The sequence below is a fragment of the Budorcas taxicolor genome, chromosome 25, assembly GCF_023091745.1.
Source record: "Budorcas taxicolor isolate Tak-1 chromosome 25, Takin1.1, whole genome shotgun sequence".
In the NCBI taxonomy this organism is placed as follows: Eukaryota; Metazoa; Chordata; class Mammalia; order Artiodactyla; family Bovidae; genus Budorcas; species Budorcas taxicolor.
Window position 1 is genome coordinate 30,046,957 of NC_068934.1, and position 287,729 is coordinate 30,334,685.

Consider the following 287,729-nt stretch of genomic DNA (forward strand, 5'->3'; position numbering starts at 1 on the left):
CCTTCAGGACAACATGGCTTCCGCAAAGCTCACATTCTAATTTGGCCCTGTTTATCCATGCCAGCCTGTCAGCCATCACCACCCCAAGCTTTCCACCCAAACAAAGCCATTCTTAGAACATCATTTGAGTCTCATAGTGTTGGGGTGCTTGGTGGCACAGGCTCTTTGAAGAGGGCCTCCTCCCCTGAAACCCCAATGGAGGGAGCTGACCTTGCAGAATACTTCCAGAAGAAAGGTCCCGAAGGACCCCACGAATGCCCCTTTGCCCCTGAGCTGTATCTGGCATGCATCAGGTGGTTGGTGAGGCCCTGCTTTCGTGCGCCCTCTGGGTTGGGCACTTCCTAGAGGAGTCTGCCTCTAGGTCTTGTTGCCATTGCAACCAGAGCTCTCCACTGCTTGGGAAAGCCGAATGAAAGCGGGCCAGGAACCCTGGGTTCCCAAGGCATCCTCTGAGTTCTTGGGGTCTCCCCTTGTCTCAGCAGGAACAAAAGAACAGAATGGATCTATTGGAGGCAGGGCCCCTAATGTTTATTCTCAGGTGGCAGGTAGGCATGAGGAGCTGATTCGCATCCTCTGGTGCCCCTGCAGCTGTACTGAAGACAGGACCACGGTTCTGTGTGTGCCTCTAGGCTCAGCTGAGAAGGCGAGTCTCATCACTTGAAAGGCCTGCTTGCTGGTCCCCTCAAACCCCATGCATCCCCAAACAGTCTCTCCAACCGCTGTGTAAAGAACCCTGACCAGAGCAGCTCTCACACTCCTTATATTGACTCTGAATGTGCAGGGGTGGGGCAGGAGGAGTACACGAAGCAGGGGTAGGGGGAGGCTCTGGGTCACACAGCCTGGCAAGGGGTCCCCGCGTGTCACACTCCCCCTCCTTCCCTCTTTCTCCCCTCCGGCCCCCCCCCCCCCCCCCCCCGCCCCCCAGTCTCTGATTAGACCAGTCCCACTGCAGAGCTGAGAGACATCCAGTCCAAGGACAGAACTGCAAGAGTATGGACACAAAACACCGAACAAATTGGGGTGGCGGCCAAGGGCCAGGGCCGGTTCTGGCTTCCCAGCCTCGGAGGGTCTGGGCTGTGAGCGGCAGGGGGCGCTGGGTTAGCTCAGCGCCGGGGAGCGCTTGACCCCTTGCTCCCCAGGGCTGCGGTACTGAAGCACAGGAATGGGGGGAGGGCTGGCGGGCAGCAACGGGTACAGTTCACAAAAGCAGAGTTTTAGCTGCCTCTGGAGCGTGTGGGAGGAGCAGGTGGAGGAGGGCCTCCGGAAAAACGCCAGGACTGAGAGGCCGGCAAAGAGCACGCCTCCTTCTCGGCTGCATCCTCTGCCCGCGTCTTCATCTGAAGTTGGGTGCGCTGCCGCCAGGCCCACGTTTGTGCTCCATCGGTCGGGGCTGCGGGGAGGTGGGTGGCCCTCGGGGCTGTCCTGGAGGCGGCTGCTTCCGGGGTCCTTTGTAAAGTCTCTGCAGAGCCAGACCGAGCTCCGACCCATCCCCCACCCTCGGTCCGGGATGCTCAGACGTGCGTCTGCATCCGCCGCTGCAGGGGCCGGCTGGGGTCGGAGTTCTGCGAAGAGGACTGGGAGTGGTGGGAGGAGGAGGCCGAGGCCTTGCTCGCCTTGTCGAACTGCACGTAGCCGTCCTGCTTGCCGCTGCTGCTGACGCTGCTGTCGCACTGCGTGTCCAGGAACGAGCTGCTGTCGCTGAGCGAGCCCCGCTGGAACTCCCTCTCGCAGAGCTCGATGGACGAGCTCCCCATGCCCAGCACGAACCTCTGCCCGTAGTCGTAGAGGCGGCCCTGGCCGCTCAGCGTGCTGTAGATGTTGGTGAAGGACATGCCAGTGGGCACGCGCTGCTTGCCCGTGGGGCGCAGGTCTGGCTGGCAGCTGGACAGCGAGATGGTGGGGGTCGAGTGGTGCTCCTTGAAGGTGTTGACGCTGTAGTAGCCATTGGTGGGGTCCTGCAGGGGCCGGAGGGAGAGCCTTATCACATCACCCGATGGACAGTGGGGAAGGGCCAGGGACAGATAGGAGGAAGGCAGGGGAGGTAGGCAGGGGGCCAGAGTGGGGGTGTGGATTATTAGCCTGGGCAGGATGCTGGCAGGTATTCAAGTAGGGTCTTGCCCCCTGTGTGCTTAATCGCTCAGTCATGTCCAACTCTGTGCCACCCTATGGACTGTAGCCCATCAGGCTCCTCTGTCCCTGGAATTCTCCAGGCAAGAATACTGGGGTGGCTTGCCATTTCCTTCTCCAGGTGATCGTCCCGACCCAGGGATCGAACTCCTGTGTCTATATCTCCTGCATTGGCAGGCGGGTTCTTTACCACTAGCGCCACCTGGGAAAGCCAGTCTTGCCCGGCATGTTTTGTTATTTCAGGGCAGCTAGCTCAAGGTCATGTGGGAATTTTTCATTATTTTTTGTTTTAGTCCAGAACATGGAAACTCATTATAAATGTGATTGGCGAGGAAGTTAACTCTCTCATCTCCTTGTTGGGGGGGAGATGGTGATCCCAACTTTACGGAGAGGAGAGGTCCCCAAGGCGAGTTCTGGCCTTTCTCTTCTTATTTGCTGCTGTGGTTTGCCCGGATCTGGGGCTGGGGTCATCAGCGCTGAAGCCTAGAATCCACGCCATGCGGTGACTGTAAGCAGGGCTCTTCTTACCTTCAGGTTCTGAAACTCCTTCTCTTCTTCTTTGAGCACCTCCAGCTGCTTCAGCACTGAGTCTTGCTGGAATTCACCGCGGTCCATCTACAACCCCAAAACAGCTGCTCAGAGGGTAGGAAGTGGGCTGACTGTCCACTCATCCCAGAGGAAAGCTGGAGAAATGAACTCAAAAGATGCTCTGCCTCCCCCTCCCCCTAGAGGCAGGTGACAAGAATCCAGAGGAGATTCCAGCTCTCACTGTTGTTCTTGGACCCTTGGACCCCTATCCCCACCCCCTCCTGAGAGCTGGAGACAAAGAGGTGGGTGTGGGCAAGGCTCCTTTCTAAGATGCACTCCCTTCCTTCCCTCCCTTCCTCTGTTGGCTACAGTTATCACCTCCAGGGATTTCACTTTGATTCAGTTCACTTGTGAGCATTTACTGACTTCAGGCCAGGCATTGTGCTGAAGGCCAGGCAAACAAAGATCAGGAGACTTTATGAAACAGCTTTGCTCACCAGGAGGTGGACCTGTAGATAAATAACTGCAGAACCTCTGGGCAGCGGGCAAGACCTTGAGAAGGAATCAATGGAAGCTACCTGCGAGGAGGTGGCAGCTAGGGCCTCACCTGTTATTCACTGCAAGGACTTAGATTATTATTAAAAGTTATCTTCCTGAATGGAGGCCAGAGAGCCAGGGGGCAGGGATCTATTTCTGTTTCTCTTTGGGTCTCCAGCATGCCTGGTACAGTACCTGTGGTCATTGACCAAAATCCTTTTGGAATGGAATCATATTTAATTTGTGTTGTAGTAATTGACTTCCTGGTGCCCAGCATGGTGCCTGCCATACAGCAGGGCTGTCAGAAACGTTATATTTATGTCAGATGAATGAATGAAGGGACATGCCTCAAAATTACTAAAAATTAAAAAATAATGCACTTAAGGTGAAAAATAAAGCATACTTGGCACACAGTGGGTGTATTAATTAGTCTGAATAGTCACAGTGGTGCCTGTCCCATAGTACAAAATGTTCTTCCCATGTATCACTTCTGCACCTGGCACAATCTGGTCCAGCTTCCCACCCACTCGGAACTGCGATGTGTCTTTTTCTTTGTGACTGGTTTTCCTGATCTATTTTTGGAGCACCGGAGAATTAATCAAGGCAGTTCCGTCCTGCCCTGTTAAGTACCCACTAATGCTGCTTTTTTCATTTTCTAGTAAATGCTGTGGCTATCTGGATCGAGTTCTTCTTTCCCACCAGATTCAACTGCTAAGCCTGCCTTTCCTCCATACTGGGGCTGTATCGGGGTGGGGGAAAGAAGGTCTCCCCACGGGGAGCCCTCAGTGGGTTTCTCTGCTGGGGTTATGCCCTACTCTTAACTGACTGCTGAGTGGCCCCCACTCTTTAGGGTCTGGACTGGAGAGTGGTGTCAAGACAGTCAGGGGAGTTCAGAACAGCCTACTGGGAGGGAATGCAAGGTCCCTGGCGGGTGAAGGACAGGCATGAGGACCTCCACACCAGACTTGATAAAGCTCATCAATAGAGATGTCCATTCCTGCCCAGGTCTGGGCTGTGGTCCCCTCCCTTGTAAGAGTGACTGTTCTGTGTGTCAGATATTGTGTTCGCTTGGGTGAAGTAGACATTAGCAGATCTTTGAGAAACTCTGGGATACCTGGTGATGCTCACAGGTAATTAGAGAAATGTACTATGGAAGAGAAACATGTGGGACTTCCCTGGTGGTCCGGCGGTTAAGAATCCACCCTTCAGTGCAGGGGATGTGGGTTCAATCCCTGGCTGGGGAACTAAGGTCCCACACACCACAGGATCAGATTTGCATTTTAGAAGGACTCTGGTGAGTAAAATGGTAAACGACGAGAATGTGGGACCGCTTGGGAGGATGCTATCTATCATGGACCAGGGGAGGCCTGCGCTAAGGAGTAAGAGTGAAGAAGTGGCAGAGGCACCTCTTTGAAAAGATGGTGAAGTGGGAATTGACAGGACCGGAAAATCAACTGGATAGAAAAAGAGCAGCAGAGGAGACATCAATTTAATTCACTGAATGGCGGCGAGCATCTTCCAGGGACCGTGGAAGGTGCCAGGGACACAGGGCTGACTTAAGGCAGCTTGCTCACCCTCTCTAGTGGAGGCAGATAGGGAAACAGGTGACTTCACATCAATGTAAATAGCTCCCCTTCCTTGGCGCCCTCACTGTGTTCCACTGGCTCCACACTCTTCAGGGGTTTACCCACTGAGCCCTCACCCTGCCATGTATAGCATGACCTTCATCCCATTTCCTAGATAAGAAGACTGGGGCACAGAGGGGCCCAGGCTGTTAACCCACTTGCTTGCTGCTGCTCATCTGACATATTATAACCGTGACACAATATGCAACAGAGCGTTCTAGTCGAGTTTTCCAGGGTCTGTCTGCACAGAGGGATGAGTCATGGTCTATCGGTTGGAATCAGGAGGAGGAGAAGGAGTGGCCTTGGGGTTGCCAGAGAAGTTATGAGTATATAACAGTCCAGCTCCTGAAGAGGAACCTATGCTTACTGCAGACTTTCCTTGGGGGTGGGGGAGAAGGTGTGCACTGAGTGTTGATAATACCTGTGTGTGTATAGGATTATATGCTATGTCACATCATATTATGACAATTTATGTACAATTTATGTACATCACTTTGCCGACAGAGGTCCTAATAGTCAGTCAAGCAGTCAAGCTATGCTTTTTCCAGAAGTCATGTACGGATGTGAGAGTTGGACCATAAAGAAGGCTGAGCCCCCAAAGAATTGGTGCTTTCGAATTGTGGTGCTGGAGAGGACTCTTGAGAATCCCTTGGACTGCAAGGCTATCAAACCAGTCAATCCTAAAGGAAACCAACCTTGAATATTCACTGGAAGGACTGATGCTGAAGCTGAAGCTCCAAATCTTTGGCCACCTGATACAAAGAACTGACTCATTTGAAAAGACCCTGATGCTGGGAAAGATTGAAGGCAGGAGGAGAAGGGGTGGTAGAGGATGAGATGGTTAGATGGCATCACTGATTCAATGAACATGAATCTGAGCAAACTCGGGGAGACAGGGGAGCCTGGTGTGCTGCAGTCCATGGGGTCACAAAGAGTTGGACACGACTTAGCAACTGAACAACAGCAGCAATGCATGTGTTCTCTCCTTCTGGACAGCCGGGTTCTTGGAAAGCTGGGAATGCACGTTAGCTGTCTTTGAGTCTCTGAGAACTCCAAACACAATACAGTAGACACACTATACACCTTTGTTGACTGAGCATGCAAGCATACTTAGTTTTATTGCACTTCGCAAATATTTCTTTCTCTCTCTTTTTTTTTTTTTTTTAATAAATCCAAGGTTTGTGTCAACCCTGTGTTGGGCAAGTCTATTGGCATCATTTTCCCAAACGTGTTTGCTGCTCACTTCATGTCTCTGTGTCATGTTTTGATAATTCTCACGACAGTTCAAACCTTTTTTTTTTTTGGCTGGGCTGTGCAGCATGTGGGATCTCAGTTCATCAACCAGGGATTGAACCCGCTCCCCTTTCAATGGGAACTAGGAGTCTTAACCACTGGACCACCAGGGAAATCCCCAAACCTTGTCGTTAGTGTAATCTTTGTTATGGGGATCTGTGATGAGTTGATCTTTGATGTTCTTACTCACTGAAGGCTCAGATGATGGTTAGCATTTTTTAGCAATAAAGTACTTTTAAATTAAGGTATGTACACTTTAAAAGACATACTGCTATTGTGCGGTTAACTAACGTATAGTGTAAATGTAACTTTGGTATGTACTGGGAAACCAAAAAAAAATGCATGCGGCTCGCTTTATCGTGGTGGTCTGGAACCCAACCCACGGTGCCTCCTAGGTCTGCCTGTGTGTGCTTGGCCTAGTGACCGAGGTGGGGGGCCTGGGGGAGGCGGAGAAGCACATCTTGGCTGATGCTTTGTTCTCAGGAGCATCTAGGAAGCCTCTGGTTCTGGGGCCTTCAGGGCACAGAGGTCTGGGTGGGGCGGGGATACGATGACATTCTCACCATCAGCTGCTTGATGGTGGGGTGTTCCTCAGCCTCCCGGCCCGAGGTGGGCTCCTTGTGGACAATCTCCACCCGGATGTCATTCTTGGCGGACACAACACCTTTGAGATCTGGACATAAGATAAGAAAGCGTAGGCGACAGACAATGGTTATCTCAGTCTTCAGGGCCTGAGTGGTCAAGCTCCCCGCTCCCCTTGGGTTTACTCTCCAGCCCCTGAACTCAGCAGTTTCATGCATCCCCCCTCCGCCCCCCCACCCCCACCCCAGTAATAGAACACCTGTCTGGACGTGCTGTGGGCTGCTGTGGGGGCCTCCGAGTGCTTTCTCTAAGGGCTCCCGGTTGCACATTTCTCAGCCTTTCACTGCTGCTCCTGTGACCACTGGTCATCCTACTAAATTCTCACCTCCTTCTAGAAGTCTTCTCTGACCTGCCCTACCTGGCTCTGGTCTCTCTGTTCGTAGAATCACACCTCCGATTGTTGGAAAGGACCTGGGGGTCCCCCGGTCCAGCTCCCGCCCCTGTGCTGGTGTGGTCTAGCTTTTGTGATGGAAAGCTTACCCACTTCTAGAGGAGGAAGCCCACTGATACCTGGAGAGCTCTGCTAGGAAACTGCTGCTAAAATACACTTCCCTATGAAGTCCACTGAGTGGGCAGGAAGGGAGGGCCTGACACTGCATCCTTGGGAGCCCTCAAGAGAGCAAGGCTGCTCAGCTTGGAGGGGAGGACACAGGCAGCCTTTTTCCAACACGTGAAGGCTGCCAAGTGGAGGAGGGAGCAGGCTTCCTCCGTTGACTCACTTGGTGCCTTGTGCTCATAGAATGTTAGTGCCGGGCGGGACCCTGAAAGTCACTTCAGCTAACCCCTTGCTGTCACACAGCAGGAAACGGAGGCCCAGAGTAGCTGTGGCTTGCCCGGAGGTCACGGGGTAGAAGAGGTAGGGCTGCAAGACTGTGTCTCTATTGTTCCCACGGCTCCACCATCCCTTCTACCCTTCCACGTGTCTGTCTAGCACACACAATTTCAGAGCTACACTCAGGATGGAGAGTCCAGGCACACACGATTCAAGAGGGCATCACGCCCGCGTTTTATGGCTAATGACTAAAGGCCTTTTAAGAATCCACACGAAGCAATTCCCTGAATGCTTTTGTTGTTTATTTTCGTGTGTGGGTGACCTGCTTTTCTGGTTGGACTAGCAGATCTCGGAGCACAAGGATTCCCCCCTCCCTCCCCCGCCTGAGGGATTTCAGTACAGTTCTCAAAGCACAGGGAGTGTGGTGTGTGTTCAATCCAAGGTGCCAGCTGACGGCCCTGCGGGAGGACGTCCACTTCTGTCCAGCTCAGCATCAGTCGAGTGCCCACTGTGTCCCGGATGCAAGGCAAAGCACCGCACGTGGAAACATACACGTGAGACCCAGCCCTGGCCCTGAAGCTCACAGCACTGGTGGGGCCCCTGTTGCTCCCGCTTACTTGCTCTCCGGCCTAAGCCTGGCCTTTTTCTCTGCCCCCCTCCCCGAGCTCCCGCGTCTCCCTCCCGTACTTCTCTGGGAGCGGGCGCAGCAGAAGGCCACGATGGTTGCCAGAAGGACGAGGAAGGCCACACCAGCTCCGACGGCCACCCCGATGATAACGGCCATCGGCACAGCCTCTGTGGGAGAGAAGCAGGCGGGCTGACGGGGGAGCTGGAACAGTCCGCTCTCCCCCAGGGGACCCCACCCAGCTCCTTGGGCTCAGCCCCTGCCCAGCCCTGGGCACCGGCAAGCTTGGGAAAGGCCGCGGGGGCCTGGGCAGGCTCCGGCAGAGGCCACGGGGGTCAGCTCGGGCGGGGACAGGGGTCACGTGGAGGGGGCAGGGGGACTGAGAAAGATGGGGAGCGGTGAGGAGGGGGAGACGAAGCGAGCAGACACGGGAGGGGAGGGGAGCTTGGAGATGAGAGGCAAAGCTGGGTGCAGCTGAGCGCTCCGCAGGGGGAAGCCGGGAGAGCCTAAGGCCCTGGCTTTTCTTTGGCAGATGACTGGTCACTGCTGCTGCTTTTGTTCCCGCTGCTTTTCCTTCTCTTCCCTTTCCCGGGGCTGGGGGTGGACACGGACAACCAGCTTTCAGAGACTTTTCAGGTCTGAGGCAGTTTGAGGGCCTGGGCATCGCAGGTGGAAGGTGCCAGAGGCAAGTCTTTGAGGCCGGAGGGCAGGATCACAGCTCCCCGCCCACCTTTTTTGTGCAGCATACAGGGATCTTAGTCCCCCAACCAGGGACTGAACCTATGCCCCCTGCAGAGTCCTAACCACTGGGTTACCAGGGATTTCCCTCCCCCCACCTCTTTAAGGAGAGAGGCCCAGTCCTGCTCCTGCCTCTCCTGGGCCAGTCTCCCGGGCAGGAATCCTGACACCCCACCCTGTCAGAGAGGCGCCCGGAATGCCAGCCAGGCAGGGCTTCACTTCCTGCCGAGTTCCTGGAGTCTGTCTCATGCCCTCCTCTAGTAGAGACGGGTGGGGAGGGGGGAGAGTGATGTTAGGGTGGCGGGGTCGCTTTTCTAGATGGTCCAGACCTCTCTGTGGTGGCAGAGGGGGTCTGAGCATAAGATGTGGGGCCCTGAAGTGTACATGGGGGGATAACTAAGGAATGCAGGGAGAGGGACAGCTTAGGGCTCACAGAGTCCAAGCCTCCTGTTTACAGATGGACACCCGGAGGCCCAGAGAAGTCAAGTGACTTGGTTAAGGACACGCAGATGCAGGAGAACCAGCGCAAACCCAGGGCTCGTCTTAACCGCCCTCCTCGTTCTGCCCAGCTCCGCACACTGCGTCACACGGCATCTTCCACTCCCACAGCCTTTGTACGGCCCAGACCAACCAACTTAACCTCTCCTTTCTCACCTGTGAACCGGGACAGTAGCTGCGCCTGCCTCCAGGGTGGGGGAGGGTTGGGGCTTTTGTTGTTATTGTTTAGTGGTTAAGTCACATCTGACTCTTTGCAACCCTATGGACTGTAGCCCCCCAGGCTCCTTTGTCCATGGGATTCTCCAGGCAAGAAGACTGGAGTGGGTTGCCATTTCCTCCTCCAGGGGATCTTCCCGACCCAGGGATGGAACCCGCATCTCCTGAGTTGCAGAGGGGTTCTTTAGTGAGCCACCAGGGGAAGCCCTTGGGATTCATACAGATGAGTGCAGGCAGGTAAAGGCTGGCACAGGCTGGTACCCGAAACTATCCAAGCCTTTGCCCCCGTGTCTGTGTGGGAAGGAGGACCATAGCAGATGCAACGAGGGCAAAGTCCCTTTTAGAGGACTTTCGAGGTCCCCTCCCACTGCCTGTTCTCAGGGTAAATGACTGGGACTCCAGGTGTCTGTTTTCAGCTGGGGTTGGCCTCTTGTCTCTCACTGTTGTTTTTTTTCAAGAGAAGAAAAGGGGAGGAACCTGGCAGACCGCAGCCCCTGGAGAGGCTGGTGGGAGAGGGAGGGGTCCCTCTTCCAGAAGGAGCGGGTTCCCCAGTGGTGGGCAGTGTCGGCTGTCACTCTGGGATTTCCCTTCTAGCCCAGGACTTGCACGCTGGTCCATTCATCACCTGCCTAGTGGTGGCCGAGACCCCTGCAAGGGCACCAGGAGAGGCAACAAATGGGAGGTGTTGGCCTGGTCTCAAGAGTCAGGAGAGAGACAACGGACTTGACCTCAGCCAGCCCCATGAGCTGGTTCTGACAGTGAGATGGTTCTGTCTCAGGTTTCAACTCCTCACAGGAAGGAAAATTGCTTTGGAAGTTTGTTGATACAATGCTTTTGAATTTGATGAATTTGGATTGGACTTAAGTTTCCTAGGAGTCTAGGAGTCCTTGGAAAACTCCAGTCTTGTTTCAGCTGAGCCCAGAGCAAAGGATGAAGGTGGAAGGTTCCTTAACCTGCCTGGGCCTCAATGACCGTGAAACCCAAGAATCAGGAAAGTGGTATCTAGGGTGGTCTCTGCCTCTGGCGTCCTTGAGGCCACGTTTCCTTAAGTCATTAACAGCTGGGTGGGGTGTGGGTGTGTGACTGTCTTATCTGGAGAACTGTCTTAATTGAGGGGACGGGGCAGAGGGAGAGGGTCCTGTGTGGTGGGGTACTCAAGGGTGGCGTTCCCTCCATAAAGGCCTGTTTGAAACTCCTTGCTGGGTCACCTGTACAGGGCGTCCCTCTCTAGACAGGGCTCTCCAGGATGTCCCTGGAGAGGGACAGAGTCTTCTCTTCACCCCAGGAGTCTCAGCCACCAAGGAAGGTGTCAGGGAGCTCAGAGGAGTGTGCAGACCCAGGAGAGATGGAGACAGGGGGAACACAGGAGTCTGTGTTGCCCCCTTGAGTGGCCTGTGTAGGGACTGATACTCTTACAGTGGCTGTCTGCTGAGAGGGGAGGGTGTGCGTGGGCCCCACCAGGAGCTTGTGGGAGGAACTGACCAGTCCTAGCTCCTTCTGGGCCAGTGTGGTGGGAGAAACAGGGCAGAGCATCACACATCTTCATCAGGGCCTTTGTCAACACTGTGGGGTCTGGCTTGCAAAGCCCTGATTCTCTTTTCTGGGTTCCTCCCTGGGAGTAGGGGCTTCTCCTCTTGAGGAGGTCCCAAGACAGAGCAACTCAACCCAGGAAGCCTGGTGTCCCCTTGGCTGCCGAGTCCCTGGGGCGGGAGGCAGTGCCCAGCGGCCTGGTGGTGAGGTGACAGTTCCATGGGGAATGCAGGAGTCATGTTAGGAGCCAGCCATCGGAAAGCGTGGGGTTAGCATGGATTGTGCGGGTCACAGCAGGGTGGGGCAGCCCTGGTGTCCTGGAAGCGATGGCCAAGCTGCTGGTGACGGTGAGAGGCAGGAGGAGTGGGGCAGGGCCAGCTGACCCCAGAGGGGAGGAGCTGGCCCCAGAGGGGAGGAGCTGGCCCCAGAGGGGAGGAGCCAAGGCTTCCAAAGAGGACGGATGGGAGGGAGGACAGGGAGGAGCAGGAGCTGGTGTGTGGAATGCAGGGAGCCTGCGGGCGCAGCCACAGAGGAGACAGGTCTTGGGAGTCCCTAGACCCACCCTGCCTGGGGACCTCGCCCTGCTGCTCTGAGTGCACTGAACCCTCAAGATGGGGGGGAGGGCAGAGAAGTTAGCGGCCTGCCCCGGCCTCCCTACCCCCGCTAGCCCAGCGGTCCCTTCCCCATCCCGGGAGTCTCATGTCTCCTTCGTACCTGCTTCCAGCCCGGCTCCCGACTTCATTTCCGAACCTGTTTGGAAATAAAGCAAGCGTCCACAGCCAGGGCCTGGCTGGCCAGGGTGGGACGGGACTGGGGGTGGGGGTGGGGGCAGCCATCTGGAGGGTCAGAGGGATGGGGGGGGCGGTGCTCCCTCCGGCATCATGGCTCTGGGACACCCCACAGATCTGGACTAGCCAACCTGAACTTGGAGTTGGCTCAGATTGACTTAGAGGCTCCAAGGGAGTGGGGCTAGAGAAAGAGAGAGAGACGTGGGGTGAGGGGGGTGTGATTCTGAGGAGGTGGGGGTGCGAACACTAAGGGGAGGGCATAGGAGTGGGGGCGCTGAGGGGAAGACACGGAGGGTAAGCCACAGGGGACCGGGAGGGTTGGGATGATGTGTGGATGATATTATGCAAAGTATGTGGGCAAAGCATTATGCAAAGCAGCATCCATTAGGGAGGCAGTGTTGGGAGGAGTGCGGGATCCACAGGGTAGCCCTGAGGCCCCCAGGGCTCAGCTGAGACCACCTGCTCAGCCCAGAATCTCTTCCAAGGCATGGCAGCCTGTGGGTGGACCTTCATCTTGGAGGGGTCAGAGGCTGCCAGGGCCCAGGCCCCCTGGACCGTCCTGTTTACCCTGGACTAAGCCCCTGGAAAAGGGGCGAGACCTGCAGCCAACCTCAGGACCCAGAGTGCCGCTGGCGGACTGCCTGCCCAGCTTTCTGGAATCCCCTCCACGCCTTTCTGAGGCTCCCTCCTCTGAGCCTGAGCACTGCCCTCTGGCTGGCACTTCCTTCCCAGCACAGTGGTCCATGTGGCTCCTGTGTTTCCCAGGAAACTGCAGACGGCTGAGCCCGGCCCCCTGCACACCAGGGCCTGGACAGTGCAAGGGCCACCCCTCAGCAGGGGCACCCTGGAGGCAGCTCTGTGCCCCCAGGACCCTGGAGGACCTCGTCTGGGGCCCTGCCCTCGCGGGGAGCGGCCACGGCCCATGGACCTGGCAGTCCCGGCTGCCCCACCTTGCTCCTTGAGCCGGATGATCTCCGTGTCGGAGCCGAAGCTGTTCCAGGCTGTGCAGTTGTAGATGGTCTGAAAGTCGGCCCTCACGATGTTGCTGATGGTCAGTGTGGAGATGACGCCTTCCTCTGTGCTGACCGTCTCCACCGTGTAGCGGCCCGATGTGCCCGATTCCAGCACATTCTCCTTCCAGGACCAGGCCTGCCCGAGTGCACAGAATCAGGAGGTCACCCCCCAGGACCACCCCCCAGGACCACCAGGCGGCCTCCCCGCCCCCGGGGTGGATGCGGCCAGGTCCACAGTTGTGATCACGGCCACACAGCACACGTAACAACATGTGTGCACACAGCACAGCATGCACACGCATCATAACACAGATACACACACCACCATACACACAGACACACACACACATCACAACACAGATACACCCCCCCCACACACAACACTGATACACATACCACACACACACACACAACACGGATACACCCCCCCACACACACATCACAACACGGATACACCCACCACCATACACACAGACACAAACACATCACAACATGGATACACACACCACCGTACCACAACATGGATACACACACCCAACACACACACATCACAACACAGATACACCCCCACACACAACACGGATACACACCCCCCTCCACACACATCACAACATGGATACACCCCCCCCACACACACAACACGGATACACCCACCACCATACACACACACACATCACAACACGGATACACGCCCCCCTCCACACACATGACAACATGGATACACCCCCCCACACACACGACACAGATACACCCTTCACACACACACAACACAGATACACATAACACACACACACACAACACGGATACACCCCCCCACACACACATCACAACACAGATACACCCCCCCACACACAACACAGATACACATACCACACACACACATCACAATACAGATACACCCCCCACACACACATAACACAGATACACATACCACACATACACACAACACGGATACATATACCACACACACATCACAACACAGATACACCCCACACGCACACACACACACACATCACAACACGGATACACCCCACACACACACACACATCACAACACGGATACACCCACCAGCATATCACAACATGGATACACACACCCCACACACACACACATCACAACACGGATACACCCCCCACACACACACACACAACACGGATACACACCCCCCTCCACACACATGACAACATGGATACACCCACACACACACACACAACACAGATACACGTACCACACACACACACAACACAGATACACGTACCACACACACACACAACACGGATTCCCCCCCCACACACATCACAACACAGATACACACACACCCACACACATAACACGGATACACATACCACACATACACACAACACAGATACATATACCATACACACATCACAACACGGAAACAACCCCCCCCACACACATCACAACACGGATACACCCACCACTATACACACAGACACACACACACACATCACAACACAGATACACCTACAACCAGACACACAGACACACACACACACCACAACACAGATACACCCCCCCACACACACAACATGGATACACATACCACACACACACATCACAACACGATACACACCCCCTGACACACACATCACAACATGGATACACCCCCCACACACACACACAACACAGATACACATACCACACACACATCACAACATGGATACACCCACCACCATACACACACACAACACGGATACACCCCCCCCCACACACACACAACACGGATACACATACCACACACACATCACAACACGGATACACCCCCCACACACACACAACACGGATACACGTACACACACACACACACACACGCACACATGCGTAGAGGCTGGGCCACCTCAGAGGGTGTTTCCATCGACAAGAGTCCCTGTGCGGCTCTGGGTTGGAACATTTTCCCCGGGTGAGCAGGGGCTCTGGGGTAGTGATGGGAGCCCCTCCTTCAGATGGCGCCCCTGACAGGTGGCGAAGACCAGCCCCAGGCTGACTGAGTCTGGCTTTGTTACTCCGAATGTTTGTTTGTACAAGGTTGTGCTCTGAGAGAGTCTTCATCTAGCCCGGTTTAGGATGGTGATGGTTTACTGATTCTCAGACCCATTTCAGGTACACGGTACCCCACCCTTCTTGTTGCAGTGTTCAGCAACAGAATGAGTGCTAGAGGGTGAGGTGGATGAGCCCCGAGCTGCTTCCAGGTCACTCCTGGTTGTGGGGGTTGCCCTGGGCTCTGTGGGGGTGTTTAACTGCATCCGACGCCGTCACCAAATGTTCCCCGGGGGCAGAACTCCCCCAGTTGAGAACCCCGGGCCTCGAGTCCCATCTCCATGAAGACAAAGACTGTGTGAACATGCTCAGCAGTGGACTGGATATTATCTACAATGGGATAGTGTTGATAATGTTCCATTGACAATGAAATATAATTACACTTACGCTTTAAAAACAATTAAAAGAGCAAAAGGAACAGAGAAACATAGGTATTAGTCCTATGCATGAACGCTTGCCATTTTTCTGTGACTCAGACAGTGAATGAGCTCAACCCCTGAGGAAAGGTGTAACTTTAACAATGTCTTCATCTACAGGAGGGCACCTTACTTATCGGGCATGTGCCCCGATCGCCACTCTGGCACCGCTGTCCCTGGGGAAAGGTAAAGCCACCCTGTGAACTTGAGTCTTCCGGCAGGACCACCCGGGCCCTGGGGCTTGCCTCTCTGTTTTTCTGCCCCAGCTCCTGCCAGTTTCAACTGAACTTGGCTAGAACACCCCACTTTTACAAAGGCAAATACCCAGGAGGGCCAGCAGTGAGCTAGTTGGGCTGCCTCAGCCGCACTGCCCTGCGGGGAGCAGGGTTCGGAGGAAGGGAGCAGGGAGAATGGAGTGATGCTTTTGCAGGGAAAACTTGATAAATGGGGTAGCGTCCTCCATGGACAGCCAAGCAGAGGAGGCCTCCAGAGGTGCAGAGAGGGGTCTGCGGACTCTAACTGCTTCCTGTTTATGACTTTGCTAATGGCTGGCCTTGAACCCAGGAAAGGGAAGAGATGGTTTATTTTTTCCTTCTGCTGCCCTCTTTCCCCCCTGCCCCCAGGATGCCGAATGCGGTCAGAGGCAGAGCTGAGAGGCAGAGCGGAGTTAAACACACCCATGGGCGAGCAGCACACCCCATCCTGAGAAAGGAAATTGCCCATGACTTTTGTCTTCCTGATTTCCCAAGGAATAGTTTTTCCCAATAAGAAAGGGAGAGCAGAGGTGAGACTGACCAGCCAGATGGCTGAGCAGCTGCGGGCAGAGATGACCCATCAGACTGTCCAGTGTGTGTGTGTGGGGGCGGCTGTGCCCCTTGCTCACCGCCCCCCCCCCCCCGCAAGCCCGCCCCCAGGCACTCACGATGCGGTCGGGAGGTGGTGTGCTCCGGATGAAGCACTTGATCTGGCCCTTCTCCCCATGCAGGGCATGCTGGGTTTGGGTGCTGGAGATGATGGGGGGTCCTGTTGGGGAGACAGCATCATATCAGATAATCGGGAGGGGCGGGCCCCCGGCTGGACCCCTGGCGACAAGTTCAGAAGTTTATACATCCATTCATTCAGCAGACATTTAGCAGGGGCTTCAGAGATAAAGGAGGCGTCAGTCATAAACCTTTCAAGAGAAGAAGAGTGAGCGAATGCCTCTAAATCAGGATTCCCAGAGATATGAAGAGCTGTAATAGAAGATGGTGGTGGTGATAGAAGGAGGTGAGGCTGACACCAGGCAAAGTGCTAACGGACCTCACAGGCGAGAGAAATCTACCTGGCAGGCTGGGAGAGCTTTATGAAGGAGGCGGTGAACCTGAGAAGGGAGTGGCGGAGGTGTCAGGAAGGAAGGAAGGGAGGAAATGTCACCTCCCCTAACTAAAATCAGTTCAGTTCAGTTCAGTCACTCAGTCATGTCCGACTCTTTGTGACCCCATGGACTGCAGCACGCCAGGCCTCCCTGTCCATCACCACCTCCTGGAGCTTACTCAAACTCATGTCCATTGAGTCAGTGATGCCATCCAACCATCTCATCCTCTGTCATCCCCTTCTCCCGCCTTCAATCTTTCCCAGCATCAGGGTCTTTTCAGATGAGTCAGTTCTTCGCATCAGGTAGCCAAAATATTGGAGTTTCAGCTTCAGTATCAGTTTTTCCAATGAATATTCAGGATTGATTTCCTTTAGGATGGACTGGCTGGATCTCCTTGCAGTCCAAGGGACTCTCAAGAGTCTTCCCCAACACCACAGTTCAAAAGCATCAATTCTTCAGCGCTCAGCTTTATTTATAGTCCAACTCTCAAATCCATATATGACTACTGGAAAAACCATAGCTTTGACTATGACCTTTGTTGGCAAACTAAAGTCACCTCTGTCTTAGTCAGCTTTTGGATTTCAAACCATTCCTTCACATATCCAGTAGAGAGCGCGTTTGCCTAACAAATCAGTGTCCTTGGCCAGCCAGGCAAACCAGGCAGGAAGGGAAATACAAGATCTTCCTCCCCCAAGTGGGGAATCACCCCACATAGATGGACTGGGCTGGATACGTTCACAGCCTTCATCTCACAGGTGTCTCAGGAGATCCCTTAGTTCATCATCTTGTCTGCCTCCATGTACATACCAGCTAGCCCAGGGGGGACCATGGCTCCAAAGCTGACCTCAGCGTTATCATATCTGGCCCACGTGTGCACAGGTGTACGGGTCATGATCATGGATGTCCCCAGGGACACTTGGCTCATTTACCACATCAGACAGCCTGGAAAATCCACCATGAATCTGGCAGTGCTTCCTGTCCATTTCTGCCTGTTTGTTAACCCAAGTTATTCCTTCATGATGCCCAGCTGGCAGTGAGACTGGGACGGAGGAGACTCGGGCTCCTGGCTGGGCTGGGTGGCTAAGGCAAAGGGTGCGGGGGCAGAAACCCTTGTGCCCTCTTTTCAATCCCTGGGGTAAAGTTTGGGGCTTAGGTGGCAGGAAAGAGAACTAAAGCAAGGGACCTGGAGCACGGGCAGATTTATGCTGGGAACAAAACAAAAGCTGCTGCAAACATATTTGCTGTATATTAGCCACCTGAATTAAAGGAGATTTGCATTTCCATGAGTAGCTCTCAGCCAAGGGGAGAAACGTCGTGGGAATCGCTGAGGTGACTCCTATTGCGTTTAGGCTGGGAAATGGCTTGGTGCTGGGTGTGGCGGGGACCCTCATGATAAGGGCTCCCACCCTCAGGGGTTTCTCTCTTAGATCCCTTAGCTCCAAGAAGCCTTTGGCTTTCGAAAGGCAGGTGTGCTGCTGGGCGAAAGTGATGATCCCATAAAACCTCTTTGCCTTCACTTCCCAGGAACTAGGATTTCCTTGGTGGGGGTGGGGTGGTGTGTCTCAGCTGTTCTAAAAGTGACCAGGAAAGACCCTGATGCTGGGAAAGATTGAGGGCAGGAGGAGGAGGTGGTGACAGAGGATGAGATGGTTGGATGGCATCACTGACTCAACGGACACGAGTTTGAACAAACTCCAGGAGATGGTGAAGGACAGGGAAGCCTGGCTGCTGCAGTTCATGGGGTTGCAAAGAGTCAGACACGACTGAGCGGCTGAACAACAAAATGCATACACATATAAGGGCTTCTCATGAGAAAACAGAAATCCGGGTGAGGGAGACAGGGTTAGGGGGATCGGAACGCAGCAGTAGTGTGCTTTCCATCCCGTTTCTGCAAATCCCAGGTTTAAGCTCAATCAGTAGAGATCTAGGCAAGTTTATTCCCCAACGGGTGATGGCCAGCAGTAACCCCCTGGCCTGGGTGCCTTTGGACGAGAACCTCACCTCATTTGGGGTTTGTCAGTCGTGTGGGGCCCTTGGGTCCAGGCCCTGCCCAAAGGTCTTCACCATCCCTCCACCTGTTCTCTAGACACAAGTACAGATAAGTTCATCCCCAAGTCTACTCCAGACTGGGAATAGTGTGGGCTGGCAGGGTCCTCTCTGCGGGCCAGTCCGTTCATCCCCCTGCCTCCTTGCTTCACTTTGGTCTCTTGGGCGTCTCCCTTTCTGGTGGACAAGGGGAGCCTGTGCCAAAGGATTGGAGGCAGAGGAGGGGGTCGGAACGAAGAACGCTGGAGGGTACAGATCACGCCCTGGAGACTCCAGGGCCCAGGCTGGGGTGTCCCATCCAAGAGGAGTGTCCCTCTGAGGTGTGTGTTCCCTCCTAGAGAGACCGCTTTGATGCCCATTGGAAAATGCTTGAAAGTCTGAAGTGACACGCATTTCAGTCCCTCCTGTACCGACCGTGCTTCCCCCAGACACGAGGATGCTCCTTGAAAAGCTTCAGGCTTGCGGGGCCACGTGTGAGTCTGAAGGGCCCCAGCCGGACTGGTCACAGGGCCATCGGAGGGGAGCTGGCCGGCACGACTCCCTGCGCCCTCCCAGAGGGGGCAGTGGGGAGGCCACTGACTTCACCAGGGCCTGGTGCCGGGGGAGCCGAGTGTCAGACACCGGAGCCGGCAGGAAAAGGCTGCAGCCTGTGTTGCCATGGATATACGGAGGCACGATCAGATGCTGTTATTTTTAGCTCTGCAGCGCCAATTTATTGGTGGCATCCTGGGGACACGTAGGAAAGGCAGGAAGGCTCCCGAGACCGGGTTCTGCCCGGGGCAGTCAGTTCTGGGGTCTGAGCGGATTCACCCTCCCTCTGGGGGTCGGGAGGAGGGAGAAGAAAGAGACGGAGCAGGCTGGCTAACGGGGCCAGCAGTGGGCGGGGCAGGGGCGGGGCAGGGGCGGGGCGCGGTGAGGACGCACCGAGCTGGTTTCAGTCTCTAGCAAGAGGGAGGCCAGATGGCTGTCAGTGGGCAGCTTCCTGGGTCGAGATGAAGCCACTCGGGCTGACTTCCGGGTCTTGGCTCAGCCCCTCGCCTGGGCCCTGGTCTGCAGCAGCCCTGCAGAGTTGGGTCGGTGCTTCGGTTCTTGCCGGGGCTCAGAGCCTCAGGGCTTCTATCAGAGGCGGGCCATGTGAGAGCAGGGGGCTCGCGCAGAAACGAAACCCAGCAGAGGGAAGTTGACTGTTAACGCGGGGTCAGGGTGCCCTTAGCATCCTCACCCCCTCAGACCAGCTGAGCTGGCTGCCGAGCGCGCAGGACGGCAGGAACACGGAACTCCTGTCCCACTGCTCCAGCCTTCTTGGGCCTGACCTGAGCTAGGTCCCCGCTTCTACATCCTGTGATCCAGGCCCTGTGCCCTTAACATCTCAAGTGACGGCTCTCTGGCAACTCACACTGTTCTCTCCTGCTCTGCTGTGACCTTATCATATATAATAAGACCAGTTCCCTGCCCTCAGGGGACCCCTTGAACTTGGCCCTGTGGGGATGGTGCTGGGTCTTTCCGGTTGAGCGGTTCTAATGCAAAGGGAAGAGGTAGACCAGGAGTCGCAGAGATGCCCTCCAAAATTCCCCGCCAGGGCCAAGGTCAAGGTCAAAGGATGGATGTGGGATCTATGTTGGTTGCCCAGTGATCCTCTCACCTTTTTACCTGGTCAGGAAAAAATCCATCAGCCATCACTCTTAGGGCTGAGATCTTGTGGAAGACGCACACAGGAGGGAGGTGACCAGGAAACCACCTGGGTCCCTCCTCACATCGGGGCTGGACTCTGATGTGGACGTGAAGAGGTGGATGGAACGCTATAGACCCAGAGCAGAAACCAACCCCTCGGAGCAATGCCTGGGACCCTCTTGGCCCCCCCACCCCCGCCCTGGCGTGAGTGGGGTCTTACCATTGACAGTCAGCGTCACCTCTCGCTCCCCAGCCCCCACCCGGGGCACCACAGCTCGGCACACGTATTTCCCCGCGTCCTCCTGGCGGACGGCTTTGAGGGTTAGGGTCTTCTCATTGCTCAGGACCTGGGAGACGTGGAGAGGGTCAGACACTAAGAGTAGGGGCTGGGCTCTGTCTCTGAACCAGAAGGGCTGAGAGACAGCTGGGGGCGGCGGTGGGGCTGGTCTGCAGCGTCTCAGTGAACAACCCTGGGGTAGGGTAGGGGGCAGAATGTCTTATTACACAGCGCGCCAGGCGGACCGTCCTATGGGGCGAGCCCCAGCACAGAGGACCCTGTGAGGCTGAAGATGCTGCAGCCCTAAGTCGTGGGTGCAGGGGGGGAGGCTGAAGTGAGAGAAGGACTATCCTGAAGCTGAGCTTCTGTGAGGGTCCTGGATCTGTCTGTCCTGAGTCATTTCAGTGTTCCTTTGGGATAAGGTTTGGGGCTTCCCTGGTGGCTCAGGCGGTAAAGAATCCGCCTGCAATATGGGAAACCCGGGTTCAATCCCTGAGTCGGGGAGATCCCTTGGAGGAGAAAATGGCAACCCACTCCAGTATTCTTGCCTGGAGAATCCCATGGGCAGAGGAGGCTGGCGGGGCTACAGTCCATGGGGTCACAGAGAGCTGGACACAACTGAGAGACTGACACTAACTTTTGGAGGGATGAGAAGGAAATAGGCTTCGGCATTCGATGTCTGAGTTGAGATCCCGGCTTCAGAGGTGCCCCCTTGTGTGGCTTTGGGCTCTAGTTCTCTTCTTTGAGGCCCTTTCCTTATCCCTATAATGGGGAGTGGCACTCGGAGGACAGTGTAGTGTCCAGCAGACAGTAGGGGACACAGAAGTCACTTTCCCCCCTGCTTCCCTGCCTGAGGCTCTCACAGGTCCTCCTGGGAGGAAGGAGGTATGAAACTCTTGGTACTTAAGTCGCTCAGTCGTGTCCGGCTCTTGCGACTCCATGGACTGTAACCCACCAGGCTCCTCTGTCCATGGGGTTTTCCAGGCAAGAATACTGGAGTGGGTTGCCATTTCCTCCTCTAAAGAACACACACACTTTAAAAGAGGAAAAAGCAGGGAGAAAGCCAGGCTTAACTGCAAAGCTGAAGGTAATGACTATTAGGGGAAAGCTGAAAAACCTTTCTAGGGACTTTTCACTCCCAGTGTCTTGGTGACCACCTGCTTTTCTCATAAGGTTCATGACAGGGCGAAATTGCACTGGCTGAACATGTTTAGGGCTAAGGGGGGTAGGTGTGGGTACCTGGGGCTCCCTCTCCTCTTTCTGGGGCCCCTCTTCCTGCAGTTTACACGGGAGGCTCTCATCTCTAGTGTGTGAGTGAGAAGGGCCCCGGGAGGCAGTTTCCCCCCGGGCCTGAGGTCCCCCCACCCCTGCCAGGCTCTCTGTGGTCCCAGCTGTGGACTCACCACGCCCGAGCCCCGCTTCATCCAGACGATGGTCAGGGATGGGTTGCCTGTCCAGGCGCAGCTGAAGACGGCGTCCGAGCCCAGGTCTACGAGCAGGGACTGGGGCTCTGTGGTCATCCTGGGCCCAACTGCCGTGGGAGGAGGGAGGAGCCGGGGTTGTGGTGGGCAGGGTGCAGGACCCTTCTGTCTGCCCCTTCTCTCCCCCACTATGCTTGCCCCGTCCCTTACAGGTCAGGCCTCCAGCTGTCTGGGCCTGGCCTGGAAGCTAAGCAGTAGGACCCCTCTCCCCCAGCCCAGCCTCCCTGGGGCCCACTGTGGAAGCAGGCAGCTCCAGGCCCAGAAAAAGCTGCTCTGGCCCCATTTCTGCCTGGATTTGCAACCCCCATCCCCCACCCCCGTGCTCTCCCATCCCCTTCCCTTTCTCCTGATCCCAGGAAGCCCCGCCCTGGCCCCAGGGTGTGGAGGGAAGGGCCTGCCTCCCACCCCAGAATCTCTGTCTGCCTTCAAGTCAACTGTCCACCTCCTTCAGGCCTCAGCAGGTGACCTGGAGCCAAGTTCCCCGTGCACCTAGCCCAGCTCCTGGGCCACCCCAGGGCCACTGCAGGGCTGGGAGATAAGGAGTGGGGGACACCAGGCCTCCTGTGCGGTGTCCCCCTGCCCCCCATTATCCTCTATTCCAGCCCCGCCCCACCTCCTTTTCAACACTGAAGGGGAGACCTTCAGGTCCTTTCCCTGCACTCATCCTGTTAGTGGAGACTCCTCCCCCTGCCCCTCCCCCACCCTAACCAGAAGCCCCTGCAGATGGAGCCTGGGTTCCCAGAGCAGGTGCAGCAGTGGGATTTCAGTGGCAGTAACAGGAGGGTGTGCAGAGAGCTGCCTTCAGGGAGCAGGTGTGAAACCAGGGTCAGGAGGCCCGCAAGAGTCCCCTGATGCAAACAGGGAGTCATCATGCTTCCTGCTGAGGCCGGTAGGGGTGAGGGGGTTAGGAATAAAGTTTGTAAGAGTGCTTCTGAATCTGCACAGGGCTTTGGATGAGCTGACAGTCAACGCTGTGAACACAGCTGAGGGCTGGCTCCCCCGAGGGTCCCTGCCTGGCCAGCGGGCGAGGAAGGGGAACCGCTGATGGGGGGCTGACCCATCTTGGTCCTCATTTTGCTCCTCATTTGTTGTGTGACCTCAGGCCTCCGTCCCCTCATCTGGGTGCTGGGAATAAAAATTCTAGCTTCCTTAGATGATTAAAAAAAAAAAAAAGATTTAATAGAATTTTTTTTTGGCCATGCTGCGTGGCTTGTAGGATCTTAGTTCCCCAACCAGAGATGGAGCCTTCGCCCTCTGCAGTGAAAGTAGAGTCCTAACCACTGGACGCCAGGAAGGTCCCCTCCCTGGGAGATTATGAGGGTCAAGATAAACACGAGACAGTACGTGGGGACGTTTTCTGTAAAGGGCATGGATTCCGAGCTTGGGAGGCGTTCTTATGTCTTGTGCAATGAGCCCACAATGGTTCCCCCAGCCGAGAGCGGAGACTGGCTAGAGCCCATGCGCCAGGGAAGGCCCGAGCCACTCACAGTAGACGTCGACCGTGCGGCTGATGTTGGTGCTGCCCAGGGCATTGGTCACCTCGCAGGAGATGGGCTCTGAGAAGTACGTGTAGTCCACGGTGGTCCGGTACACCTCCCCTGAGGCTTCCTTGATGATCTGGCCCCGCTTGGCCCACCTGTAACACAGGCACTGGGGCTGGTGTGGACCTCCCACCTGGGGGGCAGGATGCGCCCCACCCGCTGGAAGATGAGGCCTGGCGAGGGGCAGGGTAGGGCAGGCCCCCAAGGGGCGCCTTGGGGGAGCCTCCACAGAGGGGCTACTTCTGGGGCTTGGGAAGGGGTCAGTGGTGGGGTGGTGGGCTCTAGGTTGTGGGTCACCAGGCAGCCAGCAGTACTTGACTGATGGGTTATTCTGGAGGGAGGTGGGTTGGCTTTTCAGTGGGTCCGCCCATGTGGCTGGCCAGGCAACGGCTAACCCAACTGCCAGACCCTGGGCAGCTTGGCTGTCCTGCTCTGAGCTCCCCTGGGGGTCTAGTCCTGGACCACACTGGAAAAGGAGGCCAAGCCCGTGACTGAAGAGGCCAAGGTCTAGTGGTGTGTGCCCATTCGTGCGTGTACACCTGCACACACACGTGTACACACATGCACGGGCATCAGGAAGCTTGATTTTCAGACAAGACAAAGACGGAGAGGTGATAGGCGTGGTCTCGACTGCCCACCCTCCTGCTCTGGCAGCTCTCCCAGTTCCCCCGTCCTGACTCCTGTCCCCAGAGTGGGTCCCATCATAGTGCCCTTCTCTCCCGAAAGCCCTTCATCCCTCTCCTACTTACTCATGTTCCTCCACACCCTCTGCCTGCCATCCTGGCTCTGCTCCTTGGGGACCTGGGCTGTCTCAGCACTGCTTTTATGGGACCAGCAGTTGGGTTGGTGGGGGTGATGGGAAGACAGCTATGCTGACTTCTTTCATAGGCCAACTGACTGATGGGTATCTTGGGTCTGGCCCTGGGGCGGTGATCACTGTCCTGGTGCAGCAGACAGCCTGCTGTCTGTATGGCAGAGCACCCCAGGGGTGCGTGTGCACAAGGAGAATCAGTGCTTTCCCTGGGTTACTCTTACTATGCTTAAACCTTTTTGAAAACACACAAGTTCCCGATAGGTACTTCCCACTGTAGTTCAGGCCTGTTTTGGGGTACATGTCTTTTAAAATGTGTTTTGTTTTTGGCCACTGTGCAGCTCATGGGATCTTAGTTCCCCCTGAAGCGGAAGCACAGAGTCTTAACCACTGGACCACAAGGAAGTCCCTGGAGTGCATGTCTTTGCCAGGGCTGGGGAGGCCCCCGTTATCCTGGGGCTACCACGACTCCAGGTAGCCACATTCTCAGGGCCCCCTTTCCTGGGGTCACGGAGGGCAGGGCCCTGCGTCCTGCCCTTCCCTCCACCTGCTCCTGCTTAGCCAGGCCATCCGGCTCGGGAGGTGGCTGTCTCCCAGTACCACAGAGAGCATCAGGCTGGCACTGTGCAGTTATTATCTTGAATTAGTGTCAGATCGTTATTAAGAAGACAATTAATAATAACAATTACAGTTTAACAACAGAGCGAACCATAGTTCCCTGAGAGCTGAAGGAGCTTCCCAACAACCCATTATGAGTTATTCATGAATCATTTCAATCTCTAACTTTAATTTAATGACCACACTTAACAGTCAGGCACAGCTCCCACCTGAGGCAGACGAGTTCAGTCCGGGACACACAGTGGTGGATCGGCATCCAGCCCCTGCTCCACCCACCCTGCAGCTGTGAGGGGGCAGGTGGTGGGATGCTATGAGGAGGGGGCAGCCGGCTGGGCTGGGAGGAGGCAGGTGAGACCATCCTGCCCCTGGTTGCCCACAGCCCCAGGGAGCAGACTCTGCTGGGCAGTCCTCTTCCATTATTGGGGGTTCCTGGGGGAAGCGGGGGCTTTCTCCCCACCCGTCTGAGGTCCCTCACAGTGTAAGCAGGGTGAAAGCTCCCTACTGGGGCCCCCAGGAACTCAGAACGGCTGGGGCTATCTCTGGCCTGGAACTCAGCACTCCTGGCCACACAGGGCTCCTCTTCCCCCAACCAGTCTGGCTTCCCCTCTCAGATGCAAAGAAGGGAGGCTGAAGAGACGCTGGAGGGCTGTGCAGATGCTGCTCCCAGCTCCCCAGGGCTGATTCCCCACCTTAGAAATGGGGGGCACTGAGAAGAACTCAGAGACGGTCTTCTCCCACCGTCCCAGGGGGCCAGCTGTGGGGCTGGGTCTCTGGGGGTCACCCCACAAGTCCCCAGCTCACCTCTCACTCAGCCACTCTTTTTCTTCCCTGTCTTTATTCCCCTTCTGTACTCCCCAACCCCCACAAAAAACCCCAAAACAACAACAAAAACCCTCGGAGGGATCCCTTCCAGAAGCTCAACCCACTTACTGAAGCAGCAGGTCACACGACCAGGGTGAGCCAGACAGCAAGTCCCACCCTTTCCCAGCTCCCCTCCCATCCCCTCCCCTCTCTGTCCCACCTCCCGGTCTCATCTCCCCTCCGCTCCCATCTCCTCTCTTCTCTAGTTTCTCAGCTTGGCCTCCTCCTCCTCTTTCCTCCAGTCCCTTCATCCTCCCACCACCACCGTTTTCACCGCCTCGCCCAGCCCCTCGGAACAGGAGTCAGATTAAGCTTTTCCCAATCAATGTGTAATCTGGCCAGAGCAGACGTAAAAGGATTAATTATTTACATCACACAATCAGGAGGCTGGTGTGTCACTGCCACAGGCTGTCCTCCACAGCCCCGCCTTTCCCACTGGCTGGTAGACCCCCGCCCTGTTCCCTGCATGGTGGGGTGGGGCCCCTGAGACTCAGAGGGGCGCAGAGAGGCAGTGTGCTCGCCCCAGGCGGCTGGTCCAGCCAAGTGAGGCTGAGTTCAGTTGGACGGGCTCCCACATCCACCCGGGGCCCCTTGCTGGGTGCTGGGGTGGACCAGGGCGCATCTCTGATTTCCAAGATCACACCCTCTTGTGTGAAACAGGAGGAAGCAATCAAGACCAAGGCAGGAGTTGAAAAACAAAGATCTCTTAGTCCCGACCAGGTCAGCTGGGAAAAATCCATGGACTCAAGTGCTGAGATCGCTCAAGGCCCTTCCTCTTGGATCCCCAACACTGCATTTAGAAGGGCCATCTGCCTGCTGGGGAGCCCTTTCGGAGGCCAAGAGGCTGAGCCACAGGGGGTGGGCATAGACACCCGCCTCCTCTCACCACCCCCTTCCTCCTGGGCCGCTGGGGCTCCCTGACATGTCCCTGGAGGCCAGAAGGGCTCCCCGAAAGCCTCTGGAGCCCTGGAGGGTGCCTGATCCTCACTGAAGCCTTCTGGGGCCTCTGGCAGGCTGGAGGGCCAGGAGGGAAGGAGGCAAGTAGGAGCAAGCGCTCGCCTGTCAAACCTGTGGGGGACCGGCCTGTGTCTCTGGCTCCTCCTCTGTGACTGACTGTTGACCAGGCTCTGAGCTGTGGGGAAGGATGGAGACAGAGGGAAACCACAGGGACCCAGAACCCATGGAAACCTGCAGGTCCTGGCTTATTAACTTTGTAGTTTAAAAACTAAACATAACTTTGTTATAGAGAAGTCACAAGACCGATCCAGGAAACTGCCATACTCCCTTCGCCTAGACTCACCAAACGTGGTCAATATCTTGCCACATTTGTTTCTCAATGATCTCTTCAAATGTACACTTATCCCTTATTATTGCCAGGATATGAGAGTGAATGTGGGTGGGTCTGCTTGGGTGTCAGTGGGAGAGAAGGGGAGCCCAGGGAAGCTGGCATGAGAGATGATCTCTGGGCATGCAACACCTGGTGTGTAGGGCCTGTGAATGGAGCCCAGGCCTCGCAGGTGCAGGGTGGAAGCCCAGAGAAAAATACAGGTCTCCTGCCGCATCTTTGTCATTGTCCTAGCCAAGCCAGACCTGCTGCCCGGACCCACAGGGCCGCGGGACTCCAGGGAGCCTGGAGGTCATCTAATCTTTCTCCTGCCTCTAGCCGGATGAATGGGTAAACCCAGAGGACACATGGTTTTCACCCTATTTAAGAATATCCTTGAGGATAAAGGCTCTGTGCTTTCCCGGGGTTTCTGGTTCCAGCACTAATTATCCGCACTGCAGGGAGCATCGCCTGTGTCTAGCCTGAACCTCTGGCTGCTTCTTTGACCCGTTTCTCAGGTTCTGCCCTCTGAGGCCACGCTGCCTCTCTTTGGCTCTGTCCTCCACTCCCACCGGCAGGTTTGTTTCCGAGTCTGGGACCATCAGCATCCCTGGCAGTGGGTGATGCTGGGGCTTCCTGACCATCTCAGTGGTGGGGGGGACACCATCAGGCCTGGGCTGGGGGAAGGAGCGGGGCAGAGTGAGGGCGGTGGCGGGGAGTGTCTGAGTGTGCCCAGGAGCACCTCCGAGGCCACTGGCGTCTGGAAGTCTCGTGCAGTGGTGGTGCCCAGGCAGGAGGCCCAGAGGCCCGCTCTGTGCATTTACAGAGTCCGTGAGCCCACATTCTGGAGCGCTGAGTGCCTGCCACACGAGCTCCACGCTGACAGCTTAAGTGACTAAACGGCAGTTCCCGCCTTCAACAGGGAAGGACAGGCTTGTGAAAATCAGTGAAACTTTCATCCGTGCGGCAGGCAACAGCTGCAGGGGGGCCGTGGGGACAACGAATCTGGGTGCCTGATGGTCAGGGCTGGAGGTCCTGGCAACCCCACCCTTCCAGGGGACCTGTTTGGTGAGCACAGGACTAGAATCTGGGTCTGACTGACCGTGATGGCTTGTTTTAGCTTTTTCTCCTGAGTCTCCTTCCTTTCAGAAATAAGGGGTACAGAAGCTGTGCAAACAGAAGGAGTGACATCTTCTGTCTCGGAGGAAGGGCGTATGTGTTCATGAGGAAAAGGCGAAGTCCACCTGGCCAGGGCAGGGTGAACAGGTGTGCCGGGGAAGGGTGCTGGACACCCACAGCGGACCAAGCACCGTGCTGAACGCCTGGACCGCAGGTGCCAGCCCTGTGCCAGGCAGGGTGTCGAGGGGACCTCCCCAGCAGGGCCTCTCACCTGTACTGGGTGACCGCGGGGTTGGCCTTGGCAGAACAGTGGAACGTGACCACGTTGTCCTCCAACACTGGCTGCGGCTCCACCGACAGGTTGACAAGTGGGGGGTCTGTGGAGAGAAGAGGCGCCCTTGCAGACGGTGGTGCTCTGTGCACCACGGTTTGGGGGCACATGAGGGTGAAGGCCAGAAATTCCACCCCCGGGGTCTCTCAGAGCAGCCACTCCCCTGCTGGTCCCCAGAAAACTGGGGGCCTCGGCAGGGGGCTCCCTCTGTCCCTGGAAGTGCCCGAATCAGGGCGTCCTGGCAGTGGGCTCAGGACTCCTGCTAGGGATTCAAGTTATTGTTGTTCAGCCAGTAAGTTGTGTCCAACTCTTCGTGACCCCATGGACTTCAGCACGCCAGGCTTCCCTGTCCTCCACTATCTCCCGGAGTTTGCTCAAATTCACGTCCATTGAGTCGGTGGTGCCGTCCAACCATCTCGCACTCTGTTGTCCCCTTCTCCTCCTGCCCTCAATCTTTCCCAGCATCAGGAATGGATTCAAGGCTGGTGTTTAAACGAACAGCCACCCCGGAAGCAACGCTGTCTGGGCCCCAGAGGGTGCTTGCTGCCTACATTCCAGCTTTGGGTGAACAAACCACTGCAGGAAAGAGAGGTCTGAAAAGGGCGTGGGGGGCGCACAAGGAGGATGCAGATACTAAGTCCCTTTAAATACGAACTTTTCAGTCTTTGAAACGTCCGTCTTGCGTCTCTTTGTGTAAAGGTGCATCTGTTACCTTGGCACTTACAGCCTTCCCCGACCCTAACCATCTCTGCTGAGTCCTGACGGGTGTCACTCAGCCCTCAGCTCCCCAGGCAGGGCTTGTTTTTGACACTCAACACAATGAAGCCCAGCTCTCAAGTGCGAAATGCTCAGAGGTGGAGCAAACAGGAAGTCAGAGAGGTAGAGAAAGACAGAGACACAGAGAGGTCATGCGGAAGGGAAGTGGGGGAGGGACGGGGGGCATAGAGATGCCTATGTAGGAGAGATGTGAAGATGAGGGAGGGAAGGAGAAGGAGAGAGACCGAGAGAGAGAGAGAGAGAGAGAGAGAGAGAGAGACAGAGAGAGAGAGGTGGGGGGGGCGAAAGTGCAGAAACATAGAGAAACAAAGAGCAGACACGGATAGGCTCAGAGACTCACGTGTTCAGAGAGACACACAATCAGACAAAAATTTTAGACTTAAGGCCAAAAGACCAAGGGGGACTGAACAGATGGAGACAGAAAGTGATAAGGTGCTGGGGAGAAAGCCAAAGACAATAATGAGACATAGAGGAAAGAGACAGGATGACGGAGAGTTGGAAACAGAGGAGGCGGTATCCAGAGCAGAGATCAGAGGTGGGGAATCAGCCCGGAAAGAGACCCCGAGGCGGCCTGGCCCTCCTGAGCTCAGGGGAAGCCAGTTCAGGACCCGCTCTGAAAGCCGGGCATCCATGTGCCCCAGGGTAGGCGCCCAGGCCTTAGCACCCCGGGCATGGTCCACGTGCCAGGGGAGCGGAGATGCAGGTCTGGAGGTCTGGCTGGAGCTCAGCGCTAGGCTGAGTGAAGAGGGCAGCTTTGTCCCTGGGCCCTAGTCAGGCCCTGGGGCCGCATCTTCTGCCAGACCTCATCTACAGGCACAGCTCTGTGCTGGGAGGGCAGGAGGACCTGCTGGGGGTTCACCCCATTTTCAGGAAAAGAAGAAAGCTGGTTTCTCAGAGACCATCTGGAAAATGCTGACCTGCTCTGGGTGCACATGAAGGGCACCACCGGGGGAGCAAGACTCCAGCTACCTGGCCCAGCTCCTGGTTGAGACGATAGAGGGCTCCCTGAGCCCCTTGAGAGTCAACTGTGTGCAGCCGCCCAGCTGCAGATGGAGCCTCACCCACCCCAGAGTTGGGATTGCTTGGCAGCGTGCCCTCCCTGTGCCCTGCTGGTGTTCAAGCTGCCTTCTGGGGTGCCGGGCTTGAGGGGAGATGACCCACAGGGCTGCACTGGGGTGTGCAGACAGCTTGTTAAGACGCAGGAGAGAATGCTGCTTCCTGACAGCATCAGGTGGTTGGACAAGCTGGAGCTGTTCTCCCCACATCCGTTCTGGATGGGACCACAATTCTGGGAACATCTCCTATGACTTGCTTGCCTTTTCCTGGAGAGTTAATTGTGGGGAAGTGTTGGCTACTTCAGTGACCTCAAAGTTGGTTTTTATTCATTTATTTTAAACTAGGAATTATTTCAAAAAGGTCTGTATTTATTTGGCTGTGCTGGGTCTTTGTTGCTGCGTGGGCTTTTGTCTAGTTGCAGTGAGCGGGGACTACTCTCTAATGCAGCGTGCAGGCTTCTCATTGTGGTGGCTCCCCTTCCTGCGGAGCACGGGCTCTGGGGTGCGTGGGTTTCAGCAGTTGCGGCACGAGGGTTCGGCAGTTGTGGCTCCCGGGCTCTAGAGTGCAGGCTCAGTAGTTGTGGTGCAAAGGCTCAGTTGCTCTGTAGCACATGGGATCTTCCCAGAGCAAGGACTGAACCCACATCTCCCGCCTTAGCAGGCAGATTCTTTACCACTGAGCTGCCAAGGAAACTCTCTACACTGGTTTTTAAAGCATGACTCCAGCGGACCCAAAGATGCGTGGCCAGGACTTGCCTTGAGAGCTCTGCCCATATCTCCCAAGACAGCTACACCCCCAGAACCCTGCAGCCTCCTCCTGGCTCTTCCCCATCACCTGAGTGGGTTGTCTGCTGGCCCACCCAGCTGAGAACCACCAGTTTTCAGGGCTAGTTCAACAGCTTCTAGAAACCAGCCACAGAACGTGCAGAGCAGCTCCAGGAGGCCAGTCCCCACCTGGCTGTCCTTTATAAAGTGGTGAGACTTCCAGGGACAGAGAGACCAAACACACACCTGCTGGAGGACCCTTCTGGCTGTCTGCTCTCCTCCCCTCCTCTACCACCGAGCTGCCCTTCTCAGTTATCCTGTGGACGCCTGTCTCCTGAAGCTTCCCCACCTCTTTGCAGCATCCTCGGTACCCAGGAAAATAGGCTCCCCACACACCCCGGGAACCTTCCACACTGGCCGGTTTCATCTGAGCCTCCACCCCAGGCCCAGAGGTGCCCACACCCCTCTCTCCACACTTCTCCTCTGCACGTGCAGGATATGAATTTTCACAAGTCCACCAGGCTCCGAAGGTATAAATAGTTTATGTCATATCCGACTATTAAACATGATTTTAATCCCATTTGTGATGTCGGTTGCATAACTTGCAGGGGGCAGCTTTGATGTAGCTGGCGGAACTGAGATCGCACTGAACAGATGTTACAGCTGAGAGTCTGTTAGAGTTTCCATCAGTAGCCTGCCTCCGCACGCGCGCGCGCGTGTGTGTGTGTGTGTGTGTGCGCTCGCATGCACGCACGTTCAGGGGAAGTATTACATCCAGGAAGGAATGAGAAAGGAGAGAAACTCCATGACTCAGTGATTTTATAGCACATCCATTTGAAGCTTGGCAGCTGGATGCAGAGTCCAGATGCAGCGAGACTTTGGGGGTGTTAAGCTTTCTCTCCCATTACTCAATCTGGGGGCTTTGTCTTCCGTTGGGTAACATCTAAAGACCAAGGGAAACAAACAACAAATGTGTTTTTGCTGAGTTTGGATACTTCTTGGTTGACTGAGAAAATGAGCAGGTTTGCAAAGGCAGCTATGATCCAGCCTGTGGTGTCCACAGTAAACAGCCGGACGCTTATTGAATGAACAAAGGGATGCGTGGGGGTGGGAGGGTGAGCAGGAGGGAGGGGGCAGAGAGAGCCTGCTCTTTTGCTCAGCAGGTGCCTGTAGACACCTTGGGGAGGGGGACGAGTGGATGCAGACCTCCCCTCCCTGTGGGGTCTGGGGGCACCGGGGAGGGGCAGCTGCACCCCCATGACAGGTGCTGGGTGCCACACTGGGGTCGCTGCCCGAATGTTTTAACTGAATCCTTCCAGCCAGTGTATGTACCAGCCAAGCACCTGCACATACAGATGAGGAAACCGAGGCACAGAGAGGTGAAATAACCAGCCCAGGATCACTCAGTAAGTGGCAGAGCCAGAATTCCAACCAGGACTCTGGACTGCCTCGCACGGGGCCCATCTAGGAAACTGGGCACCTGGATTCTCAGCTTCACTTTGACCTCATTCTTGCTGCCTCCCTCCTGGGGTGGCTGAGACATCCCTGGAAAGAAAGTCAGTGAGGCCCAGAGACCTGGCAAGGCTAGCATCCTCCTTGGGCAGACTATCGTCTGTGCGTCCTGGTGAATCCGTCATGGTATCAGCGCGCGTTCAGGGGAACGTGTTTTAATAGTTGGTGGGCTGTTCTCATGATGACGACTTTCTTGTTGACGGAAAGTTTCTGCTTTGTGACACAGAAACATAGCTCCCCCCAAGGCTCCTGCCAGGCCCCAAGCGCCGACCCGGTGGTTTCTTCCCTGGGGGTTCTGTGGCTGGCACAGGCCTCCTGACCAGCTGGGCGGGGGTGGGGGGGGAGGACGGAGGTGCTGCACAGTGGCCACAACAGGCAGCCTGGTACAGGAGGCTTGGATGTCTGTGGCTCTCTCTCTCATTCCTCCCAGATTTGGCTTGTGTCTGGAGATACCTCTGATTCATGGTCAATCCCAGGGCGAGAAGAGACCTTGGAAGTCACTCAGTCAAACGAGACTAGGAATCGGCGTTGCCAGGGTGACATGACCAGCTCAGGCCCACACAGCTCCTGGGTGGTAGAGCCTTTCTGGGCCGTAGACTACCCCATCCCCCCCAACATCTTGCTTTCTTTCCATAGTTGGGCCTGCAGCTTGATGCCATATCTGCTACAGCTAAGAAGCAGGTGGGTGTGGACAGTGGGGCCTGGACTGGGGCAGGGGAGGGAGACACTCCTCCCAGGGTGACCTTGAACTTACACGACCTTAAAAGCGAGAGCCTCCCTCCCATCACCCTGGTCCTTGGCCTGCCCAGAGCCCTGGTGATCCTGGCTCTCACTGGATGGGGAATGGAAGAACCCTCTGCTTGGTGTGGATGGAGGTGGAGGGGGTTTTAATAGCTGGTGAAGAGGGTGAATGCAAACCAAGGATTGAACCTGTGCCTCCTGCAGCGGGAGCGGAGGTGGGGTCTTAACCACCGGACTGCCAGGGAGTCCCCAGTGATGTTTCTAAGGGGACTGTCACCCTCACCGGTGACAGTAAGAAGGACAAAACGGTCCTTAGGTGCCAGACAAACTCGCTAGCCCCTAGGATTGGCGGATCCAGGTCCTGCCTCCAGCTGTCCTGCAGGGGTCTGGCCCCGGCCTGGCTACTTCCCCCGACCTGTGCTCCGGGCAGGAGTGCTGGATGGTCCCTGCCCCCAGCCAGGTCAGTACTCACGCTGGATGTCGATGGTGACTGAGGTCTCCTTCCCTCCGGGGATGGCTTTGTTGGTGGCTCGGCATACGATGCTCTGCCCGTTCTCCACATCGCCGGGGGAAATGAAGAGGGTGCTCACAATGCTCTCACGCTTGCCATCTCGGAGAAGGGTCTATGGGTTGGGTGGGGAGAAAGAAGGCCCCAGGTCACTCATCACTGCGACAGCTGGGCGGGTGGGGCAGGACACGCGCCAGCCTCGGAGAGGAGGAAGGAGCTCTGTGGATAGAGGTACGTCAGCTCAGGACACCCGGGGGCGCCCACCTCCATGCAGAGCCTCGGGTCACCCTTGGCTCCCTGGCCTGGCTGAGCACCAGGCTTCAGGAGGAGAAAGGAACTGGAAAGTGACTTGCCCACCCAGACACAAAAGAAACCAGCTTGGGCCCAGTGGAAACCAGGCTGCCGGTGCTATGTAGAAATGAAGTTGTAACTATTCTACCTCTGGTCTGGGGGTGTCTCTGGGTCTGTAGGGAGTGCTGAGATGGGGATAGCAGGTGCTGTGGACCCAGGAATGATGCTGGCTGCAGAAGGGTGCACAGCTTGGGGAGTGGGGGTAAAGGCAGGGCTAGGGTGGAGACGCATGAAGAATCAGCGCCCACTGACCATTTCATTTCTTTACCTGTATAAACTCTCTCAACTTTTCGATCATTTCACTACCAGACCTCACTGGAGCTCAGACTAAGCCACAGACACGACAGGTGCCATCGTCTTTCATTTAGCAGTTGAGAAAACAGGTGTGATCAAGAGAGACTGTGGAGCTTGATTAAACTCACTTCGAGTTGGTGGCAGCGACGTAAGTAACAGGTTCCTGGACTGTACTGAAGAGCATCCACCCAAATTCATGTCCACCGTGAACCTCAAAAGGTGAAATTATTTGGAAATGGGGCCTTCACAACTTAGTTAGCTGCTGCTGCTGCTAAGTCGCTTCAGTCGTGGCCGACTCTGTGTGACCCCATAGACGGCAGCCCACCAGGCTCCCCCGTCCCTGGGATTCTCCAGGCAAGAACACTGGAGTGGGTTGCCATTTCCTTCTGCAATGCATAAAAGTGAAAAGTGGAAGCGAAGTCGCTCAGTCATGTCTGACTCTTAGTGACCCCGTGGACTGCAGCCTACCAGGCTCCTTCGTCCATGGGATTTTCCAGGCAAGAGTACTGGAGTGGGGTACCATTGCCTAATCAGTCATTAGTTAAGGATCTTGAGACAAGATCACCCTGGATGTAGTGTGGGCTTTAAATCTAATGATGGGTGTCCTTGTAAAAAAGAAGACAAGACAAGGAGACACAAGGAAGAGGCCATGGGAAGGAGGAGGCAGAAACTGGAATGATGCTGCCACAAGCTCAGGAAAGCCAGGAGCCCCTAGGAACTAGAAGAGGCGAGACAATTCTCCTTGTGGCCTTTGGAGGAAGCACAGCTCTGCCCACGCCTTGACTTCAGCATTTTTGCCTCTACAAGGGTGAGCCAATACATTTTGGTTGTCTGAAGAACCAAAGTTGTGGTACTTGGTTACAGCAGCCCTAGAAACTAACGCAGGCCTAAAGGTCCCCTGTCTTCCTCTTGACCACATGCTGACTCCTCACGGCAGCTGCTCTCCTTCATTGCCGGTACCCACTCCCCCAGCTGAGACTGCCTCCAGCTACTGCCCCATCAGTTTTGTAACCCTGCACCCTTGACTCCCTGGTGGCCCATGAGGGTGGGTGCCCACTGGGGAGGTGCAGTGGGCAGGACGGCCATTTTGGTTTGGGGTGGGGACTGGACTTGCTCAGTATACCCCAGGAAGGAACTTGATCTTATTTTCTCCATTATTGGAGCTGAGGAAGAGATGGATAGACTCTACTTCCTCAAAACCTCCCTGAAAATAACCACAACATCGTCTCTGATCCTCGCAGGACCCTGGAAGGAAGGGAGCCTTGTCTCCCAAATAACTGGAGAGAAAAGTGAGTTTAGAGTGAGTCAGGAACTCGCTGGGCAGGGCAGGGATTTGCATAAGAGAATGGTGAGCTCTGAGCCACGACCTCCCCACCGCAGCTTCCTGAGGACCTGTAAGCCAGAGGGGTGGTGTGATCCCCTCTTTGAGACAGCAACAGTTAGCAGATTAAGTAGCCTCCCTTTAGCAGAGATATGTAGGCAGCTGAGGGCTTCCGTAGTGGCTCAGCTGGTAAAGAATCCACCTGCAATGCAGGAGACCCTGGTTTGATTCCTGGCTCAGGAAGATCCTCTGGAGAAGGGATAGGCTACCCACTCCAGTATTCTTGGGCTTCCCTGGTGGCTCAGCTGGTAAAGAATCTGTCTGCAATGCGGGAGACCTCATCCTTGGGTTGGAAAGATCGGGCATGGCAACCCACTCCAGTATTCTTGCCTGGAGAACCCCATGGACAGAGGAAGCCGGTGGGCTATAGTCCGTGGGGTGACAAAGAGTCGGACATGACTGAGCAACTAAGCACCGGCTACCACAGGCAGCTGGACCCCGACTCTGGGTCCTCAGTTCCCTGCCCTGCACTAGGAGAACAGGCCCGGAGCCTCCATCTAGGATACCGCATCCCGCTGTAGACAAGGCCAGACTCAGGTGTGAAGACACCACAGAGCAGGGCAGCAGAGGAGAACTCTGCTCGAGGAAACCGCCTGGGCCCAGGCCTGCTCTCATCCATCTTCCTTCCGGCGCGGTGGGGTGGTGGTCTCAGCCCTGCTGCAGAGGGATCTGGGAGAGAGGCTGGGGGAGGGTGTCATGGTCAGTCCCAGAAGCCCGAAGGCTGACTGTCTAGAGCTCAGCCTCAGGGCCAGGGTGCTAATCTGGAGGCTGGCCCCAGGAGTGGGGTCAGAGTGGGTGTGGTGTCAACCGGCCCAGCCGGAACCTCTCCGCTGCACCATAGTAACCGGCTGACTCCTGGCTCTTCAGCAGACCTCACGCGTCTATAAATAGCCAAGCGATAATAAGCACAATTTCCTGGATGAAAATAAGACCGCGGGGTTGGGGTAGGGGAGGTGGGGAGGAAGATCCTTTTGTTCTTTCCCGCTTTTCTTTTTACTTTTCCGTTGTGCTAACCAGGGACATTTACATAAATTTTAGTCTGCCGGGGTACCCTCGGATTGATCTGCTCGTGCGGTGTTGGGGAGCAGGGCCATCTGGGTGCCGGTAGGAGGGAAGTCAAGGGCCTGAGCTCCTAATTAGGCCCCTGACTGCTGCCCGCTCCCCGCACCCAGGGTGCTCCTCGCCCGGAAAGATGATTAATGACATATTTACTGTGTCCGGGCGTGTGCTTTTCTGGGAAATAAAAATTCTGGTTCAAGTTGTTTGTTCCACCTAATTAGAGATGGGGAGATGTGTTCATTAAACCGGGGGAGGGCACAGTGCCCGCTCCCCAGGGGAGGACCTCTCCCAGTAAAGCCTTCATGGTAGGGGGGAGCCGAGCTTGGGGCAAAGAAAGGGCCTGGGTCTTCTCACCCTGATTTTTTTTTCCTCCCTCCCTTGTTGCTTCTGCATCTCCTTGCCTCTGCTTTCTATTTTCTTTTCCTTCATGCCTGGCTGGTCAACCTCCTCCATTCTCACATGCAAATGAAGCCCTGGGACCTCCCGGGGCGTCTGGGGCAGGTAGACAGTCTCTGATTTGCTGATTCTTGTCACAGGCCCCCTTCCCCTGTCCTCCTGGCCCTTCTCCGGCTTCCCTCTCCTGAACTTGGCTCTGGGGACACACCGGGCCCCAACACCCCCACCTCCTGCTTGTGAAACCATCATTAGCTCACCCTCAGCCAGAGGGTAAGTGGGTTATTATTAGTGGTGAGTCGCTCATTTCTGGGGCCACCACCTCCAAGTCCTAGGGCAGCGCTCCCTGCAGCTTGGTGGGCACTAGTGTGACCCTGATGGCCTCTCCTGTGGGTCCCACCTGTGTCTGCAGATATGGACCAGGAGTGGGCATATATACCTCACCTGTTCAGGGTTGAACATGCCAGGGCAGGGGTCTTCCTGGGTGTGTGTCCACTGGCTGCTGACCTACTAGCTTCCGTAGAGCTTTCCCCACTGTCCCAGTGGCTTAGGGCTCATCTCTGGCCCCTGCCTATCCCGCGCTGCTTCCTGTCTGTGCACCTCCCATCACTCATGGCAGGCACTTGGCATTTAATCAGCAGTGGTAGTTGGCGGTGTGGGGGGCGCGGGGCGGTTGGTGAGAAGCCTTAGGCTTTCCTGGGGAGGAAGACTGTACCCTGTGTATGGTTGTCCAGTGTGGGCTGCTGTCCCCAGGGCTTCGGCTGGGCAGTGGAGAGACAGGCGGAGCTCCCCAAGGTGAGAGGTGACCACTGGTGAGGGAGGAAGGAGATTTGGAGGGAACGTGGGTGCCCCCAGCTTGGTGCTAAATCTGGGATGTTCATTGATATGCAAACAGCCTGGAAAGGGCTTGCGGGCCTGATTGCCTGGCAACAGGGCCTCCTCTCCCTGCTCACTCACCTCACTCACCACCTGCTGCGTCCCTTAATTTTTCTTTTCTTTTTTTTTTTTTTTTATCATCTCTCTTTGCTTCCCCTTTTAAGGCTGCCTGGGGAATCCATTGGGGCCTGTTATCACTAAGGGCTGTCAGAGAAGGCGGAGATTTGGGCCGCGCTTTGTGTCCCCAGAACCTGTGTCCTCACGGACTGACCCCTAGTTTTGTGTCCTGGGGCCAGGAGGGATGCTCCTCACAAAGAAGGCCAGGATGAGCAGCAGCTGGAAGCTTGCTGGAGGCTCCAGGTGCCTGAGATGAACAGCTGGGATGCAGGGGGCGGGGGATGCTACGGGGGCGGGTGGGGACAGAGTGCAGAGCTGAGCTGCAGGGAGGGCACTGAGAGGTGCTGTGCCAGAGAACTCATCCGTAGCTTGGGCTCTAAGAAGTCTTGTGGTCCTGGTGGTGGTGGGTGGGCGCCCCTGGGACAGGCAGCAGTCTGAAGTTGGAAGTAGCAGAGGCGCAGGGCTGGAAGGTCAGGGGCTTCAAGGCAGACATGGACATGACTGTGGACATCCAAGGTCAAGCGACCCTCCCCCTGTCCACTGTTTCAGGGTCAAGACCTCCTCCTTCCACCTGGCGGCGGCTGCTGGGGAGCAGCAGATGGAGCAGGAACCTGGCTCCCAGGGAAGGTTTTTCTCTGGTCTCAGCCCAAACTGGCTTCCTTCCTCTTCCACAACCTGTCCTGCCTCCCCAGGTCTGCCTTCCAGATGACCGCCATGTGGCCTCCATTCTGGTGCCAGGTCCAAAGAAGACGGCCTGAGGCTGGGTGTCCAGGAAGAGACGACTTGGAGAGATGGCTTTTCATCAGCTCCCATGCTTCTGCAGCCAGACACCCGCTGGGAGTCGCGAGCACTCACCCAGGCACCTGGGCTACGAGGGTTCTGGCCGCCCTGGGTTCAGGAAGAGGCACCCCAGCCTGTGCTGGATTGGGGGTGGGGGCTGGTGGAGCACCCTTCCCCTGCAGGCCCGCAGTGGAGCAGCAAACCGAAACCTGGCCTTCTGAGCGACCTCTGCAGGGGAGAGCAGGTGGGGGAGACACGGCTCTGGGAGGAAGGAGCCAAGGATGCTAGCGAATGTTTACAAAGCCCTTACTTTCAATGCACTATTCTTTTTTTTTTTGGCTGTGCTGGGTCTTCATTGCTGTGCATGGGGCTTTCTCTAGTTGCAGCGAGCAGGGCTACTCTCTGTTGCGGTGCTCAGATGCATTATTCTTCTTAAGTCTCACAGCAATTGTAACATGGATACCTGTTACATCATAATACCTATTATCATCATCCCATTTTGCAGATGGGGAAATTGAGGCAGAGATCTGATGTTACCATGACATGTGGTGGAGCTCCGGTGTGAACCAGGTTTGTAGGACCCCCAAGGCCTGCTCTGCGATGATACTAACACTCTCACCCAGGAAATGCGCCGTGCAGATCCAGTGAGGGAAGGCAGTGATCCTTCCCTCAGCCATACTTCCCTCTGCTCATTCATGACCATCCTCTGAGGCAGGTGCCATTGGTCCCATTGTACAGATGGGAACCCTGAGGCACAGCAAGGTTAGCTAGCTTGCCCATGGCCACAGAGCTAGACGGTGGTGGAGCCTGGATGCCGGCTTCCCAGCTAGGGGCTTAACCACTTACCATGTGATAGACGCTGAGGCTTCAGCCTCGGGGGCTGTCAGGGTGGCCCTGTGAGATTTTTCCTGTAGACCGTGAATCCTACTTGACTGTTGCACATGAGTGTCCTCTCAGCCTCTCTCTCTCCCTGTCTCTCTGTCTCTGTCTCAGCTGCTCATGCCTCCAGCCTCTTCTCTTGCACAACCAGTCTGGGGTTGCTCTGCCTTTGGGACAACACAATTGCTGAGGTCAATGGCACCTACAGTCCTGGGGGGAAAGGGAGCTGCAGAGGGCTGGGCTCTGACAGCCCCCAGGGCTGAGTCCATGGGAGCTGCTGGGTCATCCATCCTTCTCCGTAAGCCCAAGTCACAGGTCTATAGCTTGTCAGAGCTGCCAGGCCCCTGATATCTATCTATCTATTGCTGTGCTTCACGGTCCCCATCTGTACAACGGGAGCAATGACACCTGCCTCAGAGGATGGTCATGAAGGAGCAGAGGGAAGCATGGCTGTTAGGATCACTGCCTTCCCTCACTGGATCTGCACGGCATATTTCCTGGGTGAGAGTGTTAGTGGCATCGTAGAGCGGGCCTTGGGGTCCTACAAACCTGGTCCACACCTGAGCTCCATCACATGTCATAGTAACGTCAGCGTTCTGCCTTCGTTTCCCCATCTGCGATGTATATATAGAGTGCCCCTAGATTTCATAGGGTGAAGCCCTAAGCCTCACTGGCGCATATTTGGACATGGGGCCTTTATGGAGGCAGTTTAGGTTACATCTGTGCTAAGTCACCTTAGTCATGTCCGACTCTGTGCGATCCTATGGACTGTAGCCCACCAGGGTCCTCTGTCCATGGGATTCTCCAGGCAAGAATACCAGAGTGGGTTGCCGTGCCCTCCCCCAGGGGATCTTCCTGACTCAAGGATCCAACCCGTGTCTCCTACATCTCCTGCTTTGGCAGGCAGGTTCTTTACCACGAGCGCCACCTGGGAAGCCCTTCAGCTCACAGCATCTTGTGTGAGCTAGAGAAAAGCACCCCAGCAGGTAGGTACAGCAGGTGCAGGGCTGGTAAGGGATTATGGGCTGCATTCAGCCCTCCTTGACCCCTGAGCCAGGTACCTGGGACAGGAAACACCTAAACAGCTTCAGCTGGCAGCACTGGGAAGGTGGGCACATTGAGTGAATGAGAATACAGGCATCAGTTAAATTTGAATTTCGGTTAAACAGTGACTAATCTTTAGTATAAGTATGGCCCATGCAATATTTGGAACACGCTTACACTGAAAAGTTATTTGTTGTTTAGAATTGATGCTTTTGAACTGTGGTGCTGGAAAAGACTCCTGAGATTCCCTTGGACTGCAAGGAGATCAAACCAGTCAATCCTAAAGGAAATCAACCCTGAATATTCATTAGAAGGACTGATGCTGAAGCTCCAATCCTTTGGCCACTTGATGCGAGGAAACGACCCTGAGCCTGGGAAAGATTGAGGGCAGAAGGAGAAGGGGGCGACAGGATGAGATGGTTGGATGGCATCATCGACTTAATGGACACGAGTTTGAGCAAATTCAGGGAGATAGTGAAGGACAGGGAAGCCTGGCGTGCTGCAGTCCGTGGGGTCGCAAAGAGTCAGACATGACCGAGCAACTCAACAGCAAACCTGAGATTCGCTTTTAACTGGACGTCCTGTATTTTATCTGGCAACCCTCGGCTCTGTCCACCTCTGTCCCTGAGTTGCTTCCTCTGACCATACTCCATTCTTAGCGTTGTCACCACGCCCAGCAATTCCCCTGGGAAAGAGAGGAGGAGGAGAAGAGACAGAAAAGGTCGGAAAAATAGAGCCAGAGCACTCAAGAGAAAAAGTGACAGGGAGAGAGAGAGAGAGAAAGAAAGACGCAGAGAGACAAAGAGCTAGGAGCCAAAGGCGACACGGAATCACACAGGCAGAGCCAAGAGCTGCAAAGAGATGGGGAGAGCTGTGCCCTGCCCGCTGCCTGCCCCCCGGCGGCCTCCCCTCCTTCACATCCCCCCAACCCCGCCTCACCTTGGAGTAGGTGGCCCCGTTGATCACCTCTCCCTTCCTCAGCCAGATGATGGAGGCAGCAGGCTTGGCATTGTCTGCATGGCAGGTGAGGTTGAGGGGGTCCCCAGCCCGCAGGCTGATCACAGGCCCCCCGAGGATCACTGGGTCGTCGGGCGGCACTGCGTGGGGAGAGAGAGGGGAGAGGTCAGGCTGAGGGCACCCCCTCCTCTCGGGCAAGGCTGAGTGGGTTTTATGGAGCCGCTGACAAACAGTAATTATCATCCTTTAATAAAATGTATAATCCTCTTGCATTATAACAATAACAGCGACGACAGCAGTAATCCCGACACAGGCGCCGCGTGTTTATTTGCAGAGGACGCTCATGTCATCATCTCATTCCGCGCGGCAGCCTGCGAGGGGACAGGGCAGGCGTCATTAGCTGTGATTTGCAGACCGGAGAGCGTGCCACTGCTGCCTGGACCCTGTCCTTTCTAACTTCTCTCTTTGAAAACAAAGCCCTGTCACATCTGTTATCTGATTTAATCCTCACCGCAGTCTTGCTAGGTAAACATCATTATCCCAATTACCCAGATCCGGAAACCGAGGCTCAGCGGGATTAAGTGACTCGCTCAAGGTCACACAGCGATCGAGTGGAGGGGGCCAGGGCTGGAAGCAGGTCCCCTGACACTTGGAGCACCAGGCTGGCCGCTTCCCTCATAGGGACAGGTGACAGGCAAACTTTCGAGTCTGAGACAGCGTTCCAAAGCGCTGTGCAACCGTGATCATCACCTTTGGACCTGATTCTCCCAGAGCGGCTCCAACTCCCTCCTCCCAGAGCTGGAATGAATCTCTCCTGCTTGGCCCTCTATTTCATGGCAGTGCGGTCCTCGCTGAGAGATGGGGGCTGCCAGGAGAAGAGTGATGCCTCCCACGGAGCCCAGCTCAGGGCCCGGTGCCTGGCGCAAGCTCCGTAAACCTTTGCTAAGTGCAATCACGTCTCTGACCCCCATGACAACCATGGGACGCTGCTTGGGCACTGACCGTGATGGATGACTACTGTTTGGAGAAGGGGCCCAGAGAAGCTAAGTGACTGGCCGAAGGTCACAGAGCCTCTTCTGAGGTCCGTGCTTGTGGACACTCGAGGGAGGGTCTCAAGCCCCTGCTGCGCCCTGCCTCTCCTCCCTGGACAAACCAGAAGGGGCAGAGTGCTCCCTGGAGACCCCCTGATGGGTCCCTGGTCTTCTCCCTGGGGAGGGGCTGGTCAGTCAGTTCTGGAGGCCTGAGGAGGGCTGAGCTGTGTGTTTGCTCAGTGAATGGATGACAGGGTCGTCAGGTGAGGGCTGAGGTCTTCACGCAAAAGGACTTCTTCGTCCAGTCGCCAGAGGAAGTCCATCCTCCCACTCAGGCCCCAAGCGACCTTCTGTACCTCTGGGCTGAGGCAGCAGGCCCTGCTCGCCGCAATGAGAGAAAGCCTGTGCTTAGCAATGAAGACCCAGCACAGCCAGAAATAAATCAATCTTTCAAAAGAAAGAAAGAAAGAAACTCCTGGTGGCTCAGACGGTTAAGAATCTGCCCACAATGCAGGAGAACTGGGTTCGATTCCTGGGTCGGGAAGATCCCCTGGACAAGGAAATGGCAACCCACTCCAGTATTCTTGCCTTGACAATCCCATGGACAGAGGAGCCTGGTGGGCACAGTCCATGGGGTTGCAAAGGGTCAGACGTGACTGAGCAACTAACACTTTCCCCTTCTTTCCAGGAGGCTCTGGGGCAGGTTAAGTATCCTGACACGCATGCCTTGAGCCAGTGCCCCTGTCTCTCCCTTCCCGGCCTCTAGGAAGCCTGTTTTAGAACCATGGCCTGGCTGGTTTCTATTGCTCAAGTTTCTATTGCTGAGAGGAAAAAACCCTTCGGGCTTCCAAGCTGCTTTCATCAGCCTCAGGCCTCTACTGTGATCCTGGCCCAGGGAGGAAGATGGCCTCATTCAACCCTGCCCAGCCTCCCAGGGGGCCCTGGGTGCAAGCAGATGGTGGGTGTGGGCTGGACGATGAGGCCAGCCCCCCACCCCACCCTCCCGTTACCCCCTCATTAGTGCCAGAGGCCTCCGTGGTGCTTTGGGGCCAGAGAGCCACAGGGAGGCGGATGAGGGCTTGCGGTAAATGGGGGGTGGGTGTGACAGTGTGTATGAGGGGATTTTATCTCTGTGCTTCGGGCCACCCTTGCAGCAGGGCTGGCCTCCTGCTTCCTCCCTTTGTTGCCTCCCCTTGAGCCGCCCAGGATGGAGGTACTCAGACTGAGCTCTGCTGAGGGTCAGGAAAACTGGAAACGACCACCCGAAGCTTTGGTAACAGCATCAACACCTGGCCGTCCTGTCTCCGAGGCCTCCCCAGGGTTAAGTCGAGGGGGCGGGATTGTGGAAATTGCCCTAAATCAGAGGCTGAAGTGGCAAGGCAGCTCCCTGTCCGGTTTTGTTTCCTCAGCCATCTAATGTGAAAGTACACCAGGGGATATCGAACGTTCCTGAGCACTGACTGGCCTTGGGCCCGAGACAGCGGTTCTCACTGCAGTTTACGACATTCCCAGAGAGGTTTTAAATGTCCTGTTGCCAGGCTACACCCTGAGCAGCTGCATCCCCATCTCAGGAGGTGGACCAGAGCATCAGGGCTTCTTAAAGCTCCCAGAGAAAGGACTTCCCGGGTGGTCCAGTGGTTAGGACTCCATGCTTCCACTGCAAGGGGCATTGGTTCAATCCCTGGTCAGGGAACTAAGATCCCAGAAGCCATGTGGTGCGACCAAAACCAAAAATAAATGCTCCCAGCGGGTTCTGCTGTGAGACCAGTTTTGAGAACAGGCTGTCTCTGGGCCTTTGCTCAGTGAACCAGCCTGTGATCAAGCATGGAGAGCAAGGAGCCTTTCTAAAAAGCAAGCACAGCGAGGCTGGACCTTTCCTTCATGCTGTGTTTACAATATCGGGTTAGAGGAGGGGAGAGGGGAGTGGGGCTGTGTTGTGTGAGTGCGTAGGCATGCTTGTGCACACATACACACGCACACACACACCCCCTCAGAATGGGCCCTGATTACATCTTCCCGAATAAGTGGTTATCACGCCGGTTATTCATGTAACCATGCATTATTGATCGGCCTTCGCCTCGGTGCACACCAGATGGGGTAGGAGGGTTCGCGGATGGGGCTAGGGTGGGTGAGGGTGGTGGGGGATGACAGGGGGAGGGCTGGGGGCAGCGGGGCTGAATAGAAATCAACAGTCCTTCTTGGCAGCTGTGGCTCCCGACGGGAGGGGACCTCTCGTTACCTCCCCATTCAGACCTGGCCCTTAGCTGGGGGCCCAGGTGGGGAGAAAGTCTCAAGCAGCCGGAGCCTGGAGATGCATTATTCATCTACCCCCCCTCCTCCCAGGATTGGTTATTATCCTGAACCACTGTAGAGCTTGGTCTCCTAATTTTTAATCACAGGGAAGGTGGAAGCGTTAGCCTTTTGTGATTAATCCGGAGATAAAAATAGTTGACTGTTGTGGTGTTGAGCTTGTTGTCAGTCAGGAAAAACGCATTAACTGTTGGGTGACTGAGGCCTGAGAGGACCTGATGGAACTCAGGCCAAGCTGGTGCCCGGAGCTGGAAGTCAGCCCCAGGGGTCACACCCTGCCTGGGACGGGGGCTGGCTCCCGGGCGCTGCTTATGGAACGGACACATATGAATTCTGCAGTCCTGGGCTGGCTCTCTGCCATTTATTCACCTGTCCTCCAGGATTCTGGCAGGCGGCTGGGGGCCTTCCTCCTTCCTCTGCCCCTCTCTGGCCACCTGCCCTGTAGATGGTACTGCTTGTATCTCCCTGTGTGGGAGGGAGCCCCTGAGGACCTTCTCCCAGCTCTGCTACCCAGGACAACGGGGACTTGAGCAGAGAGGCCAGAGGGCACATGCATGACTGGTCGCTCAATCGTGTCCGACTCTGTGACCCATGGACTGTAGCCCTCCAGGATCCTCTGTCCATGGGATTCTCCAGGCAAGAATACTAGTTTGGGTTTTCATGCCCTCCTCCAGGGCATCTTCCTGGCCCAGGGATTGAACCCACGTCTCATGCATCTCCTGCACTGGCAGGCGGGTTCTTTACCACTAGCGACACCTGGGCAGCCTGTCCTGCTCACTAAACACTGGATTTAAAGATATTGTGTTGATTCAGGTTTTTCTATAACATCGTATGAAAAACTCAGACGAACTTGTTGACCAACACGTAGACCCCAGCATGAATGTGTTTCATAGCGGGTTCCTTTGCATAAGTAGCTCTTTAACTTGAGATGCTGGAGTTCCTTCTTTTTCTGGATCAGTCTTACTCAGCCTTGCAGATTTAGCTAAGGGGTTACCGAGTCCATAGAGAAGATCCCCTGGAGGAGGGCATGGCAAACCCACTCCAGAATTCTTACCTGGAGAATCCCGTGGACAGAGGAGCCTGGTGGGCTACAGTCCACGGGGTCGCAGAGTCAAACATGAATGAGCACGATGCATGGAGGGCCCAGTCCATCTCTTCCTGTGTTTCCTGGTTGGACCAAGGGACTGTTGTCTATGATCCCATAGCATCCTGGATATCATTCTCAGTATCCCACCTCTCCTATGGAAACGATCCAGATGTGTTTGTCTGTCCCTAGACTGCAGCCTCCTTCATCCTGGTCCTCGTCACCCGGCAGAGCACCTGAGGCTGCAGGGTGGTTTCATGCACGTTTGCTGAGCAGAACCTGGCTTGAGGCCACCGTTTTATAAGCGGTGCAATGTGTACACACAGTTATACAATTTGACAACCTTCGCCCTCTTATCTGGAAAGTGAGGCAATAAAGATACCTGTGGGTTGTTGTAGGATTATTTTTACGATATGAAGAGTGAAGGGGTAGCTTGATAAGGGCTAGATAAATATTGAGGATCAGGTCCAGTTTTCGAGAACAATATTTAGTTTTGTTTCTGTGGATGACACCGGGCCAAGGGCTCTCTTGTTTTATTCTCGAAATAAAACCAAGTATCCTTCGAAACTGGAAAAGGAAATGGCAACCCACTTCCAGTATTCTTGCCTGGGAAATCCCATGGACAGAGGAGCCTGGCGGGCTACAGTCTATGGGGTCGCAAAGAGTCGGACACAACTGAACACACACACACACATCGTTCTAAACAGCTGCTATTAGGACTTCCACTTTATAGGTTAGGAAACGGGGGCTCAGAGAGAGCAAATGACGTTGCTAAATAACACAGCAGGTAAAGACTGGAATTTAGAACCAAGTTTGTCTGACGCTGTGATATGTACACTCTACCAGCATCAGAGCAGCACATGGACCTGCCCATAAAACCGGAGCTCTGGTCAAACCTCCCGCCTGGGTCCTGGCTCTTTTCTCAATGCATTCAGACCCCGCATTTCCGTCCCCCAGCCTGACTTTCAGAGGGCTCGATGGAGCACAGGCCTGGCTCCCAGTGTGTGCTGGAGAGATGTCTGCTAAGGGAGAGGAGGAAGGTTTCTGCCATTCACATCTCACTTTGCTCACTTCTTCCAATCTGCCAGGTTGTGAGGTTCTGGGCCCTGTGTGATCCCTGCATCCAGAGGCCTCGAGCACGTCGATGCGCCGCCTGATGGTCAAAGTGCGGAACCACAGGCTGTAAAGACGACTGAGGTGCGCCCACTTGTAAGAGTCAGCTTGTCAGGGCCAGCAGGCATTCAGAAAGTCCACCCTGAGTACCTACTGTGTACCTGGCCCTGTTTGAAGTAGCGGGGATGCAAAACTCCTGCCTAAGTGGAGTTTATATTCCAGTGGAAGAGTTAGACAATAAATGGATAAATACACAATACAGTAAGTCCCCTACGTATGAACCTTCAAGTTGAGAACTTTCAAAGATGTGAACGTGCATCGGGATCCAGCAAGGAACTGGAACCTGGGCCATCGGGTGTGAGTGACACTGCAGCCTGTCCTCCGTCTCCTATTGCTGACGATCCTTCAGCTCTACCATCTCCCGCCTCTTCTCCCTCCTCCAGCCAGTCACTCTTCTTGTCTGTTCACTCGAGGCCAGCCCCTGTGTGCTGGGGTGATCTGCTACCCTGCCTGCTTGGCCCTCCCATCCCCCCAGACTCTGTGCCCACGAGAGTGGGGCCATCACACTAGAAAGATGCAAGGGCATGCGTGTGCCCACCTGACCCCGCGTGCTCATTTCAGCTGGGCACGGCCATATCACTGACTCGTAGAATCATTACGTTTGCAAAGACTCACCGATACGCTCAGCAGTAACCTACTGTCTGGTGAGTTCCTGAAAGACTGCCCAGAGCTCTGGGCTCCTGAAGTCACCCCAGCACTGGGTCCCCAGCAGCCAATCTGTCTGCTCCACCCCAATCCTTTCTACCTCCCTGATGGCCGGTGACTGGCCATCTCTGCTTCTCAGTGTCCACTGCTCCCCACTGCTCCAGGACAAAACCCAGTTCGTCCGCATGGAGTCCAGCCAAGGCTTTCTTCAGCTAGGCCTTCTCTCTTCAGCTTCCTCCTGTGCTTTCACTGGACAGGTCTGTTCACCTGTCTGCAGGGATACCCTGGCCTTTACAACTACATGGTTTGTGAAGTTCCCTCTGCTGACAGTGCCTTCATCCTGAGATGTAACTGGCTGGATCCTGTCCTCTCTCCAGCCCAAAGGACGCCTTTGCCTGGCTATCTTTGGTCATTCTTTTTATTTTTTGTGTTTTGGCCACAGCGTGCAACATGTGGGATCTTAGTTTCCTGACCAGGAATTGATCCCACACCCCCTGCATTGGAAGCACAGAATCTTAGCCACTGGACCACCAGGGAATTCCCCGTCATTATTTTCTATCACCTCCTCCAGGAAGCCCTCTCTCAAGCTCAGCCCCAGCCCTAAGACCATGTGTGAGCTTATGTGGCTCTTGGTGCCCTTGGCCATCCCACAGCTGTGAGCTCTTTGAGGGCTGGTGCTTGCTGGGTTCCTCTTTCTACCCCTATACTCAGGAGAGAGTGCAGCTCAGAGCAAGCCTCAATACATCTTGGTTGTCTCGTGCCTTGCCTGACCCCACTGAGCAGGAAGCAAATGTCCACACTCCCTTAGCACCAGCTGGCACCCACTGCAGTTCCTGTTTCAGGTTCCCAACAGCTAAGAGGAGGGGTCTTAATGCATCTTTGCATTTATACCACCTCCTGGGTTATAACCTTGGATGTACTGATAGTAATATCAGTAGAACAACAACAATGGCAAATAGTAATAATGTCGATAATAGCTGACATTGCTACAGAGCTTACAACGCTTCCAGAACTCTTCCAAAGCTCCAAAGGTCATCATTTAATGCTTTCAGCAGCCCTATACAAAGTGTGTGTGTGTGTTTGTTCAGCTGCTCAGACATGTCTAACTCTTTGAAACCCCCATGGACTGTAGCCCACCAGGCTCTGTCCATGGAATTTTTCCAGGCAAGAATACTGGAGTGGGTTGCCATTTCCTCCTCCAGGGGATCTTTCTGACCCAAGGATCGAATCCGTGACTTCTGTGTCTCCCGCATTGGCAAGCGAATTCTTTAACACTAGCACCACCTGGGAAGTCTTGTACAAGGTTGACGCACTTATGTGTAGTTTAGAGATGAGGAAACAGAGGCCCAGAGGGGTCAAGTCACTTGCCCAGTGTCACACAGCCAGTAAGCAGTGGAATTGGGAGATGGGGGTTGCCAGATTTAGTACATAAAAGTACAGGGCACCCAGATGAATTAGAATTTCAGATAAGCCACAAATAATTTTTAGTATGTATATTTGAGGTTCAAATATAACCGGGCATCCTGTATTTTCTCTGGCAATTCTATACATGAGTTTATTAGATAGATGTAATTTACTAAGTGTAGGTGTCTTTTGGCTTCTCTAAGTGGCTCAGATGATAAAGAATCTGCCTGCAATGTGGGAGACCTGGGTTCGATCCCTGGGCTTTGAAGATCCCCTGGAGGAGGGCATAGCAACCACTCCAGTATTTTTGCCTGAGAATCCCCATGAAGAAAGGAGCCTGGCGGGCTGCAGTCCATGAGGTCGCAAAGGTTTGGACAGGATCGAGCAACTAGGCACACACACAGTACGGATGTCTTTGCCTCCTCTTTGGGTCCTCCCTACTCCCAGTCAGGTCTGCCTAGAGGAGATTTGGGTAGGAAGCAAATAGGGTCTTTTTAAAGTATGTCATCCGTGGAGGTGGCACCATCACCCAGACACTTTTCCTGGGAGGGTGGAGGCAGAGGGACCAGAGGATAGAGGTCTGGAGGCTGCATTTTAGCTGCCCCAAGCCTGGGGGGGCCTGGACTAGCTGAGCTCAGGGAACCCTGACTCCAGTGACCTGCAAAGGTCAGCACACACGGAAGTGTGCCTCTCACCCGGAGCTCTTGACAAGCGGGGAAAAAAACGGGAGGCAGGTGCCTCGCTTGGCTCCTGGCTGCCTGATGGTGGGCAGGCACTTCATTCTCTGGGCAAGATAGCGTGGATGGCACGGATATGCCAGTCTCTGTTTCACAGGGCCGGGCGCTGATGACCCGCGTGGACAGGAGCGCCTCGTCCCAGAGCTCAGTACCGCACAGGGACTCAGCCCTTGTCAGCTGCCCACAGGCTCACTGTCTGCCCAGTAAGCCACTCCTCGTGGACATCGAGCAGCAGCTGCTCATGAGATCACGGTTCCAACCTCTCGTTCCGCTGCCTCCTTGTTCTGCACCCCAGCCTCGGCTGCCTAGATGGAGGTCAGCGCCTCCCCGCAAAGCAACGGCAGCACACAGGGGACGAGGAAAGGTGAGAGGCCGGGGCGGGGAGGGCCCGGGAGCAGGGGTGCGGGCAGGGACACACATGCTGCAGGGACAACGTCAAACAAAGTCACTTGCCTCCCCCTCAGATCAGGCGGGGTGTGCCCTGTTTCCTTCCGATTAAACCCTGAAAGGGACCGAGCCGTCTCATCAGCGAGGAGCTGCTGTGGAGGAGACGGAGGTTCATTAATCCCGAGCAAACAAATGAGTCACAGGATGTTGTGCAAACGGGCGGGTTGGGTGAGAGAGCAGGAGGGTGCAGACGGCAGCTCCATGCAGCAGAGGGTGTGTGTGCCTGTGTGTGTGCACGTGTGCGCCTGTGTGAGCACATGCACCTGTGTGCGCCTGTGTGTGTGCACGTGTGCGCCTGTGTGAGCACATGCACCTGTGTGCGCCTGTGTGTGTGCACGTGTGCGCCTGTGTGAGCACATGCACCTGTGTGCGCCTGTGTGTGTGCACGTGTGCGCCTGTGTGAGCACATGCACCTGTGTGCGCCTGTGTGTGTGCACGTGTGCGCCTGTGTGAGCACATGCACCTGTGTGCGCCTGTGTGTGTGCACGTGTGCGCCTGTGTGAGCACATGCACCTGTGTGCGCCTGTGTGTGTGCACGTGTGCGCCTGTGTGAGCACATGCACCTGTGTGCGCCTGTGTGTGTGCACGTGTGCGCCTGTGTGAGCACATGCACCTGTGTGCGCCTGTGTGTGTGCACGTGTGCGCCTGTGTGAGCACATGCACCTGTGTGTGCCTGTGTGTGTGCACATGCACCTGTGTGTGCCTGTGTGTGTGCACGTGTGCGCCTGTGTGAGCACATGCACCTGTGTGTGCCTGTGTGTGTGCACGTGTGCGCCTGTGTGAGCACATGCACCTGTGTGTGCCTGTGTGTGTGCACGTGTGCGCCTGTGTGAGCACATGCACCTGTGTGTGCCTGTGTGTGTGCACGTGTGCGCCTGTGTGAGCACATGCACCTGTGTGTGCCTGTGTGTGTGCACGTGTGCGCCTGTGTGAGCACATGCACCTGTGTGTGCCTGTGTGTGTGCACGTGTGCGCCTGTGTGAGCACATGCACCTGTGTGTGCCTGTGTGTGTGCACGTGTGCGCCTGTGTGAGCACATGCACCTGTGTGTGCTTGTGTGTGTGCCTGCATGTGTGTCTGTGTGTGTACACCTGTGTCCGTGTGTGTGTACATGTGCCTGTGTGTGCTTGTGTGTGTGCCTGTGTGTGAGCACATGTGCCTGTGTCTGCTTGTGTGTGTGCCTGTGTGTGTGTGTACATGTGCCTGTGTGTGTGTGTACATGTGCCTGTGTGCGCTTGTGTGTGCCTGTGTGTGTACATGTGCCTGTGTGCGCTTGTGTGTGCGCCTCTGTGTGTGTACATGTGCCTGTGTGTGCACCTGTGTGTGTGTACATGTGCCTGTGTGCGCTTGTGTGTGCGCCTGTGTGTGTGTACATGTGCCTGTGTCTGCTTGTGTGTGCCTGTGTGTGAGCACATGTGCCTGTGTGTGCTTGTGTGTGTGCCTCTGTGTGTGTACATGTGCCTGTGTCTGCTTGTGTGTGCCTGTGTGTGAGCACATGTGCCTGTGTGAGCTTGTGTGTGTGGGCCTGTGTGTCTGTGTGTGTTCTATGTGTCTGTGCCTGTGTGTGTTCACAGCAGGTGGCTCACGTGTAATGGTATGTTGAGGGCCGGTGTGGGGGCACGTGGGACCCTGGGGACAGGGCGGGGGGGCATCCCTCAGGCCACCTGGGAGGCGGGTTGTCCTGAGGAGAAAGGGACTTCTCCCTCTCCAGCTTGGCTCCTGTGCAGATGGCCACAGGATGGAGTGAACGCCCTTCTCAGGCCCATATCTGCCTCGCAGCGTTCCCCAAGCTCCCCAGGTGGCATTGACCTTAACTTGAGTTTGGGCTTCTCCTGCTCCACAGAGCTGGGTCTGGGGGGGAAGTCTGGCATGGTGGAGGCGTTGCTATATACTAGTTTAAATCTTACAGTAATCTCGTGCCAGTGGGCCTCGTAGCATCCTTATTTTACAGATGGGGAAGCCGAGGCATAGCCTGGCAGACCACCCGGGACGAGTCACGCAGTTTATGAGTGGGGGACCCAGGGATCTGGCTCAGGCCGCTGAGGGCCCGGCTACCCTCACCTTGCTCTCCTAGCCTCAGTGCAGCCTGGCTGCTCTTGTGTGGGATGCTGTCTCTGTGTGCTCTGCCCTTTCACAGCATCACAGAGTCCGTCCTGAGCCAGCACAACAATGCCCGAGGGACTCAAGTGGGTCCGGGTTGGTCCCATAAATAGAAAGCAGAACTGATATGGTTGGTTTTGCTACAGGCTCCCATCCAGCAAATCTGTGTCCTCAAGAGGCTCTGTGGCAGACAGAGAACAAATGTGTGGGCACCAAGTGGGGAAAGGGCAGGTGGGATGGGTTGGGAGATTCGGATCGACACCTACACGCTATGTATGAAACAGACCGCTAATGAGAGCCTACCACACAGCAGTGGGGACTCGACTCAGTGCTCTGTGGCAACCTGAGTGGGAAGGAAACCCCAAAAAGAGGCGATATATGTTTGTGTGTGTATATATATGTATATATAGGCTTCCCAGGTGGTGCCGGTGGTCAGGAACCCATCTGCCAATGCAGGAGACATAAGAGACGTGAGTTCAATCCCTGGGTTGGGAAGATCCCCTGGGGGAGGGCATGGCAACCCACTCCAGCATTCTTGCTTGGAGAACCCATGGACAGAGGAGCCTGGCGGGCTGGAGTCCATGGGGTCCCAGAGAGTGGGACACGGCTGATGGGACTTGGCAGGCACGTATAAGTGTAGCTGACTCACTCTGCTGTACAGCAGAAACTAACACAACATTGTAAAGCAACTAAACTCCAATAAAAATTCATTAAAAAAAAAGAATATGTAGCTTCACTAAGGAGGGAAGTAAGGCCAGTGGAACCTTCCTGATTAATACTTGTAGCTTCAGGAAATTGAGGGGCACGGGGGGAGAGGGTCACCTTATTAAGGAGCTTAAAAAATAAACACATGAAATCGCAATAATTGGCTTTTAAATGGGGGATTAGGAATACTGATTTTTGCATTATAAAACCGTGTGTTTGTTCCTATGGTAGCTGGCTGAAGCAGTGTAGGGAAGACGAGAAGACAGAAGTGATGAAGACAGTTTGGTTTGGAACACAGGGACAGACGGGCAGGACGAGAGGACGAGAAGAGATGAAGCCTGGTGATGGGCAAGACATCCACTTGGGAAGCAAGATAAATGGGAGCAGAGAAAAAGAGAAAACACTGTCCCTTGTCATGGGGAACCGTAAAGCCAAGTGGCAGCATGCCAAGCGGGGAGAAAAGCACAATGCTTTCTCTGGGCTTCTTGCCACCAAAATTCATTTCAGGGAATCCCAGAAAACCACTAAACGTACCTTTCAACTTTATGCAAATTTATCAAATCCACTATTTGCCAGCATCCTAAGAGAAAAAAAGTCAAAGTCTTTTTCTGCTCTGAGTCTGTTTTTGAAAAAGCACAAGCCTCTAAATTCGAAAAAGGGCAATTCTTTTTGAATTCATTACAGAAAGCATTTCACTGCTCATCCGAACTTTAGCATTATAGATATTTTTGAAATCTCCTATCTTCCTCATTTTTCACAGAGAGAGCCCACATTTCTCCACAGAAATTGGTGAGCATTGCCTCTCATTTTATACGGAGAGGGTGCATTTTATAGGCGAACATTCCTGCTTTAGGATCTGCCAGGATGCTGCCATGCGGAACGGGAGAAGGCTGAGCCCTCTCTGCAACCGCAGGGAAATCAAGTCACGCTCATCCTCCCCCTGGGGAGGGCGCGGGTGAGGGGCAGCACAGGTAGAGACCTGAGGAGGCTTAGTGGGGAGGCCTGTCGGGATCAGCTCCGACGGGGAAGAGGGAGATGGGACTGGACAGAGGGCGTCTGGCCGTGGGGGCGGCACCTTGGAGAGCTCAGTGGATCCCAACAGGAAGCAGTGGCGCTGCACGGGGGACCCTCAGGCTGTCCCATCCCAGGAGGGCAGGCTGGCTTCTCTGCCCTGGGGGGGCAGTCACTGGGGGAGGGCTTCCTCCCTTTGGCCGCAGGTAATCCCCAGAGGGGGCTCAGCAGAGAGCTGGCCACCCCACAGCCTAGCAGATGGGGAAAGGAGTCCTTCCATCCTGAAAGGGAGACTCAGGGCAGCCCTCACGGCACCCGCTGCAGGGGGTGCGCCTAGGCAGGGGACGGGGCTCATCCCTATTTGGGAGTGGGATTGGGGCTGGGTTTGGGCCTGGCGTGCTCTGTATCAGAATACTGCCCTTTTGGAGGAGAGCTGGGTGGTTTGGCCAGAAGATGTTGGCTCTACTCTGTGCTCTGGGTTAGATTCGGGGCAGGAAAGGACACCCCACTTGGCTCTAGTCACCTCTACAGCTGCATTTGCTGGGGGTCAGTGGGCTGGGTTGGTGGGCTGGGTTTGGGGCTGCCAACCCCTGTCTCTCCAGCCCCAGGGAAGTGGTGTGGGGGTGAGGAGTGGGCACCGTCTTTGCTCTCAGACAAATCTGGGAGCCTCCTCACTGGGTGACCTTCAGCAACTTTGTAAATTTCTGAGCTTCAGTTTCTGCATCTGTAAAGTAGAGCTACCACGGGCTTCTCCTGGTGCGAGATTGAATGAGGGGACACGTGAACGGTGCGGGATGTAGGAGGTCCTTGCAGCAGGGGCAGTGAGCTGGGGGTGCTGAGGTGGGGGCCGGCCGCCTTCTCGCCCCACGTGCCGGGTGCCCCCTGGGGTGGGGGCAGGGTGTCCACAAGGCCCAGGTCAGGTAATGTGACTTGCAAACATTTTCTCCCATTGCCTCTTTGGTTGATGGTTTCCTCTGAGTGCAGAAGCCTTTTAGTTGCATGTGATCCCACGTATTTCTTTTTCTTTTTGCTGCTTATCCTTCTGGAGTCACATCCAGAAAATTACCACCAAGAGCATTGTCAAGGAGCTTCCCCCCCGCCCCGTGTTTTCTCCTGGGAGTTTTAGGGTCTCAAAATCTCATGTTTAAGTATTTAATTCAAGTTCATTTGTGTGAGTGGTGTAAATGGGGGTCCAATTTCATTGTTCTATCTGTGATTATCCAGTTTTCCAACACCATTTATTCAAGAGACTGTCCCTTCCACATTGAATATTCTTGGCTCTCTTGTCAAATGTTAGTTGATTGTATATGTATGAGCTTATTTCTGGGCTCTCTATTCTGTGCCATTAGTCTATATGTCTGTTTTTATGCCAGCACCATACTGTTTTGATTACTATAGCCTTTTTTACTTTTTATTTATTTATTTTTTCTATAGCTTTGTAGTATAGTTTGAAATCGGGAAGAGTGATACCTCCAGATTCTTTCTTCTTTCTCAGGCTTGCTTTGGCTATTTGGAATCTTTTGTGATTCCATTCAAATTTTAGGATTTCCTTCTTTCTCACGGCTGAGTCGTGTTCCATTGTACGTATACACCATGTCTTCTTCACCCATTCATCTGTTGACGGTCGCTTGGGTTGCTTCTACTTCTTGGCTACTGTGAGTAATTCTTCAGTGAGCATGGGAGTGCAGATATTTCTATAAGATCTTATTTATTTATTTGGCTGCACTGGGTCTTGGTTGCTGTGTCAAGCGTTCTCTAGGGTGCTTCTCAGCATTGCAGTGCGCAGGCTTCTCATTGCAGCGGCTTCTCTTGTCCTGGAGCACAGGCTCCGGGTGCTCGGGCTTCAGTAGGTGCAGCTCGTGGGGCTCAGTAGTTGTGGCACAGGGACTGAGCTCTTCCACGGCATGCGGAATCTTCCTGGACCAGGGATTGAACCTGTGTCCCCTGCGTTGGCAGGAAGATTCTTATCCCCTGGACCACCAAGGAAGTCCTCCGTGAGATCTTGATTTCAGTTTCTTCGGGTGTATCTCAGAAGCGGAATTGTTGGATCACATTGTAGTTTTATTTTTAGTTTTTTAAGGTCCTCTATACTGTTTTAGGCGGAGGAGCCTGGAAGGCTGCAGTCCATGGGGTCGCTGAGGGTCGGACACGACTGAGCGACTTCACTTTCACTTTTCACTTTAATGCATTGGAGAAGGAATTGGCAACCCACTCCAGTGTTCTTGCCTGGAGAATCCCAGGGACGGCGGAGCCTGGTGGGCTGCCGTCTATGGGGTCGCACAGAGTCGGACACTACTGAAGTGACTTAGCAGCGGCAGCAGCAGCAGCAGCGGCAGCAGCATACTGTCTTCTATAGGGCTGCACCAATTTACATTCCTACTAAGAGTATATACAGATTCCTATTTCTCCACATCCTTGTCAAAACTTGCTATCTGTCACCTTTTTTGATGACAGCAATTCTAACAGGTGGGGAGTAATATATCATTGTGGCTTTGATTTGCAGTTCCCTGATGATAACTGATATTGAGCACCTTTTCATGGACCTGTTGGTCATATGTACGTCTTCTTTCGAAAATTTTGTTCAGTTCCTCTGCCTGTTTTAATTGTGTTTGTTTTTTTTGCTATTGAATTGTATTAGTTCTCTATATGTATTATATATAGAGAAAGAAAAACATATATATAATGGAATACTACTCAGCCATGAGAAAGAAGGAAATTTTGTCTTTCGTGACAACTTGGATGAAATATTGACAGCACTATGCTAAGTGAAATAAGTTTGACAGAGAAAGACAAGTATTGTATCATATGACATACGTGGGATCTAAAAAAAGCTGAATTCTGAGAAATAGACAGTAGAGTGATTACCAGCGGCTGGGGGTGGGGAAAATGGAAGAGATGTCAGTCAAAGGGTACAAACTTCCAGTTGTAATTACACTGTATTAATTACGGGCTGAGGGAGGACCTGCTGTCTCTTCTTGGAACACCCATTCTTCCTTCCTGACTTGTGGGCACAGGCGTGACCTTCAGGCTTTGCTGAAGTGCCTCGCATGACCCCCACTACACTGTGGCTGGGTATCGGAGGCGGGGAACAGTCTCGTCCCTGTGTGGCCCGGTTCCTCAGCCAGTGCTGTGGGCGAAGCTGGGTGGGGGCCTCCCCTTGGCTTCTGCAGAGCTCCTGGGTCTCGCGGATGGCTGGACTCAGGGGTCTGGCTGGGAGTGAATTTTGGAGAGCAGCAGGCCCGTTGTATTCCTCCTTGTCTCTCCTGCCCCAGCTGAGAGCTTGCACAGAGCCGGTGCTCAAGAGATGAGTACTGAGTAAATGAGTGGAGGGTAAGACAAGAAGCCTGCAAGAAGGGGAACTGGGTAGGAAAAACAAAGCCTCCAGATGGGGGTGTTTGGAGAGGTGCAGGCCCGGAAACGCTAATGAACACTAAGATGTCTTGAGGACGCCTTTGGCCCCACTGGCACTCTGTGTGGACTCCCAGGCCAGTTTTAGGGCTTTGCCTATTTGGAGATGACTACAGGGATTGGGGACTTCCCAGGTGGCTCCGGGGTAAAGAATCTGCCTGCCAATGAAGGAGACACGGGTTTGATCCCTGGGTCGGGAAGATCCCCTGGAGAAGGAAATGGCACCCCACTCCAGTATTCTTGCTTGGAGAGTTCCATGGACAGAGAAGCCTGGAGGGCTCCAGTCCGTCGGGTCCCAAAAAGTCAGACATGACTGAGCGACTAAACAACAAGAAGGATTGGAGTCACCAAACGGAACCCAGGACAGCTGGTGTCCCCTGACTTCCTGAGACATCGGACAAATCTTTTTTTATAACCTCTGTGTTCTCCACTCTCCACCATCAACCATCCCTCTCTCTGGGACCTGTCAGCTGCACCTCGCAACCCCTGGATCCTTAATCACCTCCCTGCTTTCCTCTGCCTCCCTTCTAAGCTATGCCTTTCCATTTGATTAGCAATTGACTGCCTGTTGAGGGTTCTGTGCACACTCCATAAAGAAAGCAGGACAGCACTGAGTGGCTGGGAGTGCCCTGCCATCAGCATACATGGGTTTCAGCTCTGATCGACATCACTGTCACCGCATAGGAATCAGTGCTGCACATGTACGTGTCGCCGGGGAAGAGCCCATCAGCTGCTCAGAGAAGTGGGTGTGTGAGGTGTTCAGGGCTTGTTTGAAGTGAAGTGTACTGGATGTGTCTTGAAGCCACTGTCGGCTTCCGTGATGGGCATTAATGTTCATGGCCAGAGGCATGGATGGTCCAGATTTGGTATATAATTGAAAGTATCATTTGCATTTGACTTTGGAACATACCGTTTGAGTGAGTGAGTGAGTGTGTGTGTGTGTGTGTGTGTGCGTGTAGGGGAGTAGAGGAGCCAAGGTATTTTCCTTTTTGACTACATTTATTCTATTTTTAAAGAATCTTATTTATTTTTAGTTGGATAATTGCTTTTCAATGTTGTGGTGGTCTCCTCCATATATCAATGCAAATCGGTCATAACTGCACATACGTCCCCTCCCTCTTGAACCTCCTCCCCCACCTCCCATCAGAGAGCACCTGGCCGGGCTCCCTGAGCCGTACAGCAGCTCCCCACTGGCCATCTGTTTCAGACGTGGTGGTGTATATACGTCCATGCTGCTTTCTCAATTTACCCCACGCTATCCTTCCCCCGCTGTGTCCACAGTCCATTCTCTACATCTGTGCCTCTATTCCTTCACTGAAGATAGGTTCATCAATACTATTTTTCTAGATCCCATCTGTATGTGTTAATATACAATATTTGTTTTCCTGTTTCTGACATTTCACTCTGTATAAGAGGCTCTAGGTTCAGCCACCTCACTACAACTGACTCAAATGATGATGTTTACTTTTGACTCCCACTGGAATTCATTTGCATTCATAGGTCGTAGCCTTGGGCAGAGATGGGCCAGGCTTTCCCTGCATGAAACATCCAGAGATGGACAGGGCTTTCCCTGCACGAAACAGCCCTCAGCTTGGCCTTGGTCACAAAGCAGGTCACTCACAGGTACTCAGAATTCCCGGAGGCTACAAGGCTGCCTCTGTGGACAGGTTTCTGGGCCGGGGAGGTGGGCTGTGCCCGGAGTTGGACCTGTGACTAGTTCCCATCTCTCTGGGTGCCCTGCAGTCCAAATGGGTGTGTGTGTGTGTGTTTTTCAGAAAGGGTGATTTCAGAATCCAGACTATTATTTTTTTCTGTTTTTTCAAAATAAATTTTTTTTAATTAAAAAAAAATTCATTGAGTATAGTTGTTTTAGAATGTGTTAGTTTCTGCTGTACAGCAAAATGAATCAGCTATCCATACAGTCTTTTACGTTCTTACTTGCCTTCAGTGAGCCCTATGGTTCCCATACTTGCTTATCATATGTGAGAATTACTTATGATAGACATCCAGAAAGAGGCCATTGGTACATAGAGGACGGTCAGTGTGGAGTCTCCACCTGCACTGAAAACGAAGAGGGGCTCAAGTGCCCTCCAAGGGAGCGAGGTTAGACGTTAGGAAGAACTGACCCAGAGAGGGGAGAGGCGGCAGGCCTTTCTCTACAGCCTGTTTTCTTTTTTAAAAATACTTTTATTTAAAAACAAATTTAAACTTTTTATATTTGTATTGGGGTGAGCTCTCCTGGTGGCTCAGACAATAAAGAATCTGCTTGCAATGTAGGATACCCAAGTTTGATCCCTGGGTTGGGAAGATCCCCTGGAGAAGGGAATGGCAACCCACTCCAGTATTCCTTCCTAGAGAATCCCATGGACAGAGGAGCCTGGCCAGCTATAGTCCACAGGGTCGCAAAGAGATATGACAGAGCGACTAACACATAGCTGATTCAAAATGCTGTGATAATTTCAGGTTTAGATTTTTATTTTATATTGGAGCATAGTCGATTAACAATGTTGTATTAGTCTCAGGTGTACGGCAAAATGAATCAGTTCGTACGTATACATATGTCCACTTTTTTTTTTAAAGATTCTTTCCCCGTATAGGCCATTACAGAGTACTGAGAAGAGCCCTCTGTGCCACATGGTAGGTCCTTGTTGGTTATCCACATTAAATACAGCAGTGTGTACATGTCCATCCCAAACTCCCAATCTATCCTTCCACCCCACCTTTCGCCCTTGGTAACTAAATTTGTTCTCTAAGTCTGTGAATCTGTTTCTGTTTTGTAGATAAGTTCATTTATATCATTTTTTTTAGATTCCACATGTAATCAATATCCTATGATATTTGTCTTTCTCTGTCTGACTTACTTCACTTAGAATGATCATCTCTGGGTCCGATCATGTTGCTACAAATGGCATTATTTCATTCTTTTTCATGGCCAGAGCCGGTCTTTTTTTTTCCCCTGTTAGGGATGAGTTGCATGTGGCGGGCCACATGGCCCCGAGGCAGGGGGTGGACCGGATGGCTTCCCAAAGCCCCTCTGGGCTCGTGTCCACTCCAGGCTTGCTCATTAGCTTGCCTGAAGTTTCTTCTTCCTGGCTCCCAATTAGCTCTGTCCATCTAGCTTTCTGAGGGGTGCTTCCTTTTGAGGAGGAAGAAGGCAGACAAGAGCAGAGACCAGGGTTCCGGGAGGGATGTGGGGCGGGGGTGGGGAGGGAGGAACAGCCGCCAGGCAGTTTGTCAGGTTTCCATCAAACTCTGGCATGAGAGAGCCTTTCCTCACAAGTGGCCTATGCCTGCACAGGTGCTTGCGGCGAGGTGTCAGGGTGCTGAGAGGGGCTGTGAGGTGAGCCATGCACGGTAGATGCCAGGCCCTTACTGCTCTGACTCCCCAGCACCCCCACTCCATGCTCAGGAGAGGGGTGTTCAGGTGGCTGACTCGGGGCCGCGGCTGGGAGCCACTGGCTGCAGAATTAAATAGGCCCTCTAGGCTGGTTTTCCAGAAAAGATGGACCAGGGAGGGAGGGCAGAGGAATGAAGTTAGACATGAAGCAGAACTTTCTGACGCTGCACTGAGTGAACAGAGAGGCTGTGGAATAGCCTTGGCTGCCCTCACTGCCCAGCACGGGGGCGGCCATTCGTATGGTTTACCTTGAACCTCATCATGACTCAGTGAGGTGAGCAGGGCAGGGGAGGGCCAAACTCAACAGCTCTCTGGGACTCAGGAGCAAAGAGCTGAGCAGGGATCAGAGAGTTGCCTGACATCACACAGCCAAGCAGTGGCCCCACCTGAACCTTACACTCACCATCCCCAGCCAGCTCCTCCCTCCAAGACTCACGGTGACGGTGACGGTGACCACTGGCTGCCCTAGAGCTGGCTCACTCCCAGGGTCCCCTCCCCCAGGCCCGGGGGTCCTGGGACCCTTTTCTGGCTGGGGGCAGGTTGTCCAAGGCCGGGCATGAAATTTACAGGCTTGCCAAAACCCTCAGAAATGGAGAGAAATCATAGTTGAATGAAAATTACAAAACAATACCAAAACGAACGCAAAAATATTCACAGTGAACAAACCATCACAATTTTAAATAAAGGCAGGCTCTTTATCTAAACTGAAATTAATTAAAAAAGACTTAAGATGGTCACTTGGTCATGAGAAATGATCAAATGTGGCCATTTTTTTCCAACTGAAAATGAGAGAAGCAGAGGAAAGCAGATTATTATCATCAGTGATGCATTTGCTTCCATCAAAGCCAGGAAAGCGAAATGACAATAAACTCTATTTTTGCTGTAAATAAAATACTTCGGTTTGAAATAATCTTGTGAGTTTAAACACACCTACTTTTAAATGTTTCAATATTTTTTCAAGTACTTCAGTGTTCTGAAAAGAAAATTAACCATCAAAAAATATATAGAATCATGGAAATAGGGGCACACATTTTTTCCTCTCACATTCAATGTTTTGATACATTTTTTCAGATATTAAAGATTAAAGAATTTTTTAAATAGTGATTTTTATATCACTTGATTTCATATCATTTTTGTATCATCTTTGATTTTTTAAAAAGATTGCCTTAAAATAGTCATCTCGATTACTGAGTTGTGGGGTGCCCCTTACATTTTGTGCATCACCCCAACCTTGGTCCTGTTTTGATGCCCTCCAGGGAAGGAAGCTGTCCCTCTCTCCTGTCCTTGGTGGGGGACAAGACACAGGCTAGTCCTTGGGGCCCACGTAGGCCTGGGATCGTCCCCGGAAGGTGAGCACTGGGGCGGGAACAGGCGGCCAAGAGAAGATGGATGGGCTGCGAGGCCCTGCAGGCAGAGTCGAGCATCCATTCTCGAGGTCATCAATCAAGTCCCTGCTGTGGTGACACTTGCCCTAATCAGGCCAGGAGGCCCCAGGTTTCAGGGGCAGGGAGGCAGGGAGAAGCCAGGTGGACAGACGCTCTGAACTGGTGCCCGGAAGGGGTGAGGTTCAGCCAGGGTCGCCAGGCTGGGCACAAGGGGTGCTGCGTACTTGGCCCGGCCCTGCTTATTTCCCATTGTCCGGGCAGGCTGCAGCCCTGCTGCTCAGGCCCTGGCCCGTCTGGGGGCTGGGAGCGAGTGCAGGAAGAGAGGGGAGGAAGTGGACGCAGGTGGAGGTGGACAGCTTCGAGGGCGCTGTGCACCCTCTTCTCTGCTTTCTCAGAGTCCTCCAGGGGTGCCCCCGACTGCAGAAAAGACCTGAACCTGCAACTTGATGTCAAGGCCCTTGATCACCTGGCCACAACCTCTCCTGTCTTCCGACCCACCAAAGGCCCTCCGTGTGAGCCCCTCCGCCGCTGCCCACCTCCAGGGCCCTCTACCCTCTCGGGCTGACCCCACAGTGGTTCCTCCTCCAGACCCAAGTTCCGCTTCCTCTCCGAAGCCTCCCCTGACTGTCCACAGCCCTCACTGTCCCACCGATTATGTTTTTTCTGGATACTCAAGCAGAATGTGGGATCAGGGACTGAACCTACATTCCCTGCAGAGGAAGCAGGGAGTCCTAACCGATGGGTCGCCCGCGGAGTTCCTGTCGCCTCCCCAGGCAGGCTCTGAACTTCCCGAGGGCCTGGGTGGTGGCTTATCCCTGGGGCTTCCTTCTCAGAGCCTTGCACATGCTGGGGGTGATACCTCGGGATGAGGAGACCCCATGGATGCTCTTGGACCCGTGGTTCTCAAGTTGTGTGGAGGGTGGGAGGCAGGGGTGGCTGCTGAGGGAGGCGCCCCGTCGGTGTTCCAGTCAGGCCCGTGGAGCAAGAGGGGAGCTCAGAGGTCTGGTTGTCCCGTGAGCCTGTGTGTGGGGGGCCTACCCCGCCCCTTCTCACCACTCTTCTCGCAGAAGACATCACCCCGCCTTGCCTGAGGCGCGGGACACTGGTTTCTACCCCTGAGGTCTCAGCAGATGGCAACTGAACCCGCCAGCAGCTCGCACCAGACACCCTTCTGCGCCCTTGACTTCGCTCTGTGCTCACACCCCGGTTGCTCTAGGTCCACCTCTGAAATGTACACAGATCTCATCGCTTCTCACACCTGCGCTACTGCTGCCCCTGTCAGGTCACACGACAGGGCGCCTGGACCACACAGTGGCTTCCGGACTGGTTTTCTGCATTCATTCTTGCTCCCTCTGTCTCTTCTCCCCCGTCCCCCATCCCAGTCTCCCCTGATCTCTTCTCAAAATAGCAGCCAGGACTACCTCTTTCACATTATGGCTCCCCTCGAAGTTTCTGGTGGCTACTTTTTCTTTCCTTTTATAAAAAAAATGTTGGCCACACCCTGGGGCACATCAGACGGTGGTTTCCCACGACCAGGGATTGAACATACACCCCCTGCATTGGAAGGCGGAGTCTTAACCGCTGGACCACAGGGGAGTCCTGAGTGGTTTCTGTCTTAAGCAGGGGAAAATCTGAGACGGTGACTGTGATCTACAAGAGCCCACAAGATCTTGCTCTCTCCGACTGCACCTTTATCACTCTCTCCTTTATTCACATTGCATCAGCCAGGCAGGCCTGTTTGCTGTTCCTGGAACTCTCCTACCTCGGGGGACTTTGCTGTACCCACTTCCGCCCCACCTTGGCCTGCAATGTTCTTTTCTCCAGATGGTTGCTCCGCTACCTTCCTCTCTTTCTCCAGGTCTTTGGTGACAGGTCACTTCCTAAAAGAGGCCTTCTGGGGTTATCTGCACGAAATCACACCTGTGCTCGACCACTCTCTTCCTCCTCACTCTGCTTCGTTTCGCTTTATGACACTCAGAGTGTAATAGTATTTGTCTGTGTGGCTCCTGCAGTTCAGTCGCTCAGTCGTGTCTGACTCTGCGACCCCACGGACTGCAGTGCTCCAGGCTTCCCTGTCCATCACCAACTCCCAGAGCTTGCTCAAACTCATGTCCATCGAGTCAGTGATGCCATCCAACCGTCTCGTCCTCTGTTGTCCCCTTCTTCTCCTGCCTTCAATCTTTCCTAGCATCAGGGTCTTTTCTAATGAGTCAATTCTTCGCATCAGGTGGGCAAAGAATTGGAGCTTCAGCTTCAGCATCAGTCCTTCCAGTGAATATTCAGGACTGATTTCCTTTAGGAGGGACTGGTTGGATCTCATTGCTGTTCAAGGGACTCTCAAGAGTCTTCTCCAACACCACAGTTCAAGGGCATCAAATTCTTTGATGTGTCTCCTTACACTGGTGGCAGCTCCATGACAACAGTGACCTTTTCTGTCTTGCTCACTGTCCTGTCTCTAGTGCCCAGGAAAGCAGTGATGCACAGTAGGTGCTTAATCCAAACAGCATAGTGCTAATTATATACACAATGGGTACAAAGTTCTCCCACCTGCTCAGGGGTGGATGGACTTGCATCCAGCTCTCCCGCCCTGCTGGAAGACCCTCTCTGTACCCACAGTCCCTGCTTTGCGTTGGGTTGGCACTTTGCACTTTTCCAATGGCTTTCAAGGTAGGATCTTACTTCCTCTTCTTGCCCATCCCTGGAGGCTCAGGTGGTAAACTGGGATGCCCGAGGTCACCTATGAGTGAGGGGTAGAGCTTGGATCAGGGTCAGGCCCCCTGGGGCTCAGCCTCACCATCCCAACCCTCCGGAGTGGCCTGGGGTCTGAATCAGGAGTGCTCTCCAGGGCCCACATCCAGGCCAGCCCCCGGGAGGCTGCTGGGCGAAGCCTCAGCCTCTCCAGTCTGGGCGTGGTTCCCGGTGTGAGTCACAGTCGGTCACTGCTCCTGCCTGCGTTATGATGAAGGCTGATTATACGAAGGGACATTAATCACAGGAGATAAAGGCTCACACTTGGGACTTCTCCAGCCTGGTTTTGCTAAAGAACTCAGGGCACTTCCACTTATGACACATAGCCTCTTTGAACAGTGGGGACGGACGGGAAGACTGGTTCTTCACAGGCAAAGCCAGGGGAGGGGCCAGGGCAGGGGTGTGCTGTCAACCCAGTTCTCCAAACATAACACAGGAAAGGAAAGAAAAGAAAGTGAAGTCGCTCAGTCATGTCTGACTCTTTGTGACCCCATGGACTGTAGCCCACCAGGCTCCTCTGTCTATGGGATTTTCCAGGCAAGAATACTGGAGTGGGTTGCCATTTCCTTCTCCAGGGGATCTTCCCAACCCAGGGCTTGAACCCAGGTCTCCTGCACTGTAGGCAGACGCTTTACCATCTGAGCCACCAGGGAAGTCAGATGGTAAACACACCCAAGTCAGATGGTAAATATGACACAACACACCCAAAAAACCCTGACTGTGGTGTCTGGCCATTTTTGTGGTGTAAATTCTCCCATTATAGCCAGCTATGAGGTGCCGAAGCACTGTCAGCAGAACTGAATAAATTCAGCTGACAGCTGAGTGTAGAGCTGCGAAGAAATGGGTGTCAGCCCCCCTCTCGGGAAGCACACAGCACCAGGTGACAGACCCGGGCTTCTCTCCAGACCTGGCTTCACAGTCTACAGAACACATCCTGCACTCATCTGATTTTCAAACACCCTTTTATTATTTATTTGGCTGCGCTGTAGGGCATGTGGGATCTTAGTTTCTCCATCAGGGATTGAAATGTTGCCCCCTGCATTGGAAGCAATGAGTTTTTTTTTTCTTTTTTTTAACAACTGAACCACCAGAAAAGTCCCCATAACAACCTTTTAGACAGGCAGCTACTATTATGCCCATTTATCAGATGAGAGGTGGCACTAGTGGTAAAGAACTTGCCTGCCAGTGCAGGAGATGTAAGAGACACAAGTTCGATCTCTGGGTTGGAAAGATCCCCTGGAGGAGGGCACGGCAACTCACTCCAGTATTCTGCCTGGAGAATCCATGGACAGAGGAGCCTGGTGGGCTATCGTCCACGGGGTCGCAGAGTCAGATACAACTAAAGTGACTATGCATGCATATCAGATGAGAAAACTGGGGCTCAAAGATGAAATGACTTCTTCAAGATGGATGTGGAGGGCTGTGTGTCCCTGCTGGGAATGCTGGCCAAGCTGGAGGAGGGAAGCAGGCTGGAAAGGAACAGTGGGCACCCAGCTTGTTTAGCCCTGTGGCCGCTCCTCATTCCGAGAGGACCCTGAATGAGCCCCAGAATGCGCTGGACAGTCACAGCAGAAGGTAAACTCGCTGAGGAGGTCACTCAACTGTTCTGTGAACTGCACTGAGAGCTGCCGTCTGCTGGGCCTGGGCTCAGTGCTGGGTGCAGAGAGCAGGGAGACCTGGTCCCTGACCAGGGGGACTGTGCAGTCCAGGTGGGGAGAGACCCGCACGACATAGGACTGTGTGGGGAGGGCCATCACAGGGAGTTCAGGATGCCGGGAACCTAGAAGGGACCCTAAAACAGAGGCTGGGGAAGGAAGGCTGAGGCCTGGAGGGGCCCGGTGGCAGGCGGGGACACGAAGGAGCGAGGAGAGGAGTCTTCCATGCAGAGGAAGTGAGCGAATTGGGTGGCAAATGCTTGAGAGAGGATGAGTTGGAGTGGGAACCCCGAGGTGGGGGTAGTTGAGGCTGGAGGGAGGTGGGTCTTAAGCTGGACACTCTTGGTCCCCAGTTTCTTTCGAGCCCTGTGTGCTCCGAGCCCACTCAGACTCTGAATTCACTATGAGAACCTGGAGCCTGGTCAGCCAGTCAAAGCCACATTTGGATTCGGGATCCTGGGAAACTGATCTCCTATTTGTTGATCTTAAGTCCCAGCTCCCCAGAAACCCTGGAGGCAGGAAAGGAATCTGCTACCCGGCCCTCGCCCACCCCACAGAAGGTGGCCCAGTGTGTGGTCGGCAGGTGCCCACACGTGGACTCCAGCCATAGCAAGCCATGGCTGTTGGGAGCTCACGGCATGGGCTGTGTGTCAGGGAGAGAGGCAGGGCAGGAGCTCCCCTTGCAGATGGCTGACCAAGAGGGCCAGGTGGGTGAGGCCCCACCCTGCTTAGGCGTCCCGGGGCCACAGGGGACTTCTGGTACCTGCTGGGAGCCAGCATGGGGAATCCCACCTGTGGCAAAGGTCATGAGGAAAGGGGCCTGACAAAATGCAAAGAGGGGATCAGGCCTCAGGGGTCCCCTGGATTTTCTCGAGCATCTACCCCCAAAACCAGAGTCTGCCTGCTTTACTGTGTTGTGCTTTCCACCTACTCTTCTAACATTAACAGGGGGCTGTCCCCCCGCCACCTTTTTCTGGAAAAAGTTAATTTGGAGCTTTCAGGTAATAAGTCCCCTGGGCACAATAAGAGTGTTTCAATCCAGAAACCCCTCTGATGGCTTTCTAGCCTGCCTGACAGGTTTGTCCAGACTCTTACAGCTGTGCATGTGATTGTTTGCGGCCTCTGGACCTGAGAGGCACAGGAAGCTTAAAACATCCTAGGAATGTAGGGGCTTCCGAGGAGTCAAAATCATTAGAATAGGACTGATTAAGGGTTTCATTGTTGAGCCAATACTTGCTGCCAAGTTTTCATATCTTTTATATGTTGATATAGTTGGTATGTAGGAAAAACAGGCAGTAGCCCTGGCATTAGCAACATTAGATCTCTGAGTTAAGTACTTGCTTTGTTATAACCCACTGCACCTTTGTTCTACAGGAATGTAACTTTATTTAGTACTTTGAGGGTGATGCAGAGTAAAGAAAAAACACTTCAAGGGAAAATGAATTTTCTGGTTGATAGATATTTATCTAGGAAGAGAGCCATAAAAATGTAAACAGGCCCCCTGGCCAGAAGATGATATAAACCACCTGAGACCTTTTGTATACGGGAAGGTATGCAAAAAGAAAGCCTGGTCTCAATAAGGGTCAGGACTGCTGCCCCTGCATAACTTTGCATATTCCATTATTTCTTTATGTACAACTTGGGGTATATAAGCTGTTTTTGAAAATAAAGTTGTGGGTCTGGCACCAATGCTTGGCTCCCCCATGTCGTTCTTTTCTCCCTTTTCAAGCTGAATTCCTATCTGGAGCACAGAGGCTCTCCATGTCTACTTATTTGCCCTGGCTTCTAAGACCCACGCGAGAGGGAGCCCAAGACAGGGCACCCTCCGCTATTCAAGCAGGCGCTGGTGGCCTACGTAGACGGTGCAAGCCCCTTGTCTCAGAGCTTTATTGGTCTCCTGTGTAAACCAAGTTATCCAGCCTCTTTTCCCTACTAGTTTTCCTACTACACTATTCTTTCCTAATCTATCTTTATAAATAAGTCTCTCCTCGCCAACTCCGTCCCCGCTTCAAATTCCCTGGATCCACCGGGGCTGGACCCCGGCAGGTACATCTGCCTCTGGAGGCGGGACATGTGCTTCGGAAACCTAAAAGTGTTAGCCGTTCAGTCACGTCCAACTCTCTGTGATCCCATGGACCTGCCAGGCTCCTGTGTCCATGGAATTTTCCAGGGAAGAATACTGGAGTGGGTTGTCATTCCCTTCTCCAGGGGATCTTCCCGACCCAGGGATTGAACCTGAGTCTCCTGCATTGCAGGCAGATTCTTTACTAGGAAGCCCTGGCAGGCTTGTAAGAAGTTCAGTGCCTTGAGGCCACTGCACTGCAGAGACCACGTGGAGAGACACCTAGAGATGGAGGGAGAGGTCGAGAAGCTGGCACCCCAGCCCCCACCCCCCGCCACTCGCCGTTCACAGCTTCCCAGCCTATTTACCAGACACACGAGTAAGGCAGACTTTGACATGACCCAGGCTCTCTGCAGGTCTGCTGGCCATGGCACACCCTGAGCCAGAACCATCTGGCAGAGCTGGGTTTAGCTTCTTGACCTGCAGAAACTATGAGAGTTGATAACTGACCACTGCTGTTTTAAACCCCTGGGTTTGGGGATGAGTTGTTATGTAGCAACAGAGAACCGGCAGGGATTTCGCAACAGTATCTGTGCTCAAAACATTGTGAGGAGTCATGCTGCTCGGCACGTGCCTTCCCACACAGTCACCTTTCTCTCGGCGATAACCCTGAACACTGGCAGGGCAAGTATTCTTAATCCTCATTTTACAGATGAGAAACTGAGAGTCAGAGAGGCCGAGTGATGTGGACAAGGGCAGGTGGCACTAGGGCTCAGGGGTCTGACGATAAGTCCATGTTGCTCTGCCACTCAGCTCATTCCAACTCACTGCCCACCACGTGGGAACCCAAGTCTTTGGCTAAGTTCAGAGTGAGAGGTGGATGTGATGGAGGCAACAGGAAGGAAGACCTCTGGGGCGGAGGTGAAGGGGGGTTGTCCTGGAAATGGAGACTAAACCAGTGGGGACATCAAGGGACCGAGGTCTAGCTCTGGACTCCTATCTCCTCCAGGTCAGCACCAAACAGGAATCCTTAGGAAAGGTGAGTGAGTTCTTGGGGTGGCAGGCATGGGTGCCAAGGCTGGGGAAGTGGGAGATAGATAGAAGTCCTAAGTCTGTATGAGTCCCTGGGGACTGGGGCAGCCCCTTCCCCAGGGCCATGATCATTCAGAACTCCTTCTTGGGGGCCTGAGAGGGCAGAAGGCTCCTGCTGGAGAGGAACCAAGGGTGGAGGGAACAGGGGACTCACTCTTGGAGCTGGTGTGATGGTGGAGGAAAGACGGTCCTGGATTCCCCGAGAATCCTTCCAGCTGCTGCTGCTGCTGCTGCTGCTGCTGCTGCTGCTGCTAAGTCGCTTCAGTCGTGTCCAACTCTGTGCGACCCCAAAGACGGCAGCCCACGAGGCTCCACCATCCCTGGGATTCTCCAGGCAAGAACCTGGAGTGGGTTGCCATTTCCTTCTCCAGTGCATGAAAGTGAAAAGTGAAAGTGAAGTTGCTCAGTTGTGTCCAACTCTCAGTGACCCCATGGACTGCAGCCTACCAGGCTCCTCCATCCATGGATTTTCAGGTCAAACGCTCAGCCCGAGCAGCTGCATAAATTAGCAAATTTTACGTGTGTGTGTGTGTGTGTGTGACCTTTGCAGGTACCTGAGTCTAGGGCCTGTTTGGCTGAGTGTGTGTGCTTGCGTGTGTGTGTCCCTCTCTCCAAACAACAAGAAGGGCTGCTTTCTGTGAGTCTGGCATCTCTGCTGTGTCTTGCCAACGTAGAGCAGGTGGAGGGTGGACCCGCTTGGTAGTCTGGGTGGTTTAAACAAGTCCTTCAGGTCTCCTCAGGGCACCGGCCCACAGTCCCCAGACTGATTGTGTAATGGTCACACTGCACTCTTCCAGGGCTGTTAGAACCTCCCTCTGCTCAGGGAGACTGGAAGATTCTTCATGGGTGAAGACACTCAAGCCCAGAGAGGTAAGTTCACTTCCTCAAGGATGCACAGCTGGCTCACAGGTCTCCTCTCTTTATGGTGAACCACTTTGGGAAGTTGCCACTTTATCCAGCAGGTGAAGGGGTGAGAGTGCCCAGGGATGGTTGTCCCCATCTCAGCTGGCATCTCTTCTCCATGCCAGCCTGCTGCTCTGGGGAAGAGAGAGGCCTCCCTATGGGTCCTGGATAGGGGTTAAGTGTGGTTCCTCCTCCAGCACTTTCTCTGAGCCAAGCTTGGGACTGAGCCCAGAGATTCCCAGAAACCTAAGTCATGGTGTTTGGCATCTTCACCCCCATCCTTCCACTCCCCACCCTCAAGTCCTGCACATAATTGGGGCAGGTGTCTGGCTCAGAGCCAAGCACTGTCCCCATTTCACAGATGAGGAGACTGAGGCTCAGAGAGCTCAAGTGATTTTCCCACATTCACACAGCAGTGAGTCCTTTGATCACGTCCACTGTGTCACTCTGGGCAGATACGGGGTGGTCACTGAACCCCAAAAACCTGAGGTGGAGAAGCGTAGGGGAATTCAGCTTCTTCCCCTAAATGATGTCATCAACTGACACACAAGAAAGAGGTGGTTGAGGGGGAAAAACTGCATTTCTGCATTCCGAGTTTCCCCCCTCATTAATTTTAATCTAATTTGATTACTGATTCCTCGGTAAATAGCAGCCTCCCTCTAACAAGCCAGGCTCTTCCCCCCCCCCCCCCCCCGCCCCCGACCCCGCAATTGTGTTGCTAATCAGCCAGCGTATCAGGAAAGACTCACCACTAATTGTCGCGGGGCCCTGTCCTATCCTGGGTGCCAGGTAAGCGATGGCAGCGAGAGGTAATTACAATCAGACCTAATTGGTAATTATAACAGATCCCGGCTAGAAATTGTCTTCAGTTAGACAATCCTAGAGAGGTGCTAATAGTCTCCGGGGCATCTGAGAGCCACAGACACAGGGGAGGGGTCTTGCGGGGAGTGGGTGGCCTCACACGGGTGGTGTCCACCCTCTGGCCCTCCACTGAGGACTGGCCCCAGGCCAGCCTGGCCCTGGCAGGCGATGATGTGCTCCCTTGCACCCGAGGCTGAGGCCTCTCACCCCACAGGGCTGCCCACAGTGGGTGTGCAGGTAATGCCAGTGACTACGTGGCTCAGGACCCCGAAGCATGGAAACTTCTGGATCATTCAAGAAGCCGTAACATTGCTCAGGCCCCACGGGATGTCTGCTGGTAGAACCACTGCTAAATTGAGGCACGCGTGAGAGTTCCCTGGCTAACAGAAATGGAGGGGAGTGACTCTCACCGCCACTTGGACACCCTCTGTCTGGGCACTTACTTGCTTTTTGTCTCTAGCAAGGGCTTTGGGGAGTCTGTGTTGTCCTAGCTTCTGTTAACCAGGATCCAACTAGCCAACACCTTCTTGCTGTCAGACCTGTGCCCCAAATACCACGTGGTTCTTTTCTTTGGGGCCCTCATATGTGGTGATGAATGTCCGCAGGCACCTGCGATAGCTCCCCACTGCTCACACGCCAAATTCAAACTACTTGCACGGCGCTCGCTCGGCCTTTCCTGATGAACCCCACCCCCCACGCTCCTCTTTATCCCCTACAACCGTCCCTAGGCTGACCCCTCAGTCAGGTCACCCTGCTCTTTCATCCCTCTGTGCCTTTGCTCCGGTTCTTATGATCATTTTTTTTAAAAAAAACAACATCACTCTTTATAGTTTCCCAGTCTCAGCGGATGTTCTCAAGTTTGTAAGTCTTTATTTTTATCTATTTATTTTTGGCTGTGCCGCTTGGCTTGAGGGATCTTAATTCCCCAACCAGGGGTTGAACCTCTGTCCTGGGCAGTGAGAGCATGGTGTCTTAACCATTGGACCACCAGGGAATTCTTTGATGACTTTTATTTTTGAATTTAATGAAATTAATTATTTACAGTATTTGTTTCCCTTGGCTACGCAACCTCGGGGCATTTGGGATCTTGGTTCCCTGACCAGGGATCGAACCCAGGCCCCCTGAAGTTTGAAGTGCAGAGTCTTAATCACTGTACTTGCCAGAGAGGTCCCCTGATTATTATTATTTTTTGATTATTTATATATTTGGTTGCTCTGGGTCTTTATGGCTGCTCGTGGGTTTTTCTCAATTTGTGGTGAGTGGAGGCTATTCTCTAGTTGTGGTGCTCAGACTTCTCATTACAGTGTCTTCTCTTGTTGTGGAGCACGGGTTCTAGGCCACACGGGCTTCAGTAGTTCCCAGGCTTTAGAGCACCAGCTCAGTAGTTGTGGCACACGGGCTTAGTTGCTCCATGGCACATGGAATTTTCCTGGAATAAGGATTGAACTCGTGTCTCCTGCCTTGGCAGGTGGATTTTTCTTTTTTTTTAACCACTGAGCCACCTGGGAAGCCCTGATTATTTTTAAATAATCTACCAAATAATTTAAATAGGTATTCTACTAGAATTCTCTCCCTACCAAGGGAGAGTTCAACAGTCACACCCCTTGTGAAGTCCTCCCAGGTTTTCTTGGTTGAACTGAACACTTTCTCTGTATCTTGTTTATACTTTAAAATACGTCACTCATTCTGTCTTATATGATTGTAAAGAGTTTCTATGTTTTCTGTTTCCCATGACCGTAAACTTCTTGCGGGCACAGATGATGCTTTATACCCCCACTCTGTACACGATGCTTTTACACATAGTTGGCATCTAGTGAGGATTTGGTGAGTCAAGGACTGAGTGAATTGATGAGATGCCTCCCCTTCCAGGCTGCATCATGACATCAGTGCAGATGCTTGCAGGATGCTGACCTCCACACCTCCAGGTCTAAACCTTTGAATCTGTGTCTAATATTGGATGCTGTTGGGTTTCTGGAATTAGGATTAGGTGGAATTTGGCCTGGAATGCCTGAATTCTGTTTAAACCAGCCTCCCTAAAGTCCCATATGGCTACTGAGCACTTGACGTGGGCTTAGTGCCACTGAGGAACGGTATTTTTAGTTTTATTTGATTGTAATTAACTTGAAATTAAAATTAAACAGCCACTTGTGGCGGGGGGCTGCCATATTGGACAGCAGGCTCCCGAGGCCCCACTGGGAGTCCTCAGAGACCCATTGCCCAGGGCAGCACGAAGGGCCTGGAACCAAAGCCCATTTTGTGTCAAATGAGGCTGCTCACAAGCTATTCCAGAGACTCACATTCATCTGATTGAAAATGGGATCTATTTTTAATGCATTGTTATTTTTTTCAGTTCTGAAGTGGGTATGACGTTAATGATAACTCTCCATTAGCTGGAATACAAGCTTAGCTGGGGAAGAGCCTCTCCTTGGCCATGTTGGGGAACATGAATCATTTAGTTCACTGCCCATGGAGCAGATCCCACTCCAGCCCGTCCTGGGGCCCATTTCTGCACCATACCCTACAGGGGGCATTTCCAGACCAGGCAGTGAGCGGCAGAGAGAGTTCAGTTCCAAGCTCTGGGCTCTTTACAAGAGATTCGCTGTTAGCAGGGAAGGAACACGCTGCCCACTCTTCTAGGCCAAATCGATTAAATTGTCCAAACTCCTCTTATGCTTGTAACCTCACCTAAACCCCATTCAAGCCTGCCCTTGGTGACTCCCCGGGAATGACTGGATGCCACTGGCATTGTCTTCCTTCGTCTCCTTTCTGTTTCTCTTTTAGCTGCTGATCCTCACTATGAGCTCCCTGAAGGCAGGTCCAGGGTGGGTGGGATCAGGGTGGCAATGCAGGTAACAGGGTTGTATAGAGGGGCCCAGGTGAATGGAGGCTGGTGGCCACACTGCCCATGAAGGGAGCAGCCATCACACGATCATTGCCAAGCAAGAGAACAGACTTAATGTTGCCAGGTCTTTGCAGGAGAAGCCAGAAGATTTCCCTGGTGGTCCTGTGGTTAAGACTCTTTGCTTGCACTGCAGGGGACTCAGTTCAATCCTTGATGGGAGAACTGAGATCGCACATGCTGTAGGCATGGCCAAAAAAAAAAAAAAAAACCCAGAAATCTGAATTTTTAATACATAACCCTCCAGCATCTAAAATGTTGGCCATGAATTAAAAAATCTCTAAAGATACTTTAGGACCCTGATGCTGGGAAAGACTGAAAGCAAAAGGAGCAGGGGGCAACATAGGATGAGATGGTTAGATAACATCACCGACACAGCGGACATGAATTTGAGCAAACTCTGGGAGGTGGTGGAGGACAGAGAAGCCTGGTGTGCTGCAGTTCATGGGGTTGCAAAGAGTCAGACACGGCTTAGCGAATGAATAGCATCAACAACAAAGATACTTTAGGAGCCGACTGGACATGGCTATGTGCTGGACCTGACCTGCTGGCAGCCAGTAGCCACTCGTGAATCTGGACTCTGTGAGTCATAGGGTCTCTGCCCACTCTGACATCTCTTCTTCTTGGGCAGACCCCACACCACCTCACACAGCAGAGGTGTTTATCACATCTTGTTGGAAAGTTCCAGACTCCTGTGTGCAATGCCCAGGGCCTGTCCTGGGAGTGCTGCCCACAGCCTCTCAGCCACGCCCCCAGTGAAGATAAGATGTGGCGGCTCCTCTATCCAGCAGCCAGAAGAGTCCACCCACTCTGGGCAGGCACCCCTTGGAGAGGAAGCAATTCAGTTCAGCGCTGGTCCACAGGAGTGCTCAGATCCTCCCTCCAGAGAATCACTGCCTGCTATGGAGTTTTAAGACCAGCGGCTGGAGGATCACTCTCCCCCACCTGTTTTTCTTTTGTTTTGGTGCCGATGTCTCTAGTCAATAAATAAGTGGGAAATAAAGGATGTGCAAGAAAATAGAATGCAGTCAAAATGTAAACTGTGAGCTTAGTAGCCCCTCGGAGACTGCTACAGACTTCGAAATAATTCCTGGTTTGATGTAGTCTTCTGTTAAGTCCGGCTTTCTGAGCGCTGATTTGCATCTTGGGGATTCCCCTGATGGTTCAGATGGTAAAGAATTTGCCCGCAATGCAGGACACGTGGGTTCGATCCCTGGGTCAGGAAGATCCCCTGGGAAAGGCAACCCACTCCAGTATTCTTGCCTGGAGAAGCCCACGGATAGAGGAGCCTGGAGGGCTACAATCCAGGGGCTCACAAAGAGGTGGACAAGACCGAGCAACTAACACGCTCATTCTTTACCCTCTTGCATCTTGGAAAGCTAATCTTTAAAACTGATTTCCCTCGGCTGCATCTTACTGGTGTAGAAATTGAAGAGACTGTTGCGTTACACTAATAACATCAACATTTCACCTACCTTCGCTTTAATTATTTTTCTGTCTTGCCAATGGAACTCGTTTAAATAAGATTTATAGGTGGTGGGGAGGTGGGGTGAGCGGGTGTGCAGCTCAGATAATGGGAAGCTGATTTTCCCTCACTAGGTGTCACGGGTATAAAAACATGAACTCAAAGTGTCGCAGCACTTAAGTAATAATCATGTCAACATTTCACCTGCCTCCTGTTAATTATTTTTCTCTCTCACTCTTGCCACCTGAACCTGTTCAGATAAGATTCGTGCACAGATTAAAAACCAAGGGTCTTACTCTCTTAGGCAGATACGGTGTTGCTTTCCTCTGATTCTGTGTGGAGAGACAGCTATGAGTAGCAGAAAGGCTTTCTCTTGGATCTTCCTGGGGTGAGGTTGGAACCTGGGGATCCCAGATGGACCAATGGCCGTGGACAAAGAAGGCAGGTGACTATGAAGGCAGATGTGGGCAACAGAAGCTGGGCGCAGAGGAGGAGTTGTTTCTGTACACCAGCTCTCTCCCATACGTGCTCCTAGGTAGGCGTGAGTGGGTCTCACTGGACTGATGACACATAGACACATACCATTAGGCAACCCCCTGAAGTGGTGGCCAAGGCAGCTGGGATAGCCCTAGTTTGCTGTGCGGCCTTGGGGAAGTAACCCAACCTTTCTGAATCATAGTTTCCTAAAAATGAAGATGTTGGTCTGGATTAGCCATTCTTAAAATCTGGGCAGCTAACTGACTTAGTCCTTTGAAAATATGAAACCTCTCCCCAGAAATGCACAACTTCAGAATTTCGCATCCAATTTTATAGGGATAAAAGGCTTCATACCCCCATCCTTGGCATCACCGTGGGCTCCTGCCGTTCTCTTGCACTGCTGTCTCCTGGCTCCACTGCTACTATCCAGCCTGGGTCCCCTCACTGCTCATCTGTATCCCTGCAAAAGCCCCTCACAGGCCTCCTCCCCTGGTCCTCTTACAGTCTGGTCTCAACCCAGCAGTCAGGGTGGGGATTTTCAAATGTAAGTCAGAGCCTGTCACTCCTCTCTTGAGAATCCTTCAAAGATTCTGCTTTTTCACTTCAAGTGGAAATTTTCCTCCAAAATTCACAGCTAAAATTTTCACCTCTCAAGTCTGTTCAGAAATCAGCTTCTACAGAGAAAATCTGACTAGAAACTACATCAAGTACAGAAATTGAATTAATAATGAAAAATCTTCCCATAAGGAACACCGCAGGTCCAGACAATGTCACTGGTGAATTCTATCAAATATTGAAAGAAAAAATATTATCAATCCTTCACAAAATCTTCCAGAAAGCAGAGGAGGAACACTTCCCAACTCATTGTAGTAAGACTAGTGCTACTCTGATACTAAAGACAGACACATCACAGAATAATTACAGACCACTGTCCATCATGAATGCTGATGAAGAGTCCTCAACTCAAAATTAGCAAACTGAATGCAGCAACGTAAAAAAGATTACACACCGTGACCAAGTGGGATTTTCCCCAGAATTCAAGGCTGGGTTGACATTTGAAGATCAATTAATATAATCCATATTAATAGAATAAAGACCAAAAAAAAAACCCCCACATGACCATCTCAATTGATGCAGTAAAAGCATTTCACAAAATCTAGCATCATTCATGGTAAAAGCTCTTAACAAAGGAGGAACAGAGGGATGCTTCCTCAACCTGGTATAGGGCACCTATGAAAAAAGCACAGCTGACATTATCCTTCATGGTGAAAGACTGAAGACTTTCTCCTAAGACTGGGGATAAAGTCAAGCTGTCTGCTCAGCAGGCTTCCCAGGTGGCGCTTGTGGTTAAACAGCTTGACTGCCAATGCAGAGGACCTAAGATATGTGCCTTCAACCCCTGGGTCGGGAAGATCCCCTGGAAGAGGGCATGGCAACCCACTCCAGTGTTCTTGCCTGAATCGTCCCCATGGACAGAGGAGCCTGGTGGGCTACAGTCCATGGGGTCTCAAAGAATCAAATACACTGAATTGACTTAGCACACACACACACACACACACACAGCTTTCATAACTTCTGTTCAACTTTGTACTGGAAGTTCTAGTCAGTCCAATAACTAAAAAATGGGCAACAGATTGGAAAAGAAAAAATCAAAGCTATCTTCATTTTTAAGCAAAATGATAGTACACAGAGAAAATCTTAAGGAACTCACAAAAATTATTAAAACCTAAAAAATGAGTCTAGCAAGGTTATAGGATCTAAGATCTATATATAAAAATTACATTTCTATATATCCGAAATCAGATTGATTCTATTCTTTGCAGCCAAAGATGGAGAAGCTCTATACAGTCAACAAAAACAAGACCAGGAGCTGACTGTAGCTCAGATCATGAACTCCTTATTACCAAATTCAGACTTAAATTGAAGAAAGTAGGGAAAACTGCTAGACCATTCAGGTATGACCTAAATCAAATCCCTTACGATTATACAGTGGAAGTGAGAAATAGATTTAAGGGCCTAGATCTGATAGATAGAGTGCCTGATGAACTATGGAATGAGGTTCATGACACTGTATAGGAGACAGGGATCAAGACCATCCCTATGGAAAAGAAATGCAAAAAAGCAAAATAGCTGTCTGGGGAGGGCTTACAAATAGCTGTGAAAAGAAGAGAGGTGAAAAGCAAAGGAGAAAAGGAAAGATAGAAGCATCTGAATGCAGAGTTCCAAAGAATAGCAAGAAGAGATAAGAAAGCCTTCTTCAGTGATCAATGCAAAGAAATAGAGGAAAACAACAGAATGGGAAAGACTAGAGATCTCTTCAAGAAAATTAGAGATACCAAGTGAATATTTCATGCAAAGATGGGCTCGATAAAGGACAGAAATGGTCTGGACCTAACAGAAGCAGAAGATATTAAGAAGAGGTGGCAAGAATACACGGAAGAACTGTACAAAAAAGATCTTCACAACCCAGATAATCATGATGATGTGATCACTAATCTAGAGCCAGACATCTTGGAATGTGAAGTCAAGTGGGCCTTAGAAAGCATCACTATGAACAAAGCTAGAGGAGGTGGTGGAATTCCAGTTGAGCTGTTTCAAATCCTGAAAGATGATGCTGTGAAAGTGCTGCACTCAATATGCCAGCAAGTTTGGAAAACTCAGGAGTGGCCACAGGACTGGAAAAGGTCAGTTTTCATTCCAATTCCAAAGAAAGGCAATGCCAAAGAATGCTCAAACTACTGCACAATTGCACTCATCTCACATGCTAGTAAAGTACTGCTCAAAATTCTCCAAGCCAGGCTTCAGCAATATGTGAACTGTGAACTCCCTGGTGTTCAAGCTGGTTTTAGAAAAGGCAGAGGAACCAGAGATCAAATTGCCAACATCCCCTGGATCATGGAAAAAGCAAGAGAGTTCCAGAAAAACATCTATTTCTGCTTTATTGACTATGCCAAAGCCTTTGACTGTGTGGATCACAATAAACTGTGGAAAATTCTGAAACAGATGGGAATACCAGACCACCTAACCTGCCTCTTGAGAAATCTGTATGCAGGTTAGGAAGCAACAGTTAGAACTGGACATGGAACAACAGACTGGTTCCAAATAGGAAAAGGAGTATGTCAAGGCTGTATATTGTCACCCTGCTTATTTAACTTCTATGCAGAGTACATCATGAGAAACGCTGGACTGGAAGAAACACAAGCTGGAATCAAGATTGCTGGGAGAAATATCAATCACCTCAGATATGCAGATGACACCACCCTTATAGCAGAAAGTGAAGAGGAACTAAAAAGCCTCTTGATGAAAGTGAAAGAGGAGAGTGAAAAAGTTGGCTTAAAGCTCAACATTCAGAAAACTAAGATCATGGCATCTGGTCCCATCACTTCATGGGAAATAGATGGGGAAACAGTGGAAACAGTGTCAGACTTTATTTTTGGGGGCTCCAAAATCACTGCAGATGGTGACTGCAGCCATGAAATTAAAAGACGCTTACTCCTTGGAAGAAAAGTTATGACCAACCTAGATAACATATTCAAAAGCAGAGACATTACTTTGCCGACTAATGTCCGTCTAGTCAAGGCTATGGTTTTTCCTGTGGTCATGTATGGATGTGAGAGTTGGACTGTGAAGAAGGCTGAGCGCTGAAGAATTGATGCGTTTGAACTGTGGTGTTGGAGAAGACTCTTGAGGGTCCCTTGGACTGCAAGGAGATCCAACCAGTCCATTCTGAAGGAGATCAACCTTGGGATTTCTTTGGAAGGAATGATGCTAAAGCTGAAGCTCCAGTACTTTGGCCACCTCATGTGAAGAGTTGACTCATTGGAAAAGACTCTGATGCTGGGAGAGATTGGGGGCAGGAGAAGGGGATGACAGAGGATGAGATGGCTGGATGGCATCACGGACTCGATGGACGTGAGTCTGAGTGAATTCCGGGAGTTGGTGATGGACAGGGAGGCCTGGCGTGCTGCGATTCATGGGGTCGCAAAGAGTCGGACACGACTGAGCGACTGAACTGAGCTGAACTGAATAGAGTGGACATAGAGAAAAGACTCGTGAACACAGCTGCGGAAGGAGAGGGTGGAATGAATTGAGAAAGCAGTACTGAAACATGTACATTACCATGTGTAAATTAGACAGCGGGAATTTGCTGTATGATGCAGGGAGCTCAACCCGGTGCTCTGTGATAATCTAGAGGGGTGGGAAGGGGTGGGGGGTGGAGGGAGGTTCAAGAGGGAGGGGGCATGTGTATATCTATGGCTGATTCATGTTGATGTGTGGCAGACACCAACACAACATTGGGAAGCAATTATCCTCCAATTAAAAAATGAATACATTTAAAAAGGATAAACATAAAAAATGAATCATGGGCTATTTGTAAGAGCTAAAACTGTAAAACTTGTACAAGAAAATATAAATTTTTGCCACCTTGTGTTAGACAGAGTTCTTGGATGGAATACCGAAAGCACACTCCATGAAACAAAAGAAACTAGTAAATCGGGCTCGATTAAAATTAAAAGTGTTTGTACTTCAAAAGACACCATTAAGGAGATGACGAGACAAGCCACAGAGTGAGAGAAAATATTTGCAAATTATCTATCTGATAAAGGACTTGTATCTGGAGTGTGCAAAGAACTCTTACAAATGATAATAATATGACAAATGATGCAATTTAAACATAGGCAAAAGATCTGAATAAACCCTTCACCAAAGAAAATAAAAAATGGATAATTAGCAGATCCAAAGATGCTCAACACAGAAGTCATTAGAGGAATGCAGACTGAAAGTGTAGCGGAATACCACTTCCATCCTCTAGGCTGGTCATCATGGAAAAGCCAAGCAATACACAGTGTTGACTAGGATGTAGAGAAACTGGAACTCTCATACGCTGCTGGTGGCTGGTGGGGACAAAGTAAAATGATGCAGCCACTTTGGAAACCTTGAAAGCCCTCAGTCCCAAATTAGCAAACTGAATGCAGCAACATAAAAAAGAAAGATTGAACACCGTGGCCAAATGGGATTCCCCCAGGAATTCAAGGTTGGTGCCACCTTGGCAGTTTCTTAAAAAGTTAAGTGTAAGCTTTCCACATGGTCTAGCTATTTCACTTCCTAGGAATCTTGCCCATGAAAAGTGAAAACACATACATATATATGGGCTTGTATGTGAATGCGCGTGTGTGTGCTCGCTAAGTCACTTCAGTAGTATCTGACACTGTAGCTCACCAGGCTCCTCTTGTCCATGGGATTCTCTAGGCAAGAATACTGGAGTGGGTTGTCATGCTGTCCTCCAGGGGATCTTCCCAACCCAAGAACTGAACCTGTGGCTCCTGCATTGCAGGTGGATTCTTTACCCACTGAGCCACCATGTGAGTGTGGATGCTCATAGCAGCATTAGTCATAACAGACTCAAACTGGAAACAATTCAAATGTCTGTCAGGTGATGAAAGAATAAGCAAAATATATCTATCTATACAATGGCAGAAAGCAAAGAAGAGCTAAAGAGCCTCCTGGTTAAGGTGAAAGAGGAGAGTGAAAGAGTTGGCTTAAAACTGAACATTTGAAAAATGAAGATCATGGCATCTGGTCCCATCTCTTCATGGAAAATAGATGGGGAAAAAATGGAAACCGTGACAGACTTTATTTTCTTGGGCTCCAAAATCACTGCAGACCGTGACTGCAGCCATGAAAATAAAAGACAGTTGCTCTTTAGAAGTAAAGCTTTGACAAAGCTAGACAGTGTATTAAAAAGCAGAGACATCACTTTGCCGACAAAGGTCTGTACAGTCAAAGCTATGGTTTTTCCAGTGCAGATGTGAGAGTTGGACCATAAAGAAGGTCCATCTGTGGTGCTAGAGAAGACTCTTGAGAGTCCCTTGGACAGCAAGGGTGTCAAATCAGTCATTCCTAAAGGAAATCAACCCTGAATATTCATTGGAAGGACTGGTGCTGCAGCTGATGCTCTACTTTTAGCGGGAAGAGTCAACTCACTGGAAAAGACCTTGATGCTGGGAAAGACTGAGGGCAGGAGGAAAAAGGATGAGATGAGGATGAGACAGAGGATGAGATGGTTGGGTGGCATCACTGACTCAATGGACATGAGTTTGAGCAGACTCCAGGAGATACTGAAGGACAGGGAAGCCTGGTTGCTACAGTCCATAGAGTCGCAAAGAACTGGACATGACTGAGCGACTGAACAGCCACCACCAGTATACCATGGGATACTACTAAATGATAAAAAGATATGAATACAGGACTTCCCTGGTGGTCCAGTGGTTAAGAATCCACCTTCCAAAGAGGGGACATGGGTTCCATTCCTGGTCAGGGAATTAAGACCCCACATGCCTCGGGGCAACGAAGCCTGAGCACCTAGAGATACCCATATGACCCAGCGAAAGGTCCTGTGTGCTGCAGCTAAGACCCCAATGCAGCCAAATGAACACGTGAATAAATATCACACAAAAAGAGGAATCATTTATGGACACTTGCTACAACACAGATGTCTCAAAAACGTAATGCTAACTCGAGAAGCCAGACACAAAGGCCACTTATTTTAAGAGTCTATTTGTATGAAATACCCACACAAGGCAAATTCATGGAGACACGAGGCTGATCAGTGGTTGCTTGGGCCTGGAGATGTGAGCAGAGATTGATGAGAGATCTTTTTTAGGAAATGACCTAATAGTAGGTGATGGCCATGGTTGTATAACTTTATATATTCACTGAAAACCATTGAGTTGTGTAAGTAAAAGGGGTGGATTTAATGGCATATAAATTAACTTCAGTAAAACTCTTAAAAAATAAGGGGGAAGATGAAAAATGTCACCTCCTCTGAGAAGTCCACCCTGACTGCTCAACTTGCCCTTTTCTCCAGGAAACCCTATCTCTTACACTCTGCTTTACATTTTTTGATAGCCCTTAACACCTTCTAATAAACTATAACATTCTCTTCTTATATTTATTGTTTACTGCCCACTCCCTTTGCTAGAATATAAGTTCCACGAAGGCAGGAGATTTTAATGTTTTGATCATATACACATTTCCCGTGCCTAGGATAGTGCCAGGCTTACAGAAGGTGCATACAGGTATATTGAAAACACAGAATGAAATGGAACTTTCCTGGTGGTCCAGTGGCTAAGACTCTGCACTCCCAATACAAAGGGTCCAGGTTCAATCCCTGGTCAGGGAACTAGATCCTGCTGGCCGCAACTAAGACTCGGCTCAGCCAAGGAAATAAATAAATAATAAAAATAAATATTAAAAAAGACAAAGAATGAAGGAAGAAGCCTTCATTGGCAGATTTCTTCTGAAATGGAGCAGGACCCTATGGCTTGTCTCCCCCTTGTCCTCCGCCTGCCTTTTGTCTGTAGAAAAACTTTAGCCAAAGATGAAGTTTTATCAGAGAAGTGAGAAAATGGAGAAGCAAAAGAAAACAGCTAAACAGGACAAAAAATAATAATTGTTTAGTCATTAAGCAAAGTCCAGGACTTTCAGTTTCCCCTCAAGAGCTATAGAGAATATTCTGAGCCATATCCTGTGAGCTGTTTTGCAGACACCAGAACCTCCACCCAGTTCAGTTCAGTTCAGTCGCTCCAGTAGAAGTTAATCACATGATGATCAGACTGTAGCCATGACATACGCTGCAACAATTCCGAGAACTGACCTCAAAGAGAGGGGAACAAACTGGCCCTGGAACTGCAGACTGCTGCTGCTGCTGCCGCTGCTGAGTCGCTTCAGTCGTGTCTGACTCTGCGACCCCATAGATGGCAGCCCACCAGGAACTGAAGACTAACTGTTCTTAAAAGAGTCAAGATGACACTGGTCAGACCACCGATGACCAGTTTCAAGAGGACCACCTCCCTCCACCTACAAACCCTGGAAACTCCCGTTTAGAAGCCCTTGCCCACTGAGGGAGTCAACCTTTGGACACAAGTCCACCCTCTTCCTCGGATGCCGACCTCTGGAAAAAGCCAACTTTCCTTTCTACCAACTTTGCTTCTTGAGTATTAGCCTTCAAGTGGCGGGCAGCCAGACCCCACTTTTGGCAACACTTCCAGCTCTAACATTGTCTAACCAAGGTTTAGTTCTGGGGGGCTTCTACTGGTTCTTAGTAGAACTGTTGCCCAGGTCAAGTTGGTATTTGTGGCTGGGGCAGGAGGAGGGACAGGGTAGTCTCAGGTGACCCTTTCTCAAAGCCCACTGTTGTCTGTCTCGCAGAGTCAGAGGGGACTTGTTTTCCCTCTAAAGGGATTGTGCATCCCCCGGCTTATTTCTCTGCAGACAGCCATCGACCCATGTGCAAAACAAGTTTCCTCCATCATCCTGCTGAATGTGTGTCTATCTCTGTGTGTAGACAGAGGGGAAGCGAGCGGAGGGTGTGTCTGGGGCTCGAGCAGGGCCAGCTCTTTCAGAGGGATGGCTGTGAAGTCATAGCCTGTGCCCCGTTTCTTGCCTTCCACCCTGGAGGCTGCAAGGGTATTCCTGGCACTGGTGATTTCTCAGCTGCTCACATCACACGGCTCCTGCCATATTTACATATGGAAAGTTCTCCCTTTCAATAAACATTTACAAACACCTTGATCGACTTGTGAAAATGTGACACTCTTTTGGAAACCAGTCTTCGTGGGCTGTGGGGCTCAGCTATGTATTTTCGTGAGACGGAGGCAGTCATGCGGGTTTCTGGGGGCTTACAAACTTCCCAGTCAGGAAAACCTCCCCCGCAACGGACAGAATAATTTAGAGACCCAGAGCAACGGGAAAAGAAGCTGCTGGCGGTTCCCCTGATGATGAGACTTAATGGGACGGAAAATGGATGCTGTGGGTCTAGGGGCCCTGGCTCCCAAGGCGCATCTGGGGAACAGCGCTGCCAGGAAGGGTTTTCTGAAGCCTTGGTTCTTTGTGCAAGGCTGCCCCTCTGACTCTGGGGGCCTGGGTGGCCACAGGGCTCAGACAGGGTTCCCGGAGCTCCTGGGGCTGGAAAGAGACCTGTGATCGTAAGGGGAGGAGTCAGGCAGCAGTAATTCTCAACAGAATTTGGGGAAAGGGGAGGGACATGACTTAGCAAGAAAGGGCAAAGGTTTTCGAGTCAGAAAGACCCAAGTTCAGATTCTAGCTCTTTTTCTTAACTGTTGAGTGACCTGGGGCAAGTGAATGGGCTTCTTTGTATGTCAGCCTCTGCATCTGCGAAAGGAAACCTCAGGCCTGCCTGCCAGAAATGGTGAGGGGGTAAAAAGCCCCCCTGTGTGGATGGCCCAGCAGTGGGTCAAGGTCCCTGAATTGCTCCTCTCTAGCTGGACCTATGACACGGGGCTCATTGCGACACAGCGGCAAGATGACAAAGCTCTGGCTGCCCCTAGTCCTGACGTTGATCCGTGCATACTTCCTCTGCAGAAAACTGCCCGTGGGGAGAGACTGGCTCCTAGCTCCTGCTGGCAGCATCACATCCTCCATCTCTGTGGGGTCCTCCGTGCGCCCCGGGTGTGGGGGCTCTCAGAAGTGCTCCTGGGAGCCTGCCTCGGGTTGTGTAGCTTCGTCTCTCTCCTTCGTCCTAACACGACACCCTCCCTTGCCCATTGGCTGCTGGGGGAAGGCTTCCATTTAGTGGCATTTTCCTTTCTCATTTCATGCTGTAATGGAAATTCATTGCTAGTTTTAAATCCATAATTTGCCATGAAACCCTCCTCTCAGGCTGGGCTGAGGTCGGAGTGGAGAAGTAGTGAGTTATTCTTACCCTTTCAAGGTCTCCCTGCCCAGCCCTGGCCTCTCAGGCACTCCCCAGCTCTGGGCTTGGGCAGAATCCCAGGGGTGACACCCACTCTGCCCCACAGGTTGGAGACAGGAGGGGGCCCTTCACCCCTGGGGGCCTGGCTGGCCCTGCCCCTCCCTCTAAGTGCTAGGACTTTTCCCTCAGCTTCATTTCTCATTAAGGGGACTCAGTAGAGAAGTGGGCCTTGTGCTGGGCTGACATGTGCCACCAGCTCCATCCTTTTCTGGGCCTGTCAATACTTTTGTGGCATCACTGAGATTTCTCCATTTCCCAGCAGTGACTGTCCTTCCCAGGTGGCGCTAGTGGTAAAGAACCCGCCTGCCAAGGCAGATGTTAGAGACACAGGTTTGATTCCTGGGTTGGGAAGATCCCCTGGAGAAGGGAATGGCAACCCACTCCAGCATTCTTGCCTGAAGAATCCCACGGACAAAGGAGCCTGGTGGGCTACAGCCCACAGGGTCGCAAAGACTCAGACACAACTGAAGTGACTTAGCATGCAGCAGTGACTATAGTCTTAATTGAGGGGCCTTGTGTCTTTCCACCATGGGGGCACTGATGAATCTGCCAAGCTGTGAACTTGTGTGTGTGTGTGTGGGTAAGTGTGCACACCAGTCCATTTGTCCTTCGTGCACCGTGCATACGGATGCACAAATAGGGACCCAGTTAGGTTTCCTGACAGAGGACCCAGGAGGCTACCTGGAGAGAGGCAGGCTCTTGACGGGGCTTTGTCAGGCGGGAGGGATGTGGGAGGCCAAGTCCAGGCCAGAGGCAGTAGTGATGGCGGAACTGGTGTGGGCCACCTCGATGCAGCTGCATTCTGAACGCAACAGGCAAGTGTCTGGAATCTCATACGCAGCCACGGAGCTGCCGGTTTCACACTGAACGGTGGACGCCAGAGGATCCAGGGCCTGATTTCTGCAAATCTCCATGGTCTGAGCCCACATTCCTCTTGGCTGAGCAGTGGAGTCTGTTCAGCATCTCTTAGGGTCATGCTTGATTACAGCAGCGGAAGGACATACTATCCTTGCTCTCAGGAGCAAGAGGAAAGGACTCAGGGAACAGTGACCCCTGAACCAGGATGGAATGAGAAAGAAGCACAAACTGTGGAGTGGCTCTGCATGTCATCTTTCCAGCTCCTCATTTTCCCCAGGAGAAGGAAAGCGGGTCCCAAGAGGTTAAACTTGGGGATCCCATGGCTCACCGCTGGTCAGTGGTGGGACTGGGGCAACGATGCTCATTGCCTAACTTCCGGGCCAGGGCCCTGGTCCCGCTTGGACCTGGAGACGTGCTGGTGCCCCGGGCATGGTGCACTGCAGGGCTGCCCCGGAGAGCCCAGGTCATTTAGTGGTAGTGGGGGGCGGTGTTGGGGGGGCAAGGGACTAGAAATGGAGTGGTGGAGGGCAGGAGCAGGAAGCTGAGCGCCTTGCATACAGCAGACCCTGGGTGGGCTCCAGCTAACCTTCCTGCCTTCCCTTGGGCTGGGGTTGAAGGCAAGAGATGCTGGAACGCGAGGGGAGGGGCCGGCCCTGGGGTGGCTGTGTGGGGGCACCTCCAGCGTTGAGTGGTAAGAGCTTCCCAAGGTGACATCAGGCATCAGGTCACCTCGGCAAGGCCACTTGATCAGACAGCTTAGCTCTTCTCTCATCGGCTGAGTCTGTTCCGACTGCCCTTGGCGATGCTGGGTGAGGTAAGGGGGGGGTGTGTGCACCTCGTGCATCAGGCCTCCCTCTCCTTTCAGAGGGACCCGCCTGCCCCCTGCCACCTACATCCAGGCCAAGAGGGGAAGCGCTGGGTTTGACTCCATCCCTGAGGGGTCTCCAACCTCTCTGGAGCCTTGGGGGGTTGCCCAGCATCTGTGGGTCCCCTTCTTCCCTGCACTCCCCTCTGTTATGGATGGGCCCTGGCCAGGGAGGAGCGGCCTCTCCTGACAGCCCAATGAGGCTGAGATGAAGAACAAGGAGATGAGGGTGGGCTCCTTTCCATGCAACACGGCCGATTAGAGGAAATGGGGGACCGTGGTGGGGGGCGCCGTTAGACACAGAAAGAGGGCCATCGTGACTCAGCTCTGAAGTCCACACACCACCCAGAGGCTACAGGGACCTCCAGGGAGACACCCCATCTCTGCTGATCTCCCATCAGCAACTGCTTTGGAGGGAGCATCTGGCCTTGAATCCAAGTGCGGACCTCAGAGACCAAGACTCCACCCCGAGGGAGCTTATACTGTAATTTGGAATCGAGGGACCATTCGTCAGCTTCAAGTAACTCAATGATCCCTAAAGCCATGCCCGCCTTGTAACCTACAAGAGCAGTTGGGCACAGAGTTAGAGCAAGAAGTCAAAGAGGGGCGCACAGTGGCCAAACAGGGGGGCTTGGGGTGGCTTGGGCTCCCAAGAGGGTGGGGAGTGGGAAGAGGGTGGGAAGAGCAGGTTGGGGTGGGCGCGGGTGTGCATGGCTAGGAGCACAGCCGCCAGGGCACCACCTCTCTCCTGCAGCATCAGGAGAGAAGGGAGATTGTTCTTGCTCTTCTCTCTCCCACCTCCGGCTTGCTTGCTGCCCCAATTTGGGGGTGACTGCAGGGTAATGAATGTGGCAGGAAGCAGACGCACAGCACAAATGCGATACGGCACCTAAGACCAAGCCGGGGCCCAGGCAAAACTCACTTAATGAGGAGATAAGGAAATCAATTCTGCTTGTCTTTCCGGGTGCGTGAGCCTGGAGAGGGCTGCAGGATTCGTGGATTTCTGCCTGCCTGCTGGATGGAACCACTTCTCTGGGACACAAACGCCTGATCCCGCAGGAAGGAGGAGTCGCTTGTTGGTTTCTCTTTGCATTGCAGGAATAGCAGTAACAACAACAGGTAAGTAACAGCAGCCAATGCCTGCCTGCCTTGTGGCATAGCAGGTGCTGTTGTGAGAAATGCCTTATGTGTATTATTTCATGAAATCTTCTAAGACTAAGGGGACAGATAAAATTATCTCCCCATTTTACACACAAGGAAACTGAGGCACAGAGGGGCTGAATACCTGTCCAAGGTCACACCACAGGTTTCAAGTGCAGGCAAGTTGGCTGTGGGCTCTTAACTGTGAAGCCGTGTTGCCTCTATAAACACAACACAACTCTCCTGTGTATCGAGGATGTATTATCTACCAGGTACTTTTCTCATGGTGAGAGTCAGTATGATCCGACTAGTCAGTCCCACCTCTGTTGCTACAGTCACCTGGGGGACACTATCTGAGGCCCTGGTACGTGCCTGTAGGCTGGGCGTGAAGGCTGCATACTGCCTTTCAGACACCCAGTGTAGGAGCCAGATGTGTGAACAGTGGCTTTCAACAGAACGTGGCGAGTGTTGTGATTGAGATGGGGCAGAAGGCTAAGGGAGCCCAGAGCAGGACAGCCAGGCCATGTGGCTTTCAGGGAGGGCTTCCTGGAGGAGGCAATATCTAAGATGAATCCTGACAGGTGAGCAAGAGGTGGCCAAGAGAAGAGAGGTTGGGAAGCGCATTCCAGGCGGAAGCACATGCGAGCTAAGGCACAGGGGTGTGGTGAGTGGAGGGTGCCGTGAGCTGGTCGTTATCTGGGAGCAGGGGCTGGAGAGCAAGCTGAGGGCAGGCCTTAGGGGGCCCCACGAGCTGGTCATTATCCGGGAGCAGGGGCTGGAGAGCAAGCTGAGGGCAGGCTTTAGGGGGCCCCGTGAGCTGGTCATTATCCAGGAGCAGGGGCTGGAGAGCAAGCTGAGGGCAGGCCTTAGGGGGCCCCGCGTGCCATGGAGGGAGCTTGGGCTTTGCTCTGTGGTGGTGCTTCCTCACCCCTGAAGATCTGCTCAGACTGCGCCCCCCATCCCTGACAGGGTGACCGGGTGGCGCTCTCACCACCGGTTTCTGAGAGAATGACTTTAGAAGCTGGTGCTCTTGACCCGCTTCAGTTCCGCCTGCCTTTGCTGTGGGACCTGGCTTGTGCTCTCTCTCTGGAGCCACCTGCCCAGAAGGTTAGGGGACTGGGGACTGGGGGATGCCGCCGGCGCTGTGGACGTACAGGCCTGAGAGCTCCCCAGCTGGAAGAGCTGCAGACAGAGACGAAGGGAAGACAATTTGGACCTTATTTGTCTGCCCCAAAGTATTTGGGGTTTACATCATCTTAAAGATGCCCTCTTGATTTAAATTGACTTCCTCTCCGTCGTTAAATAATTCATGTTGATGTAGGAAGCGTTGTTTCTACTGGGAGCCGCAAGGCAGTAGAGTTAATATTAAAACGAATCAGGAAGAAGAGGGAAATAGGATAGGAAGCCTGGGAAAATCCCTTTTTTAATAATTAACTTGACATCCACAATCCTCCTCCAGCCCCTGATTTTCAATCCCCCTTACCTTGTTCTGCTTCCTCATTTTCACAGCACGTGTTACCACCTGATATCCTACGCAGCTACACAACGTGCTGGCTTAATGTTTATTGTGCAGTGACTGTCTCTCTGCTCGAACGCAAGCTCCACTAGGCAGGGGAGCTTTTCTCTCTCATTTACTAATGAGTCTCTAGTGTCTGGCACCTAATACGTGCTCAGCAAATGTTTGTTGATCAGATCCTTGGTGCCCATGTCCTCCAGCTCTGGGTCCCCTCCCCAGATTCCTGCCATCCTGCTTTCACGAAGTTAGGAGGATCAAATGCTATTGCCCCCTTACCCCACTGGCCCTGCGATGGTTTTGGTACTTTTCAGTTCAGAGGTTCCTGCAAGTGGGAGAAACAGGAGTGTGTGTCATTTCACACATGAGGAAACAGACTCAGAGAGGCTGAGTGACCAGCCCACAGCTGGTTAATGGCAGGACCATGACTGTTGTCTCCAGGCCTGTGGCCCTGTCTCTAACACCATGATTCCAGGGATGGTCTGGGGGTGGGAGGGTGCCCAGTCCTTACCTTGCTCAGCTTCGTAGGAGCTGCCTCTTCCCCTTCTTCCTCTCTGTCTCCCTGGCTCCCTCCCTCTGTCTCCCTGGGGTAGCAGACCCTCAGCTCACAGTTGCTCCCCACCTGACTGCATCTGAGAGCTGAAAACACAAGGCTAATTAACGTGTCTGTGACTCTAGGCTTGGCTGCCGGGCCGGGTTCCCAGGCCCTCCCTGGAGCACTGCAGACTCTGAGTTAGCCCTTTGGCTTCTCCAAGCAGGCTGCCGGCAGATGCATATTTTAACAATGCACATCTGTTGGCTATATAATCTCTTGTATTTGCCCTTCTCACTTGGTGCTTTGATGGAAGACCCCTGGGGGTCTCCCTCTGGTCCAGCCAGTGTTTGCTTTGCAATTTTGCTGGAATACCATCTGATTCTGCTCTCACATCTTCTGCAGGTTCTAATCAGGCTCTTTATTTAATAAAAAATCTATCCAGGAAAATACAGACAAAATTAGGAACCTCTCTCATTCCTGGAACACAGGGAAGGCAGCATCCCCCCTCGGGATCCCCCTTTCCCAGCCTTGGGGATCTGGCTGGGACACTCCCAGGCTGAGATGTCATGGCAAAGCAGATGGGATCTGGGTTGAGAAGCTGGCTGGCCAGGGTAGGAACAGCCCTCTTTCCTCCAATGGCACTGGAGAAGCCCCGTCGGTCCTCCACTGTGAGTAGACCAGGCTCCCTTTCCAAAAGGCTAGGTCAGTGTCTGCAGGCAGGGCTGCCCTCCAGGGCAGTAGGTGGGGCTGTGTGCCACAGAGAAACTCAGCCAGAGCCCTGCAGGGCCAGCTCAGGGAGGGGACCCATAGGACTATCTTTAGGGTGGAGACTCACAGGACCATTCAGAGCTGGGGACCTACATGAACAGGCGAGAGATGGGGACCTAGGGTACCCTTGAGGAGTCAGGGAAGACTGTGGCAGAGTCTGAGGAAGTTGGAGGAGTGGTGTTGTGGTCTGTATGAAAGGCTGATGGACAAACGCCAGCTTAGGCTCACTTTCTGGCCTTAGGAATTCCACCCAGGCCATCCTGCTGGGGTCTCCTGGAAACTCCGTCTTTCCCCTCCTCAGCTGAACTCCCGACTCACAAAACATCTCCCCCAACAAACCAGCTCTGCCCAGAAGGCAGTGAAAGGTCAGGCCAGTGGAGAGGGAGACGGAGGGCTGAAATGCCTCTAGATGTGACCCAAGACAAAATTAAGTCCGTTCAGATCAGACCCTGGGCTCTGCTCGCAGAAGCCTGGCTCTTCACCAACCAGACAAAGGCAGTCCTTCTGGCATTTAGAAATATGGACACTGGGCAGAGAGCACTGGTTTGGAGTTGGAAACTCGGGGGTCTGTTTTGAATGTTAAGTGAGCTGTGTGACCTCCCATGAGAGCTTTTGCCTTTCTGAGTCTCAACTTCCTTATCTGTAAAATATCTGGGGTAACTTGGACTTTGTAATCTACCTGAGATAGTACAGATGAAAAGGGGCCTGTGGCTTGGTATGACCAGGGGAAGCTCTGATCCCAGGATAAGAACTTAAGGACCAGAGGCATCCCCACCTGTTTTAAGTCCTGTGTGAAGTCGGGAGTGGGCAATGCTCAGGGGCCTCTCAGTTTAGCATCTCTGGTACTCTCTAGAAGCGTTTCCCTGATAGCTCAGTTGGTAAAGAATCCACCTGCAGTGTGGGAGACGGGGGTTCATCCCTGGGTTGGGAAGATCCCCTGGAGAAGGGAAAGGATACTTACTCCAGTATTCTGGCCTGGAGAACTCCACGGACTGTATAGTCCATGGGGTTGCAAAGAGTTGGACACGACTGAGTGACTTTCACTTTCACCCTCTAGAAGGGGGTCCAAGAGTGGAGCATGGTGCTGTAAAACCTCTGGAGATAAAGATGTTACAACCCAGGACTTCCCTAGTGGTCCAGAGCTTAAGAATCTGCCTGCCAATGCAGGGCACTCTGGTTCCATCCCTGGTCTGGGGAGATTCCACATGCTGCGAAGCAACTAACCCCCTTGTGCCACAACTTCTGAAGTCCACGCGCCTCAGAGCCTGTGTGCCACAACAAGAGAAGCCGCCACAATAAAAATCCTGCACACGGCAACGAAGAGCAGCCCCCATTCGACGCAACTAGAGAAAGCCCATGCGCAGCAAAAGAGACACAGTCAGCATTGCCCCCCGCCCCCACAACTCCCAAATAAAATAGAATCCTCTTTAAAAAGAAAAAAAAGACAACTCTGCTTAGCAAATCTATACTGGCCTTTTGCAATCCTCAAAGATCAGAAAATATATTAGGCACTAAATCCTCCTTCTCTTTTCCCTCAATCCCCACAGCAATCGAAGACCGGGTCCCATTTCAGCCATATCTCAAGAGAGGCGCAGGTGGCAGACTCTCCCCTTGACACAGGGGGCCCGCCACTTCCTGGTCAAGGGACCCCAGCTCATTGACCCTCCAGAGAAGGTTTATTTCTCTCATTCCTTCTGGGGGAGACTCAGAGGTTGAAGGGGGTCTCTGAGGTTGGCCCCCAGTTTCTCCTCCCCATCTCAAGAAGCCAAGCTCTGTGCTGGGTGAGTGGTCCTCCAGGGCCTATCCCAGCGTGCTGGCCATGTAGACCTGACGCCCTCTTAAATATTTCATCTCTGAGCAGCTGTGCCTCAGCTGCCCGGCGGCGAGGAGGCAGCACCCCAGCTGTTGACCCTGTTGTCAGACTTTTCAACAGCTGCTTGGGGCAGGGAGTGGCGGGCCAGGGGGGTGAGGGTGGACTTCCCTCTTCTGGTGGCCTGTGCAACCCCCCCACATCTGCCCTTTGCTTCTAGGAGCTTCAAATCCTCACTTGGGGCCACCTTCCCCATCCCCCAGGTCAGCGTCGGAACAGCGAGGTAACGTAAGTGGAGGGACTGAAAGGGTTGCTGTGTGGCGCGATGCAAAAGTGAGCTATTATTACTGATGCACCGGCCTGGCCCCCAGCAGGCCTGGCTCCATGCTAACAGCTGGCGGGAGGAGGCAGTTGATGGGGCTGAACTCTAAATGAGGATGAGGTGGTTGAGGGGGTAGCTGAGCCCGTCCCCTGGTCTCTAGGCAGGTGTGCCTGGGTCCAGCAGTGGGGACCTCTTCAGGAGGATGTCCCTAGGGAAACTGAGATAAAGAAAGACCAGGGGGCAGAGGTGTGATGTGGCCTAAAAACCTGTAATGGTTTTCCTGGGGATGATGTAGGCAGCCAGCCTGGGCCTCCTCTGAGAGCCGGGATTCCCAGGGAGCAGTGGAGGTGGGAAGGAGCATGGCCAGGGTGGTCGCTGTGGATGCTGGAATCACCAGGAGAACCTGATGGGGGAGGAGGCTAGATGGGGCTTTGCCAGCACCAGGAGAGGGCAATTCATAAAGAAGGGACTCAAAGATACACCCCCTTCTTCTCTGGGTCTCCATCACCAAACATAGCGCCTGGCTTAGGCCATGTGCACAGAACACGCTTCCTGACTGAATAAACAAGCACCCAGGAGCCCTCTTTCGCTTTCTCAGTGGCAGTCAAACATGCTGGAGTTGGGCAGAGTCAGGGGTCGGCTGGCACTGGCCTTCCGATGTCCAGCACAGGGATGTTCACTTTCCCCCTTTTGGTGGGCAGCAGTCCTGTTGTCCAGTGGGCAGGCCCCTCCAGTCTGGCCCGATTTCTGGAGCTGAGCCCTGGCTGCTTCTCACAGCATCCTTGGCCGGGCGCAAGGACGGTTCTTACCTAGGACGGTGAGGCGCGCAGGGCGGGACCGGATGGCCGCCTGGATGGCCTGGCACTCGTACACGGCATCGTCTTGCAGCTCCGCCCGCAGGATCTTCAAGTGATGCTCCCCTGACAGGTGGTTCCCTACCACCAGGTACTGCGGGTAACCTGTGGAGAAGGCAGGTGCATCAGGGGGGCGGGGCGGGGTGGAGACGCCGGCATGACTGACGGGCACAGTGGGCGGGACATCCAGCGGGTTGGGGTGCGGGGTGCGGGGGCTGGTCTTAGGGGGCCGGCAGAGCAGGAGGAGATAGCGCAGGGCCTCGATCTCAGTGTAAGGAGCACAAAAGTGAGCTTCCCCAGGGAGCTAGGACAGCGAGTCTGTGTGTGTGTGTGTGTGTGTGTGTGTGTGTGTGGACAGCGAGTCTGTGTGTGTGTGTGTGTGTGTGTGGACAGCGAGTCTGTGTGTGTGTGTGTGTGTGTGTGCTTGTGCATAAAGGTACTGCAGGTTTTAAGTTTAGGGATGTCGGAGAAGCTGCTATTAGAGCGGGAAGGAGCTGAATGTGGACAGACACAATGGGCTGTCACCCTGGAACGCAGCATGCTCGGCTCTGAGGCTTGCCAAGCAGACACACATCCTGATGAGGAAACACACACAGAAAGACAGAGAGACCCAGGCTCAGAGGCACAGAGAAGACAGGGTCGGGGGAGAGAGAAGAAGGAAACAGAAATGCTTGGAAAAAGAGCAAGAGTGGCTGTGGGGGAAAACTCTGGCTGCAGATGGACAAGAAGTAGCGACCAAGGCCGGCCCACCGGAGCCCAGGAGCCTCTGGCCACTCTGAGCTGTAAGGGACTCTTTATTGGTCGTTCTCACTATGATCCCCCGGGACCCCAGGGCCTGATTAAGCACTTAGGTGACACTCAGGACAATTAAAAATTGGGGGCCTCCTATACCACTGGCGATGAATAATAGATGAATAAGGCTTGAGCATGGTGAATCAGTGAGGAGTTTTCCTGGGGCTCCATGGGTCGAATGGAAATACATCAGGGGCTGTGGCTGCCAGGTTGGGCAGAGCCTCTCTGTCCCGGGTCTTGGGGCCTCGACCTTCATTTTTTTTAAATTTATTTTTAATTGAAGGATAATTGCTTTACAATATTGTGTTGGTTTCTGCCATACATCAACATGGATCAGCCATAGTTATGCCTATGTCCCTTCCCTCTTGAACCTCCCTCCCACCTCCCACCCTTTCCTGCCCCTTTAGGTTGTTAGGGAGCCCTGGTTTGAGTTCCCTGAGTCACATAGCAAGTTTCCATGGCTGTCTATTATGCATAAGGCAGTATATATGTTTTCATGCCACTCTGCATTCGTCTCGGCCTCTCCTTCCTCCCTTCCCACTGTGTCCGTAAGTCGGTTCTCTGCGTCTGCATCTCCACTGCTGTTGGGCCCTCGATCTTAGTTCCTTTCCACAGGACCTGTTTTCCATGCACCCCTTTCCCCGACCTCTGCGTGTCCCCACATACAGGGTCCCTCTCTTTCCAGAGGCCCGTCCACCCTCTGACAGCCCCAAACTGCTTCTGTTTCTGAAGGGCCTTCACTGGGGCAGAGTGAGTCCTCAGCAGGAGGCAGTTGGGCACGTTTGGCCTTTTAAAGAGAAGACTAAGGCTTGAGAGACAGGAACAGACAAGGGATGTGCCATAGCTCTCTTCAAACTTTTCTCAGTCTCTTAGTAGGGGTTAGACGTGTTTGTGTAGCTTCTAAGGATTGGACCAAAGGGCACAATGAGTGCAGGGACACACTTTAGGTTACTGTTAGCAATGTACTGGTGTTAGCAGAGATCTGGGCTGCCAAAGGTGGTAGTGAGGTCCCCGTCACTGGCTGTATTCAAGCAGATGTGGGATGATCCCCTGTCACGGACACTACAGAGGAGATTTCTTAGGTGCTCTGGGGCACCTCTTACCCCCATAACCTACGAGTCTTCCAGACGGGAGCGCAGTGTTCCCTGGGGGTGGGCTGTTAAGGGGTACCCATTCCTGGTCAGTGGAGGCAGCAGTGATCCTCCGCCAGAATCCCCACTGTGCTTTTGGGGTGCATCCTGTGTGGCTGAGCCTGTTAGGCTCCCGTCTTCACAGCTAGGATTGTCCCCAGCATGCTCTCCACAGCTGTTCGGGCCTGGCGGGAGATGCTATAGGGCCATCAGCTGTAGCCCCAAGAGCATGGCTTCCCCTCCTGCCCACCCTTCCTGCCTTCTGCTGGGCTTTGGGGAGGAGCCCGGGTAAGTTGAGCTGGCTCTCCATGGGGCCTGGTGAGGAGCTGGACGTGGGCACTGGTCCAGCCTCTCCCTGCTGCAGCTGCTGTCAGTGTAGCCGGTGGGCGGCCCCCAGCCCCTCCGACCTGCTGCCTTGTGACCAGCTCCTGGCCCCCTGTAGGCATCCTGGCCGGAGCTCGTGTTTCGCTGTCTCGCAAGCCAACAGCAGTCGCCTTCTTCTCTCATAAGCTGCTGAAAACATCAGTGATGGGTTTGTCTGTATTTGCCTAATTAGGCGACGAGTCGTGATGCTGTTCTGAGGACTGGCAGCATCTTTGGAAAACACAGGTCCAGAATCACAGATTCAGAGCAAGTTCTAGCTCCTTCCACTAGTACCGTTACTCTCTTTTGCTACTCTCAGGGGAGGTAAAATTATGGGTAGTCTGGGTTCTACAGACAAACTGCCTGGGTTTTAATGTCAGCTTGATCAGTCCCTAACTCTGCTGTCTTGGGCAAGTTACTCTAACTGCTTTGTGCTTCCATTTCCTTGTCAGTAAAATGGGACAATGCTAGTACCTCATAGAGGTATGGGGAAGAATAGATAGGATTATCTGTGTAAAGGACTTGACACAGTAATAGTCTATAAATGTTAGTTTAAACTCTGTATGACACAGGAAGCTCAGATTTGGTGCTCTGAGACAATCTAGAGGGATGGGATGTGGTGGGATGTGGGAAGGGGGTTGAAGAGGGAGGAGACATATGTATACCTTTGGCAGATCCATGTTGATGTATGGCAGAAACCAACACAATATTTTAAAGCAATTATCCTCCAATTAAAAATAAACAAATTAAAAATTGAACATCACAGTGATGTAAGGTAGCCAGAGAGGTTCCTGTCTTTAACAGACAGGGTACAAGCATTTTGGGGGTTGGGAGTCAGGATCCCATGAATTTGCTGTTCTGTCACTAAGTTGAGTCTGATTCTTTGTGACCACATGGACTGCAGCACGCCAGGCTTCCCTGTCCTTCACTAATGATCTCAGGTCCACTGAGTCAGTGATGCCATCCAACCATCTCATCCTCTGTTGCCCCTTTCTCTTCTTGCTTTCAATATTTCTCATGCATTGGGCTTGAGATATGTTTGAATCAATTTCTTTCTCAGCTGTGACTTTATTTACCTGCCAAGTAAAAAGAGAAAAAGCCTTCTTCTTTTTTCTTTTTTATAACCCATGGATCATTGTAGATTTATGAGATAATGTCTGAGAAGAATTTGAGCTTCTTAGAAGAAAAATGTTCTATCAATATGAGGGAGTGTATTTATAAATCACTTCCTTCGACTGATTTTTTTCCAGTCTCGGTGGCCAGGAAGATCCGTCTTCAGTTAGGGATCATTCCTGGTGGACTGGATGGAGACACGTATTTAAAATAGAAGAGGGCAGAGCTGCAGCAGACCAAAACCCCACAACCCTGGGCCCAATCATATTTCGTGCTTGCTGCACTGTTACACTCACTTTCTTATCAGGCAGGCAAACAATGTTTATTAAGCATATAGTTGTCATCACTGTCATGATGCTATTTTGGGACAAGTGATCAAATCCAGAGAAAATATGTTACTAAGAGTTTGAGTTCACTGGTTCTGCAATGAAAGGGCCAGACTTCCTTCTATCAATGGAGTCAGGTTGGAGAGGAAGCAGACCTCAGTCCATGAGAACCTTCTGCCCTCCAGCACTTAGCAAGACCCAGTCCCTGGTCCCAGAAAGTCATTTGTGGAAGTGGATGCCAGAGGGTCAATTATCTGTGTGGCAATGACCACCCTGGAACCATCCACAGTGACCTGGGGCCTCCTCTTGGCCACTGACCCAGCAAGAACCTAGTCCCTGGCTGAAGCTGAAAACAACTGACCAGGAACCCAGAGAGCCTTCTTACCCAGCAGCGGTGCTGAGCCCGCTCAGGGCCACGTGAAGTGTGAACCATTCTGGTTTGGGAAGATCGTGTCATTTCCCCAGTTCCTCTCGGGTAAGGGAGTTCAGAGTCCCTGAAATTGGCTGGTTCCCATAATACTTAAATTTTATGGCAACACAGTATATTTTGGAGATGTGATTGTGTATTTTATCCATGCTCAGCTGGGCTGTAGCACTCAAACCTCGGGATGCTATTGACCATTGCTATAATGTTTCAATATACATTTCTGGCAAGACACAACTCACATTTTAAAATATTAATTTCCCAACCATCCTGTTCCCAAGTGCACTTCGATTTTTATTTTCTTGCAGCTGTACACCAGGAGAGAGGCAAAGCTACTTCTCAGTTGAATACATATTTTTCTGTCCTTCTCCACCCCCAGACATTCCTTGATGTCAGGGACACCCATATCCCTTGTTCTGCATTGTACAGTTCATGCTAAGCTTAGTAAACGGCCGCATGCCGACCCGCGCCAGGGGAGAACTGCAATGACTGATGGGTGAGTGACCAAGACGATTTCAGTCCTTTTTCTCCCAGGGGAGAGGATGGGTTGCAAAGACATCTGTATGGGTGTAACGGTTGACATTTACAATCCTTAACAGGTGACAGGGCACGGGTGCCAACCGGGCAGCTCAGACACCAGTCATCAATAGGCACCAGAGCCCACCAGTGCATCTTTGCTGAATACCAGCCTGGGTGGGCTGAACAAGGCCTGGAGTTTATTTCAAACACTTATTTTCTTTTCTCCCCATCGCATGATGACCTCTAAGCCCTACCAGCTTTCTTTGCATTTTCAATCAACTTGGTCCCCTTTAATGGATAAAAGGGGGCTTCCAAGGTGACTTAGTGCAAAAGAATCTGCCCGCCAATGCAGGAGACGTGGGTGTGACCTCTGTGTTGGGAAGATCCCCTGGCGAAGGAAATGGCAACCCACTCCAATATTCTTGCCTGGAAAATCCCATGGACAGAAGAGCCTGGTGGGCTATAGGCTATGGGGATGGCAAAGGAGTTCGACACAACTTAGCAATTAAAAACACAGCAACAAACAACAATGGATGGAAGAAGGGAAGAACCAGGTTGTGTCTTAAGTGGGGAATACATTTGGGATCAAGAAATACGAAGGCTTTACTTCTGGAAATCTGACTTTACATGAGATGTGTTTGACTTTGGAATGGACCCGCCAAGCCAACCTTGTGTTAGGTTTAGGACTGACAGCCAGAATGGAGGGTTTACTTGTAATTCACCACCGGAAGTCAGAGGGGCCCTCAAAGTCCTATGCATCCTGGACCAGGCCTGCCTTGACTGGCTCTGCTCATGGAATCTACAATGAAAGCTGAGACTTAATCCCCCCAAATGCCTATGAAGATGGGGTTCCCTAGGAGGGTGGGTGGGTGGGTAGGGCAGGGGTGGGTTCCAGGCCTTCCTAGGGAGGCCTGGGGGTACTCACTTGAGAGGTCCCTGCCCACGCCCAGAGCCAAGCCATCCTTGATCCACAGAACGAAGCCATCGTATTCAGGGATGGCGCACAGCAGTGTCACCGGCTGCCCCGACACCACGGCCTGATCCTGGGGCTGCTGGCTGAAGGAGTACACTTGGCCTAGGAAGGAAACAAGCACGGCGGTCAGTTACTTGCCGGAAGGGCTTCTGCTTGATCTATAGAAGCAGAGAGCAGGCTGGTCCAGGAGACAGGAGCCCCCGAGCGCCTCCCTTCCCGCTGGGGCCCAGCAGCGGCTTCCTCACTGCCCCCAGCTCCATTGCCTGCTCACAGGAGCTGGCCACAGCTGCAGGCTCCCTGCCCATCAACCCCCAGTGCACTCATGCTGTGGTTTCGCCATCCTCCAGCCCCAAACGGGCCATGGGACATCCTATTCCCCTTTCCACCTGACGACACCCCCTGCACCTACTTCCACAAGGGGCAGAGGCAGGAGACAGACCTCCAGCCGGAAGCACTCTGGGGGTGTGCTTCAAGAGGGCCGTGGGCATGGAGGAGGGTGGAGAGCTATGAGTAAACCTGGAAACCCAAGGAATAATAGCATCCTTTTAGTGGCTTCCAGGATGGGACTAGGACCAGCACCTCAAGGAGCCAGGCCCTACAGGACAGAAAGAATGGAGCTATTCATGGAGGATTAACTGCACTGCTAGCTAGCTGTTATTACCCACAGTTTACAGATGAACTGAGGCTCCTAGGAAAGGAGTGACATGCCTGAGGTCACAGTGGGCTCCGGTGTAGCTCAAGGGCACACAGTGGGTCCAGGTGGAGTTCAGGGTCACACAGTGGGTCCAGGTGGAGTTCAAGGGCACACAGTGGGTCCAGGTGGAGTACAGGGGTACATAGCAGGCCCAGGTGGAATTCAGGGTCACACAGTGGTCCCATGTGGAGTTCAAGGGCACACAGTGGGTCCAGGTGGAGTTCAAGGGCACACAGTGGGTCTAGGTAGAGTTCAGGGGCACACAGTGGTCCCAGGTGGAGTACAGGGGCACACAGTGGGTCCAGGTGGAGTTCAAGGGCACACAGTGGGTCCAGGTGGAGTACAGGGGCACACAGTGGTCCCAGGTGGAGTACAGGGGCACACAGTGGGTCCAGGTGGAGTTCAGGGGCACACAGTGGGTCCAGGTGGAGTTCAAGGGCACACAGTGGGTCCAGGTGGAGTACAGGGGCACACAGCGGGCCCAGGTGGATTTCAGGGGCACACAGCGGGCCCAGGTGGATTTCAGGGGCACACAGTGGGCCCAGGTGGATTTCAGGGGCACACAATGGGTCCAGGTGGAGTACAGGGGCACACAGTGGGTCCAGGTGGAGTTCAGGGGCACACAGTGGTCCCAGGTTGAGTTCAAGGGCACACAGAGGGTCCAGGTGGATTTCAGGGGCACACAGTGGGCCCAGGTGGAGTTCAGGGGCACACAGTGGGCCCAGGCGGAGTTCAGGGGCACACAGTGGGCCCAGGTGGAGTACAGGGCACACAGTGGTCCCAGGCGGAGTTCAGGGGCACACAGTGGGCCCAGGTGGAGTACAGGGCACACAGTGGGCCCAGGGCACATGGCGAGCCCAGGTGTAGTTTTAGGGCACTCAGTGGGCCCAGGTGGATTTCAGGGGCACACAGTGGTCCCAGGTTGAGTTCAAGGGCACACAGTGGGCCCAGGGGGAGTTCAGGGGCACACAGTGGGTCCAGGTGGAGTTCAGGGGCACGCTGTGGGTCCAGGTGGAGTACAGGGGCACACAGTGGGTCCAGGTGGAGTTCAGGGGCACACTGTGGGCCCAGGGCACATGGCGAGCCCAGGTGTAGTTTTAGGGCACTCAGTGGGTCCAGGTGTAATGTGGCAGGTGATGCGGCTGAGGGAGCAGGTCACTGTCTCCACCCATCCTCCCGCCCTTTCTCTTCTGCAGCAGACCGTACTCCAGCCTCACTGTCACTTGAAAGCAGACCATCAGGTGACCCCACCCCTCCCCACACACTCCTCCCTGAATCATCTACCTTAGCAGGTCATGACTAAGGTAAACAGACACACACACAGTAGGTACAATATGCCAGGCATTGTTCTGAGATATAAAGATATCAGCTTGTTAGCATGTTCATCTTCATAACAACCTATGAGGTTGGTGCGATTTTTATCCGCGTTTTCCAGATGAGGACATGAGGCCCAAGGAAGGGAAAAATATTAACAGAAGCCTCACATATTAGTTACTCACAAGTGCCCTGTGTACCTTCCCGTGGCTATCACGTGCCCACAACACCTGTTGGAGCCTTATCAACCCCATGTCACAGGGACTCAGCACACGGAGGCTTGGAGGTTTCTAAATTGTTCAGGGAGGCTCTAGCGGCAGGACCTGGGCTGTGAACCCAAGACTCTGGCTCTGAGGACCGTGTTCTCCTGTACAGCGAGCGGATCTCTATGCCTGGACCTGGAGGGATTGCCGAAGAAGGGGGTGTCTTGTGACCTACATTTCCTGGGCAGCCACAGCTGAACCGACGACGGGGCATGCCGTCAAGGAGTGGACCTTGACGTCCACTGAGCTCCTGGCCCACAGTCCCATCTGGGCTTCACATGCAGTCCCTCCTGTCACTGACTACCATTCAGAGCAGAACAGCTCCCATTTTACACCAAAGAAACCCAGATCAGAGAGGCAAAGTAACCTGCCCAAGGTCACACAGCTAATGAATGGGGTTTGATCTGAGGGTCATGACTTCTAAGTTTGTATTTTTTCCCCACATCCTACTCTGCGGACACAGATACACAGCCAAGGAAAATAGGACCTGGTGGGCAGGCTGTTCCTCCACCGGGAGAGAGTCGGGGTGGCCACAGAGGTCTCGGACACTGTCTGCTGCCCATCCTGGGGACACAGAGCTCCAGACTGGGGCCAAGCTCTCAGCAAGAGATGGCCCTGAGAAGGGAGTCACTGGGGAATGTCCCCGAGGGGCACTGGGGATGGCAGAGGGGGGAGAGACAGAGGTCCACACGGCAGAGAGAGTGTGTGGAAGGCAAGAAGGTAGTAGGTTTTCAACTGGATGAGATCTTGGCTGGGTCTCTGAGGAATCTCATTAAAAATCAAATTGGCCCTGAATTGTGGGAGTAACACTTTTTATTCTGATTTGAGCTTTACAAATTAGATTTCATAGGACATTTTCATCAGCTCTGTGTGGTGGGGTGTTTTTTTTTTTTTTTTTTTCTGTCTCTTCAAGTTCTCTGTTGTAATTAGACTGCTTCTGGCACCAAAACAAGAGAGAGAGAAGGAGGGAAGAGATGAGAGGAGACAGGGAGGGAGAGAGTGGAGAAGGAGCCAGAGGGAGAGGGGATGGGGAGAGCAGGAGAGAAGGAGTGGAGAGGAAGAGAGAGACGAGGGAAGATGAGGGAAGTCGGCAGGGAGAAGAGGGGGAGAAACGGAGAGGGAGGAGCTGGGATGACGGAGAGGCTGCATGGGCGGCAGACCAGTCCTCTCCCAGGCCCCTTCTCCAAGGCTCTAATGATGATTTCACAGTGCATTCTTTTATCTCAAAACCTTTCTTGCAAGAAGGACAGTGTCAAGACAGCCACGATAGCTGCCAGAGACTGTGTGATCAGAGAGAATTATCAGGTTGTCAGCTGGGAGCCAGGGGTGGGGGTGGGGGTGGGGTTGAGATGAACAAGCCCTCCGCAGCAGAGCCTGAGCCCCAGGACTGCCCGTGAACAGGGAGGCCTGTGGTGGGAGCACCCCCTTGCTTCCTCTTGGTATCAGCGAGGGGACCTGGAAAGCTGGGGTGCAGGGGGCATCCCAGGTGGAGGTGTGGGCCGGGGCGAGGGTGAGAAGCCTGAGGATGGCGGAGTTGTCAGTGCCCCAGGGAGAAGAAGGGCTGTCACCATGGAGACTGGGGCTGGAGGGGCCGGAGGGGCTTGGAGGGGAAGGTCCCGGGAAGCAGGTGTGGAAGTGGACACTGAGTGGTCACTACTTCTCCTTCGAGGCTGCCTCAGAGCCAGGAGTTGGGGCAGGGCCGACAGAAGGGAGCCTGAAAGGAAGGAAACAGTGAGCCTTCAGTGGACTAGGGTCCCCTGATCTACTCCAGCAGGCTTCAGAGAGAGCTTTCGGCTCTCACATGTTGTCTGTTTGGATCCCCTCAACTATTCCACGGAAAGAATGTTTCTGGAGGGAGATTGGTACCCAGGATAGTCTTAACTGCTGCTGCTGCTGCTGCTGCTGCTAAGTCGATTCAGTTGTGTCCGACTCTGTGCGACCCCATAGACGGCAGCCCACCAGGCTCCCCCGTCCCTGGGATTCTCCAGGCATGAACCCTGGAGTGGGTTGCCATTTCCTTCTCCAATGCGTGAAAGTGAAAAGTAAAAGGGAAGTCGCTCAGTCATGTCTGACTCTTAGCGACCCCATGGACTTCAGCCTACCAGGCTCTGCTGTCCATGGGATTTTCCAGGCAAGAGTACTAGAGTAGGGTGCCATTGCCTTCTCTGGAGAGTTTCAACAGGCTGCCCCAAAAGACATGGTTTGCAGATTATTTGTGGGAGGGTGCGCTCTGACAATTTGCCTTTTCATCATGTTTATTCTGGCTGTACTGGCTGGCATGCGGAATCTTAGTTCCCCTGACCAGGGATCGAACTTGTAGCCCCTGCAGTGCAAGTGTGCAGTCTTAACCACTGGACTGCCAGGGAAGTCCTCAGCAAAATTTTAATTTTTGCACATTAAATTCAAGCCACTAAGAATGATTTTCTCTTTCAAATCAACGAGACCCTTTCTCGAGTAGCACCTAAGCTAGGTGTCACTTCTAGAGGAGATGAAGTTTACAGCGTTGAAGATGGAGAGGAGAGGAAGGGATGGACCAGTGGGACAGGCCCAGGGGCCTCCCCTTCAAGCTGAGGAGCCTCAGGGGATGCGACGGGCAGACACGGAGGGAGGTTCTTGTCTGAAGAATCTCCTTACCAGTTCCTTCACTTTTGACTTTCCAGTCCAGAGAGGTGAAAGGCAAATGATCATTTTCTATAACCTCCTGGGCATTATATTGCATAGGCGAGAAGCTCCCAGAGATGCTTTGTTTATTCAGCACACACTTTTTGAGACCTGCCAGGAGGCAGAACTTGCGTTGTCTGGTGAGAAGGGGGTGAATGCGACCTGGTCTGTCCCTCCAGGCGCTCACCTCTGTGGCCCCTGCCCTGCCCCCATCTGGCAGCTCTGATCCAAGCAGAGCATGCGCTGGACCCAACAGGGTCCTACTCTCACTGTGGACTCAGCCGCCTGTCAGGTCTCTGCCTCAGCTTCCCATCTTGTCCAGTGACCTCCTGCTGTGGAGCCCGGCAGCTCATGTGACCTCCCTTCTCAGGCTTTATTTTTATTTAGTTACTTTTATTTTTTTAAACTGGCATATAGTTGATTTACAATGTTGTGTTCATTTCAGGTGTACAGCAAAGACATTCCCTTATATATTTATATGTGCATATTCTTTTCCAGATTCTTTTCTATTATAGTTATAGCAAGATATTGAATATAGTTCCCTGAGCTATATAGCAGACCTGTTTTATATATAGTACTTGTGTATCTGTTAATCCCAAACTCCTAATATAGCCCTCCCCTACTTTTCCCCTTTGATAAGCATAAGTTTGTTTTTTATGTCTGCAATTCTGTTTTATATATAAGTTTATTTCTATCATTTTTTTTAGCTTCCACATATAAGTGATACCATATGATATTTGTCTTTTTGTCTGTTTAATCTCTGGGTTGGAAAGATCCTCTGGAGGAGGGCATGGCAACCCACTCCAGTATTCTTGCCTGAGAATACCCGTGGACAGAGGAGTCTGGCGGGCTGCAGTCCAAGGGGTCCCAAAGAGCTGGACATGACTGAACGCCTAAGCACAGCATAGCACTTACTATTGTACAACTCGTTATTATATTGGAGAAGGAAATGGCAGCCCACTCCAATATTCTTGCCTGGAGAATCCCATGGACAGAGGAGCCTGGAGGGCTACAGTCCGTAGGGTTGCAAAGAGTTATTATATATTAATATACAGTTATTATTATATTAATAATATATTATTATAGTTATACTAATAACTGTATTATAAAGCCACTTTATATTAATATAATTATACATTAACATACATTATTATATACTACATATAATCTTTAATATTATTACATATATTATTATACATAATATGGTATATTATCGTATATAATATTACTTATTAGCAATATTACATTAATATAATTAATGTTATAGTTATTAATATAATGCCATTATTGGGCCTTTCCTGGCCATCCGGTGGTTAGGACTCTCTACTTCCACCGCAGGGGGTACATGTTCCACCCCTGGTCAGGGAGCTGGGATCCCACATGCCTCAGGGTCAAAAAACCAAAGCATAAAACAGAAGCAACACTGTAACAAATTCAATGAAGACTTTAAAAATGGTCCACATCAAAAAAAACTTTAAAAATATAATACTATTATTATACAAATATTATTATATAGCTGGTTATGTGTTATAAATAGTATTTTTATTCTCATAGAATTAATAAATAGCTGACTTTCATTGAATGAACCACATGAATTAAGAGGTTTACAGGGGTTATTTGAATTCTTTCCAGTTGGTCCTATGGAATGGGTACCCCGTGAGACCCATGGGAAGATGCCGTCGCTAGAAGCCCAGGGCACTAAGTGATGGAGAAGGGGCAGCCGGCCAGCAGTCCTGTGTCAGAGCCACAGCCTGCGGTCCTTTACTAGACAGTCCTAAGCCCCCGGGGACGCACAGACGTGCCTGAGACCCCCTTCCCCTGCCCTTGACCGGAACTGAAGAGAACTTCAAAGGAGAGAGCCAGGGAGGAAACCCACGCGGAACTCTCCTGCATTTGAGAGGTCGGGGGGAGGATGGGGTGTGGTCCTGGTGGGGGCTGCAGGCCATCTTTCCTATCCCCTCCCTGGAGGATGGTCCCATCCCAGGAAGGGAGAGGCCCTCCAGGGTCTTTTCAGAGCCCCTGAGGTCACTTTCCTTGGCCCATGTGTCTCCTGGCATGCCCAGGCTGCTGTGGCTTGCCCATGCCAAGACAGCACCTCACCAACTCTGTGACTTGCCTCTACCACACTGAGGCGGGGCGGGGAGGGGGAGCGTGTATCTCCACACTGAGCCCAGAAAGGGGATGTGACCCCCCAAGTTTCACTGAGTCAGGATTAGGGTCTGGCTCTCACAGAACCCCCAGCTCAGCAGGCCAGGGGCGGGAGCGGAGACGGAAGTCTGAGCAGGTGGGGGCTTTGGGAGCCTTCTTTCCAAACCTCAGGAAGCGGGGGCCGCCACCGGAGGGAAGGATGAAGAGCAGGGAGGGCTCTGGGGAGCCCCAGGCTTCAAGCCACATGTGTGTTTCTTGTGCTCTGAGTCCAAGTGGGGATGAAGGTGGGGAGAAAGGATGAGGTGGTGGCAGGTGGTGGCAGGACTCTCAACTCCTCAGCACAGGGAGGGACAGGTGCAGCTGCTGCCTGGCCCGAGGTGGAGGGAGGCACTGGAAGAAGCCCCCCGGGCCCCCTCACCCCTGTACCAGCCCAGCTCGGAGCTGCCCCTCCCCCAGCCCTGCTGCCCTCTCCTGCAGCTGGCTGCCCCCTGCCCTCTGCTTGCTGCTCAGCATTTCGCATGACTTCTCCAGACTGTTCTCAATGCCCCCCTCCACTACCCCTCACTTCCTCATCTCTACCAGCCATCAGGCTCCCCAAAGGGGCTGCCCCTCTCAGCCCTGACCGCATGGCGCCTCACTGCAGTCTCTTTTTTGGGGACTTGCCGGAGGTCACATTAACATGGAGCGAGCCATCACCATCTGGCTCTGGGAGGTCCCCACTGTCTTCCAGTAGATCATCTAAAATGCTGAAGACCCCATGACTGTCTATAAGCTCACACACCTGTGGCCCCTGATCTGAGGTCACCTCTCAATTCCCAGCTACCTCCTGCGGAGGGGAGAGACACTCTGCGGGCTGAGGTTGGGAGGACCAACCCTCTAAGAGTGATGTCTTTACATCCGTGTTCTGGGGACCTGGCTACCTCAGTGTGTGCGTGTGTGTGTGCGTGTGTGTGTGCGTGTGTGTGTGAGCATGTATGTTGGTGGGGTTGAGTCAGTTGGCTTCCAGGCCCCACCCCTTCTCTAGCCAAACCTTTTCTGCTTCTATTCCTTGTCAACCACTCCCAGTTTTGCTCAAATAAACACTTCTTACTCTTTTAGAATATTTGAAAGCCTCTGGTTTAGAATTTTTGGGGGTGGAATTTTTCCTGGGACTAAAATACATGCTGAGAAGGCTAAGGCTTCTCTCTGCTGTCAGGGTTGCTGTGGGTGTGGACAGTCTTTAAGGTCCCAGGAGCCCCTGGCATTGTTGCCTCACTCTGACTCTGTGTGTGTGTGTGTGTGTGTGTGTGTGTGTGTGTGTGTGTGTGTGTGGTGAGGGGCGTGGGGGCAGGGAACAGGTAGGAAGAGGGCCCAGTGGCCCTGTGCCCATGGTGCCCGGGGTCCTCCATGCCAGACTCCGAGGAAGGTGCTCACCTAACCCTGCTGGCCATAACTCTCAGCCCTGACCTTCTGGGGACAAACTGGCACGCCAGTGACCTAAGTCTGTTGCTACGCCAACAGGCACATGTGTTTGTGTCTGTCCCCAGTCACCGATCTGGTGGTCAGGTGGTCCCACGGTGGTGTGAGAGGCAGCCCTCTGTGGGGGTCAGTGTGGACTAGTGCAGAGAGCAAGGGGTGTGGGGTTAGTTAGTGTAACAGGAGAGACAGGCTCGGAGCCAACTGCCCTGGAGTCTGATGTGCGGAGCAGGGGCACTGATCTCCACATGTGCTCTGCTATCCCCTGGCTCCGTCGTGCTCAGAGCTCAGGTTGGAGGTGGTCAGGAGATGGTGTGGGGCGTGCGCACCCTCCTCCTCCCCTCTCCCTGAGCACCTTATTTTTGTAGTTTTCATCACTATTTGTGAGCCTTTCCTGAGCCCAGGACTGTTAAAGCTGGAGCCACAAGGGGGTCCCAGAGCTGGGAAAGGAGGCTTTGCAAGCCTGAAGCTGGACCGATTAGAACCTGCTTCTTCCCATGAGTCACACAGACGAGAGATGTGAACATCTGAGCCTCCTGCAGCCCTGCCTTTGCCGGCTCCATTCTCCTGGAGCTGCCTGCCCAGCCACGCAGAAAAGGTTCAGATGTCACCGTCTGCTCTGTTATTAGTGACCAACTGGGGAAGGTTTAAGAATACTTGTACCGGGGCTATTTGTCGCCAGCTTTCTCCCAGCCCAGAGCACGCAAATTGCCTCTTATGAGATTAAGGGAAGTTGCCCTGGTCCTGAGAAGCAGACAGATGGACGAAGGGAAGGGGAGGCAGGAGCCAGCTCAACGGCCGGCTGACACCAGGACAGCGCCCGGCTGTGGGGTGGGAAGGGACCAGGGCAGGATGGCTCCGGTCGTGCCTGGAAGCCTGAGCCTTGACTTCTGCAGCTCTCTGGGGGCTCAGCACATGCCCAGCTCCTAATGCAGTAGAATGAGCTTTGGGAAATTTCTGGAACATCCTATTGTGACCCACCTGGAGGGTATGGGGTTATATTTAGCCCCCTAAAAATAAAACTGATTGATACGGGGTGTAACGGTACCCCTGATGTGCCATGGGCCACAGGTAGGGGACGGTCCCACCCCAACAACCTCCAAGACCCCTGGCCAGGTGTGGGGATGCTGATGAGGGACTGAGGTATCTTCCAGGACAAAGAGCTTAGTGTCTGGTGGAGAAAGATCTATGCACAGGGAACTAAAATAAGAGATGCCCCAGGACTTTCCTGGCGGTCCAGTGGTTAAGAATCTGCACTTCCATTGCAGAGGGCACAGGTTCTACTGCTGGTCAGGGAACTAAGATCGCACATGGAGCATGCATGAGGCAGCCAAAAAAAAAAAAAAAAAAAATCCTTAAAATAATAAGTGCCCCAAATGAGGTATAAAGAAAGTCCCAAGGATGTAACAAGACAGAAACAGGCTCAAAGATACAGAGAACAGACTAGTGATTACCAGTAGGTAAAGGAAGAGGGGAGGGAGCAGGGAGGCATAGTAGATTACGGGGTACAAATGACTGTAGAAAATAAATAAGCCACAAGGATATATTCTACAATAAAGGGCATATAACTAATATTTTGATAACTATAAATGGAGTATAACCTTTGAAAATTGTGAATCACCATGCTGTACCCCTGAAATTTATATAATAATAAAGAAAGTCTCAAGGAAGAAAGATCTTTCCTTTTGGGGAAAGGAGTCACAGAAGGACTGGCCTTTTTTTTAAAAAAAAAAAATTTATTTATTTATTTGGCTCTTTGTTACAGCATGCACACTTAGTTGCCCTGTGGCATGTGGGATCTTAGTTCTCTGACTAGGGATCAAAACTGCATCCCTTGCAGTGGAAGGTAGATTCTTAACCACTGGACCACCAGGGAAATCCCAGGGCTGGCTTCAGAAATAGCCCGGAAGGGTAAGCAAGGTGAGGGCAAGGAGGGAATGTTTCCTGGGATGTGGATGGTGTAGGTTAAGTGCGAAGTCACAACGCGTTCAGGGACTAACAGGACGGAGGCTACAAGGTCCAGGCTGGATCTCTGGCTCTGTGGCCACAGTTGTGCACCCCTGGGGAAACTTCCTAGTCACTCTGGACCTTAGTTTCCCCGTAGGATGGAAACCATGCTTGAACGGGACACTTGAGGAAAGCCCCCAGGGCCCTGCATGCCCTCTCACTGCAAGCCTGTGTAGGATGCACAAGGGAACACAGTAAGTTCAGCTGCACAGGCTCTCGAATGCACACTAAGAAGTTTTCGCCGATAAGAAACCATCCCTGGTGTTGACCCACAGGCTCAGATCTGAGTTTGAGAAAGATCACGGTGGCAGCAGGGAGGCAGATGGATAAAGGAGAAGAATCCGAAGGCAGAAGACTGGTCTGGAGGATTCTGCCCATAAGGGATCAGGATAAAGCTGAAAATGGATTTGGGAGTTACTGGAGGTGGCACTGAGCTAGCAAGCTATTGGGTTTGATGGGAGATGAAGAGCACAGAGGCATAAAGGTCCCCCGTCTCCCTGGGCTGCAGGACGGGGTGAATGGGTAACTGGCGGAGCCACTTCTGTCTCAGGGAAAGAAGAAGGTTGGGGGGCTAGTGAATTCAGTTGTAAATATGTTGATGGAGAGGGGTGCAGAATTGCTCAGGAGAAGACACCCTGGATGTAGTAGGTCTGGAGGAAGAAGGTGGGATTCACTCACACTTAACTGAGTATCACTACAGCTCAGGCAGTGGAAGGTGTTTTCACTACATGTCCTCTTGTTGAGTGTTGACCTGAGAACTCATCTGCTAATCTGGAAGGTTATAGGCATTGATGTGACTAAGAGGGACATAGCTGCTCCAGGCTGGGAATATCGGGGGCAACTGCCTTGGGTAGCACGTCTAACTCCTGTCAAAGTTTGCACAGGCTTCGAGCCCTTTTGGGTTGGAAAGAAGCCAGTCTTCTTCTTTTGGACCAGAATTGGAAATAGAGAGAAGCCAGAAGGACAAACAGGGGTGGAAGACAGGGCTTCCCTCCATTGCCTGTTTCTCGTGGACCTCTGCTGGGAGAGAGAGGGGCTGGGACACGCTTTCAACCTTCACACTGCTGTTTGCAGCTGTTTGCAGCCTTGATTCTGAAACATAGCTGAAGAGAAGCTTGCCAGTATCATGAACGTTCCAGAAACTGTGCTGGACTTTTATGGGGGCTTATATGGGAGAGGCTGACTGTTCTTCCCAGGGACATCAGCCTGGGTGAGGGGTACAAGTTCCTAGTTCTCCCACTTTGTTGCTGGCCTGAGATGGGGCGGCCAGGCAGCCTGCAATTCTCCCAGCCTCTCTCGACTCTCCCCAGGACACACAGCCCGCCAAGGTTATCCTGGACAGCATGGGGCTCTAATGAAAAACAATGGGGCTGGCTGAGGCAGGGTGACTCCAAAGGCACTATAAATCCTTCGCCTCCTGATTATCAGCCTGTGGCCCCAGCTCCAGCCTGCGCTGAGCTCATTAGTGGCCGGGAGAGGATCCTCCATCCATTCAGTCAAGTTCTGGATGCCAAGAACACACTGATAAGGGCTGCCGGAAACACTGGCGCGTGCGTGCCTGTGAAGGAGCCATCCACCCGGCCTGCCGGATGTCTGACCCGGACGAGAAAGAGCAGTGTGGGCTTCGGCGGTGGCCATGGGGGTCGGTGGAAACGGGAGACCATCGGGCAGCCCGTGAAGGCTGGGACCCTGCATGTCGTCCCAGCAGGAGGGCCCTGCTGCTGGCTGGCCAGGGGCCTGGGCTAACCCTCGCGTCTCCCTCCGTGTCTCGGGGCGCTGTGTCTTCGGGACTGGAATATGTGCTCCCTGAACCATTTTGGGGGCGGGGTGGGGAGCAGCATGAGGCAAAGAAAGTGCATCTGAAGAGCAGTGATGGGCTGTCATTAGCCCGAGAGGCAGCTGTCGGCATCAGTTACGGGCCCACAAAATTTCCACATACCCTCTTGGAGCACAGCAGCTTGGGAACCACTGGGATGGGCTGGAGGCGGGACCGTGGACCATGGACCCCATGATGTCCCAGGAGTCTTGTTCCCTTTTAGAAGAGATGCTGTGTCCCGACCCTGAGCACCCAGGCCCAGAAGGAACCCACGTGGTGCTGCTTCTGCTGCCTCTTAGCTGTGCGCCCTTGAGCCGGACCCTTCCCATCTCCGAGACTCAGCTCCTATCTGTAAATGCAGGGTTCAGACTAGAAGTCAATTCCTCAGGTGCTCTCTTTTAGCCCCGATGTTCAGTGTTCTGATTTATTTAATGTATTAAATTTTTTTAAAAAATTTATTTGTTTGGCCATGCCACATGGCATGAGGGATCTTAGTTCCCCAACCAGGGATTGATAGCGGGAGAGGTTAAGGCTGCAAAGAAAAAAAAAAAAAACAAACAAAACAAGGCACAAAGAAGTAAAAGCAGATCTCCCAAGCCGATTTGGCCTGTTTGGGGAAGATCTATGTCCTAACTATCATTTTTTTTAAAGCAAGGGTTCATATTACTTGCATCAGTCCCATATATGTCTCCTTCTGACTTACTTAGTGTGATAATCTCTAGCTGCATCCACATTGCTGCAAATGCATTGTTCTGTGTCTCTTTTAATGACTGAGTAATATTCTATTGTATATATGTACGGCATCTTCTTATTCATTCATCTGTTGGTGGACATTAGGTTTGCTTCCATGTCTTGGCTATTGTAAATAGTGCTGCTGTGAACATAGGGGTGCATGTATCTTTTTGAATTACAGTTGTGTGCAGGACTGGGATCGCTGCTAATTCTATTTTTAGTTTTCTGAGGAACCTCCATACTGTTCTCCATAGTGGTGGCACCAGCTTAAATCCCTACCAACAGTGTAGGAGGGTTCCCTTTATTCCACACCCTCTCCAGCCTTTGTTATGTGTAGATTTTTTTAATGATGGCCATTTTGACTGGTTTGGTATCTCATTGTGGTTTTGACAATCCATTCTTAAAGATCTTGTGAACAGAGAGAAGCAAGTGTGTGAATAATCCAAAATGATGGACATTTCAAAACAATGAATAATCCAAAGTAATAACATTTATTTTCAACATTGGAAGGCATTTTGGTATTCATGTTTGAATATGGATGTGTTTGATGTTCTGGGAATTTTTAATACTTAAAAAAGCCACAAAAGAACCCTTTGATGACGCTCCCTCTGGCCTGTTGCTCAGTTGGGTGGAGAACATCACCGTTTGTACTCGTCCACTCACCCTCCCCAGCCTGCTATCGCTGTGGCTCACACTTTCTCCAGGAGAGGATGGAGATCTTAGCTAATTTTGCCTTTAAAGGACTTTCATTCCCTTTGGGCCTCATGCAAATAAGAAAAAAATAAGAAGCTGCGAAATGTTAACAGAGGACTTCATTAAGTAGTCTTGGTGATAGCATTTGCCAGGAATGGGGACAATTTGCTAGCAGACAATTGAGAGCTGACTATATATGCGTCCTAATTAAAATCGTAATTCTTCTTCTCATCGCGCTGGGATTCTGGGTCCTGTCTTCTGGCTGCTCTAGGATATTAACCACCGCTAAGTCTTGCATATGTTTTACGCATCACAAAGCTCTTCAGATACCTTATTGTACTTAATCCACCTTCCTGACACTCTTCCGAGAAGGTTCTATCATCACCGTGAGGTAGACACTTGAGTGCCAAGGTTTAAAGCCATGACCAGCCAAGGTCCCACTGCAAGAGTGTGTCCCATGCCAGCCCTTTTCACCGTCACCTGACCTCTCCCATCACCATCTAACCGCGGCCCTGGTGGGGGTTCAGATTATTTACATCAAACCCTGAGAAAGCAGCAGCAAAGAAAACAAAATAAAGCTAAATTTTATTACTGCCACTTATCTTTGTTTTGAGTGTTTGAAGTGGAGATGTTGGTAAAGGAGAGATGCTGGAAGCACTTTGAGAGGAAGGCAAGGAAGTGTGTGTGTTAACGGGAGTGCCAGATGGGCTGAGGCTGGGTCACTGAGCCCAGGCATTGCAGGAGGTGAGCTGGTGGCAGGAAGGATGGGACTGGCAGACGCAGAGCTCCCTGGAAGCAGTAGCCTCAAGTCCAGGTGAGCTATTTTCACGGGAACAATCTTGAGGAGTGGAGAGAATCCCTTCCACTTTATGGATTAGGAAACAGAAGCTCAGAGAGGTTAAGAAACCCACCCGAGGTCACAGCGTGTGCTGGAGGCTGGTGTTTGAACCATCTGACCCCAGTTCTGGACTTTAGTTGACAGTCTCCGGTAAGCATAGACCGTGATTGAGCTATATAGTTTCCTCTTCAGAAAGCAGAGGCTGACAACTGTTTCTCCCAGCTGTGCTCACAAAATACACAGGAAGCTGATGGGACACCTGCTTGTTACTGCTGGACACAAGCCCCATCTCACCTGCAGATTGCAGTCAACCAGGGACACCTCTGATCCTCCCAGGCACTTCTGGGCCCGAGATCACCTCCGTAAACGACCATTTAGGGCAAAAGTCGTCCACAGCCAGGCAGAGGCACCCCCGCCCAGCCCTGCTGCCTCCTTGTTCAGAAGCCTTTTACAAAGGCCGGCTCCCTGGAATGGCTTTCTTAGCTCAGTCTGGGGCTGTGAGAAAAACGACTTCCATTCCCTGCACGGCGGGAGCCTTGGGCCTTTGCCACAGCCACTGTGATGGGGAACATCTCCTCTGCTGTAAAGGCAACCTGAGGAGGACCAGCTGGCACCCAGTCATGCCCTTCCACTGGGCATGGGATGGGGGACCATGAATGGGAGTCTTCACTGGAGCTGAGGCCTCATTCCTGCTTGGCCCCCCACCCCCATCCTGGGACATCTCTGTTTCCAGTCTGGAGTGCCACCAGAGGTCCTGATGGCTCCTCTAATAGGAAAGTTACTCTTGGCTTCACTGGAGGGGACAGAGCAGCTTTCAAGCCTCCTCCCTGAAACGCAACAATATCTGGTACCACTCGGCGTCTTGGGGAGAGAACTCATGTCCATAATTAGTTACTGTATATCACCGTTAGTACTCTGCTCAGGATTTACTGGGCAAACACCATTTAACTGCACAATAACTACAGTCCTTGTTGCTTATTGGGTAATTTACTAAGGCTGGGAGGATGGGGCGGGAGGGACTCTGAATAGGAGGTATTGTAACCCCTTGAATCAAACTTTATGAGTTTGGGTTTGGCAGGGAGGAGGCAGCTGGTAGCCAGCTCTCGTTGCTTTGTTTTGCAGAGTTGGCTGGCAGACTGCTTCCTTCCCTTCCTTTATTGCAGGAGAGGTCTGGGGACTCAGATCTGGGGCTGCCCAGGGCTGCCTAGGGCTACAGAAGTTTTCTGGTAGAGAGGGTCTTTGGATGAAGACAAAGAAAACTCAGCAGGAAGCAGCAGCAGGAACCGGGCTTGGTGTCCTAGGGGCTCCATCCAGTCCTTCCATTTATCCCCTCCATCAGGCCTCTTTCTGTATCTGGGCCAGTGGGTGGGTGGGTAGGTGGGGGTACAGGGAACTGCCCTTGGCTGGCAGCATCGTTCGTGATAAACTGAAAACCTCTCTGTCTCACAAGTGCCATGTTGTTGGGGAGAAGCCATTCCTGGATGCCTCCCAGCCTCAATCTGCTTGAGCAAAGTCTGTCTTTGTTTGGCCCTAAACTCCCCTAACCTATTTAGACCACAGAGAAGGGGAAGAGACACAATAATGAAAAACGCAACGTGCAACATTGCCTTACGCAATCTAATAAATTACTCGATACCCGGCTGCCAGCTCAAACTAAGCCCAATATTGCCTGCAGTAATTATTTGGATCAAATGCAGTTTATCTGCTTCATATTTGTGCTTCTGTGCTCAGTGGTAACTTATAAATGTCATTGTGGTGTTTATTTGTTATAATGAAACTTAATGGCATCAGAGACCAGGAGAAGAGCTGGTGGGGCGGCAGGTTTAAAACAATCTCTTCCATCTCTGAAGAAGGGATGAGCCAAGATAACATGGAACTGCCCTACAGGGAAGAGGTCTGTAGGGATGGTAGAGTCCTCATGCTGTGGGATGGATGGAAAGAGCCAGGAGCCTCCTCTAGAGGCGTCCATTAGGAGGTGGAGAAGACTTGGCTGGGTTTAATCCTGGCACTGCCCCCATCTGTCCTTGCTTCATTTTCTGAGGACATTTAAGGGGAGAAGGTATTCAGTCTTTACACCACTCGATGGCTGGCCAGATAAGAGATGGAGGCTGTCCAGGGTCTTGGGAGGCAACGGTCTTGATGGATGGGGACAGAAATTAGAACCTCAAGGGCAGAATGTACAACCTCTTGAAGGAGGTGGGGGGCAGGTAGAGGGAACACAAGGCATGAACAGAATAGGGAGGAGCTGGTGGGTTGGAGGAAGCATGCCCACGGGCTCTGCATAAGTACAGACAAAGATGTGCCATCGGTGTAGAATGAAGAGTCTTGGCTTCATACAACCCTGGACTCTGCTATCGACTAGCTGCATGGCTTTGGGCAAGTGATTTATCTTTCCCAAGTTTTATTTTCTCCTGTGGAAAATGGGAGTAAGGACAGACACCTCTGAGGATTGTGGTGATGATTATATGAGGTGGTGCGTATGAAGCGATGGACGCAGCATTTGGCACTCTGTGGCCGTGGCAGTGCCTGGTGCACGGTGGGTGCTCCATGGTGGTCTGCTGCATGAAAACTTGAATGGGACGCTTCCCACCTGTGTGCATGGAAAAGCTGTCTTCCGAACAGCAGGGCTTGGACTGGAACCTAGCAGCCAGGCAAGGCTGATCTTATCATGCCTTTTTACAAGGTGGAAGCAGAGGCCCAGGGTGGTGACAGTCGCTTGCCCAAGGCTACCCAGCTGGCATATGGAGTGGGCACCGGCTCTCCTGCCTCCCAGGACAGGGGTCCCTTGGCCAGTATGTGCTGGACAGCTCCCCATCTGGGTGGAGGCCTGAGCTTTTCCTGCCGGCTGGCTGTCCTGCTCCTCGGGGTCAGTCGTGGGCTTCGAGCTGTGCCGACATCCCAGCTGAACGTGGCGGCAGAGGCAGGCGGGGGTCTCTTTGTCCATTTCCTCTTAATACTACCTTTGGTGTTCACTCATGAAATATTCATCCTGTCCCCTCAGTGAGAAGCTCATACAAGGCTCCCAACGTCATAAATATGGATGAAAATGATTAGTCATTGTTATTTCTCCCACTAGCCAGTCCCCTCCCGCAGTACGTCTCCTGTTTTGGTCTGAGCACAAATGGGACTGAATTGAGGGTGTTAACCTAGAACACTTTTAATAGTGCCTTGCGTTTTATGGTTCATCATGCAAGGCACCAGTACAATCATTGTGTGTGTTTTATCATGGCAACAAATTCGTGGAGGAAAGAGGGTGAGTTTACCCATTTTGCAGATGAGAAAACACAGGTCAAGAGAGATCAAGGTCAAAATAAAGGTCACATGACTAATCAGGAGCCAAACTTGTTATGGAAGAAACAATAATAATAGCAATAACTATTATTTTTGGACTCCTAACAAAATATTCTATGGGAAACTGAGTGTGTTTGTTTTATGGGAATAAACCATAGCACCATCTTTCATGTAAATAAATAATAGCACCATTTACTTTATGGTTTGTAAAGAGTTTTCATTCCTGTTTTTTTACTGGTCCTCATGAAGTGAAAGTGAAAGTGAGTCACACAGTCCTGTCCGATTCTTTGAGATCTCATGGACTGTTGCCCACCAGGCTCCTCTGTCCATGGACTTTTTCAGGCTAGAATACTGGAGTGGGTTGCCATTTCCTTCTCCAGGGGATATTCCCAACCCAGGGATCAAACCGGATCTCCTGCATTACAGGCAGATTCTTTACAAAATGAGCCACTAGGGAAGCCCAGGGGTCCTCATGAGGCAGGCTTAATTTATTCTTATTTGACAAAGCTCACACAATGAGGCAGTGGCAGAGCTGGCCTTAAACCATTATGTCCCAAAGTGGATTCCAAGAAATCCTAGTCCTAAAACATGCTCTATGGAAAATATTTTGTGGTCAAGTAAATTTAGGGAACTCTGAGAACCATATCCCCATTTGGGGAATTCTCCACACCCTTTGGTCACTTAACGGCTCTGGGAGTTTTTGTAGGAGAGACTTGTTTAGTTAGGGTTCACCCAGCTTCTCTCCACCTTATTTGACCATGCATCCTGTATTTCACAGAACACCTATTAACGTGCAACAGAAGTGCTGCTCCAGAGAAGCGTGTCTGTGTGATCCCTCTTTGGCCGTATTTTCTGAGGCAGTGAGGTTTGGAGCAGGGCTGGGAGGGCCCACTGGAACTGAAGCCTCCCCGCCCCCCCCCCCCCCCTTCTACCTCTTCTCTCTCTTGTACTCCTAGGACTGTGAGTTCAAGGTAATTCACTCAAGGTGGGTATTGCAGTCCAGCTTACATCTGGGGTGGGATCAGAGGGGCTGCCTGACTGCCTGAGTGGGGGCCCATAGACAGCACAATGTGGGGAGATATGAGAGAGGGCAGTCTGTGGCCATGCAGAGAGCTCCACATGGGTATATATATAGCAGGCTCTTGGTCATGTCTGCCCTTGATGGTGATGGAAGCAGTCACTCCCCACCATCTCCCAAATACACAAAGCTCCCTGAGGCAGAGTGGGAGTAAGAAGTCCAGGGTTTGGAACTTATGGTTGCTGGGGGGAAGGATGGGGGTAAGGGATGGTCAGGGATTTGGGGAAGGACATGTACACTCTGCTGTATTTAAATTGGATAACCAAGGTCCTACAAGACTTCCCTGGTGGCTCAGCTGGTAAAGCGTCTGCCTACAATGTGGGAGACCTGGGTTCGATCCCTGGGTCAGGAAGATTCTCTGGAGAAGGAAATGGCAACCTACTCCAGTACTCTTGCCTGGAAAATCCCATGGATGGAAGAGCCTGGTAGGCTACGGTCTGTGGGGTCGCAAAGAGTTGGACACGACTCAGCGACTTCACCTTACCTTACCTTATCTTACCTACTGTAGAGTACAGGGAAGTCTGCTCAAAATTATGTGGCAGCCTGGATGGGACGGGAGTTTGGGGGTGAATGGATACATGTATATGTATGGCTGAGTCCCATTGCTGTCCACCTGAAACTATCACAACACTGTTTGCTAATTGGCTATGCCTGCTAAGTCACTGTAGTCACGTTCAACTCTTTGAGACCCTATGGTCTGTAGCCTGCCAGGCTCCTCTGTCCATGGGATTCTCCAGGCAAGAATACCAGAGTAGGTTGTCATGCCCTCCTCCAGAGGATCTTCCTGACCCAGGGATCAAATCCGTGTTTCTTATGTCTTCTGCACTGGCAGAAGTACATAATACAAAATAAAAAGTTAAACACACACACACACACATACACACAAAAACCAGGGTTTGAACCTTAGCTGTGTGCTTTTGGTGGATGACTTAATCTCTCTGAGCCTCGCTAACTTCATCTTCAAACTGGAGGAAACATCGCCTACACTGTGACGGCATGAAAACTGAATGATGTGTGTCCTAGGTGCCTCCCTAGCACCAGAACTTGCAGGCGAGCTCCCTCTCGCCTCTCCCACTCTCCCCAAGTTCCCCCAGTATCCAGAACTGGTATCTTCCACCTCTAAGCTGCAAGAGCATCTCACCTGCCCACCCCGCTAGCTCTCCCATCACCCTGCCTTCTGCTAGTTCAATAAAAGCCTGTCTCCCCACTGGACGCAAAAACTCCCTGGGGGCTGCAGTCATCTTTACCAATGCCCCGCCTGTCTCCCTCAGGCCAATTCCCAACCGCCAGCATCCACCACCCTTCTCCTGAGGTCTTTCTCTCCATCTGCAAAGGCCACTCGACAGAAGTGCGGGGGAGCAAACACCCCAACCTGAGCAGCCCTCAACCAGTTACTGACCAGACTGCTGTATAGACACCCCGATCTTTGGGTGGCCTGACTGTGAGGCGTGGCTTCTGCAGCACTTCCCAGAGCCTCCCATTGGGATGAGGCTTCCACTGCCCCCGCCCGGCATTTAGGGCCTGATAGTACCCCCGGCGTGGGACACCTTCCCTCTCTCATGTCAACTCCCTACCATCTTTCTGGAGCTTCCTGTACCTCTTGGGCGAGTCTGTGCTTAGCATCTGCTTCTGGGGGAACCTGAGGTAAGACAAGGGCATCCTCCATGGGTTTTGCATTGCCATGTCCCCCCCACCCCACCCCCACCAGCACCAGGCACACGGTGGGTGCTTGAAAGCTAAGTCTGACTCAGACGCGCAGGAGCCGTAAGAACCAGCTCTTGGAGTGCATGTTCCACCTCGGGCTGGCTGAGGGGGGCGCCCGAGGACCCAGGGCAGGAGGGCTGCTCTTGCCATACTTCTGGAAGGTCCCATCCTCTCTGTATCTGCCCTACCTGACTCCCTGGTCAAACTTTGGTGAGCGTAGAGGACCTGTGGTCCAGCCAGCACCCTTCCTCAACGAGAGAATGGCTTGGTGTCGCGTTTTGAGACCCTTTCCCGAGTAATGGCTGAGAAGTAGCTCTCTTGTACTAAGAATAGTGGTTATTCCTGGTGCGTTTGACTCGGAGGCTGGGGGGAGTACCACCTCGCTCTATTTATCCCACAGTCTGTGCGCAGTTACTGAAACTGTCACCGTGCCCTATATTCCACAGGCCATTATGTGTATTTCAGACCATTATATAAATGGACTTGATTTGGTACTTCTGAATGTCATTAAACTCCTCCCATACCAGTAACAACACAGTTACCATAGAAACAAATACATTTCAGGAGGGAAGGCATAGGGAAGAAAGCAGATGGATTGGGGCGGGGGACGCACCCACTGATGACTATTTCCAGAACGCAGGGCCCGGCCGTGTGACACGGCCACTCCAAGGAGGTGGGGTGAGCACCTTCAGGTTTTTATTGACTCTCCTTTGATAAAAGGTCTGGGTAATTCATCTCAGCCTGAACCTGCTCATTCCGGTACACAGCTCTAAAACTTTATGGCACCGCAGGCCATTAAGCACTCTCATTTATTCAGACTCTCCCACCCTGGGGAGGGAAGTAGAGGCGGGTGTCTTGGCATTCAGTGATGAAAGCTTTGAGGCTGGCTGAGGCTGGCTGGATGGGGAAGGGGAGGCAGACAGAGGAAAGGGGAGCTTGCCTGGGCAGAGTTGACACAGCGTGAGACCCTGGGATTTTGGCCACTGGCTGCTAACTGTCACCCTGTTAACTGTCCTCAGTGTAGTTAGAATGACAGAACTGTGGACTCTTGGGGTTGAAGGGGTGTTTTCTATTTGAAACTCCTTTATAAGAGCCTAGCTGAGGGGCTACCCGTGGCCTTGGTAGGTAGTGAGTTTCCTGTCTTTGGAGGGATTCAAGTATAGGTTGCAATGGCTTCTGATGATAAAGTTTGCTCCCAGGGCTCAGCTCAGATTATCACTGTCTGCAGGATGCTGTCTTGGCCCGGCTCACTTGGCCTGCAGTTGGACGGATTCCTCTTCTCTGTTCCCAAGGCTCTGTACACATCTGGTTGCAGCCAGTATGACACCATGCTGATTGCTGTGCTGTCCTTTGGGGCAGGGACTATGTCTTTACGTGCCCAGGGCCAGGCACAGTGTTGCGCACAGTCAGTCAGTTGGTGAGCGAATGAGCGCGCGGCAGCACACTATTCACAAGTATTTACACACATTGGTACTTGGTGGGGATATTGAGCCATCAGGAGAGAGTTGTGGACTAGATACCCTTGGGTCCCTTCTGGCCTCAAGATTCTTTGATGGTATGGTTCTAAACCTGCTCTGACTATGCCTAAATTTCAGTGTCTCCCAAGCCACAGTGCTTAACCCTTAAGCATGCTAACCACAAGGCTGAAAAGAAAAAACAAAACCAAACAACCACAAAATCACCTTGACATGAAACATGTCTAAGCTTCCCAGTGGAAGACAAAGTTCCTGAAGCCTGAAGCTGTGTCCAGCCCCTGGAGCTCCTGTGCCCAACACAGAACTGGGCTCACAGGGGTGTGCTTCATGTTTGTATCAAAGGACCTACTTCCTTTCCTTTTCTCCAGAGGTTCTTGCTTCTTGTCTCTTTCAAAACACTGCCCCAAACCCATTTTTACCAGGCAGAGCTCCCGGTTGGACCCGCTTAATCAGTCACGCCCACACTTCAAGGACTCAGCACAGTGAGATGGGGAAGTGGCTGGACTGAGGCTCAGAAGTCTGGCTTCAATCCTTTGCTGTGTTGCTCACCCAGTTACACTGCTCTGGGTAAGCCCATCACTTTCCCGGGTCTCAGCTTCCCCTTCTCCAGGTGATTTCCGATGTTTCTTCTAGGAGTCTGTGACTGTCCAGCCGCCTAGTTCCAGCAGCTTGGGAGCCACTGACCAGGGGCAGAGAAGATCACTGTGCTCACTCTTTCTTCAATGTCTACTGTGTGCAAACATGATGCCAGGCTCCTGGGAGGTAATGGAGACCTAGCAGAACCTAAAGACTGAGAGCAGAAAGAGTTCAGCTCAGTTCAGTTCAGTCGCTCAGTCGTGTCCGACTCTTTGTGACCCCATGAATCGCAGCACGCCAGGCCTCCCTGTCCATCACCAACTCCCAGAGTTCACTCAGACTCACGTCCATCCAGTCCGTGATGCCATCCAGCCATCTCATCCTCGGTCGACCCCTTCTCCTCCTGCCCCCAATCCCACCCAGCATCAAAGTCTTTTCCAATGAGTCAACTCTTCGCATGAGGTGGCCAAAGTACTGGAGTTTCAGCTTTAGCATCATTCCTTCCAAAGAAATCCCAGGGCTGATCTCCTTCAGAATGGGCTGGTTGGATCTCCTTGCAGTCCAAGGGACCCTCAAGAGTCTTCTTCAACACCACAGTTCAAAAGCATCCATACATGACCACAGGAAAAACCATAGCCTTGACTAGACGGAACTTAGTCGGCAAAGTAATGTCTCTGCTTTTGAATATGTTATCTAGGTTGGTCATAACTTTTCTTCCAAGGAGTAAGCGTCTTTTAATTTCATGGCTGCAGTCACCATCTGCAGTGATTTTGGAGCCCCCCAAAATAAAGTCTGACACTGTTTCCACTGTTTCCCCATCTATTTCCCATGAAGTGATGGGACCAGATGCCAGGATCTTCGTTTTCTGAATGTTGAGCTTTAAGCCAACTTTTTCACTCTCCTCTTTCACTTTCATCAAGAGGCTTTTTAGTTCCTCTTCACTTCCTGCTATAAGGGTGGTTTCATCTGCATATCTGAGGTGATTGATATTTCTCCCAGCAATCTTGATTCCAGCTTGTGTTTCTTCCAGTCCAGCGTTTCTCATGATGTACTCTGCATAGAAGTTAAATAAGCAGGGTGACAATATACAGCCTTGATGTACTCCTTTTTCTATTTGGAACCAGTTTGTTGTTCCATGTCCAGTTCTAACTGTTGCTTCCTGACCTGCATACAGGTTTCTCAAGAGGCAGGTCAGGTGGTCTGGTATTCCCATCTCTTTCAGAATTTTCCAGTTTCTTGTGATCCACACAAAGGCTTTGGCATAGTCAATAAAGCAGAAATAGATGTTTTTCTGGAAATCTCTTGCTTTTTCCATGATCCAGCAGGTGTTGGCAATTTGATCTCTGGTTCCTCTGCCTTTTCTAAAACCAGCTTGAACATCAGGGAGTTCACGGTTCACGTATTGCTGAAGCCTGGCTTGGAGAATTTTGAGCAGTACTTTACTAGCATGTGAGATTACTGCAATTGTGCGATAGTTTGAGCATTCTTTGACATTGCTTTTCTTTGGGATTGGAATGAAAACTGACCTTTTCCAGTCCTGTGGCCACTGCTGAGTTTTCCAAACTTGCTGGCATATTGAGTGCAGCACTTTCACAGCATCATCTTTCAGGATTTGAAATAGCTCCACTGGAATTCCATCACCTCCACTAGCTTTGTTCATAGTGATGCTTTCTAAGGCCCACTTGACTTCACATTCCAGGATGTCTGGCTCTAGATGAGTGATCACACCATCATGATTATCCGGGTCGTGATGATCTTTTTGGTACAGTTCTTCTGTGTATTCTTGCCACCTCTTGTTAATATCTTCTGCTTCTGTTAGGTCCAGACCATTTCTGTCCTTTATCGAGCCCATCTTTGCATGAAATGTTCCCTTGGTATCTCTAATTTTCTTGAAGAGATCTCTAGTCTTTCCCATTCTATTCTTTTCCTCTGTTTCTTTGCATTGATCGCTGAAGAAGGCTTTCTTATCTCTTCTTGCTATTCTCTGGAACTCTGCATTCAGATGCTTCTATCTTTCCTTTTCTCCTTTACTTTTCACCTCTCTTCTTTTCACAGCTATTTGTAAGGCCTCCCCAGACAGCCATTTTGCTTTTTTGCATTTCTTTTCCATGGGGATGGTCTTGATCCCTGTCTCCTGTACAATGTCATGAACCTCATTCCATAGTTCATCAGGCACTCTATCTATCAAATCTAGGCCCTTAAATCTACTTCTCACTTTCACTATATAATCATAAGGGATTTGATTTAGGTCATACCTGAATGGTCTAGCGGTTTTCCCTACTTTCTTTAATTTAAGTCTGAATTTGGTAATAAGGAGTTCATGATCTGAGCCACAGTCAGCTCCTGGTCTTGGTTTTGTTGACTGTATAGAGCTTCTCCATCTTTGGCTGCAAAGAATAGAATCAATCTGATTTCGGTGTTGACCATCTGGTGATGTCCATAGGTCTGAGCTAAATAACTGCTAAATGAACTTCTGGGTACAGACTTAGCTAAGCCCTTGGAAGGAGAGGAATATAAGAGCATGGAACACAGGAAGTTGGTCTAGACTAGGGAGGGGTGGGTCTGAGGAGGCTTCACTGCAGAAGGGATGTTTCAGCTGAGATCTGAAAGATGAGCAGGGGCCGCTATGGGAAGGGTCTGGGGATGGGGTGTGGGCATGTGTGGTCCGTATCCTGAGAGGAGGGACCAGTATAAACAAAGGCTCTATGGCAGACGGGAACATGCCCTGTTGGAGGAGCAGAAAGAAGGCTGATGTGACTGGAGTTTTACAGAGCGTTACGGGGGCAAAATGGAGCCAAAAAGGTCAGTAGGAGCCAGATCCGATAGGGTCTTATAAAACACGCTGAGGATTCGGGTATTTTTCCTAATGGTGATAGAAAGCCACTGGAATATTTTCAAGAGCAATGTGCCATTTTCAGATTTGCATTTTGAAACACTGCTCTGGCTGAAGTGTGAAAAATGAACTGGGAGGGAACGGACTGGGTTTGATGGACCCAAGAAGCCAGTTAGGAGAGCGAACACGCAGCCCAGGTCGGGGAGGGTGGTGATGGGTGAGGGCAGGGGCCGTCAGGTGGACAGAGGTGGATGGGTTCGAGAGATACTCAGGAGGCAACATTTCTAGGTCTCGGTGAGAACTGGAGGGAGCAGCGGGCGAAAAGAAGTCCGAGAAGGAGCTTGGCGGGGTCTGTGGTCGAGGTGGCCCCCAGCTTGCTTTAGCCAAGCAGGCCTCCTGGTAGGAACGGTGGCTGGAGGAACAGGCCTGGGAAAAAGCTCTGAAATCCACTGTCAGATCGAGGCAGGAGGATGAAAATGGACGACCCATGTTCCAAGGCGCCGAGCAAATTAAATAACAATCATAAAGCACCCTGGAAATCTGAGTTTCGCCATAAATAATAAACAGGGACGTTATACAAATAATCGGCTTTGCAGCCCAGTAGAAGAAAACACATCAGTAAGAAAAATGAAATGAGAAAAAATGCACCCCCAAAGCCCCAACTAACAAAATGACAGTATTAGCCAGCACCCCGGGGGCTCTGGCAGGCAGTGAAGAGACTGTCTCAGGAAAATGACTGTGGGCCCTGGCGCTAGAAGTAAAGAACCTGCCTGTCAGCATAGAAGATATGAGACGTGAGATTGATCCCTGGGTTGGGAAGATCCCTGGGAGGAAGGCATGGCAACCCACTCCAGTTTTCTTGCCTAGAGAATCCCCATGGACAGAGGAGCCTGGAGGGCTACAGTCCATGAGGTCACAGGAGTCAGACACGTCTTAGTGACTAAACCACGATCTCAGGGAGGATGAAAGCAGCTGGGAGGCACACCTGCTTCCCATAACTGCGTGAGAAGCAGAGGGTGCCTGTGCTTCTGAAGGTCCCAGACTCTGCCCCCTGCCACGTACGCAGCCCGGGCAGATGGGAGCCTCATGGGCAGGTCCACCTCGGCCCCAAAGGGACACCCGGGCAGGGAGGCCAGGGCTCCACTGCCTCAAACATCCTTTTCCTCATCCCCCCTCCCTTCCCCCTCATTTCCCAGGGCTAGTCTACCGCTCGGGAGCCTTTTCTGGTTCTGTAGAAAGAAAGGGTCTTCCCTGGCCTGTGTCCCCCTCTCCGCCTTTCCTGACTTTCTCTCACATCAGACTGACAGTCTCCTGTATTCTGCCCCTCGTTCTCCCGCCCGTTCCACCTTCTCTGTATTTTCAAGCCAAAGCCTTAGGGGTGTCCCCTCTGACTGTGGCCTCAGCCCCCTCTTTCTGCATTCTAAGAGCACTGGACTGGATGTCAGCAGACCTGGGTTGTGGTCCTGCCTCTTCCAGCAACTTCCTACTGACCCTGGGCCTCCCTGGGTGAGTGGGCTGCACTGTAGTTCCCGGGGTGGTTCAAGGTTCTGACACAGAGGACTGGGCTTTCTGAGAGGCAGGCAGAGCCCCTCATCTGACATCACGGGAGAGCTTCCTATTCTGCCCGTGCATAAGATCCACCCTAGGCGAGGAATGTGCATGGAGCTGGAGAGTGGTTCTGGTCTCTCCAGGAGAAGTGGGTCATGGGGGAAGGAAGGGAAGAGGAAAGGGAATGGTGTGTGCGTGTGTGTGTGTGTGTGTGTGTGTGAGTGATGTGAGAGCAATTCCCCCTGCAGCCCTGACGGGAAATACCTGCCTAGCGATGCCTTAGATGAGAAGATGGTCCATCAGCAGGAGGGGTGAGGAAGGAGGGCAGGTGGCTGCAGGACAGACACATCCCTGGCAGCCTCACCTCCTAGCCCTTTTCTCTGCTGATCTGTGTGGATCCTGGCCTCCCAAGAGGGACTGTAGTGCTGGCTTTGGAGGAGAAGCAGAGAGGTAAGTCATGGGGAATTGCTGGGGACGTGAAGACTGGTGCTCTGTGTCAGCGTGTTCTGTCTATGAGCTCCTTCTCCAGATTCCCCTTACACCTGCAGGTAGCTTTCTGGATTCTTCCATTGTCACTCATGGCACTAATTGTTTTTGTTGTTTAGTTGCTCAGTTGTGTCTGACTCTTGGCGATTCCATGGACTGTAGTCTGCCAGGCTCCTCTGTCCATGCAATCTCCCAGACAAGAATACCGGAATAGGTTGCCATTCGCTTCTAAACGGGATCTTCCTGACCCAAGGATCAAACTTGTGTCTCCTGAATTGGCAGGTGGATTCTTTACCACTGAGCCACCTGGGAAGCCCACAAACTAACTACTTAATTTCAAAATGGTTAGTCTCTATGTGTGAGACACTGGGCTAAGGTCCAGGGACTGGCAAGGAAAGCAGGATCCTTGCCTTTCTGAAGCTAACTCTTAGTGGGACCGTGTAATAAATGATCATCAATTAGGGTAAGTACCACCAAGTAAATAGGCTGGTTGTCACAGTGGAGCTCAACAGTGGGGGAAGGGGGGAATCTCACTTAGGTAAGGTGGCCCAGCAGGGTCTCTGTGGAGGTGACAGGAACCCTGAGATGCGGCTGTGTGTTTTTTATCTGGAGCTTGAGAGGGCAGGGACTACAGCTTATTTACTCTTGTCTCCCTTGGCCACACTGCCTGGCATGTGGGGTCTTGGTTCTCAGACCAGGGACCGAAGCCATGCCCCTGCCGTGGAAGCACAGAGTCTTAACCACTGGACCGCCAGGGAAATCTCATCTTCTTTACTTTTGCAGCTCCAGAGCTTAGACCAGTGGCTGGCACTTATTATGAAAAATTGGTATTATTTTTATGGTGCGTGTTCATTGACTGTTTGATGAATAAATAAATGATCTCCTTCCAGCAGTTCCTACTTAAAGCACCATGTACTTAATCACATGAAGACAATTATGTCAAACAAACGTGATAGGCTCATGCCTAGTCTGTCTTTATTTGCTCCTTTCTTGTCGGCCTTTCATTGATTTTTGTCCATATTTCCACTTGATGCCTCAGATGTGTTGAGCACAAACAGGAAAGAACACACACAGACACACACACACACAGACACACACACACACAGACACACACACAGACACACACAGACACACACATTTTACCAATCACTTCGATTCCTGCAAATGCTGCAGATTCTGCCCGAGAAGCTATTACGTGCTCCCAAGTAGAGCAAACCTCTCATTAACTATCACATGCCTCCTTAAACGATCTTTGAATAGTGTTTTCTCTTTTATTGCTTTGTGTAGTTTAACGGCACCAATGGCGATTACTCCAGCTTATGATAAACCCCAGATCTATAAAGCTCCTATTCATTCATTATTTTTCTCTTGCTCCTTCTTAAGCTGTTATTTTTTGGGGGGAATGTAGCAAGGAGGGGAGAGTGGAGGGAAAAGAAACTAAAAAGACACAAAAATTAACAAGGAAACAAATGAAATAGGGGACCACTTCTTCCTGGGTGACAGACACTCTATTAGATACTGTTAAACAGAACAAATATGCCTCAATGCAGCACAAGTAGGTCTTGCATATTTATTCTAAATGGAAAATATAATGATCATTGTCTTATCTTTAATAGAAGAAGCAGCTAATTGTCCCAATATCTCACTAATTTCAACATCTGGGAGAAAAAAATTATAATTTTTTAAAAACTATTTTACCAAGTGCTCAGTTTATAGCAAGGTGTGTAGGGCAGTGTGGACAGAGATGTCTGCTTCTTGATCTATGTCATAGCTGCTATTCCAGTTCAATTATTCATACGTGGAAGTAATAATCATTTTGAGTACTGGTACAAGATAATTATAAACCATAAAACAGCTCCCCATGCTTGCTATGCTTCTTTGTTATGTGCAGATGTGTTGGGGTTTGAGCATGTGAGCTTTTGAAAAAGGAAAAAAAATGTGTAATATGGCACTTGGGGTAGCTAGACTGGCTGGAGTGGGAGCAGAGAGACATCCGCCCCCTTTCCAGGCCCCTCCCTCCTCCCCTCCTCATGCCTCTCACCCCTCCAGGGCCAAAGCCCACCCACCTCCAGCATCTCCCCTTCAGCCCCACCGACTCACCCACCTCCTACCCTGTCTCCTCTTCATTAGCTGAGATTTGTAACTCCTCATACAGGGTGGTTTAACCTGCTTGCCACCCCCTCGTCTCCTTGTTTACCTAGAAGCAGCAGCAGCTACTGTGTGTGGGCATGAATGTGCGTTGGGGCATTTGGCAGAGCTGAGGACCACAGGCAGGGAGGAAGGCAGAGACGGGGGCAAGCTGCTCTGCTGCTTCCCGGCCATTGCTGATGCCTCTGTTGCCTCCTGCTTGATTCTCAGTTCATCTTTACTAGGGGGAGGGTAGGCAATGGCATCCCACTCCAGTACTCTTGCCTGGAAAATCCCATGGATGGAGGAGCCTGGTAGGCTTCAGTCTATGGGGTCATGAAGAGTCCGACATGACTGAGCGACTTCACTTTTACTTCTCATTTTCATGCCTTGGAGAAGGAAATGGCAACCCACTCCAGTGTTCTTGCCTGGAGAATCCCAGGGACGGGGGAGCCTGGTGGGCTGCTGTCTATGGGGCTGCACAGAGTCGGACACGACTGACATGACTTAGCAGCAGGGGGAGGGTATAGATTGAGCTAAAGCACCTAGAATTGCTCATTCCCAGCCAAGTGTATCACAATCCTTTGAAAGGAATAACACATTTTTGTGGCCTGTGTGTGTTTGAAAAGAGGCCCAAAGAGAAGGGGCATTGTTTTGGCATCTTGCTTTTTTAACAAGAAAAACCTATTTAAAATGCCATCTGGGAGATAGTGAAAGACAGAGGAACCTGGAGTGCTATAGTCCATGGGGTCACATAGAATCAGACACAACCGAGTGACTGAACAACAAAAAGGATTTCCCTGATGGTCTAGTGGCTAAGAATCCATCTTCCAATGCAGGGGACATGGACTCCATACCTGTTTGGGGAACTAAGATCCCACATGGACACTAGGGAAGCCCATTGGCCTCAACGAGAGATCCCGCATGTGTCAACAAAGGTACCGTGTGCTGAAGCCAAGACCCAGCCCAGTCAAACTAAAGACATAAAGACCTGTTAAAATGCCATCTTGTGACCAGTGCAAGGTTGATGCATGAAGCAGGGCACTCAAAGCTGGAACTCTGGGACAACCCAGAGGGATGGGGTGGGGAGGGGGGTGGGATTCAGGATGGTGAGACACATGAACATCCATGGCTGATTCATGTCGATGTATGGCAAACCCCACCACAATAGTGTAAAGTAATTATCGTCCAATTAAAATAAACACACTAATTTAAAAAATGCTGTCTTAGCTTAGTTGTTGCACAAAGTAAGGCTAACCATTCTTAGAAGTAATCAGATCCTAGTCTTGCTCCCAAGCCCTCTTCTAGTCCCCTAACTTTCTTCCCTTCTTCTTTACTTCAACATCTAAGGACCTATTAAGGATGCATTTGTTTTTCTTACCATTTTCCTAAGCTCTGGTTCAGGGTATTACCACTGTACCTTTCTTTATGGCAAATGTATTTAAACTTCCTTTTAAGAAGACAGTCTTCATGGGGCTGGTGGTAAAGGACCCACCTGCCAATGCAGGAGACATAAGACATGTGGGTTTGATCCCTGGGTTGGGAAGATCCCCTGGAGGAGGGCATGGCAACCCACTCCAGTATTTTTGCCTGGAGAATCCCACGGACAGAGGAGCCTGGCCGGCTACAGTCCACGGGGTCCCACAGAGTCAGACACCACTGAAGAGGCTTAGCGTGCACGCATGCATGCACAGAAGAAGAGAGACCAGAGCATTCTCTCTCTCTCTCTCTCTCTCTCTCTCTCTCTCTGCCATGGGATGACTCAGTGAGAAGGCTGCTGTTTGCACACCACAAGGAGAGCTCTCACCAGAACCGGACCATGCTGGCACTTTTCTTGGATTTCCAGTCTCTAGAACTGCGAGAATATAAATTTCTGTGATTCAGCCACTCAGTCTGTGGGATTTTGTCATAGCAGCCTGAGCCACTTTACGAAAAGCGGGAGGAGCCGAATCATGTTCATCATCCTTTGTGTTATGATTCTTTACAGGCCCCAAGATCTGGGGTCAGTATCCCTCTACTGGGGTCAGACACTTGGGACCTGAGCTTTCAAATCCATCCCAGCTCCTGGCTTTTTTGGTCCCCCCATTCCCTGGGAGCCTCATTTCAGCTTCTCTAATGAGCATTGCCAGCAAGCGAATGTGTCTATTCAGCACCATGGACAGAGCCGTGCTGTCAGTTCCCAGGAATTAGAAGTTACTGCCTCGCAGTCTCAAGAAGGTGGTGGTGGGAAGGGAGGGCTGGGCTGAGAGAAAAGTCCGGAAGGAAGACTGACTGGCAGGATGCAGAAAATGCAGCCTCAGTCCTGGCTGTGCTCAGCCGTGGGGCTCCAACAAATAAGAAGTAGCTTCTCGATGCTGTTGCTTTCTTATACAGGCAGGCAGTGAAACCGGGGAGGTGATACTCTTTGTATTTAATTGCACTGACCCAACTGTTGTCAAACTGTAACCACGATGGGTCCTGGCAACAAAGCTCTAGCTGGTAAGGCGTTAGGTCTGGGGAGCATGTGGGAGTGTGGTGTCATGGTCTAGAGGCCTGGAGGAGAGCCAGCTGAGGAGCTTGGGGAGAGGGCACTGGAGCTATGCTGTGGTCTAAGTTTGGGGCTAGAGATGGTACAGGTGTGCTGTCTTTTCTATGCCTGGGATGGGAATGAGGCTACAAGGGACGCTGGGCCTTGGGAAGGGAGGGGCCCGGCTCACGGCAATCTGGGCTGGTGAGAAGCCAGGGCTTCATTTGTCTGACTTTAATGAATAAATGGCATCCCCAGCCATTGTTTATCTACTTTTGAATCCTGACAAACAATCTGTGGCATCTGATGGAGAGGGTTATTAGCTGCACGGAGACAGATGGCTGGGGATGAGGGGACTGGCTCTTTATTACAGTGGGCCCAGAAGTGGCAGCACTCCTCTCACATCCCAGCCTCCACAGCAACACCAATAGCTTCTCCACCCTGCCACTTCCCGCCTTCTGTGGCCCAGTCAAGCATCCGAAGAAAGACCCAGTCCTAGAGGAAGACAGAATGGCCTATGAGTAAGAGGGAGAGGCAGGGCTGCAGGAGTTGGAAAAGAGGGCAGGTTTCTGAGTGGAAGTCCTTTGAGAATAAAGAGCTCTGTCTTATTCTTCTTTAGTATCCTCCCAAGTGCCCGGTGAGGTGCCGTTAATTCAATTAGCATTCAAGAAATATGAATGTTAAGGAGAAAGGCCGTCAGGTCTGGATTAGAAAAGATAATAGAAGCAGCTTTAGTTGGGCCGGGTGGGTAGGTGAGGGACAAAGGGAAGGGGAGAGACAGGAAGAGGAGGGGACCTAAAGGGAGGAAGGAAGAGAGTGTAGGGAAAAAATGCTCATAAATCAGCGCACAATGTTTCTTCCCTACATCGGCTTCATGGAAATCAGCCTCATCGTCTGCTGTCCTTTCTGAGAAGCCCCAGGCCCTTTCTCCTGCTGCCACAGCCATAGACAGAGCTTCCTCCCTCCCCATCACCCCTGAGAAGGCAGGTTCCCACTGACCTTCATTCATTCTCCGAAACTTGTCCTTGGCCATGTAGCCCAGCACCAGACAGCATCCTCTTTTCTGGAGGCCCAGCTCTGGAAGAAAAGCAGAAGTGGGTGAGCTTGGAATGGGTCAGGGGTCAGTGAAGGTCCTTTTGCAAGAGATGTGAAGCTTGTTGCTCTTATAAAAGGGCTACTTATTCAACAAACATTTAGAAAGCACTTGGTCCTGGCATGATTTTTTTCAAAACTTTCATTAGGTTTATTTCTAGGATTTTCATAATTTTAAGATGTCGTGAATATGATTTGTATTTATTTATTTATCAGTGTATAGTTACTTTACAATGTCTGTTAGTTCTGCTGTATAGCAAAGTAAATCAGCTATACGTATACATGTATCCCCGCTCTCTCTCTCTTTTTTCTTTTTTTCGGATTTCCTTCCCATTTAGGTCACCACAGAGCACAAGCAGAATTCTCTGTGCTATACCGTTGGTTCTCATTAGTTATCTATTTTATACAGTCCAGGCATAACTTAAGGCCAATAATTTGCTTATTTGATCTTTGCAACAACTCTACGAGGTACTGCTATGATATACTCTATGATATACCACTGTTATCCCCATTTTTATATTATATCCTCATTTATGAGCATGTTAGGTAGGTGGTCTTAGATGAAAGAGCTGGCAGGTGGCAGAACCAAGAGTTTGAACAGAGGCAGCCTGACTGCAGAGTCCAAAGTCATAACCTTTACTCTCTAGGTTAACGAGTCCCCAGGCTTGAGAGGGCTATGCCCAGATTACATCGGGACCGTGGTGAAGCCAGAGAAGAGGCAGAGGCCAGCCAGTGGGTGCAGGACGGAACAGCACAATCAGACACACTGGAGAATTTAGGGGGAGACACAGGGGCCGAGGGGCTTCCCAGGTGGGGCTAGTGGTAAAGAACATGCCTGCCAAAGCGGGAGACGTAAGAGAGGCAGGTTCAGGCCCTGGGTCGGGAAGATCCGCTGGAGGAGGGCATGGCAACCCACTCTGGTGTTCTTGCCTGGAGAATCCCATGGATGGAGGAGCCTGGTGGGCTACAGTTCAGGGGATCACAAAGTGCTGGACATGACTGAAGTGACTTGCTACACATAGTATACCGGAGTCAAGGTGTAGGTAGAAAGGGTACTTTTGGGAGAGAGTGAATGTCTGGGGCTGAGGATCCCTGTTCATCCTTACATTCAGGCACAATTCAGCATTGTCATCAGACACTTACGAGCGTAGACTCAGCGTGGAGCACAGGGGTGGGGATGGCTGAGAAACATAAGACATAGACTCGGGTCCCACAAAACAGCAAGTTAGACCAATGATTCCAGGTAGCAAATGCAAGGGACCAATTTTCCCTCATGACGATATTCTGAAAATCAGTGTCCATTGTATATAAGCCCTGGACTAGAGTACCTTGGTTAGCCAGGCAAGATTTCCTCTCCGGTATCTATCCTTTGCCCTAAAGGTGGTGCAGTGGTAAAGAATCTGCCTGTCTATTCAGGAGACTCAAGAGACATGGGTTCGATCCCTGGATCCAGAAGATCCCCTGAAGTAGGAAACGGCAGCCCACTCCAGTATTCTTGCCTAGGGAATTCCATGGACATAGGAGCCTGGCGGGCTACATTCCATGGGGCTGCAAAGAGTCAGACATGACCGAGTGACTGGGCATGCACACACACAGCTGTCCTTCACTCCTGATTTGTCAATCAGCACTGTGGCTTCTGAAACAGGTTTCTCTTTGGATTCCCCACAGCCACTGCATGAGGGAGGCAGATCGGTTATTACTATTCACACTTTGCAGATGAGAAAACTGAAGCTCAAAAATGTTAAATGACTTCCCATGATTATTGTAGCCTCCCCACCCCCATGTCTTTGCTTTGAAGTCATACAGATGTGGCAGCTGCCATTAGCTGGGAAAATGGATAAGGGGTATGATTTCCAGAGGCCGGGATGGGACTGCAACTCCTCCCAGGCTTTGTCAGCTTCCCAGGTGCCTGGCGACTCCCTCCGTCAGTTTCTTAGAGAAGGAGTTTGCCACGGAGGGATACATCACAGCATCTTCTCCGATGCTTGGTGATACTCTGAGCCCTGGCCGGTCGGCATCTAGGCTGCCAGAGCTAGAGAGGCTGGGCTCCTTCTCCTCCAGCCCTCCCCCCACCTCTTGTGGTCCAGGCCCAGCCTCTTGAAGCAGCAGGATGAAAGGGCCGGAGAGACACAGATAAGTCAAGCTCAGGGGCTCCCGCCCCAGAGGAAAACAAAGCCTGGTGGGTGGTGGCAGAATGCCATGGCCCAGGGAGGTCGCGGGCTTTGATCTCTTGATTCTTTAAAGGGGTTTATTGACTATCAGTAAAGAGCAGAGAAGCAGATCTGAGCATGCCTTTTCCAAAGGCACTCACTTCTCTTCCTTTCTCTCCACGCTCGCTCATCTGAAGGCACAGCCAAAACGCCCTCACTTCAAACAGCCTTACATCTCAGGCGCCCAAATTGACGATGTTAAGTTCCCTCATCCAAGGCCTCGGCCCTTTCTTCAGGGGCTCCTGCTCTGTCGAAAGCCATGCGGATCAAAGCCCCTTTGATGTTTACTTACTATATTTGTGGATCCTTCCTAACAACCACCTTCAAGAGGAAGGAATGCAGCCTGCCAGGAGGAGGGGCTGAGGAAGCTCTAGCTGCGAGGTGGCTCTGAGCCCCAGAGAACAACAGCCTCTGGCCCAGGACCCTCTTGAAACCGCAACATGCTGACGACAGGCAGCGTTAACCAGCCCATTATAATTGCACGCGTATTGTTCATCACGAGAATGACACAATTGCTGATGATTCCTATTACATTTTCCACTGACTTCCTATGCTCATCTGAAGTACATCAGCAGCGGCTCCTAATGAGAAATGGAGCTTCGGTTTGGGTTCTTGTTTTGAGCCCAGGAACAAACTCTGGCAGAAGAGTGTGGGCAGAAGATTCTGGGTGTATTTCAGTCAGTGTTCCTGCAGGGCTTCCTGGACCATCCCCTCACCTCTCAGGGAAATGGAGGGGCATGGTCCTCCTACAGATTTAGAGCCTGTGGATCACCTGCTGACTTTGAGTTGACCATATCTGCCACCCCAACCCACCCTGTCCTATGTCACGTAATACGCCATCAGGGGTATTGCTCAATGAAAGAGGCTGTATATGCACATGGTTATTATAAGTAAGACTCTCATGGACCATGTTTGATTTTTGCAAATGAGCAGGAAAAGACTTTCTTTTTTATATTAAAAAAACCTGATTAATAAAAGAAATGGAGGCTGAAGCAATTTCTCAATGTATTTGGCTCATTTAACTTGACACGTGTGGGTTAGTCTTAATTATTTAGGCATCTACATTACAAGGCACTAATAAGCACACTGCAGAAATTTATTAAGTGAGAGAGGGCTCTCTGACTAAGTCTTTACTGAAAAGTGGGGAGAAGCCACTGGGATCTCTGCAAGAACGAGCAGGTTGGGGGATTAAATATGTGAGAATGAGCGGGCTATCCATATATGAAAATTGAGGATGTTCTTGGGAGAGATTTGAAGAGGTAAATTAGAGGTCATTGGGGCTACATGAAGAAGCAGGTCAGGGCCCAGGTGTGATTCCAGGAGAATCTGGAAACACAGGTGTGGTCAAAGATGGTGACCAGAGAGAAACATGAAGGGCGCAGGAACCAACAGCTTACGATTCCAACAAGCCAGATCAACCAGGCTATTAATGGAAAGATGACGGAATGTGCTAGAAGAGGTATCGTTCACACTGTGAGCTGGGTCAGCCACCAGACAGCCACCTTCTTTGTCGGGTGGTGTGGGACTGATGGTGGAGTCAGATCCCAGATGCCTATTTTATTTATTTATTTTTAAGACTTTTTTGTTTGTTTTTGATGTGGACCATTTTTAAAGGCTTTGTTTGATTTGTTATGATATTGCTTCTGTTTTATGTTTTGGTTTCTTGACCTCAAGGTAGATGGGACCTTAGCCCCCGGCCAGGGTTCAAACCCACATTCCCTGCATCAGAAGGTGAAGTCTTAAGCACTGGACCAACAGGGAAGTCCTCCAGATGTGCGTTTAAAACAGCAAGATGCTGAGGTCTTCTCCATGTAGACTTTGGGGCTGCAGCTTTTGGCTAAGGACTAATCAGTAGCAGAACCACCAGATGCACTGAACGGGCCCATGGAAAAAGACTGATGTGAATGGAGTCATCCTGGCTTGAAGGACAGTTCAGTGCAAAGAAGGCCAGGGTCACCTGCCTGTGAAGGTGTGGAGGGTGCTGTCTCAGGAGAACAAAGAGTTAGGAGACACTGCTACACAAGGAGGGGCTTCTCCAGTGCCTCAGTGGTAAAGAACCCTCCTGCAGCGCAGGAGCCGCAGGAGACATGGGTTCAATCCCTGGGTCAGGAAGAGCCCCTGGAGGAGGGCATAGCAACCTGCTCCACTGTTCTTGCCTGGAGAATCCCATGGACAGAGGAGTCTGGCAGGCTACCGTCCAAGGGGTCGCAAAGAGTTGGACACGATGTGAGAATTGGACTGTGAAGAAGGCTGTGCACCAAAGAATTGATGCTTTTGAACTGTGGTGTTGGAGAAGACTCTTGAGAGTCCCTTGGACTGCAAGGAGATCCAGCCAGTCCATTCTGAAGGAGATCAGCCCTGGGATTTCTTTGGAAGGAATGATGCTAAAGCTGAAACTCCAGTACTTTGGCCACCTTATGCGAAGAGTTGACTCACTGGAAAAGACTCTGATGCTGGGAGGGATTGGGGGCAGGAGGAGAAGGGGACGACCGAGGATGAGATGGCTGGATGGCATCACGGACTGGATGGACGTGAGTCTGAGTGAACTCTGGGAGTGGGTGATGGACAGGGAGGCCTGGCGTGCTGCAATTCATGGGGTTGCAAAGAGTTGGACACGACTGAGCGACTGAAGTGAACTGAACTGAAAGCGACTTAGATGCACACACCCTACATAAGGAAGCACTGCCTGAGAAGGGGTATATTTCTCAGGGAGAAGGCCAGGTTGCACCCCAGGAACTCCCAGCCTTTAGACTGTGAGCCACAGAAGGGTGGGGATAGCGTCTACTTAGGCTGAGGGTTCGTGGTCCGAAGCACAGTACCTGGCACATGGTGAGTGATCAGGAAAAGTCTGATTTAATGAAAGAGATGACTGAGAAATAATGGGCAGTGACCAGTTCTCCCTGACCCAGGCCAGAGAGAAGTCAGATGGGCTTGACCGAGGCACAGGGGATTAGGTCAGGTGAGGATGGCCTGGAGTGAATGAACGCTGTAATTCATCGCAATGGGAGTCTGGGAAATGTGCAGTTTCCTCTTGGGAGGTATAAAAAAAGATGGCTTCATAAAAGGAATGGTTTTCCTTCAGTTTCTGAGGGTGAGGATGGGACTTTTTCTAGCCTGAGGATTCCTTTATTCTTCCTAGTAATCATGATATTGCGGAGATATTACTTCACATTTGTGGGATACTTATTTTTTCACGACACTGTCATACTCACTGTCTTATTGGGTGTTCACAGTAGCTCCGTGAGGCAGGCAAGGCAGAAGTGATTTCCTCCATTTTGGTTTCAGAAATTGGCTCAGAGAAGTAAAATGACAATTCAAGGCCAAAGCACAGTCTAGCCCGGCCAGTGCTCAGGCTGGAATCCAGGTCTGATTTCTGGCTTAATTCCTAGGGTGGGTCCAATGATCCCAGGGCTAGCTGATGCTGTGAATCAAGACAGACACTGAGGGACTTCTCTGGTGGTCCAGTGGTAAAGAATCCACCTTCCAATGCAGGGCTACGGGTTTGATCCCTGGTTAGGGAACGAGGTTCCCACATGCCTCAGGGCCACTAAACCTGAATGACACAGCTGCTGAGTCTACTCGCCTCAATGAAAGATCATGCATTCCATAATGAAGAGCTTGTATGACGCAGCTAAGACCCGACGCAGCCAAATAAGTAAAATAAATAAATATTTTTAAAAAGACAGACATGGAAGTGTCAGCAGAGATCAGCGGTCCTGTGGCATCAGGAGTGAACTGGGTTCTCTTAAATCTGATGCTGAAGTCCTGACTGCAGTATCTCAGTGAAAGTGAAAGTCACTCAGTGATTCTTTACCAGCTGAGTCACCAGGGAAGCCCAAGATTATTGGAGCGGGTAGCCTACCCCTTTTCCAGCAGAGCTTCTGGACCCAGGAATCGAACCAGGGTCTCTTACATTGCAGGTGGCTTCTTTACCAGCTGAGCTATCAGGGAAGCCCGCACCATCTCAGACTGTGTCTTTATTTGGAGATAGAGACTAGACCAAGGTAATCAAGTTAAAATGATCACCAGGGGGACTCTAATCCAATATGGGGCTTCTCAGGTAGAGCAGTGGTAAAGAGCCAACTGTCAATCAAGAGACACAGGTTTGATCCCTGGGTTGGGAAGACCCCCTGAGGAAGGAAATGGCAACTCACTTCAGTATTCTTGTCTGAAAATTCCCATGGACAGAGGAGCCTGGCCAATTACAGTCCATGGTTTGCAAGAGTTGGACCCAGCTGAGTGACTGAGCACACATGCACGCAATCCAATATGACTGGTGTCCTCATAAACAGGGGAAATTTGGGACAGACACTGATGCAGGGACAGTGCCATATGAACATGGAGAAGGTTGTTGGTAAGCCACAAGGGACGCCTAGAACAGAGCCATTCCTCAGGCCCTTTGGAAGGAACCAACCCCGTCAGCATCTTTTGTGGACTCCTGGCCTCCAGAACTGGTGGTGGTGGTGGTTTAGTCGCTCAGTCGTGGCTGACTCTTTCAACCCATGGGCTGTAACCTGTCAGGCTCCTCTGTCCATGGGATTTTCCAGGCAACAATACTGGAGTGGATTGCCATTTCTTTCTCCAGGGGATCTTCCCGACCCAGGAATCGGACCCAGGTCTCCTGCATTGCAAGCAGATTCATTACCAACTGAGCTATGAGGGGAGCCCTCCAGAACTGGTAGGCAACACCTTTTTTAATGTTTAGGTCATCCAGTTTGTGGCCCTTTGTCACAGCAGCCCTAGCAAGCTAATATAGACAGGAAGAGGGGAGGAACCGGTCTCCTCTGCGGCCTGGCTATTTCCGTTGGTTCTCTTTGACCCCTGTCCCTTTGTCCTGGGGGATGAAGGGGGCAGCATCACATGACCACTCAGAAGGCTCCTGAGAGGCACCAGCCAACTAGAGGGCAGTCAGAGGGGCTGCTAAGACCAGACAGTGGGGGCGGTGGGCACGAGAGATGATGGGAAAGAGGGAAGGTGGGGAGGGAGGGAGGGCTGGCTATGTGTCTTCTAAATTTTCATTCATTTGTTGAATTACTTCTGGCTGTGCTGGGTCTTCGCTGCTGCTCGGCTTTTCTCCAGCTGCAGAGAGCGGGGGCCACTCTCTAGCTGTGGTCCATGGGCTTCTCATTGTGGTGGCTCCTCTTGTTTCAGAGCATGGGCTTTAGGGTGCACAGGCTTCAGTAGCTGCAGCTCCTGGGCTCTGGAGCGTGGGTTCAATGGTTGCGGTGCGTGGGCTCAGTTGCTCCGAGGCACGTGGGATCTTTTGGAACCGGGGATTGAATGCACGTTTCCTGCATTGGCAGGTGGACCCTTTACCACTGAGCTCCCAGGAAAGCCACTAGCAAAGTGTCTTGACATCAGCCCAGAAGGCCTTGAGCATTCCTGCTGTCAGTGTGTGGGTGACGTCGGCCCAAAGAGTGCTTGCTTAGTGCCCCAGCCAGACAGGAATGGGCTGTGAAGTAATCACAGACAGAGCTGGTGACAGTGCACAGGTGCCGGGTCTTGCTCCCTCACTCGAGGCTATCTGAGGCATTTGGAAGCCCACCTGTTCCCACCCTGCCCAGGCACCACGGTCCAGGGACACTTGCTGAGACCTGTCCCTTTACGTTTGCTGTTGTTCAGTTGCTAAGTTGTGTCCAACTCTTTGTGACCCCATGGACTGCAGCACGCCAGGCTTCCCTGTCCTTCACCATCTCCCGGAGTTTGTTCAAACTCATGTGCATTGAGTGGGTAATGCCAACCAACAATCTCAACCTCTGTCGTCCCTTTAGCCTCCTGCCCTCAGTCTTTCCCAGCATTGGCACCCATTTATTACCTGAAGCTGTTAGATGGAGCATGTCCCTAGGGGCCTACTGAACAAGAAATAGAGTGGTGAGGCAGGTGGTTTTGTGTGGCTGTAGCGAAGATTTCAGGAGTGGAGAAAGTGAGGCAGGAGACAGAGCCAGGAACAAGATTCTGGGGGACCTGGTGAGCCTTGCCTTGGAGTCTGCATTTTTTCTACAGAGTGCTTAGCAGAAGACAGGCCAGACTTGCATCTTCTAAAGATCATTTTAGCATGGATGCAGATGATGACTGGGAGAAGGTAAGCCCAGACAGGGGAGAGCAGCTGTGTGACTGCTGCAGCCCTCCTGGCAAGAGGCAATGGGTTGATATGTTCCCCCTCTTCCTGCTCTCCCAGGAAAGCCTGAGATGAGAAAGCAGGTGAAAAGACCCTGGGCTTTTCAGAGGGATGTTCACAGCCTCCACACCCCCACCACCTTGAGATGGGAGAGCAGAGCAGGGGCTGAAAATAGCTCCCCAGATGGTGCCCGAGAGCAGATGGCAAAGACGTCAGCTGGACCTGGCTGGAGTCACGCAGATCACCTGGGCGCAGTGGGGCCACGTGGGCTGCAAAACCACCAGCGCCAGCTGGAGCCTTGCTTCAGCCCTGAATAGTCCTAAGGGCTTCTTTGGGCTTTAGTTTTCTCATTTACTGGATAGTGCTCATAAGACCCTCCTCACTCGGTTGACATGCGAATCCAGTGAGACAGCACTTAGTGTAAAGGACCTTGAATAAAGCACCAATGAGGATGAAATTGAAACAGACCTTCAGACTGCAGTCTAGAGGTGATCAAATCTTCCCCTCCTCCTCCTTTGTTTTTTTTGAAAACAGATGCCAAAGGGGCGGCTCAGGGAGTGATTTGCCCTGTCCAGGGTGATTTAATGAGCTGTGAGGTGGCATCTTTGAAGATTAGGGGGGCAGCAACAAGTCAGCGGGGCTGGAGGAGTGAAGCAAGGCGGGAAGACCAGCCGGGGGTGTTGCAGGCGAGGTCAGGGACCACAGGTGCTAGAAACAGAGTAAGTGGCAACTCAAGAGATGTTTCTCAGCCTAGACAATAGGCTAAGGGTCAGAGAGGCTCAAGCAGGGGAACAGGAAGACCCCATAGGGTCTTCAGTGGGGAGATGCGAGGAAGCGAGGGGTGTGTGTCAGAAGCGATTGACAAAGGAAGCTGATTATGGGTGATATTGGTGCATTATGGATTTCCTGTATTTGAAAGATCCCCAAGTGGACAGGTCCTGGATGATCACATGAGCATGAGTTCAGATCTGAAGAAACACATCTTAAAGCAACTTCACTGCCCTTGGAGAGTGAATATCGTGGTCTGTAGACCAATTCACGTGGTGACAATTTACACACAAAGCAGGGGGATGATACAGGCAGCCAGGTGACAATGATATGATGCCACCACCACCCCTCCACCACCAGCGTGCACTCACAAACTGGCAGCTATAAAACCCAACCCGCGGGGACTCCCTGGTGGTCCAGTGGTTAAGAATCTGCTTTGCAATGCAGGGGATGTGGGTTCGATCGCTGGTCGAGGAACGAAGATCCCACAGGCTATGGAGCACCTAAGGCTGTACACCACAACTGCTGAAGCCCACATGGTCTCAAGACCGTGTGCCATAACTGGAGAGGCTGTGCACCACAAGAAAAGATCCCACATGATGTAACAAAGATCGAAGATCCTGCGTGCTGCAACCAAGACCCAACACAGTCAAATTAAAGCAATATTTTAAAAATTTAACCCACAAACACTCATCAAGAGGCACGATGCTCAAGACAAAAATACATAACACAAGCTTCCTCCCAGTGGGATTACAATCTGGCTGGTTATGTAAGGCAGGGGTCCGCAACCTCCGGGGTCTGTCTAATGCCTGATTATCTGTGGTGGAGCTGATGTAATAATAATAGAAATAAAGAGCACAGTAAATGTAATGCACTTGAATCATCCTGAAACCAACCCCTCCAGCCCCCTGACCCATGGAAAAATTGTCTTCCATGAAATCAGTCCTTCATGGCAAAAACGCTGGGGACCACTGATATAGGTAGGACATAGCCTGTGAAAAAGTCAAGTCGAAGACAAGCAGCAGTTTAACTAAAAAAGTGTCACGAGGCTGAGCTGGAGTTATTTCTACATGAACAACAATAATTGCTGTAAGTGTCTTGAGGAGGAAAAAGGAGTTGTGTGGGGTGGGGTGGTCATCTCAAAGGGCCTGGGGGGCTGCTGACTTGTCTAGGGTTTGCCTTGGTTGGGTGTCAGTACCCATGGCCTCCGCCATCACAAGCCATTCTGCCCAGCGATGGCCCCCTGGGTGGCAGGATGCTGGAGTGTCATGTTTGGAAAGTTCTCGCTGAGATTCCACTAAACTGCTTTCTGCATCGGGTCTGCCTGGTCCTGTTTTCAGCGTAATCGCTCACATCCCAGGCAATAAGGGTGCCCGTAAATCACGCAAAGATCACAGTTTACTGATCAAGCTCTCTAGGAAAGAGTCCTGAAGAGAGGGATAGTAAAGGTTTATTAATCCTGACTAGTGCGTGACTCTGGGCCTTGAGGACAAGTAATAAATGTTTAATAGCCCAATAATACCTGTTTCATAATTTTTGAATCTCATTGCTTGCTAATGCTAAGTTTATTAAAGCACTATAAACTTTACATTGTTGTAAAGACATAATTGCTCTTTCATTGCTAATTTCATATGAGTTAATTATATTAGAACTTAGTTTTTTTCCCCATTCATATTAAGTATCAATTAGTTCCCTTAAACTATTGATTTGTATTTAATTAACTATGCTAACACATACCAATTAAATTCTTATAAGAGAAATCTGAAACAGCTGTGGTCTTAAATTCAGTTTTAAAACCAATGAATTACATACAAAGCTTACATCCAGTGCTCCTCTTTGAGGAAGTATTGGCAATCATTGAGATAATTCCAAAAAAGCTTTTGCAGTCACCAACCCTTCCTCACCAGCTCCTGCAGGGAGCAAGGCTCCTTCATTCTCACTTTTTTGGTTCTATTTTTTGGCTGTGTGGTATGTGGAATCTTAACTCCTTGACCAGGGATTGAACCTATGACCCCTGCAATGGAAGCGTGGAGTCTAACCATTGGATAGCCAGAGAAGTCCCCTGAATAAGGCTCCTTCAGAGCCTTATCTGATAGTAAGCCCCTTGTGCTCTCTGCAACAGCAAGGACCAACCTTGGGATAGCCCTTTGCCCGTCCTTGACTTCTCAATTGCCTCAGCCATGCCATTTACTGCCTGGCATGGCCCTACCACGGAGTGGCCAAGGCAGATGGCATATTAGCCAACTCCTCATCACCAGCTGTGGGGTCCACGACTGCTCGCATTGCTGCTGGCCCCAGGTCTCATGCGCCTGCAGGAAATCTGGTGCCCATGTGATCCCCAGTCCCCTGGCTTCTCCAAATCTCTGTTCATCGCCCCGTGTCTATACATTATGGGCAGGAAAAAGACAGCCCTAGGCATTTACTTTCCTCATCTTATTTAACCCTCACATCAACGTTAGGAAGCTAAGCATTACTATTCCTGTCTTTGTGGATAAAGAATTGGACATTTTAGAGGTGGAAGGAGTTTGTCAGCTATGAGTGGTGAAGCTTGGGGCATGCCTGGGGACTTCCATACTGGCCTCCCTTCTCTGTGAGAAAGAACTCCTCACCAATTCTGAGTCTTGGCACCCCTGGCTGGTTCTCTGAGACCCTCCCTGACTCTTTTCATCCTTCTTATCTTTCTGTCTGAGGCTGGGTTCACCCCCTACCCTCAGTTACTGCCTGAGGTCTTTCTCCCAGTTGGCTAATTCCTTGGAATCCCAACTCGGTCACCAGCTGACTTGGGAGGTGGCCTTCCTCTGGGCCACTTGGGCATCACTGCAGCCCCCAACGTAGGCAGAGTCTGCCACACCCCTTTGCACACTGGTCTTGGGATCGGCTGCCCACTCCTCCCCTAGGGGCTGGCCACAGCTCAGTCTTGCCCCTCTCCACTGGCGTGTTGTCTCCCTGGACCAGGCTCACTTAATTCACCAGTGCCATTAAAGTGGCCATGCCCTGAACACTTATGATTGATTAGTCCCTGGGCTGAGAACTTGGTATGCGTTATCTTCTATCATAACAATTCTATAAGTGAGTACTGTTATTTTTCCTAATAACACGAAACAGATAATTCAAAATATGAAATAGTCACTCGAGAGTCAAACAGCTAGTAAGTCTGGAGGCCAGAAAAACCGATTATAAATGAGGTTTTTGGACTACTACTATAATCTCTTTGTGAGAGGTGCAGGGGCTTGGGGAAAGTTTAATAATGCTGGTGGAGGAATTTTATAGGGAAGTTTTATCACATGTACAAAGTTCCCTCAGCCATCTCTGATCTGAGATGTCTAATCCCACTGGCTAATTGCGCTCTGGGGGACCATGACACATAAACTGTATCATGGAGGCCATTCCCACCCCCTCCCCCACCCCTGGCCTGTCATCAGTCCACTTATCCTGAGAGGAACGGGGACTGCTGACAGCCATATGCCTGGAAGGCTTTTAGACTTTTCCTAGGAGAAAGTTGGGAGTTGGTGACTAATGTCTGAGTGGGGCCAGGTGCTGAACAGCTGTGGCCTGTCCCCGGGGAGCCTGAGCCTGGTACAGCCAGTCAATCATGCCGGGAGATCAGGCAGAAAGAGGGCAGCCCTCCTGTCTGTTTTCTAGTAGGACCGACAAAGTCCCCCTGGACCAAAGCTACGGGCAGCAGGAGGCCTGCAGGGCCCCCACGCCCACGTGCCCCTACCCCATCACCTGCCCGGCTCTAATGCCAGAAGGCAGCGGCCCAGTAGGAGTCTATGAACGTGGCTTGTGGCTTTAACACTCACAGAGATTCATAGTCAGGTTGATCGGATGGGGCTCAGAGAAGCTAGGTAATTTTCCGAAGTCCCCTAACCGGGAGGTGGAGGAACCAAGGGAGGAAAGGAAGTTCACGAGGGAGGGGACACATGTATCCCGAAGTCTGATGTATGGCAGAACCCGGGCTTTTCCTGGTGGCTCAGACGGTAAAGAATCTGCCCGCAATTCAGGAGACGCGAGTTTGATCCCTGGGTCAGGAAGATCTCATGAAGAAGGAAATGGCAAACCACTCCAATGTTCTTGCCTGGAGAATTCCACGGACAGAGGAGCCTGGCGGGCTACAGTTGATGCAATCACAGAGTCAGACATGACTGAGTGACTAACACCGTACCGTATGGCAGAAACCAACACAACAATGAAAAGCAATTACTCTCTAGTTAAAAATAAATAAATACAAAGAAGAAAATAGAAACCATCTGCTCACACACGCGCACACACAATCCCAGGCCCATTTGACCCCAGGGCCCGGGCTGCACTCTCCTGCTAGGAACGCAGGCTGGATGCTACACGCAGAGCCCAGGTGACCTGCAGAGACTGCAGCCAGAGGAAGCGGACTGTGTGTGTCTGGAGGGTGCTGGTGGATTAGGTCAGCCCTTCTAGGAGGTCAGGGGGTTCTGAGAAGCCCTCCTGGGAGCTAGGCCCTGGCAAGTCCAGGCCTGGAGAAGGGAAGGGTAGCCTGCAGGGAAGCAGGGTGGGAGTGGGCGGGTAGGGCAGGGAAGTACCGAAGAGTGGGAATGGGGGAGGGGGAGCAGCAGGAGCCTTGACGCTGTTTAATTTTGTGCTTACAGACCTTCCTGTCACCCATTTACAGCCCAAATGAAATCATGAAGGCTGAGGATGAGCCAAGAGTGTCCCATAAGGGCGGCGAACTGGCTTTAAAGAATTTCTCACTGGAATCAGGCAGGAATGGCCAGCCTTTGTCCTCAGGGCCGCATACCACTGGTCTTGGCAGGGGTGGAGGGAGACGTTTATTCTAACCTGGCACCAGGGAAGAGGGTGGAAAGAAGGGAAAGGTGTCCTGGGAGAGCGGGGAGTATGGGTCTTTCAGGGTACTTGGGTTGGGCTTCCCGGGTGGCTCAGTGGTAAAGAAGCTGCCTGCCAGTGCAGGAGACCGGGTTTGATTCCTGGCTCAGGAAGATCCCCTGGAGTAGGAAATGGCAACCCACTCCAGTATGCTTGCCTGGGAAACCCCATGGACAGAGGAGCCTGGAGGGCTACAGTCCGTAGAGTTGTGGAGCTGGACACAACCGAGAGACTGCGCCCACAAGAATGGGATGGAAGGGAGTGGACCAGGCTTCTGCTCCCTCCACTTTCTGGGTGGAAAAGCAGTACAGGAGGGAGGCCAGGCCAGGACAGTCACCGTGCCTGTTGACAGTCTGGTCAGCATGCCATGCCTGGCTGCCAGGGCTGCGCCCACCCAGAAGCTGCACCCTTTCCCTGGGGCAGACAAGGGACGGGTGTGGGGGAGTGTGTCTTCCTCCAGGCTCTGCCCCTCCATCCACACTTCCTGACCCGGGCCTGCCCACCAGTGCATCGTGGCTTGGGCTGTCTTGGGAGGTAGGCTGGTGAGCAGCGGAGGCCTGGGGTTGGCCAGATCTCACCCCCTACAGCAGTGCCAAGCTTCCCGCCCACCCAGCAAGGCAGGAAAGTGGATGGTGAGGTTCAGAGGGGAGCCAGTGGGGAAGGCAGGAAACCCTGCTGTCCTCCCATTACTGAAATCCTCCTGGAGACCCCGACACCCCATTACAACTCTGAATCTTATAATTAAATCGAGTCTGCCAGTTACCTCGCAGCACGGCAGCAATTCAAGCTCATTGGAGGCTTTCTTTGTTTACTTTTATTTATTTATTTAGTAATTATTTATCCAGCTACATGGAGGCGCTAGCTCCATGTTTCTCTTGCCTTCAAAAAGCACAGATGTAGATAAGAAGGGGGGAGAGGTGAGGAAAGCAGAATGGGGGAGTCCAGGGGCTGAGCCCTTGCTGGGGGTACCTCTAGGAGAGGATTAGGGTAAATGCCTTGGGCTGGTTCTAACCCCCTGTTCTTGTCCAAGGTGCCTTAGGGAAGGTCCACTGTTTCCAGGAAGCTCCATGGAACCCCTTGACCCTGAGGGTCTTGGATGTGGGTCTGAGAATGAGGCTGTGACCGGGCATCAGGACTAACTCACTCACAGCACTTGGCAGGCTTAGCAACCCGTCAGACACAAGCTCACCACACCTGAGACCACCCTGAAGAAGGATGCTGAGGACCAGAGAGATACCATGACTTGCCCTATCTCACCCAGCTGCTGCTGGCAGAGATGAGATTTGAACACAAGGCTTGGGGATAAAACCAAGCATCCCCCCCACCTTGCCCGGAGCCCCAGATGCAAGTTGGCAGGCCCAGTAACAGAAATCAAAGAGCCTTCTTTCTCTTTAATGATAACCTTTCAGCGGTGAGGGGGTGGAGGAGAGCCTGAGAGCTTTGATTAAGGAATCAACCTCAAACAGATCCAGGGTAGCAATTCCAAACCACCAGCCATCACTTAATAAGAACATGAAAGTTTATTTACCACAAGGCCGGCCCAGCAGGAGGCTGATTGCTAATAGGCACGCCATGGGGCTGGGTGAGCTCTGCGCAGATTGATAGCCGAGCCCCAGAGAGGTGACCCCTTTTGGGGCTATGAACTTGACGACCCCGCCAGGACAGAGGACGAGGGTGCTGAGATGGTGTGAGAGAGGGAGAGGAAGGCACAGGCTTGCCTATCACGGTTGGTGGGAGGATGGGAAGGAGTTCCAGACTAGCTGACACCTAAACAAATCTCCCCTGAAGGGAAAATGGGATTTATTCACCACCTGCCCTCACCAACCTGTTGGTTGGGTCAGCTGTGGGCTGTTCACTACTTCCGGGAGCAGGCATGGGTGGTTCCAGGAATGACCTGAACCGCTCCTGCTCTGTTTGGGAGGAACGGAGCTCAGAGGTGTCTGGGCTTGTGGGTGGTGGGATCAATGATGCCTCCGACGCCCATTGGAAACAATCATGGACCTTGATCCAGCCTCTGGCTAGTCCACAGAGGACAGCAGCCATGGGAGAGTCTGGTGGCCGGTCCTGACTGCAGGAGGATTTATATTGACATCTCTGGTTAATCTGGAGAAGGTTCTCTGGCTGGAGGACCCAGTGCTGTAACCTGGTCTTAGACACACAGAGGCCTTTAAGCCCAGGGCCTGGTGAGTAGGAGGTCCTGGCTTATAAACTTTGGACAGGACAGCCAGGTCCTCCTCTCCAGGATCCTGAGACCAAGGGAGGTCAACACAGGAACGTTGTACCATTGACCCCACGGCCCGTGGGACTTCTCATACTGTAGTGCGGCCCTCCCACCACCACTTGGCTCTTGATCTGAGGGTGCCCCTTCATTGTCTCCTACGTTTATGAAAGGGAGACCTCCTAGGCTGTGATGATGAGTGGAGGTAATTGATGCAGAAAGCTGGGAGGTAAGGAGAGGTGGGTGTCCCTTTTGCCTGCCCAAAGGTGCGCAACCAAGGCTGGGCACATTGTAAGTGCCTATACACACGGGAGTTAGAACAATAATATGACGCACTGTTATAAAGGGAAGAGGTGTGCTATAAGTCAGGGCAGGAATGAAATTCTCTAGGACGGAGGTTTGTTTGCCTGAGGGCTCTGGTTCTGTAGTTTGAATCAAGGCTTCCAAACTGTTGTAAAGGTAATGCTCATAGCAGCTCAGGGGGCTGCTCTGCTAAGCTCCTGGGAGAAAGGGCTGGGTGGTGGCGGTCCTGATGGGGGTGTCACCCCTGGCTGGCGTGGTAGCGCAGATTCCAGGCTGGTATTGTGCAGACTCAGAAGAGCCAAAGGCCTGAAGACAGTCGTTGCCAACCTCGCCAGCAGGTGCGAGTAACTGCAGAGCAAGCGCAGGGCACATACTAAGCACTGGGCGGTGGAGGGAGAAGGTTAAGACAGATTCCCAGAGTCTTAGAAACTAGTCAAGGAGTCAGAACAAATAGTCATATAGATCCAGATAAAGAGCCTTTCATGACATGTCTAGTTCAAGCAAGGGATGGAAGTTTCCACCGGGCCCCGCTCAGGGAGGGTGGCGCACAGCCCTGTAAACCTTCATTTAAGAGGCATGTAGACTAAAGCTGGGAGCACCCAGAGGATGGTGCCTGGCCGCGGAGGGTCTGGAAGACTGGCCACAAGAGGCCCAGGTGAGGATCATGGTTGGGCAGGGAGGAGAGACCAGACTGACCACAGGACTTTGGGGAGAGGTCGGACGGGGTGCAGGTTATAGGGAGGTAGGTGGCAACTCAGTAGGACAAACTTGCCTTCAGGGCAAGCTGCCCCAGCCTGTTCTTCACAAGGACTCAGGTGGGACTGAAGCCAGGGGATCCCACAGTCCCCTGGCCTGTCCTGCGGATCTGGGGTGCAGGCACTTGCAGCCAGTGGAGCAAGGACCTACCATGGGCTTGGGTATCTCTTCCCAGCACTGTGTTGACTGGAAAAAAAAAAAAAAAAAGCACAGCTAAAAGCTGAGAATTATGTTTTATTTGCCAGACAAAACTGAGGATTTAAACCTGGGATGCAACCTCTAAGATAGTTCTGAGAGAGGTAAGGGAGGGACCAGGATATATATAGGAGTTTTTGCAAAAAAAGACTAGGTATTCTGAACATCAAAAGATGACAGTCAATTAAAGAAAACCAGCCATCTCAAGTTAAGGAATTTAGCATCTTTCTGCTAAATTATGGGGAGACACAAGAGTCTGGGCTCATTCCTTTGATATGCACCTCAGCTATCTGGGACCAACATCCTGAGCTTTCCCATCCCAGTATCCCCAGGGTGCATGGTCGGGAGTGGCTGCAGTGACTGACTGCTTGATGGTGGGCATGCTGTTTCCTCTGAGATCCTCAGGGCTCGCCATAGCGGGAGACTGCCGGCTGCAACACCGCTTGTTTACCAGTATGGCAGGCAACATTTTTTCGCTGACAATGGTGTTTCATGGTGCCACATAGGCAAGCCTCACGTCGGCCACGGTGGGAATATTCACACCAGAAAAATCGGCAGAAGAGCCATCGGGGCCCCTCTCCCGCCTGTTCTCTGTCCTGAGAGCAGGACGTCCTCACCACCGGCGGAGCCTTCACATTTGAGGAGAGCTCGGTCCACCCTGTTTTCCACTTCCAGGCCTTTCATAGACGTGACTGAGGGCCTTCACCTGCGGTTTCTCATCCATCTCCACCACCTCTCCAGGCTTTGCGCTGTGTTGGCTGACCACTGAGCTGAAGTGGCCAGGGTCCAGCCAGGAGAAGCACGTGTGTTCACTCCCTTGTTGCCTGGCAGAACAGCCATTCTACGGTTTCATGAAGGACTTGCTTTGAAATCTCCAGGGAGGGCACGCTCACGACTTCTCCACGGACAGCCTCTGACGACCACAGCAAGTTCTTTCCTGACTTCTGCAGACGCCTCCTGCTGCACTCTGCAGCAAATACTCCGAAGATCAGGAAGAGGGATTTCTCTCTACCCTGTTACCACGGTGTCAGCAAGTCGCTGGGTGTGAGATTCAGAAGGTGCAGCTCCACAACCCTGGGGACCCCGGGGCAGTGTGACAAAGCAGCGAAAATGTACTGCCAGGCTTGGTGTTAAGCACTCTATATAAATTATCTCCTTTAATTCTTACACCAGTCCTCTGAGAAGGTACCCTGGTCATCCGATTGCACAGATGAGGATGCTGGGGCTTGGAGAGGTTAAATATACATGGCCAAGGGTCAGCTCCTCTATCAAGTGGCTGAGCCAGAATTTGAATCTGGGTCTCTCTCTGACTTCAAAGCCTGAGTTCTCGTAAATCCTGCCCCCCTGCACCCTTACTTCCTATAGCATAATTAGCACTCCCAAGCCCAGATCTTCTGCTTACACCATGAGGGCATGTTGGCCGCCCTGTGAACACCAGAAAGAAGGCACAGTTCTCCCGGTTTTGCCTAAGGAGCCGTTTGTGTGCAGAGTGGAGTGGAGCCTGCCCGTGCGTCACACTGGCTACTCGGAGGGTGCGGAGCCAGGGAGCTCGAGTCCCTTCTCCTGGCTGTGGGAAGACCACAGAAACAGAGGCAGCAGAAGCTGAAAGCTCTGGGGACCTGCCAGCTCCCAGAGGAGAGCACCTGTCAGTGGGGGCCTGATGGTCCCTTCTCCTCTGTTCTCGGCCAGAGTTTGGCCCTGCCCTCTGCTAGGAGCCTGGCTCTGGGTCAGGCACCAGCGACGCTGTTTCATGCTGGGAGCTGCCCAGCTTGAGGCAAATACTGGCCTCATTTTCCTGAGGATCTGGCTCTAATTAGCTGGGTGACTTTTCGTGAGTCACCTACTCTTTCTGGGTCTCAGGGTTCTCATTTGCAAAATAGAGAGTTTGAACTAAGGCAGGGAACTTAACCTGAGGTCTGAGGACCTCAAGGGGACTTCCCTCAGGGGTTCTTACACTCTTCTGAATCTGCATATAAATCTGAGGCATAGGGACTTCCCAGGTGGTCCAGTGGCTAAGACTCTGTGCTCCCAATGAAGGGGGGCCCGGGTTCACTGCCTGGTCAGGGAACCAGATCCCACACACTGCAACTAAGAGTCTGCATGCCACAGCTAAAGATTCCGTGTGCCACAACTAAGACCCGGTGAAGCCAGATAAATGAGTAAATATTAAAACAAAACAACCCCCTCACCCGCAACAAACATAACCCTGAGGCATAGGTAGGCATTTTTCTGGGGAGAAAACTGTGGCTTTCATGTATTGTCAAAGAGGCTGGTGCTACCCGCTCTCAAACTAATAAGTGAAATGAAAGTTGCTCCGACGTGTCTGACTCTTTGTGACCCCATGGTCTATACAGTCCATGGAATTCTCCAGGCCAGACTACTGGAGTGGGTAGTCTTTCCCTTCTCCAGGGGATCTTCCCAATCTAGGCATTGAACCCAGGTCTCCTGCATTACAGGCAGATTCTTTACCAGCTGAGCCACCAGGGAAGCCCAAGAATGCTGGTGTGGGTAGCCTGTCCCTTCTCCAGCGGATCTTCCTGATGTAGAAATTGAACTGGGGTCTCTTGCATTGTAGGTGGATTCTTTACCAACTGAGCTATCAGGGAAGCCCGGCCTCTTACCAAAAGGACCCCAAAAAGCCCTCTGGATTTAGCAGTTGTTGGGTCTGAAGACCTCCCCTTCCTTGGAGACTGTAGCTTGGAAATGACGCTGACAGGGAACTGGAGGGCTATGAAGGATTCCCATCACTCTTGACCAGGGCATTTCTTCTAAGTCTTGGAAGCTCTGTGGGCTGAGGAGTACTTCCAGTGCCTGCCTCTGGCCCAAAATGAAGGCAGGGAGACCTGACTTCCTGACTGCTTTTGCTGTGCCATCAACTGGGGGTGTTAGTGTACTTGGTGAGACTTTCCAGGGGACAACTGGGAGCCTCCCTTTCCTTGAGGGCTGGGGAGGGACCACAGGGCTCTGGGAACCAGGACTTGAGGCTGGGTGGTGACTCCACAGGTTTAACAGGTTTGCCATTCAATTCTTACTCTGTTTGCATAAGGTTAATCCACGTTTTTTCTTGTGTATTTTCTTATGCCTCTGGTCTTGTGTACATATTTGATTTTGTGCATTAGTCAGAAATGTCATAGAATGTTAGAACCAGAAGGGAACTTCGAAATCACCCCCTTCAACCTTGCATGGAGGAGGAAACCAACACTCAGAGGAGCGAGGAGATCTGCCCAGAGCCACAGGGGACAGGGCTGTGTCCTTCAGTCCTGGACTGGGGGGGATGTTCTCCCCTGCGTCCCTCCCAGTCTTGTTTCCTGACCCGCCCTCTGCCCCTCCACAGGACTAGTCGTGAAGACTAGTTCTGATTCCAGTGTTTGGACCTCACTGTTCCTTCCACCAGGGATTCCTGCATTCCCCTCAAACATTCATCCCATCCTGCCCATGGTTCATTCCCCTACCCCCGAGGAAACACCCTCTCCATGTGACCCTCTCTCACTCATCCATGCAGCTGGGCACCCCTACCCTGGATACCCTTCTGCCTTGCAAGCACTGTAGCTATGAAACTTCCTGTGAATGCAACATTGATTTGTTATCTTTTGCGCTGCCGGTGTTGACACTGAGGTGGGGACCACCTTTACTGACCTTTGCAAATCTGCTACCTAAGTGTGGAGTCTGGCACATAGTAGGCACTCAGTAAACACACATGATGAGTGACTTAATAGGCTGGGACAATCTACCCTTATGTCTTGGAGGACTGCAGGGGGGTGGGTTCAGATCTGAGACTATCTGATGGTTTGGGAACAGGACTCTGCGTGTCTTCGTCCTTCACTGGCCCTTCCTTTTTCAGAAACGTGCCTGAATCAGCCCCTGATGGGGGTCAGCCTTACGGGGTTAAGTTTCAAGGTTTTCATCTTCGGTTCTGTTCTTCATCCACTCATTCATTTCTTCCATATCTGTTGAGCGTTCATTCTGAGTTGGTTCTGCTTGCTATGGATATGGTGAAGAGACACACAAAGCTTGCCCTCCTGAGCTTACGTTGAAGACACATCACTTAGGGGTAGGAAACGCCACATCCTTTGGACAAGTCACGGGGCCTCAGCATCACCACCCGCAGAACGCTGTCCATAGAGCTGACCTCACCCTGGCAGGGAGGGTGTGTGTCAGGCACCACCCCTGGGCCTGCGTATGGCCAGGACCAGTGTGGCTGCTGCTCTGAGGGTAGGTGCACACGCACATGGGCGCTCACTACTTTTTTCCTTCTCTTCCTTCATGCTTTGTTTCTGGGGACTTTTTAATCAGCTGAAGTTCAGGAGACTTCTGAGCCACAGGTGAAGTTTTCTGTGCTGGGACGTAAGCTGGAGGACAGGCACTAGGCTTAGTGAGCCACTCTTTATGCTGGGCACCATGACACACAGCTGTGTCATTTCCTCCACCCAGAATTGGTGAGGGCTCTGTTAGTCCCCCATTTCTCAGAGGAGAAAACTAAGGCCCAGGTTGGATAAATGCTGGGTCCCAGTCCCACAGCTGTCAGCAGCCAGCAGCCTAGTGGGCTTAGAAATTGTGACTTCTGCTGACTGCCACTAGACATGTCCCCACGTGTCTGGGAGGTCCTGCTGGCTGGAGCGGAGAGTGACCTGAAAGTCGCAAAGCCTTCTTTCAATAACGGGCTTGCAACGCGTTTGTCTCAGCAGCATTTCGTATCGACCCGGAGTATGGCGTGTGGATTAAGTATGCAGTTGGGTGGTCTTTAAAGGATGAACATTTTCTGTAGGATCAATAAGATGAGTGAGTTTGGGTCTAAATTCATCAAAATGTCACTTAAAACAAATTCAGTCGCTAGATTTCTGCACTCAGGTCGATGGCAGGGGGCAGAGGGCAGAATCCAAGGAAGAAGGTCTGGGCCACCTGTTGATCGGTGGGGGTCCAATACCCAGGGTGGGGGATCCTTTCTGGAGACTGACATTCTAGAAACTGGCTGTCCTTCCTCTGTTCTGGACTTCATCCTTGCTGTCAGGGAGAGTAACTGGTCAAGAAACCAAGTGATTACTCCTTGCCTTTGAAATCACTCAGGTGCACTCAGCATCTCTGAGAAGTAGTCACATGGTACCCCCTTGGATTCTTCTAGTGACGGGGAGCTCATTACCTCTCAGGGCTGTGCTTTTCCTTTTTCCAGGTGGCGCTAGTGGTGAAGGACCTGCCTGACAATGCAGGGGACGCAAGAGACGCGGGGTTCTATCCCTGGGTTGGGACGATCCTCTGGAGTAGGAAATAGCAACCCCCTCCAGTAGTTCTGCCTGGAAAATCCAACGGACAGAGGAGCCTGGTGGGCTCTAGTCTATGGGGCCGCAGAGCAGAGCATAACGGAGCGACTAAGCACGCACGCAAAATAATTTAAAAATTTGTTCCTATTTAGCTTGAATATCCTCTCCTGCCCTGCAACTATGACTTGTTTGTCCCACAAGGCCACAGAGAATAAGACAAATCCCTCTTCCAACTGACGACTCAGAAGTTGAGCAGATGGTCTTCCTCTTCTCCAAGAGAAACAACCCATAGGAGTTTGGGGCCTGGGAGGCTGGCAGCCCAGGAAGGCATCCCCCTAGCCCAGTCTCTGTGCACATTTAGAACCCTGTTTTCACTCACTGCTTCTTCCTTAGCATCCTGAGAATAAGGAGGGATAGGAGAGAGGTGGTCCTCCGGTCTATGCGGTAGGTTCTCATAGTCTCATCTCACCGAAGGGGAAACAGATTGTTGGGGGTTACTCAACCTGCCCAAGATCGCACAGCAAAATGGCAGGAAGGCTGGAACCCAAGTCTGTCTGATGCCAAGCCAGGATTCTCCCCTTTATTTGGACCTGGTCTGGCCTTATGGGGTGATCTTGACCAAACGAATGAACCTCTCTGAACATCAGGTTTCTCACCTCTCCAACAGGGGGTGAACTCCAGTGACCTCCTTGCTTGGGTTGGACCAGGGTCCCCCTCCCACCACTGCCCCCTCCGAGGCTGCGCTGTTGCCTGGTTGCCGAGTTTTGCCAGCAGCCCCAGTGGGCAGCTTCACCAGCCTCCCTGCACCCGTTTGTGTTTCTGCATTCCGTGTTTTGCCTGTACGAGTTGGTATCAGAACGTGCTCCCCTGATGCCGCCGGAAGCAATAATCCAGACACGGTTGGAAGGTTTAGTGGAAATCCCTGCAACAGTGGAAGAAAGAGAAACCCTGCAAAGCAAGGATTTTGGCAGATGCAGAATCTACCCATCTACCTTTTGAATCCAGCTGCTGGGCAGGGCCGGCTGAGGGGCAGGCAGACACCTTCAGCTCCGGCTCAGGGGGGCCGGGGGGCGGGGAGATGGATGCAGGGGGTCCTCCTGGGTCCCCAGAGGACTGTGTATCCCTTCTGCACTCAGGTCCATTGAGAGCTGACTGCACGTTGGGCCAGAGCCTCCTGAGCGCCTCACACTCATTTTCTTATTAAGTGTTTGCAACATTGACATAGAAGTAGGACCATCCCTATTCCTGGTCTGAGGCTCAGACAGCTCAAGCAACTCCCCCAAAGTCACACAGTGCAGAGAAGAGCTTCTGATTCCTGCCGGGTCAGGGTAGGGTAGGGTGGATACTGCTGTCTATTTTTGGCCATCAGACCCTCCTGTCCTCAGTTGCCCCAAACCAGCTATTCCTCCTCATGGAAAGTAACTGCACCACATTTGGCCTGCTCCCCTGGCCCTCCGCCTCCTGTGAGCTCTCAGAGGGCACCTCCTCCATCTGACCAGGGACCCGGTTGCAGACCCTCCTGCTGTCCTCCGCTGGCTGTGGACTCCTGCAGAATTGAGGTGGGGACGTGGTTACCAGGGACTGTATGCTTCTGCTCTTGGCTTGCCGCCCCACGCAATGAGTTATCTTTCTAAAATGAGCTTTTCCATTTCTGAGATTCCGAAATCCCCAGATCTGCCAAAACTGTAGGCCTTCTTCCCAGCGCAAGATAGCGAGGATCATGGCCATGGCTGAGCTGCTCGCAGAGCCTCCCTGCCAGCGGCCCCCACCACCCCGACTCCAGCATCACCAAATCAGTTGATAACAATCTCACCCAGACCCCCGTCACCTAGTGCACGGCCTAACACAAGGGGCCTCTCTCTCACCCTCATCTTAGATATCAAACCAACGCATAAGAGAGCTAACATAGTGTGGGTGGGGCGTGCTGTGGACTCAGGCAGACCCAGCTTCAAATCCCAGACCCACCACTTATTAATTGCACAACCCGCGCAAGACATTTAACTCCTCCACTTCCTTCTTTGTAAAATGGAAATAATAACAAGGAGCTGCTCTGGGGAGAGACGGAGATCTGGCACCGAGTACAGTGCCTGGCCTGCAGCGAAGGCTCCACAAGGGTAGCCTCCTGTGATCTGGGGTGATGGTGGGGGAGTTGGAAACGCCCATTCTCCTCTATCTGGGGAGTGACAGCTCGAGGCTCCCAGGAAAGGAGCTGCCTGTGAGCAGCCCACTGAGGAAGCTGCTGGTGACTGCAGCCTTTCAGAAGGCATTACAGGCCATTGTTTTAATCAATACTATATTATTTCCTCTGTGGCATCCGTCCCCATGTTTATTATGTGTAAATAGGGTTTTTTCAATGATGTGAATGTGTTAGTTTAACGTAGCTGACATTCAGCGTGTGCAATCTGGTGGCTGCCCCTCAGGACCTCCAGGAAAATGAGATGGTGTATCTGCCACCAAGCCATCCTCGTGAGTGAAATTCGAGAAATACAACTTGGCGGGGGTCAGGGTACCCACTGCATGCTTGCAGGCATGGGCTGTGTGCTCGAGTGAGGCAAAGAAATAATACACATGGGTCCTGGGAGCACAGTCCAGCTACTGGGGAGAGGGTGTTCCCAGCCAGTCGTCCAGGGTGCAGGTATAGGGGTTCCCACCCCTCTGCTGCCCAGATCTAGACCCGATACAAGACGTCCACATGGTCTGGCCAACTCCTGCTGATGCTCTTCCTTCCTACTGACCGTGGAGCTTGTCAAAGCTCATGTTCCTGGACTCTCAGATGACCCACTTCCTGCTTCTCCATCACGTGGCCCCCAGGGGCCTGAAAACCCATTTTGTATGTGTTTCTCTAGCTCAGTTCCCATCATGGGTTTGGCCCAGCCTTGCCGGTCAGGCAACAGAGCACAGGAAAAATGGCTCTTCCAAATTTTCTGCATGGAAATTTGCTCTCCTCTAGTGCCACGGTGCTCAGAATAGCAGATGTCAGTACTACCAGCTCCGCTCCTTCTGTCCCCCTGGACCTAAGCTGAAGCCAGAGGGGTTTTGTTATGACTGAGGAAGACCTTCCTCGTTGTGACTTAGTTACGGTCGCAGGTGGGATGCCTGCTCCATGCTCATCTCACAACCAACAGGCTGGACCCCAGTAACAGTAACTCAACACATCGGCTATCACATAACTCTGCACTCATTTGCGTGGCTCTTGAAATGAACCTTTACCAAGACAGTATGTGGGGACTTTTAGCCACAGGATGCACTTGGATGCCTTGTTTTCTTATCAGTGCTTGGAACCAGAGGCCTGGGTAGGAGGCTGCTTGATTTTCTACCTTCAAGCCAAATGGCAAAGAAGGCTCAAGGGAAGGAAGGGGCCTGGGCCCAGCCTTTCAAGCTGTCTGTTCACCTGTCCGCAGTGCTTGGCAAACTCTGGGGGTCCATCTAGCTAAACGTCCTTTATAGACAAAACGGGTGCTGTTATCACTCGTCTCCGTCTGCGTGTCTTCAGCCTTCTGCACAAAGCACTATTGGTTGGGCCTTGGCTCCCCCTCACTGTCTGAGAGAAGTCAGGGAGGTGTTTTTCTTGGCAAATAAATATGATATCATAAGGCCTGGCGGGATTCCAACCTGAGTAATGGCCGTCTGCCTTCCCAATTCCCTCGGCAGCTTGGAACAGGAACATGATTCTTGACTTCCTCTCTTTAAAAACAAACTCTCTGTTGGAGAGCATCACTCAGCCCCAGGATCCCTCCCCACCGCGGCCTCCGGTCCATGCCGGGAAGTGAGGGATGAGCTCACGTGACTATGTACGTCTGGGAAAACACAGCAGGATGTTTGGCTGGGAAGAGGCACTGATGGTCTCGAATCAGAGAGCGCCCTCGCCCACAGGTCCCAGTTTGTGAGGGACCCAGAGCCCAAGTCTATAAGCATCCCACTGCTGAGCGCTGCCACCTCCCTGGTCTAAATCTTTATGGAGGAACTGGGCAATGAGGTAACCTGACTGGAGCTGGAGTCACAGTCAAGTTACGATGCTGTCCTGCCGAGTCCCCCGGGCTGTACACAAGGTGGGGGGTGTCTTGTGGCTTTTATGCTCACACGAGCACTGCCACCTTGAAGTAGGTAGTCCCCCTCATGTCTTGCTGGTCACTGGATCTTTAGATAACCCTTTGGGACAGGTAGAAAAAATTGTCCCCCCGCCCCCTTTGCTAGCCTTACAGTAGAGGCTGAGTTGTACTACGGATGAGTTGTTCAGTCACACCATGTATGCAGCAGAAGTGGGAATTGAACTCGTGTCTTTTGGCCTCAAAGCCAGTTTTTACGATGCTGCATCAAGCCTCACCACATTTTCTGAGCCCTGAGGACCTTACTACAGCCCTGTCCTCGTCTAGACAGGTGGCGATCACAAGGCAGGGCAGCAGGAGGTTGGGAGCCGGGAGCAGGGCCTGGGTCTCACATCCTTTGGCCATTGACCAGCTGGGGGGTCATTGTGGTCCCTCTGTCATACAAGGAAGACAACTGGTTGAGTTCATGGGGAAGCCCAGAGGTAGAGGTGTGGCCAGGGCTCTGAAAGTGTCAGAGGGGGACGAATCAGTGAGCAAATGCTCAGGGTTGTTGGTCCACCCCGTGAATGTTCATTGAGCACCTACTGGGACCAGGCTCAGGGACAAATCAGAGTCATAGACTTGCAAGAGCTGGTGGTCTAGGGGGAGGGACCGTGGACGATTATAACGGAGAGTGATGGCTGCTCCAGTGAGGAGCCTGATGTCTTGACAGTGTGCAGGAGAGTCACCACCGGACGCTGTGGTTCTTGGAGAAGGTTTACAGGGGTCATCACATTTAAGTTGAAACCCGAGGGACAAGTGGGAGATGGACGGATAAGCCAGGGATGCAGGGTGTTCCTGACTCAGGAGGCGGCCCATGCATAGGCCTGGAGGTCAGAAAGAGCGCGTCCAGTCTGGACTGGAGCGGAGCTGGAGGGAGAGCTGGAGTTGGGGGTGGGGGTGAAGGCTGAAGGGTTAGCAGACCCCAGCAGGATGATTGTGCCATCAGGAGCAGTGAGTCCAAACCCCCAGCCCTTCCCTTGCCCCCACAGCCGGGAGGGTCCTCACCTTGCTCTGGACTTCTGAGCCTTTAACTGTACGTGACAGAGCAAATCAGAACAGACAGCAACCACCCCTGAGTCAAAAAACCTGGCCGTGCTCTATCAACTGAAGGACTGTAATCGGGGAGACGTGCGTTTAACATATTTCTGCCTTCTCAATGGCTTTTACTTTTCACTAAATTGAAACCGCAGTACAATATATGTGAACGATTAGACTGTGTAACACATTCCTGCAAATTTAGATTAGGAATGATTATGACTTAAGTAAAATAGTTGAACACAATTCTTATTGCCATCTATCTTTTCTCTTCTTTTTAGTGCTCATAGGGGTGACTGAAGGCAATGAATGAAGGCCTTCAAGGAGAGCTGAGGTCTGGCTGCAGAGCGGACTGAGGTCTGTCTTTGAAGGGCTTGGAGGAAGGGGGGACAAGCTGATGTAAGAAGATGTGGGATCTGCTGGGCAGGGAGAGAGCCCTGGGAGAGGAGGTGGGTCGGGGAAAAGCCCTGGCTCTGCCATTTGCTTCGCTGTGTGGCTTTAGGCAGGTTGCTTAGACTCTATGAGTCTTGGTTTCCTGTCAGCAAAATGGGCTTTATTATTGCTGGCTCATGGGATTGTTCTGGGTGGAATGAGATCAGAGAGAGAGAGCCACACTGCAGGGTCGTCGAGAGCTAGGATGGAAATCCACGTTCCGGCCACATTTGAGAAACACCACTTCCCAGACCTGTGTGACCTTGATTTTTGTTACTCAACCTTCCGGAGCCCCTGTTTTCTTAAACCACAAAATGGGAATAGGCACACTTGGCCAAGAGTGTCCTTGGGAGAGGAATAAATGGGATTTTCCATGTTAAAGGTCCTTTGTACAGACTTCCCTGGTGGTCCAGTGGCTAAGACTCCATGCTCCCAGTGCTGGAGGCCTGGGTTTGATCCCTAGTCAGGAAACTAGATCCCACATGCTGCAACTAAGACCCAGCACAGTCAAATAAATAAAAAAAATATAAAAAAAGTTCTTTGTAAAATGTAAGCTACCTGGGAGAGCTGTCCTTGCTGGTCGGCGTGGGAACGGGAGTCTAGGGGAGGTCGGAGCTCTCTTTCTCTGAAATAGCAGCTGGCGGTGGTTTAGTGGAAACTGCTGGGGGGATGGTCCCTGGGTGGGGGAGGGGGGGAAGGGGAAGAGCCTCGTGGGAGGTTCCCCTTGGGGGGGCCCTGCCCTAGCACTCTCGCTCTGCCTCACTTTGCTTTGTCTATAGTCTCCCTTCCATCACCGGACACAGTGCAGCATTATATATTTCACTTATTTATTATGTTTTGTTCAGAGTCTGCCTCCTCAGTGCAGGGATCTGTTTTGTTCCCTGGCGCACCCCAAGCACCTAGCACGTAACTTAGCGATACACAGGCACTCAGGAAATATGCATCCAGGGAGCAGATTTATGAGCGGGGCTAGGATTCTGTCTCCTGAGATAACTGAGGTGAGGCTGGGGAGATGGTGCGTGGGGATCCAGGGGGAAACTGAGGGCATCAGTCACTCCAGCAGGGAGCTTGCTGCAGGCAGAAGGAAATAACAGCAATCTGGTACGTGGAGCCCAGAGCCCATTCTTCAAGGGAACCACGAGCCCCCAGGGTTTCGCTGGAACCCCTCGGCTCCGGCAACCCGTCTGCACTTCCCCGTGCTTCCCAGCAACCCGGCAAAATGCCTTCCAATCAGGGCAATTATTGCTGCCCGAGCCACCGCCTTTTGAGGTGTCTGCCTCCCGCAGCTCTGGCTGGAGACAATATTTCTCTTCTGTTTCTCAAGACAGTAGGGGCAACAAATAACAGGGCAGCAAATGAAGGGCCCTTAAGCCCTCCAGAGCTGAAAAGCCCGGGCTGGGTCTGCCAGGAGGGAACAGAGGCGGCAGCTCGTGCGGGGCGCACGGCTGCACTTCGCCTCTCCCAGGACTTCCGGGCTGCCTGCGTCCATGATCAGGGACACTCTGGCTAAGGGGACAGGGGCCTACAAGCGGGGTGGCATCAGCTGTACCGCTGACGCCTAGGGGACCTCTGCGCCTGCCCTGCACATGGAGCGGGCATTTCATTACGTCCAGAGTGTGGGTCTAGCGAAGTCCCTCCCCATCCTGTGAAGCAGCCACTCTGTTTCAAATGAGGAAATGGGAACTCAGAGAGGTTAAGTAATTTGCACAGAGTCACACAGCTCATCAAGTGGCCATGCTAGAGGAAGAACTCCTAGGTTTCTGAACTCAAAGCACATCCATCCTCTCTGGGCCCTGGGGTGGGTGTGTACACTCCCCCGGGAGGTTGGAGTGCAGCCCCTCAGCTCTCAGCCTCAGATTCCTGACCGGGGCACCTGCTCCCTGTGCTCTGGAGAAACACCCTGCCACCTCACCTCACCTTGCCCGTGGCCTCACCCCGCCGAGGTTGGGGGGGTGCCAGCCCTGGGCCCTGCTGCTAGCTGAGTCCTGTTTCAATTACAACCCAGAGCCCCTCTCTCTATTGTGTCTCATCCTCAGGACTGGGGCTCCCCCTGAATACCAGCCAGGGCCCAACTGCCGCAGGGAGTATCCTTGGGCACCCACATGAACCCCAACACCAACGTGAGTATAAATATGAATGTTAATACTGATGTAGATACAAATAATGGGCTTCCCTGGTGGCTCAGCAGTAAAGAATCCGCCTGTAATGCAGGAGACTGGGGTTCAATCTCTGTGCTGGGAAGATCTGGAGGAGGAAAGGGCAACCCATTCCAGTATTCTTGCCTGGGAAATCCAATGGAAAGAGGAGCCTGATGGGCTACAGTCCAGGGGGTTGCAACAAGTCGGACATGACTGAGAGACTAAATTACCACCACAGATACAAATAATAATACAATAATCAATACTAACACTGATGCTGGCTTATATTTGTTGAGCATTTATTGAATCTCAAATGTGAACCCAGGAAGCTGACTCTGGAGGCCTGTGTTCTAAACTATTGTAGGTCCTACCTCTTCCTCATCTGACGTGGTCCTTCAACCTAAACCACCCTGATGGTCTCTGTTTTGTTAATATCTCTTTTGAAACTGACTTCTAGAGCTGAGGGCAAAATTGCAGATGGGGCCTGACTGTGCAAAACCCAGGGACCTGTCACGTCGCTATGTTTTGAGCATCACTTTGCAATAAATACAGTCTAAGGTTGTACTTAATTTTTTTGGCCCCCAAGTCTGAGATTGGCAACTATAAGGCTTTTCATCCAGTCCCCAAGACTTCCAGAAATGAGCCGCTGAGGGTAAAGCCCTTTCTGTTGTCCTCTTGTGTGGCCACGGGCTGAAGCCTACCTTTCCTGCCCCCTCGTAGGCTATGTCTCTGCCGGCTGCACTTGGCTCTGCTGGGGCCCGGAGAGAAAGCTCCAGCTGAGAGAGCACTTGGTCCTGGGCGAGTCAGGGGCTGGATGGAGGTGAAATGGCCTGTGAAGGTCGCTGCCACTGCCTGGTGAGCGATGTGTCCCCATTTCAGCCTCAGTGGGAAAGTGATGGAGGGTGTAATTAGGGCCTGAACTGAGCCTGGGGAGGGGGGCTGCTGTCCCCGCTCAAGGAGGCTGGGGACACAGCAGTCTCTGTCCTCCTGGGTGGGAGGAGGAGAGTGCCGGCTCGTCCACATCCAGGGGAGGAGGAACAGCATCAGACCCGGTAACTGAGCATTCGGAGCTTCCCTGGGAGTGTGCAGGTGGAGTCGGGGACGGGAGGAAGATGGGGATGGAGTGAGGCAGGAAATACGACCAGAAGCACTCTGAAGGGAGTAAAACCTTCTCTTGCCCTCTCACTTCCCTGCTGTCTTCACCTTGACCCATCGTCCCAACTCCTAAAGAGCCCAGAGATGAGGCTTCTCACAACCCTCCCTTGCTGGGCACCCCACCCGAGTTTTTCCTCCCCTGTTCTCCTTGTGTCTTTTCTCATCACAGTTTGCTGGTCCTGTGTGTCTCATTTCACCCTGTCCCTTGGGGGACTTGCCTTATTAGAAAGTGATCTAAAGCACTAATATAGTATTAATGTGTTCAGGTCTAACAATTGGCCCGATGCTTTTAACCAGCCATAACCCAAGCGTATAAACTCTTCAACAAGATAATTCCTTAACCTCCAGGCATAAATCCCAGAGTGAATCCCCTACTGTTCTGGCTGGGAATGAGTTTGGGCAGGGTAAGCCCCAGCTGGTTATATCGGCTGGGGCACTGCTTCTCACGGGATAAGCACTTTACTTTGTTCACAGACATCGTTCCTCATAATAATGCCTGTGGTTGACAGGGTGGAGATTTTCCTTGTGTGTGTTAGCCACTCAGTGGCGTCTGACTCTTTGAGACCCCATGGACTGTAGCCTGCCAGGCTTCTCTGGTCATGGAACTCTCCAGGCAAGAATGCTGGAATGGGTTGCCGTTTCCTTTTCCGATCTCCCCAACCCAGGGATGGAACCTGGGTCGCTTTCACTGCAGGCAGATTCTTTACCATCTGAGCCATAATTGGAAGTGCCAATTATTGGAGGTTTTCCTTAGGAGGAGGAAATGGAAGCTCAGAGACAGGCTGGGTCCTGCCCAAGCTCACCGTTCCTGCACCCCAAGCAGCCCCAGGCCCGTTGCTAGGCCAACAGCTCCCACCCCTCTCCCATCCCCTCAGGGCAACCAAAGATTCTGGGGCCTGCGAGGTAGGTCTGGGGACTCTCGAGAGATGAGTCCTTGAGTAGGCTAGGGGCTTGTCTGCAGCCCTGGGTGAGCGCCATGAAATAAAATCCTAGAATAGCTGTCGGGCCCCTCGGATGGGAACTTAAATGTGCTAGGCGCCTATGACGTCTCAGACTCTGTTCCAGGCATTTCCCCAACAGTTCTTGTTTTAATCCTTACAATGAACTGAATGTAGTGGAGCCAGCACCCTCATTTCCTTTCTATGGATGAGAAAACCGAGGAAGAGCGAAGTCTGAAGTCACACAGCCAAGGAGTGGGGCGGGGCGGTGGCGGGCAGGGGGCAGGGGGGGATGCAAGACTTGATAGCTGCAGCTGATTGACAGCTTATGTTCTTTCTCCTTCATCGGGTGGCCTCCTAAGAGGCCCGATCCAGTGAGGAAGACAGCAAAGCAGAACGCGAAGGACCACGGCAAAGGAAACACGGCCGGTAAGCCTGCTGCTCGGGGAGGGGTTGGCTGGCAGCAGCATGCCCGGGGCCAGGAGTAAGTAAGTAGCTGTTTCGTTTGGGCCAAAGCCAAGCCAGCCAGGGCAGTAGGCTGGCAGATCTGTCTGGGAGGCCTTTGGGAGGAAGTGAGTTTGGAACCTGTCCCAGGTTAGGCTGGGACATGAAACTGCTGTGGGGAGCTGGCTGCAGCCACAGGGGTGAGGGGCCTGGAGCAATGAGAAGAGAAGCGGGCTGTTGCCCAGAGCAGAGGGCCCAGCAGGCCTTCAGTGTGGAGGCTTAGGAGCTGGGAGGGGCCGAGGGGAGGAGGCACGTGGCCCAGCCATGGTAGGATGCTCGCACAGAGCTTCTCGGCCAGGAGCCGGGGGGCCCATCCGCTCCGCTGGGAGTGGTTCTCCAGGAGGAAAGCGCCAGGGCTTTAGGAGAAGCATGTGTTGTGGGCTTGGCTTTCCGTGGAGCTGGGATGCTGTTTTCTGCACGTCGTCCTTGTGTGGACATGGACCACGGGCCTGGTGGCTCTGTGGAGTGGTTCCCCAACAGCAAGTCCAGGAAGCGACCGACTCTGCAGTCACTGCCTGTGTGCCCAGCCATTGTTAGCTGGTGGTGGGAAAATTACCTTTATTTAGCACCGTTATCAGGAGGCTGCAGGGGCCCTGGCATTTTCACTCCATTGGCTCTCTCTGGCTGACGGCAGCAGGCCGCATGTCACAGTCCCCAGCCCCGGCCGCAGCCCCTCCTGCTCATGTGGGCACCGGTCATGGGGCTAAGTGGACACAGCAGCAGACCTCCATTTCCCAGCCTGCCGCTTCCCCTCTGGGCTCAGGATGGGCAGCGGGACACCCGCCTGGCCCTGCTCCCTACTGTCTGGTCAGCCCCACTTGCATGCCTGCCGGTCATTTCCCTGCAGCCACAGTGCTCTGTACGAATGAGGTAATCTAGAACAGCATCCTCCGCTGGGGTCTGAGCCTGCACAAATGGGGTGATTTGCAGGACTTGTGCAATTTCTTAATTTTGGGTGAATGTGCATGAAAGTTTTCGGGAGGGAGAACATTGAATCTTCATAGCTCTGAGCAGACGATTGAAAGGATTTGAAAAGTGAAAGTGAAAGTCATTCAGTCGTGTCCAACTCTTTGCAACCCCATACAGTCCATGGAATTCTCCAGGTCAGGATACTGGAGTGGGTAGCCTTTCCTTTCTCCAGGGGATTTTCCCAACTCAGGGATCGAACCCAGGTCTCCCACATTGCAGGTGGATTCTTTACCAAGGGAGCTACTAGGGAAGCGCTGGAAGGATTTGTGCCCCCCGCCCCCACAACGCTGGGAAGTCATGATTCTCAGCTACCCCTCCAGGAAGCCGTGTGGGTTGGCTCACGGGATTGTGTTCATCACTGCAGTGGGCCTCAGGGCGTCAGGAGATGCCATCTGACTGTTCTCCTCTGGAGGAAAAGGCCAGAGCTTCACTTTGTCCGCTCTGCCAGTGGATGGGCAGGTGTTTGCTGACTGACTGACAAATTATAGGGAGAGGTGGAGTAGACAGGCATTTGCAGAGCTTCCTGCCTTTCCTCCTGCTTCTGTGGGGAAGAGAACTCACACCCCTAGACTTCCTTCCTGCTGCTGTGTGTGGCGCAGTGCAGGTCCCTTCCAGTCCCATGTCCCTACCCCTGTGCCAGGCACAGTCTGTGGTAGGACATGGAAGTCCTTTCCCTAGAGAAGGAGGAGGCAGAGGAAGCCTGGGAGGGATGCCTGGTAAAACCAAAGGAGGGAGGTGATGGCAGGGCTTGGTTCTGTGAAGGGAGAGAGTCTTTTTTTCCCAGACAGAGCAGCTGTCCACCGCTGGAGGGTCTGGGCTAGTTGGTTGACCTCTCTGGGCCCCAGAGGCCTCATGACTGGGACTTCTAAGGGTACAAGGAGGCAGCAGGAGAAACGCTGTAAGGCTCTCGGCAGCTCCATGATTTTCTGATTTCTAACACATCCTCCTGGCTCATTCTCCTTCTCTGTCCAACCTAGGGGTCCTTACAGAAAGACGGGGCTCCTTGGGACTTCCCTGGTGGTCAGTGGTTAAGAATTGGCCTGCTAATGCAGGGGACACGGGTTTGATCTCTGGGCTGGGAGGATCCCACACACTGTGAAGTGACTAAGCCGATGCACCGCAACTACTGAGCCCGAGCACCCTAGAGCCCACATGCCGCCACGAGAGAAGCCCGCACACTGCAACTGGACAGTAGCCCCTGGTCGCCACAGCTAGAGAAAGCCTGGGCACAGCAACGAAGACCCAGCACAGCCAAACAAATGAATAAATAAAGGGAAAAAATAAAAGCCTTAAAAAAAAAAAGGACAGAGACCCTGACTAGAGCATTGAGAAAAAAATCATTGTCCTAAACATCATACAGAATTCTAAAGCCACAGTGAAGGAACGTGTGTTCAGGGGCTGCTCGCCTTCCACCGGGCAGGTCTCCGCCCTCAGGGCCAGCGTGGGGATCGAGGGGAGTGGTGTTTCCTGGCAAAAGCTGCTTTGCATCTGCGCTGGGACTCTGGGTCCGACGGGGGCCTCGTGGCTGCAGCACGCGGTTCCCAAGCAGCGGACGCGGGTCCCCGTGGCTGCTGGTGCCTTGTGTCTCCGCAGCTGCGGGGATGGTGACAGGTCTGTGGGCTGCCAGCCCGACTGGAGAGCCCTCGAGAGCCACTTTATCGACCTCCTCTTCTCTCTCCAAGGCTCTCAACCCACTGGAGCAGGGAGGGGGGGCTGACGGGGGTGGATGCCTACTCTAGGCAGACAGGAGCCCGAGTCAGCTTCCTCTTCAGGCCCCAGAGGCCGGAGATGGCTGGCGGCCAACCCCTGGGCAGAGCCCTCGAATCCCGTGCATGCCCGGTGGGAGGAGACAGGGACGGAAAATGAAGGAGGCAAGGCCCCAACGACTCGAGCGCGTCTCGACCTCTTTCTCCCTTGTCAAGGTCTTCTATCGTAACACCTGACCTTTGAATGGAGCCTTGTCAATTTACCAAGCAGTTACATAAATCATTTCATTTCCACCACGACCCGTAAGGTATGCGTTGTTTGCATGGTCTTATGGATGACACGACTGTGACTCAGAGAGATCAAGCGCTTTGCCCAAGGTCACACAGCCAGTAAGTGACGAAGACAGCACCAGAAGGAGGTTTCCATTTCCAAAGACCTAGTTGACCACCTGCCTTCAAGTCCCTTCAGCCAGGCTACACTGCCCCCTTGAGAGTGACGGGGGAATGGCAAGAAATAGGTGACTGGCCGTGACTGGCAGGAGCTCTTTGCCAAGAGCTTCTCCAGGCATAGACACCGCCTGCACTTCCAAGGCGATTTCTGGTGCGTGGTCATAGACAATTGTACTAAGCTATGATTTAAGAGCCAGAGGCTTAGGCTAGCAATCGGTTTCTTCCTTTAGGAGCTGGGAAAGCAGCTGAGGTCTTGGCTGCTAGGAAGGCAGGAAAACCTCCCAGGATAAATCCCTCTGCCCTAGGCTCTAGGGGGCCACAGGGAAAGACACAGGAGCTGAGATTGGGGATCTTGCTTCAGGGCTGAGTTGTCCTTCCCAGAGGCTGGTTACAATTAAAAGGATTCCCTTCCAGAAAACTACTGTAACTCTGATGTCCAGCATCGATGCCCATGAAGGACTGTAGCAAGAATGCTCTGTTCATGGCCTTATGCTCAGATCTGATGAGTGCTTGGCATATCACTGATGCTCAGCAAACTCTCAAACAAATGAATAAAGCACAAGGAAACCTGCAGAATATCTTTCACTCTACAGAGGCTCAGAGGGGTTAAGTAACATGCCCAAGTTTGCACAGCCAGTTAGTAATGGGAGAAGTAGCAGAATCGAGGTCTCCTTGCCCCACATGCTCTCTGTGGGGGACGGTAGCAATGTGAGGACCTGGGCCCCAGTGTCAAGCAGCTGATTCAGCCTCCGACAAACTCTTCCTATGTTTCTTAGCTGCGTTGGGTCTTTAGTTACTGGATGTGGTGGGGAAGGAACGCTCCTTCCGTCTCCTGGCAGGCACACATGGGCAGTGGGGAGAAGACATGTCTATCCACGCTCTCCTAGGAGCCCACAGCTCCTCACAGCATCCTTCACACCCTGTGGCCATCTTTCCTCTTTGGGGAAGTGGGGATGACAGCCGTGACTCACAGAGTCTAAGGAGCAGAGCCTACCCTCTGACTTGGTCTTTCAGACGGGTTCGGTGGCCTCTGCGGATGGTTTCTGGGAGAGAAAGCAGAGCCCAGGGTACACTTTCCAGGGCCCAGGAGACATGTGTGGGTACAGCCACCTGCCCATCCCTAGAATCTTCAAAAGCAGAAGGAGGGAGCAGGGTGGGGTCCTCACATGGGTTCCGGCCCCTCCACTGAGCCACTAGAGGAAGTCAGGACACAGGAGGAGTGCCTTTGATCTAGACTCACCATCACCTGAAGTCCATGTGGCCCTCAATCTCTTCCTTTGAGTCCCTTTCCTGCTCAGACACCTCGGTTTCCCCGATGGGCTCCTCCCCTCCCCCGCAGAGCCCCTCAGCTCTCAGTGGTGCTGGGGCCTGGGCCAGTGCCTGCCTGTCGCTCTGCAGCTCTGAGTGTGGGGACACCAAAGGGTGGTGCCAGGAGCCAGCTGCAAGCTGACAAGGCTGAGCTCACTTGCATGGCCAGGAGTCGACAGGATCATCTGAATTAAGTGGCCAAGTTTAGTTTTTAATTAAGCCCCCGTGGTCTTTTAAAAAGGTCACCAATGACACTGTCTTCTTCAAGGCCAATATGAAAAGACATTCAAAGTCAGAGTTCTGAGATGGGAGCCTTGTAACTTGAAATGTCACAGGGAGAAATTTGGAAATGGGGGAAGAGAAGCTGGCGGGAAGAATGACCCTGTCACACTGTCCCGCTGTCAGCCTCACTGTTTCCAGTGGGAGAGCCAAACTATTTTGGTCTCAAAGAGGCCCCACTCTGCTCTTTCAAGTACTTCCCCCCACGACTGGGTATGGGTTCTTTGTTTGATGCACTAGGGGAAAATGGGACCCTTGTCTTCCCTGCCATGGTATGCAAGTTGGTGTCAGTGGGGTCGGATGTGGCAATGAGCCCCAATCTCTGGGGAATTAATAAACATATATGCAACTGACTGTCATTCTTCTGCTATAATTCCTGCATACATTTTTCTCCATAACTTGACTGATTCTGCACAGTTCAAAAATACAGTTCAGTGTAGAGTGGAACACAACAGTCACATCATTGTCCCATTGTTGTTCAGTGGTGTCTGGCTGTTTGCGACCCCATGGACTGCAGCACGCCGGGCTTTCCTGTCCTTCACTGTCTCCCGGAGCTTGCTCAAACTCATGTCCATTGAGTCAGTGATGCCATCCATCTCATACTCTGTCATCCCCTTCCCTCATAACATCCCTTAATATTCCTATAGAGGAAACAAAAGACCTATGCATGGTTTTGAGCAGCCCTAAGTGAAGTAGAGACGTGAATTCATTTGGTCAGAGTAGACAGCACTTTTTAGAGAGATGATCTGAGCAGGTCTACAACTAATGGGGCCAGGATTTAGTAGGCAGGGTCAGATTTATCTGGGGTCCTCAGTGCAGCACCAACGCTTGGGCAGCAGGACGCAATGAATGCTGCAGAGCTCAGCGCAGCCGCTGACTGTGTTAGAGTCAGGGGACACAGTAGTGCTCAGTAGTCTGACCATTCTGTCCACGGTCACCATAGGCAGCGTAGGTCGTGGACAGAATTTTAGATTTAGATTTAGGAAATTTGAGTCTTATGGCAAAAAAAAAAAAAAAAAAGAAACACACACACACACAACAAACTATTGACCTATCTATTATATATTCTCCCATTTATTTGTCATCAGAATCTTTATATTGTTGAGGTGAAAATGTAACTAAACTAAAAAATATGAATTTCCTAGCCCCCTTTGAATAACTTAAGATAGCTAATGAGATGTAATCAGAAACCATTCTTTAAAGATGGCTAATTCACCTAGGAGGGTGCATCTGTTTTATTTTTTTTCTTCTTCTTCTCCCTCCCTGAAATGTAGAGTGGATGGCTGGAGCCTCAGCAGCCATTTTATGACCGTGAAGTATAAACCAAGTATGGAAGACAGTGCTAAGGATGGGCTGGCTACTTACTGCTAGGCTTCATGTTACATGAGAGAAAAGTTAACCCCTAAACTTTTTTATGTCACTAACGCTTTGGAGCTCTGCTACTAATCACTGAATGACAATGATACAGAATGATTACCTGCTCTATCATTTATTGCTGAGTCTTTAGATAAATCATTAAATGTCTTTGAGTTTCAGTTTCCATACCTCTACAGTGGGAATAATAATTGCTGTATTGCCTTATAAATGTTATCTCTGATTCTTGGGGTCTACATCTAGGCTTCTGAGAATGCTGTCCCCCTCAGTCTGAAAATCATGCATGTTCTGTATCTGAGCAGTGGCTGCCTCCCTCCCATTGTTGGGGTGGATTGTTGCTGGGCTAAGGCATGTGCCTGCCTTCCAAGTTCAATGGCTTGCTTGGGGCTGTTATAAAGTCCCCTTGTGGGCTCCCATTTTCTAGAGACACAATAGCTTTTCCTGGCTTGCCCAGGCCTTGCCCCTCCTTGCTGGGTGCAGAGACGTCTGCCGTTTCAAGCTGCTGAAAAGGAGGCTTCAAAGAGTCCCACATTGGCCTCTCTAGGCTCTGACTCATAGAAACATTTTTGGAAATCCTCAAAAGCCTTATTAATCTGTGAAGACATCCCAGAAGCAGGAGTCTGTGCACCCTATTTCCAGGGCTTTTCAGCACATCCATTGTCTCAGCTGCATTGTTCCCGCTTGGAGTCTTGGCCTCTAATGGCTCTCTCTCTGAGGCGGGTGCTTTCTGCTGTGCCTGCGATTTCATCCCAACTCTTCTCTGTTGCCTTTAACTCTTAAAGTGCAAAGGTGGCCGCTCTTCTTGGGCTGTTGATTCCTCTCACCCCCTTGTGTGGCTCTCTGCTTCACCCCTCTGTCCTGGTGTCTGGCTGGATCTGGGTCAAGGACAAACGTCTGCGTAGAAATTGAAGCTCACTTTTTTTCAAATGAAATCCTTTTCTTTCCCCTTCAAATGAAACTTCTAAAGATTTGTTGAGCCTGAGGAAATTTCCTGGGATCACCAGGGACCTCTGTAGGGGACCTGCTTCAGCTGTTGGGTAACTAAGCTCTGGGCAGCCCTCACTGGGACACGCCCCTGGCTCCAGGGCATCCGTTGACCACCTTTCTGAGGTATGACCTTCTCTGCAGTGGGATGGGCCCTGGGGAGAGGACCAGAATTCAACTCCCAGCTGGGCTTCTGTTGCCTCGGTCCCCATTTCAGGGGATTTGATTGGGTAGTCCAGGGCCTGTTGACCAAGGCATCTTCCCAATAATTCCTTTCTCCCGGTTTTCTGTTTGTTTATTTATTTGGCTGTTTCAGGTCTTAGTTGGGGCATGCAGACTCTGTTGCGTCATGCAAGATCATTTTCCTGTGTGTATGTGCAGTGTATAGGGTAGCTCAAATGGTAAAGAATCCGCCTGCAATGCAGGAGACCTGGGTTCAGTTCCTGGGATGGGAAGATTCCCTGGAGAACGGCATGGCAACCCACCCCAGTGCTCTTGCCTGGAGAATCCCATGGACAGAGGAGCCTGGTGGACTGCAGCCCATGAGACACGACTGAGCGACTAACACTTTCATAGACTCTCTAGTTGCAGCACCTGGGCTTAGTTGTTGCCTGTGAGGTCCTAGCTCCCCAAGCAGGGATCGAACCCATGGCCCCTGAGTTGCAAGGTGGATTCTTAACCACTGAACCACCGGGGAAGTCCCTGTCTCTTGGTTTTCACACTCACGTGTACTCACCCCACTCGAATATGGGTTGGACCTAGTGACTTGCTTCTAGTGAAGAGAATACGGCTAGAGGGGTGACAGGACATAGCTGTAATTCAGTCATGAAGGACTGTGACTTCTGTGTCAGGCCAGCTGGCACACACATGCTTCACCTTGTCTTCTTGGCTGCTCACTTTGCAGAAGAAAGCAACCTTGTTGCAGAGACCCTTGGGGCAAGAACCAAAGATGGTCTTTGACCAACATCCAGTGAGGAGCTGAGGCCCTCAGTCCAATAGCCTGCAAAGAACTGAGTTGGGTCAACAGCCACAGGAATAAGCATGGAACCAGATCCCAGGTGATCACTGAAGTGACTGCAGGCTTGGCCGACACCTTGATGGCAGTCTTGGGTTCCATGGGAGCTGAGGGCCCAGGTGGGCCACAGATTTTAAGATAATAAATGTGTACTGTGCTAAGTGGCTAATTTGGGGGTACTTTGTTCCACAGAAGTAGGTAACCAGTACGGGTCTTTATTAGCCTAAAGAAGTGTTTCTTTATTTTGCTTCTCCATATTTAGACTCAAGGACTTAAACCTTTCACATCCACTTTAGTGATGCATTCTTGCAAACACACACATACACATACACACACACCCGTATCCACATGCATGCTCTAATCTATGGGCTATTCACATCTCTTTACTCCTATTTTAACAATATATTATCAGAATAAACAGAAGAAAGACACAGCTGAGATGAAGCTCTATAGAGGTGATTCCTGGTTTCTGTTGATAATTTATATAAAATCTGAATTTCTGTTGGAACCCAAAGAGCCAGGAGAGGCTTGATCAATGAGGCTCTGGGGGTCTGTGTGTACCTCTGATAATTCTTCCATGCTCACCTTTCAAAGCCTGACTCAAACTTTCTTCGTCTGAAAACAATAACTGCGTGCTCCAGTAAGAACTCCTATTCCTTATCTGAGTCCTGATCAGTTTGTATCTATATTGGATTAGAATTTCCATTATTTATGTTTCCTCCTTACTTTCTCACCCCTTCCCCAATCCCCCCACCCCCAGAAAGCTCAGAATAAAGTGATGTCCACAGAAAATCATGGTTGTTCCGAAGAAAAATTTAAAAAACCTTTCCCCCCCTCCCCCTGCCAGCACTATGTTCCAGGAAGCCAAAGCACACAGCAATTTCTCCAATCTAGGAAGCAATAAAGAAATGTATTTATGAGCCAACCTCTATCTAAGGGAGGGAATTTATGTCTTTTCATGCTTTTGTTGACAATAATAATGGATTGCGGCATCAATGTGATGCAATATAATTTAAAAACCCTCCAATACAAGGATCAGGAAACAACCAGCGGAGTCTGAGCCGCGGGCACCCTCGGTTCAGCGGCTGAGCTCCAGGCCTGCTAATGCCTCCAGGCGATGGGGACCCAGCTCCAGGAGCACCTGCAATCTCATCTTGTTTCTTCCCAAGCACCGGGAAAGAAAAGCAATTTGTTTGCTCTCATACTCTAAAGATGAACTTCCCGTGCTCAATCAAACGTTATTATCCCAATGTAAGTCAATTTACCTTTGAATTTGAAGGCTATTTTCTTCCTAAATGGCTAATTATGGGAGATAGATGGCTGTAAACAGAAGCCTTGTACTTTGCCGCTCAGCCGGTCCTTCTCCCCCAGGCGCTCATGGGAACCTGGGAAAGCGGGTCTGCCCTTCCCCTGCCCTCCCTGCCCTGTCCGTCCTTCCCCATCCTATTGCAATGCCATTCATCCCGCCCCCTGAACTCCTAGACACCAGTCTGGAGTCTCCTGTTGAGCCCCAAACCACAGCCTCCACTGCTGGGCTCGTCTTTGGAGTTCTGTTCCACTACATCCCCCTGAAATGTGACCCATCTTCTACAGTGACCTGCTTGAGCTGTGCGTGTGAGATGGTTGAAATCAGAGGAAAGAGAGCAGGGAGCAAGGTATCACCAGAGGGTGGCCTCGCTGCCTTCCTTGGCAGGGTTGTCTCCGTCTTCCGCCCTCATTCTTGTACACACGATGCTCCGGATGAAGGACAGATCCTTCCCTCCCAGCTCCACCCTTCCTTCCTCAGGACCTGGTCCTCCTTAAGGCCTTCTGTACTGAAAGTGGACATCCCAGCCCAAGAACTGTGTGCATAGAACACCATGCATTTTAAGAGACACGGGAGGCTGTGAGCATCTGAGATGAAACAAGGTCACCCGAGGCTGCCTCTTTGCTTCTCCTGGAGAGGTCACAGGGGTAACTGGTGGGGCCCGGTGAGGCCCGGCGGGGCAGTGGCCTTTCCCGGTGCACGACCAACACCGCGCAGGAGCTCACTGAATGGCTGAGTTTGTTTACTGAGACTGGGAACGGCTCCCCTCCCTCCTCACAAAACAAAGTCTTTCCCCAGGAGCAGTGGCCAGGAGGTCACCCAGGCAGGTTTGATGAATGCTGAGGCTGCAGCTCTGAAGGAGGGCCACATTGTGTGCGCGCCGTCAGAGGCGGCTCCAGCAGGGAGACTGTAGCCCTCTGAGCTTTTTAGGTCCAGGGGTTATGGAGCCTGTGGTGTGTGGAGTCACTGGGGGAGGAAACGGGCCTTCCAACTCCGCTCCCTGAGGCCTGGCCCATGGCTGTCTGTACTTTCTGCCTCAGCTAGTGTTTCCACAATAACGTGCCTTCGTCAAATGCCTCACGGATTACACAGAACACCTACATATATTCTTCCCTGTGATCCTCACAGCCTTCCTGCAAAGCCATCCTCATTTAACGATGTGGAACAGGCTCAGAGAGGTGAAGCGCTTTGTCAGAAGTCACACAGCTCATAAATGACCGGATTAGGGCCTGCATCCAGGTTTTTTTAACTTTACAATTCCATCACAGGAAGGAGATGTGGCTCCACAATCAGGGTGAAGCCTCGCCCTAGCTTTGGAACTGAGTCCAATTTATGACCTTCCTTAGGACCTGGGGGCGCGACCCAGGTGTCACTAGTGGTAAAGAATCCCCCTGCCAATGCAAGACACATGGGTTCGATCTCTGGGCTGGGAAGATCCCCTGGAGGAGGGCATGGCAACTCACTCCAGTACTCTTGCCTGGAGAATCCCACAGACAGAGGAGCCTGGGGGGCTACAGTCCACAGGGTCTCAAAGAGTCGGAGTCTATTGAAATGACAGAGCACACAGCAGCCTAGAAACCACGGCCTTGACAAGCCCACTGACCCTGAGCTTGTGGTTCTGTTCTGGGGCAGTTCTCGGGGGCTGGCAGGACAAGGAGGAGAGAATGAGCTTTTTTAAGAAAATAATAATAATTAATTTCAGTTGGAAGATAATTGCTTTACAGTACTGTGATGGCTTTTGCCATGCATCAATATGAGTCAGCCACGGGCTGACACGTGTCCCCCACACCCTGAACCCCGCTTCCTCCTCCCTCTCCACCCCATCCCTCTGGGTGGTCCCAGAGCACTGGCTTTGAGTGCCCTGTTTCATGCATCGAACTTGCACTGGTCGTCTAGTTTACATATGGTAATGTACATATTCAGTGCTATTCTCTCAAATCGTCCCTCTCTCTGCTTCTCCCACAGAGTCCGAAAGTATGTTCTTTACATCTGTGTCACTTTCGCTGCCCTGCATATAGGATCGTTGCTACTGTCTTTCTAAATTCCATATATACGCGCTAATATACAGTATTAGCCTTTCCCTTTCTGACTTACTTCACTCCGTGCAATAGGAGCTTGTGGCACATTTACACAATGGAATATTACTCAGCTATAAAAAGGAACGCACTTGAGTCAATTCTAATGAGGTGGATGAAACCGGAGCCTATCATACAGAGAATGAGCTTTTTAAGAGATGCTCTGGGTAAGTTTGAAGGTGCAGCGAGGGGATGGTGCAAGGAGGCATGGCTAAGGGAGATGCGAGCCTCTGTCTACCATGTCTGCAGGGATCTCAGTACATAATCACTGGGGGGCTGGCTGGTGGAGGCAGAGAGGCCAGCCTGAGGTCCTTTCTCTACCAGCTCAGACTGAGCCTATGTCCTGCCTCCCCACCTCCACCCCAGCCCCCATCCTGAAGGAGAGGGCTCTGGCTGCACTCCAGTGGGAAATCCATGTTGCATCGGAGGGACTACAATTCTGAGAATCCTTCACAGGTTTCCAGAGCTGCTGAGCCCTGTGGCAGGGTGAGGATACCTAACTCCCTGTTTCACTTAGTGCTTTGATTAAAACAATCAATTCCCATTAAATACCAATGAGTGGGCAGGTGTGGGGGCTCCAGCCAGCTCTGGTGCTTCCCTGGCATCATCTCACAGTAGCTGGTTTGGAGAGAAATATCTCTCTCCCCAGGTCCCTGAGACACAAGGGAGTGTAAGGGTCCTGGAGCCTGGGGAGGGAGAGGTCACGGGAGGAAGGGGTGGGGCGGGGGCCTTGCCAAAGCAGAGGGGTCGTAGAAGGAGAGGGGAGCACAGAGTTCAGCAGGCCCCCATCTGAGCACCCCCTCTGCTACTTCTCTGCATAGATGATAAGCTGAGCGGGAACAGGTGGGTGTGGGTCATGGCCGTCTGAGCATCAGAGCATTATGGTGGCGGCATCTTCCACTGACAGTTTGGCCGTACCACTCTCTGGATGCGGCCTGATGCCCGGGCCGCGACCGTGCCAGCAGGGGAGCCGTGGCTGTCCCCTCTCCTGGCCCTGGAGGGCTGGCAGCTCTGGGTTGGCCAGGCCTGCTGATGGGAAGAGAAAATGGTACAGGCCAGCGAGTGGGCATAGGACCCACACTCCCCATCACAAGGCTTTACCATGTCTCCCAGCTGTCTCCCGGGGGACCCAGTGGTGAAAGAACCCTGCTGCCAGCGCAGGAGATGCAAGAGACGCGGGTTCAATCCTTGGGTCAGGAAGATCCCCTGGAGAAGGAAATGGCAACCTGCTCCAGTATTCTTGTCTGGGAAATCCCATAGACAGCGGAGCCTGGCGGGCTATACGGTCCATGGGGCCACAGAGAGTCGGACACGACTGAGCATGCTCACACATACCAGTTGGACGCCCCTCCCCTCATGACCCCAGGACGGAGCAGCACTTGTGTTGGCCAGTCATTAAGAGGCCCCTGAATCTGTTGAGATGGTGAGTGGCCACAGAACGCCGCGATTCTCATTATCCATCCGCTTTGTGTTTACTTGGCATTGTCGCTCCCTCCCTGCTTCCCTTCTATCCATCTATTATAATTTATTGATAACCCATCACATCAGACAAGATGCTAGGCAGTGGGAGTAAGAGATGAATAAGCCACAGCCCCGTCCTTGCGCTGTGCCCTCGGGATGTCCAGTGTTATGATGACTGCATTTCTCAACCCAAAATGAGGACACAGAGGTGACAAAGGTGAGGCTGCTTAGGGGAACAGACCATCCCTGAAAGCCTGCGAGATGCTATTCCTAAAATAGGACAAAAAACAGGGCGGTCAATAAACCCTGACCCACCCCACAGCTCTGCTCTTGTCTTTAAGGAGAACACCAGGAGCCCTGGTTGGCCGAACACTGCTGCATTGCCAGGCTGTGTGGGACACGCGCACAGCGTCTGTCAGTTTCCTCCATGGGGCTGCACAGATAAGACAGTGGAGAGGCCAGCGGATCGGTCGGGGTAGCCCAGTGGCTACCTCGCTGGCCTTGTGGCATAGCGCATGGTCTGGCCTGAGCCCCTGGAGCACCGGGTGTGGTTCTGATGTTGTGAAGAATGGCAGACCCCAAACAGTGTTCGACTATGCCAGGCTCCAGCATTTGGAACTTAATAAAAGGAGCAGTTTGTGAGATGAGGCCCTGAAACAAGGCTGGACGCACGGCCGGAGGCCCGGACACTGTCCCAAAGCTGCCACTTAGTGAATCTGCAACCTGGTTTGAGTTACGTAACCTCTCTGAGCCTCCTCTTGCCATGGGCACAAGAGGGAAGCCAAGCTGATCTATTGCCCTGGGAGCAGGCCTTACAAGGAGCAAACGAGATGCTCGATGAGACAGCCAGTTGTGAATTGCAACTTAGATCATCACTGCTTCCTGCACAGCAGCAAAGACCCACGATCACAGATGGTGCACAGGGCAGGGGTGGTCCCACCGACCAGCCTCTCTCTTACCCTTCTTGGTCCTGCCCTCTCTTCTCTGTTCCTCCCCATCCTCTTGCCTCTTCTCAGGCACCCCTGCTTTCCCACCTGCCCCTGACTGGTCCCCCGTGGGTAACTCTATCTAGTCACCGACTCAAGAGGGCTGGAAAGTGGGGACCCCATCAAGCCACATCTCCAGTGATGCCTCCTCAGCCACTGCCAGGAGTCTGGTCAGGTTTAATGCGCTGCCTTTAATGCGGTCACTCAGGGGCTCCGTGGCAGCTCCATCTCCAGGTGCAGCGAGTGGAAGGATGAAGAACCTGGGTCTCTGGGGCTCAGGTCACCTGGGTCTAGCAGTCCTGTCTCAGAGGGATGCCAGACAGAGGGGTCCTGTGGTGGCTGCTGTAAGGATACAGTGTCGGGGCTCAGGATGGGCCCTCCTCATGGGAAATGATGGATGAGATGCAAGATGCCAGGGGGGAGGCCCAGCCCACACTCGGCGGCTCAGAGCAGGCATGCGGGAACTCGGCTCACAGCCTGCGCTGGGCACTTCATTTCCCAGAGATAACCGGCGTGTTTTAATAACGTCTGCTTGGGTTAATGAAAGTTGTCGGTTTCACTTAATAAATACATCACCATTCTTGGCCATACATATCTGTCATGCTGGTCTGAAGCTGTGCATCCCTGCCTGGGGTGAGCAGGGACCCCGGGGAGCTGGGAGGAAGGATGAAAGGGGCTGAGCTCAGGGCACGAGGGTGGAGAGCCCAGGGGTGGGAGGGCAGGGGGACGAGGTCCCTCTTGGGAGTTGAGCAGAGCGATTCCTCTCATTGCACCTTTTCTCTAGAGTCAAGCAGAGGCATACAGGCAGAGGACACTCAGGTCACTCAGGGGCCCTCTGCTCATTCTTTGGCTCGTGAAAAGGCAGTGCTCAGACCATCCCCTTTAGAAGGGAGCATGGGAGGTAATGTCTCCAAGTGAGCCGAGGCTCTGAACTCAGACAGACTCGGAAAGGCACCTCCATCAGTCACTCATCATTTCTGTGACTCTGACCTAGTTACTTAATCTCTCTGAGCCGCCGTAGTTTTATCTGGAATAGGAGACCACAGCATTTGCCTGCTAGCACTCTTGTGAGCATTCCCTGACACAAGGCAAGCCAAGCTCTCTGCACAATGCTCAGGGTTAAAATATTAAAACCAGGTAATCGAAAGATACTTCTTTTATGTAAGAAACAGCTTAGCATAGTATTTATGACCGTGGTCTCTGGAGCCAGAATTCCTGGATTCAGATTTTAGGTCGGTCACTTACCAGCTGTGACACTAGGTAAGTCACTCCCCCTTACTGTGTCCCAGCTTCCTCACCTGTAAACCGCAGGCAGTAATAATACCTGTCTCGAAGGATTATTGTGGCTTCCCTGCTGGCTCAGGGGTAAAGAATCCGCCTGCCATTGCAGGAGACAAGGGTTTGACCGATGGGTTGGGAAGATCCCCCGGAGAAGGGAATGGCAACGCACTCCAGTCTCCTTGCCTGGAGAGTTCTATGGACAGAGGAGCCTGGGAGGCTACAGACCATGGGGTCGCAAAGAGTCGGACATGATTTAGGGACAAAATAACTGTGGGGACTGAACAGGGCAGGCTGCGTTACTTCTTTAGAACAGGGCTGGGACGCAGCACAGGAAGGACTCCAGAAACGCTGGGGGTTATTAGCGTGATCATTGTCAGTTTCACAGGGCCACCGACGGGAGGAGGGTCAGGCTCCCTGGGAACTGCCTCCCACATTTCAGGCTGACCACAGGGCCACATCCCAGGTGGGCCCACATGCTCTGGGATTGACGCTAGGCTCAGACCCTCGTCTTTCCAGCATGGGCACCAAGAGAAGGCTGCTGGCAGAGCCCCAGTCCCCAAGACATGTGACTTGGCTCAAGGCAGCGGGCGGGGGGAACCCAGGAGCATGTTTAACATTCCAGGGACGCTCTCCTCAAACTCCACCGAGGCCTTCCGACTCGGCCGAGCCGAGCCGCCACGCGTCAACAGGCTTGCTCTCTTCCACACCGTTTTTTGCTCCTCTGACAGCTTAGACTGAGCAAAGAAGGGAGGGATTTGGGGACATCAGAGGGTCCCGGATGTGTGAGGATGTGCGGGAGCAAGTCGGTGATTTCTAGCTGAAATAAGCAGCTTCAGAACCTGCCTGGATTCCAGAGCTTTGTAATTTCACACTCGTATTTACCTCATTAAGCAGTTACTTGCTTCCAAGGAGGCCTCCCGGCGAGCAGCGGGCTGTGAACCAGCCACAAGGCTTGTCACAGGCTTAGGGGGGACTCGCCTTGCCAGGAGGCCAGCAGGGGGCAGGACTCTGGCGCCTGAGCCCCAGGGAGCGATGGGATCACAGGGCTGAGAAGGGTCCCCGGACTCCTTTCGCAGGAAAGGAAACCAAGGCCATCAACTCCCCCAATCACGTTTTGGTGTCAGACCATGTCAGTCTGTGATGGTCGGGGATGCGCTCTCACGGGCATACGAAGCTCCAGGCTGGGAGAGGAAGGGCTAGAGGCGAGATCAGCAAGGAGACAGGGGACCAGAACTTGCCGACCATAAGTGTCGCCTTCCACTGGAGGGAGCAACCTCTCCACAGGTGGGGTGGTCCCTTGGGAGCAGGAACTCTGGCTCTCGATCGCCCCGAGAAGAGCAGCTCTCCAGGTTCAAGAGCCATTACAGCCAGTACTAATTGTTCCCTGTTTATCTGGGCATCTGGTGGCTTCCCCAGTCTTCAGAGCACTAAACCTCCAGCAGAAAGGTCAAAAGGAGGCTTTGCTATTGTAATCTATGTCCAGTGGTTCGTGCAACTAGCCACTCTACAGAGGGACAAACCGAGTCCTCCATTCCTTGCTTAAGGTCCGAATCCTTCCAAGATGGGCCGCCCTTTTCCTTCCTTCGGGCCGCTTCCTAGCCTGCAGGGTGCACAGGAGAACACTGAGGGTGCGGCTACCAACAGGAGCCCTGAGGCCAGATCCACACTCAGCTCAGGACAGTCACTGCTGGACCAGCTCTGCAGGGCTGGGGACTGACACCCCATCACAGCAACCAGGGCAGGACAAGCTCTTTCGGCTCTTCCCTGACGCGTTCTGCCACCCGATGGGCTGGCCACGCCAGCCTGTTAGCAACCAGGAGGAAGGCTGGTAGGTGCAGGCTCCACCCACATCCTTGACCTCCCTAAGGGGTGAGCCAAGGGGATCTGAGCCCTTCGTTGGTCCAGGACGGCTACCAGGATGGGGGTGGGTGGGCCAGGTGGGAGAGAAAGGTGATGCGTCTCAGATGCTACCTGAGGAGGAGCCTCCCTTCCATCTGGCAGGCTGAATAACAAAGGCGTGTGTGAACTCTAATTAGAACAGCCAAAACTTCCTGCTCCAGCTCCTCCTCTAGCCCCAGGCAACCAAGCTGAATTAAGCTGCCTAAGATCACATCCTTAAATTCACTAACCTCGCTTTCCGACAGAGTTTAGCCCCTGGTGCCCTTCCTCAGTCTAGGGGAGGGGCTCGTGTGGCCTCACTAGAGGGGTTCCCAGGCAGGTGTTTTTGGATGGTGCCTCCTCTTCCATCCCACAAAAGGTTCCTTAATCACAAGTCTCCTCTGTCAGCTGGTAATGATCTGGACAGATCCAGCCACAAAGGACCGCCCCTTCTCACCCTTCCTGCCTAAGGGGACAGTGGTCCCTGGGTAGGGGGCAGGAGACTCTGCCACGAGAGGGAGGCTGGTCAGGAGGCAAAGTGCCAGGCACGCTTGTGAGCTGGTAACTCGCACACGTGATCTGCAAGTTTCCCCGGGGCCTCACTGCATTGGTGCAGGAGTGTGCTTCTGGTGCCCAAATGGGCAATGGGGGTGAACAGTGAGGTGGCCAAGCCTGGGGCAGGAGGGGAGAGAGCCAGCCATGCAGCGACTGAGACAGGCTGAGGTCGCCCTGAGCCCCTGATAAAAAACAATCACTGTCGGGGTGGGTAGCAGAAACACTCAGCCAGAGGCACAGCTATCTGCAGCAACACTTAGCAAATAGTGTTGCAGGAGAACCAGAAAGAACTTCCACGGAGACAGAGATGAGACTAAAGTTACTGGAACTCCAATCCCACGTTTACCTGTCTTAAATTGACAGCGGTTCATCCACCTTGGGCATGCGTCCCTCCTACTGGAGCTGGAACCTGAGGAAGGGGGCTAGTGGGAGGGGGCAGCAGCTGGAGGACTGAGGTTGAGCTGCCGCTCCTGTGCAACCCTGGGTGGCTTCCTCCAGGTTTCAGCTTAGCTTCTCCTTGGACTACAAGGAGATCAAACCAGGCAACCCTAAAGGAAATCAACCTTGAATATTCACTGGAAGGACTGATGTGGAAACTGAAGCTCTAATACTTTGGCCACCTCATAGGAAAAGACCCTGATGCTAGGAAAGACTGAAGGCAGGAGGAGAAGGGGACGACACAGGATGAGATGGGTGGATGGCATCACCGACACGATGGACATGAGTTTGAACAAACTCCGGGAGATAGTGAGGTACAGGGAAGCCTGGTGTGCTGCAGTCCGTGGGGCTGTAAAGAGTCGGACACGACTTAGCGATTGAACAACAAGATGGCTAATGTGTGTCTTCCCCAGGGCTGGTGGCTGGGTTAATTGCACACTGTTTATGTAGCATCTATTACTTATGATTTCCTTTGGTCTACCCTAGAGGGACAGCATGGCTGGCTGATGCGAGTTTTTCCTGCCTTGGGAGAGGAAGGGCTCCTTGCCAGCCTACGTGAAGTGACTCTGAGGCCAAGGGTGGCTTGGAGAGAGAAGTGAGAGGATGTGTCTGTAACCAGAGTAAGGGGTCGGCTTCGCTTTCAGCCTGGCTCCTTTCTGGGGGAACCTCTGTTCTCTGGTGCTCACTGGTCTTACAGAGCAAGTGTAAGCCTCCAGCCCTATAAGTCCGTGGGGTTGGAGGATCCAAGGAGAGTCTAGAGGGGCCTGGACTGTAGACGGGGCAAAGAGGAACGGACTTGCTGGAGAAATCCTCTTCCCTGTGCTCACTTGCGGGGCTCAGTCTCCCTGTGAGTAGTTTCATCATATCCATCTGAAGCTGACTTGGTGGCTCCTGGGTCCCTGCAGGCCTGGCAGGAGCTCCGCCCCCAGGGACTACCAGCTCCTCACAGAGCCTAGGATGCCCTTGACCTGACTCGGGCATCAGGTGGGGAAGTGAAGGCGGGAGTGAAGGCGGGGACTCTGGGCCATGGATCTATGAGCTTCAGGAGGAAGCTGACGGCCCCCAGAGCCTGTGATGGGGAGGATGGGAGGCCAGGCCATCTGCCTCAGGTGCCGGAGGGCAGGGGCAGGGGGCAGACTGTTGTGTGCAGGCCTGGCTCCTCTTTCTAGCCCTGAGACCTCGGGAAAATGCCGTCACCGAAGCCACAGTTGTTCCATCTGAGAAGTGGCCATAGTAATAGAAGCTTGCTCACATGGAGGTCCCTGGGGGAAAGTTAAGTGAGATAACACCATAGCATCTTACAGAAAAACCCAAATGAACTTTTCGGCCCACCCACTACTACTGTTATTGTTACTACCATCTTCTCACCACTTTCCTTCTATAGCCAACGTACGTTTTGAGCTTCTAACACCTCTGAAGGATAATGTCTTTTGTAGCTTTAGGCTCCTCTATTTAAGGTTCAAATCTGTTTAGATTCTCTATTCAATTTACTCCACAATCTCTGCTCACCTCTGGTGAGCACACACACCTGGAAGTTAGACCCCCTTCCAGCCTGTGCTTCTTCAAACTGGACTTTGTGAATGACCGAGCATCTTCCTGTTTCCCACTCATCCACTTCATTTTCCACTTTCATGTTTGCAGCCCTCGCTCGTACCTTTCTTGAAGGTGTGGCAGGCAGGATGATGTGCCAGAACCCAGATGCTGTAACAGTATTTGCATAGATTTTCCTTCCTGGTTCACTCCCATCAGTGTCCTCTAACCTGCTTGCATGTGGGGTACATTGTCCCTGGACCCTTTTCCTGGATGACAAGACCACAGTAGTCTCCCAGTTGCCTACTGATGCTGCCTCTCTCCATCAATTCTCCCCAGATCAACCAGTCTGAATGCTTCAGGAACAGATCACATCTCAGCTGAATGCTCAGTTCAGTTCAGTTCAGTTGTTCAGTCATGTCTGACTCTTTGTGACCCCATGGACTGCAGCATGCCAGGCCTCCCTGTCCAATGCCAACTCCCTGAGTTTACCCAAACTCATGCCCATTGAGTTGGTGATGCCATCTAGTCATCTCATCCTCTGTTGTCCCCTTCTCCTCTTGCCTTCAATCTTTACCAGCATCAAGATCTTTTCTAATGAATCAGTTCTTCGCATCAAGTGGCCAAAATATTGGAGTTTCAGCTTCAGCATCAGTCCTTCCAATGAACATTCAGGACTGATTTCCTTTACGATGGACTGGTTGGGTCTCCTTGCAGTCCAAGGGACTCTTAAGAGTCTCCAACACGACAGTTCAAAAGCATCAATTCTTCGGTGCTCAGCTTTCTTTATAGTCCAACTCTCACATCCATACATGACCACTGGAAAAACCATAGCTTTGACTAGTCAGACCTTTGTTGGCAAAGTAATGTCTCTGCTTTTGAATATACTATCTAGGTTGGTCATAATTTTTCTTCCAAGGAGTAAGAGTCTTTTAATTTCATGGCTGCCATTACCATCTGCAGTGATTCTGGAGCCTCCAAAAATAAAGTCTCTCACTGTTTCCACTGTTTCCCCATCTATTTCCCATGAAGTGATGGGACCAGATGCCATGATCTTTGTTTTCTGAATGTTGAGTTTTAAGCCAACTTTTTCACTCTCTTCTTTCACTTTCATGAAGAGGCTCTTTAGTTCTTCTTCACTTTCTGCCATAAGGGTGGTGTCATCTGCATATCTGAGGTTATTGATATTTCTCCCGGCAATCTTGATTCCAGCTTGTGCTTCCTCCAGCCCAGCGTTTCTCATGATGTACTCTGCATGTAAGTTACATAAGCAGGGTGACAATATGCAGCCTTGACGTCCTCCTTTTCCTATTTGGAACCAGTCTGTTGTTCCATGTCCAGTTCTAACTGTTGCTTCCTGACCTGCATACAGATTTCTCAGGAGACAAGTCAGGTGGTCTGGTATTCCCATCTCTTGAAGAATTTTCCACAGTTTGGTGTGGTTGACATAGTCAAAAGGTTTGGCATAGTCAATAAAGCAGAAGTAGATGTTTTTCTGGAACTCTCTTGCCTTTTCAGTGATCCAGTGGATGTTGGCAATTTGATCTCTGGTTCCTCTGCCCTTTCGAAATCCAGCTTGAACATTTGGAAGTTCACAGTTCATGTACTGTTGAAGCCTGGCTTGGAGAATTTTGAGCATTACTTTGCTAGCATGTGAGATGAGTGCAATTGTGCGGTAGTTTGCGCATTCTATGGCATTGCCTTTCTTTGGGATTGGAATGAAAACTGACCTTTTCCAGTCCTGTGGCTACTGCTGAGTTTTCCAAATTTGCTGGCATATTGAGTGCAGCACTTTCACAGCATCATCTTTCAGGATTTGAAATAGCTCAACTGGAATTCCATCACCTCTACTAGCTTTATTTGTAGCGATGCGTTCTAAGGCCCATTTGACTTCACATTCCAGGATGTCTGGCTCTAGGTGAGTGATCACACCATCGTGATTATCTGGGTCATGAAGATCTATTTTTGTACAGTTCTTCTGTGTGTTCTTGCCACCTCTTCTTAACATCTTCTGCTTCTGTTAGGTCTATACCATTTCTGTCCTTAATTGGGCCCACCTTTGCATGAAATATTCCTTTGGTATCTCTAATTTTCTTGAAGAGATCTCTAGTCTTTCCCATTCTATTGTTTTCCTCTATTTCTTTGCATTGATTGCTGAGGAAGGCTTTCTTATCTCTCCTTGCTATTATTTGGAACTCTTCATTCAAATGGGTATATCTTCTGTTTTCTCCTTTGCTAAAGACCCCAATCCTTAATCTGGTCTACAAGCCACTGCTGTCTCTCTGGACTCAGACACGCTCCTCTGCCCTTCTATGGTGCCATTGGCCATTTGGCTCTCCTTTAGTTCCTAAATTGTGCCAGGCTCCTACCCACTTAGAACCACCTCCTCAAGGAGGCCCCTTGTCCCCTGACCTTGCCTGGTCTGTTACACACTCATATCACCTGTGCTTCTCCTTCACGTCTCACACCACTACTGTAATTACACAATTCGTTGTGTGTTTGGTGGATTGTCATCTTCCCTCTTGAATGTCACTCCAAGAGACCATGAGTATGTGTATTATTTCACTATGGGGTTGGGGGTCGCAGGCTCTGGGTGTCCTGGCATATAATGAGCCTCTGTCAATGCTAGAGTGCATAAAAACACATGATCTCAATTTGGGTTTTGTGTATGTGCATGTGTGTGCTCAGTCATGTCCCACTCTTTGCGACCCTGTGGACTATAGTCCCTCAGGTTCCTCTGTCCGTGGAATTTTCCAGGCAAGAATACTGGAGCAGGTTGCCATTTCCAGGGGATCCTCCTGACCCAAGGATCGAACCTGCATCTCTTATGCTCCAACAATTGGCTAGGGAATTCTTCACCACTGTGTCACCTGGGAAACCCCAATTTGGGTTACTTGCCCCTAATTTCTATTTGCTCTCAATATGCTCACCTATGACCTTGCTCTGGTACTGTTTGGTGAACTTAGGGATAGTTTGGGGTTTTTTTTTGGACACTCAAAAAATGAGGCTATGATTCACCTAACATAAAATTCACCATTTTAAAATTGCACAGTGCTGCGGCTTTTAAGTGTAGTTGCAACATCTTGCAATCGTTTTCATTAGCTAAGTTGGAACATTTTCATCACCCTAAAAATAAACCCTGTACCCATTAGCAGTCACTTCCAATGCCCAACCCATCCTGGCCAGTGATCACTAATCTGTTTTCTGTCTTTAAGAATCTGATCAATCTTGGAGAATTCCATGATGGTCTAGTGATAAGGACACGACACTTTCACTGCTGGTGCCTGGAGATCAATCCCTGGTTGGGGAACTGAGATCCTGCAAGCCGTGCCTCGAGGCCAAAAAAAGAAAAGGAATCTGACCATTCTGGATATTTCTTATAAATGGAATCATATAGTATGTGGCCTTTCGTGATGCCTTCACTTAGCATAATGGTTTCAGATTCATCCATGCAGTACTTCATTTTTCTTAATGGCTGTATAATACTCCATGCATAAATATATCATCTTTTATCTATTCAGCATAAGATGGACATTGAGTTTCTATCTTCCACCTATTATGAATAAAGCTGCCATGAACATTTGTATGTGAGTATAGACTCTTAGTTCTACACACTTAGGAGTGGAATTGTTGGGTCATTGAGTAACTTCACATTTAACTTTTTGCAGAACTGCCAAACTACTTTCTGGGGACAATTTTTAGTTTATTTTTCAAATGAAGGAGGTTGAATGGTTCTTGATTTTTATTTCTATTTATTTTTGATGAATAGCTTTTCTAGAAGTATATTAAAACACATGGACTCTCTTTCCAGAAAAGTGTATATGTATGAATACACATAATTTCAGGAGTTCAACAGCCATCAGAAACTGGCCCTGGATCCCAGTGCTCTGTGATTACAGACTCATACGAGGCAGGGTTTTAAGGTTAGGTTATTTTCTCAGACACAGAACTCCACCTGCGCTTCTGGCTTTTCCTCATGGATACAGGGAGTGGGTAATTTGACTAATGAGTTCTGATCCAGGTCTGATTTCCATCTGGGATATGAACATGTGGCAGCCAATCAGCTGCCTTAATTTTTTCCACCCACTCTGTAATCATCTGACTGATGTGCAATTATCCCCGTGTGCTTTGACACACGCTTTCCCCTTCTCATGTTTGCAATCCGACGCCAGACAACCTTCATTTTTCCCCATTTATTGTGTGTGTGTTGGCTACTGGTTGATATAATTATTTCTGTAATCATCTTCTATTAGGTGGAAGAATATTGCAGTAGAGAAAGAAGGAAAAAAGAAAATAAACGCCTTCCTGACAAGTTCTAATATTTTATGTTCACAAATAATCTCCCAATACCAGAGCAATAATATTATTTTCTCAATGAGCATTTATTAAAATGTAAAGTAGCTCCCTCACATTGGGAACTAAAACCCTTGCTCTACCTTGGCCAGAAAATATCACTTATTTATTTCAGATTACATTTCTGGAATTTTAATACTGTTTCTTTTTCGCCCTCCCTTACATAGCCTTTATCTAGCAGAGAACTGAACCTGAAGGGTTGATTTCTAAAGAGGCTTTGCTGAATGCTCAGGACCTTAATTTGGTTTTAAGAATTGCTTTTGGCTTTTGATTTACGGTGAGGTTCTTTCCTGTGTAATTCTTTTGGCTGAAAACTGAATAGAGCTCTCCCTTTGTGGATGGCATTTTGACACCACATTTTAAGACTGGAGTACAGAGGTGAGGGAGGAGTAGAAAGACTTAGAAAAGAGAGAGGGATTAACATGGTGGGTTTAGGGCCTCGAAGAGTAAAATCCATTGTCTCTTTCCCTATAGCATTTCAAGGCACACACCTTGGGCTCTAGTCTGAAGTCAGGATGTTAATCTCCAGGTAGTCTGGTGAAAAGATACTAGACGGGGAGGCAGAAATCAGGGTTTCTAATGCTGCCTTCTCCTCTAACTAGCTTTGTAACCTTGAACTGATGACTTCTACTCTTCAGACAGTTTTCTCAAGCGCACAAGGAAATGGTGAGCTAGACTGGCGAGTTTTTAATCCTGGTTGTGTATTAGAATGCCCTGGGAAGCTCTGGAAATTATTCTGATGGCCAGGCCCTTAGGGCAATTGAATAAGGATTTCTAGGAACTGTTCTGGCAGTTCAGTGGTTAAGACTGCACTTCCATTATAGCAGGCTCGAATTCTATCCCTGCTTGGGGAACTAAGATCCCACATGCTGCATGGCACAGCCAGAACTAAAAAAGAATTTCTTGTAGGTGAATGGCACTGGCCATTGGCGTCTGTATAAAACATTCCCCAGGAACTTCTATCATAAAGCCCAGGCAGATAACCCTGGTCCAGATGAACGCAAATGTTCCTTCAGATTTTTGGTTGCCTGATACTATAAGCTGGGCAGTGATGTCTTGCCAGCCAAAGTTGGTGAAACAGAAAAGCCCGCAGTCACTGGACAGTGCCTCTGAGCTGGGGCTTGACATATCTCAGCTGGGGGGTCCCAAATGGAATTGAATCTCTCTTGGTATCAGGTCTGGATCAGGAAAATAAATCTTCCTGTCTTCGTGGGCCCGTTGTGCTGAAAAGATGATTGAACTGGGGCTGGTAAAATACCTTTTGCTTTTTGGAGAAAGGCATGTGGAAAGATAAGCCAGGTTTATTATTTTTAGAGGGGCACTGGGACTGTTTAACCTAGAAAAGAGGGGGGACTTGAGGGGACGTGATTTGTGGTCTTCAAGAGGCTGAAGGGCTGTCATGTGGAAAAAGGACTGGAGTGATTTTCAGTTGCTCCAGGGGGATGAACTTGGGCCAGTACGTAGAGTCTGGGGAACCGATTTTGTTGCATTATAAGGAAGAATTGTAGTAATATAGGGCTATGCTCCCATATTCCCTGTCACCTGCTTTTATGACCATCTTCTCCACCTGGAGACCATATCTTTTTCACCTCTGTATTCCTAATACTTACTCCAGTTCCTGACATGATCTTCAACAAATGCCGATAACCATTTCTATGATGGTGAATGACTGTCATTAATGCTCACTAGGCTAGGCAGAGCACTTTTCTTGCTTGTTTCCTTTAACTCTTCCAGTGCTTTGAGAGGTAGGTCTATTTATTACCCCAGTCTACAGTTAAGGAAGGGCTTTCCCAGGTGGCTCAGTGGTAAAGAATCCGCCTGCTAATGCAGGAGCCACAGGAGAGACGCTGGTTTGACTCCTGGGTTGGGAAGACCCCCGGAAGAGGAAACGTCAACCCACTTCAGTATTCTTGCCTGAAAGATCCCATAGACAGAGGAGTCTGGCGGGCTACAGTCCATAGGGTTGCAAAGAGTTGGACATGACTGAGTGAGCACACACACAGGTACAGTTAAGGAGACCAGGTGGTCAAGTAATGTGCAAAGTCACAGCCAGCATGTAGCAGAGACTGGCTGGGAACTTAAGCCTGTCTGCCTCATAATCTGTGCTTTGGGACTTCCTGGTGGTCCAGTGATTAAGGATCTGCTCTGTAATTCAGGGGACGTGGGTTCAGTCCCTGGTCAGGGAACTAAGATCCCACATTCTGGGGAGTGATTAAGCCTGGGTTGCTACAACTAGAGGGTCTATGTGCCTCAATGCAGAAGATTCCACACGACGGAACAAAGATCCCTCATGCGGCAACTAAGACCCGACACAAACAAATAAATAAATACTTAAAAAACAACACAACACTGTGGCAATTAAAAAAACAAAAAACAAAATTGTGCTCCTAACTGTTGTGCTATCTGCCTGCCAGCACCCTGGGTGGGCTCTTTGGGGTTACAGAGGGCTCCCCAGCCCCAGGGGTGCTCAGATTGTAGATACACAACTATTGAGGTAAACTATGCCATGGCAGTGAATACAGATGGAGTTAGGCTGGTCCCAGATGATAGCAGAGCCAGAAGCAGGGCCGATTTTTAAAGACCTGGGTCACCTGGTTACTGCTCCCATCAGCCTCCTACCCCGGCTCCACTATCAAGCAAGGTATGGGTCTGGTCCACAGAGGGAGCCTCACCACCTCTGCTGCACAGGCTCCAGGATGGAGCTCTCCCGGCAGGCAGCGGAGGTCGTCTCCAGGTAACAGGTGTCGTGACCTCCCCTGCCACCCGCCTGCTTTTCTCATTAAGGTCCATGGTCGCATGTCCGGGGGCAGACTCCTGTGTATGCCCCTGGTGACAGGGCAGAATGGAGAGAGGGGTCCTGGGTCTTGGGAGGGGGATGCAAGACTGCTCTGGCCATGAAACAACACGCTGCTTCTCTGTTCATGTCACACGACACAGTGATTGCATTACCGCGTGGCTCAGGGAATAAGGCGGAGGGGTGGAAGCAGCTGATGAAGGAAGGAGTGCTCCCAGGAAGTCTTCCTTCAAAGTGATGACATAGCCAAAGGCACAGAAATAATGTTCCTGAGATGGCACTGCCAATTAGCAGAAGGCTCCAAGGAGCCCTGGGAAATGGACGCTTGGGAGACTGGATGGGAGAGGGGCCAGCATGGGTCAAGGAGAGGCATGCAGAGGGAAGAGGGGAGGATAAGCCGGTGGGATGGGCGATTCCTTTAACACAGGGTGCATCGTTCTAAAGGTCGTGGCATTCATCATAAACATGGTCAAAGTTAAACTTCACGTGGAAGCGGGGGGAATTTAGTTGGCTGCAGTAACCACTCTCCTGTTAAATTTCTTAGGTATAGAGGTGTCCCCTCTTCCTCTGGAGGGGTTGGGGGTGGCAGTGACTAGATGGTAAGCATAAGGATGGGAGCAAATACTGGAGAACTGGGCACTGAAAATCCAACCTCCCATATGTTGCTGATTCCCTTTTACAGATGAGAAAACAGACTCAAAGGGGTTTGAAGATTAAATTAGAAACTAGAGTGCTGCTGCTGCTGCTAAGTTGCTTCAGTTGTGTCCGACTCTGTGCAACCCCATAGATGCCAGCCCACCAGGCTTCCCCGTCCCTGGGATTCTCCAGGCAAGAACACTGGAGTGGGTTGCCATTTCCTTCTCCAATGCATGAAAGTGAAAAGTGAAAGTGAAGTCTCTCAGTCATGCCTGACTCTTCGCAACCCCATGGACTGCAGCCTATCAGGCTCCTCCATCCATGGGATTTTCCAGGCAAGAGTACTGGGGTGGGTTACCATTGCCTTCTCCGAAACACGACTTAACCTTCTGTTTTCTTTCATTACGTTACATTCTTTTGCAGACGCCATACCTTAGGGCAGTCTGAACTAAAGTTGGGGACTTAGGAGGATATCTTAGGAGGGGGTTTTCTTGGGCAAATAACCCTGATTTACCAAGTGATTGCTGGGAGGGCGTTCTCCTGGCCAGACCAGGTTGAGGCCACAGTCTCAGCCCTTGGGAGGGGTGAATCTGGGTCCCTCACGGGTTGGAAGGGTGCTCTCATCATCAGACAGACGTGGATTTGGTCAGTGAGCAGTTAGATGGCAGGCAGGGAGAAACCCAGCTCTGTCTGCCATTTAACCCTGCGGGAAGGAGTGAAAAAAGAGGGGAACCCCCAGATCCACTGCAGAGAAATTCAGAACTACATCGACAGCATGGATAAATGGTTATTTGGGTCAGAAATACAAGGCCAGATATTCCTTTTGATGTCTTTGCTCCAGAATTTATACTTCTTTACTTTCAAAAAGAGTTTGAAGAGGCATATTATTTTCCCAGGACATGAAGATGCCCTCCAAAACTTCTAGCTTGAATATGGCCAACAAGTCAGCCTTCTTGTCAAATGTTGGTGGGCCGTAGAGCAAGTTCTGATGCATGAATAGAGATGCCCTCGTAGTGCCCTTACAAGGCATCATGTTTGGTACATCATACTTGTTATCTTCTTAAATCCTCCCCACGACCCAGCAAGATACGTAGTTTTATTCCCATTTTTCAGATAAGGAGTACACTGAAGTCCAGGGAGGTTAACTGACTTGCCCAGAGTGCCCCATGTTTAACTAGCGAAACTACTGATAAGATTTAAGCCCAGGCCTGTCTGATTTAAAAGTGCATGCTCTTTTCCCTCTGTGACATCAGACTATGAAATATGCAAATCTAAGAACTGAAAATTAGAGTTGAATTCATTTACCTATTCAACGCTAGGAGCATCCTTGAGGGCTGTGACTTGACTCCCCCACCTCTGTGGAAAGAAAACTCATGAATGACTTCATGAGGAAGTTCTGTCTGAGTCCTCATTTGCCCACCCAAGGTATAAATGCCTACTTTGTTTCAGACACTTTCAGAAGCGGTAGGCCAGACAAGGCCCTGGTTCTCATGGGTCTCGCGTTCTAATGGGGGAAACAAGTATTAGAAAAGAAAAAGCAAATAAAAGAGTTTCTGGTGGTGATAAATGCATTGGAGACCATGAAACAGTGGCAGAGTGTGCGTAGGTGTGGGGACCGTTTGAGATTGAACGTTTAGGGAAGAGCTTGCTCAAGACGTGACAACTGAACTGAGACTTAAAAGACAAGAAGGAGTCATCTCCCCAAGATCCAGGGAAGAGCATCTGAAGCAGAGGAAACGAGACATGGCAAGGCTTTGAGGTGAGACTGAGTTTGTCACTTGAAACAAGGCCAACAGCCTGGAGAAGAATCAAGTTGGAGGAAAATGGGGAGGAGATGAGCCCAGAGAGGAAGGTGGGAGCCAGATGGTGTAGGACCCACCTGCCATAGTGAGGACTCTGGATTTTATTCCAAGGGTGGTGGGAAGCCATCAGATGGGCCCGAATGGGAAAGTGATGTAATCTGATTCATATTTTAAAAAGATGCTATGTGGAGACTAGATTGCAAGGAGGAACTTCTAGTTGTTGGGAAGATTATTACCTTTCCTACTCATCAAACTTGGTTCTTCTAGTAAAATGATTTCTGCCCCAAAACCAACAGAAAACACTGAACAAGGCTGCTTTCTTTTTCAAATTTTTATTATTCAGTTCAGTCTCTCAGTTGTGTCCGACTCTTTGTGACCTCATGTCGCAGCACGCCAGGCCTCCCTGTCCATCACCAGCTCCTGGAGTTCACTCAGACTCTTGTCCATCGAGTCGGTGATGTCATCCAGCCATCTCATCCTCTGTCGTCCCCTTCTCCTCCTGCCCCCATTCCCTCCCAGCATCAGAGTCTTTTCCAATGAGTCAACTCTTCGCATGAGGTGGCCAAAGTACTGGAGTTTCAGCTTCAGCATCATTCCCTCCAAAGAAATCCCAGGGCTGATCTCCTTCCGAATGGACTGGTTGGATCTCCTTGCAGTCCAAGGGACTCTCAAGAGTCGTCTCCAACACCACAGTTTAAATGCATCAATTCTTCAGCGTTCAGCCTTCTTCACAGTCCAACTCTCACATCCATACATGACCACTGGAAAAACCATAGCCTTGACTAGATGGACCTTTGTTGGCAAAGTCATGTCTCTGCTTTTAAATATGCTATCTAGGTTGGTCATAACTTTTCTTCCAAGGAGTAAGTGTCTTTTAATTTCATGGCTGCAGTCACCATCTGCAGTGATTTTGGAGCCCCCAAAATAAAGTCTGACACTGTTTCCACTGTTTCCCCATCTATTTCCCATGAAGTGATGGGACCAGATGCCATGATCTTCGTTTTCTGAATGTTGAGTTTTAAGCCAACTTTTCCCCTCTCCTCTTTTACTTTCATCAAGAGGCTTTTTAGTTCCTCTTCACTTTCTGCCATAAGGGTGATGACATCTGCATATCTGAGGTGATTGATATTTCTCCCAGCAATCTTGATTCCAGCTTGTGCTTCTTCCAGCCCAGCGTTTCTCATGATGTACTCTGCATATAAGTTAAATAAGCAGGGTGACAGTATACAGCCTTGATGTCCTCCTTTTCTTATCTGGAACCAGTCTGTTGTTCCATGTCCAATTCTAACTGTTGCTTCCTGACCTGCATATAGGTTTCTTATTAGCCATCATATTTCCCTATAGTTGTTTCTAAACTTCCCCTAATATTTCAGTCCATACTTGGATTCTAGATTCCTTACCACCTTGATCATTTTCCACTGACTGATCTCTTGTTTATCCATGACCTTATTAAAATGTGGTGTCTTGTAACAAGCATACTTTTCAAAAAATATTTATTTATTTCCTTTGCTTGGCCACGCCAGGTGCTAACTGTGGCACACAGGATCTTTGATCTTTAGCTGTGGCATACAAACTCTAAATTGCAGCATGCGGGACCTATTTCCCTGACCAGGAATTGAACCCAGGCCCCCTGAGTTGGGAGCACAGAGTCTTAGCCACTGGACTAGCAGGGAAGTTTCATAAAGTTACTTTTGAAGAATAAGATAGTTGAAAGAAAAACTTTGTCAGTAATAGCACAGCTGTGTTACTACGGCATGGACATGGTGAATGGAAATGACAAATGGGATGCAGAAAGCTAAAGTTTGCAAAATACTGCTCATAAATAAATGGGACATTTGATCAGATCTAAAAAAACCCACAAAACCCCCAAAACCCTACTTTTGACAAGCCCAGGATTTAAGGCACTCTTAATTGCATGGATATTCACTAAGTAAGGGTATTAGACTAAGTCTTTAGGGTACAGCAGTTCTTAATATGGGATTTCCAGGCCTACAGATGGGTCCACACATCCCATACGCAATGGTGTCGTTATAGGTGTGCATAGATGTGTGATATGTGCATTTCTGGGAAGAGAGTTCAGAGATTCACTCAAATCTCGAATTTTCTTCGTTCTCAAAAAACAGCGAACCTCTGCCCTAGGAAGTTAAATCAAAGGATTTTTACACAAAGAAGGAGCAATAAAACCTTGAAAATCCAAGAAAACAATGTCCCTTCTCTGGTCCCACCTTCATTTTCTTTCCTCTTGCTCCAAATGCCTTTACAGGTCTCTTGATCTCTTCTTCCTGCCTCACACCCCATTTTAAATTCCTTCTCTGACTTCTTATAAATCATCCAGACCTAGAGAAGACAACCTCTCCTTTTTTCATTAGAAGAGTGCATCCAGCTAACACGAATGAGAACATATGCAGACATGGGCATAGGGCTAAGGCTTTTTTCTTTTTTGCCCTGGACTCATAGATCTTTGGAACTGACCTGTGTGCCTGGCTTGCAGATTTCTCAAGAGCAGAGTGTGGAGTTTGGAAAAGGGCTCACATGTAAGCTAATGCAAAGGGCAAAGTCATCTTAAAAGAATTATTATTCATTTCCCATTGCAGTTAATTTTGGCACCTTCATCAGGGTTTAAATTCTAGTACCACATCATATCAAAGGGGGAAAAAGAGTATTTGATGTACATGTTAATTACTGCTAAGATGTAGCTACTTAAATCAAGAGTTTAATCTTCATTTGACTATTCCGAACAGCTCTGAGTGGGGGATGGGGAGAGTCCCTTTTGATTTGGGTTATTTGAATAGGAGATGAGAACTTCAAGTCAGACGGCTTCCAATTTTCTAAACCAAATTTGGAATTACTACCCAGATAAATGGAAAGCAGTCCGGAAAACCAAGTTCCCTGTAGGAATTCCCAAGTGTGTGTGTTCTATGAAGTAGGAGAAAGGGCATGGGTAATATAATTTCATGTGTTCAAAGAGCTGAGAATCTTCAGCGTGATCACCTAATGGTAAGTGAAATCTTAAAAGCATGTGAGAGGCTTAAGAAAGTAGATCTACGAAGAAAATAATATACTATTATTTAAAAGCATAAATTGCCAAAATAATGCTACTCTGAGATATACTCTTTAGAAGAGTTATCTTGGAGAATCCCTAATGTGCATTTTTAATACCATGAAACAATAAAACCCATAGAAATACTGGCTTATTTACCAAGTGATTAAATCATAGTCATTTATCGTAGGTTTACTGGGAACATTGTTTTCTTGGATTTCCAAGGCTTTATTGCCTCCGATATAACACTCCGCTCCTAATAATCCCTATTGATTTTACTAAAGTACCATATATTTTTAGATTTGCTTTACTGTCTTGCACAAATTCTAACCTTAATGTACTAAATAAAATGAGATCTATCACCATATTTCTCAAACCGTATGAAGATAATTATCTTGTCCAATTTGGGTGGAAAACACTCAGTTTTGACTGCTGAGTTGGAGGCTGGGGGGAGCAGTCCCTGGGGCTCTTGTGTGTGTGCTAAGGTGCTTCAATCGTGTCCGACTCTTTGGGACCCTGCGGACCACAGCCCACCAGGCTCCTCTGTCCATGGGATTCTCCAGGTGGGAATACGGGAGTGGGTTTCCATGCCCTTCTCCAGGGGATCTTCCCGACCCAGGGATTCAACCGGCACTTCTTAACGTCTCCTGTGTTGGCAGGTGGGTTCTTCACCACTAGTGCCACCAGAGAACCCCTGGGGCTCTCCGTTGTGTTTCTTTTGGAGTGGAGAGCTCTGAGTCACTGTCCACGTGCTGGCCAGGAGCTAGGCTGGCGGGAATCAGAGCCTCAGCACCGATTACAGGCTGTATCTGGGACTGCATTTGTGTCATTATGTTGCTACAGTCCCTAATCTCTCTCGGGATTTGTGGCTCATACTGCATCTTTAAGGCACTTTGTATACAATAATTTTCATGTGCTAAACCAGCCAGCGGAGAACTCTGTGTTCTTAGAGAAAAAGTTATCACACCTCTGGGTGCTGTTTTAATTACTCTTCTTAGAGGCACCTTCTAAATGTTGTTAAAAACGGTGACATATTTTATTCCATGTTGAACCTTGAGTTTCTGTTCTCTGGATGAGGGTCTTGGTGAACGTGGAAGGAGGGTGTGGTTTCTGAGTGATGATGCTCCTGGTCCCTCTGGAGGAAGGGCCATACAGATAACCCCTCCATAGGACAGCAACTGGTGGCCCGTGTGACGATGGCAAGATCTCACACACCCTTATCAGTTCTCAGCGCAATTAACTTGGCACCTTTATTATCCTTTAGGGGAGACTAGATCTTGACTCCCAGGAGCTCAAATTCTAAAAGGGGAAAAGGATAAGTATTCTAACTTTAGAAACCTAAGTACATTCCAGACACTGTTTTCGCTGCTCTATCTCTATTCGTGCTTTTAATTCTTGAACTAGATCTCATAAAGCAGATACTATTTGAATCCCGCTTCACAATGAGGAGACTGAGGCGCTGAGAGTTGAAGAGTTTTGCACAAGGTCCACACGACTAAGGAGCGGTGGGTGCAGAATTCGAACCAGGGCAATCTGACTCTCAGAGCCCATTTGTATCACATTTGTAATTTATAACGTCTCACCCACTAATTATCTCATTTGATTTTTCCCACAACCTTTGCTCCATTTTAGCGATAAGAAAACAGAAGTAGGTAGTCATTTGTCTACGGTGACACTGCCAAAACCAGCTGGCAGGACAGCCTGCTTCTTTTCCCCTTGTTTTAAAACACACCTCCAGGGTAGACATGAAGGAGGTCAAACCAGTCAACCCTAAAGGAAATTAACCCTAAATATTCACTGGAAGGACCGATGCCGAAGCTGAAACTCCAATACTTTGGCCACCTGATGCGAAAAGCCGGTGCACTGGAAAAGACCTTGCTGCTGAGAAAGACTGAGGGCAGGAGGAGAAGGGGGGTTGACAGAGGATGAGATGGTTGGATGGCATCATCAAGTCAATGGACATGAGTTTGAGTAAATCCTGGGAGATAGTGGAGGACAGGGAAGCCTGGTGTGCTGCAGTCCATGGGGTTGCAAAGAGTCGGACACAACTGAACAACTGAACAACAACCAGGGTAGGAGACAGAATAACCTGGAAGTGAAGGGAAGCAGAGGCTCTTTGCACATGAGCAGACTGACTCGCCAGGAAACTCTCCGCTTCCTCGGTGCCTGGAGCCAAGCCCCACAGTGGGGGAGGGGCAGTGTCCCTTAAGAGACTCAGCCTGGATTCTGTGCAGATGGATGAAGCGGGCTCTCCTCATTCTCCATCATCTCCATGGACACCTCATCCCACGTGTTCCTCTCAGTCTGTTGCCCCTTCACTATAATTTCAAGGTCTTTGAAGGAAGGGACTGGGTTGGTATTTTGTGATATCGACCACTTGATGTTTGATGAGATTCTGCAGCCACTGGAATGTGCCTGTGTTCGGGGCTAGGCTGTGTGCAGGGCGTCCCTATTGCTTTCTTAAAATCAAAGAGTAGAGAAGCCAAAGGAAGCAGGGAGAAGAACCTCACTGACTAAATATCAAGCTAGCAGACAAAGATACAGGGTGAAATTCCAGGCCTTCAAGAAAGTGAACCAACCAATCAACCAGAAATGTCCTTGTCAATGAAGTGGGGCCTATGGTGAGCCCAGCAATGTAACTTATGCCCCACCTTCCCCTCAGTTCAGGAGGGGCTGGTGTGTAGATATTTTAGCCTGTTGAGAAAATAATAGTGAGCAGTCCTCTGAATTCAATAAATAATGCTTGATCTGGTCAGAAGGGAAGAGGCAGAAACCGAGATGAGGAGGACTGGAGGGCTCCCCTTCTCTTCCCCTGCATGGGCTGTGGTCCGGGAAGCACCATCCACACTGGTGATGGACAGTGATGTGGTGCTTTGAGATCCCTGGAGGACAGGCCAGGCTACTAACAAGGAAATGGCGCTGTGGGTCGAATCGATAGGAATGATGGGGCTTCTCTGGGGGTACAGTGGTTAGGGATCTGCCTGCCAGTGCAGGGGACACGGGTTTGATACCTGGTCCGGGAGGATCCCACATGTTGCAAGTAAGCCCGAGCGCCACCACTACTGAAGCCCGAGTGCCCTAGAGCTTGCGCTCCACAGCAAGAGAAGCCACCCCAATGGGAAGCCCAGGCACCATAACCAGAGACCAGCCCCCGCTCTGCGAAATGAGAGAAAGCCGGCAGCCAGCAACGAAGACCCAGCACAGCCAAAAACAAAATAAATAAATAATTAAATAAACAAAACCCCCATAATTTAAAAAATGTATATTAAAAAAAAAAAGGGAATGAAGGACAAGGACACCATAGGGGTAGGGGGATAAAGCCAGAATATTTGATTGCGGTGCGGGGAGTGGGGAGGTAAATGGAGAAACATTTGTGCAGCTTGGTCATCTGTTATTTTCTCTAAACAGATTACTCTTGTCTTCTTCTCCGAAACTACCCACGTGTCTTTCTTATACGATGAAGCATGATTCATACGCCAGAAAGGAAAGAAAACACCATCAGGTGCTTTAAAAAAAACACACACACACACAACTATAATTGGAAAGATCAAGAATTTGTGGTTCACTTCTAACCAACAGGTAAACAAAGGCTTTTTTATGCTAGGTCTCCCCTTCTTGGTCTGGGTGCTGTCACCCCAGGCTTGGAACACTGTCCTGTGTTATTCACCTGACAGATTAGGCTCCACGGAGGCAGGCTGCCTGGGTATGTCCTGTAATTCAGCATTAAGCATCCTATTGATTCACTGAAGTGCTGCCACGGATGTTAATGGAGACAAATATTGCGGCTGTGGGTTTTCAAAGGGCTGAGTAATTTCCAAGCATCAATAACATCTGTCATGATGTGATGTGGGGCGACCTCAGGATGCTTGACTTGAGGCCAACCATGAGAGCGGGGCTGCTGGAAGGGGCCCTTGGATACTGACCCGGAGCTTGGGGAGGAAGACCTACTAAAGGAAGGATGGTGGGAACTGGGGTGAGGTTGGGTGGTGGCAATGAGGCAGGGGTGACTGTTGGCAGTGTTTCCTAGTGACTCCTCATGAAGGTCACTGAGTATTAGAAAGCGCAGGGGTCTTACACGCATATCTCAAAAGCCTGTCGGGTCCTGGGAAATCACACTCTACCCTGCTGCAGACAGTAGGGTATGCTTTCCCACTCATCACCCAGGAGCATTGCATGCCCCTGATAATACTGAAGCAGAACGCCTCTAGTCCTGTAGGAGCCAGCCCTGAGTAACAGCTCCCATGATCTGAGCACAGGACTGCGTTAGTGCACGACTTTAGCGACTGCTTTCAGAGAGGTTAAGTTACTTATTCAAGCTCACACAGCCAGGCAGTCTGGCCTGGACTGGAATTCAGATCTTAGAATTTCTTACCCAGGTCTATCCCCAGTCACCTTTAGGTAGGATTGCTGGAAACCATTTGAATATATGACCTGAAACAAGTGATATTTCCTTCTAAAAGGCTCTGTAAAAAACCTCAGGGTTAGTAATTGTAAGAAATCAATTACTCGTAAACAAATCCCATTTCAGTCAAATTCTACAGGCTGCCCAATCTTTCTACATTCCTATTCAGTCTCTGTACTGCTACTCACATTATCTTGCTACAAGACGAATCTGATCTTGTCAGTTCCCAGCATACAGACCTCCATCAGCCCCTCTCTGCGGACAGGATAAACTCCTTGGCATGATCACATTCTCATCCTGCCCACCCCGCCCCATCTTCCCCTTGATGTCTGGCCCCTCCTGTTCTCAGCCACTGTGGACATCGCTGACCCTTCTCTGTCCTCTTTTTTTTTTTTTTAATAAAAAATTGTTTTTCTTGATGTGGACCCATTTGAAAGTCTGTATTGACTTTGTTACAATATTCCTTCTGTTTCTTTGCTTTTCGGCCATGAGCTTTTTAGAAGGAAATATCCCCAACCAGGGATCGAACCTGCACTCCCTGCATTGGCAGGCAAAGTCCTAACCACTGGACCACCAGGGAAGTCCCGTTCTGCGTCCTCTTATCCTCTGTATCTTTTGTACACTGGCTGCCCGGGAAACTTAGCCATCCTTAAAGAAAGCCGGCTCTTCTCTCCTGCCTGAGAACCGTCGCTGCCTCTCTGTGCGCAATTAGGAGCAGTTCCTCCTCTGAGGCTCCACAGGACACCGTTCAGCCTTTATTTTATCTCTATTATCACAGCCTTCCTGTTGCACTGTGTTTGTTTTCTTGTCTAAACCCAGCACAATGTGAACTTCTGTGCTGAGGCGCTGCGCCTCTTTCATTTCTGCATTCCACTTCCAGGCACACAGTAGGTGTTCCCCACGTGCTTCTTCAGTGAATGGGGGACTGTGTTCTGGAACAGAAAGAAAGCTGTGGGGTGGGAGCCATCGGTCAGGTTTAGGGCACATGCGCTGGCCCTGGCCAACATCTATTTCTAGTCTTGGGCCTAGAAAATCCTCATGGAATTGAAACCAAAGGAGAGAAAAGCAGAGCGTCAACTCAGAAGCAGGCTGGGGATCTTGGGGGTGTGTGTGTGTGTCCTTTTACTATCAAGTTCTTTGCAAACAGTGGCCCCGGGCATATGTGCAACCAGGGACCCCTGGGGGAAGACAGACTGACATTCTAATGGGGGAAAGAGAACACCCTGCTTTGAGACACAGCAGACCGGTGAGCGGGGTGGATATTCAGATATTCAATGATTGGCAGGGTGAGCGCATTGACCAATCAGAATGGTCAGGCCATAGGGCCACAGGGCTAAAGTAGGGCTCTTCGTGCCAAGCATGAATCCTTTAGGTGCTGGGCAGTAGTGGGTATCATGAGAGAGGGTTTGGAAATAGTAGAAGCAGCTTGGACGAGAAGGCTTGGACCCCTTATCTGTCAGTATGAAAATATTTCCAAATTTTAACAACTGGCCCTGATACAACTGTAGTGGTACATACCAGCCTGTTAATAAGTCTCATTCAAGAATAACAAAAATTCAAAACTTTTTGGATAAAGAAGATGTGGTGTGTGTGTATCTCTCTCTGTCTCTCTCTATATATATCTGTATCTATCTATATAATATATATCTATATAATGGAATACTACTCAGCCATAAAAAGAACAAATTAATGCCATTTGTAGCAACATGGATGGACCTGGAGATGATCATATTAATACTAAGAAAGTCAGATAGCGGAAGACAAATATCACATGATATATAGAGCCCCAAAATGATACAAATGAACTTATTTACAAAACAGAAACAGACTCACAGAGATAGAGAACAAACTTCTGGTTACCAAATGGAAAGGTGGGCAGGGGAGCGGGATAAATAAGAAATTTGGGAGTAACGTGTACACACTACTATATATAAAATAAATAAACAACAGACCTACTGTTGTTTAGGGAACAATAGCACAGGGAACTCTACTTAGTATTTTGTAATAACCTATATGGGAAAAGAATCTGAAAAAGAACGTGTGTGCGTGTGTGTGTGTGCATATATGCACACTTTGCCATATACCTGGAGCTAACACGCATTGTAAATCAATTGTACTTGAATAACACATTTAAAAAAGAAAAACAAAAATTTTGAACCCCGTTTAAAGGGAGGGGGTTTGTGTGTATGTGTGTGTACTTGCATGTGTGTGAAGGAATGAGGCCAAGCTTTTACAAGAAGGCGGCATTTGAGCTGCACCTGTAAGCTGTCGTATTTCCATATAAGGAGAAAGCAGCGGAGACCAGGGGACTTCTGGCGTGTAGAACTGAATGAGTTCACAGATGTGTGAATGGGCCTGGTTGGGAAGGGGAGTGACTGCACCGTGCTTGCAATCGCTGCGGGCACAGGAGCGGCAGCTTCGCAGTCAGACTGTGGGGGGCCCTGGAAGACTTGTGGATGCATTGTCGCTCGTCCACGTCCCCACAGGTGAGCTCGTCAGGCTGGCTTCGGGTGGCCCTTGCTGGGACACCCAGTGGTGAGTCTTCACCAAGTCTGGGGCTGTCCCCTGGTGAGGGGACAGGCTTTGCCTTAATGAGGAATGTCACGGCAGCCCCCTCAGCTCCGTGGTGACTGACGCTGCCCGTCCAGCTGCCACGAGGCCGATGCGTCCTACCACGCAGCATCGTCTGCTAATTAACACGTCTTGTCAGGTCCAGTGGTTGGCTTCGGTAAACACGCTCCTAGCAGCTGTCACTGGGACCCCGCGTGGGGCCTGCTGCCTCATTAGCTCTAGAGAAGGGGGATGGCATTGGCGGCGGGCTGAGGGGGAGGGGTGCTGGTAGGATTAGAGAGATGTCAGATGCTCAGAGAGCACTTGGGGGGCCCAGCCGAGGGCTCCTCTCTTCTCCTGGTGTAGTGACAGCATGGGGTGGGTGGCCGTGTGGTCAGGAATTGGGAGGCCTGAATCCTCCTGCTCTCTCTCCCACCATCTAGCTGGGCTAGATGTCCCCCTCCCCTAAACGCATTAATATATGCTGAAGCTCTGATCCTCACTGTGATGGTGTTACGAGGCAGAGTTCAGGGAGGTTTAGAAGAGGTCATCAAGTGGAGCCCCTGCATTGGGATTAAAGCCCTTTTAAAAAGAGGTGGTTCAGTGGTTACGAATCTGCCTGCCAATGCAGGGGACACAGGTTTGATCCCTGGTCTGGGAAGACCCACACGCCAACTAAGCCTGCGAGCTGCAACTAGTGAAGTCTGTCTGCCCTGGAGTCCACACTCTGCACCAAGAGAAGCCACTGCAATGGCAAGCACTGCACCTAGAGAGGAGCCCCTGCTTGCCGCAACTAGAGAAAGCCGCGCACGGCAGTGAAGGTCCAGCACACCTAAAGAGAAATAAATTCATTAAAAAAAAGAAAGAGGATGAGACAAGGTTCTCTGCACAGGCCAAGGAAAGGCCATATGAGGCTCTGATCAGACACAGAGTCGAGAATCCGCCCACGCCGGCACTGTCATCTCAGACTTCAGCCTCCAGAGCCAGCGCCTGCTGCTTCAGATGTGAGGCTGGTCTCTGGTAAGTTGCATAGCCGCCCTCGTAGCTCAGTCTGTAAAGAATCTGCCTGCAGTGCAGGAGACCTGGGTTCGATCCCTGGGTTGGGAAAATCCCTGTAGAAGGGAACGGCAACCCACTCCAGTATTCTTGCCTGGAGAATCCCATGGACAGAGGAGCCTGGTGGGCTATATATAGACCATGGGGTTGCAAGAGTTGGACATGACTTAGCAACTAACTCACCACCAAGTTGCATAGCAGCCCAGCCCAGTTGTAAGGGCCTGGGCTCCTCATTTAAAAACAGGGACCGTAACAGCCCTATTTACCTCGCAGGCTTGTTGAGTGGGTCTAATGAGAAAATAGAAATTCTGAGGGATAAACCCCTCAATACTATGAAACAAGCAGGCCAAGGCATGGCTTTCATCTGGGGATGCGTGGGAGCATTCTTGGCTCAGGCACGATTAGTCCCATGGTGTTTCTCAGGACACACTTTCCCTGTCTTTGCAGGGCGTCCTGGCTACATCCTCTGATCAAGCATTTCATCCAGCCCTTGCTTTCCTCTTTCATCCTGCCAGGACCCTCTCCCTCTTAGGAGGCTCAACCAGCCTCATCTTCTCCATAGGATACTGAAGGAAATGCTCTCTTTCCTCTGGTGATGGGAGCATTGCCCGGGGCACTGGGGGCGAGCAGCCCACCTCCCAGTGACAGTGTAGATATACTTAGCCCACCCCTTCCTCATCCCCCCACACCCCTCCACTCCAGCCTTGGATTTTGAGCACATGTCTAAGCTCTGGACCCTGAGAGTACAGAGTAGGCATGCATGCTAAATCGCTTCAGTCGTGTCTGACTCTCTGCGACCCCATGGACTGTAGCCCGCCAGGCTCCTCTGTCCATGGAATTCTCCAAGCAAGAATACTGGAGTGGGTTGCCATGGGGACCTTTCTGACCCAGGGATCGAACCCACGTCTCCTGTGTCTCCTGTGTGGCAGGAGGGTTCTTTACCGTGGAGCCACCGGGGGCAGCAGTTGGTAAATGCCCTCTGAGCAGGAAAAGCAATATATATATCTCATCCTCACAGCTCACCTAGCGATGGTGGGTGATCTCACAATTTCCTCCAGCCACTTGTTTTATTATCAACCTTTCTGTAGCCCACCTCTGAAGGCTCACCCACGTTTCCCCTGGGGCAAGGCATATGTTTCCTCTTTGTCTCTCCCTACCAGAACAGAGAAGCTTGATGGCCATCCTCCCCGCCGATGCTGGAAGGGTGCTATTGAGCACCCCTTTCTCCTCCCAGTCTTAGGATTCCCCGAGTCTATCCTGCAACCTGGAGCCAGTCCCCCTCCTCATTGCCCCCTCAGTGCTCCTTGCTCCTGTTCAGGGTTTCTTTTGGGTAAAATCTGAGCAACCAAGAATGTTGTGAAAGTGTCTAATTGTAGCAGGAAGGCAAACTTAACTGACCCAGCAGAGGTGTCACACCCACACAATTTGTGAACTGTTATAATGAGCATTTAAAGGGCACAGCCTAGTTTAGAGAGCCTGGAAGTCTGGCCATAGGATGCAGGCTGCAGAATCTAATTACAAGGCTTTTTTCCTTTTTCCCCATTTTCCCCTTTCCTCTCAGCCCTTCCTAACACCTGCCCTCACTCCCTGCCCATGAGGCAAATATTTCTTGCTTCTGGACTAGACCTGTGCGAAAGCTGTGTGTCTCACATTTCCTTCCATTGAGCTGATCTCTGGGGGATGTAGAGATCTTTAGCATGGCCTGCTGCGTGGGCTTGGTTTGCAGAGGAGGCTTGCATGCGGCTGAAGGCGCACCAGGACTGTGCTCCCAGGAGACAACTAGATGTTTGCACCCTGGGCAGCTCAGCAGGGATCCAAGGGGGCACATGAATGACTGGCAACTGCCAGCCTCCTGAGCTTCCTGGGGCGAAGCTCTGGGGTGAGGGGTGGGGGACCAGCTGAGGGGCCTCTGGGCCAAAGGGGTGTTTCTTGGGCTGCTCATGACACTTTTCTTTCCAAATGGCTGCAAGGAGTTGGGAGAAAAGACAGCTGTGAGACAGGGCTTTGCCTTGCTTTCTCTGGAGGGTGGAGAGACTGTTGTGTTGGAAAATAACTGTTTGCTCCTCTAGATTCTGCCCCTTGCCCTGTGAATCTGAACTGCGTGGACTCTGAGACTCGCTTGCCATAGGCTTTGGATTGGGTCTGGCGAATGAGGAGGCCTTAGCAGGACATCAGGAGGGAAGTAGGCCAATGACCAGGCATGGAACCCAGGCCCCCTACATTGGGAGCGTCGAGTCTCAGCCATTGGACCACCAGGGAAGTCCCATTCGTTAGTTCACTCATTCATTCATTCTGCTCTTTCGTGAGCACCCTCACATATCCCTAACAGATATGTCCTATTATTATTACTATTTTCACAGGAGGAAACTGAGTCAAAGAGTGACTAAGCGGCTTGCTGAGGACCACACACATCAGGTAAATGTTGGATCTGGGGGCTGAAGTGGGGATATGTCATAAGAACGTGAACCTTCAAGCTTCAGCACAGTGTGTCTATTTGCAGTTAGAAATTATTCACACATAGAAGTAAAATGTCCTGAGCAGATTCCCTTCTTTCCTCCTTCCCCAGCTCATGCTTCCCGGGACTCTGCTCAGAGCAGGTATGACTGCGTGCACAAGAGATGGAGAGAGACGAGGTGAGAAAAACCCCAGGGAGCAGCGTGGGGCGGGTGCAGCGGAGCCAGCACACCCTGAGATGATTTGCATCGCCTGCGGCGGGGAGTGCGTGTCATGCTGTCACAGCCTCTCCCTGTATTGACACCATAACAATCCTTTACTTTCGTGGAGCACTTTGTAGCTTTCAGAGCCATTAGCTCATTTTATCCCCACAACAATCTTGTGAAGAGTCAGGAATTGTTATCCTTGTTTTCCAGATAACAGGCTCAGTGAGGTTATGTAATTCGTCCCAAGGCAGGGAGCCTAGCTGAAGACCTGGGTCCATGGACCCTGGTCTTACGGTCTGTGCAGCACACCTCACTTTCCTTTTCATCATTGTTTGATTGGGGGCCATGTGGGGAAAGAGCTGGCTCCCCAGACCTCCAGAAACCCCTCGCTCCTTGGTTCCAGGCCACCTTGTTGCTTAGTCACTAAGTTGTGTCTGACTCTTTTGTGACACCGTGGACTGGAGCCCGCTAGTCTCCTCTGTCTGTGGGATTTTCCAGGCAAGAAAACTGGAGTGGGTTGCCATTTTCTTCTCCAAGTGATCTTCCTGATCCAGGGATCAAACTCACGTCTCCTGCATTGGCAGGCAGATTCTTTACCACTGAGCCATCAGGGAAGCCCTCCAGGCCACCTAGATTATATAAAGTTGTGGTTCTCAGATTTTATTGGGCATCAGGACTACCTGGAAGGGTATGGGTTTCTGGGTCCTGTGTCTGATTCAGGAAGTCTGGGAGGCCCAAGAATTTGCATTTCTAACAGGTTCCCAGGTGATGCTCAGAGATTACTGGGCCAGGGACCACATGCTTTGAGAACCATGAATATCAAGCAATGTCTTACAGATATTTAGCTGGATTTCTCTCACTAAGGCTCATATTCTGGGCTACAGAAACCCCAGACAAAGAGAGAACTGACCTTGTGGGTCTCTCCCTGAGGTGAGAAACCTGCATGTGTCTCGCTTCACTGACAGACTGCTGTGTGGCCCAGAGAATGGGAAGAAAACCTCTGGCTTCCGGTTCATACATACAAACGGAAAATGTCCACACACGAGATTATTAATTCATTGTTCAATTAAGTTATGATCTCCAAAATTATCACAATATTTGGCTCAGAGGAAGGCAGCATTGAATAGCTTGTTCCACGTAATGTGTGAATAATGTAACTTTATTACTTTTCTCGCGAGTGAGTAATTGTGACTGACACGTTGGCAATAACATAGATTACCTTCTCACCCTCCCCTCTCCCTGTTCTCAGCACCGAGCAGTTACTTTCTCATCTCTGCTCCTTCCTTGCTCACCCCCTCCCTCCGGCCAGCCCCCTTCTCGTGTGGCTTCTTTTCTGTCCTGCCTACAAAGCAGAGCTGCAGAGGGGCAAGGCAGTGAGGGGCTGTGGGCCCCTGGAGGCAAGGGTGAGCAGCATGTCCAAGCTCCCTTGACCAAGCTGGTGGGAACCCTTGTAAGGACCTGTTTGAACCCTTGCACACACTGTTCACTGTACCCTCCCTTGTCTTCCATTTCCTCCAAGTCCCTGGCATGTCCACTCAGGGGCAGTGCACTACAGCTCAGCTGTCCTTTTCTCAACAGTTATGAGCTGGTCTGGACACACACTCGATGCAGGAAGCACTATTGTAGTGCTGCGGCAGGGGTGATGAATCCTGCTGAGCATAGGAGTCTCTATGTTTCCCATCTTGTACCCCCTTTTAATCTTTCTGAATCTAGCTTTTGTCTCCAGCTGGCCAGTTCTGGAAAAACATGTTGCTTATCTGGGCCCTTCATTGCTGCCTCCTGGTACTCTGGGCACTCAGGCTATTATACAGAGGGCTGTTGTCAGCACCTTGGACAGCTCCCAGCATCCTAAGGGATGCTCTCTTTTTTCTATTATCCTCCTTAACTGCAGATTGGTTGCCAGTATGAGGAATATACTTACAAGCCCTCACCAGTCCTTCTTTCCCTATGACACTTAGGGTCTAAATATATATTTTTAAGAAATTACACTTTAAATGGTAAAATTCAGTTTAAATACTCTTGTCTTTCTTTTTCTTCATTCATCAGGGCATCTTTTTGTACCAACAATACATTAATATTTATTTAGGCTGAGAATTTATCTACAGTGTAGATATATGGAAAGGGGCTTCCCCCGGGGCTCAGCAGCAAAGAATCTGTCTGCAATGCAGGAGACACGGGCGATGCTGGTTCAAACCCAGGGTTGGGAAGATCCTCTGGAGGAGGGCATGGCAATGCACTCCAGTATCCTTGCCTGGAGAATCCCATGGACAGAGGAGCCTGGTGGACTATAGTCCGTAGGGTCACAAAGAATCAGACATGACTGAAGCGACTTAGCACACATGCCTGTAGATATGGGAAGGACAGGAAGGATGGATGTATCCTAGAGAGCAGGGGTCCCCGACTTCCAGGATCTGAGGTGGAGCTGATGTAATAACCATAGCCATAGAGTGCACAACAGACGCAGTGCCCTTGGTGCTAAAAGGCTGGGGACCACTGCGATGGAGACCTCATTTCACATGTTCAGTTATGTTCTTGCCAGAGTGTCCTTGTCCAGGTTTCCACCCCCATTCAGTGGACAGAAATGCAGTCCACTCCACATGAATCAGACCTGACCACTGGGGAGCCCTTCCTTCTTGCTCTGGAGGCTGGTCTGGTGATCTGGCTTAGCTTCCCTCAAAGCTCCCATTTGAAGGGGAGTGCTGTGCTTAGTTGCTCAGTCATGTCTGACTCTTTGTGACCCCAGAGATTGTAGCCCACTAGGCTCCTCTGTCCACGAAATTCTCCAGGCAAGAATACTGGAGTGGGTTGCCATGCCCTTCTCCAGGGGATCTTCCTGACCCAGGGATCGAACCCGGATCTCCTGCACTGCAGGCAGATTCTTTACCATCTGAGCCACCAGGGAAGCCCATTTGAAGGGAGAATAGTCTCTGTTTCTGGCGTGATCCAATGTACAAGGCTGATTTGCGTGAGGACTAAATGAGTTGTCTGTTCTGCTCTGTCAACAGGTATGTGGCTTGGATCTGACTTTGCTGTCCCTGGGGGAGTGGTGGGCACTCCCCCTTGAGCATGTTCTTTGTGCCAGACTCTGTGATAAGCACGTGACGTGAATGATTCCATTTAATCTTCACAACAATTGGATGAGGAAGGTGCCTTCTTTCCTCTCTACTTTGCAGCTGGTCAGACAGAGCCAGGAGCCTCTAATCAAGCCTGTGTTTGTCACAATACCTTAGTTGCTGGCCTCCCTGGGTGAATGCTTGGGACACAACTGGGCTTAATCAAGGTGAAGTGGATGATGGCTCACAGGGCAGGTAGAATGGCTGGGCCGGGACAACTCTGGAGTTGAGGGGAAGGACCCCTGGGCTGGAGAGGCGGGGAGGACTTTGTGTGGGAAATAAGGCTTGATTCTTGGATCTCAAACGTTTAAGGCTTTACTTCTCAAAAACGTACAAAAGGGAAGCAAGTGTCTTTGGTTAGCTTGGCCCTGGGTACACCTGGCAGGAATGTGTCGGGGGGTCAGTCTCCCTCATGCAGCCCTCCTCACACCCCATTTCCACCCAGCCGGGACCACTCGTTCCTTCATCAGTAAAGAATCAGATTTCTAAAAAGGAGCCACTTATTATTTTGGTGATCTTAGGAAAATCACAAAAAACTTCAAATTTTGGTTTTCTCAACTGTAAAAATAGAAATGGTAATCACACTATCCTTAGCTAGCCATAAAATTATGGGATACAGGATACACAGCTATATGGCATGTACTTGGCACTCAACAAACATTACTGTTGTTTTATTCTTGAGTTAACTATCTTTGCTTCAGATGGGGAAAAAAGAAAAAACAATTTCAGAGAGCTGGAAGGATCATTGAGGAGTCATGTAAGTAGCCTCTGGCATATAGGACCAGAGGCCCTAGAAATGAGTTGTCCTCCTCTTCTCCCTTCCTGTGCTTGTCCTCTTAAGGGCTCAGTGATGCTTAGATCTTAGAATTGGCCCTGACAGGAGCAGTGTATGAAGCCACGGGGTATGTGGCTTTCATACCGGGCTTGTATTACAGAATGGGGGGTGCCAGCCCCTCCTCCTACCTCCTAGATCTCTTGGCCCGCTGCCCCCAAGCCCCTCCCGGTCCCTCTGTTGGCTTCTGGTCTTCCGTGCTGCTCTCCTGGGCCCAGCACTCCTGTGGTGTTTCAGTGCACTCTTCCCAGAGCTCTCGGTACCTGCCTGGGACTCATGTTCTGCTGCTGTTCACAGTCATGGCTGGGTGGGCAGAGCTCTCTGTGCCTCCTCAAAGGGGGGTGATAGGGTCGACACCACACAAGAAGTCCAGACCATCTGGGCTTGAATTTAAATCCTGGTTTAACCATTCACGGTGTGACCTTAGGGAAGCTGCTTAATGTCATCGAGTCTGTGTCCTCCTCGGTACAATGAGAGTGACCCTGATTTCGTTGCATTATGTGGGGATAAAAAGAGACGACATATGAAAGCACCTAGAAGGGTCTGTGCTCAGTATATACCAAGTTACCGCCCTTCTGGGGGGATAAAAAGAGACAACATATGAAAGCACCTAGAAGGGTCTGTGCTCACTATATTCCAAGTTACCTCCCTTCTTCTGCTTTACTCCTCCTGCTTTGAAGCCTGCTTAGGGGAGGGGAGGAGGGCAGGGTGGTGAGGAACCCCCTGCTCCAAAGTGACTCAGTCCCTGCTCTTCATCCCTCACTGTGTTACGCTGCTTCCTCATTATACTCTGGAAAGCCTAGATCCAGACTAAAGGGTTTCTTTTTTTTTTTTTAAACGGGACATGTTTTCCAGGGTGGAGAACAGAACTTCCTCATTGGAATATTGAGTTTTGATTTCCAGGGTGCTGAGTTTTCGTTTCCATCTGGGCTGATTTCAGAGTACTTGGGAAATTTTAGTAATTAGCAGCCGCAGCACTAATGAATCATGTCGCAACCATCCTCTTCTCACTTTGCCTTTCTTTTGCTCTGAATGCAAAGGCTCCAGATAAAATTATAACACTGTCTGTCCCTCCTCGGGCCTCTGGCCTCACGTTCCCACTACAGATACTATGTTCCTTGTTTATCACTCTGGGTGGCCTCCCCTCCTTTCTTCTGCAGCCTCTTATCCAAGACTCTACCTATCTGCTTGCCCAGACCCGGCAGGCACACTTAGTTAGCTAGCTTGTCCTTTGCAAATTCCACCTATAGGTTTATTTCAATTCCTAGTCCTGGAAAGAAGGAAAAAATGAATCAGGTCGAAATCCTGATAAAAATATGGTTTAGTGCTGTCTGGGCTGATAAAATACTACTTGGAAAATAGGGACCTATTTCTCTCCCTTTCAAGGTTGGGCACTTATAAAGGGATAGAAATGCATAGAAAGACTTCCTTAGCAGAAGCTAATAATCAGTGATTCCCACATTCATCTACCTACTCATCCATCCTTTCTTCCATCCATCCATCCATCCATCCAGTTATTCATTTAATAAAACTTGCAGAATGTCTGCAGGGTACCAAGCCTAGCCTGGCTTTGGGGATACACGGGTGATGGTGGGAAGACTGGCAAGTAACCCGAGATTACTGTACAATGTGATGCAGCCTAAGAGTGCAGTGGGAGCCTGAGGAGAGACATTTGAGTCAGGGGCAGAAAGGTACAGCTGCTCTGAAGAAGGGGGCACTTGAATTAAAGACGGAAGACTGAGGAGAACTGAGCTTTGCTGCACTCCCTTGTGTTAGCACACGTGTGGTACCAGGATTAGCAAACCCCAGAATCTTTAAAAATTGTCATCTGCTCCACCGTGTGGGGAGAATTGTAACATCCCAGGAATGGGGAGCTCGGCACAGGAACAGTAACTGATGCTGCTTCGGAATTGGAGAACTCAGAACACTTAGGTCATGTGACCTCCTCTTGACAGGGTTTTCCTAAAACATGCCAGAGAGATAGAAATAGAAACACCTCCCTTGTTCTTAAAGAATCCAAAGCTCCACCACGTCTCTCCTCCAATCCACCATTTGCTATTGCGGGAAAACCCTACTTGTGTGTCCTCTGGCTTTAACTAAAGTTGATGATTTTCTCCTTAGGAGAGCCAGAAACTCTACCTGTTTCACCAACCCTCCTTTTCAACTAAGCTCAAAGGTATGAGAGTTGTCCTCTGTTCTGCTCTGGGTCTAGCTTCCAGAGTCTACACAAACAGTATTCATCCCTGTATGGATAGGGAGCACTGTCAACCCAAACCAGAAGCACTGAGATGAGGGACGGCCATCGTGCTATAGATGGTCTGGGAGGATAGACCCATGGTCCATGGATAATTCTCTCTTTTTAAAAGTTCCCCTCCCTGCTCATATACCTTCTTATTACTGCAGTCATTTGGCAGGCAGTCTTGGCCATGGATCAGCCTTGGTGAGTGGAAGCCCAGGCTGAGGGCTTGAAATTCATTTAATGTAGGAACCTTGGTGAGAAAGGCTGCTGCTGTGAGGGGACCGCTGTGTTAAAGCACCTCAGTCTTGAAGAGCCAGGTGGTGACCGACGCATCTCCAAGATCCCCCCCATGATAGAAGGCATAGTGTCTGGATATGACTTATTACTCACCTCCTTTTCTAGAATAGGTAAGCTCTGTTTTGCTCAGCACTGTGTCCCCAGGGCCTGGAAGAGTGCCATCTAATGCTTGTTGTTGTTGGATGAACTAAGATTCTCAAGGAATGTGTGAGGAATCTCCATGGGTCCCATTGGTGTCTCAGTCCTGAGCTGGGCTGCCAAAGTCCACGGCTTCCTTGTGTCTTAGCTGGGCGCCCACACCTCAGTGCTAATAGATCTGGAGACTTAAGCTCTGGAGGGCCACCTCTGTCAGATGAGATTTGCCTTCAAAGGCCACTGGCTCTGACCTTTTGATAACATTTTAAAAAAAGAGACCTTGTGTATTGACTGAATCAGTTTTATCTTCAGTGAAGGTCTAGGCAGCTATTTGTATTTCTGTTTGAATTTTTGGGTCCTTTTAATTTTCTACTTCTTGGCAAGCATAAAGGGGGAGGAAAGTTCCTTTGCTTGACCAAACCTCATTTACAAGTTGTTTGTGTGTGTGTGTTTTTTTTAATGGAACCCAATCCCGTAAGCCTTGAAAAGTAACCTCCACAGAGCTCAATAAACCATTTCTAACATGGCAGCTTCTAATCCAGGAGAGTTCAGAAGGCAGATGCTAAACAACCACCAATTGCATCCCAGGACAGTTCCAGCCAGTCTCAGGGCTCTGCAGGCTGGAGATGTGATCCGCTAAATCCTGACTGTATGCTTGCGTCCGCTCTGCTGGCTGGCCTGACTCGTGCAATTAGTATTCTCCCCGGTGTTGATTTTGTTCAGATATATTGGGCCCATCAATCACCCGCTTTCCAACTCATCTGTCTGGATCAGTCAATTACAAAGTTATATTGGAGCCACTAGGATTCCTGTGAAATAGACACAAGAAGGAGCTAAACTCATTTCAGGTTTGACCTCTGAAACTGGGATCTGTGGAGGCTTAGTTTGCTTACACTTCATGGTTATCCAATCCAATCTGGCCTGTAGAATAGAAAGGCCACTTGCTTAATTGGGAACACTTTAATATAGATATCCATTAACTTATGCTAAATTACAGTAAAACATCTATGGGGGAACTTGATGTGACATCTGCATGAATACTAAGTAACTTCATTACGATCAGCACTATGACAATGAATATGAAATGAACATGCCCAGAGAAGACAATTAGTCTCCCACCTTCCCAAGCCATTCCTCCTTTATTTCCCACCCATACTGTGGTAAAAATAAGGCATAGACACTCTATGATAATTTTTTTTTTTTTGAGCCCATCATTTTCCTTCAGCTCCTGGTCAGTTCCTGAGAGTTCTGGTTATTTGCAGGGTGGAGACTGGTGTGGGCCACTTGGTGGAACAGCCGTGGACAGTGGAGGGAGGGGGTTTTGGGGTTCCACTTTGGTTTGGGAAAGAAGGCTGTCAAGACTGATGGGAGAGCCCACTCCGCCAAACAAAGACACAGACCCACACACACACACACAGACACAGAATTGGAAGGTGGCCTCATCTGGAATGAGCAAACAGACTGTCAGGTCAGATTATGAACATCAGAAGCATTTCAGTCTGCTGGATGCCTACCCTGCGTGCTGAGATCTGAGAGGAGGATTTGGCCTCGGAATTAAGTCAGCTTTTCCTTCTGGGTTGCATGCACCTGAGAAGTGTGGCTAGGGGGGTCCAGGAGTCAGATAAACACAACCCACTGCACGTAGTCTGAGCCACACAACTTGGTTTTAAAGATACACTTCTCATATTACTTGGTGCTATTTCACATGGAAGAGTGTAAGTGTGAAAGTGTTAGTCGCTCAGTCGTGTCTGACTCTTTGCGACCCCATGGACTGTAGCCCACCATGCTCCTTTGTCCATGGAATTCTCCAGGCAAGAACACTGAAGTGGGCTGCCAACCCCTTCTCCAGGGGAGCTTCTCGACCCAGGGATCGAACCTGGGTCTCCTGCACTGCAGGTGGACTCTTTACTGTCTGAGCCACCAGGGAAGAAGCCTTCTTCCAAATCTCAGGGTGATCCACAGGGACCTTCGCACTTACGGATGCCTAACTCAGTGTGAGAAGCAGCTCATGAGAGAGGCAATTGAGAAACAATATTCCTGGGTTCCCCCTCTGTCATTTTGCCCTGGGTCACAGATCTCTCCTCACTGCTGTTTTCTCCTCTTCTCCTTCACCTTCACAGCAGAGTCCCCTGTCTCGGTCCTGCTCATCCACTTCTATCCATTTGCATAGACCCATGTGAAGGATGCTCACTCAGCTCCTTCTTGCAGGTGCCCTTGCCTGGATATGCTTCTGCCTGACTTCCACTCCTTCTTAGGACAAGAGTATCAATTCTGCAGCTCCAAGCAGCAGCTATGAAGGGGTCCTCTTTGCATCACACTCCAGGCAGGTGTCAGTGGGGAGGAGCCTCCCTGTAAAGTGTGCAGACGTCCTGGGCTGCTTCAGATGAAACTCCAGGTCCCAGTGGGCAGCTGCTGGGTGATTCTGGAGAGCCAGAGCCCCCCCTAGAAAGGGTAGACCAACATAACCCATGGGAACAGAGGGAGCACCCATCATCTCATTAGCATGTCAAGTAACAGATTTTGATGATGCCCCCCTGCCTTCTAGCTCCAGTTTCAAAACGTTCCCTGCGTGGGCCTCGCTGGGGTTGGTGATTAGTTCTCACTGTTCCCTCTTCCGAGACCAGTAAGCGGCTCAGTTTGTGCCAAGTTTCCCTGTAAATACTGTGGCTGTGCCCACACGAGGCAAAGCATTCTTGGGAGATAACAGTGAGCTTGTTTCTGGATTCCTACTGGGAACAGGAGGGGAATGAAATTGCCTCTCTGTGAGAGCACACTGCCAGGTGGCCAAGCCCAAGCTAGACTTGCAGGGATGTGAACTCCGTCCTCCTCGCTGTTCCCTCCCTCCTCTCTGCTCTTTTCAAGCAAGCTCTCATTCTAAAAAGAACAGGTCTCAGACTTCCCTGGTGGTCCAGGTGGAAGGATTCAAATTCCAAAGCAGGGGACATGGGTTCGATCCCTGCTCGGGGAACTAAGACCCTACATTCGCACTAAGATCTCATAAGCTGTGGGGCAACTAAGCCTGTGCACCACAGTGAAAGATCCTGCATGCTGCAACTACAACCCAATGCATCCTAAAATGCAATAAATGGGTGTGTGTTTTTTTAAAGAAGAACAAATCTCATTTCCTTGGGTGACCACTGTCTCCAAGCAAACATCTGGAAATAGGCCACAAACAAACAAGAAGCCTCACAAAAGCCAAGAGCATCTAACAGGAAAGGGAAGTGGTTATGGACATATTGGAATTTCAGTGAGTAATGAGACAGAAGGGTGTGGGGAGACAGAGGGGAGCACAGAAAGAGTCTTCCTGAGGCGGGGGAATGGGTGATATAATGTCTTTATGTTCCTCCCAGGTTTATGATTTCATATGTGAAAAATTCTAAACTGCACATCTGGTTCAACAACGTGAACACATATCAAGAATCTCCTCTGTGTCTAAGGCTCTAAGTGAAAAATTCAAAGGTGAACCAAGTATGGTTCCTGAGCTCAAAAATCCCTATAATCCAGGAGGGTAAAAAAGGCACTTGAGCAACCCTCCATCTCTCCTATTTTCTTTCTTTGCACCCAATGCAAGGCAGAGTGCATTAATGGCATGGTAACTCTAGGCTGATGTAAAGAGCACTAGAATTAGGTTGGTAAACCTGCTCCACCCTTACTAACTCTGGGATATTGCGCAGGAGATTGAAACTCACATAGCTTTGATTTTCTTATTTCTATAACAAGAATATTAATGATACCTCTCTCACAGGATTAGTGTAAGGATGAAATAAAATATATTTATTAAAGTGCTCTGCACTGAGTGGACGCTTGCTTAATAAATATTACTTGACTGAATGAATTATAAGTAAAGAAAATGTTTACTTTTCTTTACAAAGAGGAGAGCTCATCAATAGTTAGGAGGGACAGCCTCTGAGATGATCTTGAAAGGTAAAGAGGATTTAGACAGGTGTAGATCAAAGCTAGTTCAGACAGAGGGAACGGCATGAACGCTGAAGTGGAAAAGAGTAGGTCACACAGGAGAGGCAAGTCCTAGGGGAAAGAAGACTGAAGACGGAGGTCAGGCTTTACCGTGGCCTGTGACTGCGATGCTGAGTATGGGCTTGAACTTTGGGCCAAGTGAATTATTCGGGATTTCAGAGAAAGGAGTGACCATATTTTAGGAAAATCAGTATGACAGTCAAATGAGGGGGGTTGTGCTGGAGATGAGCTGGGGACAGGGAGATGAGTTGGGAGGCAATACCAGCCTCAGTTGAGGATCTTAACTAGTGGGAGTAGAAACAAAGGTGAGGGAAACAAAGGCCAACTGAAGCACGCAGTTTCACGTGGACCCCACAGGTCCTCATCTGTGACCCCCAAACACTGAACGTGCGTCTCTCTCAGAGTGAGCCACGTGGTGCTGTCAGTGGGCATACCAGTCTTTCTCTACTGGGAGCCACCGGAGGGCAGAGACCAGCCCATCTCAGCAGCGCCCTCAGTTGAAAGTCTCCATGGGTCATACAGAGTAGAAACTCTACAGATATTTGTGGCATAAATGAACCGATCAGTGAGTAATAGCTGGGCATAAATCAGAGGATATGTACTCAAACTGGGCTATAGTTTTTGGTCAGAGGCCTCCCACATCTGAACAGAAAGCATCACGGCACAAGGTGAAATTCTAGGTTTCAAAAGGAAAAAAAACGTAGGAAGGACGCTCAAAGCCTTTGTTAATTAAAAACACGAATCGCTCTTCAGGGAACATTCCCTGCATCCCATTCTCTCTCCTGGCTCTGAATGGCAGATAAAGTGGTATCTTTGCCTGCGCTTTGGACCACATTTAATTAAATGCCTACGTCGACTGCTTCCTCACATACCTTGTTTTATTTCCTCCCCTTCTTTCCATGCTAAAGAGGGCCAGGGCTAATACTAATGCATATGCTGTTAAACCTTTTTAATTAACTTCAACTTCTTCCAGAGATTTATGTTTAAACAGTAAATTTTTTGTTGATACTCAAATACATAGGCGGCACTCAGAATGATGTACGAGTACTCTTGTCCTCAAAATGATTCTTCATGAGTTACCACCAGAGACGTTTTCATGAGCCTCCTTTATTAAAATAATAATACTCAGCAAAGCAATAATGCTTTACAACCAGCAGCTAATTAACCTGCCCCACCCCCCACAGGTCAGCATTAGCATCTGCAGGTTAAGATATGAGCGCCCAGTGGGTCTCTCTTTAGAGTCAGCACTGAATTGGTCTGGGTCTGTGCTCCGGCATCGGTGAGTAATGATTTTCATTTAAAACGCATCTTTGTTCTCGGACTGTAGCTCACTCTGTTATTATCCTTATTTATTTTGTTCCTGTTTGGTACCTTCCCTGCACTGAGTATCAGCATGCCTAATCTGCACTTGACCTCCTGAACCAGAATTTAACCATGCCTTGGAAAAGCCAATGGATTCAAAACTCAGGTTTAATTGCAAAATCCATGTATTTTCCTTTAACTCTAAATTTGTGCTCCAAGCATTTTTAATCATGATCTGGGCTGTCAGTTGTAATTGCCACACAGCAACCCTCTGCCAACCAAACCCGCCTGACCTACCCAAGTTCCTGTTCCATTTGTCATGTTGAAGCAACACTTTCCCCCACAAGCTGATGTAGCTCTATCCCATGTTCTACCATCAACGGGCCAATTATTTCAATTTTGGCATCAGATTCAGAAGAGAGTTCAATGATCCTCAATGGCATAAACGGAATTTTTATTCCTACAGCAATTTAGTAACGATGATGATATTTAGGCACTTAGAAAGGATTTCTTGTTTCCCACCACCGACAAACAGGAAGCTGCTGCTGCTGCCAAGTCGCTTCAGTCGTGTCCGACTCTGTGTGACCTCATAGACGGCAGCCCACCAGGCTCCCCCGTCCCTGGGATTCTCCAGGCAAGAACACTGGAGTGGGTTGCCGTTTCCGTCTCCAATGCAACTTTGGGCCTCCCTGGTGGCTCAGCTGCTGAAGAACCTTCCTGCCGATGCAGACGATGCAAGAGAAGCAGGTTCGATCCCTGGGTCGGGAAGGTCCCCTGGAGAAGGAAACGGCAACCCACTCCCGTGTTCTTGCTTGGAAAATCCCAAGGACAGAGAACCCTGGTGGGCTACAGTCCATGGGGTCAGAAAGAGTCGGACATGACTGAGCGTACACGCACGCACGCATACTCTACTGTGGCACCGTTTTGCAATATTTATGAAACCCAGACTTAACTCATGCAACTCTGACTGGGGCCATAGAAAGAAGACCCCCTAGACCCGGGGCCTGTTGGCTAGCATTTCAGTTGGAAGTCAAGGAGCAACAAGGTCCCAGGGTTTGCACACCTCTTTTTATTAACTTATTCATTTATTTAACAAATGTTTAATGAGTTTCTACTAGGTAAGGCAACTCCTGGGCAACTCAGCCCTGGGAGAGAAACTGAGTCATACGAGGTGTGCTGTTTATCCTCTAATCAAGTCAAATTCAACCCCAAATGTCCTGATTGAGGTCTAAATTATAATTAATTATAAATAACAAATAATGAATTATTATCAAATATTTTAAGAATGTGTTTAGTCTACTCATTCAGCAAATATTTCTCAGGCACCTTTGAGGTAGAAGGTTCGCCTCTGGGAGCTGAAAAGCCTACAAAAACAACCAAATCTGCCAGCAAATCTCACTGGCTCTTCCTTCACAGTGTTTGAGTTCAGGCTCTGATGTTTCTCATCCCTCACTGTTATCCTCCTGGGCCCAGTTAAGAAGAGCCCGCACCTAGATTCTTGCCAGAGCCTCCTAACTGGTCTCCCTGCTGCTTCTTTTTTTGCTACTTCACAGTCTCTTCTCAACAGTGCTGTCTGGGTGATGCTTTTAAACCTGAAGTCAGATGGTATCATTTCTCCATCCCCAATTATCTCAGAATAAAACCCCAAATCCCTGTCAAGATTTACAGCAGCATCCTTCCTGGTCTTGCCTCTTTGCTCCCTCTTTGACTTCATCCCTCCTCATCCTCTGGCTGGCTCTGCTCCACCCACTCTGGTCTCCTTGCTGTTCCCCCGTGCACATGAGACATGCTCCTGCCTCAGGGCCTTTGCACTTGCTGTTCTCGCTGCCTGAGATGCTCTGCCCTTACGTGACCCTCATGGTTCAGTCCTTCACTTCCTCCAGGACATTGCTTAGCTGTCACCTTCTCAGAGACTGACCACCTTATATAAAATCTGTGGGACTTCCCTGGCAGTCCAGGGGTTAAGACTCTGCGCTTCTAATGCGGGGAGTGCAGGTTTGAGCCCTGGTTGAGAAACTAAGGTCCCACATGCTGGACAACGTTGTCCAAAAAATAAAAAAATATAAAATTTGCACCCCACTCCTGTACTATATCCCTTTCTCCACATTCCTTTCTGGCCTTACTTTTCTCTAGAGTGTTTAGCACCACCTGACATATTATTTATCTTACTTATTTGTTTATTTTATGTCTCCCCCACTAGAATGTCAAATCCATGAAGGCTTGGCTATTTGTCTCTTTTACTTATTGATGTAGCACAGAGATATTTAATAAATATTTATTACCTATATGTATATACATACAAATATACATGTAATGAATATATGTAATAAGGAGCACTATCACAGTCTTTTAAGAAACATATGCTCAAACAGGAGATATGTCTGAAAATAAGGAGTTATATTTTAAGAAAGTTGGAAATAAATAACAAGCAACAATAGTTCCAAGGGTAGAACATTTCATTTTGCCTGGTTGAATGAACCTGCCAAAATCAGGGCCTGGACTTAACTACAGGGTCCAGATTTAACTACAGGTATTAAAAAGCAGGGCAAAGGCTAATAGAGTTTTGCCAAGAGAACGCACTGGTCATAGCAAACACCCTCTTCCAACAACACAAAAGAAGACTCTACACACAGACATCACCAGATGGTCAACACTGAAATCAGATTGATTATATTCTTTGCAGCCAAAGATGGAGAAGCTCTATACAGTCAGCAAAAATAAGACTGGGAGCTGACTGTGGCTCAGATCATGAGCTCCTTATTGCCAAATTCAGATTTAAATTGAAGAAAGTAGAGAAAACCACTAGACCATTCAGGTATAACTTAAATCAAATCCCTTATGATTATACAGTGGAAGTAAGAAATAGATTTAAGGGACTAGATCTGATAGACAGAGTGCCTGATGAACTATGAACTGAGGTTCATGACATTCTACAGGAGACAAGGATCAAGACCATCCCCATGGAAAAGAAATGCAAAAAAGCAAAATGGCTGCCTAGGGAGGCTTTACAAATAGCTGTGAAAAGAAGAGAAGCAAAAAGCAAAGGAGGAAAAGAAAGATATAAGCATCTGAATGCAGAGTTCCAAAGAATAGCAAGAAGAGATAAGAAAGCTTTCCTCAGCTATCAATGCAAAGAAATAGAGGAAAAGGACAGAATGGGAAAGACTAGAGATCTCTTCAAGAAAATTAGAGATACCAAGGGAACATTTCATGCAAAGATGGGCTCGACAAAGGACAGAAATGGTATGGACCTAACAGAAGCAGAAGATATTAAGAAGAGGTGGCAAGAATACACAGAAGAACTGTACAAAAAAGATCTTTATGACCCCGATTATCACGATGGTGTGATCACTCACCTAGAGCCAGACATCCTGGAAAGTGAAGTCAAGTGGGCCTTAGAAAGCATCACTACAAACAAAGCTAGTGGAGGTGATGGAATTCAAGTTAAGCTATTTCAAATCCTGAAAGATGATGCTGTGAAGGTGCTGCACTCAATATGCCAGCAAATTTGGAAAACTCAGCAGTGGCCACAGGACTGGAAAAGGTCAGTTTTCATTCCAATCCCAAAGAAAGGCAATGCCAAAGAATGCTCAAACTACCGCACAATTGCACTCATCTCACATGCTAGCAAAATAATGCTCAAAATTCTCCAAGCCAGGCTTCAACAGTACATGAACTGTGAACTTCCAAATGTTCAAGCTGGATTGCACTCATCTGGGATTGGGCGCAGGAGGAGAAGGGGACGACAGAAGATGAGATGGCTGGATGGCATCACTGACTCGATGGATGTGAGTCTGAGTGAACTCTGGGAGTTGGTGATGGACAGGGAGGCCTGGCGTGCTGCGATTCATGGGGTCGCAAAGAGTCGGACATGACTGAGCAACTGAACTGAACTGAATTGAAATGCTCAAAATTCTCCAAGCCAGGCTTCAGCAATACATGAACCGTGAACTTCCAGATGTTCAACCTGGTTTTAGAAAAGGCAGAGGAACCAGAGATCAAATTGCCAACATCCGCTGGATCATGGAAAAAGCAAGAGAATTCCAGAAAAACATCTATTTCTGCTTTATTGACTATGCCAAAGCCTTTGACTGTGTGGATCACAAGAAACTGTGGAAAATTCTTCAAGAGATGGGAATACTAGGTCACCTGACCTGCCTCTTGAGAAACCTGTATGCAGGTCAGGAAGCAACAGTTAGAACTGGACATGGAACAACAGACTGGTTCCAAATAGGAAAACGGGTACGTCAAGGCTGTATATTGTCACCCTGCTTATTACACTTATATGCAGAGTACATCATGAGAAACGCTGGACTGGAGGAAGCACAAGCTGGAATCAAGATTGCTGGGAGAAATATCAATAACCTCAGATATGCAGATGACACCACCCTTATGGCAGAAGGTGAAAAGGAACTAAAAAGCCTCTTGATGAAAGTGAACGAGGAGAGTGAAAAAGTTGGCTTAAAGCTCAACATTCAGAAAACAAAGATCATGGCATCTGGTCCCATCACTTCATGGGAAATAGATGGGGAACAGTGGAAACAGTGGCAGACTTTATTTTTGGGGGCTCCAAAATCACTGCAGATGGTGATTGCAGCCATGAAATTAAAAGATGCTTACTCCTTGGAAGGAAAGTTATGACTAACCTAGATAGCATATTGAAAAGCAGAGACATTACTTTGCCAACAAAGGTCCGTCTAGTCAAGGCTATGGTTTTTCCAGTGGTCATGTATGGATGTGAGAATTGGACCGTGAAGAAAGCTGAGCACCAAAAAATTGATGCTTTTGAAATGTGGCGTTGGATAAGACTCTTGAGAGTCCCTTGGATTACAAGGAGATCCAACCAGTCCATTCTAAAGGAGATCAGCCCTGGGTGTTCTTTGGAAGGAATGATGCTGAAGCTGAATGAAACTCCAGTACTTTGGCCACCTCATGCGAAGAGTTGACTCATTGGAAAAGACTCTGATGCTGGGAGGAATTGGGGGCAGGAGGAAAAGGGGATGACAGAGAAGGAGATGGCTGGATGGCATCACCGACTCGATGAACGTGAGTTTGAGTGAACTCTGGGAGATGGTGATAGACATCCGGGACTCCAGGAGAGGCCTGGCCTGCTGCGGTTCATCGGGTCGCAAAGAATCGGACATGACTGAGCAACTGAACTGAACTGATTAAAAAGCAGAGACATTACTTTGCTGACTAAGTCTGTCTAGTCAAAGCTATGGTTTTTCCGATAGTCATGTATGGATGTGAGAGTAGGACCATAAAGAAAGCTGAGCACCAAAGAATTGATGCTATTGAACTGTGGTATTGAGAGTCCCTTGGACTGCAAGGGGATCCAACCAGTCAATCCTAAAGGAAATCAGTCCTGGATATTCATTAGAAGGACTGATGCTGAAGCTGAAGCTCCAATACTTTGGCTACCTTATGCGAAGAACTGATTCACTGGAAAAGACCCCGATGGTGGGAAAGACTGAAGGCAGGAGGAGAAGGGGATGACAGAGGATGAGATGATTGAATGGCATCACTGACTCAGTGGATATGAGTTTGAGCAAGCTCTGGGAGGTGGTGAAAGACAGGGAGGCCTGGCATGCTGCAGTCCATGGGTTGCAAGGAGTTGGACATGACTGAGTGACTGAGCTGAACTGAACTGATGTAGTACTGGGAGGGAAAATAACCACAGTCCATGTGGAAAGCAGAGAATGGTTCTTTGCTGTAAGACTCCTCAACTAGATGAAGACTGGGTCTTAGCAACTGGTGATCACATAGGATGTGCAGTGTTTCTAGGGGCCTTGGTGGCTGTCCAACTGAGCAACCTTCTCCCTCACTCCAAATCTCACAAACAAACCCCAGTGAAAACAACCCCATGTTTCTGAGGCTTGAGGCTGCTTTTTACAGATGTCAGTGCAGGCAGCAGGGGATGCAAAGCCAGTGCACTTTTTCATAGCTGATTTTGACAGGACGTGTCTGGTTAGTGCTAGTTATCCTGGAGCCTAACTGGATCTTGAGGATAAATCTCTTATTTTGGTAGCACTTTAAAATAAGTGGCAGCAGTTCATGCATAATTACTTCTGAATTATCTAGGGGATTCATCAGGTTTGATTATAGATGCATAATGAATTTACCATATTTGTGGGTATTAGGGAGATATTAATTCCATATGAAACCTCACAATTCATTCATGTGCCATTTGTTTTCATTCCTTTTTTATAATAAGCTAATTAGTTTAAATTATTTGTACTCGTACAAGGTCTTGAAACACATATAAGGAATGATTATACCAGAGCACCCAATAAATGGCAAGCTTTGGAGACAGCATTAATTGTGATAAAGGGTTCATAAAGCACTCGATGTTCAATTTTCCCATTTGGGGTGGTAATAACAGGTCTAATCATGACACCTCCATAAAGTCGCAGGAAGTCCCTAATTAACGTTTTTGAATTCAGATATTTAAGACAAGGTGGAGGAAGTCATTATGCCAACTAGAGAAGGAGGCAAGAGGGGGAGTTTGATCTTGTTCTAAGCGAAGGGGAAAAGATGAGACGGCAAGGTCTTGTTAACTCTGGGCCAGAAGGGAGATGGACACGCATGGTCCCTGACCCGTTGGAGAATTCCTTTAAGAAGAACCCGTGTTTCTAGGGGGCCACTGGCAAACTGGGATTTAGCCACTCAGAATGAAAGGATGGGCTTCTCTGGATTGGGGACCAGGATCTTTAGCTTTGTTTTTTGGTTTTGTTTATTTACTTTTTATATGGAATTTGTCCCATCTGGGGGCTTCCCAGATGGCTCAGTGGTAAAGAATCCACATGCCAATCAATGCAGGAGATGCAGAGGTGGGTTCGATCCCGGGGTCGGGAAGATCCCCTGGAGAAGGAAATGGCAACCCATTCCAGCAGTCTAGCCTGGAGAATCCTGTAGACAGAGGAGCCTGGCAGGCTACAGTCCATGGGGTCCTGGAGAGTCAGACATGACTGAAGGACTGACCATGCACACTCATTTGGCCAATGAGCTTGGGTAGGAAGAAGCCTGGACTAAACTGACTGAGGGACGGTAGTTACTGTACCTTGAGCAGATTCTAAGTGTTAGGCAGTGTGGTTGGCACTTTATATACACTGTATCATTTCATCCTCATCATAGTCCCTATAGAATAGATACTATTATTATCTCCACTTCACAGGCCAGGGGACTTTGGACAGGAGGTCACAGAACCTGCCCAAAGTCATGCATTCAACCAGTAAGCAGGAAGGCTGGGACCCTGGGGATGTCTGATTCTGAAGCCCTGCACTTCATCACTCTGTGATCCACAGTCTCCCGGATTCCCCACTGTCTCCAAAACACCAGGGTTATTATAAACCTCATTAATGCCACCCCTGTTATTACCACCCCAAATGGGGGACTTGGAAGAGTTATTCTTTTTTGAAATCTTAATACCAAATTTTCATTCTATAGGCAACCCACCAGGTCAGAGGCCTTCAGATTTCCCTCCCCAGGTTCCCCTCCATGGAGCAGTGACAGGAGGGCCAGCCACCGCACTGATCTCCTACTGCCATTAGAAGCAGCCCCACAGGGGTTAATGCAAGACGTTCTGCTTTGGATGAGACACCGGTTTAATTTATATTTGATTAAAAAAGTCATTCATTCATGCATTCAGCAGTCAGTATTTGTTAAATGTCTCCTACACTGTTAATTGGGTTTTGTTGGGGGGGGGGTGGGGATGGGGGAGAGGGAGCAGGTATAATAAAGTGTATGCCAGACAACTTGTTTATAATTTTCTTGGAAGAATACGTGTACACACCTGAAAAGTTAAGTAAATAAGAGAGTGATTGAATAACCAGGCAACTGAGACGCAGACAGTGAGCTTTCCACAGTCAAATGAAGGAGACAGCACTGGGGCCTGGCGTGGTCCTTAGAGGAAATGGATGTGAACTGCGCATGGAGGATGGGCAGGGATGGGATGGCAGAAGGCATGCCAGCTGGATCCAGTGAGGAAGCCAGGCTCCAGGTCTCAGTGAGTAACCAGGAATTTGACCTTGGGAAGAGTCACTCTAGGGCCTCAGTTCTTTGCTGTAAGTTGCAGATAACGATACATCACAGGGCGGTCATGAAATTCAAATGGACATGGATACAGAACTGCTCTGACGCCAAGTGCAAAACACACGCTAGATGCTGCGTGAGAAAAGCACTCCCAGGGGCGGACATCCTAACACGAAATCTGGGCACCACACTCTGAGTTCCATTCCAGCTCACCTGGACAGGTAGGCCCAGCTCTGTCCAGGCAGCATTCAGGGTGACATGCTGCAGGCTAGGGCAAGGAGCAGAGCCCGTGTACCTAGGGGGAGAAGCTGGACAAGATGTGGTAAGACCATGGCCGATCCTGCAGGGTCCCGGAGAGTACAAAGGGGGGCACAGTGAGACCTGGGGATGGGAAGGAGGAAGACACAGGAGGCTGTCGATGTTTCTCCCGTCTGTTGTACTGGCGAATGGAAAACGGCATCTCCCTTCTAGTCTAGCCACACTCAGTCACATGGAAAAGATACCATGCGGGCTTCCCTGCTGATTCAGTGGTTGAGGATCTGCCTTGCAATACAAGGACACTGGTTCAATCCCTGGTCTGGGAAGATTCCACATGTCCTCGAGCAACTAAGCCTGTGTACCCAAACTACTGAGCCTCCTCTCTGCAGCCCGTGTCCTACAACTACTGAGCCTTTGTGTTGCAACTATTGAAGCTCACGTGCTCTAGAGCCTGTGCTCCGAAACTAGGGAAGCCACTGCAATGAGAAGCCATGCACTGCCACTGAAGGGTAGCTCCGTTTACCACAACTAGAGAAAGCCCATTCCCAGCAAGACCCACCACAGCCCCTCCCAAAATAAAAATTAAAAACAAAATTTTTTTAAAAAAGATACCATGCAAATACCAATATGAAGATTCAGAGTCATGGGAGGTCCCCCAATTTCTCCCTGGAAAGAACCACCTTGGTACCATGGCTGAGTCTTCTCCTTGCCTACTGTTCTCTGTGCATCAGGCTCATGGTGGCACTCATCTCAGCCTCAGTCACAGCATGACCACAATCCTCAGTTTCAGAGTTTAGTGTCCTTGACTCTCCCTTCTCCAGGGCTCTGGTTCCAAGGGAAGCCTGGAAGTGTTCATTTCTGCTTTGAGAATCTCTTTGACTTGGAGAGACTGCATTGTTTCAGTTTTGGCAACAAAACTCTGCATTCAGTTTCATTAGGCTGAAGAGTGAGGGCTCATGGTTAGGATACCCGCGGTGGAAGATGCAAGGGCGGTGGGGGGCCCTTCTCTACAGGTATACTCATTTTAACATTGTGTTCTTGTGAGTATGCTAAGTTGCTTCAGTCCTGTCCAACTCTTTGCAACTCTGTGGACTGTAGCCCACCAGGCTCCTCTGTCCATGGAATTCTCCAGGCAAGAATACTGGAGTGGGTTGCCATCTCCTCCTCCAGGGGATCTTCCTGACCCAGGGGATCTTCCTGACACAGGGATCTCCTGTGTTGTCTCCTGCATTAGAAGGCAGATTCTTTTTTTTTTAACCACTGAGCCTTCTAGAAGCTACAGAAAGGTAAGTTTTCTCCTTAGCACCCAGGATTTCTTCCATTTCACCAACAAAATGAATCAATCCCAAGAAGATGGATCAAGGATACTTAAATTGAAAAAAACTTTAAGTAAATACTTTGTCCTTTTCCCCTACCTGTATGCATCTGCCTCTAAAATACCAAATATGAAGCCAGGCTTGCTCTTTCTCAGAAGACCTCCAAGAAGGAGAGTTTCCTATTGTTAGCTCAAAGATAAAGGTGGGCATGTGTAATCTAGGAAGCTCCCTTGTTTCACATGGATGCTCTCCCTCACTTTTCAACACACCTTAGAAAGTAATGGTCTGAAAAGACCACATCTGTCTGGAGGGGGCATTGAGCTTGCCCTCATCGCTCCAGACCTCTCCAGCTGTAGACCTCTCCAACTTGATACCATGGGAGGTCTGAGCCCCTGAGAATACAGATGCTTGGACTCAGTGGGAACTTCAGTACCTAAATCTCTACTTTCAATTTTATTTTAAACTGTGAATATCTTAAGGATTTGCTTCTCTAAAGCCTTGCCTCCACTCCCTAAATTATATTAGCAACCTATTAGATGCTGAAGTTGAATTTGGCTACCTGATGGGAAGAGCTGACTCACTGGGAAAGACCCTGATGCTGGGAAAGATTGAGGGCAGGAGGGGGGGGGGGGGGCAACAGAGGATGAGATGGTTGGACGGCATCATCGACTCAATGGACATGAGTTTGTGCAAACTCTGGGAGATAGTGAAGGACAAGGAAGCCTGGCGCACTGCAGTTCATAAGGACGCAGAGTCAGACATAATGCAGCGACTGAACGACAACACCCTATAAGGGAACAGGCCAGGCGTCTGCAGAGGGCCCACACTCACCCCAGAGGTAACTCCTTGGTCTTTCTTGGCTTTAAAAAGACTGCTCAACCTGCCAGATATTAATCAGGATGGAAGAACATGTTGAGAGACATCTCTAGCTCACTGGCTGGCCAAGGCTGAATTAAACACAGGTCTCACCCACAGTGGATGGGTGATGGTGGAGCAAGTCTGTTTTTTGTGTTGGGGGCATGTGATCTGGCAGCTCTGCCAAAGATTTGTGAAAAGGAGAGAGAAGGGGGCAGGGTTGGGTTAGGGGGAAGGGGTAAGAGAGGGGATTAGTCACTGGAGTCAGGATAATTATTCCTGATGTCAGAGCCTCATCCAGGAGAGGTTTCACTGTGCCTGTTTTTATCCAGAAGACAGTATAAGTGGGATCTCTTGAAATTAGGTCACAGCTTGCAAAGGCAGGGGCTTGCCAAGGTGCTAACTGCCTGAATTCTCGGTGGGTTCGCACAGCTCTGCTCTGACAAATGCTTTCTTTGTTTCTCTGAGAAGTCTGACTTGCTGAAGCAATTGCACCTGCCTCTTTTCTCCTTCACCCTCTCTCTCCCCTCCGCAAACAACTGAATCTGGAAGGTTAAAAACCACTTCACTTGTCAACTCAAAAGCTCTCCCTCCTGCCATCGCGTTGCTTCCCTTCTTAACCAGGGAAGGGAGCTACCGTGCTCTCACTCTGGGGACTGGAAGCCACTTTGAGAAGAGAGAGGAAGTACAATTTTCACAGTACACACTTGTCATCTCCGGAGCTGGGGTGCCAGGCTGCAGGAGAGCTGTGTGAAGGCGGTGTTCCAGCTGTCTCAGAGGGTGGGCGCAGGTCCCCGGGGGGTTATAACAGCATGGAAAACCCACCCACCCCCTAAGATGGGGGCGACCATAGTACAGGAACAGCAAACACTAGCTCTCGTCTGGCTTTTGAGGCCGAAACTAACTTTCTCTTGTTCTTCTTGTTCCTAACACTTTGTTACTGACGAAGGTGTTGTCATAACAGGTGACTCTAAAAGGTAGGTGGGGCCCAGGGAAGTGTGACAGGAGGTGCTGGAAGCTAATTAGAAACCCCTGGAGGTGGGCGGAGACGAGAACCTGAGCTGGGAAGTCCTGTGCAGGGCACCCTGGAGTCTAGGCTGTCAGTTATCTGCGCTTGGCCAAGGAGTCAAAAACTGCAGCCCGCCCTGGGCCAGAAACAGGAGGTGGTCATGGGAGCAATGTTCGGTGAGTGAGGCTGGGCGGGCAGTGATTGGAGAGATGCTTGTTGCGTCTGCTTTTCCTATCTGGGAGGCCTTTGGGCTGGTTTCTCACCGTCATCTTTATGCTTCTTCATGTGCAGGATGAATATTTTTTCCTTAGAAGGAAGGTTTATTTCAGGCAGTGCGTTGAAAAGCCTTGGCTCTCGACAAGTCTTCAACAATTGCTAGTCATCATGAGGACTGTTTTGTTATCTTTTGGGAAGGAAATAGAATAAAATAAGCTACCATTGGGAGTCTAGAAAACTTGGAAAACTGGCTTCCGGTATTTTTTATTTTTTATTTTTTTGGTAAGTAGTAGATTTCTTTTCAGATGAGGTTTTATATGGAATCTCCACACAGAAAATTGGCATCGGTAAGGTATCAGGTGGTGGGTGCCAAGTGGTGGTTGGGTCCTGGGTCCTTCCTCCTCAGCCCTCTCACTGCATAAGCAGTTTGGACTTTCTTGGTATCCAAGGCTCTGAGGGGCCCTGTTAGAAAACTGCTGGCTTAGAATATGAGAGGAGTGTTGGTTGTGTCCATAAAAGTAGAGTCCACCCTCATATCCTGCTAGTGAACATGCTTCGGTGAGCCAAGCAAACCAACCCAGAGAGAAGTGATTGGGAGAAACCTCCAGGAAGGACAGGACACAGATTTGCCAGGTGAGAGCTGGTGGAACCAGTGCCTAAGGATGTGTTCTTTGGAAGAGAAAGGGCAGAGTCTTTCTTCTTTTCTCACCCAGAGTGGGCCCAGGAATTGTGGAAACCCAGGGTCTGCAGTAGGGTGGAGGTGAGGTGGAGTGAGGGGAGAGAGACAATAAGACAGGGAATGTCTGTCTCCTCCATGGAGGGGGCTCTGTGTGGGCTCTGGGAGGCAGTGGGAACCAGTTGGGATTTCTGTAGATGGGGTCAGGTGGACCCGTGCTATCTGACTGTATGGATGCAGAGCCGTGTGTTTAGTCACGGTGATACATCCGTAATTCCACTGCTCCTTCCCCTTTCGCTTCCTCTTAGTTTCTAGTAAAATTCCATTCTGGCTTTACCTCTATCTACTAGAAAAAGACAAGACAGAATTTGACTAGATCAAGGCCAGCAAAGTTGGCAGAGTACAAGTAATGATCAGCTGACAAAGCTTTCCGCACTGGATGCCCAGGAACTTAACAGAAGGTCTGCAGCGCCAAAGCCTGATCAGCCACAGCTCTCCCCCTCCCAGAGGCGGCTAGCTGACCCCTTATCCCCATGGGACCCCTCCTCAGAGAAGTGTTTCCAAGACTGGCAGCTTCATACCCTAACGCTGCCTCGTCCGTCATGGTGATGGAGGGAATGAGAAGGCTCTGTCTTACAAGAGGGAGCTTTCTATGGTCCTGAATATTGTAGAGGTCTGCCTCACTTTTGCACATCAGTTAGGGCTACCCTGGCTCAGATGGTAAAGAATCTGCCTACCATGCGGAGACTTGGGTTCGAACCCTGGGTGGGAAAGATCCCCTGGAGTAGGAAATGGCAACCTACTCCAGTATTCTTGCCTAGAGAATCCCATGGACAGAAAGCCTGGCGGGCTACAGTTTATGGGGTCGCAAAGAGTTGGACACGATTGAGTGACTAACACATGTATATCCAGCTTCAAGGAGATTTTCATGCCTTTTTATACATTTCAGGACTTGGTACCTTTAATTATCTAGGGAAACTCATAACCCCAACTTCCTTAGCTACTCCTATAGAAAAAAAGCACAGAGGCCACTTTAGTCCTGCACAGGTTTTCTGGTCTAATTTCTCATCTCAGGGCTGGAGGTGACTACGGGTTGAATCTGGCTATTTTCATGATCCACTGGCATCTCAGTAATGAATGTTCACCACCACGGTGCCCTCATTTAGCCTCATAACCTCAATAAGGTAATATTTGATTTGTGTTAAGTATCTGATTAAACAACATCAAGTATTTAACCTATTGATCTTTTATACTTGGCCAGCTCTACATTCCTGGATAGACTTTAATTACCGAGTTGGAGAGCTTTCCCAAATGGGATTTGCATCTTGTTAAGACCTTTCCCCTGTCTTTAGGGCTCCGTGTCAACAGCTTTCTCTCCTTGTTGCCTCTGTACCTTATTTCACGTCCTGCTTCTCCACTATGCCCTGCTTGATTCTGCCTTAAGACTGATAATACTTGCAGTGCCGTCCTTTACGTGACTATGCGTTCTACTGCTTGTTTTAGAAAGCTGATGATCAGATAAACAATTGGACCTGTTACTTTGTCTGCCTTGATCTTTGAAACGTGAGAAAGTGTCCAGCGTGACAACCGCATTTTAGGCAGTCGGTCACAGCTGTTGAATTGACCTAACCCTTTTATCTCACAGGGAGGCTAGGCCAGTGGGCATTGATCAGGAAGATCACAGAAAACCATTTCAACTGGCCAATTAGTTTGCTAATTGCTCTAGTACTAACCATCTCTTAGAAAGCTACAGAAAATCATACTTTTTCCCCTCTTGCCTCCAAGGATATAGCTATGAATGCTAATGATAATTAGTTGATTTACATGCTGTCTTTCCTTCAAGACTCTCAAACATGCTGGGTTGGTTTGTTTGTTTGTTTTTTCTTGTATTTTAAATGTGTCTCTACAAAGAGATAGCTTCTCCACGGGTCCTCCCAAAATGAGAATAACACCTCTTAGGATTAAGTGTTTTCAATGAGGAAATTCATGTGGAACATTAACAATAATGCTGGCTAACTCATAAGTACCCGATAAACAGTAGCTATTATTACTGCATCACTTAAGAATGCTCTGTGGCTTATGGGCTGGCTGTGCGTTTCAGGACATGGACAGGCTAGGAAGAAGATGCACTGACCCAAGTGTCTGGACACTTTCTAGCTCACTGGGTTGTCCCACCCCAAATCAATGGTCCCTTCTGGTCCATTGTTAAGTCGAGTTTGGACCAGAACATAATGGTTTGTGAAGGAAGAGAGCCTCAAAAGGCTGATGTTCATCTTCACTCAAGCTACTGCCCAGTGTCAAATCAGAAGCTGAGTCAGAATGATTCTGTAAGCAGAGATTCTCCAGGGGGATTCTCTCCAAGGGTGATGTGCTTGACAACAATGCAAATTGAAGGACCCACCCCAGGCATCTGAACTAGAATTTTTGTGAGTAAAGCTCACACACATGCAATTAAAATAAGTTCCTTGGGTGAGTGTTATGTTCAATAAGGTTTAAAAACCACTTCCCACCATGTGGTTCCTTTCAAGTCAACCCTTAAGAACTTGTAATCAATTTCCAAGAAAGGTTGGGGCGGTAGGATGCTTGTTCTGCAGGAACATCTGATAGTCTCCACTTCCCAGGTGGCATTTCGGTGCTGAAGAGGGAAACAAAATTCAGTGTGGCCACCAAGCAGGGATAACTGCAGCCTGTAGCGGGAGTGGCTGTGAGGAGCTCCCTAGCATCTGGGGCTGGTAGTGCGTACCAGCCCCCACATCAAGGTCATGCAGGGCACAGCAGACACCCATGTGGGAAGAATGAGCCTGGTGGTACCCACAACACTACTGAAACAGAGGTCCATGGCCCCCTTCGTCACCTCTGCAGATTACTTAGGGAGCATCTGTTTCTCCAGTCTGTTACTCAAGTTACGGCGGGAGGCTTACTCCCACTTTCAAATGATGTTACCTCAGAGAATGCAAACTCTGCTACATATAAAGTGCAGACAATCCACAGAAAATGTGATGCTGCTGGGAGCACACTCACGCATACACACTTACATGCACGGCATCATAGCATTTGCTCCAAAGCCAATAAAAGTGCTTTTCAGACGATCTGCTATTCTGGATTATCTGCACTACTGCTCGCCTCCATTAGCATGGCTAACTGAGAAACTGACTGTGTGTCTTGGACCATTTCTAAGAAGGGAACCCATCGTCTAGATGATAAGAGCTCCCGAGAGACCCAAGTAAATGGCTGGAAGCGTCAGGTTGATGCCCACTGGAGGAGGGACAGACTTTTAAAGGTGACCTGCCTATTTCCAGGCCAGGGAAAGCAGTCTTGTTTGGCGTGCCACATTGGTGGCCAAGGCGGTAAAGCATAACGCTGTTCCACAGTTAGGACATGCACTGACTCTGAGAAAGGTGAGGCTTGGTTAGCAAAGGATGAAGCCATTTCAAGAACCAATAAAAAGATACAATATGGTTTTCCTTGGGCTATGTATTAACACCATCCAGGAAGTACACAGGACGGAGGTTTGGCAAATGACTCTGCTGTGCTCTGGGTTTTGGGTAGCAAGGTTGAGACAGAGGCCAGAGGGAAAATCACTTGAGACCAGATGTAAGACTTGGAAGGAATCTATAGAAACCACCAATGTTTATGTGTAACTCTTCTGTGATTTAACATCTCGGTGAAACACCCCCAATAGATCCCGAAACCAAAACATCCTAAGAAAAAACGAAAAGAAAAAAAAAGACAGCACAGAGTTGCAACTGCCTTCTGGGTAACTAACTGTGTTTTGGACGGTGTCATTTTCCTTATGACATAAGCTCGCAAATGGCATACACTGTCTCTTAGAATAAATAGTGACTGGCAGTGGGTCATGCCTCATGTGGGTTTCTGATAAGCATTGTTTGGTTATATGCCGTTTACCACAAAGAGAACAGATGCAACTGTCACACGAGCATATGAGAGGGGTCCCCTACAACTTCTACAAGTCTGTATTCTGTCCCAAATAATAATGAGGAATGAATTACCTGGGCTGAAAGGTCATTGAAGGAGGAGGTACATTACTCAGGTGGGTCAGAGAGCCAATGTCTGGGGTTAATCTGTATTCATAGGGTCTTTTCAATGAGTCCCCTGTCAGCCAGAGGGTCTGCCGATTCTATTTCTCCCAGGTCAGCCCCGACCCCAACCCTTAAGAGAACCAAAGGACATCAGCTGTGAAGACTACAGAGTTCTGAGGACAGCTGTCTGTGGCTCTGGGGATGTGGCTAGAGAGTGGTTTTCTCTGCTGGCAGCACATTAAGATCATCTTGGGGAGCATAGACAGACAGGCACCCAGGCTCCACACCCAAAGATTCTGATTTAATCCATCCAAGGCGGGCCCCCAATGGGAGTGATTTTTAAAAGTACCTTGGAGACTCTGAGTGCATCTAGGGTTGAGAAAGGAAACCTGAACAAAAGTCTCCTCTGTGATATGCAAGAAAACAGGAGGCCCTGGTTCAGTTCACAAGGCTGAGGACCAAATCCAGCTTTTGAAAGAGGATTTTTCATCTTTAGGATGCCGGGAAATAAATGGCAACTGAGGGGAGGGAGGTGCAGACAGGTAGAAGAAAGAGAGAAACAAAGAGAGAGCTGAGAGCCAAAAGCCTGTTGAGAGGAGAGAAATAGGACTGCTTCCCCACCCCTCGCCCCCCGAGTAGTTATTTTTTTTTTTCTTTTTTGCATCTAGGATCTGAAAGGTGAAAGCTGTGTTTACTCTTACTACCCCTCCCCCCCAAGGTGCTATCATTGAGGAAAATTTAGTATTTCCATCAGCAATCACAGAGGTCACTGTTCACACAATGAGCAGTGGCATTAAGGACTAATAACGGGGAAATGCAACCCTATGACCAAGAGCCCATAACCATAGCAACTTCCAGAGACTTTGGGGAATCTGCCCACTGACCATCAGCGACACCAGGAAAGGGGGCAGGCCCCATGCAGATCGTGGTGATGCTGGAAATGGCAGAGCAGAGCAAAGGACTTACCAAGGAAGCAACTTATGGGGAGAGAAAAAAGAAAAGGTCCAGTCTATCTTCTCTGCTTCAGATGGCTTCTCAACAGCCAGGCTCTCTTCACCCGTCTGGAGGGTAGCATTTTACTTTTACTTAGGTCATTTTTTTTTTCCTTGTTTCCTCTCTCTTCTTTTTCATACATTTCTACCCAGAACAGGAGTCAGGGATCCACTGTCCTTATTCACTGGCTTCTCCTTGGCAGAGATGCTCTTGATCAGGTGTCAGGGCTTTGCTCAGGCTTGGACCAGGAAGAAGCACCAGGAAGAGTACGCGTGAGTCCACACCACCCCCCACACCCGCCTGTCTGTGCCTGGAATGGATGGGGATCTGGAATGTGGCCTGCGAGCAGAGGTGGGAGGGGGCCGTGGAGGAAGGTTCCACATCGTGTCTGGCTTTAACAAGACAAAGCCATTGACTGCTTCTCTCCTACAACTCCTGGATCTCCCTAGGGAGGTGCACAGGGATAGACGGAGCTGCCTGTCATAATTAAAACATCTCCCACGAGCGTATGCTTCTGTGTTTCTTGGGAAGCTGTACAAATAGCTGGTACCCAGGGAAGTGAGGACAGGAACTCCATGGCTGCCCAGAAACAGAGGCACCTAGCCCTCTGAATTTCTACTTCTGAACCTATCGATCTCTCTGGCCAATTCCAGATTCTATCTAAGCAGGTGAAGGAGGTTGAGAGAACCTGGATGATCCTTTTGGAGTTCCCTGGCAAATCCTAATCTCTGAGCCTGCTCTGATGATAAGCATGGCAGAGTCACTGCAATCCTGTATAAGATTCGAGGGTTGAACTGGCAGAAGAAAGCACAAGGGTCACTGGTCTGGAGCCCAGTGGGAACTTGAATGCGTGTGTGTGTGTGTGTGAGAGAGAGAGAGAGAGAGATCCTGTGCCCCTGGCACAAGGGAAATTAACCAGACTCTGCCTAGTGTGGGAATTCTGCTTGGCAACCTAATCAAGGCTTAGTTTTTCATTAAAATTTCCATTAATACTGGAGCTGTTTAGAGCAAGTTGAGTGGATATATCCCTAATGCACCCTCTATTACCAAGCTGAGGATCAGAAGGAGAATGTGTACTTTTGCTGGGGCCATGGGCATTTTCCCCAACATTATTATCATCATCCCCAGCACCACTTAAACATAGCAGGCGAAGTACGAAGAGGATCACACAGAACCTACCCTTGTCCGATGTGACAGACAGGGAATGAATAAAAGAGGAAGCATGCAAAGGTGGAGAGGGAAGTACCGTGAAACCTCATGGGATGGACTTTGCCTTTCAGCGTTGAGAAGAGCATCTTCCCACCCCCACCCCACTGCCTGGAATACAGGAGACGACTGACTGGGGCAGCCTCAGATGGAGGGAAGGCAGCAGGCTTTCCACTGGGGCTGGGGTTGCCTAAAGGGATGAAGGAATTCAGCTCTTGCCCTCTTGGGGGTCATCTCTACACCAGGGTATCTCCATCTCTACTAGCTCTCCTGTGCCCTTTCTAAGCCCCCAAGGCCAGTTAGTTCTTAGAGATGCCCACTGTTGTTCCCTAGGTTGTGAACTATCTTGGGCTGGCAGACATTTGGTCCTGTCCAAAACATCCATACAACATTTGGTCCATAACGCATTTGGCCCAAGCCAAAACGCTCTTGATATTTGGAGGACCATTTGGTTCACTCCAAAAGGCCCTTGATCTCTGGATCCTGTGCAAAACCATTTGGCGCTGAACACACATGTTCATGGATATTTTGGATATGACCAAATCTCAAGGACCCTTTGGCATGGACCACCTATCTTATGGACGTTTTGGATAGGACCAAATGTCCTGCAGAGCATCTGGTTAGCAGACATTTGGGTATTTTGGACAGGACCAAACATCCTGCAAGACATCAGGGAAATTGGTTCCCTTGTTTCAGTGTCTCAAAGGCTGGTTCGGTGATGCTTGGCTGAACCTCTTCCCTTTCCATCTTTGACTGCAGCCACAAGAAAATGCTTCCTGGTCCATGCACACTGTGTTCTTGACAGGAATGCCCTGGGGAGAACATTCACCCTCAGGTACTGGAGCTCATCCCTCGGTGTCCAGCTTGAAGGTCCCCACCCTGTCCCCTCCAGGCAGAATGAACAACGTTTGTACAGTAGGTTTCCATAGCCTCCAATATGTTATTTATGATATGATTACTTGAGGCTGTGTCTCCTTTCCGCTTCACACAGGGAAGAGAGACCATATTTTGCTCAGCATATACCCTCTGTGGGCTTCCCTGGTGGCTCAGGGGTAAAAACTCTGCCTGTAATGCAGGACACCTGGGTTTGATCCCCGGGTTGGGAAGATGCCCTGGAGAAAGAAATGGCAACCCACTCCAGTATTCTTGCCTGGAGAATCCCATGGACAGAGGAGCCTGGTGGGCTACAGTCCAATGAGTTGCAAAGGAGTTGGATACAGCTCAGTGACTAAACAAGAATACAGTGGCTCTTAGCCAGGTATACATTTCAGGAGATATTTTAATAGAAATACAAGCAGTGTAGAGCTTGGAAACATGCTATGTTTCCAAACATGCCTGCCTCCAGCTCTTATCACCTCTGTGACCTTGGGAAATTTTCTTAAATGCTATCTGCCTCCATTTCTTTCCATTTGTAAAATGGGGCTCATAATGAAACCTGGGGTAGGGCTGCCATGAGGCCATTAAAATAAAGAATATAGAATATTTTCTATTTATGCTATGTAAGTATGAGCATATATATGCTATTGTTTTTGCTCTTGTCACTGTACCCAAGTCCCTGGATTGGGATGATCTAGGCACTTTTATTTGGAAAGGGATGCTCAAAAGATGCTGATTCACACTCTTGGCTCAGAACCATTTGTCTTCTTTACTATAGAAGTTGAAGAAACATTAATCAACAGTAGAGAAGTGCAGTGGGATCTTGGTTAATTAGGAAGAGCATGGCTTGCGAGAATCCCATTCTGTCTGGCAAATAATTTCAAGTCATCTTACCCTCTTGCTTCTGGCTGCATCTACAATGGATGGCGGCCTTGTGTTCCAGCTCCTGCCTGGGTACCAGCTCCTCTTCCTGCAGTGATGAGCCAGCAAGGAAGAGCTGGAGAGCAGGGGAGGGAAGAAGGAATGTGTGTGTGGAAGCCACACACGGCATAGCCAGCTCCTGAGGAATAGGGAGCCACGTGCCCTGAGAGCTCTTTGGGGTTGCCAAGCCTTCCAAGGGTTTACCAAGACAGAACAAATCTAATGAGAAGAAAGTTATAGACAAGCTTATTGAACAATAACCCATTCCCTTCACTTAGGAACAACAGGGAAACATTTTTCTCACTTTCATGGCGCAAGGAAAACCATATCAGTGATTTGTGCTGCCTGGTTATCCAGTCTCTCTCCCAACACGGTTTATTTTCTTGCCCTGTGATATTAACGCTTAGGGCTGAATGCAGCTCCCTTGTTCTCTCCGGTGGGGCTTTTGCTTTTCCCGTTTTTATTTGGATTGACTGAGAGGTCTTCCATCAGAAAAATAAACAAGACCATGTTCTTGAGAAGCCAGCTGCTAAGTGGATATGCTGATCCATGGGCAATGCTGCGGTGGGTATGTGCGTTTTGGGTCTGCAATGGGAAAACAAATGTTGAAAGATACACGGGGAGGAAGAGGTCCTGACCGACAGCCTCAGGGTCAGGGTTTCCCAAGTCTTACAAGGTTCAGATACCAAACATCGATCCTAGGAAATGCTGGCATGACTAGGAACCTCGTTCAACAGGGCATTTTTATTTGTCAGTAGCTCTGCATCTTTTTGTCCAATTTATTTCAGGAAAAGCTATCATTCTGGGTTAAAAAAAAAAAGGTTGGGGGGCGGGGAACTTCAGATGACTCAATGATGTAGGACAAGGGAATGACTTTGAAAGCTGAGCGTTAAGAGAGAAAAAAAAAAATCAAAGAATGTGCCTCTAACGAATTCAATCACAGCAAAAGTCCATTTCTTTTCTCTTGAATTCTAGACAAACAATTTCCAGTAGCAAATATCATTCAGAAGTACCATATGCACAGGGCTGGATATTAAGCTGCTTGACAAATATTTTGGTTCGGAACGACTTGCCTAGAAGTGCTTCTGGAACAACAATAATGTGGCTTTGGAGAGAGCTGGGCTGTTTGCACATAGGTGTTGCTGACGTGTTTAATGGACTCTTGCAGAAGGGAATTGCCTGGAAAGCAAGATGTGAGGTGGAGGAAAGATGCGGGGAGACAAGAGAGAGAAACGCAGCCTCTTTGTAACCAGTTTCCCCTGGAGGGCCATGGCTATAATGACTTCGACTTTGCTATGATGGACTCAACAAACAATTGAGCCCACGCTTCTGCTCCTGGAGAGAGTCTTAACTCAAGTGGTCCAGCCGGACCATCATCCTACCTGGATTCTAAGACCTCTCCTGGGGCCTCATTTGGGATAGTCACAACTGACATTTCTGAGCAGTGTGTGTGTGTATGTGTGTGTGTGTGTGTGTGTGTATGAGTCTCTGTGTGTGTGTGTGTGTGTATGAGTCTGTGTGTGTGTGCATGCGTGTGTACCAAGTCACTTTAGTCCTGTCCGACTCTTTGCAATCCCATGGACTGTAGCCCACCAGGCTCCTCTGTCCATGGGATTCTCCAGGCAAGAATGGAGTGGGTTGCCATGCCTTCCTCCAGGGGATCTTCCTGACCTAGAGATTGAACATCTCTTTTATGTCTCCTGCTTTGGCAGGTGGGTTCCTTACCACTAGCTCCACATGGGAAGTCCCAGGGTCACTGCACTCCTGCCCAGAGGAGGTTTTGCTAAATATCATTGATCCTGTTTGTTCCTGAAAATAGTGCCCCCCCCCCCCCCCCACATCTGGACTTTGCAAAGAGTTGGACACAACTGAAGCGATTTGGCATGGCACAGCAGTGACCCTATGAGCACGTCACAGAAGACCTAAGGTTCTGAATCTGGCCGGTCTGGGAAGGCTGGTGTTTCTTGATCTTGGGATGAAGGAGTTAAAACCCTGGACTCCAGTATCCTGGAGTGAAACCCTGCAGCTTCTTCTCTGCAGGGTGTGGGATAGGACTGTTTGGTCACACTTGTTTGTGGTCATGGATTTTGGGAAATCGTGTCTCAGACCAACCTCAGCATCTCATGAAGGGCTGATACACACTGGGGGCAACAGGAAGATGCTGAACTTTCCTCTCCCCAAACTGCCTCCATTTCCCTGAAGTCTGATGGGCTGTCCAAGCTGGGGGCGCTTCCCACGGGAAGAAGAGCTCCCTCCACTGGACCCCAGGCAGCATGGTGGCCTTTCCTCCTGCCCTCCTTCATCAGTTCCCTCCTGACTCCCCCACTTAACAAAAGAGCCCCTTCTTGTTTTTCATTATGGCTGAGAATCGGCCGATAATGCGCTATTTGCTGTCTCAAATCTATAAAGAGCTGTTGGCAGGCCATTCTTTTTTAAAAAAAAAATTTAATCCCCCAGGTGGTTCACCTTGGCTTTTAATAACTTTCAGGTTGATTTAAAAGCCCCACCCCAGAGTGTGCAGGGGAGAGTCTATTCTTGTGGGTGCTTGGTTATTGTAGCGTTAACAAAGATGCCAGCCCTGCCTTTCTTTCCCACGGATGAGGGTGTGTGTGCTAAGAGTAAGAATATTCTGGATGAAGGAGGAGTTTCCAGTGATGCCCTGAAGCTTTCTCCACTTGTTAGGATTTTCCATCCCTGCTCCTGACAGGAAGTTCTGCAGTGCGGAGCTAACTAGAAAAATGCCTCATCCAGACTCACCCGCTCTTGGTTCTTTGGCTTACCCTGTGCCAGCATGCATATCTTTCTTTTCTTTGCAGGATTGCCCGTTTTTGACTACTCCGAGAAGCCGCTAGACCCATTTTACAGATGAAAGAAAAAGGAGCCTCTGGCTTCAGGGTCCTAGGCTGGAGGCAAGCTTCCCTCAGTGGTTTTAAATGCTCACATAGTCTTTCTCCTTCTTGAGCACAACAGTCCATGGGGGTCGCAAGTCAGATCTGACCCGACTTAGCAACTAAACAACAACAATGAAAAGGCCCCATGTAACAGGCAACAGTGAACTTTTTAAAACAAATCAACTCTGACTGGGAGAACATATCTGCAAATCACACATCAGATAAAGAACTTGAATCCAAAGCGTATAAAGAACTCTTTAAAACTCAACAATAAGAAAACCAACAGCCCCATTGAAAACTGGGCAAAAGATTCCAACAGACACTCCACCAAAGAATATATGCAGATGGCAAGTAAGCGTATGAATAGATAACTCAATATCATCTGCCATTAGGGAAACACAGATTAAAACTACAATGAGATACTTCTGCATGCTTAATAGAATGGCTGAAATTGGAAGAGCTGACAAGACAATGCAAAGATGTGGAGTCACGGGAACGCCCATTCATCACTGGTAGAAAGGCAAATGGTACTTTGGAGGGCGATTTGGGACTTTCTTATAAAGCTAAACATACTCTTACCATGTGATCAAGCAATTGCAGTTCTAGGATTTACCCGACTGATTTGAAAATGCATTTGCATGCAAAAACATGTGAATGCTGATAGCAGGTTTATTCATAACCATCAAAACTGGAAGCAAACAAGGTGTCCTCCAAGAGATGAATAGATAAACAAATTTGGGTAAATCTATGTAATGAAATAAGTAAGATTCATCGATAAAAAGAAATGAGGGAGGGAGACTTCGCTAGTGTTCCATTAGTTAAGACTTTGCTTTCCAATGCAGGGGTTGAGAGTTCAATCCCTCTTCCAGGAGTTAAGATCCCGCATACTTTGGGGCCAAAAAACATAAAACAGAAGCAATATTATGACAAATTCAGTAAAGAATTTAAAAATGGTCCACATCAAAAAATCTAAAAAAAAAAAAAAAAAAAAGAAATGAGGTATCAATCCATCATATGGGTGAATCTTAGACATAAACTGTTAAGGGAAAGAAACCAGTCTGAGAAAACTACGCACAGTATGATTTCATTTATGTAACACTGGAAAAGGCGACATAATGGAGAAGGTAAACAGATCATTACACAGGTTTAGGGAGAGGAGAGGGTTGACTAGATGAAGCATAGGGAAGTCTAAGGCACAGAGCTAGGATGAAACACAGATAATAAACACAGCCCTAAGGGTACTAAGGGAATCTGTTATCTTGCCAGATAACTGGTGGAGTATTTCTTTTCTTGTACCAATAGCAATGAGTCCCTCCCTTATTTATGACCTAAATAGACTAGCAAAGCAGCCGACCGACTAGTTACGCCGTGAACTCGCTCCTATTTGCATCGCTGTCTTGTGTCCCAGTTGCTTTGAGTTAACCCTGAAGTCTCAGACTCGACACTTTTGTCCATTTTCAGTAACCTGCTCCTCAACAAATTATAGAAAGGAATATAGTAAACAGGCTTGAGTTTCCTTCTCTTCTAGCCCTCCTTGCTCCCCGGGGAAAGTATTAAAGACAGAAATGGTCAGGACTTCCCCAGTGGTCTAGTGGTTAAGAATCCGCCCTGCAATGCAGGGGATTCGGGTTCAGTCCCTGGTTGGGGAACTAAGATCCCATATGCCACAGGGCAACTATGCCCGTGTGCCACAGCTAGAGAGCCTGTGCCCTGCAACAAAAGATCCTGAGTGCCGCAACTAAGACGTGACACAGTCAAATGCATATATATATATTTTTTTAGGCTGGGATGGGGCAGTGCAGTCAAGGGCTTGAATAGCCAGAGAAGCAGGTGCAGACAATGGCACTTGGCTGTATTCAGCTGACTTGGACAGCCACACCTGCAAAGATGTACAGGAGGGCGGGTGACCCAGACAAATGAAGTTCAAGGAAACAAGGCCACATTTGGCTTGGAGGGGCAGAGAGAGGGAGCTTGGTCAGCCAGAGAGCTGTGCCGCGTGTGCAGAATCTGAGCGGTCCCATCTGTTATCTGGTCAGGACAGGCGGACTGCCGGCAGAGTTCGGGCTCAGGCAGGCGGCACCGAGAAGAAAATTTATGAATAGACCTTTAGCTCTGGTCACTTTGTAGCCCAGCAGCTCTGAAAATTAGATCCAGATGGATAGTATTTTCATAGCTTCTCCTGACCAAGGCATTTATGTTAATTCTAGGGACCTAGGGGGGAAGGAGGAAGCATCTAAAGGCAAGGAATCTATAACTGCATCTTAATATATTTCCAAAATTCATCTGTGTTTTCACGCATCGCCATGGTCGGGGCTGGCACAGGGACTGGGCAGAGAAATGGGGGTTCAGGGGCTTACTCCTTACGCATGTGCCTTCTGTGAGATTTTTGGAGTGGGATGGCGAGGAGATTTTGGAATATTCTCCCAATCAGGAAATAGTTCTGGGTTGGGGTCTGTAAGATCTTCCTCCACTGGGAAATGTGTTCATCCTTACTCTGCTCATAGAAGGATTTAAAGAAGCTCTAAACACCAGGGTGCGATTCCCTCCCTCCACACTTGGGTCGCTTGTGAGTTAACTATGAAAGGATGGAGGGGTTTATACCATATACCAGTGAGGTTCATCCATCTGGAGCCTTCTCAGGGCATGAAGCTACTGCTGGTTATGGCTCTGTGTGATCTTGGGTGAACCTCTTAATCCTTTCTGGGCCCCTGCATCCTCACTCGTTAATGGAGAGGCTCAAATCGACAGGACTTTGAGGATCCTTTCAAACTCTAATCTTCAACCATCTGGCTCTGCTGGAGAGTCACAGAAAGAAGGAGGGGCACTTCTTTTCTGAGCAATGTGTGGGGAATTCTGCAGCTTGGAAAGGACTTCAGAGACTATACATTCTACTTTTTTGTGTGAGATTGATCCCCAGGCTCCTTCTCAAGGGGATGGGCTGTCCTGGGTATACTAAGTCACCTGTATCCAAGATTTCATGGCCTTTGCAAATTCCTCTTGAGCACCTACCACATATCAGGCCCCATGCTTGCAAGTCCTGACTCTACAGTGAGACATCTGGACAAAGCAGTGGTACCAAGGAAGGGCTTGGATAGGCTCAGGGGCCTGACCTCTATGAGGAGGGTGCCTCGCAGATTCCCAGGCCCTTCCCCACCCTCTTTCCTGATCCTGCACAAGAAACCATTCCCTAATACCGATAGCCACCCAAGCCCACATACGGCTTGGGGACCCACAAAAGGAAAACAGCCTTTTCCTTTCACTTCCAAATTTCACAGCAAGAATATTTGAAGGGGTTAGTGGGAAAAGACGGCTGGGGCTTTGTGTGGGGGCTAAGAATTTTAACTTCTACTTAAGGGATGTTTATTAAAAAAAAGATAAAAAACAGAGGACTTCCCTGGCAGTCCAGTGGTTAAAACTTAGCACTTCTAATACAGGGGACATGAGTTTGATCCCTGGTTGGAGAACTAAGATCCCACGGACCCATGGCATGGCCAAAAAGAAAAAAAAAGAGATAATCATAATCAATGGATTCTAAGACTCGAGGCACTGATGTGCTTTCTCTAAATGCTCTCTCCATCCCTCAGCTGGGACAGCCGTGAAAGCATGTCGCTCTTGTCCGCAGTATTGGGTGACATGAGCTTTATTTCCACCTGAAAAAAGGGAAGGGCTGGGTGAAGTGGTGCGGATGACGTTAACCAGCACGCACACGAAGGGGTCAGGCCCGGTCAAGAGCAGGAAGCTACACCTCACTCTACAGAGTCGCATCCAAGTGGAGTGTCTGTGGAAGGGCCTCACCTCCGGGCTCGCTGTCTGCCCACTCCAGCTGGCCTCTCAGATCCTCTGAGGATGACATCAGCACCACCCCGCTCCTGCTGGTTTCATTTATCTCCTCAACACATCATCCCAGCTTTGGGGCCTTTATCTCCACACTCGTCTCATATAATCAAGTCCAACTGAGCCCGTGATCTGACCTTTTATGTTTCCAGCTACTGTTCACGCCTTTAGAAGTGGATTTCTGCTCTTCCGTGGCACTCAGCACGTTTGACCTAATGGGTTGGGCCTTCTTTGCTCTGCTCAGTGATTATACACTCAGCGCATTATTAATTATGGCTCAATTCTGTATGTTAAAAGCCCACAATTTCGGATAGGCTACAGTGCCAACCATTGAGCTCTGGCCTCCACTTGCTTTCATGTGGGGGTTAGGGATGAAGCGGGTGAGTGGGCGGAGGCATTGGATATCATGGGATTGAAGCCGGCAGGCAGCAGTGTTAAGCTAGGTTTCTCTTGTTAAGGGCCTGGGGGTAGTGGGGACAAAGGGGTCTGTCACCAGCTTGTACTGTGGGGGCATCCCAGTGCCTACCATCTCTCTGTCACTCCCAGAACAAAGAATCCGCTTCCTGGCTGACGAGGTGCTGGTCGTGGCAGAGGTGGGAAGTGAAAGGAGGCACTCACGGGCTTGGTTCATGAAAGGCTTTGTCAGCCATGCTGACGGGGCTGAACTCTAGTCTGCAGGCAGCAGAAGCCACTGGAGGCAGGGAAATGACCAGCTGCATGGATAATGGGTTAAAGAGGAGACACTGGAGGCTCAGAGACTACTCAGAGGTCACAGAAGTAACCCAAGCAAAGAGGAAGCTATTTTGTAGGCAGAACGGAATGAACATGACCAAGAGACAAAAGGAGAGGAAGGTGTTGAGGACACCGCATGCTCTTGGTTTGAGAAACCGGACAATGATTAAATCAGAATAAGAAATTCAGCCTGGATTGGACGTGGCACGCAGGTCCAGGTCTAGGTGTGGAGCTCTGGAGGGAGACCCGGCTGGAGCTACAGATGGGGTGTCATTAGCATCAGGGCAAGAGTGGATCTCATGGGCAAAGGTGAATTCACCTCGGGAAAACAACACACACTGGTGGTTTGGTGGTTAAGACTGATTCCACTGCAGGAAGTGCTGATTTGATCCCTGGTTTGGGAACTAAGATCCCATATGCCATCCGGTGCAGCCAAAAATTTTAAAAAGACATTTAAAAAAAAAAAAAAAAGAAACACACAATGTCGGGGGCATGACACCTAAGGGACAGACAGAGCCGAGAAGTTCCAGGAGAGAGGAGTCTGAGAAAATGCCATTCATATCCTGGAGGGAAGTCTGTCCTGTCCCTCCTTATCCATCCTGTCTCAGGCCTGGAGAATTGCCCCCATCCTGGGGCCTCTCCTGCCCATTGGGTTGTGGGGCTGGCTCTGGAAAACGCTCCTTTCCTCGACACACTGCTCTTAAACCTGTGTTTCTCAAACTAGCGTCTGCAGACGTACTTTTTCTTGTTTGTGGTTGTAGTTTAGGCGGGTAGGGAAAGATCCTAGGAATTTTCTAAAGAGCTGCCCCTGGTAGTCTGGGGATACAGATGCAGACAGGCCTTTGAGTTCTCCATTCAAGACCATCTGATGTGGCCCAGGGCTCCTTGTGCCTGGGCCAGAGATGTGTCTCAGGCCCACAGGCAGCCACATGCCACCATGCAGTACCATATTTGCTGTTGTAATGTTTTATTTTTATTAGAATGAATGGTTCTTTTCTAATAGCTGTGTTGAGAAATAGTTCTCATACCACACAGCTCACCCGTTTCAAGTGTATAATGGTTATTTTAGTATATTCACAGATAGGTACGACGCCCACCACAGTCAGTTTCAGAATATTTTCATCACCCCCAAGAAGCCCTACACTTGCTTGCTGTCACCTGCCTAACTATTTAGACTTGGCTTCATTCTCCTCTCCTCAGCCCTAGGCAACTCTAGCCTCCTTTCCGTCACTTTAGATTCCCTGTTCCAGACATTGCATGTGAATGGAACCAAATAATACAGGGCTTACTGTAGCTATGAAAGCTTTAATTATCTCATCTGATAACTTCATTTTCACTCTAGAGGAAGGATATTGGCGTCAAGCACAGGGTTGTGTGCTTTTCCACTGTCCCATCTAAATCTCTCCACTTCTCCAGAAAGGTAGTCTTATTAACCCCATTTTACAGATGAGACAGCCGAGGTGAGAGAGATTAAATGAATTGTCCGATGCCTCCGAGACTATAAGCGGAAGTGCCGGGCTGGACGCCCACTGAGTTGCTAAGTGCTGCAGGTGGGGTGGGGGGTGGAGAGAAGAACAGTCCAGCAGCTGCATGAGCGGGGCTCCCCGAGTGATTCCTGGGGGGCCTGATGGACCAGATCCAGGTGAAGCTGATCCCAGTGACATCTCGATGCTTGTCCTGGGCTGGGCCGAATATCCCTGTTCTACTGCGTCTCCATGTCAGGGATGGAGTGGCAGGAGCCTGGGCCCCCAGGGGCCCTGGGGCTCTGGGAATGTTCAGGACTGGATGATTCAGGCTGTATCACCCCCAAAGCCATGCCCTGTCATTGGCATCAGTGCCAGACACCAGGATCCACAGAGTCACCCCGTTCTCATGCTCCAGCCTCACGAACCTTTCCAATCAAGGCTCTGCTACCTACTTCCACTGCGGAGAACTCATCATCTCATTATAAAGGAGAAGGCATATTTTTTCAGTATGGTTATATGTGGTAATGAAGCATGCAGAAAACCACACAAGATAGATGGCGGCTTTCACGAGTGAAGCCGAAAACTTGGTTAACTTAATAGTCTATTTATTACCTTCACTCTCCAAGCTCTCAGCACCTGATTAATATCTCCCATCTTTCCTCTTGCTGTACAATTAAAACTCGTAATGTGTGATTGCACGAGCTGACTCCAGCACAGATGGGGGTGGACAGGAGAACAAGGGGAAAAGATCTCTTTTCCCTGGGTCAGGGTGGTAGAGTTGTTCTGTTTCCTTGCAGAAGTAACTGGACTCTAGGAGTAAGGACCCTTCTCCTGTGCTGTGCCTGGTCTTATCCATCCCCATATCTCCCAGCTGGAGTCTGGCAAAACCTGTACAGAGAGAGGACCTCAATGGAAGAAGATGGCTGGGCCTAATCTCACATCCTAGGACAGGAAGGTGCGAGGCAGAATTAGATGATACTGATGATGGAGCTACTTAAAAGGTACTCCAACTGCCTGCTCATTACTCAGCTTAGTAGTAAAAAGCTGGACAGATGGTCAAGTTCCGACCAAAAGGATGGCAGGAGAAACCTGTTACAAGGTTTCTAGGAAAGATACTTTGCTTTTTGAAACAAATGGGAAGCCAGGCTTTGAGCTGCCCCTTCCACCTTCCTCTTGCTTTGGATGTAGATGTGCTTGAAATGTTGGCAGCCATGTTGTGAGCATGAGGATGAAAAGATAACACATGCATGTGTGAGGGAAGAGGTAGATGGGAAACCTCTGTACCCTCAACTCACTTTTTCTGTGAGCCTAAAACTGTTCTAAAAAAATAAAGTCTATTGAGAATACAGTATCTTTCTTGGAAACTATTACATATAGAATGGTTAAACAACAAGGTCCTCCTGTATAGCACAGCTATATTCAATATCCTGGGATAAACAATAATGGAAAAGAATATGAAAAAGAACATATAGTGTGTGTTTGTGTGTGTGTGTGTGTGTGTGTGTGTAACTGAGTCACTTGGCTGTACAGCAGAAATTAACATAATATTGTAAATCAACTACAATTAAAAAAATGAACTAAACAGTAAATTTAAAAATACAGTATCTTTCAAAAAAAAAAAAAAAAGAAGAGTAACATGTTACAAATTGTAGAATAGTCAAATAGAGGGAGCCTGTGCTCTTGATTACAACACTCGGAGGTCAGACCAGCTCCGAGACAATCTACCCATGGACGTTTTGTAAAGCCACCAGTATACATCCTTATGGTTCAAGTCACAGTCAGAAGGGTGTCATGTTACTTGTAGTTGAAAAGCATTCCCATATAATACGACAAACTCTCACTCATGGAACCCTTGCACAGGCCTTTATGCACATAAGTGCTTTACGTGCGCTGTGACGTTTCACAACATCCCTCTGAAGCAGGTGCTGTTATTACCTCCGTTTTGTAACCAAGGACATTAAGGTCACACAGTCAGGCAGAAGCAGAGTCTTGATTGGAACCCGTCTTTCTGACTCTAGAGAGTCAGTACCACTAACCATGATATCCCGTGACTTTGTAGATGCTTCCCTTGAGCATGGATGCATGGGAATGATGTTGCTTAGAGTCTGGCTGACTTAACAGTACTCAGAATAAATCAAGGGATTTGCCCACGTGATTCCCTGAAACAAAAGGAACTTCAGTCTAACTGCTGATTTGATACATCCGGCTGCGCACGTCAAAGCTCTGGTTTTTCCAGTAGTCATGTGTGGATGTGAGGGCTGGACCATAAAGAAGGCTGAGCATTGAAGAATTGATGCTTTCGAATTGTGGTGCTGGAGAAGACTCTTGAGAGTCCCTTGGACAGCAGAGATAAAATCAGTCAATCCTAAAAGACATCAACCTTGAATATCCACAGGAAGGATTGATGCTGAAGCTGAAGTTCCAACACTTTGGCCACCTGATGCGAACAGCCAACTCATTGGAAAAGACCCTGATGCTGGGAAAGATGGAGGGCGGGGGAAGAAGGGGATAACAGAGGATGAGATGGTTGGATGGCATCATCCACTCAATGGACATGAATTTGAGCAAACTCCAGGAGATGGTGGAGGACAGGGAAGCCTGGCATGCTGCAGTCCATGGGCTTGCCAAGAGGCAGGGCTTTAGCAACTGAACAGCAACAACTCCCTGAGGCTGCCCCAACCTACCACAAAAAGTCAACACAAGACACATACCAGCTGAAGTTAGGCAAAGGAACCTAACCTGCCCCAGCCAACCGAATGGTCTGAGTGACATCGGTTTAAGGACAAGAAGTGTCCCCAGAGAGAGCCCTGGAGTGAGGAGCCCCCCTCAGCTGAGCCGGTGGAGCCCAGCAGCGCCCCCTCCTGGCTGTGAGTCCAAGGCATTTGAAAACAGAGAGATAACAGGATGGCTTTGAAAACAGTCTGGTCCTCCCAGAGTCACATGTCTTTCTGTTGCATCTTCCGGTTGGAGGAAAACAATCCAACTTTGCATTTGTTCTTTGACAAGAATTTCCTTCAGATGTGTGAACTCTTTGAGACTGCTTCCAATTCCCCAAGTTGCCTACTCAGTGCCGGCTGCCTAGCAGTTGATCAGTTGTCTTGTGAGCAGTCAGGGTAACAGAAAGGAATGTTCTCTTAATGAATACGATTCATCCTTCTATTCCCCAGCGAAGGGGCGAGAAGCTGGCTGCTCTCAGGGTAACAACGTCTCAGCCGGGGATACTTAGCATGTGAGGGATCACTTATTGATTCTTTCCCATCAGCCCAATGTGTGTCGACTTCTCTATTAAGTCTATACACACAGCCAGCAGCCTGGAGGCAGTTGGCTATGCAGCTAATTCCCCTCCCTGCCCCTCAGACCCTTATTCAGCAGGAAGTAGAGTTTTCCCCTCTTTTCTTCCACCTCCAGGGCAGATATTGTCTAGAGAGGGGAAAAAAAAATCAGGATAAACATATGCAAGAACTGGGCTTTAAACATCCCATGAAGATTAACGTATCTGCAGTAATTTCCTTAACTAGGGGATTTTTAAATGCTTTTCAGAGTTTCTTGGAGGAGGAAAAATATGCAGTCTTAACAGCAGCCAACAGAGGAGGTACTCAGAGCAGGAAAAAAAAAGGGTATCAGCCATAAGAAGCCCATAGCTAGGAAATTTTAAGGCACCGATTCTAGGGGATTTAATAAGAATGTAATTTGTATAATTAACCATTCATCAATGTCAATTTCATTAAATGAATGCCAGAAATATTACCTTCAGCAGCACGACCTAACAGGATTGGAATATATTACATGAAAAATGAACACTTAGTGGTTTCCACCCCCCTGCTCTGTCTGTCACAGCAAGATTTGCAAGGCTGAGAAATAATTTAAAGGGTAGTAAATGAAACCGGCTAAGGCAAATGTGTGCATTTTGGTAACTAACCTCCGTTGTGATGTATGAGAGTTCATGTCAAAACGTTTTTCTGCAGCAATGACTAAAGGGACTTGTAGCTCCCTCTTAGGTGGTAAAATGTGAGAAATAATGTCAGAAGCATCCAAAGGAGGCCCTGGTGCCCTGCTCGGATCCAACTTACTCTCTCCCTAGCTAGGGTCCAAACCCCAGAGACATGGAGTTTGCAGACACTCCCTAATATCTCCAGCGTTGCCTTGCACTGAATCACTTACTGATCTGCCCAGGAAAAGTGATGATTGATGCCCCATAGAAGGAAATCATTCTGAGTTTTATTCATGTTATTGCCTAGAGTTATCAGGGGAACATGGGGCTGGAGGTAGCGGGGGTGATGAAATATTTGTAAATAGGACTTATTTCCAAGGTTGCTCATGAGGGGGGCAGTTTAGGGGGATTTATTCATTTCAGTTCACCGTGGGAAAAGCGGAGAATGGTGTGTGCCGTGGGAATGTGTGCACAGACAAACAGACACACACACTCACACACACACATGCACACACACACAATCAGTGGTATGACCTGGAGGTAGAAGCTTTAGCTTTGCAAAGTGTTGCTGGAGTTGGCCCACTGCCTCCCATGTAGCTGCTGGCTGGTGGCCGGTCACTATTTGTTTAATTGAATTTCTTTTAATGTTAATCCCACGCCTGTCCCTTTCTGCTTCAGGGATCTGCATGGCTAATAGTATTGGATCAGTATTCCTGAGGACTCTGCCTTTCAGCATCCCGGGTCCTGAGAGACCAGATACACACTGCAAGCAAATCAAATGTACCTTAAAAAAAAATGAAATCATGCAACAGAAGAGATTGCTCAGAATTCTTTTACCCATTAGATTTCAAACATCCTACCCTCTCATAGGAAGAAATAAAATATTAGTTTGGGAATCAGGAGACCAGATGTTAAAATTGGACTAAATCTTCTGTCGTTTCCAGATTTGAAGTTCGCTGTTATCTATTATTTGATGCAAAGCAATAAAAACCTCCTCTCCCCTAACCCCTGCAAAGGTCAGCAGGACCTGGGGGAATAAAGGGTGGGTGGCACAGAACCAGTGTAGAGGGCATGCCCCCATTCCATGTACTAGACCCACGGGGTTTGTGAGACACAGGTTCATGTGCTGGTGGTTCGGAAACATCCCTTCCAGCCCAACAGGTCACTTTCTCTTCTTTCTGGCTTGGAGTGGGTGACATTAGCAACCTCTTGGAATCATACTATTCTCATCTATAAAATGGGGGTAATACCACTCCCCACAACCCCAGGGTTGCCACAAGGAGTCAATAAGACAAGTACAAAGCATCTGGCCCAGCTCTTTGGGGAGACAGAGCTAGTCAGTCTCCAATTTATCCCCTAGTCCTCTTTTGGGTCCTCTCCTACAAATGAGCAATGGTCTCTGAGTGGTGACTTCTTTCCTCAATCTTCTTAGAGAGTATGGGAAATCTGGCAAAGTGAGTTACCTTAAAATGTTCTGAAGTTACTATTCACTCTGCAGGGGTATCGGTATTTTAGGAAAATAATGTAGGGGCGGTTAATGTTTAAGATAAAGAGAACAGAACTCATAGAATTTCAGGTATTTTTCCATGAGATATTTTTAGAGGTGAGAATCCATGTCAGGCCCTTTGATCTATATCATATGGGTATCGTGACCCAAATTTTCTGACCCTCAAATTGGGACAGAATGTGTGACAAGTGTTCTTGGAGCTACTTTCATGGCAGCTGAACTGAATTTGAGGGTTAGAAATGGGATGCTAAAGCCCCTCCCTTATATATGGAATCCGAAAAGAAATGATACAAATGAACTTAAAGAACAGAGACAGACCCACGGATTTCATGCATGAATGTATGGCTGTCAGGGGGTAAGACTGCGGAAAGGATAATTAGGGAGTTTGGGATGAACATGCACACATTGCTATATTTAAAATGGGTAAGCAATAGTGCTCTAATTTAGAGCACAGGGAACTCTGCTCAATGTCATGTGGCAGCCTGGATGGGAGGGGAGTTTGGGGGAGAATGGGAATGTATAGCTGAGTCCCTTCACTGTTCACCTGAAACTATCACAACATTGTTAATCGGCTATAGCCCAGTACAAAATAAAAGGTCTAAAAAAAGACATCTGGGGACCACAAAATAATTTTATACTACTTACTACTTCAAATGCAATCTCTTCAGATAAAAATGTTTTCTGATTAAAAAGCTTAGAACTTAAAAACAAAAAAGAATTTGAATGCTAAAGTATTGGAAACGTTGGACAGTTGGATGGTCTGTGAATAAGTGGGACAGACTGTGTGACATCAGGACCGTTCCCCAAATAGCTGCCATCCCCATGGGAAACCCTCCTGGATCTGACCCGGAGGTGCGAGTCTGCGGCATCTAGCAATTTTTGCAGACAGGGTCTTGGAGTGACTTCAAGCAAGTCATCAGACCTTGTGAAACCTCTGTCTCTTCTCTGCAAAATGGGAAGCACAATGGTACCTACATCCAGGAGGCGTGGGGAGGGTAACAGGAGGTTTGGCAGGCAACTCTCCCAGCACCTGGCCTGACACACTGCAGTGTCTAAGTGACGTTATTGACGAGCTAGGGCACTAGCTGCGCAGCACAGGGACCGCGCAGGCTCGGAAGGGTGGTTCTGAAGCACAGGAGCTGAAAATAAGTGTGCTGATATCAGCCCCTTTTCCGTTTTGTCTATGAGCAGTGAAATCTCCAATTAGGCTCCATTCAGCAGGACCGGCAGCTCCTCTCTCTTAGGAGGTAAACTTGCTTACGGAGAAGAAACAAAATGTATTGTTGAAACACTGGCTGGGCCCCAGACTTGTGCAGGTCTACAAGTCGGGCCTACCAGGTCCCAAGTGCTTCCTATTTGGGCCCTTTCCAGGTCTCAGAGGTCCCTCCCAGGGTGACGAGAGCCTGAGCCCAGGGTTCGGCTGTGCGTGGAGCAGCTGGCATGCTGACACCTGAGCCAGCCTGAAGCTGATGCCTGGGCGCTGGGATGCCTTTTGGGGAGAGGCTGCTCGGAGCCCTGGACTAGGACCTGCCTGGCGCTGGGGTCAGCAGACGCAGCATCCGTGCCCAGCTCTGGCACCTGCTGGTGGTGGGACTCCCCTGCCCATGGGGATTATTTCTTCTGCTCTAAAAGAGGGAGTTGGACAAGATCAGGGGTTTCCAAATTGCTGTTGTTTTAAACAGCAGGATTCTTTTCACAAATCAGATCTAAACAAAGAACTGTTACATAAAGGCACATGGAGGCAAAACTTTGGTCGTTAAACCTGCTTTTCCCTAAAACCCAAAGTGGTCCTAAGTCACCTCCACGAAACCTCAGGGGCTCTGGGGAATATTAGGGAAACCATCAGCGAGAACTGTGTCCATTATTGCTTGATTGCATCTGACCACTTGTGTCCATTCCATCCCCGTGAGATAACAGGAAATATACATATTGGTCTCTGTTCCTGGACTCCTAAAACCTTTATAATTTTCTAAGTAGTATGAACGCCTTCTGTTCTAACATTTAGTTGTTACCCCTGCTCCTGACACAGGGCTTCTGAAACCCTCGTAACTTCCTCGGTGAGAGGAGAGTCCTTTGTTCTAATGAGGTGACTCTGGACAAGGCTCTGAATGAGGGCTGGCCACTGGAAAGACAGGATTTAGAAGGATTAGAAGCTTGGGATTTTCTGCCCCCAATCCCCACTCTTTTGAGAAGAGAGGATTGGCAAATATGGAGTTAATGATGGATCAGCCTACATGATGAAGCCTCCATAAAAATCCTAATAGCGTGAGGTTTGGAATGCTCCCTGGTGGGTGAACACATCCACGTCCAGGAGGCTGACACATCTCAAGTTCATGGTGCCAGAAGCTCCTGGCCTTGGGACCCTCCCAGACCACACTCTTTGCATCTCTCCATCTGGCTATTCTTCTGTATCCTTTATAACATCCTTTAAGAAACTAGCAGATATAAGCCAGTGCTTCCCTAAGTGCTGTGAGCCCAATTAATCAAACCTGAGGAGGGGGTGGTGGGAACCTCTGATTTGTAAGCCAAGCCAGACAGAAGTTGTGGGTAACCTGGGGACCTACTGCTCCCGTTGGCGTCTGAGTTAGGGGGTAGTCTTGTGGAACTGAGGTTTTAACTGGTGGCATCTGATGCTGTCTCTGTGCAGAGAGTGTCAGGATTGAGTTGAAGTGTAGGACACCCAGCTGGGGTCTCAGAGAACAGTTGGTGTGGGAACCTCCCCTCCCACACCCTTAACAGGCAAGTCTAACTTGACTCACTGATGATCAAAAATAAAGAAGAAAATGCTTTAGAATTAGATTCATTTCTTTGGCTATGTCTCCTCTCTTGTTTACATTTTCCGAGAAGGCATTTATGATGTCAGAGTGACTTATAGTTATCCTGGTAGGTACTGAAGCTTGTAAAGGCCACCTAATCACTTTGCTTTGAAATTCATTAGTCATCTGCACCCATGAGGAATGGAAAGAGAGAGCAGGTTGGTTGTGGGGGTAGGGGTAGGAGTGGGCACTCGGGAAGATGGAGGAGTCACTGGTTCAAGCCCCTAGTGACTCTCAGCAGAATGGGGTTCTTTGTCTTTGTCTCACTCCACGCACACTTCCTCTTCTTTCATCTCTCTCTCCTTCCCCACATCCCTCCCTGCCTCCTTCCTCCCTTCTTGCTCCAATACTGAAGCAATCTTACACACACATTCCTGTAGATATTGGGATGGAAAGAGATGTTGGAGGGAATGCAAAGGTGGAGGACATGGTAAATCCTTTCGAGGAGCTCATGGCCTCCTAGGGGAGCAGGACCTGCAAACACACCCCCTGCAGGCAGGACTGGGGAGGTGTCCTCGAGGGCTGAAAGCAGAGCAAGGAGCTCCCAGCTCCACACTGGGGAGTGAAGGGCAGGTGGTGGGCACACAGCTAAACCCAGAGCCTGTCTCAAACCCAGCACAGCACAGATTTTGTGCAGGAGAACTTCCTGAAGGAGAGCTGGAGGTAGAAAGTCTACCAGAAGGAGATGGGGGTCTCTGCCTTATATGAGGGAGAAGGAGTCCCCAGGCACTTTTCATGCAAGCTGACGGGGCCGGTTCAGGAAGGGGTCTGCCCCCAGCGCCTAATACCAGCAGCGATGTGGACAATCTATACTTAATGAGATTAGATTAATAATTATTTTAATTATGATATGCCTTCCTCCTTTCTTTCCTCTGCCAGGGCAGGCTTGGTGCTTCTCAGAATTACAGTCACAATGGTAACAAATAAACCTTAATTAAAATATAAATTCCAAAATATAGTGGCTGAATTAAAATGCTGTGACAGGCCATTTCCATCTCATTTTGATCCCTCGCTCATGACCGTGGATGTTTCCAGGCGGTGGGCAGCATCTTGGCATGCAGAGTGGTGGCCGGCACATACTTCTGCAGTGGTTCCTAAAGCCACTTCACAGCCCTTGGGATCAGAGGGCAAACACACCGAGTCAGGGGCCCCTCAAGCTTTTTCCTCTTCACACAGGGTCTTGTAACTGGCTCAGTGCTGGATCTAGTCTCCGTGTAAAATCTTCACTACTCTTGGTCCACGTGATGACTTTTTCCTGTCCCTTCTAGACTAGCAAAGATCCTTTCTGCTCTGGCTTCCCATCGCTGGGGGCTGAGCAAAGCCTCGGGCAGCCCTGACCACATCAGCTCTTCCCTTCTCTTTGATCCTGCCTGTTGGCAGGGAACTCTGCCCTCTGTCCCACTTTGAACTTCACCCCAGACCACCTCTCTGCCCATAGATTCCAATGCATGGCTCAAGTCTATAGGTGGGTTTCCATATGTGGTGTAGTTTCCCCATCTCCAGACTTTCTACAGTACTGAGCAGTCTTTCATTAATTCATCCATGTATTTTCTCATCAGTAAACATTTAGGAATCAGTCTAGGTACCGGCTTTCCAGGTGGCTCAGTGGTAAAGAATCTGCCTGCCAACGCAGGAGACACAGGAGACTTGAGTTAGATATCTGGGTGGGGCAGATCCCCTGGAGGAGGGCATGGCAACACAACCCAGTATTCTTGCCTGGGAAATCCCATGGACAGAGGAGCCTGGCAGGCTACAATCCTAGGGGAGCTCAAGTTCATGAATGGGTTCGGGGAAGACCATGCCACAGAAAGGAACTGATTAATTTACACAATGTATTTCAAACATGCTCTGGGCTCTGCTTTGTGCCAGGAAATGAGCTGGTTGTTATTTTCTCTCTTGGCTTTCTTGCCAAAGCTAATTCAGACTTGCCCTGACTCAAGGGCCATTTGCATCAAAAAATCTCCTTCTAATTGGTACAGAGAGGGAAGAATTCACACACACACACACCCCGATATAACAGCCCCAAATTTACCTAGCTCAAAGTTATTTTAAAATCTTTTTATTTTTATACCAACAAACCTTGGAAGCAAGACAGTCTCACCCAGTTGGAAGCTTTCATTTAGAGAAACCACAAGAATGTAGACCAAAGCTTCTAAAAATTCCCCTAGCCCTTTGGAGCTATAGGTTCTGGTTGAGGGAGAGATTACAGAGTTTTCTATTAACTCCCAGAAAGGTTTTACAACCTAGTGGAATATTTTTCTGTGAACATCTCTTACATGGTCCATTCATTCATTGATCAGTTGATTGATTAACTCATTAATACATTGTTTTTTAATTTCTTTTTTTAAAGATTTTTTGTTTTTGTTTTGGATATGGACCATTTTGAGTGTCTTTATTGAACTTGTTACAATATTGCTTCTATTTTATGTTTTGGGTTTTTTGGCCACAGGCCTGTGGGATCTCTGCTCCCTGACCAGGGATCGAACCTGCACCCCTTGCATTGGAAGGTGACGTCTCAACCACTGGACGGCTGGGGAAGTCTTCTGCTTTTCAATTTCTGAATTCAACAAACTTCTGTTGTTCCTACATGCCAGGCACTGTTTTGGATGCTGAGGATGCAAAGATGGATGCTACAGTCTCGATTTCCAAGTGCTTGCAGTCTAGAGGAAGCTCAAAAAGCCCATGAGTGCTGGCTGGTGAAGGGAGAAGCAGGGCAAAGGTGGCATGAGTGAGGCCTTAGAGGGGGCAGACCGAAGGTGGGTCACACTGTTGGCAGGGGAGAAGCCGGTCTCTGCTACCGAACAAGATCCCAGAATCTAGGAAACGGAAACAAAAGGTTTAATGCCTATAGCATAGATTCTGGGCACTGGTTAAATTTGAGGGATAAACACTTTTATTTATGAAAATGTCAAGGGGGAAGAGGGGCTTCCCAGGCAGCACCTGCCAACAGAGGAGACACAAGAGATGACGGTTTGATCCCTGGGTCGGGAAGATCCTTTGGAGGAGGAAGTGGCAACCCACTCCAGTATTCCGTCCTGGAGAATCCCATGGACAGAGGGGCCTTGCAGGCTGCAGTCTATAGGGTCACAAAGAAACGGGCACGACTGAAGCCTCTTAGCACATACACATGCAAGGGGAAGAAGATGCACCACTTTTTAAGGACAACTCCTGCCGCTGCTAATTTGTCAATACCGAGAAGCCTGAAATAATCGGGGCTTGAAGACAGATGAAGTGGAAGGGCTCAGCAATGCTGCCCACACTTGACTCAGTAATCCTGGGAGCATCCTTCTCCACCTGGCCCGCTTCTGCCTTCAGCTACCTCCTCACCCGGCTCCGGCCACAGCCAGACGATCCCGACAAGTGCATTCAATAACCTTCCTTTCCCATTTAGAACACGGTTGTATGCGTGCTGTACACAAGAGATATTGATCTCAGATACCTTATTGACTGGAAAACATGTCTCTGTGGGAATGTATGCAAGGGGGGAGGGGAAATAAATTAAAAAGAGCAAGGAAACCCTCATGGCCTCCAGTCAGAAACTGCTCAAGGATGTGAAGCAAATGATGTTTTGGTTGCCTTTTTCTTTCTTCCTTCCTATCTTTCTCTCTTTCTTTGCTAGGGGTTCTAAATGTCAATATTGCACTTACTGCTGAACAAACTCCAATCATAACAAATATAATAAAAAGGAGAGAGGCAGCCTCTGATTTCTTCAGAGAGTGATTGGCATTTTTGAGCCCTGGATTGGTTGGGTCTTTATCTTGGCTGCGTCAGCTCATAATTAAACAATAAAGGAAGGAATTGTTACTGGCTTTGGGTATAGGATGTCAGTTTTCTGTAGGGAGGACAGTGTGTGTTTCTAAAGCTCCGTTGCTGTCCCAGTTTCCTGCACGGAAGGAAAATGTGTGTATTTCATGTGCTCTGTTCTTGTCTGCGTCAATGCTAAAAGACTCAGAGATGACATGGTTGCTGTCACAAGACATTTTTGCTTAATAACATGGAACGCTAACTACCCAGAGATGATGAGGAAGGGGGAGATGAAAGCCAGCAAATGGTGGGGCTGAGAGATGTTTTCTTTCTGCTTGCAATCTTGTTTCTGCTGGGCTGTAAAGACACAATGTAGAGGTGTGTGCATTTGTGTGTATGTGTGTCAGTGACGGGGGGGTGGAGAGAGAGAGACAGAGGGAGAGGGCAAGGGAGAAAGGGAGAGAGGTATAATGATGTATTGGCACGAGCTACCCCACCTTCACCAGGTGATAAGTTGAGCCTCCGTGGTCCTGCTGGCAGTGCCAACAATCTGTGATTTGCTGTTTTAGCAACTGGAACGAATTCTGGAAATAGTTAAAAAAGATGATTTTCAAATGATCCAGTATGCTCTGCCAGCAGCCTCTGAGATGACTCTATGGTGTAGGAATTTGCTCATCCAGACCTGGGAACAACGAAGCACCTGGAGGATGAACCCCAATAGGCCACAGGACTTCTGGAACCCAGGCTTGTGTTTTCCAACTTCTCACTTAACATCCTTTCCAGTGTGTGTGTGTGTGTGTGTGCGTGTGTGATCACAGGCTGGGCCACTCCCGCTCCTTCAAGCTCCCAAGAGGACGTTTCCAGGGTTCAGAAGGAGAAGCCTTCAGACTTTCCAGCTGAAGGTCTTGTCACCTGGCTCTGTCTCATCTTGACACACCCCAGTGTTGACAGGTCTAATCATTCCATCCCAACCCCGCCTGGAGATTGGAAAAGATATCTTGTTCACCATTTCTCCTCGTAATGTCCACTGCAAGGGTCCAGCTTCTAGTTAGTTTTGCTTCAAGTCACTGCAACTAGCTACCTGTCTGCCTGTCACTTTCCTGTGTCGGCCCGGGTCTCCGATCCAGCAGAGGAGAGCCTGGGACTGACAGGTGAGCACCAAAGGCATAATCTGCCAGTCAGATTTCCCCACTGCCGCACCGGGAATAGGTAGCCTTGACAGGTAAGTGAATAAATATGGGAAGACACTTGCTATTAACTGCAAGTGGCAGGCACCACCTTAGAAAGCTAGTTAGTGACAGAGAGGAATAGGGGCGTGAGTGCCGACTCCTCTCTCAGTCTCCACTTACCTCTCTGTCTCACTGCTCTTCTCTCGCTCGGCCCTTCCCTCTACAAGTCTCTCGGAAGCCACTGGAGGAAGCGGGAGAAGGGAGCCAGGCTGACCTCCAAGAGTGGCCTCATTTTGGTATCCTCTGCAGGGCAGACTATGCAGAAAATGATTGACAGCTCATGTCTGTTCCCTTCAACTCATTTACTTAGTCAATGTATTCTCATACCCTTCTTCTCTTCACCAGAAACCTCACTCCAGCAGGGAAATCCTTCAAAGCCTAGATACTTAACCGTTTCCTTGGCTCTGGGGAATGTTCGAGAGAAGTTAGTTCCACATAGATCTTTTTTTTTTTCCTGGTCATCAATCTGAGAGCACTTTTAGGGCAAGAGAAATGGTCGCCCTTTCCTCAAGGCATGGACACAGATGAGAAGATTCCCCATCTCCCCTGGGAATACTCTGGAAAGGCCTTGATGAGAAAATGTAAACTCGCTCTCCTTGAAAAGGATGGTTATTCACACCTTCAGCTTTAGGGTTTTCTAAGGCTTGAGTGTCTCCAGGTAACCATCTGAGAGTCCGTTGGCTTCAAGTCTTTGTCCCTGTGAACACCTTTTTCTGGATTCAGATGAATTCTCCAGTCACCAAGTGAGAAAGCAGCAGGCTTGTCTGACTAATCTCTCAACTAGTGGAGGACAAGGCTTTAGAAAATTGTGTCTACAATAAAGAAGTCCCCATCTGATGTTAGAAAACCCCACGATACGACCAGCTGGTGTTGTGAATAGAGACACATCTTTATGGCTAACAGTAATGACTGGGGGTGGGGGGGGAGCGGTTTCTGTGAAATGCCGGCCATTTCTACTTCTGTTTTCTATTAGGTGAGTTGTCCTTTTCTTGCAGATATATTTCATACTAAGTCTCTGTCGGCTATGTGTGTGGCAAATAACTCGCCTTGGTGTGTAACTTGCTTTTCCCTTTCTTTGCAGTGTCTCCATGAACAGAAGCTCTGAAGTTGATTGAAAAACACATATGGCTAATAGACACAGGCAGGGATGTTCAACCTCACTAATGATCAGGGAACGCACGCCAAGGGCACACGAGATACCACCCTCACCCATTTCACCGTTAACAATGGAGAAGTTTGACAATATCAAGTGTTGGGTAGAACGTGGATCGACAGAACCTTCTGTACCTTGCTGGGGTGGGGGAGTGTGAAACTGTACAGCCACTTCAGAAACAGTGAGCATTCTCTTGTGAAGTTGGACATTCAAATGCCCCACAGTCCAGCAATCCCTCTCTCAGGAATACACTCAAGGGCAACTTGTATACACATTCTTCTGGAGATGAGTATGAGGATGCTCACACCAGCATGATCCGTAAACAGCACAAATCTGGAAACCATACAAATGACCTCCGACAGGAGAATGGAGAATTATATTGCACTGTGAGCGTACAATGCGATAATAAGCCTCAGCTAAAGTGAATGAACAGTAGCTACATATAACACCATGGATACGTCTTAGTGGCAAAATTTGAGTAAAAAAAAGTGAAAGTCGCTCAGTCATGTCCAATTCTTTAAAAACCCCATGGACTATACAGTCCATGGAATTCTCCAATCCAGAATACTGGAGTGGGTAGCCTTTCCCTACTCCAGGGGATCTTCCCAACCCAGGGATCGAAGCCAGGTCTCCCACGTTGCAGGCGGATTCTTTACCAGCTGAACCACAAGGGAAGCCCTTGTAAAAAAGCAAGCCCCCAGATAATTAATATTGCCTGATACCCTTTGCATCATAATAAATACATTTGTAAGTTAAAATAAATAATATAGTATAAAGAAAATACACAAAATAAAATTAAAATCAAACCACATCCCAATTGTTTTTTTTAAAAGAAAATATGTTGCTGTTAATAAAACTCAAGGCAAGGAAATAACACAAGATTCAAGATAGTATTTAGTTCCTTTGGACAGAGGAAGATGAGGATATAACACAGCTGTCATCAATATTCTAGGTTTCTTATTTGTTGAAAAATTCATGATTTTTTAAAAAAAAATATAGTGCTAACATACATAAATGCAACAACAAAAACAAAATATTAAACTACCCAATTTGAAAATGGCCGAGGAACCTGAGCAGTTCTCTAAAGAAGATACACAAGTGGCCAACAAACTTATGAAAAATTGTTCAAGATAAATAGTTATCAGAGAAATGCAAATCCAAATCACACTGAGATGTCACCTCACACTCCTGAGGATGGCGACTCTCAAAAAAATCAGAAAATCCAAGTGTTGCGCAGAAATTAGAACCCTGTTCACTGTTGGTGGGACTGTCCAATGGTGTACTTGCTGTGGAGGATAGTATGAAGGGTACTCAGAAAATTAAAGACAAACAAACAAACATAGAACTATCTTCTGATCCAACAATCCCACTTCTGGGTGTTCTCAGGAAGACGTTAAAGCAAGAGCTTGCAAAGATATTTGCATACCCATGCTCATCCCATCATTGTTCGCAAAAGCCAAGAGAGAGAAGCAACACAAATGTCCCTCTATAGATGAATGGAGAAAGGACAGGTGGCTATACACACAGCAGACTATTCACAGAAACAGAAAGGAGAATGCTGGTTACCAGGCTGGGGGTGGGGGGGGGGAAGGGAGGCTGTTATTTAGTGGGTATAGAGTTTCAGATTTGCAAGAAGAAAGAATTCTGGAGGTTTGTTTCACAATAATCTGAATATACTCAACATTACTGAGCTGTACACTTAAAAATGGTTAAGATGGTAAATTTCATGTTATTTTTTTACAACAATAAAAAACATTTTAAAAAGGCAGGAGCCACACTGTATAAGCACTCACTAAATTACTGCCAAATGTTCAAGAAAAGAATCCCGGGTTCAATCAGCATTAAACAAAATCACACTCAACTCCTAAAACTCCAATATAATAACCTAGCCTCACCCTCCCCTGCTCCATTCACAAAGGAAATACGTTAAGTGAAGAAACATATAAATTAAAAAATAAATAAAAAGAGCCACTTATAGACTAACGAGGAGAATGCATGATGAATGGCTGTATTTAGTTAGTTAGGTCTCAGCTTGGCTCACTGGCACTCAAGAATGGAGTAAGGCCACAAATATCAATAGAAACCTCTCAGGTGATCTTGGTCTAGGCTGAAGAAAACTTTAAGGTCACGTGACTGCTGAGTCTCAGTATGGGGGACAAAGACTGGCTGGAGGGTAGAAGCTGCAGTCCCTTCTAAATCCCTTCTCCTTGACCCCTGGGCTCTTCTCCGGGCAATGATCAGGCTGGCAGTTTTGATCACAGATTTGAAAGCTTGCTGCTCGCTTCTTAAAGGAGGTAATGAAACTAACTGAATTCATATTTGATTTACTACCATCTGATGGATTCGCAAGGCTTTCCAGGTGGTGCAATGCTAGAGAACCCACCTGCCAATGCAGGAGACTTGGGTTTATCCCTGGATCAGAAGGATCCCCTGGAAAAGGAAATGGCAACCCACCCCAGTATTCTTGCCTGGGAAATCCCATGGACAGAGGAACCTGGCAGGCTGTAGTCCATGGGATTGCAAAGAGTCAGATACAATTTAGCAACTAAACAACAACAACAATGGATTCACAGGTTGGCCAATGAATTCACAACAACAATGGATTCACAGGTTGGCCAGTCTCAGATGAAACTCATGCCTTGATCTCACTCAACTGTATGATCTATTTTGCAGTAACAAAGACCTCCTCCTGACCTGCATATGGGTCCTGGCATGACCAGACCACAGCCAGACTTAAAAGAGATCAAAGCTAGGTACAAAGAAGGATGAGAACGGATATATGAGTATAATCACAATAGAACTGAGTTTTGGATTTTGTGCTGGGTTACATTATATATTGATGACAAAAGGAGAAGCAGATGGCAGAGGATGAGATGGTTAGATAGCATTACCAACTCAATGGACATGAGTCTGAGCAAATTCGGGAGACAGTGAAGGACAGAGGAGCCCAAAGTGCTGCATTCTATGGGGTCGCAAAGAGTCAGACATGATTTAGCAACTGAGCAACAACAACAACATGTTACATATCCATCCATTAGTCTGTATGGTAGACTGTCAGCAAAGGTGCTCCAGTTCTCCGTTTTTCCCTGGATCCACATCCTTTGCGTTGTGAGTCTGAAGCTCTTACCTTTGATGGGTGGAGTCTGTTTTCTCATCCCTTGGGTCTGAGCTGGCCTTGGGACTTACTTTGGCCAAGATAATGTGGTGGAAGTGAGGGTATGCTGGTTCTGAGCTGAGGCCTTGGGAGCTTTTGCATGGTCCCTTGGAGCCCTTACGCTGCTGTGCCAACAGGCCTGTGACAGACAACATGCTGGTTCCAGGCATGGCTGCAGTGACTGTCAATAGTCAGGCAACTATCAGATATGTGAGTGATACCATCTAAAGCCAGCCATTCCCCAGTCACCTCCAGGTAACTACAGACAGGTGACTGAGTCCAGCTAAGTTCAGCCAAGCCTGGCCCAGATGGGCAGACTTGCCCAGCAGACATATAGCTAGGTGAGTGAAAAGAAATGCTTACAGTTTTTCCAACCACTGAGGTTAGCATTATTTCTTTTATAGCAATAGCTAGCTGTTACTAACAGGGCTGGTCCATAAGAAATGTCCATGTGTATGTGTGAAGTTTTTTGTCTTCAGAGAGCTTAGCAGTCTAACATGTATGAAATAACTTGAGAATAATATTCAGTTCAGTCGCTCAGTCGTGTCCGGCTCTTTGGGACCCCGTGGACTGCAGCACACCAGGCTTCCCTGTCCACCACCAACTCCCAGAGCTTGCTCAAACTCATGTCCATTGAGTCGGTGATGCCATTCAACTGTCTCATCCTGTCGTCCCCTTCTCCTCCTGCCTTCAGTCTTTCCCAGCATCAGGGTCTTTTCCAGTGAGTCAGTTCTTTGCATCAGGTGGCCAAAGTATTAGAGCAATATACTCCATATATTGGGAATAATATATGATACGATAATATAAAATCAGATGTTAAGTTGTGTGAATCATCTGTAACATGGGCCTGTTCATGGCTATGTAGGATAGCTTCAGTGAGTGGGCACTCTCCTGGGATTTTACACTCACTAAGCAATCCTAGGAAAGGCAGTAAGTTTGGGCAAGGGGAAAGAGCAGCTCAATATTAGCAGAAAAACCAGCTCTTGGTTACAGCTGATTCTTTGGTTTTAAGTAAAGGCTGGGATTCAAGAGGAAGAACAAAGTCGAGGAAACTGCCAAAAAGGCCAGGTGGATTGTGGGAAGTCATAGATGGACGCCTTCGCATCAGAAGGTGAAGAATGAGTCACAGTCAACACCGAGAGAGAGGTGTGCATCCTCTCCTATGCAGCGAGGCCACAGGAGCGCATGACTCACAGCATGGGATGTGGTTCCAGAGAGAGTGAACACGAAGGTGTATGCTGCCTTATGCATGGGTACACACATGTGTACACACACATACACACCTCTAGCCTAAGTAGCCGCATTTCAAACTAGGGTGAATTTATCAAGGGAAAACCTCATCGGTCCACATGACAGCCTCCGTCACTTTCCATGTTGGTGTAAACTGAGGTCACTCCCCAGGGATGAAGTTACTTTTGACATGAGAGAAAAGGAGAAAGGAAACGAAGACCTTTCTGACTGTGCCCGGCCCGGGCGGCATCCCCTCCACGTCAAGACACAATTTTACAAAACTCAGATTCTCTGGTCCCCAGTGGCCTCCTCCTTGCCCCTTCGCCAGATCTCACCCCATCTGTCTGCCTCATCTCTCCAGACATCCCAGTCTGACGACAAAAGCCCAGGGCAGGCCTGCGGAGGGAGGCAGCAGGTGGAGGCGGCCAGGGTCGGAGAGAGAAGGGCAGAGGCATAGCTCTCCAAGTGATGCTTGCACAAGTGGGACGTGGAGTTGGCAGGTTGTAGCGGGAGATGGGAGCGCGGGCTCCATTCCTAAGGGAGCCACATTCGCTTTTCCCCTTTCAGAGTCGGCAGGCAGTAAAAGAAAATTGCAGGGATGGGGAAATAATGAGAAAGGCTCTTTGTTTTTCCCCTTCGTCCGAACTCCTAGCTCATCAAACCTTGGAAATGCGCGCTGCAAATGGCTGTGCCTGTTTTATTGCTTATTTATGGGAATCTATTTAAAGCGAATGGCACTTTCCCATTGTATCCCAGCGAGCATGTGCGGGGTTGTGTCTCCCCTGGCGGCGGGGCTGTCTGGACTGGGGATTCTGTCTCGTTGTGTCAGCATCACGCTCCATGACATTTAAAAGTGGGGAAGGGATATACTGCAGAGAGAGCATGGGGGGTGTGAAGCGTGATTGTTCAGATCTCCGTCAGCTCCGGGTGGGCGCAGGGAAGGCTGCTTTGAGGGCAGATTTGGGGGCAGTGAGTAGCCTTCCAACAGAAATGGATCTGCTTGGGGGGATTAATGAACGACGGGATGCCATTTGAAGTCTTTGAAGTTTTATTCTGGTTTTAGTCTAAGCAACAGGACCCTAGGACTGTTACCTAGCCACCTTTTCTCTCTTTTTTTTTAAGACTTTTTTTGGGGGGATATGCACCAATTATTATTATTATTTTTGATCTGGCCTCAAGGCATGTGGGATCTTTGCTACCCAACTAGGGATTGAACCCGCACCCCCTGCATTGGAAGGCAAAGTCTTAACCACTGAACCACCAGGGAAGCCCCCCAGCCACCTTTTTTTTAAACTTTGAGAATTTTTTTAAAACACAGAGCTGTTGTTAGTCATCCTGGTGATGGAGGCTTATTGTATATGCGAAATCTTAGCTGGTACAGGGCAGAGGCTTACTAAGTGCAAAATTTCCCTTCTAAGGATGGCTGGTGGGGAATCCCATGGCTTAGTGGTGAAGAATCCGCCTGCCAATGTAGGAGATGCGGGTTCGATCCCTGGGTTGGGAAGATCCCCTGGAGAAGGAAATGGAAATCCACTCCAGCATTCTTGCCTGGGAAATTTCATGGACAGAGGATCTTGTGGGCTGCAGTCCATGAGATTGAAGAGCTGGACATGACTGAGCAATTGAACAACTACAGCAGCAACAAGAAGGATGGCTGGAAGAGAGTCCAGCTTTTGACCCCACCTCATCTCCTGCCGTGGACTCCCAGAAGGACGGGATTGCTTTGATTGGAAGATCAGGTTCGAGGTTCCCTGTGCCCAGAATGCTCTGGGTGGGAGGTCAGCAACCAATAGCCAGATCTGGTCACGGTCAGTTTTTGTAAATAAATCTGTATTGGGATACTGTCATGCCTGTCTGTTTGGGTTCTATTTGTGGTGCTTTCCTGCTGCAAAAGCAGAGTTGGGTATTTCTGAGCGAGACAGTGGAGTCCATGGAACTGAAAATATTAACAGTCTGGCCTTTTACAGAGGAAATTTGCCACCCCCTGCTCTTACTCATCCTTACTTTTGGGGCTTCTCCTATCTGTGTGCTCAGAGGACTCATGCAGCTGGGAGGGGTCTGAGGCTCAGAGAGAGAAAGTGATCCATCTAGGATCACAGAGTTAGTGTCTGCCTTAGAACCGCAATCAGCTTTCCTGATTCGGCCCAGTGGTTGCATTAACTGATGGTCTCATTGCACAGAGACCCCAAAGCCATCAGGATTCGCTCTGTGAATTTCTGAGTCATGTGGCGACTTGAATTCTATTTGGCTGGTAACTCTGGCACTGGTGCCTCCTTCCCCAAGATTCCACCCTCTAGACCAACCCTCAAGGTGCCCCCATCTCTGCAGGCTCAGTAAGCACTTCCAGAGACGCTGATGCCCCTGAGAACACGACCCTCCTGCTCCCCCTCCAGGTGGGACTCAGAGAACTCTGACAGGGCCCAGCCAGCTCCTTGGTGTGGGGTCTCTCTGTCCGTGTGTCTGCTTGCCACTGCCTGTCTGGGGCTTCCGTGTCCCTGAGGCTCTGCGGCTCTATAAGAAGAGGCTGGGATAGAGACCAAGAGGTGAAGGGAGCAGGGACAGGAAGCCTGACTCCTAGAGAATCCTGCTTTTCCTATGGAGTATCACACTCCTGGGAGACTTCATTTTGGTATCAGTATAAACATTCTATTTATTTTTTAAATTAATTTTTACTAGAGTATTGTTGCTTTACAATGTTGCTGTAGTTTCTGCTGTACAGAAAACAGAATCAGCCATGCATACACCTATATCTCCTCTTTTTTGGATTTCCTTCCCATTAAGGTCATCACAGAGCATTGAGTAGAGGTCCCTGAACCATACAGTCTGTTCTCATTGGTTATGTATTTTACACATAGTATCAATAGAGTATATACACCAATTTCAATCTCCTAATTCATCCCCCTACTTGCCCCCCCCCGCCCCCGCTTAGTGTCTGTACCTTTGTTCTCTGTATCTGTGTCTCTATTTCTGTTTTGTAAATAAGATCATCTGTTTCATTTTTTCTTGATTCCACATCCATGTGTTAATACACAATTTTTTTTTTTCTCTTTCTGGACTTATCGTCACTCTGTATGATGGTCTCTAGGTCTTTTCACACTGGGAGACATCATTTTTTAATTTATTTTTCGTGGGAAAGGAGTGAGGTTACCTCTAATTCATAGTAACACCTCCAATTCCTTGGCACAGTTGCCTCCTCAGCTACTTTGCCTAAGAAAGTCTCAATAGCATAAAGCTTCCTTCTCAATTAATTTGTCCTTATCTTTCTCCCCATCCCCTACCCTCCCCCTAGAACTTGATCTTCTTCCTTTGAGCTCCTAGCTCAGTTAATGGCAACATAATCCATCCAGTATCTTCTACCATAAATTCCGAGTTATCCTCCACTCCTTCTTTCCACTCCATCATTCCCAACTTTCAGTCAGTTCTGGATCCTGCCTCCACCTCCACAGCCTTAGACCAGGCACCGCTTGGCCTCCGGACCTGCCTTCTGACAGATCTCCCTGACTCCAGACAGGGTCTCCCTCTGGCCCTCCTCCACACACTGCCAGCCTCGGGGCCCAACACAGCCTATAAGGGCTCCACGGTACCACTTCCTCTCTAGACCAGTTACTCACCCTCCCAGAGCCTCAGTTTCTTCATCTGTATAATGGAGACAGTGATGTCTACCCAAGGGCCGCCCCAAGGATTAAGTGGGATAATATATGTGAAAGCGCGGAATAAAAAAATTGCGCTGAAGAAGTGCCACCTGATTCCTCTCAGCCCTGCCAGACACGCCTGCTGCCCCTGTGCCCAGCTGCCCACCCTCACCCCTCTCCCTCGCCTGCTGGCTTCTGCTCATCATTGGCCGCTGCTCCAAGCCACGCCTCCCTGGCTCCTTGTGAAGGCTCAGTCACCCCTTCCGCCTGGCTCACGGCCCTCCTCATTTACCGCTGTAACTGTTCACACGCTTGTTTATCTAGAAGATGACAGGACCGCTAGAAGACTGCTTGCAGACCACTGTGTTCCCAGGGACAAGGAAATGCCATGGAGCCCACTGGCCTGGGAGCCAGAGATCCAGGGTCGGGCATTACATCTCTGATTTGGGCAAGTCCTTCAACCTCCTGGAACCTAGTTTCTCGTCTAAAATGTGAAGACAATAATTCCCACTTGGCAAACACCTTCTGCAGGCCCTGACTCTGAGCAGACATTGAGTGAAGCTGGTTCTCTCCCATCTTTCTGGTGGTGTTAAGTCCTGCTTGAAGACTCTGCTGTAATACAGTAGCTGCCCGAGTACTCTGTGTTGAATGAATGAATGGATTGATGAATGGAGAGTGAGTGTGAATGAGGCTCTGGGATCTAAAGCTTTGGGCTCATAAGGAGTCAGATTTGGACCCATCCCAACAACCTGAGGTCACGTGTAACCGGATGGAAGAGAACACACGTGCTTTCCTCCCCCTCCAAGACAGGGATTCATCCGCAGATTCATTCAGCTCCACTGCCCTGGGATCCCGGCTTCTCCCTGGGCTTTGGCGTAGGTCCCATGGCAGGAAGCATGCTCCAAGTCACTCTGATCACCTTCCTGGTGTTTCCTATTCGATAGTGTCCCACTCAACCTACCAAGAAGCAACCTCACTCTTGATGGACGTGTTCGGCTCTCTGCTGGGGGATGAGGGAAGCAGGAGGAAGGGAGAGTGAAGGAGGAAGAGATTGGAAGTGACAGGGAGGGAGAGAGCGGGAGCCGGGAGGAGAAGACGGGGAATGCTGGCGAAGTCGGAGCAAACGCAAAGTCAAGCACAATAATAATTTGGGCAAAATGGCAAATGGCACAGCTGAGGAGGAAATAGCATTGTGAATGTAAAAACTCCTAAATGGAGCGCAGATGGGAGGGAAAAGTGTAATCTTCTGGAAAAGCCTCTAATTGTCTGCCCACACTAATAATTTCGGCAAACGCTCCCTCTCTCCCTCCTGCGTATAATTACAGCATTCCATCTGTCTATCAGCAGGTTTTTTACTGTGCCTTACTGCTACCGCGCTCTCAGGCTCACAGAGAGATGAGGGTTGTTTGAAGATTTAAGAATCCTTCTGACACATATCCCCAAGAAAAGACACTCAGGAGAGACAAATCCATCTCCTAGGCCTGCTAAGATTCTGCTTTTAAAAATCCTGTAATCTCTCCAAACACCATGGTGGAGTCAAAAGGAGGCGAGACCACACCGTATCCCCACTTTGGGTGTCCTCCTCTGCGGGCTTGTCTTGGTGGGTGAGCCCTGGGCAGATGAGAAGGGGCTGGTGGAGACCTGGGTCTCCGTGTCCTGAACGAAGGTGACAGGCCATGAGATCATCTGCTCAGGGCTATCCCTCCAGTGGGATGGTTTTGGTCACTGGCTTCTGTACAGTGTTACGAGCCTCCTTTCATATTTCTTCAGGCATTCTATCAGATCTAACCCATTGAATCTATTTGTCTATTCCCTGATGCTGGGAAAGATTGTGGGCAGGAAGAGAAGGGGGCGACAGAGGATGAGATGGCTGGATGGTATCACTGACTTGATGGACTTGAGTTTAACAAACTCCAGGAGATAGTGAAGGACAGGGAAGCCTGGCATACTGTAGTCCATGGGGCTGCAAAGAGTCACACATGACTGAACAACTGAACAACAACAATCCCTTTGGTGTGTCTTGAGAACTAGAGCAAGGGATCTGCAGCGTGAAGAGGAAGAGGAATCCAAATGGAGAGCGGAAAGCTGAGCCAGAGAGGCTGGGAGTGTCAGTGGCCTAAGGCATTGGTCTGGAAGCTACAGCTCTGTCTGTCTGGGGAATTTCGCCCAGTGTCCTGGGCTCTGAGCAACTTCAGCTGCCACTGGCTCCTCTCCACTCTCTGGCAGGGAGCCCCAGAGAGGACAGGTGGCCTCCAGCATAGAATCCAGCAGGAAAGGCTCTGGCATTTCCGCCCACCACTGCCTCTTCACAGCCAGGAAGTAGAGCACTTCCCGAGCCCTTGCTCCATAGACAGGAGAATGAGAGGGCTGTGGCCCTAGGATGCTGTGTAGGAAGGTGCCCGTCCATCAGTAAGCTTTTGTTGTTGTTCAGGTGGTAAGTCATGTTCGACTCATTTCGACCCCATAGGCTACAGCATACCAGGCTTCCCTGTCCTTCACCATCTCCCGGAGTTTGCCCATGTTCATGTCCATTGACTCTGGGATGCCATTCAACCATCTCATCCTCTGTTACCCTCTTCTCCTTCTGCCTTTAATCTTTCCCAGATTTCCCAGTAATTTTACCTCCATGTTAAAAAAAAAAAAATCACACTCTAATTCGCCTTCCTTCCAATAAACAATTCCATTTCTGGTTGTCAGGAGAGGCAGGATGGGTGGAAGGGGGAGTGAGGCCAGCACCCTGAGTGACTCCTGAAGCCTGGGAAGTGGTGCAGGGAGCTACTGGGGTGTGACAGCCACATGCAGACGGGGCCAGGGGAACCTCCTGGGGAGGCGACGATGGCGCAGCCAGAGCCCCTCCCCCAACTCATCCGCACACATCCAGGATCACAACCACACCTTCCCCAGGATGGCTGAGTGAATGAAGAAAGTACTTTACTTGCAAACACTGAACTGTGCCCACAAGGTGCTACAAAAGAGGAATAAGACACGCTTCCCGTTCTCCAGGGCAGTGATGACCCACAGAAATAGAACATGTCTCAGGTGGAACTTTTAAATGTCCTAATACAGGTGGCACTAGTAAAGAACCTGGCCAGGAGACGTAAGAGACATGGGTTTGATCCCTGGGTCAGGAAGATCCCCTGGAGGAGGGCATGGCCATCCACTCCAGTATTCTTGCCTGGAGAATCCCATGGACAGAGAAGCCTGGTGGGCTACAGTCCATAGGGTTGCAAAGAGTCTGACATGACTGAAGCGACTTAGCAGTAGCCATGTTAAACAAAAATATGAAGTCTATCTTAGTATTATGTATTATTTCAGCTAACACAGTCAACATGTGATTATGGTGAAAATTATTAAATCAGCATTTTACTTATCTTAGAATCTGGTAAGTATCTCTGCACCTACCATCTCCGTGTGGACTGGCCACAGGTTACTGGTCACAGGTGGCTGGTGGTGACTGTATTAGAGCAGATGTAGGGCTTATGAAGGAGAGAAAAATGTGCCTAAGAATAATATAATATGTGCATGATAATTCTTGTTATTTAATCTCCAACAATCATTTGCTAAAAACTTTCACATATGTGAGCGCATTTGATATTCTTGGCAATTTTATGACTGAGACAATCAATGTTACTATTTTTTTTTAAACAGATGAGTGAAAATGAGAACCAGAGCCAAAGCAACTTGTGGCCTGACAGCAGTAAGTTAGCAAGCTTCTCCTCTTCTTTCTTAAACAGGCATATCTTAGGAATGACCCGGTATGGCTCATTGGAGGAGGAGTGGCATCCCACCAGGTCTCGCCAGAGGGGCGCCACGTTGCCAAGAGAGATGGATGAGGGTGGTTGTGGGGGAGGGTGGGGGAGGTTTCTCACTGGAGGAGAAGCCAGGATCAAAGTAGAGCAGGAAAGTACAAGCTCCACGTGGAGCGGGGTGGTGGCCCCTTCCCCTGAAGACCCAGCCAAGGGTGAGTGGGCAGTTGAAGACATGGCTGCAAAGGCCACTTGGACCTGGGGCTGGAAGGCTCTGGATGCAGAGGGCTCTGCACTTCCCTGAGAAAGTGGTGTAGACGCCCTCATTCACCAAACATTTGCTGAGCACGTAAGATGCTAGAAGGCTTCCTTGGTGGCTCAGTGGTAAAGAATCTGCCTGCAATGCAGGGGACGTGTGGGAGATAGGGGTTTGGTCCCTGGATGGGGAAAATCCCCTGGAGGAGAAAATGGCAACCCACTCCAGTATTTGTGCCTGGAAGATTCCATGGACAGAGGAGCCTGGTGGGCTACAGTCCATGGGGTCACAAAGAGTCAGATACGAGTGAGCACACACACACATTAAGATGGTAGAATGGTTTTGAATGGGGGGAACGGACCGGCTGAAAGTTTGCCTCAGGTCACATGGTCTCCTGGGGTCACATCGGTGGATGGCTCCAGGAGAAAAGGGGCAGAAGGAGAAGCAGAGAAGCCTATGGATGAGTGTTAGGTCTGAAGCCGTGCAGGGTGCAAACGGATGGAGTTCACTGCGATGAATTAGAGGATGCAGGAAGCAGGAGCTGTCGGACTTGACTTTCCAGATTTTGAGCTCGAATAACAGGAAGAATCGTACTCCCATGAACAGAAGCAGGGCGGCCCTAATAGGTACAATCACTGCCTGGACTCTGCAGGGGGCCAGAAGCAGGAGGATGGGACCAGAAACAGGTTGCTACTCCCTTTCCGCCTACAATTTCTAGAGTCTAAGGGAAATCATTTGGAAATCTTACTTGACAATAATTTAGAGCCGTGTATCTGGAATGAGGTGGTGTTCATTTCCTGTTGGAATCAGTGAAAAGGATACCTTGGCTCACCCCCTCCTCCTGCCTCCTTCCCTTGCTCTAAGGCACCTGCCGACCCCTGAGGGAGAAGACTACCCTCAGCCCTCCATATCCATGGCATCTATGGAGTGAACCAACCATGGATTGAAAACATTTGGAAAAAAAAATTTTAGAAAGTTTCAAAAAGCAAAACCTGAATTTGCTGTGTGCTGGCAACTATTTATACAGCAGTTACAGTGCATTATGTATCATCAGTAATCTAGAGATGATTTAAAGCATACGGGAGAATGTGAACAAGTTACACGCCAACACAACATCATTTAACACAAGGGGCTTGAGCATCTTGAATTTTGGTATCCTTGTGGGTCCTAGAAGTAATGCCCTGAGGATATGGAGGAATGACTGTATATGGACTCTTGGCAGCTCCCTCCCCTCCACCTTTCTCACTGGCATTTCAGCTAACGAGTGTGTATAACCCCAACTTCATAATTCATCCATAGAATAGGGCTAATAGTCATAGGACTGATTTGAGAATCAAAGGAGAACCCTGCATGTGAGAGGCTGTGCAGACTTGGGAGCTGCTGGCTGGCTGCAGTCTTTCCATCTTGCAGGATGAATGGTGCCTGGCCAGAGTGCCACCACTTTCTACACCTCTGATTTCTTGCCAGCATCCTGCTCCTTCTTGCCTCAGAGATTTTGTCCATGTTCTTCCTTTAAAAAAATATTTATTTATTTGGCTATGCCGAGTCTTAGTTGCAGCATGCAGACTCTTAGTTGGGGCATGTGGGATCCAATTTCCTGACCAGGCATCGAACCTGGGCCCCGTGCATTGGCAGCACGAAGCCTCAGGCTCTGGACCACCAGGGAAGTCCCCATGCTCTTCCTTTTCTCAGCAATATCTTCCCCGACCCTTTTTTATTGTTGGCTACCTCTCATTTTTCCTCAAAAATCAGCTCAAAGTCCCTTCTGTTAAAACTTTCTAGATCCTCCCTTATTCAACAGTTACTGTCAGAGCATCGTGTTTTTTCATTTACTAAAATTTGTTATGTTATGGGATTCTAACAACTTATGTGTCCATATTCGTCCCTAGGCTGTGAACTCAAGAGCAGGAAAACATGTCTTATTTGTTTATCTTACTGTTGCTTAGCATCGCACTGTCCAGACCTGATACGGCGATGGCACACTTTAGCTGCTCAGGAAATGCAGAATAAATGAAAGCAGAGTGTCAGAGCCACATGTTAAAGGCACTGTTCCAAGAGGATGGAGCTGAAAGTAGACATCTTGAATCCAAGGTCCTCAAACCACCCTTACATGGTCCTTATGAAGGCACACGGGTTATAGTCAAGATCCCTACACATACCCCTATTCCAGCTCCAAGGGTCAGCAGAGTATCCCACAGGAACCTGAAAATGTTCAGATTCCAGAGAGGGTGGGTCAGTGAGTGAAGGATACCCTCCCACCACTCAGGCTGCAGTGAGGTCACCTGCAGAGGGGCCTTCTACCCTTAGCTCCTGGGACTCTCCCATTCAGACTTACTTCCTCTTCCTCACAGTCTCTTTCTTTCTTGGTCTTCCCCCTCTCTTTTAATCTTTATTTATTTGGTGGCACCAGATCTTAGATCTTCTGACATGCAAACTCTTAGTTGCAGGATGTGGGGTCTAGTTCCCTGACCAGGGATTGAACACAGACCCCCTGCGTTGCCTTAACCAGAGTCTTAACCACTGGACCACCAGGGAAGTCTTGCTCCTTTCTTCTTAAGAACGCAGAAAGTTTCTCCAAGCAGTAGGGCTGGCAAACAATGGGAGATTCTGGCATTGTGCTACACGTCCCATGATCGCCCTTTATTAACTTCTTCCTCTGTCCTTGAACCAAGCTGGGGGTGTGCTGGCCCTTTTGCTGGGCCAAGGTCCTCCCCTGCTGGGACCCTCCCCTGAGTGGACCTGCAGGGTGTTATTCTTGGAGGGCTGGGGTCTGGGCCTCAAGAAGTGCCCAGGAGCTCCAAGGGACCAAGTCTCATCTGTCTGCGAGGTTCATATCACTGTTCACTACATAAAAATCTCTTCTCCTGCAACCTCCTCCCAGCCCCACAGTGTCCAAACAGTCCTCAGCGGGTGATGGGCTAACATCTCCTTGAGGTCTTCATAGGTAGAGTGGTCATCCCCAACCTTCCCCAGCGTGGTTCCACTAATGAGCTGAGTCCCTTTAAACCCAGCCCCTGCCTCGATCCTTCCCAGCAACTCTTTGCTTTGTGTCTGGTCATGTAGACAAAGCCCCGAATCAAGACCTCCAGCTTCATTTCATTTAACGAGGACCCACAAAAGCCAGACCGGCAGCCCATTCATCCCAAAATAGCCTCTGAAAGTCAGGGCATACGTCAGTGTCTCTCTGCAGAAACCACACCGCATTGTCAGGAAAGGGCCATTTGAACCAGGCAGCGCCAGAGAAATGATCTCAATGCATTTCAACCGCTTTCCAACATCAAGGTTCATTCCTCAATGACACAGTCCCTTTTTTAATAAATGAATCATATGATGGGGTAGAGTCATGTGTGTGATAGAGAGAGACCACCCCCCCCCCCACTTTCATGATGAATTCCTAGATGGGCTGACGTCACGGGTGAATGGTCCATGCACCCATCTTTCAACATAAATCCAAACATCCACAAGACCCGTGGAGAAGCCGTGAGCCTTGGGTTCTCTGTCTTGATGGGAGGGCGGCGGCCTTGTGCTCATGCTGGGACAAAAGGACATCTGAGAGAAGCAGCGGGGAGCAGCAGGGCAGAGACGCTCCGAGACAACGGCCCCTTCTGGGTGGCTGCGAGCGTGCAACCTGGCATCCCGTGGCCCCTCATCTGGAAACGGAAGATTCCTCGGAAAGTCACTAGGTGGGTGCTTTTTAAAGCAGCTTCTCTCCTGCTGTGCTTGGGAACTCACTGTGTAGTCGATCAGTCGTGCTGATCTCTTTGTGACCCTATGGACTGTAGCCGCCAGGCTCCGTCTGTCCATGGGATTCTCCAGGCAAGAATACTGGAGTGGGTTGCCATTCCCTTCTCCAGGGGGTCTTCCCAACCCAGGGATCGAGCCTGGGTCTCCTGCATTGCAGGCAGATTCTTTACCATCTGAGCCACAAAGGACACTCATAGAGCATGTGAATGAGGTGAGAGGGGCAGAGACCATAGGACCCTCTTCGCTAGAGGAGGAGAGAGAAGGGCAGGAAGAAAGAGGAGATGGGCTGGGCCCCCAGAGGCAGCTCCTGGGAGGAGCTCTGGAGCCTGATCCCAGCCTAGTGGGGAGCAATCCCCCCACCATCTTGGGGGACGAATTCTTTTCTGGCCTAGTCTCAGGTTTCCCATCTATAAACAGGGAAGACAAATATCCTGTGAAGGTGCCATAAACAATTCTTAGGGTTTTAAATTTTTCATTGTATTAAGACTCTTAGATTAGTCAATGCTGGCCAGGTCCTGGCACCAAGATCTGCCGTGAACTTGCTGCATGGCCCTGCACTGGTTCTTTAACCTATGTTAGGCCTCAATTTCCTTCTTTTTTTTTAACTTTTTACTTTATATTGAACTAAAGCCAATTAACAGTGTTATGATAGTTCCAGGTGAACATTGAAGGAGCTCAGCCACACATATTCATATACATATACACATACATGTGAGCCCATGGATTGTAGTCTGCCAGGCTCTTCTGTTCGTGGAATTCTCCAGGCAAGAATACTGGAGTGGGTAGCGATTCCCTCCTCCAGGGGATCTTCCTGATTCATGGATGGAACGGGGGTCTCCTGCACTGCAGGCAGATTCGTTACCGTCTGAGTCACCAGGGAAGCCCCATACATGTGTCCATTCTCCCCCCAAACTCCCCTCCCATCCAGGCTGCCGCATGACGTTGAGCAGCGTCTCTCGTGCTCTGCAGTAGGACCTTGTTGGTTATCCACTTAAAATCAACTTCCTTCTTTAGAACACGATCCTAACGCACTTGTTAATTACACTGCAGTTTGATTGACACATAAAGCATGACGGCTGTGAGTATGGGTGTGTGGCCACTGATACCTGACTTTGAGTCTGGCCTCTGCCAATAACTAGCTACTTTATTTTAGGAAAGCGTCCTAAGGTTTCTGCTCCCCGCCGCCTTCCTCATCTGTAAAATGGGGAAGAATAATACCAGCCTTGCAGATCTGTTGTGAGAGTGAAGTGATGATGCAGGTACGACGCTCAGCGTGGGGCCTGCCAGGCAGAACAGCCCCCCACCGATGGCAGCACAGGTATTTATACAAGCTTGTGCTGAACAGCAAATTAAAGAAAGCACAATCTCCTGGAAGCATGCGCAGGGATTCAGAAATGCATGACACGATGATTATTACTATCATCTCTGTCGGTGTCACACCCTCACCCCAAGTCCAAGTGCAGTGGGGGGTGCATGCCACTTGGGCTGGCTGTGCCACCTGCTCTGGGGGCTGGCGTCGGGCCACAGGGGAAGATGCTCGTCGGCCTGCGCTTTGATGGACTCCTCCCATGCGGTGCCCCACAGACCGCATATCGTCTTCCGAACACAGCCGAGCAAAGCCATGAGCGGTGGCTTCAGGGCCGGCCACTCCTTGCTCGGCTCTCCTGCCTTGGCACCCATGCCTTCCTCTGTGCCCAGTCCCCCCTTGGGAGCAAGGCGGCCCATGCCCAGTTTATCCCCAGGACGGGGCAGGGGGACAGGTCTGGCTCTGCCTTGTTCACTCGTGGTCACGTGCTCTGTCATGGCTTATCCTGGCCGGAGGCCTTGAAGCCAATCATAGTTCTTTCTCTGGAGGAGCGTCTTTATTTTCTGGGTGGTGGGAGGACAGTCTATGGTGACTGTGGATCCCAAAGAGGAAGTGATGGGACAGCACTTTCTCTGAGCTGGGAAACTGCTCTGGCCAGCGTGGGCAGCTCAATGCAGTGGGAGGACCAGGAGGAGCCAGGAGACCTGGATTCCTGTTCACATTGTCTGGCCTGTCTCTCAGCTACGATGGGCCGTGTGTACTGCACACGGCCAAGGGTCGCCTGCTGCACGTATGGCGTGCCCTGAGAGCTATACAGTGCAGCAGCCCTGCTCAGGGGGCTCTTGTGAGAAGCCGGTGAAATCATTTCATGACTAGTATCACCTGAGCAGTTACTGATGACCTGTCAAGTGTCAGGCTCGGTGCTAAGCGCTTTATCTTTATCCCCACCACACCCCGCAGGGTCAGTACCATTATCACCTTACCCCCATGCTGCATAGAAAACTGAAGCCAGAGAGGCTAGGCAAGCTGTCTGAGGTCTTTCAGTTGGGGCGTGAAGGGACTCAGGTGGCGAGTGGCTCATGGTCTCCTCACTTAGAAGTTCCGGCCGAGAGATCTTGGCAGAGCTCGATTCAGCTTGGCAGCCATAACCCTGAAGAGTCTTCCTCGGGAAGACCATCTCATCGATGTGTGTGTGCTCGTGGCCCAGGTTTACTCTCCATATGTAGAGGACACTTTCTTTTCCAATGACTTGGTTTTTGTAAGTCCTGGCTGATAGGGGAGTCGGAGTCCTTCCTGACACTTGGGTTTCCATGCCCTCTGCATGTCTGTATCAGCAAGGTATTTCTTGCTGCATCATGACACCAACCCCAGGGCTTCTCATATTAAAGTGGGTGACAAAACAAACCAAGGGTTGTCCAAGAAGAAGGCAAAGTTCTCAACAGACCACCACCGACAAGAAGCAGCAATAGTCTCCTCCTTGAACCAAGTCATTGGCCCAAAAGCCACGACTTTTTATTTTTTGGCCAGTTTTCTGCCTCTATAAATGGTCAGTCAGCTCCTCAGGGGACCGAGATGCACGGTTAGAGTGGGAGGGATCTTGGGGCCAAACTTTATGTGTGAGCGGCAAACTGAGAGTTTATCTACTGAATATAGATTGCTTTAGCTTAATACATGAGTTTGGTTTTCTTAAAAAGTTTTTTTTTTTAACTAAAAAAAGTTATGTTTATAGTGAGAATGCAAACAGTATAAAGATGTCAGACCTTTTCCATTGATGCCAGAATTAGAAACAGTTTCTTGTGCAGCACTCCAGAATTATATATATATATATGTATCTGCAGGTATGTATGTATAGATGTATATGTATATGGGGGTGGTGGTTGTTCAGTTGATAAGTCCTGTCTGAGTCTTTGGGATCCCATGGACTGTAGAATCTCCAGGCTCCTCTGTCCATGGGATTTCACAGGTAAGAATACTGGAGTGGGGTGCCATTTCCTACTCCAGGAGATGTTTGTGACTCAGGGACTGAACCCATGTCTCCTGCATTGGCAGGCAGGTGTTTTTTTTTTTTTAACTGCTGAGCCACCAGGGAAGACATATGTATATGAATATAAATGGAAAACACACCATGGAGGATTAGACGACCACAAAGACCTTGCCACTTCTTCCATAAAATGTGGAGGAAGGGATGTTGTGTACCTCCTGCGACACAGGCTTAAATCCGTTGTCTGTGCTTGCAGGTCCTTGGGAAGATTCCCCTTGGGATGCAGCCGCCATGCTGTGGGAAGCCTGTATCCCAGGGAGAGACCTCTGGAGGACTGAGACTCTAAGAGCACGACTGAGCTCCCGTCAACAGGCAGCATCCACTGCCGGGCACGTGAGTGAGTCACTGTGCTTTCCAGCCCAGCTGAGCCTTCAGAGGATGGTAGCAGCCCCAGGTGATGGCAGACAGAGCAAATGAACCACTGGATTGAAACCAGCCAAGCCACAGGACCACGAAAGACTCGGTGGCTTTTGTCTTAAGCTACCTGGTTGTGAAGTGGTTTGGTACACAGAAAGAGAGTACTAAATGGATTGATTTATTCATTTTAATAACCAAGTAGTCATGCATTGATTTGCTATAATTTTATAAAACTAATATCTTATTAAAAGACATTTATGTTATATCTGGACTTCCCTGGTGGCTCAGTGAGTAAAGGATCCTCTTTCAATGCAGGAGAAATGGGAGACACAGGTTTGATCCCTGGGTCAGGAAGATCCCCTGGAGGAGGGCAGGGCAACCCACTCCAGTATTCTTGCCTGGAGAATCCCATGGACAGAGGAGCCTGCGGGAGCTACAGTCCAGGGGGCTGCAAGGAATCAGACATGACTGAAGTGGCTGAGCACGCATGCACACATGTTATGTCTGATTCCTTGCAGGGGTACAGCAATAGATATCATATACATGTATATTTGTGCACATGTATAGATAAATATCTTTAGGTTAAATTCTTAGAAATAAAATTCTTATTTAACGACACGTGAATTTAAAATTTTGACAGATATTGTCAAATTATCCTCCAAAGGTGCCCCACCACATTTTCCCCTCCCACCGCAAGTATATGATTGTGCCTGATTCCCTATATCCTTGCCCACAAGGGCATGGCGATGTAATCAAACTTTTCATCTCTTCTTGTCTGATAGATTAAAAAATATCAACCATGCTTTAGTTTGCTTTTCTTCAACGATGATTGAAGTGGTTTGCCTTTTGATATGCTTATTAGCTATTTTTTCTTTTGCAGCTAATGTCCTTTATTCATTTTTCTACTGGCTCATAAGAGCTTTTCACTTTATTGAATTCTAACAACTCTTTTCCTCACTGAATTGCAAGAACTCTCAGTTGACAAATGAAAGAAATTAGCCCTTTGTCGTTTGTGTTACAAATCCTTTTTCATAGATTTCTTTTTAGCCTCCCACTTTGTGTATACCAATACATACAAGACACACTGTCTTTCTCTCTTGTTTTCTTGTTCTGGTTTTTCTTTTTTTTTTTAAATCCAGGTGGAATTTGTTTTGGTATAAGGAATGTGGAAGGGATTCTGTTCACATATTTTCTTCTGAAATGTCTAGCCAATGGCCCAACGGTATTTATTGACGTGAACCCTGCTCCCATTCTCTGAGACACCCCTTTAGCACAAACCATCCCACATAATGTGCTTGGCTCTGTTTCTCTACCTTTTTTTTTTTTTTTGCTGTTGCTTTTCTGTTTGTTTGTTTGGTCATGCCACGTAGCATGTGGGATCTTAGTTCCCCAAGCAGGGATGGGACCCATGTCTCCTGCAGTGGGAGCATGGAGATTTAACTGCTATAGACTGCCAGGTAAGTCCTATTTTTGTACTATTTTGTTCCCTTGCTCTATTCATCACCAGCACCTAAAGTCTGCATCTCGGCTGTGCCAGTGGGTACCTCCTGTGGATGGAGGGATGGTAGTTAGCTCTTAGAGCCAGGGTCTGGGGCTCTGACCCTTGTCACCAGCCCCAGGGATAATACCTCCATTTCATCCCAGTCTAACCCATTCTCTTCTTCCATGGACTCTGCTGCACTTCCTTAGAAAGTCTCCCTCCCTGGATCATTCCTCCCTAGTAGAAAAACTGCTTTCAGTAATTGCTCTGAAGCTCTTTTTCTTGGCCACCTTGATTATCTTTTCTTGCTTTCTTGGGAACACTTCTACCCTTCTTCCTGCCACCCCTAGGAAAATAGCTCTTCTTGTGGATATCCAGGCTCATTCATTCCCTTGCCTGTTCACTCACCTGCGGTGTTAAATGGGGCAGCCTAGCTGAGTAAGTGGCCAGCAGACCACGAGATTGATGGACCTCTCGTAGGTGTCCCTGACTAAGGCAATCATGTCCACAGGTCCTGGGGGCATCCATGTACCATATGATGGTCAAGAAACAAACCGTGTCGCTCTTCCACCTGCTTTTCACATGTG

General features: G+C 50.4%; 1 protein-coding gene across 1 annotated transcript; it reads right to left on the reverse strand.

Moving 5' to 3' along the window:
* Nucleotides 1-1,511: 1,511 nt before the first annotated feature.
* On the reverse strand, nt 1,512-166,751 carry KIRREL3 (kirre like nephrin family adhesion molecule 3). The gene is made up of 17 exons (XM_052662417.1): nt 166,649-166,751; nt 134,653-134,730; nt 101,361-101,510; nt 95,724-95,873; nt 42,312-42,469; nt 34,163-34,313; nt 28,781-28,886; nt 23,723-23,871; nt 22,158-22,285; nt 20,698-20,824; nt 16,329-16,429; nt 12,870-13,068; nt 11,846-11,881; nt 8,212-8,319; nt 6,674-6,783; nt 2,656-2,742; nt 1,512-1,955 (listed from the first exon to the last, which is right to left on the reverse strand). The coding sequence occupies exons 1-17, from the start codon at nt 166,749-166,751 to the stop codon at nt 1,512-1,514; spliced, it is 2,385 nt and encodes a 794-aa protein (XP_052518377.1).
* Nucleotides 166,752-287,729: the final 120,978 nt, after the last annotated feature.

Coding starts and splice junctions, on each gene's coding strand:
- KIRREL3 (XM_052662417.1), bottom strand. CDS start 166,751: ATGTCTGTGAACAAAGTAAAGTGCTTATCCCGTGAGAAGCAGTGCCCC. Junction 42,470..95,723: donor TGCGCGCCTCACCGTCCTAG/GTAAGAACCGTC, acceptor CTCCCCACGCAG/TGCCGCCCGACGACCCAGTG. Junction 13,069..16,328: donor CACCACCTCCCGACCGCATC/GTGAGTGCCTGG, acceptor GCACTCGGGCAG/GCCTGGTCCTGGAAGGAGAA.